Raw genomic sequence first — 283,673 nt, 5'->3', positions numbered from 1 at the left:
GGTCACAATAGTTACATGGAGCACCTCTGTCCTAAAGCAGTCTATCTTGGAATTAAATCTGTCGAAAGACAAGCGCTTGAGATTTTTTGTTCCTTTGTGCATTGTTACTCTTTAAGGCAAGGGTTCCCAGCCTGGGGTCCCCCAGATGTTCTTGGACGACAACTCCCAGAAATCCTGGCCAGCACAACTGGTGGTGAAGGCTTCTGGGAGTTTAAGTCCAAGAACATCGGGGGACCACTGCTCTAAGGGGAGGCACAGTGGAGAATCGAACTCGCGACCTATGGCTCTGCAGCTGGAGACCAAAACTGAGCTTTACATGCATTGAGAGCTACCTGCAGAATGGATTCAACAGCTTGTCCCATATGGTCAGCTTTGGATTTATTTCCAATGATTGGCATTCTTTTTAAATTGGCACCTACAACCAGAAATCATGAGATGCCAATTGCGTGCAAATCATTGGCCTAAATTTTTAGTGAGACATTTCCTCCCCCTGCTCCAAGGGTAGACAGCCAGTGGGTCCTGTCCAGGACTTGAATGGGCCTTAGCCACTGGCACGATGGGGTGGGACTGTTCCTGGACCCCCCCCCGGGCACAGTTGCATTGGCCGGGCTGCCTGTCAGAGCTGGCTTTTCAGACAAAGGAACAGCCAGAGGGAAAAAAATGGCCTTCCTCTCAGCTTCTTTGCAGGCTTTGACAACTGCTCTCTGGCCACTGGAGTGTGTGGGGGGGGGACAGCAGCTGGGCAATGATGCTGACGGTGCGGATTCGCTTCCTAACCAACAACTCCTTGGGAGCACTCGGGAGATGATTCCACCGCAGCCCGAGGGTCGGTGAGGGTCCCTGGGAGGTTCTTTGTGGACAGAGTGCTGGAGACGTGATCTCACCTTCTTTGCTTGTTGGTTTCCTTAGGCCTCACAAACACCCTGCCTGCTCTCCCCACTCCATTGTTTCAGATGACCTTAAAATAGGCACATTTCTTTTTCCTGATGGTCACGTTTCTAGGGAGGTTGATTGTCAGTTGTTAGAACCCAAACCTGCTCTTTGCCTCTCCTGTCCCGATTTATCCACTCTTGCCTTTGTCATGATGATAAAATGAATATGACATACAAATTATTGAGATCTTGATCAGGGAGGGGAAATAACGCTCCTTCTGTCTGTCTTTCTGTCTTTTTCTCTCTCTCTCTGACCCACAGGTAAGAAACTTAAGGTGGCGTTCAAAATTCCTACCTGCACTTTATCGTTAAGTCAAGAGAGCTTAAGGGGATTTTAAAAATGAAGAATGTAGCGAGAGAATTTCAAGTTCCTAATGAGGAGAAGTAGGGCCTTCTCTGTGTTAGCCCAATCTCTGTGGAATGACCTTCTCTAGACATTTGGATGAATCCTTCCATGACTGCTTTGGGGTTTTTGTATGGCTTGATCATTAATTAATTAATTAATTCATACTCAAAAGTACTCAAGGTGGCTCATATCATGAAAAGAACAATATACAAAAGCTACAAACAGTAGGTGCACAAATATTAAAAAACAGAATTAAACAAGTATCATATCAAAATGGTAAATAACATCAAGAATAAAAACATAATCTAAAAACAACAGAGCACAAAATCCCTCTCAGACTTCAAGTCCTTAAGGGAAAACTCAATTGAAGAGAAAGGTCTTGGCCTTCTTGCCGAAGGTCAGCTGAGAGGGGACCAGCCTGGCCTCCTGTGGGAGGGAGTTCCACAGTCTGGGAGCAGCCACCGAGAAGGCCCTGTTCCGTGTCTCCACCAAGCATCTCAGGATGCCCCCCAAAGAAGGGCAGGGTGAAACATTTCTGTGTAGTCTCCACTCTAGAAAGGGTAACCCTAAGCCAACTTGAGGCATGCAATTTTTTTTATAAAAAATATTGTTTAGTGGTGTTTTCCTATCCATAGCCCAAATAGGATCATTGGAGGCTGCGTGGAATTTACATATTTAAATTACCTAAGGAACGAGAAAGAGTACCTTTATTTTGGAACTCTAATGCAGTCTAGCAAAATGACCAGCTGGAACCGTTTTAAATGGTGACTCTTTTATTCTTGCTATTCTTCATTTAAAACAACAACACATGAAGTTTTTGTTTTAACACAAAGGATTGTTGTAGCCTTGTAATTTCTTCTTAACTGCATCTATTCCCTGCACTTGTGTTGTAAGCAGTCTTGGGATCCTGTGAGGAAGAAAAGGAGAGTAGAAATTGAAATAAATGAAGACCGGAAGTGACCGGATGGGCCCCTGAGGCCACGGGGATCAGATCCCTTGGGCCACGGCTTATCATTCCAGCCAGTGGAATAAAGAAGGTATTTTCCTAACAGAATTATTTCAGTGCCCCTTGACTGAAGGAGACTCTGGATATGGCCGGGTGTTGTAGTGGCTAGACAGACCATTAGATTGGTATTAAATACTTTTCCATGTGAAGGAAGTCTGTTTCTGCCGAAAGGCAGGAGCGGAGAGATCACTTTTCATTCAAGCCCAGCAGAGATGGGGCTAGATAAACGTTTGAAAAATTAAAGGTGGCTGAGGTCAGCTCACAGGCTGTGGACTTTGTCTGGCTGGCTTCCTTATAAACTCTCCTCCGAACTTTGGCAGGCACCGTGAGGATGACGTCTTCCTGCATAAACATTCAATCTTCCTGACCGGCTTGTTCCAGAGCTTAAGAGAGGGAGGGAGAAGGGAGGAAAGAGGACCTAAAAGCGAGCCAAGCTGGTTCGTATCAGTTTTCAACAAGCAAAGCCCTGCACGGCATCCGAAAAGACAGGATGGGGAGCAGGCGACGGAAAGAAGGCCAATCAGAAACTGAGTAGCTTCCTTGTCAAACTCCTTGTCAAAGATATATATTTCAAATACCACCATTAGTTTCAGATTTGAACCCGTGCTTATAAATCAGCATGGACAAATCTTACACACATCTGTGTCTCCTTTTACTCTCTTTTGGGGCAATGTTTTTCCTCATTTCAAGCTGTTGATCATCCTATTTTTCCAGCTCCCAGTATAGCCTTGGCAAACCTACTGGTGACAGTGGGGAGCAGCAGCTATGCCACGCTTGGTAGCAAGAATTAAAAGTTGCACTGGTCCATTCATGGTGTTTTCACCCGCATGCCATCCAGAGGAACCGGGGAGGAAAAAACAGCAACTCGCTTGAGACAGAGCTTTAGAAGTTTGTGCTGAAAGGGAACAATTCAGGGGAGATCAAGAAAAGTTAGAAGATGGCCACCAAAAAAACCCCCCAGCAAGAATATGAAGAATTCAAAAGGAGAAAGCGAGAAAGGATACAGCAGCTTGGAGCAAGACTGCGATGAAAAAGGACCTTCTAAAAATTGTCTAATGTGCTATGAGAAGGTCAGGAGTCCACCTGGTTTTGATATTCTCTCTGACGATTCAGGCTCTGAGCTGGGTCTCCCAGCATTCTTTGCAAACGAGCCGACCTCAAGGCACCGCGGCCGACTCAAATGGCACGGGGTCAGCGACAGAGACAATCCGGTGGGGCTCCTGGTTTCATCCAGCGTGGCTCTGAGCAGCCCTCCGCTGAGCTCCAGCTTCTCGTAGGTTCGTGTTGACCTCGGGGATGAAATGCCGGTCAAGATTTACCTTTGGAACTGGCCGAACGGGTAGCACACAGACGTGTTGGGTGGGGCAGAAGCAATGAGATTATTGTATGCAACGTGCTTCTCCAGTGGTTGGTTGTGCAGTGGGGAGCAGTCCTTCCTCCCTCTGTCTCTCTCACGCATGTGTTAGCCGCTCAGAGTGGTATCGATTTACCAGATGGGCGGGATATAAATCAAATAAATAAATAAATAAATAAATAAATAAATAAATAAATAAATAAATAAATAAATAAATAAATAAATAAATAAATAAATAAATAAAGGGAGTCAAGCTAAAAGAAAGTTGACCTTGTTCCCCCAGATCTGGAGGGTGAGCTCCTGGAACCAACGTACTTTATAATAATAACCTTAGAATGGCAGAGCTGGAAGGGACTGTTCTGGATCGTAGAGTCCGGTCCCTGTGAAGGAGTCTCAGTGGGGGGGGATCAAACCCCCAGCCTCTGGTTCTGCAAAGAGAATGAGCAATTCAACACTTCTCTCCCTCCCCCCATTTTTAAAATTATCTTCTTTGGCTCCCCACTGCTTGCCCACCGTTAATTAATTTTACTTTTCTTTCCTTTCATCAGAGCATCCCCATAGACTTCTTTTTTTAAAAAAAAAAACAAACTCTGCTTAAAATGCCAACGTCCGGCAAAGTCATAGTCGTCATGCAGGGACGTCAGATGCTAAAACCCCGAAGATCCTGTCTAATCTCAATTGTGAGCACTTCTTGTCAGCATCTTTGAACCGAGCTCTCTTCTGCATTGGATATTTGGGGGACAGCCTTCAGAAGGTTGTGATGGATGTGACGTCCTTCTGCCCCATGCCTCCCCCTGGCCTCCCCACCTGATGGGAGATGGTGCCAATTGTCAGACAGATTTCCGTAATCACGGGCAAATTTATAATTACTTCTCTCGAGTTACTGTTTGGAGTTGAAGACCTAAGGAGTGTTTCATCCACACGTCTCTGAGAACTAGGAAGGCAAGTGATTTCGATTTCCAGTTCACTCATTTCGGTGAGGAAGATGTTTCGCACAAAATGGTCTGTTTTTTGCATAAAAATTGCACACACCATGAGCAAATATATGCGATGGCACGAATTGCCCCAAAGTGGGATATCAGCTGCTTTATTTAAGAATGTGAAGCACCATGTGGGTTCTTTAGATCTTTCTTAATAATGAGGTGATTCCTCTGTGTGCGTCCAGTGTGTGCATGGACATTTTGCTATCAAAAGGAAAGGATATAGGAGACGTTTTGAACGAATCAGAGAAACTTTGAGAGAAAAATAAGAACTCTTTACTGTGTCCTCAATGGAAGTGAGGAAGACTTTTAAAATTCCTAATTATGGTGTCTCATCATGTCAAGACGGCAGAAATGTAGGAGAATGAGGAATGGAACGAGCATGCTTTTCATTCTTAAGTCTCACAGAACGTCATGCATTTGACGAACTGACAGGCAGAGAGGAAGAGAATGCTTCTGATTTCCGGACTGACGTTTATAGGATCAGCTGTCTTCCTCTTCCTGAAAGCCAAGTATCTTATGAATGCCAGTGAGAAGATTTCACCAAGAATGTCATATTGATGCTTACTATGAACGCCAGGCCTGTGTTCGCTCGGTTGCCACAATAAGATTCTTACAATTTAAAACAGTATTCGCTGGCATCTAGACTCATGAGCTGTCATGGGAAGACAGACAGGTGATTACAGACCAAATCAGCCCTGCTGAGAAAGAAATTAAAATTAAACACGAGAAGACAGAAAGAGGTGTGAGTCACTGTGTAAAGCTGTAATGCAACTCTCCCCACTGAAACTGGCGAGTAGTTTTCTATACCCTAGGGTATGTCTTCGTAGCTCAATTGGACCTCACCATTAAACTCAGTTGGTTTTCAAATGGATTGAATGTACATACAACGTACATTGCATGTACTGAGCAAGACCTTCACGAAAGGGCATTCGTTAACCTCAAAGTAGGGACAACTCAGTTTCGCCCACAGACACTAATAAGCGGATTAAGTCAAATGGAACCGTATTGACAGCTTACTTCCATTTTATAGTTAATACGGCTGCGTAAGATTTCATTTTAATAGAGATAAGCACAAAGGGGATTGAATTACAAGGGAACTATTTCCACAGAAGTCCTCATATATGTATTAAATATCATACTGGGAAAAATTGTCCAACTACAGTTCACACAATCCTCCAGTCAACCCGGCCAGGATACCCAAATTTTCATTGAAACAAATAATTTCTTCCTCCTCTTCTTAAGAGGTTCCAACTGCATGCAAATTCTGGGCAGCCCGTTATGGTTTTCGTTTCCTTTTAAAACACCTGTTAAGATAACACAAACTGGCATATGTTCTTCAGCTTCTACCGCCAAGCGTGTGGCCAAAGGCATCGGAGCAGAATGGCTGACAGGTCTGTCTGCTTTCCTGCTTGTCTCGTTTTTTCCAAACTAATTAGCGGAATCTGCCAAGGCACATCGGGCCAAAGAGGGACTCAGCATTTTCTCCAGCAAATGTCGACTGCATTTCCACAGAGTCCCAGAAAAGGGACTGAAGAGATAACTCATCTCTTACACCAAAGAAGCCGGATAGTTCTTGTACACTGTAATGTTTGTTGCGGAACTGCACAGAGGTCTATTCAGATCCATGTTCCCCCTGGTACAGGTCACCTAGAAGAGTGACCATCCAGATGTTTCTGCTTACAACTCAAAGGGGTCCTGGCAAGAAGGGCCAACAAGGAAGGATTATGAGAGCTCCGGCCGAAAAATTTCAGGACAGCCACCATCGTCCACCTCTGTCCTGAGAGGTGTTTTACCAAGTAAAAGGTAACACTGCATCTCTCTCGTAACCCTAAACAGGTAGTGACTGCTTGTCACCACCAACATCAGTCTTATCCTTAGGAGAGATAACCAAGCCAAAATAGGGACATGGATTTGCCAATCTGCATCCCAGCAGATACAGTTGGTCAACACCAGAGCATCTCAACCTTTAGATGTCTTGGACTTCAACTCCCAGATGCCTCAGCCAGCAAGACCAATGACAAGGGTTTTAATGAGTCCCCAAAACATGTGGAGAATCCAAAGGTTGAGAAACACTGGTGTACATTACCTAGGATGCACCACGATGCCTTCCTGCATGACTCATCATCTGGAATTTCAGCTTAACCTCAGCCCATGGAAACCAGGCCCTGTTTCTACCACTGCACCTTTACACTTCTGTAAATTTGTAATTGATTACTTTAAGGCGGTATCTGCAGTTATTATGAACCTGTGAATTCATTCTAGCCTGACTTTTGTATTTTGCTCTGCTTGGACCAAGGATGAAGCCACCAACCTCCATTTTCAACAGGAGGCAAATTTACACCTCTGCTTGTTGCATGGATTGATAGCCCATATATCCTAGGTACTCTTGCCCTGTCTTTCTTTTATTAGTATAGCTCTGCAGTCTGATTGTTCAATCCTTCCTTTACTAGCTGGAAGTCATCACCTCTAATGGATGCTTCCTCAGAGGATGCTAGATCCAGCTGCACATGGCCTTGCGGTGTTAGCCTTTTCTTCAGCTGGACGTCTTAAGGATGCACTCGTTTGCATGGCTGTGGGCCCCCAAGTGGAAAAGTTAGGTTGAGTCCAAGAATTCTTTTCATCTGAATCACCGTTTTATCCAGGTTTGCAATGGCCCAGGAGAAACCCAACCCGGGAGTAACTTGAGGATTATCGGATGCTTAACTCAGCTTTCCCAACAAGCCCCTGGATTAAAACTGAGATGGAAAACCAGGCTAATGGTGGGAATCCCAGTTTTTCAATCTTGAAAAATTCATTCTAACAAGTTATATATTATCGCCGTGGTTGAAAAACTGACATTTGTAAGCTTCTTGGGGGTTTAGCAGCTAGAAGAGAATGCATTTGAACGGAGAATGGGTTGGGTGGAAGGAAATGCAGAAACGACAGTGGAGGTTCATCAGGGACAAACAAGAAGTTTTCTGAAGATGAGCTTTCAAAAAAAAGAGCATCCATCTTTGATCTCCTGGGGATCGATGTACCGGAGCTTCAGAAATCTCCTTTTCAAGGGCTGTGGTGCATTTTGGAGAAATTAAACACACAGCAAAACTTGCATGTGTCTTAAAATTCCAGAGTGCAACATTAAAAAGAGGATATGATTGAAAAATGCATTGAAAGATACTTTAATTAAAATTAAAAAAGGGTTAGTAGTTTTCTTCTTGACAGCCCAGCACATCTGGAAATTCCTCCTATATAAATTTTTTTTAAAAAGGAAATATCTCACCTACGTTTGTTCTGTAGTGCAAGAAGATATAGATTTAGCCTTAAGGATGAATTTGTGATTGAAATCTGTACATCTGAAAGAAATAGAACCAGGATCCCTCAAGGATGCATGAAAGGAGCTTAAAACCTTAAGCATTGTTAGAACATTTCTCAAATCAACTCAGAAATCTTTTGGAACAGACTTAATTTCTCTATTATGAGTTCTCCGAAAACCTGACTTAATTTATGGCCGTATCCATTCAGTTTTGGATTTAATGCACAGTTGATGCTTTCTGAAGCCCGATCTGGCTCGTGGATGTCTGCTTTTATTTTGCGAGGGTTAGCTCGAAAGTGGGAGAAAGGACTGTCATGGACTACTATACCCAGAATCCCCTGGCTAGCATGGCAACTGGGATCTGTAGTCCAAAGAAGTGAGTTTTTTCCCCTCATCTCTGGTCTAGTTATATAAGTCATCACAAGCAATGAAATATAATTAGTTTGGATTTTGACACAATTTGGGAGAGAATTTTTTTCCCCTTTCATTTTTTTTTCTCCTTGGACATTTCCAGACGAAATGGTTTCTCCAGCTTTTCAGCTGTGTAGACAAAACGGACAGTGGCTTTAGAAAGGCTTGATGCCCTCAGAAATATGTGAAACTCCCTCAGGCTGTTGGGATCATGCTTAGTAAGAAGGGTGGAATCCCTCTCTTGACAGGAATCCATGACTCATTTCATGAAGTAGACAGGGGGTATGTGGGAATTTTTATTTAAGGCAGACAAAACGTTGCCTCTGAGGAGGCACAAGCTCAAAGGGCCTTGTGAACTTCTCCACCCGCCCTGTCAGCAGAGGAACCGAGAGACGATGAACGTATCGCCAAATTTCTGCCAGAACGGGAGAATATTCTCTGATAAACCTCTTAGGAATGGGGTTCACCAAGAGCAGGGGGTGGTGTTGTATTCCTTCTTCTCCATGTGAGGCCTTAAGAAGCAGAAGACAACGTTTTCGTCTTCTAGTAGAACAAATGACTAAAAGATGTGCATCTATTTCCTTTAAAAATTAAATAAATTAAAAACTATGAAAGTGGCCTGCTTAAAATAAATAAATAGGCCTTCAGAAAATCTCTTCACGCAGGGTTCTTTGTCTTAAATTATATTCAAGACTGCAAATCCGTACTGTTTTTTCCTCCCAACTTCGTTGCATCCTAATTACACTCCAAGCAATCCTAACATGTTTTGTTGGTATTTCTGGAATTTTCATTAGGGCACGCCATGCCGTAGAGACTGAACAACCCCCCCCCCCCCCGCCATCGAAGGATCTTCTACACCACTATTAAAAATCCAGAAACCCTGTCGTCTATTTTGAGTTTTGCCATGACTTTCCCTCAGTTTCTCAGCCGAAAGGTGTGTCAGTTGATTCTCCCCTCCTTTTTTTATTTTTTTGCTTTCTCCTATGTTCAATTTCAAAAACATACATGACAAGTCCTGGCTGTCCCATTTATGAAGATACACACACATTGGTTGAGTGGCTGCCACGAATTCACCTCTTTCTACCTCAGCTTCTGTGGTTCTACTAAGAAAGAACCTTGAAGGTTCTGTCTGTGGGTGTATAATGTGTGTGTGACAATCTCAAGTCTCTTAAGTATTTCCTCTACATTTCCAGGTGGCAAGAACAATCTTAAGTTGTACAGCCCTGGCAGGGAAGAGACAGTTTGATTTCTGTCTGTGAGTTAGTTCTAAACCCGTCCGTCTTGAATGCCCTCCCAGCCAGGGCCAGAGTTCACTGGCTCGGCATCAAGCCCTTTGAATAGAAGCTTCTCTTTCTACCCTTGCCTGCCTTGCCTATATGACATCACTAGGGCTCTCTCCAATGACATCACCAGGGACCTCTTTGATGACATCACCAAGGACCTCTCTGGTGACATCACCAGGGCACACCTCTGGGTTGCAGGTGCCGGCCCTGAAATCTCAAGTAAAAGGAGGGGGGGTATCCTAGCACACACAACCCAAATGCTTATGGATCCCAACCCTTGGGTTAAACAGCAGTGATTGCATGTCAGGGTTTCCCCTTCAATCTCCTCAACTCCATTTCTTGGGGGATGTTGGGGGGTAGCTATGTGTTTAAGGAGAAGCTGCACACAAGAAGCTATGTGTTTAAGGTGAGGTCAAAAGATGTTTTGACCTTTCCTTAAGCACACACCTTCTTAAAGTTGGAGGGAAACCTTGACCCATTTGGAAAGCAGAAAAGAAAGTCCAAGAGTGATCTAGTAAGCAGAAAACAAATATGAAGTCGGGAGCGACATGGTTTGGTACCAGAAAAAAAAGAGAGGAAGAAGAGAGAGGTAGAAGAACCCAGCCTTCCGTAGCGATGCCTAGAACTAGATTTGAAAGCCAGCTCTTCCCAACCTCCTTTCAAGCTGTGGCTGACAGGTGCCAGCGAAGCAAGATTTAATAAAGAGACGAATGACTTCATAGATGGTCCGAAGTGGCCTCTCTCTCAAAGCCTGCACATGCCTTCCTCATGAGGCACATGCCTGCCAAGGAGAGCAAAATCCAGCAGCCAGACTGGGCGCAAAGGCCGGTTTGATCCCTCCCCTCCTTGCTGTGATGGGCAAGGGTCCACGGTTATCCTTGTGGCTGGGAGCATGCTGAGCGCCTGGCTTCCCAACACTTTTGCAGATTTATTCAATTATGTTAGCAAAACCTTTGGCACAATATGCAAAAGACCAAATTTTCATACCTAGTAAATTACAGACATCCTGCACGGGGGAGAAAAGCAAACAAACCCAGAACATGCCACGAAAATCTGTTGTCCTTTACATGAGCAACACATTTTCCATTTTTTGGGCTTTATATTTATTTCTTGGGCTACGGCCACCATTAATTGGCAGTCAGACAGACCTTTCCTTTTTAATTTCCATCCTTTAAAGTAGGTAAACAGCTTCCTTTTGTTTTGATTTTTCTCTGTTCCCTTCCAGGATAGATTTTTTTTAAAAAAATTATTTTCCGTTTCTTGCACCTTGAAAAAACTCAGTAAAATAAACCCACACTCTGTCTCGATTCCATATATATATGTTTACTCCTCTCCTTTGGGATCCCTTTGTAGTTTTTGGGTGTGCGTGCCATACAGTCTGCATGTCAGAGTCAAGTTTGATATTCTTTCTCTATTATATCTATAACTTACTTTATGATATCCTTGTTTCCCCCCCCCCCCCATTTCTATTCAGAACCACCCCATGTGATAGGCTGGGAGAAAAAGAATGGACACTGAGAATCATGCAGATTTAATCTAAATCTTCTAGACTGCACCACAGGAACCCCCAAGATAGAGTGGTTAAAGTGCAGGACTGCAGTTAAGACTCTGCTCACAACTTCCGTTCGATCCTGACTGGTTCATGTAGCCGGCTTGAGGTTAACTCAGCCTTCTGTCCTTCTGAGATTGGTAAAATGAGTAACTGGCTTGCAAGGTGGGTGAGTAAGTTTCTGTTTGCATAATCAGGTTGTAAACTGCCCACAGAGTGATCTAATGCTATACAAGTCAAGACACTGGCTCCCTTTAAGGAATCGTTCCTCTACAATAGTGGCACCATCAGGGAAACACAGTAAAAACAAATCCTGCAAACTCTGTGTTTCTCTTTATTCGATTTTGTCATTTATTTAAATGCAAGGATACTGTTTTACATATTTTTCTCTGGCTCCTTTACCCATACTTCCCCCCCCCCTCAAAAGCAGCCATATTGTTTTACCCCATTTACCGTTGTGTCTTCACAATTCTTTCTTCGAAACAGTGACCCAGAGAAAAAGAGGTGGAGAAAAAAAATGTCAAGAATTTTATTACATTTTTCCTAATCGTTTTGCTAGTGCAACACATGGACTGCTGGATAACGTAGCGTTTTAGGCCTCTCTGGCTGTGGAGGTTGGGAAAAGCTGGTTCAGTTCCACACAGCACCTTTATGATTGGGGGGGGGGTGGACTTGATGATCTACAGGATCCCTTCCAGCTCTGCAGTTCTAAAATTATTGTGATTAGTTTTTAAAAATCCCCATGCTGATTTTGGGGGAGCCATGAAGAATAAGAAACAAAAATTGTAACTGATGGTATGGGTTGGTTGGCTTCATTTGGAATAGTAGTGGGGGAGGCAAAGGAGTTTATTCACTTTAGGAAATAAGGCATTTGCTCATTTAACTATGGCTCCAATTCTAACTCTGATCCTAACCCCTACCTTAACCCCAATCCTATCTCCAATCCTAATCTCTTTGGGGTCGAGAATGTGTGAGGACATTGTATAAATAAAACTCCTCTAATTATGCAGGAGATAAAATGGTTCAGTCCTGGCTACAAGTCTCCCTCAGTAAACCACCCCTTATTTGTTAGTTTACTTCAACTGGCACTTATTGTCTCCGTACATTCTCTAATTATGAGAAAGAATAACAGGTTTCCGCTTACTTGCAGTTCTCCAGAGATCAAAACAAACATTGTGTGATATAGAAATGTTAATTTTTTACATCACTGAACTTAAGTGATTAATTCGCTTCATGGTTGACGAACTGACCGGTTACACAGCTGATAGAACACTTCAGTCTAACTCGCTTCAGACTCCATAACTAACATTAACAGAACTTAACTGAACCCTGATGCGGTTACTGGCTAATGGGTGCCTCTTTCCCACGTATTTCGGCATTTGTGGGTAAATATATGCCCTGCCCAAACCGAACAAACGGTTGTTGGCATTTCTGACACACGTGAGTCGGGAGAGAGGCATCTCCCCCACCCATGCAAAAAAACCTTCAAGGCTGAGAATGGATGAACAAGACAATTGGTGGAAAGATTAATGGGAATATTATGTTGTTAGTGATGATCATAATAAATATGACCAATGCACTGCAAACACAATGGCCCTCGAGGTAGATAAGCTCCAAGGGGACTTATTATGGTTTATAGTGGCCTCACAGGGCCCTGCTAAACATAAAATGCCATTCAGAGTTTATAGCCACATCGCTGGTGACAAATTATGCCTTTGTTTACGTCGCGGGACTATAACGCGATGCATGAGTCCAACAGAGCTTCGATCATATCTGTGTTCTTCCCGCTTGCTCCCTGAAGCTCGGGAAAGAGTTTTGAAATGCTAAATCGGCTGCCTATGTGTGAACGCTGCTTTTCCTTTGATCTCTTGAAGGCTCACCATGGCTTCATCCTGCCAAAAGGACTGTTCTACCCCCCCCCCTGCAAGAGGGTTCCTGCAGGAGAATGAGTCATTTTCCTCCGAGTCAATACGGAAAACTGATTTTTATCATGAGGGATGATCTGAGATGGGTTCCCTTCTTTTACTGCCCTCCATCTGTGCTTGCTGGGGATAATGGGTGTTTTTATTCCCACAAATCTGGAGGGCACCAGGCTGAGGAAGAGTGGCTGAGGCCCAGTCAAATGAGGACTGCGAGGGTAGCAGATTATTCCCTTTCTAACCACCATGGCTTCATCCTAAGGAATACTTTGGCAAAGGGTGTAGAATTCTTTGCCGTTGTTCGGAGGAGTGTATCGGAGCTTTGCTAGCAGCAAATTCCAAGCCCTTCTCCAAATGACAAATTAATGACTTGACTGGTTGATTGATTGATTATACTTATACACTGCCTTTCTCCCCATAAGGGACTTGAGAGCTTGCCATCAACTCAAATCCCACAATGGCTATGATAGTCACTACGGGGAAGGTACTGAAAAACGATTCTACTTGTAAATATATTTTAAAAAACCCATTAAAAGCCATTTTTGGAAACATTTTAAAAGCAAGGCTTAAAAAAAAAAAGAATTGAGGGAATGTCCCTAAAATCTCCACTGTTGTGTAGAAGCTTGCTTGAAAAGGTAGGGTTTTGCCTAGAGACAGAACAACCATCGTTAATGTGGGATCGAACTGCTATAACTTTCTAGTGCAGATGCTTTTTCTCCTTTTCCCTCCATCTGCATATGCACCTCAATCTTACATATTCACAGGTGTCGGGATTTATAATTTTAAAATGCTAATTGCGAGACAGTGGCAATAAAAATGGGACTGGAGCCTTTCTCTTGCTTAGCATTAGTGCCCCAGATTTGAACCTCCTCATTTGTATGCACATGGAAGGCCTCTCCCCCTGGTAACGATTTCTTCGTCGACTTCTAATAATGATGCAGTATTTCAGTTTTAGACTCAATAAAAATTAGAAGCATCTCTCTCTATGAAAGAGGGAAAAATTGAAGCCATAAAGCTTCTTCATGCTTCCTGGAAAACATTTTAGCATCTTTCATCAAAATATTTTTGCAAAAAGTTAAAAACAAGAAGAGAAATAGAATAAATGAATCAATTAAATCCCCATAAATATAGATTGGGTTTTTTTTAAGTCCAGTTTTAATTTACAGATAAATCCAAAAGGGTCAAGGAAGGAAGACACTAGAGGTTGGGAGTTCAGTTTCTGCTTGACAAGGACTAGATTTGATGGTTCAAAGGGCCCCTTCTAGCTCTGTGGATGATGATGATGATGGCTGATCTGTCACGTCCTGAGCCTGACCTATGCTAACAGGTTAGAAAGGGAAGTAGTTGGTTTTCTGTTTATAATATCCACACCCAATGTTAAAATTCCAATCTGTCGATTGCTATGGGAGATAAAGAAGATGTGCCACCTCCATTATTGTCATTTTTCCCACCCACCCCTTATATGGGTGTGTCTGAAGAAAGGCAGGATTTGGGGCTTTGAGAGTTGAAAGCTGTGCCTGATGTACTTCATGAGGAGATGCTGAAAGTTCAGTTTCTTTGTTGGTTTTCTGTCCCATACACCATGTGAGATCCAAACAAGGAGAAGCATCTGGTGACTGATCTTCCTACCATGGCATGGACGAGGCTCCCCAGAAAAAAAAAAAAGACTCATTCTGCAGCCACAGGACTTCCAGATCCTACATCAGCACAGAAACGGAACAATATTCTCTGCTGCGATTAAGGTTAAGGACCTCCAGACAGGTAGTGTGCCACCCACCCTGCAGGTGTACAATATGTTGCCACTACTCCCCGTAGTCCATGCAGTCTAAGGTGGCTGCCCCCTTCTACCCAAGGACAGTGCTGGCCTTCTCACTCCATTCCTTTCCCTTGTTTTCTCCTTTCCTTATCCCTTCAAAAACTGGTGAATGTATTTTCTTCATCCTGAATGAATGTGAGGCCTGTTCTGTAACACACCCCTGCCCATTTGTAACTAGGCTTCTAAACTCAGCTGCCATCTCACTATCTTTTCCTCTCTCCTCCATGAGATAACTGACCCCCAGTTGTTTTGGGTTGGGGCCCTGTTGAATCCACTCCAGGTTTGAGCCTGAACTTTACAGCAGCTCAATAAGGTGCTGAACCCTGCTCCCTGCAAAAAAGTTCAGCACCTTGGAGAGCTGGTTACCCAAATGGAGTGTTGCAGGAGCTGTCCAGAGTGCTAGTGCTGAATCCTCCCCTTAAAAACAGATTCCAGTTCCGTGGAGAACTTCTGTAGTGTTTGGACTCCAACCCAAGGGAGATTCACTGCCTCCACAAAACTGCAGCAATATGTAGCCTAATGGCTGCATTATGCATCTATTTCCCCCCCTGTTGGTGTGTGTTTTCTTTCTTAGTCTCCTTGAAGAACCAGGTAGTGACAGATGTGCGTTGCTTCATTTTTCACAGTCGCTTTGCAGTGTTCTTCCGCCTACTCATGAAAGCAGCTGCCAGAAGCTGGAGAACATTGAGTGCAATATTGACTTGTCCTCTTTTCACACATGCACAAAATGCAATCTCAGATTAGGAGATGAAAAATAGAGAGACATTCTCCTCCTCCTTCCCCCCCAGCCTATTTCAGCCATTCAGTATGTGATCACATGGGGAAATAGATCACGCTTTTGACTTCTCGTGGACTACTCTGGTGTAAGCTGTTTCCTGACGATCACACGACGTACAGGAAATGTGCACCAGCCCAAGCTTGATCCATGCCCAAGCTGGACTTTGTTAATCCAACTGCATGGTTTCTACCTGTTGGGGTCCCGGCCAAAGTGATTCCGTGGAAAGGTCACTTTAAGGGAGATGACTTCCATGACAACAAGCTGTTCCAGTGTGATCGGGTACACACCTTTGGAGCCATCTGACCACCCCCTTACTTGAGCCCTCTCCAAGGAACACAAACCAAACAGACCTTAATGAACCCTGCCGTTTCCTGATGATTTATTAGGGTCTCTTTATAAATGTCCCAGAGCTTCCACTGGTCATTTGGTCTGAAAGGCAGAGGATGTACCCTTGGCAGTCTTGAATGGATGTAGTGTTAGGTCGTTTAATGGAGCCAGGAAGATTAGGACCCTGAATCAAAATTCAACATCCCTGGCCCAAAATAACAACCTTCCTCAAGAGAACACACAATTTCAGAGGGCTGGGATTCTTAAATGGAGTTGCAATTAATGGAGAGCGGCCATTATTTTCTCAAAGAGTCACACGGGACAAAAATCCAGAATGGTTAAGAAAAAAAACATGTGGTGACTGGTTTACTTTGTGTCTTGAATTAAATGAGTTCCACTTGGGGGGAAAAACAGAGTATAGCTGTTAGGTGTGTGCCAGATGTGTAGTCACTCTGTCATGACAATAGCTTTTCATGGAAATTCTTTTGCTCCACTGGAGAAATTTGTTTAAATAATAATTGCCAATCTCTCTCTCTCTCTCTCTCTCTCTCTCTCTATCTCTCTCTCTCTCTCTCTCTCTCTCTCTCTCTCTCTCTCTCTCTATCTATCTATCTATCTATCTATCTATCTATCTATCTATCTATCTATCTATCTATCTATCTATCTATCATCAGGATCTTATAAAGTGATTCCTTATTCTTAGTAAGTTCTGGCTGATTCGAGCCAGATCGGCTTCCTGAGAGAATCTGCTATCATCTTGGCACAAAATCAAATGCAAAAGGTTGGAACGTCCAACCTGAATCCTCCTCATTAGTCAATGGGAAGGAACGCATTAAGCCGGCGCTGACAGCTGTGCGGATCTTGATGAGGCATTTCGGCCACTTTGGACGACTTGTAGGGATGTGGCTTGTCTGTCCGGCTGCGGGATATCCCTTCTGGGGATGCTTTTAAGAACTGAGGGTTTAGGTTGGGCAGACTGCAAATTGAGCTCCCTGTCAGCACCAGGGGTAGGTGGGGGTGACGCCACAGCGCAGAAGCCACTTGACAGCCGCCAGCAACAGAGCCTTTGGACTTCCAGTCAATTTGGGTGCTGATTTTCGGTTCCCATGGAGATCCCTTTGTCCCCCCAGGCAAAATAGGAATGAATAAATGTTGCCATTAGATTTGGCAATGAAATCTCTTAAGCGGTGGCTGCTCTCATTATGGGAGGATCTGATAACATGGCCCCACCTCTCTGCATAGAGTGACATCTATAAAGGGAATAGTGAGGGATGCAAGGTGGCATAATGGTTAAAGTGTTGCATGAAGGCCAATGATAGAAAATGCCATGGGGGGGGTCACAGTCCTCTAGAATAGCTGTGTTGGCCAGGATTTCTGGGAGGTGTAGTCCAAGAACATCTGGAGACCCTAGGTTGAGAACCACTGTCCTAGAAATCTTCAGCTAGCACACACTGGGGAATGATATTCTGAGAGTAAACATTCAAAATAAAAATTACCTTTCCCATCTTTGGCTATGGCTGAAGAGACCTTGGTTCAAAATCCTCGGCCAGACACAATGTCAAATTGGTGGCCCCCAGTGGCTCACTCACTCGCTCTTTGGTCCACCTACCTCACACAGGTGTTGGGATGCGTGGATGGAGAATGAGGCTGGACAGGGAACATCGTTTGGCTGGTGATGCTCAAGTTTTTATTGGTGTTCATTACAGTGCTTTGTCTCTCTGTGTGTACATGCTTGTGTTTGCCCGCAGGAAGCCTCTTGGCTTCTAGCATAACATTGCAGTCATCATAAAATAGGTTCAAGACAGCATGGGAGGCCATTTGCTAAGGACATTCCCCTTCCCCTGCCAAACACAACGGCACACCAAAGATATTGATCTGCAGCACTGCAGGCAGCCGTGGGTTCATCATCTCCAGCTCTTCTCTAACTATAGACATGGAAGAATTCTATTCTCCGGTTTGAAGGGGAAACTGATCTCTTTTCTCACTTTTCTTCCATCTCTTCCATCTCCAAGTTTTCATTCCCTTTTTTTCTGTTGTCTGAAACAGATGTCTAAACTCAGTTCACAAAACTGGCCTTGGAACATCTCAGAAACATTGCAGTTTGATAGGGAGGCGGGTCGAGATGAATGAGGCAGCCCCCCCTCCCGGGTGGGAAATCTGAGAGATGGAGAGCAACAGAAAGTTTATTGGAATTGAGAGTAAATGAGAACTACCCTGATCCTTCTATTTTCATCTCAGGCCTTCAAGTCCAGTAGAAGACGTCGGTCAATGGTGTGTGTAGAAGCAAAATCCAGCTGCCCAACTGAAGAAGAAGGAGAACTGCAGCTTCTAGAAAAAGAAAGAGAAGAAGAACTGCACCTTTAGAAGAAGAACGAGAACTGCAGCTTCAAGAAGAAGAAGAAGAAGAAGAAGAAGAAATAATGATAAAAATGTTGCCCTTCCATTTAGAAATTGTTTCAGTGGATCTACTCTTGATCAGCACTAACTGCCAAGCTTAGGCTAAATTCTTCCCCTTCTAATGGATGTGTTTAAGGTGGAGCATTCAGGCTGAAAGAGTGATTAATCTGGTTCATTGGATGGTTAGACCACAGGATGATGATCAAACATGATCATTTCAGTTTAGGGCATGGTGTATGTGAAAATCCTAATCAGAGACAGATGCTTTCCTTGTTATAAATAACCGCTGTCCCTCGTACAGACGGGGGGGGGGCCCTCTTTGTTTAGACTGGTGTTACTTAACTCTCCTGGGTCCCTGTGTTCCTCCTCCATCCTTCCCACTCCCCTCAACCCTCCTGCCTTCATCTTTTTCCCTAATTTTTGCTCTTTGCCCGAGGAAATAAAAGAAGCAGAGACGGTATTTCTTGGCACATTCTAAATTCTCACTGGATTACCCTATACGGTGAAATTAAATGCACATGGCATGTGAAAGGAGGGGGGGGGAAGGCTTTTTAAATTTTTTATGGGGAAAGAAATCAGGAGGAGAGAGAGAGAGAGAGAGAGATGATGTGAACCATCCCCAGTTCGAAATCGTGTGCTTCCCTCGTGTGAGATGGGAAGCTTTTAGCTTGGTTTTGGAAAATAAAAATCAAATTCTATTTCTGGAATCTAAACAGCCACTTTAGACACATGCAAGAGTTCCTCACCTCCAGTGGGATCTAAAACACACACTTATTTGCTTATTAAGGCTCCCACACGAAACCGAAATATGCTTGGGAAAGACATGGATTTGAACGGCTTCAGTTTGTTGTGCCTTCACAAAGATGAGGGCGAACCACATACTGAAGCCTGTGGAGAGTCTCAAAACTCAGGAGTGGTGCTGTTGACACAGTGGCCTTTTGACCGGCAGACAAAAAAAAGGGGACATTTGTAACCTTGATAAGTGTGGGAAGAGGGAATCCCCTTCCTTTACTTATTTTTTTATATCTATAAAATAGATACAAAAATTAATTCTTCAATTTCGCTCCAACTTTATAATCCAAAGTGCCCAGTTCCTCCACCCCTGACCACGTTCAGAGTTGCAGTTCAACATGGAGGAACTGGACTCTCTGGATTATAAAGTTGGAGCGAAATTGAAGAATTAATCAACAATCAAGTGCAACCTAGGGTTTAAAAGTTTACCCCTGTCTTCCTTTTACTGTGCTTGATGAGGCCTTTCCGAAACTTTCTTTGCAACTTTTTTTTTCGAGAAAGAGTGATGTGTTTATCTAAACGTGGTGCTCCTTTTGCATAAAAAGCAGAAGCGCCATCTTGGCAAAGCTCTTATCGCCCAGACATTCCTTGTTTTTGGTTACCAGTAAACGTTCTGGGAAGACAAAAATCCACCAAATGATGATATGATCATTAAAAAAATATTAGAAAGTGCAGAAATGGATAGATTAACTAAGAGACTAAAGGGAGAAGAAGAATCATCTTTTTATTTAAGTTGGAATTTATTTTTTAATTGGTGGAAAGTAAAAGTCCCGCAGTAAAGGAACAGAAAATGAATAAAAAGTGAGATGTGATGGATAGGATCTCATCAAGAAGAATTCTTCCAATATAGAAGATTGCATTTATGTTGAGCCTTAGACTTTTTTTTTTTGCATTTAGATTATCTTTGTTTATTGTTCAACGGTTAGAGATTCTTACACTTTATGCTTACTGTTTAAATGGATATTGTGTTTTATATACCTTTGTTTTTAAATCCTTTGTTGGAAAATGAAAAAATTTAAAAAAAAGAGAGAGAGAGAGAGAATAGAGATGGAAAAGGACATAGATATTCATGAGAATTAGGGAAAGAGACATACAGTAGAATGTGGTCAGCTCAGGTAGCAAAATACCTTGGGCGGGCCATGAAACTAGGAGATTTTCTGCCCCCAATGCAGCCTTGTTGTCTCTCAGAGGTGTCAGGCTATGACCACGCCAGCCTGAGGATTCTGGGAACTGTAGGCGAATAAATAATCCAAGAGCTGGTTTATCTTTTCAAACCCCAAGAGGTGTGTATGTGTGTGTATGTATGTGTGTGTGTATGAAATCTGAAACCATAGCAGTGGAGTGAGGGTCTGTGGCCCAGATATTCAGAAAATAAACATGGTCTGTTATTTATTTTGCAAGCAGACATCTCTTTTATTGAATGAGCAAGTGTTTATGAAGGGCATTACCTAACGGCTAGGGTATTTTAAGTGAATAAACCTGGGATGTTGCCAGAACAACCTCCACTGGTTTCCCAGCCCCTTTTTCAGTTTCTGTTTTATCCTGGGGTCTTCGGGCCGTGCTCCTGCCGCCAAATTCGTCAAGCCTCTGGCCAAAGCGTTCGTTTGTGTAATAAAATGAAAAGTAATTTTGCTCGTGTTCTATTTTTGTTTTGTTTTTTCTAGTGGGGATTGGCAGAAGACCCTGTATTCAAGGTCCTGGCACCCGAGTTGCTCTGGAGGACCATGGAGGTGGCAGATTGGGTGCCCGGCTAACACAAAAATGTGTGTGTGTGCATACCCAGACATACATGTTCACACACTCACACACACACACACAGAGAGAGAGGCTGGAACATCCAGTGTTAATAATGGATAATATATTTCTTTAGAATTTTCCAGATGAAGGCCTACAGTGATGAAGACACATCAAAATGTGTTCAAACACATGTGCGTCCATCCTATTGTGGGTGTTTGTACCCCCTCTTTGTGACCTATTTGTGCTTTCCATTGTGTAACATTTTGCAGTGGGCACCACACTCTGTTTCAGTTCTTTATAATTAACCTCCCAGTGCTTTGTCTGGTAGACAACCAACGTGAGAGTTTGGGATTCGATTTAAAAAGAAAACAGAACTGAAGTTTCTAGACCTTAAGGCGGCCAGATGTACGAATGCATGCATGCCATATCTGAGGACAGTTGTGAAAAAAATACTCAATGTCGCTTTTTTTTTCCAGCAGCAACATGTGACCAGCATCCATGTTTCAGGATCTATTCATACAAGTTTGCAAGAGGTTGATTTTTCTCCCGAGCAAGAAATACGTGTGTCTGTTTCTTAAGTTCATGCATGTATGTTGGGAAGGGGGGTATGATTGATTCGTAAGGGTCATTTCACCCCGTGCACAAGGAGCAGGTCATTCCTAAATCTCAAATCATCCCTTTCGCTCTTTCACACCAAGGTGCAATATCCCAATTTTACAGCCGCCTTGAAATCACTTTGAAGCAACCTTATTTTCTCAGCATTCCAAAGGGGCTTTTATCGTGGGAGATCAAACAGGCAAAGTCTACCTTTACCTGATGAGTCTCGAGGATGGAAGGGCTACAAATCCAGGGCTGGAGCATAAATAGCTCTTGGGGGGAAGGGATGCCCTTAATTAAAAGCAGAGCTTCCGATGTGCTAATCAGAAAGCTGTGCCCAGCTCACCAAGGGCGGGGTGGGGGGGAAGGAAAGGTAAAAAGGCTAATGACCACATATGAAAGCGAAGCCGGTTCCTGGAAGAGTTTTGAGCTTCAAAGGGCCCAACACTTTTTATGGTTTGTGAAAAATGGAGAGTGCATCTGGAGGTTGGGTTCTCGGCATCTGGCAGGGACGTGTGAGAAAGAGAGAAAAGAAAAGCAAGGAGAGAGAGAGAGAGAGAGAGAGAGAGAGAGAGAATACCATTTTGCTTGCTGTTAGAAAAGCAGGAGAGGGTCATTTCCAAGAAGGAAATACCCGGGCAAAACATAAATCTCTCATGTACTGCAGTGTAATGCTCCTTATTCATTTTTTAAAAGGCAGGGATGTTCTGTGGCTGCTTTGGGCTTTTCTTTTATTCCTCTCACTTGAAAGAAAAAAAGTCACAGAGTCTCCGCCGGAGCCGAAGCACGGATCACCCTCTTGCGTCACTTTGAGATGAATTTTTGCTCCATTCGACCCTGCTGAGAATGGTTTCCTGTGAAACGGAATACAGGGGAAAGAGAGAACAGCAACTTCATATTCAAGAAAAAAAAAGGGAACAGGGACTGCATATGGAGGCTTTCCTTTACATGCTCGGAACTGTAAAAGGTTCTGTTTCTTCTAGTTATATTTGGCTTCCCAGCGACATCTGGGTCACTTCATGCCACGCTGTGGAACAGAAATGTAGTTGAACATCTTCTTGATGCTCTGATTCAGGTCGAGGTGGACCCTCAACCTGACGCCTCAATGTGGAGATTATGGGCTCGGGGGTCGAGAAGGGTGGGCTTTCCTGAGATCCAGAAGGGCCGGCCCTATCACTAGGCAGAGTGAGACAAAACCTTGATTGACAAATGTTGAGGGAGGACTGGTAGCCTCAGGTCGGTCGGTCTGTCTGTCTGTCTGTCTGTCTGTCTGTCTGTCTGTCTGTCTGTCTATCTATCTATCTATCTATCTATCTATCTATCTATCTATCTATCTATCTATCTATCTATCTATCTATCTATCTATCTATCTATCTGTGTCAACCAACCAACCAACCAACCAACCAACCAACCAACCCACCCACTCACCCATCCATCCATCCATCCATCCATCCATCCATCCATCCATCCATCCATCCATCCATCCATCCATCCATCCATCCATCCATCCATGCCCATCTCTAATCAATGCCAAATGAAGTAGAGCAAATCTTCTATCCCGTTGTCCTTTCTTCCCATCAGTTTCCCTCTTCCCTGCCAGAAATTCTTATTACTCTGTCTATTTCTTAAGAATAACCCAAAACACATATTTGTGATTCTGCCCTCCTCTGTATCTATCCGTTGTTGTTTTTTTCTCGACAGCAATGGCAGCAGAAACAAAAACGCTGCCTGCTTTCAAAAGATCCTATAATCTTGCTGGCTTGGGGGAAAGGGGGAAGGATAATGGCAGGTCAGTTGATGTTTGCTCGGTGGTATCCACATGGCAGTATAATAGCCATCCAAATGGCTTTCCAGGAACCACCCGTCCCTGATTTATTCTGATCTAGCTGCGGGTCTAATGTCCCAGTCAATCATATACTTGGTCTTTGTTGATAAACCATTATCTAGACTCAGGGGCCACCTTGGGCTTTTTTGTGGCTGTTCCACCCCACTTTCCCGATCCTGATTTAAAACTTGTTTTACTTGGCTCCTGGTAACTGTGAGAAAATCAATAATCATTTATTTCCATTAAGTAGAGAGCAAGAGGGTATGTGTTTTTCCCCCATTACATTCCTGAAGTGCAAAAATAGCTAAACAGAGTGGGGTTTCCTGAAAACGTCTGCAGAAAAAATTCTGGCAGAGCCCTCCAAAATAAGCAGTGTGTGAATTCTCAGACCATATTTTAAAAGCCGATGCAAGTGCCAATTCAATGTAGCCTTGAAAGTAAAGGCTGTTAATCAACAGGTTTTTTGGATGGAAGCAGCAGGATGGTGTGCTTTTTGGTAGATATTAAGGCTCTAACTCTATGCATACTTAGTGGGAAATAGGACTGAAACCAAATAATAGAGAGACCCCATGGTTATTTCCCATGACATCACTTACTGTCCCTTTGAGAGAAGTGAGTTTGGGTAAGATGCAACATAACAAGCAAAAGCAACAATATCCACCACTGTTTTTCCTGCGTTCCCTTAGTACTTATATACTTCAGATACTTTAGATACCTCAGTCCTACTTATAAAAAATGCTTTCTTCCTCACAATGGCTCAGAAAGAAGGAAAACCAATGCTAAAATTGTGCAGTATAAGCCAGGGATAACTGGCTCTGTTACTTAACCCACAAACTGGCCAACCAACAGCTAAACAAACTGTTTTTCCTTTTCTCCATTTCTTGTTTGTTTCTCTCTTGTCCGATTCCTCAGCATCGGTTGCATGGAGAGCAAATGGGAAATTAAACTAGAAACAAGCCACAGTGGCAGGTATGTTATGACAAACCATGGTTTAGAAAGGCTGTAAGTTGTAAGTTAACAACAAACCATGGTTTGTTAGCAGAACACTGAATTTTCTTGACCTACTCTTTTTTGCCTAGTACTTCATCTATATTCAAGCTCCATCTTTTCTGAGTGACAGAGCTGGAAGGGACCCTATAGATCATCAAGTCTAGCCTTCATCAAGGAGGCCCAGTGGGGAATTGAACTCCCAACCTCTGGTTTTGCAGCCAGATGCTTAAACCACTGAGCTATCCAGCAGTTCTTTTATTATTTCATGGTCATTGCTAAAGGGTCCATTTTGCAACATCAGCTATGTGTGCTTCCCTAAAATCTTAAGAAACAAGATGTGATCCGTCTGCTGAAAGAAGGTGAAGCTGTTGCCTGATGGCGATTATTTGTGTTTTAACCCTGTGGTTTATTGCATAGGCTCTGGAATATGATGGACAGGATTAGCTGTGAGCTAAGACAAGGTGTCAAATGGAATGTTGCATCAACAAATACACTTATATTTGGGAGGATCCACTCACATTTCTGGGAGAGAAAGACACCTATCAGTATTTGCTGTGTTGCGGAAATCATGCATGATGCTAATGACAGGAGGGAGGAAAATCCTTTGTGGTTACATCCCAAGTGGAACCATTCTTTTAAATCAATCCAATTTTCTTCCCTGTTCCAAATATCTGAGGCATATGGAAGCCATGCGTCAAGCATGAGTCACACGAAATAACGCTATGCTTCTAACTTGCTCTCCAATATGAAGAGAGTAATCCAGCCACAGATCATGGTGCAATAATTGAACCATGATGTTTCTACCTCTGGAAAAGCCATTCCTCCCGGCCCTCGGCTGCTACTCTGACTGCCTAATGGTGTCCAGATTGCATTAAGAGGGAGGGAGAGCTTGTATGATGACAGGCAACCTAAGGGAAGACCTTAGTTTCAGAAGGGTAGCCTGGTTAGTTTCTGCTGCTGAGAAACGTCTAAGAACACTGGCAGGGCCATCTCATGAGATTTTGAGGCCACTGAAGCTGGACAGAGACCATCCCCCACCATCAGCACAAGGAACTGGATTTTTGGACTTAACTCTGGGAGTTCTACCTATCTTGTGGGCACCTTTCAAAAACCCCAATGTGATAAGCTTAGGAGAATGACCTACCGTAAACCGGATGGGGTTGAGGCTCAACTAGGCTAAGCTCCACCCAAGCTTCCTGATTCTGCCCCAGATCTTGCTGGGAGCTTTCCTTCCAAGAAGGACGCTTGGGTGGACCTTAAACACTCTAATGTAGACCCAAGAAGTGGTGGTTTGTTTGTTTTTTAAATCTGTGATGGAAAAATCTCACAAGCTCCTCTTCCTCTTCTTGGTGGTAAAAGCTCAATCATCAAAATGACTAACCATTTGCTCCCGTTGAAAACAGAGAGCTAACTGGGAATGCTGGTGAAGGTTGGAAGCGCTGAAGAAACCCTGGCATTCTGGTATGGAAATTCAGGCTGGTGCCCTGTCACTACACCTAAAGAGAACACACCTGTTGACTCAGTGGGGTTTACATTACATGCTGACTCAAGGAAGCCAGATTTTGGCTGAGTATCAGGAAAAAACTTCCTAACTGTTAGAGTAGTATGACAATGGGACTCATGACTTTGGGAGGGGGCAAGCACTCCGACACTGGAGGCTCTCGGGAGAAAACTGGGCAATCCTCTTTCAGATCGGCTTTGATTTGGAGTCCTGCTTTGAGCAGAGGGTTGGACTCGATGGCCTTAGAAGCCCCTTCCAGCTCTGTTTTTCTGTGATTCTAACTGCTCAACCATCTTAAGCTGGCCAATGGAGGAGCTGACTGAGCATTCTGATAACAAGGTTTTTGTAAATCTCTTTCTTCCTGTCTTTTTGTGTGTCTTCCTGGTGCTTTGTGAAACCTCTTGCATTTATCTAGGCAATGCACAGAAGCATACAGAGCACCTCCTTAGAGGAATGCAACATCTGGCTCCTTCGCGACGGACATTTAAAAAATCTTGCAGAAAATGGTTACGGCAGTAAAACCCGGCACTCATTTTCCATATACTTTGACACCAGCTGTTCCACTTCCCCACTTTGCAGTCGGCGATGAGAAAAGGACAGGCAGAGATGAGGGAAATACAATTCTAGTGGGACTTGTGAAATATAGCGAAATGAGGGCATTCGGAATGCACGTGTGTGTGTGTGCAGTTGATTTTTTGAGTGTCCAGAAAAAAAGGGGCTATTTATCCTGAATTTTCAGATCTTGCACACACATACTCTGCAATGTCGGCCAGGCCCAAGAAACCTTATAAGCAGCAGGAACGTCATGGGTGCCAGAATTCATGGGGTTGAAATTCCAGGCTTGAAGATGTTATGAGTTATTTGGGGACCTTGTGAGGCCGGCAGTGACTCCAATTTTACATGGGCAGTCAACCCATTCTGGGTTTTAGTCTGAGTTTTATGGGAGCTGTCCAAGGTCCTTCCCTTTGGCATTCATGGGTGGGAAGCTGTTTAAGGAAAGGAGAGAGAGAGAGAGAGATACATAAGCAAGGAAATCAGGGAGCACTTCCCCTTTTGCTGGCAAGGTGGCAGAAGATAAGGATGATGTGTCATTTTTGGATGCCCCTGTCTCCGGGAGTAACCATGGTCTGTTTATCTCTGCAGAGATCAGAAACAATGCATTACATTAAACTCATTTGGTGCTGAAATGCATCATTCCCAGCTCAGAGAGGCTCCACATCCTTGGCTGCTTCTTTAAACCCCACCTAACCCTAACCCTTAACTCCAAGCTCAACCCCAACCTTAGAGTCTTCAAATTCGACTTTCTCTGTAATTGTAGAGAATAATTATTGAATAATGGAACAGTGGGACATTTGAATACCGTGATATGCTTCAGCAAACCATCTCCTTTCCTTGGCCTCTGGGAACTGATGATCTGCACTGCATAAGACACGTATTACCTATTAATGGTCGTATTTAGGGCAAGGGGCTGTTTAAAGAGTTCCCTTCTGCGTGTAGCATGCATTGTTAAAGACCACTGAGTGACATACAAGAAAGCGCACAGGCAGAGCATAAATGTGATGCTTTGGACCATATCTGCCTGATTTTTGAACACCCCCTCCTAATTTGATGACTGACACTTGTATATAAATCTGAATGGGTCACATCCCCCCCCTTTCACCACCACAGACTCTGGATGGAATGAGTGCAAGCTAAAAAAAAAAATCAGCCTTCATTTCTGTTTTCTTAAAGATGCCTTGACACATTAAGTCAAGCCATGGGAAAAAAAATGATCAGCGGTTGTGAAAGACCTGCAGGAGGAGCAGGCAGAAGTTGGGGCTCAGAAGAGACACTCCCAATGACCATCAAAAGCTGAGGCTCATGTGGTCGACCTGCCCAGATCCATCCAGAATTCATCTAAAGGCACCTAAACATGGCTCTCCCTTAGCAGGAGACACTTTATCTCGAGGAGACCCTCTACCTCTGAGGAGGCCTGCATTCCCATGGTGTCTGCCCTAGCTGCCAAGCAGTTCACCTCTGGACCTCAAGCTGAGCCCGTCCCTTTAGTCTCCATGGTTTCCCTGAATTAGGAGGAAGTCCAGAAGCCTCATCTGTTCCTGGAGGGCAGCTCCCTTCCTAGGGATGGTGTCTCCTGTACCTTCAAAGGTCCCTCGTGAGCAGGTGTCTTCCAGCAGGTCCATGAGAAGATCACAGGAGCTGGAGGCAAGGGTGAAAAGGAGGTGTCCCATTCTCACTCCCCCCCTCCCGCCGAGGCTGATGTATGCCATACGGCTGGAGGGATTCTGGTTTGAGCAAAGGAGCACAGAACTCCGGAAACGATTTCAGTGTGGGGTGCTAGGAAAGCACCCTCCAAGCCATCCCTTCAAGGCTAATTGGCCACCATCAGGCTCCTGCAGCAACCATCTCAAGGGACAAAGCCTTGATTTGATTTAATGTCGCCAGGGTTAACTACACAGACAGCCATGACTCAGGCCTTTGGGAAAAGCTGCTTTATCTGATCGGTCTTGGTCGCTCGGTCTGACGGGTAAAAGGAGAGCTTAGAAACAGAGTTCATCGCCGGAGCAAAGATTAGGAGGAGGTCAAGTCCATTTCAACTATCTGCCATCTCTGGTTACCAATATACAACCAAGGGCACAAATGAGGTTGGTTTTAGCAATGCTGCAGCTTCTTGGATGTATTTGCTCTATCTCCCTCCCCATGTTGCTTTCCTCTCCTCCCCAAAATGAAAAGGTTTCACCTTCAGAAGGAAACACTTGCCTGTCAAATCTTCCTCATCATCTGAGAATGGCAGAACTGGAAGGGACCCCGTGGGATCATGAAGTCCAGCCCCTGGCAAAGAGGCACCAAGGGGGAATCAAACTCCCAACCTCTTGATCTCCAACATGTGGCCTCCAAACCCACCCGGGTTGCCCACTGGTGAAGGAAATGTAACAAATAATAAATAACGATGAGGTATGTGCTCATGTGTGTGGATGGGTGTCTGTGTGTACAGTAGAAATAATTAAACATAGTACTTTACAGAAGCGCTTAGCAAATGCAGAGGGGAGGAAGCAGATTCCATTAGGGGTGGGCAAGAGACCTCAGTCAACTTTGACAGCCAGGAGGCGAAGAAGATGAGGACTTAATAGACTCAATAATTCAATATTTGGTGTTGCTCATTCTACACGGCCTTCCACACAACACACAAAAAGGGCCCTTGGTTTCTCTTGGCAACCTCGCCACCTTGGCCTGCTCGCAGGTGCAAATATGTTAGAACAAGGCGTTAGCAAATTTTAACAAGATAATCTCTCCCATCGAATTAAGCAGGGTTATTTTTAGGACGTTTCCCCGAGCCCACCAGGGCTCTTTAATTGGTGCCACGCACCTCGCTTGTATATTTTCCTTGGGGTGGAGCTTGCCCGTTTATTATGGTTGGCAGGCCAACTGGCCTTTAATAGGAGGGTTCCTGTGTTTTAAAGAGAGGCTATTTTTAATCCGCCATTAAGAATGTGATTCGTGTAGCAATATCGCCCATTCTGGTGTAAAAGTTGAGCGGAGAAAAAGCCTTGCTTGGGAGCTCTGCCAGATTCAGGGGGGCATTTCACTGGCAATTTTTTTTAAAAAAAATCACTGGCTATTTAGGCAGGCATTCCAACATGATATACCCTATTTTTCCATGTATAAGACTATACTTTTGTCTAAAATCTTTAGACTAAGAATTGAGGGTCGTCTTATACACAGAAGTAAGCTGAGAAGAGAACAAAAACAAGTGGAGGGGAAAGCAGGGATCAAAGCGATCCTGCAGCACTTTGATCCCTTTCCCCCTACACTTGCTAAGCCCCACTTAGATTTCTTAATTTTGGATTAGAAAAGTGGGGGCGTCTTATACATGAGGGCATCTTATACACGGAAAAATACGGTAGCTGCCAATTTGATCCAGCCCACCATGTTAATAGTCTAAAATTTTAATTCTTCAATTTTAAATGTTATAACTGTTTTATGTAAACGTAGTTTTACATTTTGATGGTCTTGTTTATTTGCATTTTATTCTTTCTCTCTCTTCTTTTGGTTATATAGTTTTTGAAGCCTGCTGGTTATACGTGTTGGCCTGGAGTAGCCTTTGGCTAGATGGGAATTATTATTATTATTATTTACGCCCACACTGTGAGGTGTCCAGTAAAGGTGTACCTTCAAATCGAGAGCAGCCAGAGTACAATTCTTTTTCCATGCGCACTGCGATGTTGGTTTTTTCTGCATCTCCATGGAGGCCAAGCTGTGCGTGCTCAACATGAAGTGTGCTTCTCCTCTCCCCAACCTCGGAAGGTGTAAAAACACCAGGCTGATGGATCTAACAAGAGGCTGAGTGACCGAGGGTCTCCCTGAGGCAGAAGCTTTGGTGCTGTTGAACCTGGTCAAGTTGCTCATCATCTCCCAGCTACCGAGAGGTGGGAGGCTCTGGAATGGAATGGCCTCTCATTCTCAGCTCACTGGCGCCATCGTGAGGCTCGATACTGCCCTGCCAGGCAAGGACCAGGGTGATCTGCCCAGGGCTTCATGCTCAGCTTATGGACGAGCCAGGGAGAAGAGACAGAGAGCCCATTGTGGTGGCAAGCTTCAGGAAGAAGAAGTATTTAGGTTGATCAACGTTCCACAAGAGACCAGGAAGAACTCTAGAATGCCTCTAGGCTGGACAGCTCCATAAACCTGGGAGAGATGAGATTCAACCCGTTCCAGAGGCCTGTGGTGATTCCTGGCACCAGGCCAACCCTTGCACATCCCAGGGGAGCTGGTTTCAACTTCGGCTTGGCAAAGAGAAAGACGGGTCACAGGGACCAGATCGCATTAGCACACCAGCATGGAACATGTCTCCAAACACTTTTGTTATTGGGGTGTCCAAATTCTCCCCGAGACCTTTTGTTGAATAATGATTACCAAATTAAATGATAGATAGAGAGGTGGGTTTCTAATAGATAGGCGGGAGAGGGCCTTCTCTCTGCTGCTGCTCCAGGACTGTGGAACTCCCTGCCACTGGAGGCCAGGCTGGCACCCCTCTTTGTTGTCCTTCTGCAAGCAGGCCAAGACCTTTCTCTTCAGGCGAGCTTCCCCTCCGTGACTGAAGGAATGTTGGTTTCTTTTAACGAATTGTCATGCATCACTACTTTGAATGAATTTTTCGTGGTGCTTCTGTTTCCTGTCGTTTAGTGTGGTATTTGTTTGAGCCTTTTAAATATTTGTATACTTATCATTCTCATCATAATCATCATCTTATAATGGCAGAGCTGGAAGAGACCCTCTGGAGCCTTGAGTCCAGCCCTTGTTGAGGAGGCCCAGTGGGGGAATCAAACTCCCAACCTCTGGCTCCATAGCCAGATGCCTGAACCACTGAGCTATCTATTGGTTCTAGCTTTAATATTGTCTTTTAGCGACGTAAACCACAAGACATAAGTTGCTTTGGGTCCTTTTAAGGAGAATGAATCTAAATCGACTCCCCCATGAGGTCCTTTGCATGACCAAACTTCACCGTATATATATACAGCCGTGAAGCCGAGAGTCGCTTTCTCAAGCCTGCTTGTTTGTGAAGGGCGATTTTCCAAATCGGTAGGCTTGGATTGATGAATGAGGCTGTAAGTGTAAAGAGAGCCCTTAGCGCCTCCGTTGAACCCGAGGCCATTCATTATGTGTCGGTGTGCTCAGCAGATGAATGGGAGGGAGACCGGCGTCCTGCCTCCAGCCGAACTTGAGTGCTGGTAATGATTGCCTGAGTTGTTACTAAGCTCTCGTAGGCCAACAAGGCAGTTTGTGTGTGTGGGGGGGAAACCGTGATGCAGGAAAGCCATCAAGGAGAGCGGAGGTTTGAGAACATGGGATACAGAAATAAAGAAAACTGCCACGTATTGTTGACGCGGCATGACCGACAGAGACCAAGACTTTCAAACCGAGATGACTTCCACTGCCCTCTTTGGAAACTCTTGTTCTGATGTGCCATCAAGTCACTGCTGATGGATGGGGAGCCCACGAAGGAGCCACCTCCAAAATGTCCGGTCTCCCACAGCCCTGCTCAGCTCTTTAAACCCAACGACTCTGTCCATCTCCTATGTGGTCTTCCTCTTTTCCTACAGCCTCCAACTTTTCTCACCATGATTATTGTTTCCAGGGGTCTGGTGGTGTGCCCAAAGCACGACACCCTCTGTTCTGCCATTTTGCTTCTCGAGAGACGAAGGCAAGAAATTCAACCTGCGATATTCGGCTTGCAAAGCATGCATTCCACCCATGAGATGCCTGCATGGCTCTGGAGAGTTAGCACAAGAGATGTCAGGGCCCAGGTTAGAATCTGCTTTCAGGGACAGAAAAATGAAAAAAAGAAATCTCAGTTCGCCTTTAAGGCACAATGCAAGAAGGAACCTTTTGCACAGCATTACAAGGGCCATCCTGCAGTCTCTGCTGCCATCTTGTGAGCAATATCTGCAAAACTGAAGGCAATGTGGCCATCTTGACGCTTTTATTGATTGAAACTAGAGATGGGCACGAACCGAACTACAAACCAAAAGAACCGACGAATCGGGCTGATTCGTAGTTCGGTTCATGGTTTGCTTCAGGAACCCCAATTTTTCTGAAGCAAAATGAAGCGCTGAACTTTTGGGGCCTCTCGGTGGTCTGTTTTTCTTCCGCCAAATGAGATGCCCGCTTGCCCCCTTCCCATGGCCCCCGTTGTCTCCCTTCCTGGTCCTGCTGCTGCTGCTGCTACCAGTACCACCCTCACCAGGGAGAGTGGGCTGCCTTCCCTTTCTGGAGCCAGGCCCACTGTTTCCGCACAGGGACCCACTGCACAGTCTCTGACTATGGAGCCAGTTGTGAAGAAGGTGGTTGTTGTTGTTTAGTCGTTAAGTCATGTCCGACTCTTTGTGACCCCATGGACCAGGGCATGCCAGGCCCTCCGGTCTTCCACTGCCTCCCGGAGTTGGGTCAAATTCACGTTGGTCGCTTCAATGACCCTGTCCAGCCATCTCGTCCTCTGTCATCCCCTTCTCCTCTTGCCTTTACCCTTTCCCAACATCAGGGTCTTTTCCAGGGAGTCTTCTCTTCTCTTCTCATGAGATGGCCAAAGTATTGGTAGTGAGGCTACGGGGGTCAGTGGGAAGGGGGCTGGTGGGCGGGCTGGCAGGCACCCCCTTAGCACAAACTCAAAAAACAAACCACGAACTGGTTCATTCTTTGCGAAGAGGGGTTTGTGTTGGTTTGTGCTTCATGGGTAGCCACGAACCACAAGCGATCATGGACCACTACCTTTCCAGTTCATGCTCATCTCTCATTGAAACATTACGAAGGCAATACAAGCTTTAGCATCACTTTCCAATCTACTGACCCAGACTGGTGGGAAGCGTTCCTCGTTCCCACCCACCCTGCCAATTTTAGATAACTCAGCAGACTTTCCTTAGGATCGAGTGGCATATCACTCATACCTAACATAGCGTAGTCATCCAGGTATTTTAATGCCAAGTCCCATAATCCCCACCCCAATCATGAGCTTCCTCTTCCTGGGAATGTTTGCAACCCACAAGGTTCTGATTTAATGTCTCCTTTTCTGGGTATGATGATGACATTTGGGTTTATAGCTTCCACATCCTGACGGGGATGTCTGAAATAACGGGCCAGGTACAAGATGAACCGATGATGGGGTTACTTCCCAGAGTGGCAGATAAGGCAGGCTCTCCACTGGCTCTTCGGGAATAAAATTATGTCCGTTTCAGTCCCTTTGGGAAAGCAAAAGGCTCCCTTCAGGTTTTTCTAGAGACATGCCCGGTGTCTGCGCTGCTGAAACAGCCGCTCTGTCTGAGAGGTGAAGGCTGTTAATCTTGTGGTTTCACATTAGGTCATGTTACCGATTCCAAATCTGATTACTCTGAAAATCAGATTAGTTTGCTTGTCAGATTTGGTGGGTGGGTGGGTGAGTATTGCAAAGCAGGTCTCCAGCTGGATCCGGAGAAAGATGGGTATTAAGATGGACAGTGCATATTTGAGATAGGGAAAAGTTACTTTTTAAAAATTACTGTAAGCAAACCCCAGTTGGCTGGATAGCTCAATGGTTAGAGTAGCTGGCTGTGAAGCCATAGACTGAGAATTCAATTCCCCCACTGGGTGCCTCCTGGGAGAGAAGAGCCAGCCTGGGTAGCCTTGGGCCAGCTGCACAGTCACACAGTGCCCCTAGTGGAAGGGAATGGTAATACACTTCCGAGTACTCTACCTGCAAACTCTGAAAAGGATCAGCCTACCTCAGAATCAGCTAATTGAATAGCTCAGGGGTTTAGGTCTCTGGCTACAGAGCTGGTGGTTGAGAGTTTGATTCCCCCCACTGGGCCTCCTTGAGAAGGGCTGGACCTAGTGATCCATAGGGTCCCTTCCTGCTCTGCAGATCAACGGTTATTAATCCCATTCAAGCTACTTCTCAGGATAGCAAGTTCTGAATTTGGGGACAAGATCTGTGCTTCCCTGCCTCGATAATTCGCAGGAGAAAGCCTCCCACCTTTTTCAGCATGGAGGTCATGACAGCTTGCAAGATTTAGGGCAGGCATTAGGAGCTCAATGGAGAAAATGGTCACAGCTGAGGAAACTTCAAGGGCAACCCAGCATTTAAAACCCTCCAACTGTACATCCATTTACTATCCTGTAGAAATTACTGTTTCTCTCCTTCAGAAAACCCCACAGATTGCCTGTCACCCCACTGATGTCTCTCAGGACTCATCCGAGAAGGTGCAATGGATCAATGTCCTCTATTTTGAGGGGGTGGGTGTTCAATGGGTAGTGGTTACCATACCTGCATGCTTGACTGGTCTCCAGTACTTCATGCAACACCAGCCCTACCGTTAGGCAGCGTGAGACAAGCAGCTCAAGCCGGCTGATGCAGGGGCTGGCAGCAAGGTACAGAAAACACAGTCCTAATGCCGTCTCCCCCACTAGACTGTGTCAAAGTCCCTAGATAAGGACACAACATATTATTAAGAACTTGTGCTGAAGTGTTCTTGTTTACCTTTTCCCTCCTCATCCCCCTTTCCTTTTGTGTCACGGCTTTCTAAGTATGTAAGCCTTCTCTGGTGACTGTCCTTTTTAAAAAGGGTTCTGTAAACAAATCTGAGCACCTTTCCAGCTGTGGAGCAGTGTAGAAATGCTACAAAGAAATAACTACTGAGTCATTTCTTAATCAGGCTATCCTCCATGGAACTGTGGTGCACCTGATCTACTCACGAAAGCCCATATTTCAGAAGCTGGAATGTGAGGAGCGCCTTAGTCAGACAGATTTGCCCCCCACGTTCGCCTTGCCTGCAACGCTGCCCTCGGCATGTCCCCTCATTTCTGTCTCTGGGGGCATCAATCCAGGTAATTCTTCACATCGGCTTGTTTCACCACGGAAGCGCCTTGGGAGCGTATTTATTGGCGAGCATCATAAAACTCTCTTCTCTGGCATATCTTTCAGCTTTATGGCTGAGCAGAGATAATATCCCCTATTGAATTCATCGGGATCATCATCATCCTTCCTAGAACCAAGCCGTCTCCCTGCAGCAATGTTCCGCTTTGATTTGGCTGCAGTGGGTCGGGCCTGAGGACGAGAGAATGGATCCTTCAGCTAGAAGAATCTCATGGGACATCTTGTAAGGGCCACGTAGTGTGGTGTTTGGTGCAAGTGACACACCGGTGGCTCAGAAGTGGGTGAAACAACAAGGGACATGTTCATATAGCACTTTCTATCTAGTCCACTTTTATCCGTGTTGACTCCTCAGCTCCTACATGTTCATAAACTATATGAGATGTGGGCTACCAGATGAACCAAGCTGGGAGGGTTCTCCCGCTACCCCAGGTGGGAAAGTGAGAGGAGGCGCCCACATCTTCTCCAGAACCACTGTCATGATTTCCAGAAGCCAACCATCCTTCCTTGGGTGTTCTTACCAATCATGGGACCCACCACCTTGTTGCTGAGGTCTTGGGCTGGCTGCTCTCGCCCTGTATTTCTGCCACTTCTCTTCCAGAGTCTCTAAATAGATATCTTCTGCATTTCAGGCACATCCTGTAGCTGGTATTGCTGCGATTCAGGTTGGCTGCAAAATAATCAAGTTAAAATGCTTTCAGGAGATTCCCAGGCGAAATGAATCTGCTTGGGCCATCCATCTCTCCACCAACGCGCCCACACATTGAGAGGACCTGCAGACGACCGCCTGACTGGAGTCTTGCATGAAAAGCAGCATTACAGAGGGAAAACACAGGCTGGAAACCCCATGGACAGGAAATGGGTGGTTTCACTCATGCTTACGTGCTCACCACCGGCGCTGGTTCTTGAACATAGAATGTTCTAAGCCAAGGGAGAAGAATCCTAACTCATGGGCTGGAAACAACCTATGGAAGTTGTGGGGAGGCTCAGCCGTGGCTGGTGGTGTCAGGGAGTGTGGTCACACCAAGGGTACCCGGGACACAATCAGGTTCACCCCTGCGTGTCATCTGCCCCCTGCAAAGTCATAAGTAGAGCTGGGCACAAATTTCTGGTTCGGCCGTTTGTGCCGTTTTGTCCTTTGGACAAACAGGTGTTTGGCGATCCCCAGTCCCGCCTCCTCTGGCCGGCGCCCACTCCGAAGCAGCACCCAGAGTAGGTGGAGAAGGGAAGCTGGGTTTCTGCTGGAGGAGGCAGGTCTGAGAACTTCGGAATACCTGTTCGGCTAAAGGACGAACCAGCATGAACTGCTGAATCGGTGGTTCGTTGCCCATCTCTGGTCCTAAGGATAGGGGGGTCAGCAGGGCAGGCTGGCCTTGTTCCCCCGCTCATCTGAGGTCCCAAGGGGAAAGAAATCACCCTGTGTCTCCTGCACAGAGGTCATGATCCTGCTGCTGATCTTGGCATGGACGGAGAGGTCCCTGTCTCAAAGAGATAGTAATTCAGAAATAGGCACGAGAGGAGGAGAAGGAAAGGAGTGGGTAGAGAAATAAAGAAAAAGGGTAGTCCCTTTATCTAGGCTGAGTTGCGTCAAGGCACGGAGTCGGGAACAACAGAAACAGCTCCTGTCTCTTGCTGAGCATCGCTAAGATGCAGAAGTGTGCTATTTAAAACATTGCTTATCAAAGGATACCAGGAGAGGCTCAATAACATAAGCAGGATCATGAAACCATCAAGTCGTTAAAGCCTTTGTGTTTGGGTTGCAATTCTTACCTGTCTCCAGGATGAATGCTCGCCCAGCCGGCAACGAGGAGGTAGATGGACCGGGAGAAAGAACAAAAGCAGGCTGTGCTCGGCCACAAATCTAGTCAGGCAGAACTTAATGTTCCGTCCTTCCAAGCAGGCAAATAAAGTGCTGAGAAAGGCCACCCAGCTCCTGATTGATGCCGCTAAATCTTCACACTCAATAGTGCATGGAATTCTTGTGAAGAGAGGGCAGGGGGGGCTGTTAATCTGGAATCCAGGGGGATCTCACAACGTGGGCATGCTTGTGGGTGGAAGCATTTTTGTACTGTTGTGGAGTGGGACCTTTCAAATCCATGGCGTTTATCGCAACAGTTTTCATTACAATCTGCTGCCAAGAGAAAAAGTAAGGGGTGCTGTTGAGCTCTTTCATCGACCAGCTCAGACTGTTTCCTTTCTCTGGGAGCGGGTCTTTTGCAAAGTTAATGGGGTTTATCTGCCCGCTCAAGAACAAGCCATATCCTTTGAAACTATATTACAAGATGACTAGCTGAAAACCATACATCATTGTAGGGAATTCGTTCCCTTGCTCCCCCACCCCCCTTGCAACTAGTGTGGGAACTGCAGTCAATTTCAAAGGAATTGCAGTCAATAATAGGAAAACCCAGAATTGCACAGGCGATGTCACTGGTCCTGCAAATAAAAATGAACTTCTTATAATAAATGAATAAGTAAACAAACTGGTGGGCAACTTTTTCTTCCCATTATTTCTATCACTCCAAAGTGCAAATTCGTTCATGCAGGTTTTTCTCCTTTCGTCTCCACCGCTCCTGATTCTGCTTGGATTTACTTTGATTTCAGAAGAAGTTCTGCTTTTTCCACTTTTATTGGAGGTGCTTATTTTACTTTACCTTAGAATCTTAAAACTGCAGAGCAGAAAAGGACCCTACTGATCATCGGGTCCAGCCCCTGTCAAGGAGACCCAATGGGGAATCAAACTCCCAACCTCTGGCTACATAGCCAGAGTCCTAAACCACTAAGCTATCCATCAATTTTCCTTTATGAATATAAAAATCTCAATCTACCTGCAAGCCCTTTCCAATGCACTGCACAATTTTTTAAAAACTGAATCAGATAAAATTCTAGACACAACACACATACACATACTCAAAAGTCCTGTGCATGGCAAGTGGCTGACACCGAGAGATACTTATTCCAACTCTCCTGTACAACAGAAGTAGACCAACAAATGCAGAGATCCACAGAGGAGAACAGTTTTAAGTTCCCCCGAGTCCACTCCTTTCTCATCAACTGGCACTTAAGGTCTCAATAACTTACTCTGAGACTTGTAGGTCTACTTCTCTGTTGTTTATCTTTGGTGGCTTGATGGTCTGCCTTGTCATCACAATTATTATAATTGCTATTCTTTTAATGCATCTAACAGGGTGGATTTTTCTTCTGCCGAAAAACTCACCAACCCACTGTCAACCCACTGTTGGGACTTCAGGCATGAGGATGCTCCCTGTTCTTTGCACAGAACAGGAGAGCAGTTCCTGTCCTAGAATGGATTACTTCTTTCACCTCAGGTGCACAGCAGGAGAAGGTGAGTAGAGTGATGACATCTTCAAGTTACTGTGCCTTTAAGATCCTCTGTGCATCTCCAGCTTTCTGCTCTTTCCCAGAGTTGGGAGCACCAGATGCAGAGGAGTTGATGAAACAGAGAGAGTTCGCGGTGACTCCGGTCAGCTTCAGCATTTCTGTCTTGGAAATGCTCGGTCCCCAGAAGCTCATCCCATCTTTCTGAAAGCCCAGTGCTTTGGAAACTTCTCGAGATGTCATCGGGAGGCGGATCGAGTGCAGCCAGGAATGCAAAGACCTGCAAGAGGTCGAAAACAGTGAAACGCCACACTAGCATTTATGCCTATCCGGAACCACCCCATAGGTGAGAGATTGATTTTCTGTTTCATGCTTTTGCTATATGGATGGGATAGAAATATAGAAATATAAAAGCTGGGTGTTCTGCTCTTGTGCCTTTAAAAATGTGCAAGATAATTTAATGAGATGTTACGTTCCCCATCTCTGCTTGCCAAATTTCATCTGTCAAAATTCGTTCTTCCACAAAACAGTCGTAGGCACAGGAATTCTGTTGCCTCTTGTTTGCATGGGCTCGCCTTGAGCTTGATCCTTCTGCTTCTTTCTCACTCGTTCTTGATTCTGTCGAGACAAATACAATGCCACTCTACTTCTTTTCCAACTGTTTGTGAGGAAAAATTATAGCCAACATTTCTCTCACATGGGTATGCAGAAAACTCTCGATATTAAAATTCCCCACCTGTGGGAATGTGGCTTTTCCTCATAACTCACTGAAAAATGATTGGCAACAATCTGCTATTTCTTTTGAGTGTTGGCCTTTCAATGAGGTTTCTTAGCTAAAAACCAGAATTTTTTTTAATCTCTGGAAGAGTTCTCTCAGGCTGGATTTCTGCTTCTGAATGGTTGTGCCATTCCTGGATGGCCAACAATTGTTTACTTGGTGGTTTGTTTTGTTGAACACCTCGTTGGCTTATTAGCTCATTGCCTCAATGCAGGAAAATCTCGCTAAACACCATGACAAAGACGTTGTAAAAGCACAATGGCAATTTATATTTCTTGATGCTGCCCAAGTCTGGCGAGCATCTAATGCCCATCCGACATAGTTTAGGTCAGCAAGGATCCTTAACTGTAAATTTCAGGCACATATTACATGCTTCTTTTAGCAACACAGATGGCATCATACTCTGGCTTTAATGTGGTCCCTGGTAGCAAAGGTGTAACAGACATTTGTAAAACACATCAGCAACTCCAACTGAGTTTTTTTTTATAAAATAAAGACAAAGAAGTCATATGCTTGTCTCCACAAATACCAATTTCCCGGTGGTTTGAACACACACACCTGATTCATTTCTGAGTTGTTGTCAAAATCTCTTCTAAATCTTGACACGGTGATTTTGGTCCAGCACGGCGGTTCCCTCTTTCTGCTCCAGTAAACTGTCTGCCTGATGGAAGGCAAGTGGATCAGAGGTTCGATTTTCCTTTCCTGGGGGGTGGAGAAATGTTTCCTTTGTCTCCCCGCAGGCAGAATCTTGAGGGGGTTTCAAGGCTGTCCTCACAGACCCACACTCTAGTAATAGGAGATGGGGAGCTCATTCACCTTCTCTGTTTTTCTCGATGGGCTGCCGGATGCCTTTAGCAACTCAGAGGAAGAGAATGCCGAAGAAAAGGTGGAAAACAATGACCCAGAGCAGATCTTCCAGAACATCCAGTTCCAGAAGGAGATCATGGCCAACATCCGTTGCCGACCGTGGCCGATGAGGCAGAAACTCAAGGCGTTACGGTAAAGAACATTCTCCAGAGCTATCAGTTCTTCTGAAGTATTGGCTCTGTGGAAGAGCTCCGGGGATTTACAGTTCCTCTTTTCCATCGTTTATTCTCTTATCTCACTCTTCCACCTTCTTATTCCTGTCTCCTTTCCTCTCCCCTCCATGACCCTCCTTCTGCTACCTCCTCTCCTACCTGATTCTCTTCTCTCTCTTTCTCATTTCCTTCCCTCTCTATTTCCCCCCCATCTCTCTCCTTTCTAGCATTCAGCTCTACAAAGGTCTACCGGTTCAACTGGGAGATCAGTTCAGGGCCTTAGAAACAATCCTAATTCAAGTCCAGAAATACACGTGACCCATGAAATTTAATCTGGATCAACATATAAATTTGTAAAGGCAATGGAAAAGCAAAATGGCGGGCGTATTTTAACGTATATATATTTATTTGCTTTTGACCTCTTGTACATGAAATCTGGAGATCTGGGAGGAGTATGGAAGCTAGTGTGGTGGCATGGATAGAGTGTAAAAAACAAGGCACATGGATTCGAATCCCTGCTCGATCGTGGAAACTCACTGGACGGTGGCAGTGGTGAACCGCTCCTTGAAGCTCTCACACACATCGAAAATCCTGTTAGGGTTGCTATAAAGTCATTATAATAAAGAAGAGGAATAAATCGTCCACATTTCAGCCAGCTGGCTTCAAGGGCATGTAATTGCAGGCACTTCTAAAGTTTGCTTTAAGAAAACCCAGTCGGCTGCAACCATATGTGTTTCACTTGATTTGATTTGTATCCTGCATCTGAATTAACATGCCAATTTGATTTCCTTTGTCCTAGAACTGAAACAGGCCATTCCTCTTTCATTGAGGCCTCATGTAATCAAGCCGGTTCCGCCTCGAATCTGGGATTTGTCTGAAGCCTTCTCCAGCCCCAGTGTTGACCCCTGGCAGTTCAAAACTGAAGCTAGCATAGGGAATGCAGAACGAGATGCCTGGGGCATTCTTTCTTTATGTACTGTTGGTTAAAACCTTTTCTTCAACAAGGCATCAACGTGGCTTTTCTCCTCCCCATTTGACCATATCATCAGCCCCCTCCCCCATGAGCTCGGTCATGCTGAGCAAGAGAGGGGCTGTCCCAAGGTCACCTGGCAAGTTTCATGGCTTAGTAAAGATTCTAGTCCTCCTCATCTCTCCCATCCAACTCTTTAGCCCAGTGGCTCCCAACCTTGGGCCTCCAGATGTTCTTAGACTATGACTCCCAGAAATCCTGGCCACACAGCCAGCGGTGAAGGCTTCTGGGAATTTTAGTCCAGGAACATCTGGAGACCCAAGGTGGACAACAACAGCTTTTGACCCCCTACGTTGCCTTCAACTCTCCCCCAACGCCACTAGGACTCTCCTCTAAAAACTTTGCACATATCTCCCAGCAAGTAGAAATCAAGTCGAACAACTTGCTTTGCCTAATGGTAGGGCCGGTGTCAGGTCAGGCGGTTGGCCCACCTCTTTCTGTATTGCCAGAAGGATTAGCAGAGGTTTCCCACTGGGGTTTATTATTTGGGATCCTTTCTCAGCTCCTCCTGGAGATGGTAGTAATGGAGTTTCCAGCCCTGGCACACACAAAATATATTCTCCTCCCCCTTCTTGAATGTCTCCAGAGCAGTTGTGAATCTAGAGACCACTGGCAAACAGGAAGAACTCTTACACAGAGCTAGTTTGTTGGCCCATTTACCCTAATATTGTCAACTCTGACTGGCAGCCATGGATCTCTGGTGTTTAGGAAAGATTCTTTCCTCACCCTGGCTGAAGATCCCTGTCTCACAGTTACTAAACCAGGCCTGACCCAACTTAGCTTCTAAATCCAGACAAAATCTCGGCGCTCTGCGTGGTACGGAAGCCTACAGCTTCCTCATTCTGCGGTGCCTTTCTGCCACCATGATCTCCTAATGTTTGATTCCATCTTCCTGCCCGGAGGGGGGGAAATTAGAGGGATTTGGAAATGGAGGCAAATCTTGGGTTTGTTTTAAGTAGCAGAAAGAAAGGAGGAGGTTCACCAGGCAGGCTGTGTTTTGCAGCAGTAACTCACATCCCCTGGCAAGTTGGTTGGCTGTAATTTATGAGAGAGAAACAGCAGGGAGCTTTGGAAGTAATGAGTTTTTTTTCTCCCTTAGTCATATGAAACCCAAGTTCTCCTCTTCCTTTGGCAGCCAAGCGAAAGAAATTGTGTTGAAGTACGAAGGTCGACTGACTCGGACGAGAGGCTACCAGGCAGCCGGAGCAGAGGTGGGTCTGTTTTGCATTAAAAGCTCCAGGGCACGCTTTTCATGGGAGTGGGCCAAGATTTCTCCATTTCCAGAAGGAAATACTTTCAGAACTTCGGCATATTGCTGTTTACGTAATGAGGAGCAACCCACAGGTCGCCACGGTGTTTTCCTGGCAGTGTTTTTCTTTTTGCCGTTAACAATTGTGATCAGGCAGAAGTTCAACAGGAGAAACAGCCTCAGCTATGCAGACTCCCCAGCGCCATGAAACATTCCTCTTGTGGGAAGGACTACATTTCCCAGAATCCCCCAGACAACCAGGACTCCTGCCCAGGCTGGCTAGAAAATTCTAGTTTTCCAAAAGGAGAACTTTCTCAGGCTCTGAAACTGGACAGTAATTGCTGTCTAATGATATTTATATGTATGGAAGTGAGAGCTGGACCATAAAGAAGGCTGAGCGCTGAAGAACTGATGCTTTTGAATTGTGGTGCTGGAGGAGGCTCTTGAGGGTCCCCTGGACTGCAAAGAGAACAAACCTATCCATTCTGAAGGAAATCAACCCTGAGTGCTCCCTGGAAGGACGGATCCTGAAGCTGAGGCTCCAGTACTTTGGCCATCTCATGAGAAGAGAAGACTCCCTGGAAAGGACCCTGATGTTGGGAAAGTGTGATGGCAGGAGGAGAAGGGGACGACTGAGGATGAGATGGCTGGACAGTGTCTGCGAAGCAACCAACATGAACCTGACACAACTCTGGGAGGCAGTGGAAGACAGGAGGGCCTGGCGTGCTCTGGTCCATGGGGTCACAAAGAGTCAGACACGACTAAATGGCTAAACAACAACAGGTTCATTGCAATTCATTTTCCAGCACTAATTTAACGCATCAGACATACAAGTCCTATTACAAAAGAAGCTATGGATTAATCTGAGTGAATTGCAGAAAAGCGGGACCTTTTAAGAACATTTTCTTGGAATTACTTTTTATAAATGCCAAATATGCAGGTACTTCCAGGAAATAATTACCTTGATCTGAAACAGATGTCGGAGTAGGATGGTATATTCACAAATGGTATATCTAATCACAATTCAACACAGAATTACTGGGACATTTCTGTAGTTCATTGATAATCTATTCCACACTCAGGAAAAAGGGAGCCAGCTAAATCCTATTTAAATTTATGAAACAATCCCAGATCAGCCATGAATTATCTCAGTGGTGTATATTCCCCTTTTATTTATGTCTTTAGATTAAATAGATATGTCTCCTGCTGTATAAGTTTGGGTTAAAGTTTTATTAACCTCCAATACATTGCGTTGACAAAACATCAACAAAAATCTTCACATGGAAGGGAAAAAGCCATGATACTATGAGCGTATGGATGATTAAAGTCAAGATTAGAGGAGATAAAATGGATTCTCAGTGATCTAATTCAACATTCAAGTCTCAAGTATAGCAAATATTGTTAAAAGGAGACCAACAAAGAGCTGGAAGTGATTTTTTGGGGGGTTGGGGTTGGGGGAGAGATACTGATTGTTCTCTTTTCATGTAGAATAAATAAAACTGAGTTTTCAAAGATGTTCCTGTTTTTTTACCCCCCCCCCCCCAGCTGTGGCGAAAATTTGTTCGGCTTGCATACAACTTTATGGTCGTCTTTATTCCCTGGGAGATGAGAATAAAGAAAATAGAAAGTAAGTACGGAGGACTCAAAGAACTAAAGTGCAGCCCATAATAGCAAAGAGTATAAATATATAATTCTAACTCAGGGGTTGGATCAAGCAGAAGCCTCTAGTGCTGGCACAATCATACTGTTGGTATAATTAAGGCCAAAGATAGAAAGAAATCTAGAGTTACTTGTAGCAGCCTTGTCTTCCCCACAGCTGTAACTCCACCCACCTTCGCTTCTGGCTCCACCTACTGTTAGCTCTAGCTCCGCCTACCGTTGCTTACAGCCCCACCTACTAATTTCAACCAACTGCGACCGAGATGCCTCTTAGCTTCCATCCTCCATTATAACTTTGCTTAGTCCCCAGCAATGGCCGTGGAGGAGGAAACATTTTTTAAAAAAGGTGAGACCCACTCCTGAAAAATAGCTAGAGATTTTCTCTGCCCCATGGAGTAAAAAGGGGATGAAAGAGTCCCCCCCCCAAAAAATTTCTCTCCCCCAAATAGGGTGGGGAATTTCCCAATACCACATTGTTCCATGGGCTAAGATTTGCTTTTATCAGGAATCACCCCAATGTAAGGCTGTAACTCTGTAGATGGAACAAGGGTTGATGAAAATTGCAACAATTTTTCTCTATGGGGAGGTGTTTTTTTGTGGTTTAAGGTCATTTCGGTTCCGGAGTTGCTTCGTACTTCATTTTCCTGAGGTGGCTGTTTGGAATTAACATTGTCCTCACCATCATGACGGGAGCCTTTGTTGTTTTGCCAGAGGTACGTGATCTTTGGGGGAGGAGTGCGTTCCAGGTGACATTTTTGAAAACAAAAACATCATTGTCATCTTAGAATGGCAGAGCAAGAAGGGACCCTCTGGATCATCGAGTCCAGCTCCTGTGAAGGAGACCCAGTGGGGGAACCGAACTCCCAACCTCTGGCTGCCTAAACCACTGAGTTATCCAGCAGTTCAGGTCTCCTTCATGCAGTAACGTCACTCCCCTTTTGAGCTGTTTTAAGCCCTCCATGCACCGATTTACACATCAAATTCTTCCAGTAATGGATGTGAACTCTCAGCCATTTGGGATATTTCATGGGACCCATGTAATCCTCAGATAATCCTGAGAACGGTCCCCAGACCACCAGAAAATACCCATTCCTGTTCTAACCACGACATCATACAGGATTCCCATCAGTTTCCCCTTCACAGGAACCTCCTTGTTTGGTGTTTAGAGGTCACCTCTCCTCCAACTCTCACAGGAAGTGAGGATATTGTCTCACCCAGTACCAGACTCCCGGTCCATTGAGTCATAAAGTAGGGCCAACTCTGGCTGGCAGCCATTTCAGGCAGGGTTCTTCTCTATCAGTCTCCCATCCATGCTTTGACCAGAGAAGAGCCTGCTTAGCTTCCCAAATCAGACCATACGCGTGCGATCAGGGTGATATGGTCTTTGCTCTGTTCTAGATTCTGGCTGGAGACCCTTTTGGCAGCACGCCCAGTAAACGGATCCCTCCGGGACAACTGCACTCTGCGCAGGACTTGGACACCATCTGGTCTTTGGGGGCAAGAGCAAAATATATATATATATCTATTTCATGTACTATCTCTTCAAAGGGAGAGGAAAAACCCAAGTGCCCTTGCTTTCGCCCATGGATCTGTTTCTGTTTCTCTAGGGTTACCTCCAGTACTCTGTCTTATTCTATGGCTACTATGGCCAGGCTAGGAAGATTGGGACAGCTGGTTACCGCCTCCCTCTCGCCTACTTCCTTGTCGGGATGGCTGTCTTTGCCTACAGTTTCATCATCCTCTTAAAGAAGTAAGATGGCTCAGCTGATCTTGGTACCCAAACAAAAGGGGGTTCTGGCTTTATTTCGATTCACTCACCGGGTGGAAAGGGAAGTTGGTGGGGAAGAGAATCATAGACCCATAATTGAGTTGGAAGGGGCCCGTAAGGCCATCAAGTCCAACCCCCTGCTCAAGGCAGGAATCCCAATCCAAGCAGATCTGACAGAGGGTGGTCCAATTTTTTCTTGAATGCCTTCCAGTGCTACAGTGCTCACCCCTTCCCGAGGTCATGGGGTTCCATCGTTGTGCTGCTCTAACAGTCAGGAAGTTTTCCCTGATCTTCAGCCCAAATCTGGCCTTTCTGTCACTGAATAGGAAATTACCAGAATACCTCAGGAGAATTTAAGATACTCTGTAAAAATATTGAAAAGCTCAGCAAAGAAGCTTTTTTTCCAAGTTCTGACTGATTGTTTGCTGCAACATTTACCACGGGCCACACGTGTAAGGCGATCTAATCCTGAGGGTTCGACAAGACCCCTTTGGCTCGCAGCTGGCTCTTGAAATGTTGATTTTTGTTTAGCAAGAAAAGCAACTCTGCCTTTTCTCAGATTGCTGTGTTCCCTAGGCGAATCGGGCTCCACGCGATGGATGCCATTTCTGTCCTTCACCCTCCTGGTTGTTTTCTAGGATGGCCAAAAACTCACGGCTGAGCCTAGCAAGCGCCTCGGATGAGAACTACACCTTCTGCTGGAGGGTCTTCTGTGCCTGGGACTACCTCATCGGCAACCCGGAAGCGGCAGAGAGCAAAGCCGCCGCCATAGTCAACAGCATCCGGGTGAGTGGCGCATTGCTTTCCCCAGGGATTATATGGAGAAAAGTCGCTTGGAATGGATCCCAAAGGTGTCCTTTGTTAAAAGAAAATAAATTCCAAAGATAAGGATGGAAAAACGAGAAAGAGAGAGAATCTTTACCCAGCATGTTGTTAGTCTGTGGAACTCCTTGCCACCGGATGTGGTGATGGCGTCTTGCCTAGATGCCTTTAAAAGGGGATTAGATAGATTTATGGAGGAAAAGTCCATCACAGCTTACAAGCCATGATGGGGATGTCTAATCTCCAGGCTTAAAAGAAGGGGACTTCCAAATGCAAGATGCAGAGGAGTGGGATCAGGAGACAGGGATCTCGTGGTCTCGTGTGCTCCCCAGAGGCATCTGGTGGGGCCACTTGTGAGATACAGGAAACTGGACTAGATGGGCCCTCGGCCTGATCCAGCACAGGGCTCTTCTTAGGTTCATATGTTCTCAATCTGAAATGGACAGGTTTAGATAATCTCAACATCAACCCCCACCACCCCTAGTCAGCATCATCAGCATGTTCTTAGTTGATCCGCAGTGCGTTGTCTTATCCATCCTTGTGTTTGTGTCCTTTTCAAGGAGGCTATTCTGGAAGAGCAAGAAAAAAAGAAAAACACAAACATGTACGTATGCCAATCATTCCCCAACATATATATATATATACATACTATATAATTAGCAACTACCTCTGTTCTATAAACGTTTGTGTTGAAATCCTTTGTGGTGTGTTTCCCACCAGGGCGGTGACAATAAGCTTAAGGATCATTGCGAACATCCTGGTTCTCCTCCTGCTCGCTGGAAGCATTTATATCATTTATTTTGTGGTGGATCGATCCCAGAGGTTGGAGCGAACCAAAGACAGGCTGACTCTCTGGGAAAAGAATGAGGTAAGAGAGAGAGCTTGGCCTGCGTTTCCTCTTGGCCAACGAGAAGAACGAACTTGCCCATCTTTTGGGGGTTCTGTGCTCTGCTTGGAGACCCCCGTCTTCACCCTCCATTGAGGAAGACAGTTAGCCCAGCCAAAGCAGGAGGCTGGGGGGGAATTTGTGATGTCTCATGTAGAAACAAGCTAGCAAAGAAAAGCCAGGTGCTCTGTGTACACCACTGGGGTCCCAACCTTGGACAACGATTCCCAGAAATCCAGGACAACACACAGCTCGTGGTGAAGGCTTCTGGGAATTTTAGTCCAAGAACACCCAGGGACCCAAAGTGGGGTATCACTGCTTGTACACCGTCTGAAAGCAAGAACAAATGATACCTTTATTAAACCAGTTAGAAAATCACAAATGGGAGCTAGCTTTTGGTCCTGTGCAGGTCTTCATTAGGCTACACACCACAGAGCCGAGGATGGTGCATTTAAAAACATGGACATTCCCCCAAACCATGGCCAGATGTGAATTCTTTCTTAAAAATAAGTTTCACAACCGGAGCTCCCAACTCAAGGGAGAGATATTGGCCTCAGCGTCCACCTCTTGTCCCTCCCAGTCTTGCTAGATGGATGGTCACTGGTCATTCAACGTTTTCCTTTTCCCCATCGCCCTATATTGAAGTGCAGGGTTCCTTTCCAGCTGTGAGCAGAAGCACACTGAAAGCGACAAATCCATTACAGTGGATCCTTGACTTACAGATGGCTCAACTTACAGACTTTTCGACTTATAGATTTCTCTAGCTGCAAAATTTAGGTTCGCCTTGCAGCTGGAGAATCAACCTACAGACCAGGGGGAAAAAAGCAAAATGGAACAAAAATGCCTGTTACGGATTCATCAGTTTTCAATGCATTGTAGGTCATTGGAGTCTCGACCTACAGACTTTTTGACCTGTAGCCACCGTTCCAATATGGATTAATTCCGTAAGTCGAGGGTCCACTGTAACAGTCTCCTAAAGCAGAGAAGTCATTCCTGCTTACCTGCCCTTCCTCTGTGACATCACCATGGCCACTCCTCCTTCCTCCGTCTCTGATATGGCCATGGGATCTCGGGGGGATAAGCTGCTGTTGCCTTGTCCCCATGGCGTCTGTTCATATCTCAGTTTGAAAGGATCTCGTGCTGCCTGCATCTGGGCCAAAAAGTCAACGATCCTCCCGATTTCTCTTTCCAGGTGAGTGTCGTCGTTTCTCTCATCACCATGGTGGCGCCTTCGGCTTTTGAGCTGGTCGCTGCTTTAGAGATGTACCATCCCCGAACCACTCTACGCTTCCAGCTGGCCAGGTATGGGAAACAGGGTGTGCTTCATAAGGGTGGAAGGGAAGCAGAATGCAGGCTGGTCACATTATCCGTGGGGTGCCTAGCTTGAGCAGGGGGAAAAAAAGGGGCAGACACACAAGCAAAGGGGATGACTCTTTTGCTCTTGCTGATTCCACCCCCTCCAGAGTTCTTGTCTTATACTTGGGAAACCTCTACAGCCTCATCATTGCCCTCCTGGACAAAGTGGACAGCATGAGTATTGCTGTAAGTTTTGGCCATCCTGCAGTATAAACAGGGTACGGCAGAAATTGAAACATATCCTTAAAAAAAAAGTTATGTACTTGTGCAACTTGTTACTTTGGCTCCGTAGATTATTTCCATTGCTAATGTTGCTCCTTTTAAATAAATAATCAATGCACTGAATATTATTAACTTGTTGCCTTGGTTATTTGTCAGCATGTTGGAGAATACTGAGAATACTATCCAGTTCCCCCTAGTGGCTGGTTCTGATATTGCCGCCTCGGGTTCTTTTTAAAGAAAAAGGCAGGATTAAAAATAATTTAAATAAATATAAATAATAATTGTTCCTTGAAAATCTGAAGGAGTGACAAAAGGTTTCCTTAGGGCTCATAAGAGACTGTTAGAAAACTTGAAAGATTCCTGCCAAAATCCCTTTGGAAATGGCAAAAAGTAGCTGTTGTTTCAGGAACGCTGCTGAAAAGTTTAGATTCCTTATGAAAAGCTTTCTAGAAAAGTTAGTATGTGTTTATTGTCTCAGAAAGTAGATGTTTTAGGTTTTAGATCTCAATGGCAGCCATTGACATCAACTCATGAGAATACTGTCTTGATGTTCAAGACGTTTTAGAGGTGCAGACGGTCTGCACCCATAATGTTTCAAAGACTGCCACTTTTGACCTCTAATGTTCAATCCACAATTTCAGGATTCTAATGTTCACAACAATGGAAGTCATGCTGTGGAAACCACCACTTTCTTAGCTACAAAAATCTTCCTGGGGAACAACTTTTCTGCAAACATTCCCAGTATGCAGGTCATAACAAACGGTACCTTCCCTCTGGCTGAGAATCAGACCCATAGTTACGCCCTGTCTACCAACCTGGTGGCAGCCAACAGGACATCAGATTCTGAATCTAGCACCCAAAATCACCAAGATCAGTGCTGGGAGACTTATGTTGGTCAGGTAGGTCCAAGTTTTATGTGACCTTACCAAAACCCAGGAAGATTTGCAGTGATAAACTGCCAAATCTCTTCTCTTTTTGATACTTGTTTTAGATACTAGGGTTATGTGTTAGTGACTGACTGGGGGGACCAGTTTGGGCCTTTTGAGTAGATCCACATCTGTTCTGGGGTGAATGAGGCCCCACAAAATTTGACTTGTGCCTTGGATCTAAAGTGAATTGTAAATTTGTCAAGTTCGTCCCTTGGAAAACCAAAAAGGCTCTATCTTTTAGAGGTTTATACCGATTTACATGAAATTTGGCAATAGGGTGGACCCAAAATGGGGGAGTAATCCTCCTCAATTTCAGATTAATTTTCACAAGGTTGCTTAAAGTTTGCATTCAAATGCGGCCAATTTGGTGCGAAATATGTGATTCGCCTTAATTCAGGAGAAGAACCACGGACCTGTATGTACGTGGTTTCGTTCTTGAAATTTAGTTCACATTTCCAGTGGATTCTAAATGCTTTGCTTTTATTGTTTGTTAGCACTATCTTTTCGTCCTCTGCTATTTCCTTCTTGTTAATGCATATCATTTTCCTCTCCGTGAGCTCTTTTGTGTGTGTGTGTGTTTATTCCAGGAAATGCTGAAGTTGTCCATTATAGACATGCTGTTCACAGTAGCAAGCATTCTGCTGATTGATTTCTTCCGCGGGCTTTTTGTCCGATACCTCAGCGACTGCTGGTGCTGGGATTTGGAAAGCAAATTTGTGAGTTATCTGTCCAACACGAATATGAAAAGTGTAACACAGGCATGGCGCAGCAGCCTCCAAAATGCAACCCTGTGTTGCCTTGCCAAAAAGACGTCACAAGCAACACCTTCCCAGAATTTAGAAGCTTTAAAAATAGCACTGGTGTGTTAACATCTTTTTTTAATGGTTCATCAACGATTAACAAGTACAGAAATGAAATCAAATCAATCTGTGGTTGATCCATTGTTGGTCACGTAATTTAATTTAAGAAATAATTATTAAAAACAACCAGTGACCCATTAAAGAAATGTCAAACGTGAATTATTACTTAAAAATAACATCCGTCGGCATTGCATAGATAGGAGAACTAATTTTATCATTGCTGAAAATTTGAACGAATTTCGGGTAAGGGACTAAATTTTAACGAATTTGTTTCCTAGATGTGTACTATCAGCCAATAGATGGTGCTGTTACATGATGTGATGTAGACTTGTCATGTTATGCATTTTTCCGGAGATGGAAAATGTCTGGGTTTGTTCTAACTACAGTTCCCAGAATCCCACAGCTAACATGGCTACTAAAGCGCTTTTTAAAAAAACCCAAACCTACAAATACAAAACTGGATGTGGCCTTCCAAAAATACTCATTTTGGATGATGATCATGATTGCCAGTTTTCAAGGCTGTTGTGGGCTCATGCGGGCAGAAAATTGACCCATAAAACATCCAATATTTTTCAAAAACCCCCACCTTACAAATGCTATTTGTCTTGAAATATCATTCCTGGGGGGGGGGGGTTGTTTGCTCTTTTTTTGCAGCCTGAATATGGAGAATTCAAGATTGCAGAAAATGTCCTACATTTGGTCTACAACCAAGGGATGATTTGGTAAGGAATCCAAGGCAGGGAGCAGTTTTCAGTCAACCTCGCCGATGCCACACCGCCTGCCTCCTCCTGTCCCCTCAGGTGACAAAGGATGGGCTGATGCAGAACTTGGAATATTTGTTGGAACTCAAGTTCCCAGGATGCACCACCAAGTGTTTCTGTGTGGGTGGGCAGGCAGGGACCATGACATTTTTCCTTATGGGCGGGCACAATTCCTTAGGTTGGCAGAACATCCTTGCAGTTTCCATTTCCCTTTCTGGCAGAATGTTGTACACCATCCTTGTCTTTTTGGAGGGGGTACCATCCCTACCACTGTGGTGGGATATGAGGAGATCACATTTGGATCCGTCCTCAGTCAAGAGAAACGATCAGCCTACCCCTCTGATGTTCTGCAGTGGTGGGATGACCCCCTTCCAACCATGGACCATTGGCAGACAGTTAGTTAGTTAGGCATCCTTCAGTCTCAAAAGACTATGGTGTCGTGCTTTGTATGGAGGACTTGGAACAGCGTCTAGTGTGGCTGAAGAGGCCAATTCGAGAGTGACCATCCCTTCCACACTGAAGACAAATCCAATCTGTCCCCTGTCCAGCTCCCTGGTTTTGCTGCTTTTGTGACTTCCTTTTTGCCTCGGCCTGCTGGACAAGGGTCTCTTCAAATTGGGAGAGGCCGTGATGCACTGCCTGCCTCCAGGCTGAACGGTCAGATGTCAGGGTTTCCCATCTGTTGAGGCAGACAATATGACGAGGACAATACATAGCTCTATCAGCAGGGCTGTGTCAACTTTAGATGCTTGGAAACAGAAAAGAGGCTTTCTTGGACGTTCACTGACAAAGCTCATAATTAACCAAGCTCATTTCAAGCAAGGGAAGCTCACTCACTACTAGACCCAGCACCATCCTTAAAAAGAAGCAATGGCTTAGAGCAGTGGTGTCCAACCTTGGGCCTCCAGATGTTCTTGGACTTCAACTCCCAGAAATCCTGGCCAGCAGAGGTGGTGGTGAAGACTTCTGGGAGTTGTAGTCCAAGAACATCTGGAGGCCCAAGGTTGGGGACCACAGGCCTAGAAGATGGTGGTTGTTTTTCTCTCCTAGGATGGGAGCGTTCTTTTCTCCTTGCCTCCCAGCGTTCAACGTTCTCAAGCTGATCGGGCTTATGTACCTGCGGAGCTGGGCCGTGCTCACGTGTAACGTCCCCCACCAGCAAGTCTTCCGAGCCTCAAGGTGAGTCAATAACGGATCGGTGTGAGGTAACAACCCAGGTCACCTTGTCTCCTATCCAAATGATGGCAGAGATTCCTTTTTAGACTATAGCTTCTTTACCTGCAGGAATTCAAAGAGTGATAGCCCCCCCCACCTCAAAAAGTAACTTTTCTAGTTTCTAGATATAATAGGGCAGGCTACGACATGCTAGTCAGGGGAGGGTTGTTTTCACAAGCACTAGCGATGGGTTGATTGACTGGGTTCGTTCCTGTGGACTTCTTTCTTTTCCCACCTTCAAGTCTACTCCACGTTTATTACAACAGACTTTCTTTTGCAGATCTAACAACTTCTACCTGGCGATGCTGCTTTTCATGCTGTTCTTGTGCATGCTTCCCACCATCTTTGCGATCGCTCGCTATAAGCCATCTCTAAACTGTGGTCCATTTAGGTGAGTTTACGGCAGCGTTATGCTTCATTGCAGGGGATCCCAACCTGGGGTCCCCATATGTTCTTGGACGAAGACTCCCAGAAGCTTTCTCCATGGGCTGTGCATTCTGGGAAATGCAGAAGCCCTGGGTTCAAATCCCCCTTTGGCCATGAAAACCCACAGGGGACAGGTAGAACTGATAAACCCACACCTTAAATAGCTTATCTACCTTGAAAACTCTACTAGGGCTGATGTAATTTAGATCTGGCTTAATGTCACATAACATAACATGCTTAAGATGTTTAAGTTACTTTTTCAGAGACATAAACAAAATGTTGTCGTTTCTAGCGGGCAGGAAAAGATATACGATATTGTGTCTGAGACCATCAGAGCTGACTTTCCCGTCTGGTTCAACAAGGTGATGACGTACTTGAGCAGTCCTGTAGTGGTCCTTCCGGCTTTGTTACTTCTCTTGTAAGTCTATCGACCGTTTGTCCATTTCATTGTCCTGTCACAGCTTGATACAGAGCTACATGATCAGAAGGACCACGATATACTGTAAGTCACTTCCTGTGGATTGGCCCATGGCAGAACATCACTGGGGGAGAAGAGAATAAGATGACCTTCAGGGACAGGCAGGGAGTGGCTGTCCAGCTAGTGAACTGCATCTCCCATCAGGCCTCAACACTGGCTGTGATGTCGAGGGCTCATGAGCATTGCGGTCCACCAAACACTCTAAAATTCCTAGAGAAGGGCATAAAATATAAGAATTATATAATTAATTAAAAAATTTTTTAAAGGAAATTAATGTTTTTACTTATGTTGCCTTCACTTCTGCTCCCAGAGTAGGACAATTTAGATTTGTGTTCTTCTCTTCTAGCATGCTGATTTATTACCTGCAAAGCATTGCAAGATCGTTAAAATTCACTAACACTCAACTAAGGATGCAGATTCAGAACGTAAGTACAGGGCAGAAAGTTCTCATTGCAGAACCGCTCTGCGGCATTTCATGAAAGGCTTGGACTTTATTAAGAACTTGAAAGGAGAGGGCAGGCAACGTGGGTGTGGAAGAAGGGCTGAAATATAATCCTCCACCTACCAACTTATTTAATGTATGTTTTTTTTCACCAACTTATTTAATGTATGTTTTTTTTTCCTTAGAAACTATTAAGTAAGGGGAGGCTTTTAATTAATTATGCTTCGTATGCATTCTAGGAAAGAAGTGAAGATAAGAAAAAGGTCCTCAAAATGGCAGTAGGTGAGCAAGAATAACAGCAAAGGGCATGGCTTTTATTGAATTGTACAGTCCTTTTCGTTTGCACACCAGCGTCCTGAACAATCAGCCTCATCATAGCTCCAATTCTTCTCTGCTTCCATCTTCTCTTTTTTTCTCAAATGGATTTTTTAAAATGGGTTGTTGGGCTCTGTTTGTTTTTAAATGTGTTTTTAGCTTTGGTTTTATTGACCCTTTAAAATATAATCCTTGTTTCATTCATTTAAATTATTTGTATACTCATTCTTTTTTTTTTTTTTTTTGGCTCTTAAATATGGCCTTTTAATCATCGCAAGCCACCTAAGGAGAAAGGCGGAGTAAAAATATTTTTAATAATAGTTATCTTTGTCCTCCCCACCACTGGTAGGTTTAGCCAAGGATCCGGGTGCAGTTTTGATTGGTGTTTTTTCTCTCTCCTTTTTCTTGTTATTTTTTTTTTTAGCCAGAATCCAAACGATAGACGGCCCGGACAAAAGGCCGGAGCCAGAGAGCAAGGTCGTAAGCCGGGAGTCCTCCGCTCGGTCATCAAGTCTGAGGAAGAACGGCAGCGTGGTGAATTTTGAGTCTCCCAAAGCCAGCCACATCCAGACCATCTCTCAGTCGGTCCCACAGGTTGAGGTTCCTAAGCCGGCCAGCCCAACCCCAGTCGATGTAACCCCTGCAACGCTGGCCCCCGTGGCGGCCGCACCCCTCGCTCCAGTTCCTCCTCTTCCCACACCGTCTCTCCCGACCCCACCTCTTCCTGCTGGGCAGAAGTCTAGAACGGAACCAGCTCCCAACAGGTACCATCTTTGTACTTGATCTCAGGAAGGAGGGCCTCCTTAACAGGGGCTGAACTCCATGATCCATGGGGTCCCTCCCAGTTCTACTGTTCTAAGATGATGATGATGATGATTCACATGCTCTTTGATATGTCTATTGATAATAGACCCAATGTGCTTGCATGGAACCTCTAGTATCAAATGCCCAGTTATCTTTCAAGAAAGTTACCGTGTTTCCCCAAAAATAAGACAGGGTCTTATATTAATTTTTGTTCAAAAATACACACATTAGGAATTATTTTCAGGGGATGTTTAATTTTTTTTTAATGTACAACCTTCTTCATTTATTCAAATACAGTCATGTCATCTTCTGGTTGCTGTACAAGTGTGGTGGGCTTTCACTTAACGGGGGCTTATTTTGGGGGTAGGGCTTAAATTTAGAGCATCCTGAAAAACCAAACTGGGCTTATTTTCAGGTTAGGTCTTATTTTCAGGGTAACAGGGTAGTTCATGAACACCATCAATCTCCTTGAAGAAGGGATGTCCAGAAAGTGAACAATATGGAAAGATGCCTCACCCTCTCTCCCTCTTGCACCCTAGATACTTAAGCTCCGCCCATGGGAGTGCTAGCGACCTCTGCAGGGCAAAAGCTTACACTCCCGTGAAGTTCAGGAAGCGTGCAGAAGATGCTCACTCCGAACCCCTCTTCAGGAAGAGCCTCCGTCAGATCAACCCCGAGGTCCGCCCTGCCTCTGGGGCTCCCCCTTTTGCCGGCCGCCGCGCTCACACCGCCAGGTACTTCGTCGTCAACGAACACCATCCCCGCAAGAAAATTGTCCGCTCCACCACGCGGCTGCCAAGGAATTACCGCATGGACGAGCCGGGCGACGTCGTCGAGTTGTATCCCAGGAACATCCGGAGGTATGTGGTTCGAACGCCCCATCGGCTGTACTCGCCTCATTATAGTGAAGAGGAAGAGGAGGAGGAATTAAGGAGAGCTGTGGGCGGCAGATCTCACCGCCCGCGATCCCTCTCCGATCTCCGAGCCTCGCCTCGCTTCTTCATTGGGGACCGTGGGAATAACCAGATCCTTACGAGCAAGTCGTTGGCCCAAATGCACTACAAATCCTGGGACGATGGGTTTGGGCTTCCTTTCGATGGCCCTCCTCACGCGCACCGGAGGATTCACGTGAAGAACATCGAGCTGGATGAACCCTACCCAGGACACCACACAAAAGTGAAAGCCAAGCACCAGCCTGAACCTTCTCCCACGGAGTCTGAGTCGGCGTCCGTGGGATCCAGCAGTGACCAGCCGACAAGCGGTAATGATCAGTACATCCAGGTCATTCACAAGAAAGAGAAGTACCTGAAATCCGGAGGGAAGCTGATCCGGAAGACGTCCAAGACAGGTGTCGACTTCAACATGGCCAAAGCAAATGAACTGATATGTTCGAATGTCTAGGAGAGGTGGGAAAGGCTGCATTGCCATATCGTTAGGAATTAGAACCTTCTCAGAGTTTCATTCGCTGGCTAAGTAGTCAAACGTTTTGGTGTTATTTCAAAATCCATTGAAGCAAAGAGGCTGCTTTGCTGCACTTAGGAGGAATGTGCGTTAGTTTTCATACCCTCTGTACTGTGCAAGGGTCAAACTAGATGATGGCCAGTATGCTATTCTGAGCAGGAAGGTGACAGGTGTCCCGTTCCGTAACCAATTGCATGACAGGTCACACCCCTGATCTTGCAACCAGAGTAAGACCAGGCATGCAAGAGTTGACGGGGGCTCATAGTGATTTCCCCTTTGCTTAACTCACCAGGATGTTGACCCATATGCTTGATCACATGTTTTGTAGAGGCGCTCCTTCGTGGTGGAAAAAATATTGGACGTAGCACACGATTTCCTTCACCTACGTATCTTGCACTCATCGTGCTCTTTTTTAAATCTCTGGAAAGTAAACACAGAATTATTTTGCAAATCTGGTTTCTAAGGCACTATGTCTGAAGAAATCTAATTGCTAAGGCATTATGTCCGAGGAAATCCAGTTGGAAAGTCATTGTGTCTGAGGAAATCTCATTACAGGAAGGAAAAAGGATTAACCACAGGGAATACACATACCCCTTAAAATCTAGCTTGACCCCACAATTCTCAATCATTTTTGAAGGACGTATGGTAGTAGTACTACAGGCACACATTTAGATGCATTTCAATCACACACAACATCAGGAGAAGCTGATTCCCCTGCCCGTATGTCCTTATGCACTAGATTTTGGCAAAGACCAACTGTTTGCCAAACAGACACTGACAATGGATGGATACCTGATGTTATAGCTCTCTGGATCAGCAGTTGTCATGTGACATGAGCGGCACCATAGAGTCCCAAGGGACGGTGGGAATGAATGGCAGCTCACTTCACACAACTCGTTGCTTGCTTGAAGACAAATCTCTTCTTGGTCAACCCAACTTCCCAGTTCAATGCTTATTCAGACTCTGGACTTGAGGTCATGCACATGGTTATGTGTGGAATTCTGTCCATCGATGTCATTAAATAAAGTATGAAATAAGAGGAGTTCGTAGAGGATGGAATCCTTACCTCCAATTTGACTTTTTTCGCAACTTCAAGGGATGAAAGTAGCTATTTTGATTCCATAGTACCATATTCAAGCATGGCCAATTTTAATTGTTAGACTAATTGGCTAGAATATGCTGGACCTTAATGATGAGGACAAATTATGATCAGTGAAGGTGTCAATTAAACCACAGTTCAATTGCCGTTTGAGATTTTATTGCAATTCTGGTGCATTGCATGGAAAAGAAAACATGAAATGAAAGAGAACATTAGAAAGGTGGGGCGGGATTGTCTTCATAGCTTGCATTTCTTTCTGTAGGCTATGCAGAATGGGGGGTTGTTGTTGTTGTTTTGGAAAAGGTACTTTCTGCAATCCAGAACTTCTCCAAGAGGGGACCATCTTATGTTAATTCAGAGTACTGGGTCCTTGAGTGAAGTGCTCTGGATGCTACCTGGATAGCACCACCCACCTTCCAGAGAGTGAAGCTTGTGTATCAGCACAAAGCTACAGGCTGCCCAGTGTAATCCTCAAAGGGAAACCCATCGGAGGGCAGGTAAGATCACCTAACACATCTCCAGGTAGCGTCTCTGATGCTGCCAACTCCCAGGCTGTGGGTGAACTGGCCAAGCCAGGTGAAGGGCGGCAGAGAAAACCACTTCTGTGACATGAACTAAACTCTCCCAGTCTCTATTCAGTCCAAATCTGATAGCATCAAATTTAATCTAGATTGGAGATCTAGCCAAACAGCGTTTCCTTGGAACACCCAGAACATGCCAACTCATGCCAGCTTCTTCTGGATGAAAAGGAGCCAGCTCCATCGCTCAGAAGAAGATAGGCCCAGAAATTGGATATAGCACCACACACTTCTCTTTCCCACTGGGCTTGTCTCGGGGATGATGTCCACCCACCTGCTCTCCCTATCATCATCATCATTTCTGGGCAGAGGTGGAGAATGCGCCCCCCCATGCATGCGGGCACATAGACACACACATACACAGAGACAGAGAGAGAGAGAGAGAGGCCAGTGGTGGCCACCTGTCCTTTTGTGAGCGAGGCAATCCTCTGTTTGAAGGCCTTCCTCCCTTTGAAAGGCTGGCCCCACAGGGTCCTGGATGTCATGCCCATCATCCCCCTGCCAGCATCGCCCGGCCCTGCGGCTCAGCGTCCCCTCCGCGGCTGGCTGGCTCACGGTCTTCCCGGTCCGGAGGGGAGTCCTCCTTCTGGGTCGCTCACAAAAAGAACTTCTCATTTTGGGGCTGAAGGTAAAAAACAAACAAACACAAAAATGGACCCCCTCCCTTCGTGATGCCAAACGGCCTTTGCCTTCCTTCTGAGGGGGCCTCCCGGGGTTGGCAAATTAATTCATTTCATATTTTAATTTAGCCAGCCGGGGATCCTATTTTGCCTTCTTTTTTTTCGGTCGAGGCTTCTCCCCGTCCCCGCCCACGTCTTCGGATTTCCAGTGCCCATCCTCCCGTCCCGGCCCCACCCGCGGAGAAGCACCATGGGAACTGTAGTCCCCGGGACACGGGGAGGGCGGCCCCTTGCCCTAAGGCTGGCCTCGGGGGCGAAGCGCTGCCCGTCGAGAGCCCTGCTGGCAGAAGAAGAAGAGACGGGCGAGGGGGGGCATCGCGACCAGGGGCTGGCCAGCCTCCCTTGGGGATGGACCACCAAGCCCAGAATCCCCAGCCAGTCGAGATGCTGCAACGGGGGCGAAACTCCGGGCCAGCCTCTGCCAGACGGGGAAGGCTCGGCCCCTTCGGCGGGCTGGCCCGGGAATCGTCTCCTCCTCCTGCTGCTCTTCCTCCTCCTCCTTTTCCTCCTCCTCCTCCTCCTCTTTTCCCGGGACAGGGATCGCGCCGCCCGGCTCGCCCCTCGCCATGGACTACCAGCGGAGCGCCGCCTGGGCTTGCCAGCAGGTGCAGGGCTACCGGAGGGACCCCGAGGGCTGGCGGAGCTGCAAGCGCACGGTGAGCCGCCCCTTCCCCGGGGGTGCCGGGGGCCGAGGACCGGGCGGCGGGAGGGAGGGAGGGAGGGAGGGAGGGAAGGATGCCCGGGGGGGGGGGGGAACCGGCGGAGGCGCTTGGCGACCGGAGGAGGTGGTAGACCACAACGCGGGCTGTACCTCTTTGGGGCCGCGCTTTGTGAGTCTTTCCAAGCCTTTATGACAAACCAAAAAAGACTCCAGACTTTCTCTTTGAAGGCGATACTTTGGTGTTGATTTTTGCTGTTTCATTTTTTGCTCATTTGTTACAATTTTTTAAATTCTCATTTCGTTACATTGGGCTCTGTTTTGTTATATTGTCTCCGTTCAGTTTGTGCCAGTATGTTGCAGCTTTTGTTAAAAGTTTTATTTTTTTATTTTACATGTCCTCAGATGTTTGCCTTCCTGGTTACTTTTCTTTTTCATCCGTAGGGGAGATTATGAGTATTTTATATTTGGCTGGGTTTCTATAAACGCAGTTCCCGGTTATATGCAAGGTGACACCTTTAAAGCCAACCTATTTATTTTAGTGCTAGCTTTCTCCACTTGGGGAGGGTCACCCCATTCGTCTTTTGTAGCACAAACATTCGGATCTCAGGTCGATCGTATGGACTGTAGCCCCTTTTTTCTTCAGATGCGTTCAAACTCCCTTCCAACTGCATCCCTTATTTATTTATTTATTTATTTATTTATTTAATATCCCACCCATCTGGCCTATAAGACCACTCTAGGCGGCTTCCAATATAATATAAACAATAAAATTAACATACAGATTGCAGAACGAACAGGTCTTATATGAGGTTGAAATTCAGTCCCCTCTCGTGCATGCTCTCTCTTTTTTTTCCTAAAGTACTCTAAACAATTAATTAGCTGCCAAACCATTCATGAGCTGCCCACCTTCCCCGCGAGGAGGTACCAAGATAAACATTTGAGGCCGAGGATGGGGTGTGTGTATCCTACTGTACTTAAAATTGAGAAATACTGCACGCAAACAGAATTGTTATGGGGAGAACACTATTGTATGGCTCCTGGACATTGTAAATTGAAACATGGTTTTCTTTTTTCCCCCTCACAGAATGAAGTTGCGGTTTCATGGAGGCCGTCGACTGAATTTAATGGAAGGCTGTAAGTACAAAATGGAGCAGGTTTCTGACTGAGGTGGATGGCTTGAGGGATAAGGCTGCGTCTTTGTTACTATACGGCTCACATTTCTAGCTGCTTTTCTTTAAAAATAAAGCAATGAATACAAGTCTGCTTTTTTAAAAAAAGCTGTAAAGAATATATAATGTGTAATATGGGGCCTGTGGTGGAGATGGAATATTTCTGGTCTGGAAGTACTCAGGTACTCTGGCCCCTAAATATCTGGAAGCGAGAGCGAATTTACCCATTATACAGAGTAAACCAAGAGGCATTAGAATGTACTACATCAGATGGGACATGGGGTGGCGCAAGGCGCATTTCAGTGCTGTTTGTAAAATAAGTACACTAGGACCCTCGTATGTGTGGGATCAATATCCACTGATTCATTTATTCATGGTCTGAAAAATATTTAAAATATTAAAAGAAAAATCCAAGAGATATGTATTTCTACAATGTCATTACCAGAACTAGCCACTAAAGAGAGCCAGAGACAATGCTCTGGATAGTGTTCACTATTAAAACAGTGTTCACTAAAATCTGCATTCCAAACATACCCACTCCTGATGTAAAACAAACAGAAAATGTCTTCCTGGAAAGTAGAAAGCTAGTCCATTAGGGAAACTGCTCCCTGAGTCTTTCTTTCTAATGTGCTAGTTTTCTCAGTTCGGGGATTAAAAAAAGAAGTATGGAATAACAGCAAAAAGGGTGCTGTCTGAATTGAATCCTGCTACTAAGACTATCTATACTAATCGCGCTGAAGAGTGGTCTCTACTGTAGTTGACCGTATGAAAAAAGGACAGAGTTTCAATTTCACTCATCTCTCGTGTGCCTTTTCCTTCTCCAAACACAGATACAAAGGAGAAGGAATTATTCCTGCCAAATTAGAGGATGTGTATAAATGTATCGTCCCCGAGGCTAATGGACTGAGAGCAAAATGGGATGAAAATGTGAAGGAACTGGAAGTCATTGAACGAATCGGTGATGTAAGTAGGCCGGAGTTGTGTTTCCTTACAGGGGCAGTTGGCTGGGGCAGTTGCAAAAGGCCAGCCGTGCGAGGTGGCAAACGGACCCGTGAGCAGCCACGACATTTTGGTAGGTGGTGGGAGGGTGGAGACAGGGAAATCCGAGTAGGGAAGGACCGCAGCGTACCCAAGGCCCTGCAAGAGTCAACGGTTGCTGATAGGCTATCCCGTATTGCTGACGTTCATAGCCTGCCCCCCACATCCATTGGGCGTACCTTAATAAACATCCTGCAAGAACTTGGGTGCAGAGAGGCTGCCCAGAATGGCAGCTATCTGCAGCCTGCATCCCGCCATCAAGTGCTAACGCCACTGAAAAACCAGGGCTGCTGATTGGCTATGTGCCACTGCTGACATGAACAACCTGTATTCCCCAGCTGGTGCAAGAGCTGTGGTTCCAGATTGGCTAAGTGCCATTGCCGGCAGCCTGCGCATGGCCTCATGCCCGTTGTGGTGGCTGGCAAGCCAGTAGGCGAGGATCGGAACCTCCGCAACCAGCAGTTCCTGCCACTTCTGAATGTCCTGAATCCCAGTCTTGATGAACTGCAGATTTTTTGGGGATTGGACATCGTCTCTGCTGGGGGGGGGGGAAGCAAACCCTTTCACCCAAGAAAGGGTACTCTAGCTTTCTGATGCACTGCCTTAGTATGCACAGTCTGTATGATCACTGACTACGAAATAGTAAAATCACTTTTCTAAGTGCTGGTGAAGGTACTACATTCCCTTTTATTGCATAACCTGAATGCAAATCTGATTTTAAATGTGCGGTAGGACCACTGTATCCAAAGGAGATTGAGCCCAGGCTGCTCTGCAGATGCCAAAACCCCACAGATAATAGTGAACTCTATGCATATCATGGTCTCTGGTTCCTTATAGTGGCCATTTCTGGTAGTTACATCATGGAAATATTTCTGTTTTTTTTTTAATTTAATATTTTAAATATTTTCAGACTGTGGATAAGCGAAACAGTTGGATACGGCTCCTGCAGATACAGTATAACATAATCTTGGCTTCTACTTGCAGAATATTCTCATTGTTAGAACTACCACACCATCCGCTTTCATGAAAATCATCTCTCCGAGAGACTTTTTAGACGTGGTCCTGATTCAACGAGATGACGATGGGAGCATTACTATTGCAGGTAAGATGCTTCAACTCACCGTCCTTTTGTCCTGTAAACTTGGGGAGAAAAACAGCAAGATTGTGAAGGCCCCAGAGGTCTGAAACAGAACTGCTTCCTGGATAGGTGGGTCTTGGCAGATGCCCAGCAAGATCAATCTGGGGTGCCCGTCTCAAAGGGAGGAAGGGCTGAGCCCCGTCCAATAAGAAGGCTTGGTTCTTTTGATAAAAAGTTCGGACTAAAACCAGGACCAGATTCACCTCCCCCCTCCCCAGTGGAACTGGAGTGGCTAGCTTCCACTGCCTCCCCACTACCCACCGTCTTTTCCTCCTCGCACCTTCCAGGATGGGTACAGCTTTTCTGCTCTTTTGTGTTCTCTGATATTACAAAGCATCCTTTCCTTCTGAGAACTCACAGTGTTTCCCCTCCAATCCCTCTTTCTCGTAGCAACCAACGCGGAGCACCCCCGTTGCCCACCGCAACCAAATTTTGTGAGAGGTCTCAATTATCCCTGTGGCTGCATCTGCATTCCTGTCCCACGGTGAGATGTGTGGCTGAGGATTGCATTCAGAAATCCTTGCGCAGAGATGGCCTGTGGTGGTGCACCAAGAGTACTCCAAAAAACGATGGTATTTTAAAGACTACTGGCTAGGTCGCTCAGTGTGTTAAGTCTCTGGTGGCAGAGCCAGAGGTTGGGAGTTGGATTCTCCTTTCTGCTTCCTGGGAGAAGAGCCAGCCTGGGTAGCCTTGGGCCAGCTGCACAGTCCCAGGGTGCCCCTAGAGGAAAGGAATGGCAATACACCTCTGAGTATTCTCTACCTAGAAAATCCTGAAGAGGATCACCCTAAGTCAGAATTAGCTGGCAGGATAGCTCAGGGGTTTTGGTTGGGAGTTCGATTTGCCATTGTGTCTCCTGCAAGCGGAGCCAACCTGTGTAGCCTTGGGCCAGCTGCAGACTCCCAGGGTGCTGCCAGGAGAAGGGTGAACCACCTCTGAGTACCCTCTGCCTAGAAAACCTTGGGAACAGTCGCCATCCGTTGGAACTGACTTGATAGCATGCAGTTATTACTAGTCATTTAAAGACGAAGAGGTTTTTATTTGGCTTCATTCGCACTTAGGAGAAAGGGTTGTGGTTATTAGGTTCGCAGCTTGCTGGGCTTCTTGAAGGCCTCTGAAGGGAGCAGGTTGGTGGATCAGAAGAATCCAATAAAACTTAAAAAAAAAGTTCTCATGGGTTCTCATCTCAAGCTACCTGCAGGGGAGAACAAGCCCAAGCAGAGTGGCAATTAAAACACGAAATCCTGCCCTACCTGCTCAGCAGATGAATATGCAGGGCTGGCAGAGGAAATGGTTTTTTCATGCTTTTGTTTTTCTTGTTTCCTTCTTTTGTCACTCTGCAGGGAAGCCGGTAAAACCCAGCTGCTCAGTTTCTTTCAGAGTGATCTCGGCGGCAATCTCCCGCAGTCGGTGGTGGAATCTTTCTTCCCAAGCAGCATCCAGAATTTTTTCAACAACCTGGCCAAAGCCGTGGGGAAACTGCCAGCCTAAGCAGCGTCGCTCGTGCGCTCTCTCTTTTTGGAATCGTGACGGGGCAGGGAGGCCAAGGACTCAAAGAGATGCACTTTGGAGTCAATGGGACTTAAGAGTACAGGAGTCTGGCTGAACCCGGTCTCCTCTTTTGTCATTTAAAAGAAGAAAGAGTTCTCACACTTTCTGGTCGTTGAGTGGTCACTTGACGGGCAAGGGTGGGGTTTTTTTTTTTTTTTTTTTGCCTTCAATGTTCTATAAAACATCTTCTTCCTCCAGAGAGCAGAAGACCAGATCGGGGGGGGGGGGGGAGACAGAAACTTCGCTGCACTTTCTTCCACCATTTTTATAAAAAGGGGGTAAATAGACCAAGATTAGGTAAAGGAAAAGGTTCCCCTTGACATTTAGTCCAATTGTGTCCGACTCTAGGGCGCAGTGCTCATCCCCGTCTCCAAGCTGTAGAGCCAGCGTTTGTCCGTAGACAGATTCCGTGGTCACGTGGCCAGCATGACTAGACTCGGAACACCATGACCTTCCCACCATGGTGGTACCTATTGATCTACTTGCCTTTTTACATGCTTTCAAACTGCTAGGTTGGCAGGAGCTGGGACAAGCGAGAGGAGCTCACTGTGTCGCGTGGATTTGATCTTACAACTGCTGGTCTTCTGACCTTGCAGCACAGAGGCTTCTGCGGTTTAACCCACAGCACCACCATGTTCCCCAGAGACCAAGATTAGTAACCTTCTAATTCAAGAGTGGGTAATTTGTGACCTCCTTTGCAACTTTAACTCCCATCTTCAGCAGCTCATGGTGAAGGTGTTGCCTTCAGACATGAGTTGCTGACTCTCATTCTTATCCTATCACTCCATCTCGAGCTTTGGGGAGATCCTGCTGGAATGAACCCTTTTTAAAATGCTAAGACTGAGCTGCTTCCATCCACTTCCTATCTACCTGCTCTGGTTTGAGACATACAGACCTCTGTCCGGGGCTATAGGGGATTCTGCCACCTCCGTTGTGATTCCCAGGCTCCTCCAGGCACATGCCTCCAGCCTCCATTGAGCCTTTCCTTTTTCTGCTGATGTATTTTAACAAACAACTTTGGGCCAGGCTTCATCCAAGAAGCCAAGTGTGGCATTAGGAGAAAACAGGGAGACTTGGACCCTTCAGCCGTGGGGGAGCGGGGAAGAGCGATGAGGACACCATGATGCAGGTACATATCAAAACTCCAGTTCACCCCATCCAGAAAAGCTGATCATGAGAACAGTGGCACTGAATGTCAGAAGGACCAGAGATTCCCCACCCACCCATTTGAGTTCTGGTGGTCAGCAAGCTTCCTAAAGGGGATCAGGTCGAGCAGACATCAAGGGTTCTACATTATTATGAGATTATCTTTTTCCACCTTGTCCTGGGACCAGAACTTGCACATATTTTCATACCTTTTTGGTTATTCTAATGCAGGTCTTAGACCAGTATAGATTTGGGGAAATTCTTTACAATCAATATTTGCACATCTGCCTTTGAAGGATCAAAGCAACAACCGTTTATTTGCATGGGATGGAGGGGCGTTTACGCAGTTCCTTGTCCATCAAGTGGATCGCGCGCATCCCAAATCTGTCCTGGGTACTGTTGGCCTGCAGCCCTGGCCGGAGAGGCTTCACCCCCACGTCACACACTTGAAGCCCAGTTTGTTAATCATGGCATCACTTCCCCCCTCAAGCAGATCAACAGGTTTCTCCTCGGGCCTCGCTTATGAACAGCCTCGTTCAGTGAGCGTACAGCGTGCTGCAGCTACTTTATGATTACTGAGGCCACAGACAAGCGATGTCTCATTCTCCTCCTCCTCTTCTTATTCTCAGTTCTGCTCCTCTTTCTCAGAGTTTACAAATAACATCTGGCCATAGGCGGCGGGAGCAGCTGGAGGAAGGGAGAAGGAATGAACGCACATTGACCTTTCTTTTAAAAGGGCATCCATTCGGACACGGTCTCTCTATGTCAACTACAACTGGTTTTCCTCTCCATGGAGAGATTCAGTGCCAGCTCCACTGGTTGGGGCTTTCCTCTTGATGACAGCTGTGATCGGCCCATCGGGTAATGTCTTGATCAGATTCCAGGCTTCAAAACGGGTCAGCCCTTGCATTAGACTCGTGTGGACTTGCAGGAGTTCATCCCCAGGCTGGACCGCCGGGCTGCGTTCCGAGGCCACTCCTGAAGGAAGACGAGAGAGGTTTTATTTGTTTCTTATCTCCCCGTGGGTTGATAAGGCAGGTAGCGCTTTCCAGAGGTGTGATCCTCTGCAGAAAGCGTGTGAAATTAAGCCCAGCAGAGTTGCGTAAGATCAAAGTCCTGGATGGGGTGTTGCCTGTCTTTGCAATGCATCCTGCACGCATGTAAATAAAACAGCCATGCATCCTTTCCCAGTGTCTCCTGCCTCTGCTGTTTCCCTTGAACTCAACCCAGTTGGCAAGGCAGTGCTGTATTAATGATAATAAGCAAGAACCTTGACTGTGAGTTGGCCCAAATTTAGCATTTCCACCATGCAGCCCTACACGTGTCTACTCGGAAGGCAGCCCCATTGTCTTCAACAGGACCCCAAATAAAACTATGCACATCGTTAAATCCATAGCATGCCGCTGAGCTATAGAACATGAGTTTAGGTGTTATTTTTGCTCTTTTGAGTTGGCATAAAAAAGGGAATGGCACAAGAGGAAAGCAAACACAGTATGAGGCCTCTGTTTTCTCCGCTTTTAAAGGTCTGCCTCTTTTGATATTAAACTTGGTGAGGAATTTATTTATTTATTTTGTAGTTGTGTGGACTACGAAATTCCGTAATTCTTTTCCATTCTGGGAATTCTGCCTGACAGACAGATACCTCACCAGGAAGAAACGTTTTGAGGCTCAACTAGGCCTGGCTTCCTCTTCAGAAAGGAAGCTCCCAGCTGCCACTGGGGCAGGAAAAGGAAGCTTGGGCAGAGCTAGGCCTAGCTCATCCTCAGAGCTTCCCAATGGAGGCCTTTCTCCCAGGCGAGCCACACTGAGGGGTCTGCCTGTCAGGCAGAACGCCCAGAATGGAGAGTTGTGGGATTTGTAACCCAGAACGTATGAAAATCCCATCTCTCCAAGCTACTAGGCTAGGAGTTCAATTAGGCATGGCCTCCTGCACTTTAATTTTGCTGGGTCCCATATAATAATGCACAGAGGCTTTCAGTGAACCCTTTCCTCAGCCCACGTGTTGTTTTCTTCTAGTTTCTTGGAGCATTTTGAGTTTTTAAAAGTGCTTCCAAGCAGAGTAGAGATTTTTTTAAAAATTCATCGTTGTCTCCAGCTGAAACATGAGAGCAAAACATCGGGACTCCACTGAACATCCTGGTGCAAGCCACTTGAAGAAAACCAGTGCAGTATTCTACTGTCAACATACCTTTAAACATTCTGTTGATGATGATTGGCTTATCTCCATGGATGGAGCCTTTCCCTCCTTCCAGACTAAACCCTAGCCCAGCAGAGGTCTTCTCCAGGGTTACTGTGAAGATCAGGTCCTCACAGGCTGTATAAAAACACGATACTGTCAAAGGGGAATTTACTGGGTGGCAAGAGCTGTCACTCAATGGCAGACCGTGTATCTAGCATGCAGACGTTATCGGGATAAATACCCGATATCTCCTGGTATCACTAGGAAATCTGTCTATTCAACCTAATTCTGAGCATTTCCTCCTTCCGTATTTCTGTCCTACATTCCCATTGTTTGAAGAGGCCTTTTAAATTTTGAGATGGCTCGTTCTATGCATTTTATACTCCATTTGTGACGTTGCTCAAAGACTCTTCTGCATCATCATAATCATTGAGATATACTCACTAGATTCTGCTGAGGTTTCACTTCCCACAGACGCAGAGGAATCCAGAGAGGCACTGAGGCTCCTTTCTCTTTCCTGGGGCTTTCTCGTGACGATAACGGCCTGCTTCGGGTGCCGAGCTTTACGCAGGATCTCCAGCGCTTCGTTATGGGTGGCCCCTTTGAGGGACTTCCCGTTGATGGACAAGACTTCGTCCCCTTTCTGAATGGTCCCTTCTTGGAAAGCTAACCCGCTGGCGAAAACCCGGTGGACCTGTTGCGAATCATTCCAACCCAAACACAAACACAGAAAGAGGACTTGTATCTTGGAGGCGTCTTAAGCAAGGTGCAAATATTTTCCTGACTTGCTAGGCAATCGAGAGTTGCTCTTGTCTCCTCCGTAGCTGGCAGTAGCTGGGCAGAGAGGCGGAGGGACTCCAAGGCCCTCCTTCAAGGAGGGGGGAACATTAGCTGAACTTGGTCCAAGCCCCCCAGTGGAGCCCTGGAATGGAACTTGGACCCAACTGGGGGACTCTGGGCAGAGAAGGGGCTCATGGGGGGTTAACGAAACCTCCTTGTGGATCCTCGGGGCTAGGAGAGACTGAAGTTTGAACCCTGTTCCTGTAACCTTATAAAGACCAGGTCCAGCAACAAGGAGAGTCTGGGATTCATGGAGCCTACGGTGGAGGAGACCCTCCTGGCCACCCCCACCCTGGGCTGGGAGGGCGGCAGTCACCATTTTTCAATGTGGACAATGTCCACATGTTCATAACGTCCCTAGAATAAGCCCACTGAAAACAGCAGAATGGAAGTCATTCTGTGCTAACTTAAGTCCCCTTAATATCAATCCATCGACTTTTCTTCTTCTGGATCCGTCCTCCCTCCCTTCCTGGGTGCAAGGAAGTTCATGGCAACCCGGTGTTTGATTGCCTATGGACATGTTTTGAAATCCGGCCCCCAGCTGCCGACACCCTGGCCTTTCTTTAGAAAGGGTGCGGAATAAAGCGAGTTACCGTGACAGCTTTGTTCTCTAGGTCTACTCCGCCGGCTAAGCTGAACCCGAGGCCGGCGCCTTCGTCTTTGTGAAGAATTGTGACATGGATGTCGCGGAGTTGCTGTGCAAAAGACAGAAAAGGAAAAGGGTCTTTGTGTATAGAGAAGACACGTTGATGCAAGGGGGAGGGAGGGAGACACGCCTGCCACACTTTGTAGGGTGAAATGGGGTGGCCATTCTGGCAGAAGCAGCTTTTCACATCCTGTTGAGATGGCAGCAAGCTTTGGACAGCCTGTCTCCTGCTCAACTGTTGGAAGAAAAAGCAATGCACCATGAGGACTACAGCCCCCACTCTCAGGGTGGCCTATTGGCAATGGTGCACAAGACAATAGGCCTAGGGGCTGTAGTCCTCATGGTGGTCATGGAGAGGCATCCATCAGTCCTTCTTGGGGGGGACGAGGACCCCCATGCACAGATAAGGAGATCTATCACAGGGATGATGGATATTAAGTCCTTGCCTAGATCAAGTAGAAGAGTTTAGTCTATGGAGACCCACCGTTGGTGAAGGAGGATAAACAGAAGACCCAGAAAGAAGAAGAAAGCACAACATTTCAAGTTGGAAAAGAAATGTCCAGCCGCTTCCCATAAAACATTCAAAATCTGTGTGATAGTACAGGCAGCTCTCTGGAGATAATTGGATGGGGCCTTTTTTTAAAAGAACCCTTTGTCACTGTCCAAGCCAAGGGAGATATTGGAAATGGCAAAACAACATCCGTACCTTTAACGTTGCTTCGTCTAAGGACTTCACCTCTTCCACCAGCTTCTCCAGTTCTTCAGGCGTCAGCAAAGAGATGACAGCTTGTCCGGAGACACCCAAAGTCGGAGGAGCACAGCGTTTCCGCTCGTCTTCCTCTTTCTCGTGGTCTGACCGGCTTGAACTGTAGTCCCTCAGCTCCGAGAGGCTAGCCAGTTTGGGAACAGGAAATGAAGAATGCTCAAGTGTCATAATCAACTTTTCCTCATGCGCCGGGGCATAACTGGAGCCATGCTTTCATTTGGGTGTCAGCGGTTGAGCATTAGTGAAGCTTTAAACCCTATATACGTATATGTGTATATACATACACATCACAAACCGTACTGTGCTCAGGCTGAGTGCCAATCTGGCTGTTAGCTATCACTGCTCCAACGTGTAAAGCAAAAAAATGCTTGTTTGCTGATAAGAACAAAATGTGAACAAAAGGGGCAAATCTTGATCCTCTTACCTCAGAGAAAAGCCAGCGTCTGGAGAAGGCGCTTCTTCGGCATCCAAGATGGCGGCCCCATTTTCTTCGGTGGAGGGCTTTGACAACCCACCAGGCGATCGCCACGGGTTCTTCCCTGAACCTAGAGGAGACTGAGGGAGGGAATAAAAGGACCTCATTAAGGCGGACGAGAAGTGGTGGCTCAGGGAGTCGATCTTGCTGTATTTCTCTTCGCCGGTTTTCAGCATCTCACAGGACTGGGGTGAGGTGAGAGGAAAACTCCGGGCTCTCTGGCTTGGGGGTTTCGAGACCTGTCGTGAGCATGGTTCTGTGTTTTTCGGAGGTAGCAAATCCAGAACAGATTCATTGAGTTCGCTGTGGATTGTCTTTGGACTCAGAACCTCATGTTCCTGCCTTAGGCAACAGGATGGATCTAACCTTCTCGCTTCTAGTTGGAGCTGAAGATGGGCGCCTTGCGAGCCATGATCTTCAGAACTGGTACTGGTCGAAAGAAGACTAGAATCAGCTGTAGCAAATTTTGGCTCCCTTTTGCTGGGAGAGGCTTCTTTCTGGACCGACAGCTTTGGGCTAAGTTTCCGGTCTCCTTTTCCCGGAGATTGGGGAGTGCCCAAACTTTCGAAGGAGCTTATTCTTTGCTTTATGGACGAGGCTCTAGAGGGCCCCTGAATGATCTTGGAAAGGGAACCCAGTTCATTATCAGATACGCTCTGGCAGTGGCCCTCCGGGGCACTTTTGAGAGCCGTTCCATCGGAAGCTCCTTTTTTCAAGCCCTTGAGACTTTGACGAAACCAAGCCGGTTTGGGCGCGACCGGTGGACCTTTCTTCACAAAGTCGCCTTCATCCGATGACCTGGGTGCTTTTGAATCCCCTTCCTCCGTATCCGAATGTGGCAGGCCTGTTTCCGAGCAACTGGAGGCCGGGTGGCCTTCGCTGGTGTCGATGCCGGGGTGCAGGCTGACGTGGCAGCTGTCTCCTGACATGCTGGGGTTGAACAAGCTTTTGATGCAGTCAGAAATTCTAACCCAAGGGTCTTCCGCTGTACACTCCAGGGTATGATCTATCCGAGCTTGCCTCCTCAGTGCAGGCCGTGAAGTGGGTGAGACGACCTTTCCTAAATGTGAACAAATGCAATTAACATAGTGAAAGGCAATCAGCAAAACATCAGCTCTCCCTATGAGCTTCATGGTTACTTCTAGGCCAGCACTTGAAGCGTGGAAATTATAGAGGGGGATGAAGAAGCTTGTTTCCTTATCATTAGCCAGTCTTCTAATTAACTAATGGAGATAACCATTCGTTTGAGGATCTTAGAGTGATGTGTATGAGTGGAACAAATTAAGCGCAGAGAGAAATGCGGAGATACCCATAATGACAAAGGCTCCCTCTACATGGCCCTTAATGTGTCTTAAATGAGTTGAGATTAAAGTTACAGTTCCATGCGTACACGTCTGGGATGAAGTCTCCTTGAGCTCAATGCACCTTACACCAAAGTAAACATGTGCAGCTGCATTCAATAAGTTAGAATCCCGAGTATGTTTGCTTGGGAGCAAGCCCCGATGGGCACAGTAACTTTCAAGTAACTAAGTATTTGATTCTGCTGCCCATCCATTGAAAGGAAAGGTGGCAGTTTTTAAGGCTGCGATCCGATGCACATGTCCCATTTAGGTTAAAATATAATGAGAGCGCATGGCATTGCACCATGAGTGGACTCAGCCTTCACCTGATCTCAGGGCAATCCGACACAGGTCTACTCAGAGGTCCCACTGATGCTTCCTGGTAAATGTGTCTAGGAGCGCAGCATTAATCCTGTCTAACACTGACCCTCTGCTTTATCATTGACTGCCTAAAGCTGACCTTTCCACCTCCGCATCTGTGCTACAGGGAATTCTCCTGAGCAGCCCGTTGGTCCCAATGGCAGTGAAGAAGGCATACATACCTTGGTTGGCTTTTCTTTCTTGCTCCGTTTCTTCAAGAAACCTGCCAGGCTCTTCCGCCGCTCTTGACGCTGAAGCAGCAGCAAAAGCTTTGTGAGTTACAGCGGTCTTATTTCCTTGCTCTAGCAGGTCTTCTGCTTCCTGGAGCATAAACAGGAAACGTTAAGTGTGGTAACACGCGGTTGCATAAAATCTCATTCTCTACACCCACCGCCTGGCTCTCTAGAGCAGCAAAGTTTTCATGGGGGACTCCGAATGAATAGGTTTGCAACCTGGGGAAGAGAGGCTCTCCAGGGCGCAGTTCTGACAACACGCTAGTGGCCCGTTTGCATCTCATCACTGTGGTTAAAGCTCAGCAGAAGGATAGATCCTTTTTCAGGCCAACAATGTTTATACCCCATCTTTACAAACGATAACATTTTGGGATGGAGAGAAATGGGGAACTTTCTTTTTGAAGGTCAAAACCTGGATTTGATTCACACAGGCATGCCCATTGCTGGATGAGTGGAATATCAGGTACGGGGCACGAGCCATCGCAAAGATTAAAACCTCACCCGGCATTTGTATATCCCCCACATGTGATGTTTTCCAGTGATATTAGCTGTGAAACCTCAAACAGAGAGGAGAGACAGGGCTCTGGAAAGCCATGCACAAATTACACACCCCTCCCATGAAGAAGAAAGAACATTGTCGTTATGATTTCTTCTTCGTTATTGGACTACAATGCCCATCAGGCTTAGCGAGCAGAGATCACATGGCCCAAAGCCTGTGGATAGCCTGAAAGGCTAGACTCCCAGGTCTTTTTGAAGGTACTAATGAAGAGAAAGAATATGCCGATAAAGGGGTGGGGTGGGGCTGGGCTATGATGCTCACTCCACTGAGGCAATGTCCACCCTACTTATCCTTAAAAGAGGACCCCCCCCCACTTGTGCTGTGCGCAGGCCCTCCATGGCCATAGGATGCACCCTGTCATTAGGATCTCAGGAGAAAATGATTTTGGCTTCCCCTTCCTTTAGTGACGAATATTAGCCATACTTGGACATTGTGAGGAGAGCTCATTCTGAAACAACGCCTGACATATCACACAGCAACTAACACTCGGCAAAGTTTTGGTGCTTTCCGGCAAGTTTCTGCACTGCCAATTTTATGTTGCTCGCTTTGCATCTCTCCCCACCCCCTCGGTACTTTCCATTTCTAAATTCTCACACTGACAGGCTGGTTCCGTCTTCTTCAATTACTTCTCACTTTTAAAAAAAATCACTAACTTGCAATTCTGTATCCATCTTCAAACTTTGCAAATCTGTGCAAATGTACTAAAAGCAGGAGTTTATGGTCAGTCAAAGACCCCCTTAGCCTCCTTTTAACCTTCCAAGTCAAAGGAGGTTTGCTGAGGAATGTGGTGTGGGACTTTAGTTTCTTCTGCATTTTTATGCAAGCCAAAACGGCGCCGGACTTCTATGTGGGTTGGAACACAGTTAATCTGGCTGCTTCCCTTCTGTGATGTTTGTGAAGCTCTCCCAAAGGTGCATGATTTACCACCCCTCACAGTTCAGTGTCTAAATTAAGGACCGATGGTAACTCCAGTTTCGGAGGTTCTGTGAATCCACTCCAGGTTTTAGACGGTGCTTCACATGGGCTGTCCAAGGTTCTGAATTCTAGGTACAGACTATTGGGGAATTCCTGTAAAGTGTAAGTAAAACCTGGAGTGGATTCACTGCTTCCCCAAAATTGGAGCCATCAGGTGCCGTGGGCCTGAGGTTTCCATCCCACTCTGCATGAGGGCCAGCTCTTCACCCATATATGACCTCCTCAGGAGTCTAACAACCATGAGTAGCAACCACATCGTGAAAATAACCACTACCCATCTCTTGCAGGTAGTGAAAGCAGAAAGACAGTCAACATCAGGGAAGTAGTAAGGGCTACCACATCCATGTTGATTGTCTTCATGCTTTGACCTGCTTGGGTGCAGATCAACCATGGATATTTGGAGAACCACTGCTCTTCCAAGAGGCACCCTCTTCCCATGGAAACCCACCACCCGTTTACAGCTGCTGCCATTTCCGTCTCCTCACCTGTTTTACCTGAGTATTCGACGGGGGGGACCCCCCATCCCTTGCTCCCCTGGCCTCCTCTTTGGCTTCTCTGCTGATCAGCTCATGGTCTGCACAATCTTGTTTGAAATACTTCCTTGGCGGAGGCTTCGGTTTGGATGACCGGGGTTTCCTAACGAGGATCTCGGTGGACCTCTTCGCAGGGGCCTGTGGCAGCTGGACGGTTACTTTTTGAGTCAGTGGGGAGGGGTCTTTCTCCAGACTCGTTCTGGAGGAGGAAAAGAAGGAGCCCGGCTGCCTGGTAATGGGTATGTCAATACTGTGCCCTTTGGCCTTCAGGTCCACCAGCTGGTACACGAGGCCGTTTCCCCCGGACAGCCTGGGGTTGTAACTGCTGTCGCTGCTGGAGCGGATCATGTGCTTTGAGGTATGAGGGTTGCTGTGAGCGGTGCGCCTCTCTGAGTATTTCTCACAGGGAGGTTTCTTATGCCAGCTGTTCTCCAGGTTTTTAACACCTATATTTAATTAAAGAAACAACAAAAAAAAGAGGAAAAGCACGTAGCGGTGATCATGGTAATAGAGACGCCACATCCCAAAGATACTTTCAAGAAATGCCATGTCCCGAAATGGACAGTGGCCTTGCTGTTCACCCAAAACAAGCCAAAACGGTTTGTTACTAGAGATGGGATTTCATATTTCTCAGACACCAAATGAGGGATGTGGTGGTGCTGTGGGTTAAACCGCAGAAGCCTCTGGGCTGCAAGGTCAGAAGATCAGCCATCGTAAGATCGAATCCACATGACGGAGTGAGCTCGCGTCACTTGTCCCAGCTCCTGCCAACCTAGCTGTTTGAAAGCATGTAAAAATGCAAGTAGATAAATAGGGACCACCTCGGCGGGAAGGTAACGGCATTCCATGTCTAGTCGCGCTGGCCACGTGATCATGGAAACTGTCTTTGGACAAACACTGGCTCTACAGCTTGGAAACGGGGATGAGCACTGCATCCTAGAGTCGGACACGACTGGACTAAATGTCAAGGGGAACCTTTACCTTTGCCTAGACTCCAAATCTGATGTATAGCAACCCTAAGAGTTTCAAGATGCGCGAGACACCCAAGGAATGTTCCCCACCATTGCCATTCCACCCACCTCCAGTGAGTTTCTATGGACAAGCAGAGATTCGAACACAGGCCTCCCGAGTTCTAGTCATCCCTTTATTCACCACGCCACACTGGCTCAAGAACGCCAGAAGAAGCGCCACCAAGGCACTGTATTCATTCGTCCTTTAGCCACATCCCATGAGAACCTTCTTCTGTCCTTCGACAAAGTATCAACTTTTTAGTATTTGGGATTTTCTTACCTTCTGTATTCCACTGGTACCTCTCTCTTTCCACAGCTTGTGAAATGGCCTCTTTCAGCTGCTGTTCAGAGACCTACAAAACATCACATGTCACCATACAATGCTGGAAAAGTGCAGAGTTTAGCCAAAGACTGGTTTTATTCTTTTTTCTTAGAGGTGACAAAGCAATACATTACAGTAGTTCCTGTCGGGTTGTGTTGTGTTCCGTTAACCCTTAGCATTTCAGCACTGTCAGAATGTGGAAGCATCATCCAGTTTGGGCCTCACCTGTGGAGCCGGGTGCCTGCTGATGATGATTTGCACGGTCCCAGGATTGCAATGGCTTAGAAGTCCATGGACTTCATTAAGGGTCTTATTTTGAACTGATGTCTCGTTGATTTCTACGATTTCATCTCCACACCTTTTTAAAAAGAAGAAGGGCAAAAAAATGAGACATACTTTATATTAATCTGGAAGATGAAGATTCATTTGCCTGAAACTATTTTTAGAGCAGCGGGAAGGGGGGGGGGATACATCTCTCCTGCTTCTGAATTGTTTTTAAGCCTCAAATTCTTCCTGACAAATTTAGGAAGGGATCTGTGGACCTCGGCACATTATTTAAGAACAAGCTGAAATGGAAGGTCTTCCCCAATTGAACCAGGAAAACCATGAGCAGTCCCAGCATGGAGAAAGTTTGCCTGCATTTATTGTACAGTATTTGTCTGTATTGTCTGTGTTCAGAGAAAAGATCACACAGGGAAGGGGGGAATTCTAATTCAGGAGTAAAGCATTTGACTATTCTGGGGTTCAAACCCAGACTTTTTAAGTGCTGAAGACTCAAAGCCCTTGATTCTAGGCAGATGACTGTCAGTTTGTTCCATGTTTAACAGATACAATCCTACGGGTCATTTAACGCTGTTGTAAGGGAAACCCCAAACATGGTAGCAGCAAAATGCCAGTGATTATGGAGGTGCTGTTGGTATTTCTGGGCATGTTCCAATTCTAGCAATTTCCACAAACCCCCAGTTCCCAGGTTCTCTGCCTCCCCCCACCCCAACGAGGAAATTTGCAAATTTTGGGGAAAAAATCGTTTCAAACAAAAGCCGAAACAGGCTCTCACCCGTCTGTGGGGTTTTAATTTTTGAAACAATTAGAGGAAACAACAGGCATGGCTTGCGAGGTGCTTGAGGGACATCTGTGAATAAGCCGAAAATAGATGCTGTGCGTAGGACATGATCTCAGGCACCTGCTGCTACCTTCTGTGACTTCACTCAATTGCTACTGATATGCTTTCGGCAGGAAACAGGCTGGTGGAACCTCATTTTGTAGCTGCTTTACGCTGACCGCTCCTTCCTTCCTGTTTGCTTAATCCACCCTTTGACTTTGATGATTTAGTTAAACATTTCTAACTTCAGTACAGCAGTCAGAAAGATGGACACCACAAGTCCTTCCGGGTGCATGCCACTCAAATTCATTTGCTGTTTTCCAGCCTTTCCAGCGAAAATCTCAACACAGGGACAGCTGTCTCTGTTCCTTCTCTCTTGATGGACCCAACAAAACATCTGGTTTACACATGAGGATGTTCCTGCTTCAACCATCGGCATCTCCTGGATGGCTATGGAAACCTCCTCTCTGATGCCGCCGGGTGGCTTGGTGGTTTGGGCATCTGAACGGGACACGTCAAGCTAAAAGGCTAACTGGTAAGAACCACTAAAAGCCAGGAATGCCATAGGACTTCTCCGATCTGCAGGATCGCTATCCGCGGATACACTGATCCGCTAATTGAAAATACAGTATTAAATTTTGTTTAAAAAAATTATACACATTTCCATGATGTTTTTACCAGAACAGGCGATGAGAGGTAGCCAGAGTCCATGTTATACATAGTGTTTGCCATTTCCACGATTTTCAGCATCCACTGGGGGGGGGGAATTTGCAACTAATCCCCCATGGATGTCACAGTCCTGCTGTATAAATATTCCATGCCCAAAATAGCTGGAACAGGAATGATGGAAACGGCTCATCAAGTTTGCCAACTTCATCCTCAACGCCTAAACTACCTAAAGGTAAAGGTAAAGGTAAAGGTAAAGGTTCCCCTTGACAATTTTTGTCCAGTCGTGTTCAACCCTAGGGGGCGGTGCTCATCCCCGTTTCCAAGCCATAGAGCCAGCGTTTTGTCCGAAGACAATCTTCCGTGGGCACATGGCCGGTGCGACTTAGACACGGAACGCTGTTACCTTCCCACCGAAGTGGTCCCTATTTATCTACTTGCATTTGCATGCTTTCGAACCGCTAGGTTGGCGGGAGCTGGGACAAGCGACGGGCGCTCACTCCGTCGCATGGATTCTATCTTACGACTGCTTGGTCTTCTGACCCTGCAGCACAGGCTTCTGCGGTTTAGCCCGCAGCATCACTACGTCACTACCTAGGATGTTGTAAAATCCGCAGTTAGTTTGAACAGAAGACCGGACCGAGACAGAGAGCCACTCCCGAGAGCCGGCTTAGTACTCAACAACATGCCATCAACACCATCCAACCTTGACGTACCTGAGCCTTCCATCCATATGAGCGACAGAACCAGGAGAAAGGGCGTGGATGAATATTCCCGAAATGCATTGGAAGTAAGGGATGTTGCACAAGCCGATGCCTAAACCCACACCAGCCTCTGTGGGGGGAGGGGATGGAGATAGACAAGAAGAAAAAGGAGCTATTCAATAATCCAGAAATCTTGAAATCTGCCCACGCTTCTGTTGAAATTTACATTTGTTTCTCCCCTTTCTTTTTGGGGTGTTCAGATCATTTCCCCCAATACGTACACATTTTCTTGGAAACCTCTCTCGCGGCCGGCATGAGACGTCAAGGCTATATTGGGCATTTCTGGACACCCCGGTGCTTCTGGACACCCCGGTCCGTTCTGCTTTTCAGTGCTGGGCAACACTTACCTTTGTTCAAGAAAACCTCCACGATGATCCTGTCCTTAGGATTGGTGGCATTCGAAGGGAAAGGCACACCCTCCAAGCCGAAGGAGCTGTTCTCCTTGGTGAGACACATGCTGGTGCTTAGCGAACGGCAGAGGTGGGATGATAGATAGGCCGCCGCTGAATGCGGGGTGCTGAGGCTTGTTCGGACCGTAAGCGTGAGAAGACCTTTCTTGGCCTGCAGGAGAAGAGGAATCACCATGAATAGCTGGAATGGGCCAGTAGTTTAAGTACCAAAGGTTGGGAGTCTGATTGTCAGGGGCGAGGCGTGATGATTCATAGGGTTCCTTCCAGCTCTGCAGGCCTAAGAGTGTGATGATCATCAGCTGTGCTCACTGGTGTCCAGTGCTGGCATCTGCAGGGCATGTGAGGAGGCCCAGTAGGGAATCAAATTCCCAACCTACACTTAATTCGAACCCAGCCCTCAAGCAGATACAATGCAAGAAGGCCAAGTGAGGTACCCTGCTTTTGTTTTTAAAAAGGACCATTGAATTGAATGGCCTTTTTTTCCTGCTGATCTGAGAGCTGAATTGCATGGCATCACCTTGAATTTCTGCAGAGCTTCGTAATGTGTCAGCCGGTGCATCGACTCTCCATTCAGCTCCAGGATCTCATCCCCTGCATGATCGAGAGAGAGAGAGAGAACTGTAGCAAACCGTCGTAGGTACCCGTTGTTCCGTCCACATCCCACGTGGAAGGGCAAACGGCTCCCCCACCTTCTTGCAGCCGGCCATCTGCAGCAGCGGCTCCCCCAGGAAAGATGGTTTTCACGTAGATGCCGATGGGCCCATAAATGCTGTCTTTACCCCCCACAATGCTGAAACCGAGACCCTAAGGGGGAAGAAGACACAGAGAAGGGGCATTTTTAGCGGCTCGGGATCTGCTTCTCCCCTGCTTTTTTAAAAAAGTGCTTAATCAATAACAAAAGGATTTACTGGTGACTATATAACAAAGCAAAAAAAGCAGGCAGTAGAGAAACATTTTCAAAAGAATTAAAAGCAACAAGGCAGAATGAATCAATTTTTAAAACCCCACTCAGAGAGCCAGTCCCAAAGGGTGATGACAATAACATGCCAGGCCCTAAATGATTTGGGACCTTGATATCTGGCAGGGCACCGCCTTCCGGTGAGAACTACCCCCCCACTCCTTCGTCCCAGGTTGGATGGTTGAGGAAAAGGACCCCAAGGGAGGCTTGGAAAGAGAAGATCAGGAAACGGACCTTCTTGGCAGCTGCACCGCCTCTAATTTTAATGAGGACTAGATGCCTCTCACTTATTTTTGTAATATTGTGTTGTTTCTGCAGTTATCGCTTCAGGCTGTTTACCCTTGTTTTGTCTCATTGTGAACCACAAACAGAGTGGCCTTCGAACCAGATGGGCAGTAGAGAAAGCAGGCAAGCAAGCCTGCCAGAAGATTTAATGAAGCAGCTTCGGATTGGTGAATCCTGCAATTTCCAGCACACTTAGAAACTACACAGGCTAAAGCAGGAGATGGGATTTCTTTCCCCGAATCCCACCCAGCACGACCGGTTCAAATCATTGTCTTTATTACCCGGAGGAAGACAGTGCCATTAACATCTTACCTTCCCTTGGCCTTTCATTAAAACAATATTGGAGATTACAGAAGCCTGCAAGCCGCACAGGGTGGGTGTCAGCTGGGCGGTGCTCAGGGACCTAGAAGACCTGGAAAGGGGCTGCATTTCAGACAAAAGGCAACAGGAAAGAAGGTGTTAACAGGATACCAATTAAACAGATATTGGACCACTTATATTACAACTAAACGAGCCTTTGTCTAATCCTGAATTCTGCTCCCTACCTCTTAATGCAGAGGGTAGGAACCCTGTGGCCCTCAAAATGTATTTGGGTTCCAACAACCCTAGCCATCATGGCCCAATGTCCAAGGATAATGGGCACTGTAGTCCTGTGGTGTCTGAAGGGCTTCCCCACTTGTTTTTCTTTTAAAAAGAAGGTGCTGTCAAGTCGACTCTGACTGACGGAGATCCTCTTCAAGGTTTGCCAGGCTGGCTCTACCCGCAGGAAGCACAGCGGGGAATTGAACCCCCAATTTCTGGCTCCGGAGCTAGATAGCTAAACCTGTGGAGCCAGAGATTGGGAGTTCAGTTCCTCACTGTGGAAAAGAGCCAGCCTAGGTAGCCTTGGGCCAGCTGCACAGTCCCAAGACACCCCCCCAGAGGAAGGGGTGAACACCGTCTAAGTATTCTCTACCTGGAAAACCCTGAACAGGGTCCACGAGTCAGAATTGACTTGACGGCACACAGTGATTCTTTTTCTTTTAAAGGATTGCACAACTTTTATGGTTCTTATTCCTGTTGTTACATTTGTACCTTGGCTTTCTTCCGTTGGCCTCAAGGTGGCAGTCAAGTCTCCTTCCCCCCCCCCCCCCCCACTTTAGTCTCACCATAACTGGGTACGAGACACACGGAGAAGCCCAAGAAGACCATCTAACGGTGTTCGTAGATCAGCCGAAATGTGAAACTGGCCAAATCCCAGGCCAGCACTCAAAGCAAAGGCCCAGAACTGGGGACAGCTATCCTAAGATCCTGGAATCCTGGCAGAAACCCTGGACCGTTGGGTCTCTTCCTTGCCCCATTGCACATGCTCATCAGTCTGAAGGGATAACAAGAAGCAGATCTAGGCCCAGAAAACCTGTGGAGCAGCTTCCCCCTTGTTGATGCCCATCCAGGGTTATCCCTGTTCTTCTTACATTCCCAGGGGCTCTTCCTGATGAGCTGTCCAGCTGCTGAGAGAGAGACTTCCTGTTGCTATAAAGAGAATAGGACTGCCTGTAGCGGGAGGCGGACTTCTTCACCACAGGGTTGTCGATTTCCCCTACCCAGTAGGGACTCGCACCTGTTTAAAGAGAAAGGGAGAAAAGAAAGGGAAGAAGGATGAAACCATCACAATCCCATTAGGAGCCATAAAAAGGGAACTGAGAGGAGATAGGGTGGCATTTTTCAACTGATTAAAAGGTTGTCCTACAGAGGAAGGGAAGGATCTGTCCTCAAATATCCCAGAGTGCAGGACATGCAACAATGGACTCAACTGACAGGAGGCCAGATTCAGGTTGAATATCATAAGAAGAAAAACTTCTGAACTGTCCGAGCAGTACGACAATGGAACCCAGGACATTGGGAGGCGTGTGTGAGGGCTCCAAAGTTGGAGGCCTTCAAGAGAAAATTGGACCACCCTCGGTCAGATCTGCTTCGATTGGGATTCCTGCCTGGAGCAGAGGGCTGGACTGGATGGCCTTAGAGGCCCCTTCCAACTCCATGTTTCTAGGATCCTATGAAAGGATGGTATTACAAAGCCCCAGCCCATTGCTCTGCATGTGAACTGGAAGAAAGTTGCAATCCCATCCATTTGGAGGGTACCGAGCTGGCTGAGGAAGGCTAAATGACTGGAGAATGAATGCTGACCATTAGAAGTGCCTGGACTCTTGCTTGGTTCACATATTCTTTCCAAATCTGGGGATGGGCAACAAGCACCATCTGTACTGAGAGGTTCTGTAGGTTTAAACTTACTCCTCCTGCCATGATTGTTCTCAACAGAGCCAACGTTACTTAAGGCTGAAGGGATTCAGGTGTGGAGTTGGAGATCTGCACAAGACTCCATAGTCCGCCACCCCACCCCACATCTGCGGAGGATTGGTTTCAAGTCCCTTGTGGATACAAAAAACCGTGGATAATACTGAACCCTGGACCCAGGGCTCTCCCTGTACCTGGAAGGACAATAACTGAGGGTGGCTGGCAGCAACGATGCTTAGAAGATAGAGAGAATTGCCTCAAGCTGCCGGGAGATGAGGCAAAAGGGCAACCCATCACCTATAGAGTGTCGTCTCTGCTTCCTTCCACTGGCCAGTTCTGGCAACTGCATTCTGTAAATTCATATTTCTGGTTTTTCTAATTTAATCTTTTTAATATTTTCAGACTCCAGATCAGTGCACTGTGGATACAGATCCCGTGGATATGGGGGGTCCTACTGTCTATCCAAGCCAATTACTACAGACAAGGACTTACTTGCTGAATTGCTGCGAGTCCTCAGGCATTTGGCTTTCGTCTGCAGGACATTTTGTGCCTCCTGTTTAGCCAGATGTTCTTTGCGAGAACAGACAGAGGATTCCTGGGAAGAAAAGATGTTCAGGATTAATTTAAGCCGTATCTGCTGCCCTGGAGCTTGGGAAAAGTGACTCATTTACCTCTGGCAAACAGGGTGCTGTCAGGAACAGCGAGGAAAAAGACATGGCCCAAGAACTCCTTCCCACCAGAAACCCTTAAACGGGGAACATATCACACGTCCGTCTTGATCAAATGGGAGGTTTCTTTCTCCCACGCCTCAGGTAAGTTAATGAACCCCTTCCGAGTCTCTTGCTTCAGTCCAAACTTTAAAGGGAGCTCTCCAAGGTGCTGAAGCTAGTTTGGGGATAAGGCTCAGCATCATGCGTAGCTCTTGTAAATTTTGTACTAAAACCCAGAGCGGATCCTCTGTTGTCCAGAATTGGAGAGCCACCCGCTTCCTCTGTATCAGAGCGTATATGGCTCATCATCACAGGAGGGAATCTTGCTTGGGAGAGTGAAGTGAGGCCCCCTCCCCGTTTAGACCAAGAGGTGTCAGTGCTTCAGAGGGAGAGAGAGGAGAGCTCCAGAAGCAATCTTGGCCAAGGGTCCCCAAAAGCTGGAGCCTGCCTATCGATGCTCACCTTGTTAGCAATTACTAAATTCACCAAGCCTTTTGCTGATTGGATGAGTGATTCTGCCTCTTTGCTGGAGAGCTCTTTAAGAGATTGCCCATTCACCCTCAAAAGTTCATCTCCAGGGCTTAGGCGGCCGTCTCTTTAGGAAACAACAACAGAAACATGCAACTGTTAAAAACAAGATGCTTGCTTTGCAATTGGAAAGTGAGAGCACATTTGCTTTCTGGTTACACTACGACTTTGAAAAAGTTACTTTTGGGACTATAGCTCCATATTGGTTGATGATTTCAGGTGCCATAGCCTCCTCCCCTCCAACCCTCAAAGTAAGGTTTCCACGTTTCTGCCCCACTGCCAAGATTCTCTTGGAGAGAGATGTCTCCAAGCCCTTCGGTTTTCTCTTCTCGGGAACAAACAAGCAATATTTGCATTCATGGGATTTTTGAAGCAAGATCATGAGGTACCTCTGGGCAGCTCCTCCCTCGATCACATGGCGCACTGTGAATTCTTTGCCAGGAGCTGAGCAATGGGGAGGCCTAGAGACTTGAATGCCCAGCCCGTCGTTCCCTGTGGCGATGCAGAGTTTCCAAATGCAGCTGTCCTGGTGGAGAAGACATCAAAGTGACACGTTTTAGGTGCAAAACCTCTACGTTACTTGATCTAGATCACCCGATAACAGCCTTCTGAAAGCTGGTGCCGCCCAGAGACTGCCAGCCTGCAAGCTTCTTGTCCAGATGTGGGAAAGGATCCATTTCACTCCCCTTGAATTCTCCTAGCCCACCAGCATGCTCATCATCATCACATCCAGGTCTCAAATCCAGCGGCGAGGCTTCCCCCACCTCCCTGCATGAAATCCTGGGTGTGTATTTCACAAACCCCTTTCCTGAAACTATGCACAGGAATGTATGTTTGTGTATTCCCTCCCAAATGGCCTTTTTCAATATGTTTTTAGTGCCATTTGCTTGCATATAACCCGGAGAGAGAGAGAGAGAGAGAGAGACCTAAAATGTAACGGATTTCTCCTAACCACGGGGCTGGGGGGGAAAACGCCTACATTTCAGAACACACATTTGATAAAGTTATAATCCTGTCTTTAGCATTTTTACAGTACCGGGCAATTTCATTCTTTCTGCAAAGATGCATGAATAAAGTATGGACGGTGGTGATAATGGAGAAACTGACTAATTGCGTCAAATGATACAAAGGAGAAATTAAACAAGATAACTTTGTGAAGCTATGGCACCTCCTGCTGACTCTGATATTGAATTTAAAAAACCTGAGTAAACTAAGTGGACAATGGGTTGGATGGCTGGTTTGTTTTAAAAAGAATATATTTTTCTAAATGATAAAGTTATATGAACAATCACAATCTTAGAACTTCAGAGCTGGAAGGGGTTCTATGGGTTACGGAGTCCAGCTTCTGTTCAGGAAGCCCAGCGGGGAATCGAACTCCCAACCTCTTGTTCCTCAGACAGATGCCTCAACCACAGAGCGATCCACCAGTTCTGAGCTGTGAGAAAACCTCATTTAATTCAGTTTTCTTGTTCCTCCTTACCCCCCTCCCAACTTTGGGTTTTGCATAATTCTGGTGTCACAAAGGCCCCAACATCTGGAAAGCAACCTGTTCCCCAGCCTTGGAAATTTATTATTCTCACTTTATCAAATATTTTTTTCTTCCAGCATCTTCTTCCGAGGGCACACAGTTCAAATGGTGCGTTGCTTCAGAGGGAGGGTTCAAGACCCTCTATGCCATGTGTAGCGCTGTACGGATCAAACGAAATTGTAGGAATTCTCCATCCATTCACCACGTGAAGGAGAACTGGCGGTGCCCATAGAGGCAGAAAGCCCAGGATGGATCAGCCACACAGTAGGGTGCAATGCCCCTGGCACGCTACTTCTGTTCTTGCCGAATGAACCTTTGCTTGGGTTTCGTGCCTGCGAATCTCAAGTCGTGATTCGCAGACACAAAATTCGCGTTGCAAGGCGAGAGGCAGAATCTTGCCTGTCTCTGGGGAAGGTCCAGAGAGTCATCAAACAACCTCCTTACCTTGACGAAGAACTTCCTCTTCATATTCTTGCAGCTATCGCTGGCGGCCGCCCTCAGCTGCATCATGCCGCTGAGCATAAGTGGATCAGGCGGGCCATCTTCGCCGGATGAGGCACACGCTAATTGAAGGCGAGGGCAGCGGCCCATTTCCTCCTGGCCCCAGTCGGCAGGGCCCTCAAACGGGTTGGGGTACTTCTCGTCCGGACTCGACCCGTCGTCACTGTGCTTCCCATTACAGAGGATGAGGGAGCGCGAGATGGAGCGCAGCGTTTTGGTCCTCCGATGCTTGGCACTGTTGTGCTGCTCCATCGTCCCCGAGCGGGTAACTGGCTGGGCCCCATTAAGAGGTCATCGTCGTCCCCATCACTTTCTTCTCAGTATCACGGCAAAAAGTCTAGCTGGGAAAGAAGCACCAGAGCTGGTGAGGGAGAGAGGATTCATTTGTAAACATCCATGCTCTGTCTCTTCTTCCTCACCCACCCGAAAGCGACGCACAGCCGAAAATGCGCGATGCAAGACCGGGCGTTTTAATTCACAGAGAGCAATGGGACGTCTCATGACATGCTCATTTTGTTTGGATTTTTTTCCCCTTTTCCTTTCCGGAGACGCGCCAGCCCTAATTCCCCATCACCTCTTGATTTCATGCGCTGCCTCGAAGCACAAGGGAAGACCAGGAAATAATGCGTGCTTTTTAAAACAGCGTTTGTGTCCAGGTTTTGCAATCCTATTACACTTTTTCTTCCTAATGGGCTTGTCCCCTTTGGGGATTTCTGTAATGAAATTAAAATAAGCATGCAAAGAAGGGAGGGCTCAAGTCCTTCCCCCCCTCCCCACTCCCTAGGCATGAAGAGCCATGGTCTGGAAGGTCATCACATGGAAGATGGAGCGATTTGGTTATCTGTAGCTCCACAAGGCATGACCAAAACTTAAACCACAAATTAGGAGGCTCTAACTTCAAATTAAGGGGGGGGGGATATCCTTTGAGTAAGATTCTCTGGAAATGACAATAACACTGGGAAAGGTCGCAGACACAGCAGGAAAAGAGGAAGACCACATATGAGGTGGGTCGACTCCTTACAGGAAGCCACAGGGTTGAGTTTACAAGCGATGAGCAGCAGGACCTGTTGGAGAATGCTCATTCATAGGGTCATCATAACGCGATGGCGCTTAACAACAACACAACAACAGCTATTGACAGCGGATTAACTCAGAACGCGGTGGACTCTTCTTCGCTGGAGCTTGTTAAACAAGGTTGGGTGGCCATCTGTCAGTGAGAGTGTGTTGAATTTTCCTACGTTTGCAGGGGACAAGAACGGCCCGTTGGGTTCATTACGACACAACGATTCTAAGAGGGTCTCCATGTTTGGGAACAGTGAGAAACCTGGCCGAGGGGTTGCCCACCTGAAAGGAGGGTGCGGGCAAGCCGCGAACCTACAGCCAGTGGTTCTCCATGTCAGGACAGTGACAATACAGAGTGGACTGCCCTGGCAGGTGTGAATTTGAACAACAGAGCAGAATACCAGGGGAGGACTAATATCACCATGACGCGGAGAGTACAGGACAGAGGGTGAAACCACACATACAGAGAGATCCCTGTTCTCCTTCATCTCTTAGATTTTTTAGCCGCAATGGTGCGGCTAAAAAATATTGTAAATAAATAATAAATAAATAAGAAGGCATCTCTCCCTGAAGTCACCTGTAGCAGCTTTTTATTATTATTATTTTGCAGGGGGAGAGAAAATTGCAGAAAAGGGGGGAAAAGTTCTGTGCTACAATTAACTGCAGAAATCCAGAACTGGCTGGGATTGCAGAGAGAACTTGAAAAAAAATGGGTCAAAATCCTATTAGTTCTGCCTATTGGTGTAACCCAGTTGGCATAAATCTCAGAGGCAAATGGCTGCAGGTTAAGAAATAAGTGTCAGGGTTTGTTCTTTGACATGGAATGGTGTGTTGCTCTATCCAGTGACCAAAGGCATCTGTTGGTCAGAACACACGCTTTTCCTCACCTCTGTATCTCGCATTCTGGGGTGCTTTGTTTCGTGATTGGTCATTGAGCAGTATAAATGGACTTCATTTTCAGGTGGATGGTCTGAGAAAATTGGCACCAAAGGGGAAAAGGGGAGTAACAGCAGAAAACACAAACTCCCTTCAGTGTCTCTTTCGGACATCATAGGCAATGGGCAAAATCTTTTATGGCTAGTAATTTGAGGTGACAGCAGGTGTCCCCTCCCCCATCCCCCAAAGTAGCCTTATTTCTCATGCGGTGTAAGTAGTTCTGTCTCAACATATGGCTTTAAGCATGAAACTATAGCCATACTCTTTGTGCAAAGGATGGCATTTTATTATAAGTTAATTACACACATACACCATATGCATCTCATTCTTGTGGAATCTAATTATGCAACATGAATAAACATTTTAAACCCAAGACCCACCCCAAAAAGCATGCAGTTAACAACTTCTCTTTTCTGCTTGCCCTCCCCATCTCCTCTTCAATATCATTCTCTGTTCTTTGTTCTGCCTAATGGTAGGACCGGCCCTGGGCGATAGCATTTTGTGTGTGTGTGTGTGTGTGGCTTTATGGGGTTGGGACAGAACCATGACATGCACGCCCCTCTTCAATTGTAAAAAGGGTGCCACGGAGTAGAGCTTGGTCTAGATGGGCGGGATAGAAATCCAATAAATAAATAAATAAAAGTAAATAAACAGAGAAACCACACCAGAGGAACACCCTCAAGCTTCTAAAAAAATTGACCTCATGTCTTTTAAGTTGTTGTTCAGCCAAAGACCATGTGGTTTGTTTGTGAGGCTAATTGAGAATCTGCTTATCCATAAGCGAAAATAATAATGCTGTCCATGGGATCGGGACAAAAGCCAATCATAAATCAAAGTGACAAGGACACCCACAGAAGGAGCAATTACACCAGAAACAAAACCCTTGTTGAAATTCATCCAGCGACTTCTTAAAGATTGAGCTGCCCTCTTTTGGAAGGAAGGAAGGAAGGAAGGAAGGAAGGAAGGAAGGAAGGAAGGAAGGAAGGAAGGAAGGAAGGAAGGAAGGAAGGAAGGAAGGAAGGAAGGAAGGAAGGAAGGAAGGAAGGAAGGAAGGAAGGAAGGAAGGAAGGAAGGAAGGAAGGAAGGAAGGAAGGAAGGAAGGAGGTTCAATGGACTTTGAACATACACAAAATCCTTCTGACTCACCCCAAAGACATTACTAAATGTGTTGTGCAACATCTGGCTTTATAGCCAGATACTTAACCACGGAACGTTCCGGCCACCTTAAATACATTATTATCAAAGCAAATTATTTTGAAGGCATATTCAACTGATCAAATGCAGTCCTCAGTCAATACAGTTGATTACGCATTCGTGATGCACACCCAGCTTGCCACATTTTGTCTGGGATGCCTGGCCCTCCCGCTAAGAACTTGTTTCTGTAATCCAAACCAAATGTTAACTGATCTTGCAGGGTGTGTGGGTTCTCCCTTCTCCTGAAAGACCTTAACCTGTTCTGTCCTTCAGGTAAACAACACCCAGGACATGAAGCAGGGTCCACTTGATTTATATTTCCACGGTGGAAGGCTTGGTGTCCGAATGCACAGCGTGTTCGGTGCAATTTGGAGATCGAGGCGCAAAGTGTTGCAGCGAAAAATGCTAGTTCTTGTCATCGCCACCGCAAACCCGATGCTTTTACCTCCATTGGCCGAAATGAGGAAACTCAACCTCTTGCACCCAACTCTTGATGAGAAGGCTGTGAGGTTCAGGGCTCCCCTTTCTCAAGTTTTCCCCAGAAATTACACCGAAATGCACATTATGCCACCCCATGGGTAGATGTTTCCCGTTCTTGTAATCTCATCTAGGAGAACTAAGAGTGTCTGCCGTGGGGTGAGAGGCAGCATAGAGGGCCATTTATTTTTAAGAAAGGAAATATTGAAAAGGACTTACAACAAAGAAGCAGAAAAACCCCAGGCTCCTTCGGAAGGCTGTTTGTCCTCTCAGACCTGGCAGGGAGACTCAAGTGCAATAATTGGAAACACACACTCGCCGACTGTCACATGACTTGGTTTCAGTAATTCGGCACAGGGCTGGAGGACACTCCTATTGTTTCCTAATTGCAAAAAAAGGGGGGCAGTGGAAAATAAAACGGACAAACAAACTTGGCGAAACTATTTGCAGGGGATCCGGCATCTTGGCAGAGGCCGTTCCACCTAAGTTGACACCTTGATTTTGTTCTGTGCCTCTCAGGGTACTAACACTCACCCTTGGGAGCTCCAGATGTTTCTGGACTACCGCTCCCAGACGTCCCAGCCAGCGGGGTCAATGGCGAGGGATTCTGGGAGCTGAAGTTCGAAACGTGGGGAATGGCAAAGGGTGAGGAGCATGGCCTTAACGCACATGGATTGGCGATCTCACATGGGGAGAGGCAGGCCAAAACGGCTGCTCCTACACCCAAAATACGGAAGGCTAAATCTGAGCTTTACCAGCCATGTTCCTCTTGATCTCATTACACCAGGCAAGTGGAACTTCATAAATCACAGCAAAAAACTACTGCTAGTTAAGGAGTCACTCTTTGCATGGCACTAGAGCATAATGAGGAATACAAGCAGCGACTCCTTAATGAGCAGCCTTTTGTTGCTGGGCTTACACTGCTGGACTTATTCCAGTATACACAAGGGATGGGATTTGTCATAATAGTAGCAATCTTAGAACTGCAGAACTGGAAGGAGCCCTGCGGATCATCGTGTTCAGCCCCTGTCAAGGAGACACTGCGGGAACCGAGCTCCACAGCCATATACCTATACTACTGAGCTATCCAGCAGTTCATTAAACCATCGTTAATTGTGGTGTACAGTGTTTAGGGAATTATGGATGTGTGGATCCTCCTTTCAACAAGTCAAGTTAGAGTGTGTGCCAGTCTTGCCCAGTGTGGCACCATCCAGATATATGGATGGGGCCACATATCTGAATCATCCCCAACCTGGCCTGTCTCAGAGACTGAAAAGCCATCTGTGGCCATATAGATCAAGCTCATTCAAGCAGGCCATCAAAGATCCTGAACTATAATTCCTCAAGATTGTCCCCTTTGAGAGTTATGGGAGACTAAAAATACAGGGCAAATAAAGACTTCTTCTTCCTCCTCCTCCTCCTCCTCCTCTTCTTCTAGAAGCTGCAGTTCTCCTTCTTCTTCTTCTGGAAGCTGCAGTTCTCCTTCTCCTTCTCCTTTACCTTCTTCTATAAGCTGCAGTTCTTCTCCTTCTTTTAGAAGCTGCAGTTCTCGTTCTCCTTCTCCTTTACCTTCTTCTAGAAGCTGCAGTTCTCCTTCTCCTTCATCATCTTCCTTCTCCTTCCTTCTCCTACTCCTTTTTTTAGACAGCATGCTTGTTGATCTACTGTCTGTTGATTGCATAGAAAAAGAATTTATGGAGCAGAAACTGTTTATTGTAGACTGAGCAGCTGTTGCTACCAGGAGAGTTTGCCTGATTGTGTTTATGCCTTCCAACCTCCCCCAGAGCAGATTTTTTGGCAGACCATTACAGCCTAGAATTTGTGGGTAGGTAAAATGTGTTGGCCTTTAAAAAAAAAAAGAAAAGCCGTGGATTGTGCGATGCATAAGAGATATGAATGCAAGATGAGGACAAAATGCAGTCGTGACTACAGAAGGAGAGACTTCTGTGGAACCAGTACTGTTTGGTGAGATACGTGGGCCAACAGAGGAATGTGAGGCAGTAACAATGCTTTTAAGGAACTTTCCTCTGGAGAGGCCGAGTTCTCTGTAGGTGGATGCAAGGGGGGGGGGAGGAAAGAATGTATTTATGAAATACTTTGTTGTCCAAGCTATGGGTCCATTTGCAAGGGGAAGAAAACCACCATGTGGGAAGATAATAGAATCACGGAATCATGAAGTTGGAAGGAGTCTATAAGGCCATCGTGTCCGACCTTCTGCAGGAAAACAAATCAAAGGATATCTGCCAGGAGGTTGTCTACATTTCGCTTGAATGCCTCCAGTGTTGGATTGTTCACCACCACCTGTTGTGGTCATGAGTTCCACTGTCGTACTGCTGTAACAGTTAGGACGTTTTTCTGGATCTTCAACCAAAATCTGGCTTCCTGCAACTTGACCCCATTATTACATACTGTACCCTGCACTTTAGGATGATTGAGAACAGATCCTGACCCTCTTCTGTATAATAGCCTTTCAGATATTAGAAAAGAGCAATCATATGTCCCTTTAGCTGGTTCCAGAATTACCAGGTCATTAGCATCCCTTTCTCTGAGACTGATCTCAAATTCTGAGAGCAGGGGTCAGGGGGTTTTACGTATAGCATGCAGGACATATGAGGAATTGCCAGACTCTGTGCTGCTCCCGGGAGTTGTAGAAGGCTTGCCAGCAGCCACCCAGAGAGTTTTGCCCTTCCAAGGCCCTGCATTTCCAATGCTAGGGTTTGTGCTGAAGAAGGCTCGCAAGTCATGGTGCTGGTGCTCCATCCCCTGCCTTGTTTCAAATGGCATGGTAGTTCCAAGGCCATGGATGCAGCAGCCTTGCACGCGCACACACGCACACACACACACGTGCGCACACACATGCACACACACACACACACACACACACATACACACACACACACACACACACACACACACACAGGTCTGCTAGCGCTATATAAGCCACACACATCTACCTTCACAGTAAGCCAGAGAGATTCAACACCATCTGGGCATGGTGGGAGGAAATGAGTCCCCAGATTTTAAAGCCAATTTATGCACGTCAATTAATCTTTCTCCTACTCCAGCCCTGTCCTCCCTCAGATTTGTCTCCCCACCTGAAAACCTGAAGAAAGAGAGCAAGCAGGTGCTGGAAATGTCAGCTGGCACCCTGAAATTCAATCAGGTGTCTTTTTTAGCTCACCATTATCAGGAAGTTCAAAAAGAATAGCAATGTGGCTTTCTGTGTGTTTTAAGGTAACATGCTAATGGACCCAGATAGGGTTGGAATCCAGTTATCCATGGCAACACTCTCCCATTGATTTTAATGCACAACTAACGTAATTATGCCCATGGAGTCATCAGCAGGGAATTTTTGAGGGCATTTAAAGAGTTCCTCCTTCTGTTCTGGGGCTCCCAAGGCTTGCATGCCATGGGACTGGTTGCACATGCATCAGACAAATTTTGCGGCAGAAAGAGGAACTCTTTAAAGCCCAACAATCTCCCCCTTACCGGCAATGTCTTCCATAGATGTGGCTTCCAGAACAGGAGATTGGCCATAGCATTAAAATACCAAACCATAGCTCTGGTATATGGAACCAGGCCAAAATGCTTAGAGGAAAGGCGGTACAGTGGAATGGCTAGAATGCTGGATTGAGGACTTCAGAGGTTCAGATCTCCAATGAGCCATGATGACCTGGGGACTAACCATTTTGGTTCAGCCTGATCTCATGAGACTTGTGAAAATGAAAGGGGAACCATGTCCATCATTTAAATTTCAGAGGCAAAAAGGTGGGATATCGAAGTAGCCAATAAATAAAGATACTTAGGGATCACAAAAAGCCTGCTTTACTTTCTCCCATATCCAGAGTTTTAGGGCTTCAAGCTCCATTCCACAAAACAAGGAAAATTACAAATTTCACTGACTGTTAGGAAAGTGAAATTATTTCCAAATTTTCATTGACCAATGGCAGAGATAAAATTGTTCCCGGCATGGAAAGGATTATATTGATAGTGCCATGTATGTGCTAAAAATGGGGAGAGTCTCCAAGAAATAGAGGAGACAACCTTACCTCGACACAACCCCTGCGGTTGAACACTCAGAAATTTAGAGTCAGAGTAGTAAAGTCCAAAACCCTAGACATCCATGACATGGCCTTTGAGAACTAAATATGTTCAATTTTTTATTTCTCACAATCCTTCTGTTTTTTGTTCTAAAAGCTCACATTCTTCCTGTCATGACTAGGAGGAAATTTGCGAATATTCATAAATTCGTACTTTTTTTAAAAAAAACGAACTCCAACAAAATTCACACCCATCCTGAGACTCTGACACGAGGAAGGACGACTGGGCAGTTTTCCAAAACACCTCTTGTTTTGAAAGGCCAGGCAACCATGCAAAGGCTTGGTAAAAGTGGCAAGAAGGGAACCATGCTCCTTTGGGGTTTTCCAGTCTCCCCCCCAAAAATTTTTAATATTGCCAGTGGTAGGTGGAGAGGAGGGGGTTTCTTCTCCTACTCAGACTGAGAACGTTGTGTCCCCTCTTCTCCCCTCAAAATGTCTGGGGCCGTGTCCGAAGAATTGACGCCATCGTTGGGAGCTCTTGTTATTTCAGCTGGAAGACTTTGGCAGGAAGTATTCTTGAAGTTTCTGTCGTAGATACCCAAGTGCCCGTCTGAGGCAAAGCTCCTTAACTCAAATGTTCCTCCTTTGGGTCTCTGATAAATTTGGAACCCTCATTTGTACGTGTGTGTGTTTCATCTCCATTTCCCTCACCCCCTCCCCAAACTTCTGACAATCTTCCTAAACGTAAGTTGTCAACTGAATCTCATTTTTATGCGAGGTTTTAGCTGCCAAAGATGATCACCATTAAGCTGTCTCAGGCAGGCAGTTGGCTTCTTATCCCGGTAACCTGCATCGTTTCAAATCCTCTTATATCCTTCCCGTGAAATCTCTTCGCTTTTAGAGTCAGCCTCGCTGATTATTATGCATAAAGTCCTGAAGGAGCCTAGTAGCTTCTGATGAGGAGATCTTAGGCTCCAAAATCCCACCTGGGACAGACGTTCAAACTTTGCTTCCAGCAGTTGAGTTCCACAGGCCCCGGCTTCTTCTGTGAGGCCACGGTTATCTCCAGTGGCAGATGCTGGGTGATGTGGAACGGGTGGCCCCAGCCCTTTGGCCAAGCATCCTACTGGAAGAGAGAGCCATGTGTTCTGAGCAAGCAACCTTACCCCCCAACCCCAAAGCTTTCCGACGGCCCTAAGATCAACTGTAGGAGGTTCTGCCCTATCTACAGTGCTGAAATCAACTTCCATGGTGTCTCTCCCATGGACTCTTAAAGCTGCTGAAGTGTTAGGTGGTGTCTTGGCCTTCCCCTCTTCCACCAAATGGTTTGAGGGCACTTTGGTCCTTCGACAAGGAAAACAGAAGCCTAGCTTTGAAAATTCAGCTCCCCCTTCAAATCCTTTAAACTGGCCAGTGGAGCAAAAGTATTTCACCCAGGCTAGTGGGGAGATGCTAATAGGGGTCTGTTTTGAAGCACTGCCATGGAACGAACAGTTCCACTTTAAAGAAAAACATATGAAATTTGGAGAGCGGTGGCTTAGAAAATGCCCCCCAGGGGTTATTCCTGGGAAAGTCCATGGAGGAGGCACACCGCTTCTATGGCTGCAGTTCAAAACACAGTGGCCAGAATCCGAGGGGTGATTTGCGCCAGTGTAAATGGAATAGGATAAATCACAACCATCCAGAGCTGCTACTTAAGGGATCCCTGCTTGCATTCCTCGTTGGGTTCCAGCCATCCGACCTGGCGCGCAAGGCCGAATTCAAATGGCGATTCATTCGGTTGATGCCATTCGCTGCTCATTACACTTACACCCCTATAAACAGCCAAGAAGATTCCTACTCATTGGCATTATAATACTGATTTCTAAATAAGCGCCACGAAACCCATGCATAATTATCCAGCGAAGCTCCAAACAATGCTGGCTGTCACCGGATCGGGACCGCTCTCCACCTTGTCTGTGTTAGTAGCTCACCCACCCACCCCCCTCTTTCTAGTGTTATTATTTATTTGAACCGCTCTGTAAACACAGCCTTACCCACATCAGGCTGGAGCAGAAGCTAAGCTGGCACACCGAAGCCAAAGTCCCGTTTCAAGTACGCCTCTAATTACTCACTCTTTTTGCTTGTTTCTGCCAAATGCATGTTCAAAGTCTTGCATTTGCCCGAGTAGACTGTCTTGCCTGTGTCAAATCCCTTCATTTTCGACATCCAAAGAGAGTATTAAAGGAAACTTTAAAAAAAAACACTCTGTGCTAAAAATATTCATCAACATATTCAAGCCTTGCAAGAGGCAGTGGGTGCTTCGCTCCAATAACTGGGCTGGAAATCACAGCCATGAGAACATCACACAGAAGACTTCATGCATATATTCATATATTCTGTCGATTCACTTACCATCCTCAAGAAGCCCATGCTATCTTTACGTTTCAGCTTCGGGAGTCGATGAGAGTGGAAAAATGCAGCCGGGTCATCTTTCCCTGGGCTGAAAGTTGTTGTTTTTAACACGAAGAGGGAACCTTAAAATTCAGTAAATCCAAAGTTTTTGGAAGACTCCAGAATCAGCTCACAGAGCCCCTGCTGGGGAGTCATTCCCCTGCTTCTTTTATACCTAACAGTCTTCCTTGTTTCCTTGAGCGGGATGGCTTCAGTTCAGCATCCTCTCTGCCACCCGCTTGGCTTGGTAAAAGGAAGTGTGATTCCACCAAATCCCCACCACCAAATGTACCATCAATCTGTTTCCTGTACCACAAAATCCACTTGGAGAAAAAAAAGAATCTGACTCTGGCCGCCCGGCTTCGACTGACTCACTTCTACAACTGGCAGGGAAGAGAAGAAAAAGAAAAACAGAGAGAGCGAGAGAGAGAGAGCGCAAGAGCGGCCCAGCTAGGAGAAGCCTTTTCTTTGCGCACACATGGAAAAAGTGTTCAACTGTTTAGCGAACGGCGCCGCATCCGTACTTGTCTTCTCATTGGTTCAGGGACGGCTCCCATGTTTATGTAATGGCGTGGTTCACTTCCAGCCCAACACCTAAAACTCTTCCCCCCCCCCCAAAGTCAAAATGAAATGATTCATTTAGTGCCATTCCCTCCCTCCCACCCCCAAGGAGGGGGAAAGTAGAGGGAGAGGAGGAGAGGGAAATTCAACACACTGTGTTGGTTTTAAAGCTTGAGCAAAAAACGCCTTTTAAAGACAGTTGCATTAAGAACAACAGGGAGATTGTTCTTTTTTGGGGACGAAATTTGTATACTGGGCGAAGGACAGGATGCGGCCCGAAGGAGGCCAAGGAAAGAGACATGTCGTTTGGAAGGGGTTGCAAAAAATGAGTCTCTTGGGATTAATTCCCTTTTGCAAGAATCGAGGGACTGCTGACTAGCATGACAAGCCACAACAACTTTCGCTGAGTCATTGTAACTCTTTTAAGTTCCTTTTGCAGTTGCGGGAACAAGGTCACTCCTTTAGACCGTGGGCACAAGTCAGTGAGTGACAGCATTCCGGGTTTTTTTAAAAGTAACTACAAAGTAACTGTTTTTGTTACTTTTGAATCCTGAGAGTAAAGTGTTAGTTATCAAACACCGCAAACGACAAGGGTAACTTTTTTTTTTTTTGATCTTTGGAGTAGTAACTGTGTAACTACTTGCTTTCAGAGGGGAAAATAACAAACTTCCCAGTCTTTGAAAAAGAGCCACTGATTAAAATCAGTGCCTCAAAATTTGATTTTTTTTTTTTTAAGGACTGCAATTCCCAGACGTCCTCAGCTACCATGGCAGGCTGGGGGGATTCGGGGGAAATATTAACCCAAAAGGGAATATTTGTGTGCTCTGGATAAAATATCCTATCTTTGAGAGACTAACAGCAGTAAAACGACAGTGGTTGAGGAGCGTGCAAATATATATATGCCATCATCTTTGCTGCCTTAGTCATTTATTCAGCTGTTTTGAATCATGCGCCTTTCAGTGTCTCCTGTTTTACCAGGGGCTCCTACCTTTTGAGCATTTCCAGATGGAGGCTTTTCAGCGTGACAAAAACCCTCTGCCCCCCCTCTCCACCCTCCATGTTCTTCTGCCGTCCCCCCACAAAATCTCCCAACGACTATGACTGGTCTGTTTACACAGCGCATCGGACGCAGGGGGCTGCTTTTTGCAATGCTTCCGAGGGTCAAGGTCCGGCTTGATCCCATTTCACAGATGTACTACCGAGGCTGCAGCTTGGGGGCTTGGGTTTGACATACAGACCTGCCTATAGTTAAAAACCAAAAGTGCAAATATTCAAATGCTTAGAAATGTATCTCAGGGTTTCTACATCTTGTAGGACTTTTTTTTTGTCCTGAAATAAACCATCGGCTTACTTCATTCTTTGGATTGTAAATGGTTTTATTGTGTTTATAGAATTCTACAGAAAGTAAGCTTTGATCTGTCCAGATAGATCTCTGATCTTCCTTGTGTACCAGCAGTATTTTGGTTTATATTTTGGTTTGATGTCCTTTTGGAAATTAAGCGGTTGGAAATAGGGAAGATCCATGTGTTTATGTTGGATGTTTTCGGGGCTAAGACACAATAACGGGGCTGACTGACTGGCTGATTTGCTGATCTTTAAATCAACAGACCATCGGCCGGAGTACAAACTATCTTGAGACTTCGCCGCGGCTGTCTTTCTGTGTAAGTCACTGTTCTGTGCTTGATTCCCAGCTGGAAAGAGACGCGAGCCGTGACTCACACAGAAGCATAACAAAGATGGGCGATCTTCCTTCATCCATGTATTTCAAATGATGGGGTGCAGATGTGGGATGCAGAGATGGGGCAGAATGACCACCCAACAGGACAGAAGGAAAGGACGGACCAGCGAATCATGCAGAGATGCAACGGGCAAACTCATCTGCATGATGCTCGATGTCTTGACAAATTTCAAGCCTAGGAGCACCAATTCCAGAGCAAGGAAACCCACTGGAGCTACCTTCAAACTCTTGCTCCTTCTGGCCGCCATTTTGTGGTCGTTTCTCCTCAGAGTTTCCCACAGACCAAGGTTTTGTTGGGATTCATCCTGCTTCTAGGACATTTTTGGAAGGTGGCCATTGATGTGCACTTGTCAATTTTTTTTATTTTTGCATCCGTGCCCTCAATTTTTACCTCAAGAATGTTGAAACATTCTTGCCCACAATCCATCTTCAGGTTTTTCAGGTGAAAACACCTGGCCTTGTGGACCACCAGGTAATTAAAGTTCGGACCCAGATCCCGAAAGCCAATGTGCCAAAGCATTATGGGATTCCTGAGGCAGACGTTGAATGCAGGAACCTCCAAACTGTCAGGGACTCTCTGGCCACCATTTTGTTGGTCAGGAACAAGCTTGTCTCTCCACTGAATATCTTTCTGAGGGAATGGCACAGGGTCCAAAATGGAGGGCAGAAACAACAAGATTAGAGTTGAGGGGGGATGGGCAGTGAATTTCACAGTGCTGGAATTTGCCCTGGAAGACTGAGATTAAAAAAAGAAAAGAATTTAAAGCCTTAAAATCGCTCATTTGCTAAATATATTGATCCGGAAATAAAACCAGAGCAGGGGTTCCCAACCTGGGGTCCCAGATGTTCTTGGACTACAACTCCCAGAAATCCTGGCCAGATCTGCAAAGTGGTGAAGGCTTCTGGGAACTGCAGTCCGAGAACATCTGGGCACCCAAGGTTGGGGTCCATTGCTCATAATGATATAGGACAAAAATGTTCTAACTCAGAGAAAAATCTTCTATCTTCAATGGTCCATCCATCCATCCATCCATCCATCCATCCATCCATCCATCCATCCATCCATCCATCCATCCATCCATCCATCCATCCATCCATCCATCCATCCATCAGTACCTCTCTCATATTCCAGCTGAGATGAGGTAACACACACTCTCTCACACACATGTAGCTGTGTGCAAACACACACACACACACACACTATTTCCCTTCTGTGCCACCTCCTCATATGTACTGTATTTCATAATGATTGTGTTATTTCTTTCTCCCATACAAAGACTAAACTAGCCATATATTGGATATGCTCCGAATATAAAAAGAAACCTCAACTTTTTCCAGGCTCTAGATGTTATTTTTATTTTGTTTCTGACGCCATCACAGCCCTGGCCGACATCCCAATGCAGCCCCTGCAAACACAGGTTGCAAAGAAGAAATTTCTGTGGCCGAATTGTTTCGCTCAGGAAACAGTTAAACCTCTCCACCCCTTATAACTCCTTCACTTATTTTTTTTTTAAAAAAGAAAACACTAAGCACACTTTGTCCATTCTATAAAACTGCATCTAAAGGTTCATTTTTTCCTCTCCTGCTTCCCTCGCTCCGCAAAAGCGAGCGAAACCTTGTGACACCCTCCAGATTCTTCAGGGTTGGGTTATAAAAAGTCCGTCTTTCTCTAGCAAAAAGAAAAAAGAGAGCAAAACAACTCGGCTTTTCCAACCACACCCTCTTTGGGACTCGGGCTGTGCAAATGGATTTCCCATCCTCTCCTTTTAGGCTCAGACTAAACAACCCAAGGATGGCAAAATGGAGAGCTATTTATATCCCAGACGAGTTCTATTGCATTAACTCAGGAGAGGGATGGCTACCTACGAAGGCAAGGGGGCTTAATGCCACATCCCCACCTGGAATGCCCCGTGGCTCATCGGAGGAGCTTCCCCTTCTCCCGTAGACGGACAGCTGGGGTTCCAGATTTGCAAAACTGAATAGAGAGAGATAGAACCCAGAGGAAGCAAAGAAGGAGCACTCCAGATGCTGCCAGAGACTTCTGTCCCTGCTGGAGAAGCTTGACTCTTATTATAACCGAAGCCTGAAGAATCTGCAGGATGGCTCAAGGTTTACTTGTTACGCCGAGCAAAGAGAAGAGAAAAGGACCAAATAAAGATGTTGATGTTAGGAAAATGTGAAGGCAGGAGGAGAAGGGGACGACGGAGGATGAGATGGTTGGACAGTGTCATCGAAGCGACCAACATGAATTTGACCAAACTCCGGGAGGCAGTGGAAGACAGGAGGGCCTGGCGTGCTCTGGCCCATGGGGTCACAAAGAGTCGGACACGACTAAATGACTAAACAACAACAACAAGTTGTATGGGAAAAAGGGACGCGGTGGCGCTGCGGGTTAAACCGCAGAAGCCTCTGTGCTGCAAGGTCAGAAGATCAGCCATTATAAGATCGAATCCACGGGACGGAGTGAGCTCCTGTCGCTTGTCCCAGCTCCCACCAACCTAGCCGTTCGAAAGCATGTAAAAATGCGAGTAGATAAAGAGGTACCACCTCGGTGGGAAGGTAAATGGCATTCTGTGTCTAATTGCGCAGGCCACATGACCACGGAAACAGTCTACAGACAAACTCTGGCTCTGCGGCTTGGAAATGGGGATGAGCACCGTGCCCTAGAGTCGGACACGACTGGACTAAATGTCAAGAGGAACCTTCACCTAAGTTGTATGGGATGGGCAAAGTATGGTTAAGACCCTTCTCTTAAGGGATGGTCACCCCTCTGCTGTGGACAGAAGGCCCTAGAGAATGCAGATTATTCCCATAGTAAAGAAGGCATTTCCATGCTCCACTCAAGTCCATGGCAGTAAGAATGATAGCAGCCCTTTAACCATAACAAGTAATGATGTCACTATTATTATTAGAACAAGGAAAACCTTGAATATAGAAGAATTCTAGGCATTCCAAGTTTCCCGTGCACATCCCTGAAACTTCTACAACAGTCCTATAAGGTAGGACCACATTACTAATGTCCCAGTATTTCAGCTCCGGAGGGCTGAAGTTGAACGGGTTTTTTTCCCCCTCTTCTTTGTTATTTACTTGCCATTGAAAATAGTTTTCTTTCCAACTTGCAGGGGAAATAAGAGCAGCTACGATGGTTGGAGATTTTGAAAACAGTGTGAAAAAGATGAAAATGAACGGTTACATTTTTAAAACAACAATGGTAACCATAAGGGTAACAAATGCCTTTTTTTGGGGGGGGGGACTTTGGAGAGTAAATAACAACCGCTTTTCAGAAAAATCTGTTAAAAGTAGCTGCTATAATCTGAATGGAATGCCTTCTTTTGAGCTTAAAGCTTACTTTGCAGCCATTTAGCAGGGTTCTAATGCATTTTATCCACCCCTCTGCCCCCCCCCAAGTCTGGTTTCTAATCCAGGCCGAATGTTTTGCTTTGCTGCTTTTTTCCCCCTTTTTTCTGACCGCTGCTGTGTGTTGAGCAGAAATTTCCACTGAGCAGTTTATACAGTAACGCCTAAGACCTTTTTCTTTCCCCTCCTTTCCCTGGACTGGCTAATTTAGAAATAGGACCTGTGGATATAAACGTAAGTTCTCTCTGCTGCCTGACCTGTGTTCCTTCATGCATCGTACGGGGAGCTGGCTTTTCTAGTGCCAGAAAAATAGAAGCTGTCCTGAACCAAATGAGTATGGCATGGATTTATCTCTCTTGATGCAACACTCAAAAATCTCTTAATATTATTTTGACAATATATTAACATCCTGGGATACCCTGCAGCCAGGTCACCATGAAAACTCATGTATTCACTGTGGTTGAGCAACCAACTGCAATAACTCTACTCTCTTGGTTTCTAAAAGCCAGCTCACATATTAAAGCAAATACGTATTTCTTCCTCTTTACATGCAAATATTTCAGTCTTAAGGAACCAGCCATGTATACAAAGCTCTAGTACTTTCTACTGGATCCATTGCAATGCAAGTAATATATGCCAAATGAGGACTTGCACAATTTTGTGTTTGAAGGAGCAGACCATTTTTCCCTTTTAAAGGTGCACTGCTTATAGATACGGAATCAGCATCTCTTCTAGTGAGGCCCTTAGTATTCTTGATCCTTAAACTGGGCTTGAATTGGGGAGGGGGAATTCTGTTTTTAAAAAGATGGCTTTATAATCAGGAGAGACCTCTATAAAGTAAGATTTACAGCCACCCTACTTTCATCATCACTAGCAGTCACCTATTTATAACTGTATTCGGCATGCATACTTTTTTGACCCAAACATGCACACCCTTTCCCCCACATATCAGGGAGTGTGGGGAGCCCCACTGATGGCGCTTTAAAAAGGAAAGAATTTAGAAACCTATAGTTTGGAAAGAGAAAACACATTTATCACAGTATACATGTCGACGCTAGAAATACCATCTTTCTCCCATGAAGCAATACCTTTTTTAAAAAAAAAAAAAAAGATGTGAGCGAAACAACAGCAAACCAAGCCGAACCAGGAGGGAGGGAGAGACAGACACTTACTTACCTGTGAGCTAGCAGCTCGGATCTTCAGGGACAAACCACCTCTGTAAACCATGACCTTTCCTGAGTTTGATAGTTACCGAGAGAGCCGGGCATCAAGAGTCGCAGCCCGCACTGTTGTGTAGGAACCGAAGCTGCCTTCTTGATTTGCCAAGGCTGGCTCCTCCTGCCCCTTCTCTCCCTTCAAGCTTAGCTGAGATGTTTTGCCATTGAACCTCCGGGCTCCCCCATCAGCCTGTCGGCTCCGGTTGCAGGTTCGGAAGAAAACGGCAGCGGTTCTTTGAGCACCCGCATTGTCGAGGTTTCAGGGGAGCATACCCATGAGTGGTTTTCACAGCTACTGAAAAGAAAAGCTAGGTGTAAATCAGAAGTATGCTTCGACAGAAACAGTGTCTTTTTTTAAAAAAGCCAACAATATGGTGTTAGTTTCTTATGGAAGTGGCTGCTATTCACCCCACTCATTCTTCATTAGCATCTTATTTATACAGTAGGCCTTTTTTTTCCTGCAACACACACATACACACAGAGGACTCTGAAATGCATTGTCGCCTCCATACTACGAACAAAAAGAGCTTTCTGTCTGGCTGGGGTCTTTATATAATGTGTGTTTCTTGAAACTAAACAGCTTACTGTGGTGTTGTGTAAGAAGCCTACAATTTTGGCATAAATCAGCTTTGCTTGCTGGAGTTGTATTTTGGGGGGGAGGGAGGGGAGGGGAAAAGAGAGGTGTGTGTGTGTGTTGTGTGAAGGAGATGAATGAATGAATGAATGCTTTGTTTAGGAAAAAAATAATTGCAAGCAGGGGAAGGTTGAGCACATTTATGAACGTGCCGGAATTCTGTGCAAATCGTCGGTCTCCACCTCCTCATAAGTGTGTTTCACAGAAAGGAAGGCCCCCCCCTTTTTTTGCTGGTCTCTCCACTGATGTGTCTTGCAAAATCTGTCTCAGCAAAAAAAATGGGGGGGGGGGGAATTCATGTGTAGAAAGGTCATTTCCATTCTGAAAAACTCAAAAGGCAATACAGTATTCTGAAATTGCTTTTTTTTAAAAGCTCAAAAGTGGTCAAGAGGAATTATGGACAGGCTTCAGGTTTGAAGGATCTACCTTGGGTTTTTCCTCAGATGGTGAAGCAAGAAACAAAATGGTGGCTCAGGAAGGATCAGGGCTTTTGAGAATGTCACAGGAGGTGACCCGTCCTGTAACATTGCAAAATATCCTGTGTGGGTATGGATGTGTGAGAAGGTGAGACAGACAGTGTGGATTTCCTACACTACACAATAAACAAATATCAACATGCACAACATAGATAAAAACACCTTTGCAGTGAGACCTGGTCCCCGTTCAGAGTGAGAGATGAAATCTCCCAGTCTAGAAATGGTGCTCCCTCAAATGGCAAAAGAGGTCTGTTTGTCAAGACATGAAAGCCACCAGATACAGTGAAATAGAACTTTCTTTTCCTCCAGCTCTGCTCACCCTGAGGTTTTTCTCCCTGCTTAGAGCTTTGGAGAAAACAGATCAATTTCTCAAGAGGTCAGCCAGTGCCCTGTGGCCTGGCAAACTGTTAAACTCAACATTTGTTCCACCTAATATTGCTTCTCCATAAAGAGGAGAATAGGAGGCCTTCTGCTCTAGAAGCTCACTCAACTGGAGTTGGCCGGATGTGGCCAACCTTGCCAAAAATTACATATGCTACATATCAGATCCTTGAGCTGGGTGGTCCGGGTCTGTTCACTTTGGCTTGTATTCCACGTGCAGTCAAATGGGGTGGGGGCTCCTGGTGTAAGTCAGAAGGCAAACTCCCATTGATACATACACAAACATACAGCAGGAATTCCTCTGCCTAAATTATCTCCTTAACAGGGATTGCTAGAAAGCAGATCCTTTTTTTCAGATTCTTGCCAGCTAACTTTGGGTTCTCCTTGGTGAATACAAAACATTTCAAAGGTTTTCGCCCTTCTGGGGTGAAACGACAAGGGTCTTTGCCCATTTTTCCGCATTTCTGGACCGACTTCCCCATATATTTTCAATGTGTTTTGTGCAAAACACAAGGGTTCCCGCCCCCATAAATCGCAAGGAGGTTTACCCTCCATTCCCTTTCTTCTTAAGGTGGTCGTCACATGCGAGCCATGTCAGGGTTTGGTTCACTCAATGGGATCCTTCCAAATCACTGTCACAATGGATAAAAAGGTGACTGTTTCACAGGACTAGGGAATAAATGGCGAAAGATCTCCACCATGGGTGGGACGGGGAGAGAATGAGGCCACTCAAGAAATACAAGGAGGGTTGGCATGGAGAGGGGCAAACACACCCAGAAGACATCTGCCAGATGATTCATGCGAGCAGGTCAAGCACATGCCAAAATGTTTTCATTTGGAAAGCATGGCTTTCCAAGACTGAGCAGTCCAATGAGAGGGGAAAAAATATATCCATCTCCATTCCAGTAGCACCTTTACTTGCGCATCGTTAAGATTCTGGACAATGTAAAGATCATGGCCAGATTCCTATTCATAATAATAATAATTGTGTGCCGTCAAGTTAATTCTGACTTATAGTAACCCTTTTCAGAGTTTTCCAGGTAGAGAGTACTCAGAAGTGTATTACCATTCCCTTCCACTAGGGGCGCTGTGGGACTGTGCAGCCGGCCCAAGGCCACCCAGGCTGGCTCTTCTCCCAGGAGGCACACAGTGGAAGAATCCATCTCCGGACCGTCTGACAAATATGGCAGCACTTTAAAGACTAATGCAGGCTGGAAAGTGCAGTGGTTTCGACATTGGGAGTTTGATTCCTCACTTTGGAGAAGAGCCAGCCTGGGTGGCCTTGAGCCGGCTGCACAGCCCCAGGGCTCCCCCTAGAGCAGTGGTGCCCCAGCCTTGGGCCTCCAGATGCTCTTGGACTTCAACTCCCAGAAATCCTGTCCAGCAGAGGCAGTGGTGAAGGCTTCTGGGAGCTGTAGTCCAAGAACATCTGGAGGCCCAAGGTTGGGGACCACTGCGAGGAAGGGAATGGGAAGCCACTTCTGAGTCTTCGTTACCTAGAAAACTTTGAAAAGGGTCACCCTAAGTCAGAATGGACTTGACGTCACATGCTGATTATGGTTATTATTAAAGACAAACAGCTTCCTTAGGTCTGAGGAAGTGGATTTTGATCCAGAAAAGTTCATCCAGAAATAAATATATCTGTTACCTTTTCAAGGGCCACCACATTTTGGGTCCTTTGCCCGCTTCTCTCTCTCTCTTTCTTTTTCTCCCTTTTCATGTCGCCAACAGGCTGAGACAGACTCACCCGTTCCCGTTCCTTTGGACCTTTCTTTAACGTGATGCTGCCATCGTGTGATCAGAACAGAAAATGGCAAGGGGGAGATTTCTCTCCTTCTAGGTACCCAAGACTTTACTCCGTTACTCCGTCTCGCCCCGTTTGGATGCTCTCAGCCAAAACCAGGAGGCCCATCTGCCTCGCCAGGGCAGAGAGCTGGGGAACCTTTGATTTTCATGGGTTGTGTAAGACACCTTGTTGTGCTCTGCCTCTGAAATGTACATCTTGTGTTGCTGTCCATCTGCTTTCAAGGACAGGGACTTGACAAGTACGTCGGCCTAGATTTTTGGAAATTCCGTGTGTGTGTGTGTGTGTGTGTGTTTTCTTGCTTCTTTCCCCCTCTCACCCATGAAAATGAAAGAAACGGCGAAGCATCGTCTGTGTTCTGATAGCCATTTATTCCATTTTTATCCTTTTTCTTACAAGAGCACAAACAAAACAGCATCTCTTAATTTTAAAGTGTGGGCGCTTGTTCTGTGGACGTCTCTGTGTGGAGTTCACAGTTTTGGGCTCTGGTCTCCTCGGAGGGCGGCTTCGGTCTATCCAACATGGTGGCAGAATTGCTGCTAGGATTGCCAACAACGATGAGCCAGTGATTCTTGTCTTCCTCCGCTTTGTGCGTGTCCAGGTAGGTGTGGCAGTTGACTTCATATTCCTTGCCAAAGTACGTCCTAGAAAACAAGATTAGGTCTTTGCTGATGGGCAACCACACGCAGACACACACAAACAAACAAATGCACACACACAAACACATAGAGAACCTTGTAAATCTGCACCTACCCCTGCTCTTTGCTAACTCACAGATATATATTTCTTTTACAATACCCCCTTTCCTTTCTTAGCTATACAAGCTCACTCGTGTCTTATTGTAGCCAGTTTTTGGTGCACTTATAATAAATAGTGCTTGAACTGGGGGAAAAAAGCTTTATCTGTAATGCTCGATGTGATGCCAGTCTGTTCTTACACAGCTTTCTTTCCACAAAATGAGTGGCGGATAAAAATCGGGGTGGTGTAGAGATCCTTGTCGAAATTAACCACTTCGCATCTCACCAAAATAATGGGTTTAACCAAAGGAGCTGAATCTCTAGTTACAAGGAGCACGTGCTTCACCTGGGACCAATGAATACAAAAATGTGCACTTCTGGAAAATGTGTGCATAAGGTAAAGTGTGTATTGCAAAAGTTGCCTATGGCTAAAGTACGCAAATTCCGAAGCACGAGGGAGTGGAGAATGGGTCACAAACTGATACAAACTAAGAACGGGATGGGAAGGGAGGTGAGATATCCTGGATTGTGCTGACCAGATGATAATTTCCAGGACACTTTAAGTAAAGCTGTCAGGAGTTAAAACTAGCATAGCCTGTGTATGTTGTATTGTGTACAGTGGCTGCAAAGACTGAAGTTCATTTACCTGAGCCAAAAATTTCTCGGAACTGCCAGTCCCTGGTTCGTATGGCAGTGAACAATGAGGATCTTTGAATTTGCCTGGGGAAAAAGAAGAAGAAAAGTGAGCCGTTCTTGGGGGTTTTCATTTTTCCCATGATTTTTGCACAGATTTCTCCTGGGCATCAAAGCCAGATCAACAGACATCATTGTAAAGAGGAAAGACGACAGTCCTCCAAACCTTTTTGAAGGACTTTTCCCAATGATCCCCATGAAACAAAGCAACACAAGTGGATACAAGAGAGAGAGAGAGAAAGATTGAGAGAGCACCAGTTCAATTTAGGAACTTTTGATATGGTGCTCTTGGTGGCAGTTTTACTTTCCATTTTATTATGTCCTACACAAGGTTTGGTTTGTCTTGTATTTCCATGTTCCACTTGATTCTCGCTCTATCTTTTCTTGTATACAGTGGTGGTGCCTCGCAAGACAAATGCCTCGCAGGAAAAAAAAACTCGCAAGACAAATGGTTTTGGCAACTGGGGTTGATGACTCGCAAGACAAATGTTCCTATGGCCATTCTTTGCAAGAAGAATGTTTTCCGTTTTTTGGTCCTGCCTCATGTTTGCTGATTTTTAAATGTTTTTTAAAAAACAAAGTTTTTTGATTGAAATTTTTTTAAATCATCTGCACAATATGTATGGCTTTAAAGAGCACTTAACAAACCCTTTGTAAACCAAATGTGACTTTGTTCTGGCTTTTTTTTTTTGCCCATAGGAACGCATTATTTAGATTTTATTGCATTCCTATGGGAAAATGAGTTTCACAAGATGAATTTTTTGCAAGACAACATTAACCGCGGAACAAATTAAATTTGTCTTGCGAGGCACCACTGTACTTTGTTTTTCATGGTACGTTGGCCAAAGAAGGCCCCACCTCTGACTTGAGTCAAGGGTAGACTTGCTCTGCCGTCGTTCAACCTTTGGAGGAAGTTAAGGTGAAGCCACTGGCACGAATCCTCGGGGATGCAGGTCTAGCACCCTGTGGGTGAGGATTTGGGGAGCCATCTTCATCAACATAATCCTGACCTCCACTTTGCTCTGTCCTCATAACTTCCTTCTTGTTCATGCAGAGGTTATGTCAGCTTTGAAGGCTGCCTCTGAAGACAAGAGATGTCATCTATGAAAACTTGTGTCCAGAGGAAGACCCTCCACTAGCCAGAAGGTTGGGAGGGTGTCCTCTCGGGAGAGAAAGACTTTTCAGAAACTCCAAGGGAGAGGAAGGTGAAGGCTTGCTTTTTTGAATAAAAGTCCCTTTAGGAGAGACGTCGGGTGCCACCTAAAGTTTGGAGAAGGGAACCGAAGCCTCCTGGAACTCAAGCACAGACCAAATGCAACAAGGAGGCTAAGTGGGGCTTACGTATTAGAGCGGTGTGAGGTTTTTAAAAGCTTTGTCTCATTTCTTACAGGCACTGGGAAGCCTTCATATTCCAGGCGGAACTGGGGGTCCAGGAAGGTTGCTTGCCAAGACGCCAGGTAAGAAAGTTCATCGGTCATGAACACAGGCTGGCAGCAGGATTTCTTCGCCATGTTCAAGAACGTCCTGTGGTCACTCGCAAGAAACAGCTGGAAAACGGAAACAGAAAGGAATGACACGTGGGACTACAGCGAGACAGGCAATGGAAAAGAGCCACACAGATACCAGGGTGGTTATAGAACAAGCCCGGGGGTTGTGTTTACACAGCAGTGTGAGACCCGGAAGGTCACAGGCGGCGTGGCTCAGTTTGCAGATCTGGCAGTCAGAGCTGGGGATGAAGTTTTCTGCATCTTCTGGAAATTAGAGGTGATGTACAAACACCACTTAGAGTCTGAACCTGGGTCAGAAACAGGAATCCTACCCAAAGCTACATTATCGAGAGGTCGTATCCATTCTGTGCATAGAAATTTCAGCAGGACACTGGCCACCGCCTTTCAATAGTGGCAATTTTTGGAAATTAAAGCCTTCCCCCCCCTCTCTCTGACACACAAACCCCACAGCAACCCATGACTTCCCCATGATGAAAGGGATCCCTAGGGAACCTCAGGATCATTAGGGTGGGTGGAGAATCCAAAACTTCTAATTTACAGAAACACACACAAACATAACTTTTAAGAAGCAAAAAAACATTAGGGTGGTGATCGTGTGTGGGGTTTTTTCTTCCTTCTTTCATTTTTTGTACGAGCAACCAACCTGTTCTTTGGTGTTTGGTGAGTGCAAAGGGAAAAAAAGATGCGGGAGCGTCATTTTGTACAAGTGGCAGGAAGTGCTTGGCATGGCGATCTTGCCTTTGGTAGTATAGTTTTGTAACCTTGGGTCTCCAGATGTTCTTGGGCCGCATCTCCCAGAAATCCACAGCTAGTGGTGAAGGCTTTTGGGAGTTGTAGTCCAAGAACATCTGGGGACCCCAGGTTTGGGAACCACTGAGCAAAAGTCAAGAGGGCTCACAGGAGTTGAGATTCCTTGACAGGTTGTCTTATCATGACAAGTTCGGCCTATTTGGACCTCAAATGAGACATTGGTAAAAATTTCTTCGCGTTCCCAAAATTCAGAACGCCATCTAAGTGACCCAGACTTTCCCATAATAGGAAGAGGACAAAAACATGTGCAGGATATAATCCTACTTGCTTGATGAATGAGGTGTAATATGGAGGAATATTAACAGTATCCGTTTCAGTTCTGGGCGAATAAAAAGTTACAGATTCGTCTGCACAAAATTAGGATGTCGAAAGCTTGGATCCACTCCAGTTCTTTTCACCTGTCACAAGGGCAAGAACCCAAAAGTACAGAAATGAACCCTATACAAGTCCAGGAATGTTTTGTAGTCCACAGGTTGTATGTCTGCGCTGCTCTATTACGTTCTTTCGTTCTTTCGTTCGTTTGTTCATTTGTTCGTTCGTTCATTAGATTGACCGACCACCCCATTAATGCACTGCACTATTCCAGGCGGTTTACAACCGTGGTGACTAAAACATATACCATCAACTGCAAAGAGCAAAAGACAGAACAAAAACGTTAAAAACAGCGAGCGGGGTTTTCTCTCCATCAAGCTACTTACCAGGCGGTTAGAAAATCCTCCTGCCGTTCCAAGGCCAAAGTTCTGCCCAAACCGAACAGGCTCGCCCATTGCTTCCCCTTCAAGGCTTTAATAAACACACAGAATTCAGAATCACTGGAAACAAAAGGGGAAATGAACCGCGCCCCTGAATTTGAACCCGGATTAGGGGTAGAAGCCGATAAAGCAATAATCTATGGACCCCTTTCTGCATCATAGGGTGATGGACTGTCTTTCTGTTCAAACTGTGGTTGCAATTGCTGCATCTTTTCCTGCCCGAAGACTTGCATTCTGTCAAATGTCCTATTTTTTAAATATATATATATTTATTTTCTCTCCTTTTTCGGTAGTTGGCCACCCTCCTTTCCAAGGCAGAATGCCACTGGGACTTTGTGCAAATAATCCGGTTGTCGTATTATGTGCCCCAGTTGCATGCTGGCTTAGGACAAGATTTTTGGGTGGCTGCTTCATTTCCCTGGGGGCAGTCGATGATATGGGGGGGCAGGATCATCAACAGAAGCAGGTGTGGTCCTCCTTCTTCTGGCATTTCATGGCTCCGTATTCCTTTTATCAGCCTTCTCTCTCCCCCACCTCCAAAAAAAGTTGCTCGTTTCCCCCTTCCCACCTTGCCTACGAGGGTGGGGGACAGAGGGACAAAACTCTGTGGCCAAGAACAGAGTGGCCACACAACCTGCTTTGCAGAGGGTGGTCCTCTATTTAAGAGCACATTCTCTTTGGAGGACTGTGTGCTGAAGTCTGGTTTAGAGATAGGGGGGAAAAAACATAAAGAAATATGGAACAGGCCCATCCACAGCCAGATAACAGACTGAAAGGCACATCTACATATTACCTGGTCAATTTTCCCCATTATGGCGAAATGCCAGCAAAAAAGAGCCTCGTGGCGCAGTGGTTAAAATGCTGTACTGCAAGCTAAAAAACTGTGCTCACGACCTGGGGTTCAAATCCCAGGTAGCCGGCTCAAGGTTGACTCAGCCTTCCATCCTTCCGAGGTCGGTAAAATGAGTACCCAGCTTGCTGGGGGGGCAATGTGTAGCCTATATAATTAAAAATTGTAAACCGCCCGGAGAGTGCTTGTAGCGCTATGGGGCGGTATATAAGTCCAATAAATAAATAAATAAATACATAAATAAATAAATTGTAGTAATCCTAAATTTGCATCCTTAATAGTATTAACATGCAAAATCAAAGCAAATGGGCCTTTCCTTTTTTTCCCCCTAGTGATTGGCATTCTCTTTGAATGCCACCCTAAACACCAGCCCGAGCACAGATGGTCCACAGATGGTCAAGCCTTCAGTAGACAGCTGCCCCTGTTATATCGAGAGTGACTTCTATTTTCTCTCTCTCTCTCTTGAGGAGGAAAGCTACATTTCAAAGACATCGGCCAGGGTTCTGCAAAGCCTCTCACCTTAAAATCCGAAACGTGTTGCGGCCAACGGGTGTCATGCTCCTGATGGCGCTTGTCTCGCAGGGGACGGGGAGCTCTGGACGTAGATGGATGGATGCTTCGTCGGGATTAACAGCCAGAGAGAGATTCCCACGCATGTTCGGTTCACTCTGTGTGGGGGATCTGCTGTTCTCTGGATTCACCAGCATGATGGTGTCTCCAAAGTGAATAAACCCATCTTTCGAAACGGAAAGCTCCTCCTGTTTCAAAGAGGAGATATTTATCCATCCATCCATCCATCCATCCATCCATCCATCCATCCATCCATCCATCCATCCATCCATCCATCCATCCATCCATCCATCCATCCATCCATCCATTTAACTTATATACTGCCCATCTAGAACGTGTCTTGTCCATGCTTGTGTACAACCCAACGATTCAACGCATCTGCTCTAGGTGGGACTAAGAACTGGATATGGGCTCGAGCCCAAACTCTAGTGGTACCACGGGCTTCCTGGATTCTCGACTTGAGTGAGGAATCCCCTGGCCACTCTGTCTGTCCACGAAGCTGAGCTCCATCGCAGAACAAAGAGGGCAATAAATGTAAAGGTGAGCCACATAATAATACTTGAATACCTTTTTATAAAGGTGATCTCTCAGCCTTTGTGATCTCTGGATTAAAAGTTCTCCTCTTTCTCTTTTGTATAAGAAGTCTTTCAGGAATTCCTAAAGGAAGGAAGGAAGGAAGGAAGGAAGGAAGGAAGGAAGGAAGGAAGGAAGGAAGGAAGGAAGGAAGGAAGGAAGGAAGGAAGTTTGGTTAATATGCCGTTTGTCCTACAGGTACTACATGTTGAAGTGTCATTGTCACATTCTGTTATGTTACTTCTGACATGGTAACTCTAAGAAGGTGACCGCACACTTTGTGTTTCTATGGCCAAGTGGGGATTTGCAACCAGGTCTCCTGAGCCTCAGTCCATTGCTCTAGCTACCGCACCGTATGGGCTTCCAGATGAACCATACAGACGCTGGAACCGCTGAACTTCACTGTAATGAAGGAGAAGATGGGGCAAAAAGGAACATATGGGACTCTCAAATTAGGCTAAAGGGAAGGGAAATAAGAGCCCAGAGATTTGAACAAAATTTGGATGGATGGGGTGCAAAGGGCCATTACCAAAAACGACCAAGGACCCTCTGATCCTCATTACTGAATGCTTGTGATTATTCAAAGAAAGGGCGTGTTCTACACACACAGAAGTGCTTTTCTCTTCCATCATCATTAGCTAGTTTATAGGAATCATCTTCTCGTTATTATGTGCTGTGAAGTCAGAACTGGCCTATTGCAACCCTCATAGGGCTTTCAAGGTAAGGGAGGGATTTAAGGAGTTGTTTTACCAATTCTACTCCCCCAGTGGGTTTCCATGGCTGAGTGGGGATTCGAACCCTGTACTCCAGAGTCTGAGTCCCATCACTCTATTCACTACACCATACTGCGCATTCAATTTACACGAATCATAGAACTGTATAACTGAAGGGGACCCAAAAGGCCATGAAGCCCACCCCACAACAAAGTAGAGAATCGGCAGCTAGAGCATCCCCTAAGTATTCAAGTAGGCCAATTGAATCAGTGGAGGTTCGTTGAGTCAACTCATCTATAAAATCCATTGATTCAAATGGGCTTACTCATAACCTACTAAGTTAAGCAATAGGATTTCAGCTAATGCTGGATTTTGAAACTTTAAAGCCTAACCCAAAAAAGGATTAAAATAAAAATGTTGACCTAGGACTATAGTTGTTAAATTTCAACATAGGATTACTCAAGACGGACAGAAAGAAGCTGCGATTATGAATGAGACGTGGTGATTTCCCCTATAAGACGGTCCTTTTTTTTTGCACACCTGTAACCCTTTGAAGGCTATGAAAGGAAGCCAAATCTTCCCTTTCTCATACGAGGATATTTGGTCTTGTTTTGCTGATAAATGCAACAACAAGAAGAAAATAAGAGGTTATTGTCACTAAGTTGTGCAGAGAGAGTTAAGTAACACACGTTCTTCTTTCTCTGGGAAAATAGCTTTCTAGGGTTTCAATCTATCTATTAATGGCATCCTAGGGAGTGGATTTTAATTAGTTTTGCCTTGAATGGTGAGTGTAGGTAGATTTGCAGTTATTGCATCATAAGGGGGGTGGGTGGGTTTCCTTTATTAAGATGCTTGGTGTAATGATATATGTATTTAGAGTGAATTGGGTTATTGTAGTGAAATATGTCCTCTGATGATGGGGATAATGAGCTAGCTGTGTTACGAAAACAGGATTTCTTTTCTTTTACTTATTTCAAAACATTTTAAAGCAATTCCCCTCGCCTTGCATTCTCATAAGCCCTGGAAGAAGGAATTGTATTTTCAAGGCACATTTGTTATCATAACAGCTGAACTATGCTGTATATAAAATATTTACTACGTCGTTTAGGGTTCTTTTTTTTTTTCCTTAAGAAGGGCCGTGCATAGTTTCAGTCGTAAGGAGGATCACCTTGCACAAGCAGATAAAATGCAAATATATTTGGCCAGTGATGTTTCCCCCTAAAATCCATGCTGCTTGTGTGGATTATTTTTAGGGCTTTCATTGATGCCAACGGAAGTGCTTATTTATCTACTTTTTAAGTGTCCTCCTGGGCTTTTGCTGGAAAACACAGAGAGCATCAGGTTTAAAAGCTACCTGCCCCTGTGCCCTGGACCTAAACTAGATTAAAGCCAGGCATACTTCCTGATAAACTTTTTTAAAAGCTCCCAAATGATGTACAGGACAGTTTATGTATTGCCACAAGATATAAGCTCCTGGCGTCTGTGCAAATGAAACATTAAGTGCACATGGACTGGAGAGATGAAACCTACATTTATGTATTTACTTTAAATACCATAGTGTAAAAGCTTTTCGAAGCTCCAGCCTTCATGAGATGTGAGAGTAAGCAAACCAAGAAAATCAAGAAGGAGAACTGTTCAAACCACGGGAAACAATGTTTAAGTTAAGCTAGAAACTTACAAGTCTTTTGTATCAGGGTTGATCTGGTGTAAGGATGGTTTCAGGTTATACCTAGGCTCTTACAGAAGCAGACAGGTGTGTGCATGAGCGAGCACATGAACAAATATGTGTTTGTTTTACTCTCTTTGAAATCCACCCAGAAGCACCCTAGTGGGAATGAATCCAATATAGAAAACAAATTAACTTGGGCAAAGGAGTCCCTTACCTCTTCCAGATACACGTCTTCGTTCCAGTTGCCAACCAGCACCCCTGGGCTGTAGTTCCTGCCGCTCATGCTCGTCCTCACGTTGAACATGTTGGCAGGTGTGTGCAAAGGTGGAGGAGGGAAGCAAACCAGAATCCAGGATCCAACCCCTTGACCTTGGCGGTACCCGGTACCCGAGAGAGATGCTCATAGCCGGAGGGCAGAGCTGTGTTGTTGAGTTTACATGTTGTCATGGAGACCACGGGCATCTGGGATTGGCCCCGTAGAGGAGACCTCTGAGCCAATCAGAAGAGGACAGAATAAATGAGAAGGCAGTGGGATGCTCTTTGCCCTTTTTTCCTCTGTTAAAGGTAGGACTTTTATCTATTTTAGGAAAGAGAGACAACAGGAGCTGGATTGGAGGAAAGACTGCAGGCAATTGATCACATCAGACGTTTAAAGGTGGAGAAATGACTCCCAGCAAAAGAGGGAGCAGAGTCTAGGAAGTCACTTTTTTCAAAGAGAACGTCTTCCCCCTGGTTGCCGCAGAGTTTTAAATGGAATCGGCTCTCATTGCCGTGGTGTTTGCTACTTTGCTTGTTGTGGTTTATAAATATTGCAATGGTATTTGTTACGTTACTCATTGCTTCTTAAATATGCATACAAAAACAGGTCTGAGAAGAGAAGGACATCAAAACCTGATGAGTTATTATTCTTTTGTTGTTGTTTAATCGTTTAGTCGTGTCCGACTCTTCGTGACCCCATGGACCAGAGCTCACCAGGCCCTCCTGTCTTCCACTGCCTCCCGGAGTTGGGTCAAATTCATTCTCTAGCACAATAGCAGCAGTCTTACTGCCTCCTGCTAACTACTCTTCATCCATTTGCTTTGGCAAATCTCAGTTTTGAGGCAGGGTCTAAACTCCAGACCTTAATGACCAGATCATCCGGCTGCTTCGGATGTGTGTCTGGGCCTTTTTTATATATCAATCTCTTCTTCTCCGTCACATCTAGCCTGTTTCTGGGCAATTTGGAAAGTTGCCTGCCTTTATGGCACTTGTGTTGCTCCTAATAAAGGGAATATAGAAATTTGGATTTGGGATTATGATGCAACAGCTCCGTCTTGTGGTGCATTAGAGTTAATCTAGTTCTTTGCTTCACAACGCTTTTTCAAGCTCATCCTCTCCCTGGCTTATATAAGCGGACGAATAACTGTTTTCTACTTCACTTTACTGGAATTGCCAGATCAGGGTGGATTTTACTGTTGGGTTTTTTGTTTTTGTTTTTAAAAAGGAATATGAGTGAAGTAGAGTTTGGGTTGTTTAAAATAATCTGATGAAACCAAGCGTCCAGTATCTTAAAAACACTGTGCTTTGGAATTCAAATGTCTTTGACTTCTTCCCTCTGGGGTTGGTTTTTAAGAATGGAATATTGGCCGTCTTAGATTTTGAGAATCTGACTCTGGGGTGGGGAGCTTAGAGCTGTAACTCCCTTGATTTCATAACCCTGAGCCATATGAAGATGGGGGGGAATAACACCTGGAAGGTGGGTGGGTGGGTGAAAGATCAGTCTTGGCTCGGGCATGTCATAAGAATGATTGACAGTCGGATTCTGAAAGATCTCCTGGATGGAGAATGAGTGCATGGAAATCACCCCAGAGGGAGACCACAGCTATGATACAAGGACATTTGCAAGCGGGATCTGAAGGCCTTAGGAATGGACCTCCACAGATGGGAAACCCTGACCTCTGAGCGTTCAGCCTGGAGGCAGGCATTGCATCATGGCCTCTCCCAATTCGAAGAGACCCTTGTTCAGCAGGCTGAGGCAAAGAGGCAGACCCGGAAGCAGCCAAATCAGGGAGCTGGACAGGGAACAGATTGTATTTGTCTTCAGTGTGGAAGAGACTGTCACTCTCGAATTGGTCTCTTCAGCCACACTAGACACTGTTCCAAGTCCTCCATACAGAGCACATTACCATCGTCTCCTGAGACTGAAGGATGCCTAATCTAAAAAGGATGTTGAAAGGTGCATTTACTGAGCCAGTTAGCATCAATTCAGGCCATCGTTTCTATATCCACACAGGTAGACCTCTGGAGAGAAAAAAAAAATTTTTTTAAAGTAAATCAGGGTTTTTCAACTTCTGTTCCTTTGTTTATATTACTACTTCCTCCATTTTAGAAGTGTAAGAAAGTGCTAGAGGTTCTATTATTGACTATGTTTGAAAATGCACACCATTAAATTGATTCTGAACCGTTCCCATACACAGCGCCGGGAGTCGAGCGCTGCTATTTTTAAGCTGAATGACTGCAGAAGCTCATGTTTCTTGCTCTTTAGTAGAAGAGTGTCGGCTAAATGTGTCTTTGCACACCCACTGTGGGCATCCATTTCCTCTCTAGCAGGAAGTTCCCCCCATCAGGGGGATTTTTAGAGTTTTCCACCTATTCATAATGTTGGGAAGGGACACACCCAGCCGGCCTCGAGCCGTTTTGGTGCAAGAGTTGTTCTGTAGTTTTGCAGCTGGGGAGATAAACTTCAGAGACACACCATGGGGGTCCAGAATCTGCTCTGACCCTTCCCATCACACCCATCCCCTTGAGTCAATTCCTTTTTCTCATCACTAGTTCCTGTTTTCTCAATTTCTCCTCCCGAGCCTAATGGTTTGGTTTCCCACAGAGACCTGCAGTTGAATTGCCTGGGGCATTCTGGGAAATTGAAAGGTTGGTTCCAGTTGTATTTCCCATAACTCCCCCACTGTTCATTGGTTCAAGCATGCTAGGAGATTAAAATAATAGGGCTTCCCAAACCTGGCCAGTCAGAGCTGATGGGAGCGTTGAAAGTACAGAAGGCTTCGAGAAATCTTTGTACCAAGGGCTACGGGCTTACAAGGGGAAACAGCAACAAAAGCATGAATTTAGGGATGCCTAAGAGTTCTCTTGTTTTCTCTAATTCTACAACATTATATTTTAGAGAGACATTTCAGAGTTAAAATGAATTTTCTGGACAACTTTTACTACAGTACTGCAGAAAACGTCCTTCTGTGTGTGTGTGTGTATGCATCAGAATCCTCCAGGGGTCATAAATCAGTAAAGGTTGTCCAAAAAAGGGTATTTATTCCAGCTCTAGAACTGCTTCATTCATGTTTTTCTGAATCTCAGTTGTGTACTTCTCAGCTCAAAAAACAAAAAAACAAAAAACCCAAACACATTTAGCATACATTTTAAAACCAACAAATACATTTAATGTCTATATTATGACAAAACACATTTAGAAATGTGCCCCATTTAGGTAAAGGGTTTTGAGAAACTAGTATTGAGAGGAGGCAAGCTCAAAAACAAGAATTTTAGTTGGCCTTTAGGCATTATTTTTGTGCACATTTTTAAAGGGGTCAGGGAGGACGCCTGCCACGAAATGTGGAAAATGGACAAAAGTACCTAGGAATGAATGAGTGCGAAATTAGCATGGCTTGAATAAAGACTAACCCATTCACATCGAAATTCTGAACCGGCAATTCATGTTTTGATGGCATGATAAAAGTTCTTTGCATCTTTACTGGAAATACTTGATCATCATCATCTTCATCATCTTAGAGCTGCAGGACTAATGACAGTGCACTGCGCTATTTTTGTCTTTTGCTTTCAACTCTTGTTAACCTGTTTTGGGACGCAACGGGAATGCTTCATTCAACCGCCCCGACTGCCTGTTTCTAATATTAGAAAAGACAGCGCCGGTCACTTCCTGGACGCATCGGCTTGCTTTTGTTCTGCAAAATTTCTGCAGTTTCCCCCCTTTGGGTCTCCTTCCCCACCCCTTCAAAGCGCCACCAGCGATATCAAGCTGCATGTGGAAGCTATTAGGACCAGCCGCTTTCGATTCCATACCACCGAAGCTTGTAGCAGGGAAGCTTCTGTTTTAAATCAGGCAAGTGGCCCAAAAGGGAAGGGGGAAAGGGTTATATATGCTTCATTTTTCATTTGCACGGAATAGTTTTCATGATCCAGAAAGGGAGAGAGAGACAGGTTCTCTGGAAGCCACTGGGGATATTCTACATTGATTTGGATGGGTCAGATCACACCTGATGGATCACACCTTGAGAAATGAGAGGATTTTGACGTACCTGAGGCTAAGCAAGGTGACTGTTTGTCCTGTTTTAGCTTGAACTGTCCTCCATTTGAAGGAGTCTCCAGGCCAAGTCAGAACAAAGATAAAAAAGGAGACACAGACTGCCTACACTAGCATATAGTTCTGATATATGATTCCCTGACAACACTGCTTAGCATGGAAGAAAAGACCTCATCAGTTTGTACTTCTCCTTAAAATGATTCATCCTTCCCCTTTAAGAGCTGTCCCATACCTTTTCTGGCACAGGGCGAGGGCATGCAATCTTTCTGGGATGATCCATTGAGATGCAAAATGGCTCTTTGTTCTGCCTTTGCAGATGAGTAGGTAAAGGTAAAGGTTGCCCTTGACATTTAGTCCAGTCATGTCCGACTCTAAGGCATGGTGCACATCTCCATTTCCAAGCCAGAGAGCGAGCGTTTTGTCCGAAGACAGTTTTTGTGGTCACGTGGCCAGCGCAACTTGACACGGAACGTCATGACCTTCCACTGAGGTGGTACTTATTTATCTACTCGCATTTACATGCTTTCGAACTGCTAGGTCAGCGGGAGCTGGGAGAAGTGACGGGAGCCCCCTCTATTGCGTGGATTCGATCGTATGACTGTTTGGTCTTCTGACCTTGCAGCACGGAGGCTTCTGTGGTTTAACCCACAGCGCCACCACGTCCCTTATTCGCAGACGAGTACCAAGCGTTAAAAGAGATTGCCCTGAAGATAAGGACCTCTTAGGCACTGGCTGGGCCAGATCGCACTAAATTCCACAGGGTGGACAGACCCACAGTCATCTCCAAATTCCCACTACCCACAGTTAGTAGTTAGGGTTCAATCAGACAGCAACCAAGAGATGGTGCCTGAGGACATCAGAAAAATTCCCACACAGCCTTGTTTCTCCATTCTTTTACCTGGCTGCAGATCTCAGCTGCAGCATTGGTGTGGGACTGAGGTCTCGTTGAAGAAGCTGCTGCTTCTGTCACTACCTTTAGCCAATCTAGAAGAACCCTAAGTTGACGGATCTATCCACTACTCTTCCATCACTAAATCTGAATGTTTTTTTTTTTCATCTTTCACTCTTTTTAAGCACTGGATGTGCCAGAGGGCTTTGCGGGATCACAGCATGTTCGATGGGAGCAGGATATGGCACAGACAACACCCTTATTCTGTGTCTGTGAAGGAAGCAAGCCACACCCCAGCCAGAGTGAGCAAAAACATCCTTCATAAATAGGCCACTGGGGAGCTTTATTATAATTAAACTGTTAATTCCCAAATGCCAGGCTAAACCACTATTTGGCTTCTACAGAACAAATGTCATCCTCTGCTCCATATGCTGGCTTAGGTACGCTGGGAGTTGTTACCTAGTAAAGTAACTTTCCCATTCATGATCTGAGTCCACACTCCAGAATTTGTTCAGGATCCAAGATTCAGAAGACCTGGGTTCGGATTTGTGATCAGTCATGGAACTCTTGGACTCTTGTTTACAACCTCACATGCTGTCTCTACTTTGTGCAACTGGGAGAGACGTTTCGCAATTGGGGTGATTGTCTATCCAGCACCAACCAATTGATCTTCCAAGTTTTTGAAATTCAAAGAGAGCTCTGCCCCTCTGCTGTTTCTTTCTCTTTCCTCTATGGGGCAGTTGTTTATTTGCTGTTGATCTGTTCAGTTGTTGATCAGTTCTTTCCTTCTTCTTTTCTTCTTCTCTTCTGAAAGCACATTTTAAAAAAATATTTTCAACTTCCTCCGCACCTCCTTCCACAGAGCCGAGGAAAGGTTTGATTTGCCCAAATCCTGAAGCAACTCTCTTCTGAAGCCACTTCAGGATTTTGGCAGAATGACAGCAGGCTGCTTTGAACCAAATCAGGTTGCTTGAGGTCCATATACCACACATATGGATGTGAGGATTGCACCAAATAGCATACAGAATCTCCTAGCAATCCTATTTAGGCCAGTTCCACCTGCTCCTTTATGTAGACTGTTGCAGATTTTTGAATTTCTGGTTGAATTCCTCTAGCTGCACAGCAGAACGGAAAGGATTTCCCATAGCTTCACGTTCCAGAGTAATTCACCCTTTTTCCTCACTAAACTGCCACTAATAGTCTCAATAAGGCACTCTGAGACATTAATAAAAGAAAGAATTATGAACCATTTCTTTATTTAGAGGTCAAGACCAAAGTGGGAACCATGACTGCTATCTGCAAAACAGATTCAAGAGAGGGAAAGAGACACTGAGCAGAGAGGCGTCCCTCTCTTTGAATTCAGAGGCAGGAAAGGAACCATTGGTTAGCACTGGGTAGATTGACTGCCACCCCAGGCCAGAAAGTTCCTCCCCAGCCAAACGTGCTAAAGGCAGTATGCGAGGTTGCAAACATAGACAACATAGACAACCCCACAAACAGTACTGTAGATTTTGTTTTTATTAAAGTTTAAATTAATCTGCAGTGGTGGGGGCAGTTATTTGAGAATTCAGCTCCCAATATCCTCTAGCCGTTGGCTGAGGGATTCTACGGTGCTTTATTCAAAGAAGAACAAAAAAGACAGTAATGTTGTCTAACTGGCTTATCTGGTTATGCACCGCTAGCACGGCTGAGTGAGTTTTCAGTTGTGGATTCCCAGCAGCTGTTTTCTGTTTTTTCTCGCTCTTTCTTTTTTCCCCCACCCACTCCTTTTTTTCCCCTCATTTAAGAGTGGAGTTATTTATAGGCAGCCGTTCTAGTCTTGTCGGGGGAATACTGTAATATCATGTGCTCATGCTGTCATTAAAACCAGGGTGAAAGGCGAAGGGAAAAGACAGAAGTCGCCCACCTTTTAAACATTTGAACTCGGCACAAAAAACAAGCTGGGTGGATCCACTCTGGAAGCAGGATCTTGTCCAGCATGGAGACGAAAGGAAGGGTGGGAAAAGTTTCCTTCTGTTTTTTTTTCCTTCCATTCCCCGTTTGATTAAAAACATATCTGACCCTGTTTGCGGTTGGCACGCATGAAAAGTTATCTCTCGTGTTTTGAAAAGCAGTTGTAAGAAACCGAATTTCTTTCCCTCGGCTATGGGGAATCCTTGACCTTCCGGTGTGTGTGTGTGTGTGTGTGTGTGTGTGTGTGTGTGTGTGTGTGTGTGTGTGAGAGAGAGAGAGAGAGAGAGAGAGAGAGAGAGAGAGAGAGAGAGAGAGAGGAAAGATAAGTTTTCAGTCTTCCAAACGTGGATATTCTGAGCAGGATATCAAACTGTGTCTGGAGGATCCCAACAACAGAGTCGATCCTGCTAACGTTGGCTGTTAGTGAAATCAAATGCTATTTTTGGTCTTTATGAATGAGGCGCTCAAGCTGTTGTTTACAGTGTCTCCAGTCCCATTTTTGGCAGAGGTCAGTGAATGAAATTCTCTGCCCTTGGAACAGATCAGAAACCCAAGAATCTCTTTGGCTTATTGACGCTCGCACAGATGCACAGCGAAGGATGAATCTGTACAGCAGTCTTTTTTTAAAAAAGTTCATGAACATCAGCAAGTTCATAGTCATGTTAGTGTCACCGGAGACCAAGACCAGCTACAATACTCCTGTATTCCTGATCATCATGTATGGGTATGAAAGCTGGATCGTGAAGAAAGCCCCATCTCCTATAAAAGGTAGAAAAGAGCAGCATTTTCTAAAGTGAAAGCATACCTGTAGTAGAATGAATCCTGCTTTGCAAGCTGTTGAAAAAATAATAATAATATCTTTCCAATGTAATATCAAGGTTTTAATCATCCAGCTTTTTGTGCAGGCCTGCATGGTGCAGATTTAACAGATAGAGGAGCAGGACCATGATGGAAAAATAGAATGTGTTGACTGTTTTGGGTGAATTTTGGAAAGGGGTGTTTTAGGAGAGGCGTGGGGGGGGGGGGAGGAGGGAGAGGAGCGCATAGGATTCTAAACTGTGTTTGTTGATAGCCAGAACTGCCAAGATTCCCATGGAAACGACTCTAAATCTGAGGTTTTCTCCAGCCTCTGTCTTCCTACCCCCCCACCCTTGAGGGAGAAGCACCTACCTTAGAGAGATCTCTCGGCTGCATGCAGCCTTGGGTAAGCGCAAAGTGAAACTCCTCTATTTCGGAGTCATCTGAGGACATGGCAACGGGCTGTGTTTATTGTTTCTGCCTTTTGCGGAAAGCATAGGCACGCTTGAACTTTGGATCAACTGCAGTTTTGCGACAGAGACTCATGTGGGCTTTCTTCCTTTTAAAAAAAATGATCTTAGTCAATGCCATTGCTTGGTGATGGCTTTTTTTTTTTTTTGCATTTTTCAGTTTTTATTTAAAGATTATGTCAGACGCCCTGGGGTCATGTAGGAGGTGAATAGATAATCACATAAATAAATCTGCTAGTACCTCTTTGATTGCTAGGGTGTTGTCATGGATAGCGTGATGGGCTAGGTGTGAGTTCAAATCCCCACTCAGCCATGGAAGCTCGCTTGGAAGTGTGGAACTGGTGAAACCACTCCTTAAACATCTCACTGACCTTGAAAGATCTATTAGGAGGATCATTAGGATACGGCAGTTTATTTATTTATTAAATTTATATCCCGCCCATTTGACTTGATGGCACATGACATATCCCTGCATCTTTGGGTGGTCTTGAAGGGGAATCCTATCATTCAGAGATGAATCACTGCTTCAAGAGTCATCTTTATGAATGCCGGAATCTGGGAACTACAATGGGGCTGGCTGTATCATTAAGGACAGGGTGCGGTGGCTGCCACAGGCGGCCGATGCTAGGAAAAAGAAGGTTGCAACTTGAGCTGTTTCTATAAAGCCTTGTTCTCATTCTTTGCCTAAAGTGGCAAAATGTCTCGGGTGGGCCCTGAACTGCTTATTGCTGCAAGTTCTCCCAGTTATAATGCCAAGTATCTAAGGATGGCGTGGTCTTGAAATAGGCAGTCAGGAGCTGTTAACTTTACAAAAGACTCGCTCCCTATTTGTTGAGAGTTGTTCTAGCTGATTCCGTTTTGGACTCTCCTTATAGAGTGGAGCAGGTATTTGGGAATGCTTCCCAGAAGCCTACAGAGCCAGAGGTTGGGAGTTCGATTCCCCCCACGGTGCCTCCCTGACAGGGGCTGGACTGGATGATCCCATGGGGTCCCTTCCAGCTCCGCCGTTCTAAGATGTTAATAATATTATAAGATCCAGGCAGTGAGATCTGAATGCAGGGAACTCTTTCTTGTCTTCCACCTGCAGTTCCTAGTGATTCCGCTTCTGGTGAAACTGTTAGAATTGGTTGATCAGACCTCTGAAAATTTATTTTTTTTGTACCCCCAACTTCCAGAAGCCCCCAGTCAGCGCGGCCACTGTAACTGGAGTTTGTGCCATTTCTCTTTGCACACACTCTGGAAAAAATTCATTTCCTTGAAGCCCTGCATGTAGGAGGGGAAAAACGCTCCATACAGATATGCTTGCACTAATGAACACTCTCTCCCGTGTGTCTAATTTTAGACCAGCAGCTGCTGCTCTGCAGTTATATACACACAGGCATATACCCTCAGTTCTGTTTCGAGCTCCTTAAAGCTTTTAAATGTTTAATTTTAAGTGTGTGCTGCTCAGAGCCTTAGGATGTGCAGGTGACAGCTCAAGGATGAGCCCGACGCCGACAGGAACACTCAAACTCACAAACGTTCGAGGTGTTTAGGTAACTCTTCAGAGCTGGGAAAAAGTTTTCACGGCCATTCCTCCTGGCCTGTACACTGCCGAGTGTGTCGTTTTCGCTCTCTCTGATGATTCGAGCCTGTACAGAAAACGGAAAGCTGTTCCAAGCCACCACTTAAAATGAAAGGAGGGGGGCAAAAAAAAACCCCTAAAAGACCACTCCATGAAAAAAAAAAAGGACCACCCCCCCACTTGATGTTTGCTGAAGCCTGTGCAGACCCATCTACCCAAACTTGGAAAAGTTGCTTTTTCTTGCAGTAACAACTGTCACAATCCCACAGCATGCACATAAAAAAACCCCTGCACAAATGGGCACTCTCTAGCTAGAAGTGAGTAAGTGTACAGTTCTGACGGCTGCACGGGAGTGCCTGGAAAGGGAAAAAAAAAGCACTGACATGATTTTACGGTGAGGATTTCCTTTCTTAAGAAGACTTTCGGGCTGTGGAAAGCAAAACCCGGCTCGTGAGCCAACCCATATGGGCGCCCATCTCTCTGGTGGCGACAGCGGTGGTGGCCGTGAGTTGTGGGGTGGAATTGCCTTGCCGACACAGCTTGAGAAGCCTTCAAACTATGACTTCAGCAGGAAATTAGTGGGAAGTGGAAGGGTGGGGTTTGACAGGCCTACAAAAACGTCTAAGTGTGTGTGTATGTGGGGGAGAGAGAGAGCCAATTCGGGCTTTGGACAAAGCGCGGCATGTTTCAAAGGCCTCCTCGGAAATGTTTTCTTGGAAACGCCCGTGGGTGACTTTCACCGCGCAGCCCTCTCCGAAACTCCTAGCAGCTCTGCTGGCTCCGGGAGCAGTAGTCCCAAAAATAAAAATAAAATAAAATAAAATAAATTGCACACCACGAATTGATCCAGACACAGGGAGCGATTATTTTTTTTCCTCCCCCAGCTGTGCATTTGCCCTAAGCCAACACATGACGAGCAAAAGGCAATAATCGGTTTTATTGTTTTTAAATTTGTAAACCGTCCAGACTAGACCTTTGGTCTAGATGGGCAGGATAGGAATCAAATAAGTAAGTAAGTAAGTAAGTAAGTAAGTAAGTAAGTAAGTAAGTAAGTAAGTAAGTAAGTAAGTAAGTAAGTAAGTAAGTAAGTAAGTAAGTAAGTAAGTATGTAAGTAAGACAAGCAGAAACTAATTTTTTAAACAACAGATATTCTTTTAAAATCTAAGCAAGAGGGGGAAAAAATTGAAAAGCGGTGCAATTGAGGATCAGGGGAAGCCAGAATAGTAAAAAAAGTCAGATGTTGGTTGAAAATGTGGAGATGTCGAGGGAGAGTAAAATAAGCTGATGAGCTTATTTCAAGTGGCAGGGGGTTCCACCTGCTGAAGGGTCCCCCTTTAACCTCTCCACAATGTGTTACCTTTCATCTTCTCCCGGCACCTTAAACCCCTACTTCTAGACTTGTGTTTCTGAATCAAGGCCTTGCAAAACTTCCCAGGAAGGAAGGCATGGGAAGCCAATAACGTTTCCTGGTAAAGTACCCATTCTTAGTGCGGAGAAGCAGCCATCGGGGTTGTGTTACTCTGAGGGTAGCGGAGTGCACAGTTTAACCTCAGAGCTACATACCAGCTGCAGTTTTAAAACACAGCCTGCCTGAATGCATGCAGTTGTCTTTATGTCTTGCACGTGGCTGGACGTGGAGGTCCATGGCATCCGTAACGCTCTCCTTGAACATCACATTTCAAATGCATTCATAGTCAAAAGTGTGAACCTGCCAGCAGCCGGAGGTCTGGCCTATTTATCAAAGAAAGAATCCAAGGTTTGTTTTATACTCTGTTATCTTTGGTTCGTTGGAAATCAAGTAGCAGAACAAGCTAGGATCGAACTCAGGTTGCAAGCAGAGGCTTGACTGCAGGACTGCAGTTTAACCACTTTATCCTGCGGCTCAGAATAAAGCAGGTAGCACCTTTTAGACAAGTTTTCTTTTGCCCTAGGCCTTCACGAACCGCAGCCCACTTCTCCAGACACAATCCTGTACCTGCGTACGTAGGAACAGGTCCCTTTGAACTCAAGAGGAGTTACTCCTGAGTAGACGAGCCTAGGATAGTGCCCTGAGAGGGACTCAAAATCTCTTGGATTCCATATGTTTTCGCATGCCGAACTCTACAAAGATCAGGCTTGGTAGGCGCTCAGAAATCAGCAACGCGCTGGCGATCCGTCAGTATTTCGGGAACAAGGTGGGAAGGAAAGAACTCAACCTTGACATACTTAGATGTTGAAACAGGCTAATTAAATACATTTAATAACTTCTGTGGCCGGCTTGCAGAATAGCTGGGGGGGAAAGTACCATTGGAGAAAAGAAAAAGAGGGAAAGAAAAACAATCGGGAGAAAAAAAATCTGCAGGTCTTACAACCCAACCCTAACATAAAAAGGAAACGGCGCAGACTTTAAAAAAAAGTTCCAGAAACGGGCCCTAAGCCAGGACATTCATAAAGCAAAGGCTTAAGCTCCATGCCTAAATATAGTCTCTCCCATAGCATATGGTATGGCAAAAATCATTTTCCTGTGCAGAGGGCCGGACAGGCAGCCAAGAGGAGGACGACTAGCCATCCAGAATGTGTCAGTGCGCGGGACCGATCCGGCTCCCGCCAGACACAAAGTACTTCTGAGTTTCAGAGGAATGAAGGGTCAGAAAGAGCATGGATCTGTTCTGAGAGTCTTGGAGTAAGTCTCTGAACTGGGCAGGTGAGAGTTGGCCCTCCGGACTTTCTCGGTTGACCATTCCCATCGGCCACAGCTAGCGGGGGATCATGGGAGATGCAATCCAACAGGATCTGGAAAGTCATGGAATCCCCATCCCGGGCTGAGATCCGTTACAGCTGACATCCTGCTCAGATCCATGTGTTTCCTGCACCCATCCACACCCTGTGCTACGTCACTTCCCGCTGGCTGTTGGGGAAAACACAAAGGAGGGGGATGTTGTCAGGAAATAGGAAAAGCTTTATCTAAGTGTTTTTTTTGGGGGGGGGGGCAGAATGGCCCCGGACTGCTCTTCTGGGCCGCACTTCCTTCATAATGTACAGCCCTGTCCCAAGTATTGAAAAGTGGTGTTCCCCAAGGAGGTGCCGAGTTTGAATCTTGGTCCCTGAGCTGTAGCTATGGGGAGGGTGCATGCAAGGTGGACCCCACCCAGACGCCTCTCATGGGAAAGACCCTAAAGTTGTTAGAAATTTTATTGATATTTTAAATAAGATGCCTTGGCATTCGTTGGCTCTCCTGCAGTCCTTCGTTGCCTTTGCTCATAATTTCAGGATGAACCTATTAATTTTTCTGGCCTCGTCAATCCCATTTATGGCAACCCTTTGAGCCCACAACCTCCCAAAGGCCCTGCTCAGCTCGTGCAAAATCTAATTAATTCTACATTTTTTAAAAAATACACAGTCCCCTGAAATAGTCCAACATTTTCCCCCAATTGCTCCACAATTGGAACGGTAGAGCTGGAAGGGGCACCCTCTGGATCATCGAGTCTGGCCGCTGTCTAGAAGGACCAGTGGGAGAATTCGAACTCCCAACCTCTGGCTCTTAAGCCATGGAACTGTCTAGCATGATGGATAGACAGGGAGAAAGACAGCTGGACCAGGCCTGCCTGTCTATAAATGAGAACCCCCTCCCAGTGCAGGCTTGTCCATTTTTTTTACTGGCAGAGCTGCTCACCCAGCCTTCCCCCATCTAATGTTTATGGTCTGGAAAGAGTCATTTTAAACAGTTCAGGCAGAGATTCTACGGGTACAGCACTTATGTGTAGTCAGATGTAACAATGAGAAATAATTCACCTGCCCCGTGCTTTTGAGGGGCATGTTCTCAAAACTGACAAAAGCGCCCATTTCAGAAGTTACCCTGTGGAAAGGGTTCTCTCGTGAATCCTCTTGGCGATATTGATTCCCTGGCTTTTCAATCTGGCAGGGGTGGGACAGGTTACGTAAATCAAGAAGCAAAAGGAGAACCACAGGTCATTTTGAGTTGCCAAGCAAGTTTCAAAAGCTTAACGTGGACGGCGAAGATCAAGATAAAAATGCAGAAACACGGTGTCCTTTTCTTCTCTGCTTTTAAATTTCACCTGACGTGACTGTCACAAAGCAAACATTGTCCGCTTGGTGATTGACGATAGACACCGGACAGGTTGACGGTGGCCCCTCGAACCACAAAAACCTACTGTTGTTGAGTCCCATTGAGTTCAATGGGGTTTATTTCCCCGTAAGTCAAGATAGGATTGCGGCCAACTGTGGTCTGAATTATCTGCACATGAACCACCGCAGATACTTTGCCCAAAGTTGCTGCTTTCTTTGTGGCTTTCTACGGCATGAACAATGCCATGGCTGTAGATGGCTGGGGGAACAGGAATTCCCTTTGCAGGTTTGTGACTTTTAATAGATGCCTTTTGCCGAGCTCGGTTTAATTAATTAACCTTTCCATGAAGGTTACGACGCTCAAGCGACAGCCAATTTCCTATCCTCCAGCCTCCTGCCCTTCAAATGTTTTTGCCATTTATATAGAAAAGGAGGTCCGGTCAATTTGGGACACAGCAGACTGTGAGAAACGAGGGCCCGTGGGAATCCGGCCCTTCTCAGGTTTTCTTAACATTTTGTTGTACGAGAACAAGAGATTAAAGGCATCTACAGCGATCGCAACGAGACCCTCCAAAGTGGAAGTTCAAGGATCATCATCATCAGCAGCAAAGGGTCACCAGGAGTGGGAAGATAAAAGATGGCTCAACAGTGGGTCAGATTAATTGCCTCTGGTTTTATCCCCCCCCCTTTTCTCCTGGAAGGATTCTGGTGTGCAACTTTTTCCCATTTCATGTTGAGGTTCATAAATTGCATGGATCCCGGGTGTGTGTGTGTGGACTTGCTACCCTTCCAGCTCTGCAATTCTGAATGATGATAACATAAGAAATCTGTTGGAAGTTGCATTTGTAAACTTTTATGTTCAGAATAACTTTTAAAAATATATATACAGAGGGCCAGGAGGGAAACCAAGGCTGGAAAAGCTACTTACTCCAAAGGAGTACATCCACTGTTTTAAAACTGCCAGCATACACATTCTTAACAGCAGCCAAGGGAAACACATAGTCTTCTAGTGGTGGGGACTGGAACCCCCATCAGCCTTCTCTATTGGCTATGCGATCTATGGCTGATGGGAATTCTAGTCCCATGTCTAGAGAGCACATGTGTCTTTACACACACACACACACGAATCATGGAATGCAGTGGGACGTGTACAGATACAATTCTGCCACTTGGTGGTCTTTTCTGAACTTTTCAGAGCAAAACGTCTTATCTTGGACGTGCCTCCTTAAAACCCGTCATTTCTCTAATTCTGTTGGAAACAAGCAAACAACAAACCCAGCTAACCTGAGGACGTGGCCTTCTGGGAAAGTGGATATGAAACCAAAATAGAAGGCGCATAATGATGATGGTGATGTGCTCCTCTCCGCCATATCCAAAATGGCCACCAGTATACCAACGCACACAATCTTAGAACGGCAGAGCCAGAAGGAGAACTCTGCAGATCATCGATCATCTTCCTATCAAAGCCCAGTGAGGAATCAAACTCCCAACCTCTGGCTCGGCAGCCAGACGCCTGGATCCCTGAGCTAGAATTTGATCATTCACGTCTACAAGATAGTCAACTTCAAACCATAGCTCCGTATAATCCCATTCCATGGGAAGAAAGGAATCCGATACAAAGCATAAGGTTTTGCTGCTGATGTGTCGTGGGTTTAAATAAGAAAATATCCAAAGAAAGAAAGGTGTCTGAGAAACAACATTTTAATAGATGAAATAAATACTCCAGTACATGCAAGATTTTTTTTTAAAAAAACTGTCACTGAAAAAAATAATAATTAAAAAAAAAAGAATCAATTTCTTAATATAGTGTCACCCTCCCCAACCCTGTTATAAACACACTCACAGTAGCTTTTGCCCCAGTTTGGAGTTGCCATCCACCCGCCACTCAACACTGCAAAATTCACCTCTAACCAAAGACCTTGATTCAAAAGTAATCATACAGAACAAACAAAACGAAACAGAGCTACATCCGTCGTTCAAAGGTTCGCTTCTTGCAGACTTACGAAAGCTGAGGTAACGTATTTCTTCCTGCAGAACTGAACAGTGAAATTTGGATGGGGGAATCCCGGAAGACGAAAGAGAAAGAAAAAGTGGGGGGGGGGAAGGAAAAGTATTTCCCTCCCCCACCCCCTGCGAAAACCACACCCAACACCATGAAGGCTTCTTCTGTTTATTTATTTGTTTTAAACTATCTCCCTCATTTATTGTCAGCCTTGAAACTGTTCTTGGAACCCTTCCCTTGTTTACAGAGTTTAACGAATGAAGATATGCAAATATATCAGCTGTGCTGTACTTGGAAATCAGCCCCCCCCCCCCAAAGTTACTAGGCTTTAAAAAAAAGTACAAGCCTATAAAGAATTGGGACTGGAGGGACGGGACTATACGAGAACCAAGACCGGTGTTGGGGTTACGTTGGGGTTGAAGGCTGGGGATTGAGGAAGGAGAGAGCTCTCTGGTCCTCTTCTGCTAGCCTGCTTACTCACCTGTATGGTGGTTCTGGATCACCACAGGTGACCAGACTTTGACTGAAATACATGGCTACTCTGATCTGCTCTCCCCTCTACTCTCTCCTCAAAACATGCCATCCATCCAAAGTGGGCGATTTCTACATAGGCGGAAAGGTGTCGCTTTGCCGCCTCGTGTTGCATCAGAAATGAGATCTATCATAATTCTCAGGATCAAAGAATCGGGCTCACTTCCACAAATTCTTTGGTATACACAAAAACACAGGAAGAGGGAGAAGGAAGTTAAGTCTGTTTTTTTTTTTTTTGTTAGCAGTGGCCATGCCTCAAGGTTGGGTAGAGTGAGGGGGGAGAGAGAGAGAGAGAATATTAATTCACAGAATTTGAATTCGCTGGCGGTAAAGTCCGGGGTGAAGACCGTTCTCTGAGTGCCTGAGATAACAGGTTGCAGCCATCTGAGACGGCGCACGCCGAGTTCCTCAACCTTTCCCTGGATTCGGCCACCTTGGGGCTACTTTCGGAGTGCTGGGCGATATCCCTGAGGCACTGGGTGAGGAGCACGCAGGCCGACACCACGCTCATGGCGCCCCCCAAAATGGCCGTCTGCACCGCTTTGCCCTCCGGGTTGATGGCGGCGGCTTTGCCCAAAAACTGAGGCTCGGTGGCAAAGCCCACCAGGGCGTAGACGGACTGCACTAGCGGCCCGCTGAACAAGACGCACCGGTTGCGCGCCAGTTCGCTCGGTGAGCTCTTGACCTCTTTGACGCAGGCCAGGAGGGCCGAGGCGCTGGTGCTCATGCACTTGACGCTGAGCTTGAACTGTTCCTTGGCAAACTTATCCTTAGACCTCTCGCTGGCCAGGATGCAGGCGTCCGTCAAGAACTTGAGATTCTTGGACATGTTTTGGGAAACCTCCAGCAGGAGCTGAGGGCTCATGTCGGCCAGCGGGGTGGTCTTCAGGACCCCACAGCCATGTTCCACCTCGTGTTTACACCGGGTCACCTTGTAACGATCCACCAACCCGGGCAAAGCCGGCTGAGCCCCCGGGATCTCCACGGCCGCCAGGTAGGCGGCGTGGGCCGAGCACTCGGTCAAGGAGACCACCAGCTCGCCCAGCTCCGCCAGGATCTCCCCAACTTCGGCGAAGCGGCCCATGTTCAGCTGGCTCTGGATGTCGTGGGTCAGGATGGACAAGCCTTTGGTCCGGGCGATGAGGGTGTCTCGGCACTTCTCGAAGGACTCCCCGAAGGCGGAGAGGCTCTCGGTGTGGACCGGCCGGCTCTCGCTGGAGAGGAGGAGCAGATCGGCTACCAGCTGCATCTTGACCTTGCAGTGGTCACAGATGGCCACCAGCTTCTTCCGCTGCAACGCGTTGCCACTGGGGGTGGACACCTCGCTGGCCGATTTGCCGGAGCCACCACTAGCCATCGCGCCTTGGGGGACTGCGCATGCCTGTGGGGACCCCGCCACCGTCGCCCGCGCCGCACCCGCTGCTCCGGCTACCTCCCGAGGAGTCTCTACTGAGCACAGCGAGAGCTCTCTGCTTTTTCCGCACCATCATTCCATAAATCCTCCACGAGTAACGATAAAGTCTTGGAGCACCGCAGGGAGAGAATGTCGCGGGGCGCGGGGGGGGGGCTCACACTAAACCAAGACTCTTCACGTCCCCACTTTCCCAGCGAGACAGCGTGATCCTAACGGGGCTGCCCCACCTCAGATCCCTCAGCCGGTGGACGGATACCACTTCTGTTGCTGGATCTTCCCAATGTCAACTCCTTGATTTCTCCGCATCATCCTCAATTGAATCCTCTTGCCGGCTTCTTTTCCTTTCCCCCCCTCTCTGGAGAAAAGTCTGGAAAGAAAGCAAAATTGTGTTTTAGCTGTTGCAACGGAGGAGGGGCGAAGCCATGCCCGAAAATTGCTGCCGCTGGCCTATTGGGAGAAGTGTCAGGGCAGCGACCCGAATTATATTCTGCCCTCTGCAAAAAAGGAAACAAAATGCTGCGACTGACGATGCATGTTGCCAAACAAATAAATAACGTCGCCCAAAAAAAGACTGTTCAAGGTGGGAAAGTTTTTGGAAAGCTACCCAAACTAAGCCCTTCTCCTTTCCCAAAAGGGAAGAGGCCACGAGATTGCCAGGGCTGGGCTCGTTGGAAAAGCGCCCCCCCCCCGCCTCCCAAGTGGGTTTTAACGGTTCCCAAAACAAAGCACCGCCGCCTTGGCTCCAAATTTAAACCTAAAGTTTCGGAGTCCAAGGGACGGGGAAGAAGCCGGGACCGGCCCGGTCCTGGGTCCGGGGTCGCCGCCGCCTCCCTCCGTCCGGCAAGAGGGCAGCCGCCCCGGGAAGCATCTCTCTCGCTCTCCGGAGCAGGAAGCCTGCCGGCGGGTGTGGCCCGACGGCGCGCCGGAGGAAGAGGAAGGCGGCGCCTGGGGTTTGCGGCGATCGCTCCCGAAATCGCGTGTCTTGGGGGCACGTGTGGACGCAGCTCACCTCTTTCCCGCGGCTCCCCTCCTTCCTTCCTTCCTTCCTTCCTTCCTTGGTTCCTCCCTGGCCGCCCCGATCAGGGCGCCGCGCTCGGCGTCTCCCCTGCCTCGGCGGCCCGGGCGTGGGCCGGCATCCGAGCCGAGCGGCGCCTCCCTCCCTCCCTTGGCTCGCCCGCCGGGGGGGGTGGAAGCCTTCAAGCGCTGGGGGCGCGCCACGAGCAGGACGGCCCGGGGCTTTGGCAGCGGCGGTGGGGCTGCCGGCCGGCCCTTCTTCCCTCCTCGCCTCCTGCCATCTTCCTCTCGCCGGCTGGATCCCCGCGCCTGGGCAGGGCGCAAGAGGAGGAGGAGGAAGAGGAGGAGGAGGCAGGGAAGGGAAAAGGAAGGGAAGGCGGGACGGCGGCGGCGGCTGGGCGAGCCCTCGCCCGCGATCGGGTCTCCTCTAACTTGGGCAAAGGGAGAGAAGAGAAACAGAAACTCCGAGGGCGCGCCGGGCGCCTTGGAACTGCGGGGGGGGGGGGAGACCGCCGCTACTGCAGGGCGAGGAGGAAGGGCGGGCCCCGACGGCACCGAGGCTGCTTGGGGGTCGTTCCCCCTCCCCTCTCTCCGGGGCCGCCCCCCTGCACGGGCTGGCTGGCTGGCTGGCGCTCCCTTCCTTTTTCCCTTCTCCTCCCCGCCGCCGTCACGGCGCGCTCCGCCTCTGGTGCGCCCGCGGTTGGAGAGGCTGCCCTCTTCTCTCCCTCCCTCCCCCCGTGGGGATCGGGGCGCCCTAAGGCTCCTCCTCCTCCTCTCCGGGAAGACCAGGAAGGGGAAGGAGATGATGATGAGGATGGTGGGAACGCCGCCGGCCCTGAGGAGAGAGGCTTCGCCGCCGCGGGGCGAGGGCGCGCTTTACGCACAGATGCGCTCCGGCCGCTTGGCGCACGGCCGCCGGAGGGAACCCGAGATTTTTTTTAAAAAGGGTGGGGAGGTTATTTGGGGTTGGCTGGAGGAACCTCCTGCCTGGAATCGTGTGTTTGCTCTGCAAACAGGCCCGGGTGCAACCTCTGGAAAAAGCAGATCCATTGAAAGAAAAGTTAGGGGGCAGGAAAAGCTGCCGTGTCACTTCCCGGTTCCTTTCCCCGGGGTCTGCTCCAGCTAGGAGCTGCCATGAAGTCATCCTGACGTTACTCACCTGATGGGGAGGGGGAAGGGGGGAATGCCTACTCTTACGGAAACGCAATCCGGGCTGCAGGCAGCCCTCCGGAAAGCGCTCTGCTCGAAATGTATCTAGAGCGCTGCCCCAGATGTTCAGATAAGAGATGGGAAGGCCTGGGAGAAAAAAAAAAACCTGGAAAAATTTGGGTGTGTGTGTGTGTGCAGAGACAGCCCCTCCCCCGTTTTTTCCGCAAAGGTGTTTTCAGAAATTTTGCATCTGTTTTAAAAAAAAGTTCGTCTCAGGCTTGTGACCTTCTCCCTCTTCTTTGAATTACTAGTTCATATTTTTTATTTTATGTCCGATATCGTTTGCCTTGTGTTTCTCCCCAGCAACAGCTCTCCAGCTATGCAGCAGCTTCCTGCTAGCTGAGATCTTTAAAGGGTAATATATAATATCATATATTCATCATTGTTAATCCTTTTTTTTTGTTTGCTTCTTTGGGAGGGGATCATGCGTGGTGCCCTTCTGAACTTGGCGTGCCAAGGGCACCACCCTGTCCCTCAGCCATTTCTCTTGTGTATATTTTCTTGTATTTTATGCCTACACGGTTGTGGCCCTGCAGATGATTTTGGACTGCAACTCCCATGCTTCGACTTATGTTATCAAGGCCTGCTGGGAATTGTAGGCTGAAGGCCTCTGGAAGGGCACAGTTGTCTATGTGGAGCCACTCTGATGTTTTGGGCTGGGGTGACCCTTATCTCTCCTTATCCGCCGTCATCATCTGATAGTCACCAGATGTGGGTGCAGTCCCACAAGGGGTGTGTGTGGGGCACAGGCTCAAGTGGCAGAATCTGTTTGGGATGGAGCAATTTTCCCACCCAGGAGAGTTTCCGTTGGATTGCACCCCATAGCTACTGGTGGGCTGCGACCCGAATCCAGGTTCAAGTCCCCACTGTGCCATAAGCACCCTGGGTGAGCTCAGGACACACATTTACTGTCCGCCAGCCCCACCTTGCAGGGATATCGCAAACATAATGTAGGGAGAAAGATGGGCTTATCAGTCACTGAAAATGGTAACCCAATAATCAATCCTGCTTGGTTTGTACACCTTGCAATCGTGCAAAACCATGACCTTCGGCCCTTTCCAGGGCCTAATGAATTTAGCATTAATTTGCATTTGTGGCCAGAAGAAAACGAAATGACAGCTTTTAATCTGGAGTGAAAACTGGGTTATATTTATTGCTTCTCATTCATAAAAAATATAAAATGTACAGTATGATGAACAATAAATGGTAGGCCAGCTTCCACTCCAGGTTAAAATTATTTTGTAAAAGTGTTCTTTAAATATAAAACTTTTTTTAAAAAAACAGCTTTTGCGTGGCTCCTGGGTCGTAAATAAAACTTCTTTTTAAAAAGCGGCTCCCCCTCTCTTGTAAGCCGGAATGGTTCAGTCCATTCTCTCCCCACCCCCTTTGTCTTTTTGAGACCGGCCCACGACGCCTCGCTGCCCTCCGCCCTCTTCCAGCAGAGCTCCGACCTTTGGTTGCCGCGCCCGCCTCCTCCTAGTTTGTACCCGACCGGTTCTTACTGCGCCTGCGCTGTTGGAACGCAGCCGGCGGGCGGCGAGGCAGGCAGGGGGACCGGAAGAAAGGGGCCCCTTCCGGTCTGGCGGCAGCTTCCGGTCGCCGGGACAAGATGGCGGCGGCCTGGCGATGGTTGGGCCTGCTCTCGGCCCTGAGCCTGCTGGCGGTGGTGGCAAAGGCCGCCGAGGAGGAGCCGGCGGCGGCCTCGGCCAAGGGGAGCCCCGCCAAGGACGCCCCCAAGAAGAAGAAGAAGAAAGACATCCGGGACTACAACGACGCGGACATGGCGAGGCTGCTGGAGCAGTGGGAGGTAGGAGGAGGAAGAGGGAGGAAGAGGGAGGAGGAAGAGGAAGAAGGGGAGGAAGAGGTGGAGGAGGAGGAAGAAGGGGGAGGAGGAAAAGGGGAAGAAAGGGGAGGAAGAGGGGGGAGGAGGAGGAAGAAGGGAGGAGGAAGAGGAAGGGGAGCAAGGGGAGGAGGAGGAAGAAGGGGAGGAAGAGGAAGGAGAGAAAGGAGGGAGGAAGAGGAAGGAGAGGAAGGGGAGGAAAAAGGGAAGAAGGAAGGAGAGAAAGGAGGGAGGAAGAGGAAGGAGGGGGAGGAGGAGGAGGAGGAAGAAGGGGGAGGAAGAGGAAGGGGAGCAAGGGGAGGAGGAAAAGGGGGGGGAGGAGGAAGGAGGGGGGAGGAAGAGGAAGGAGGAAGAGGGGGAGGAGGAGGAAGAAGGGGGAGGAAGAGGAAGGAGAGAAGGGGAGGGGGAGGAAGGAGGGGGGGGGAAGAGGAAGGAGGAAGAGGGGGAGGAGGAGGAAGGGGGAGGAAGAGAGGCTCCTTACCCCCACAAGCTTAGCATTTGGGAAGGTCTCCTCAAAGCCCCCTCCCAATTAACCAGTTCCCTTTGTCATCCCCCTCATAATTATTGATTTATTATACTCATATTTCTATCCTGCAGCAGTTTAAAGCAGGGTGGATATGATTTAGTTCTACTATTTTGTTTTCATGCTCTGTTATAATAGTTGTTTTAAATGTATTTTAGCATTGGCTTTACGTACTGTTTTTTTAACATAGTATTTGCTTATTTACTCATAAGCATGTCCAAACCCACTTAAAAGTTCAAACGTAGGCTGCAGAAAAAAGTGACACGTCGTAGAAATCCTCTCCCTAATAGCAATAACTTAAATGACTTACATTTTTAAAATATAAGTTTTTAAAATCCCAATTTTAAGGAAAATAAATCAAATAGGCAAGCCTCTTTCTCAGCAGCAGCAGCCGCTCACGGGGACCATCCCCTTCTAAGGGTAATTCGGCTGGCTTCATCTTTCTTTGTCTTTCTGGGGAGCAGCGAAAACTAATGTTCAAAAGGGCTTCTGATGGCTAGGAAGGTTTTTTTTTAAACCTGCATAGTAAAAATGTTAGGAATGTTCCTCATTTGCTTTCTAAATGTTTTTAATTTTGTATTATTAATAATATAATATTTCTAAAGCATTTTAGAATAGTTCTGAAGTCTTTTAAACTATGTTGGGAGCCCTGTTAGAAAAAAAAAGCCATGAAGAAGTGCCTTCAATAAATCAGTAATCCAGTTTCAATTGCCCATTTGTCTCAGTAATTTAACAGTTTAATGATTAACCTGTGAAATACCCCTTGAGGCTCCATCTGAGCTCAAAGTGACCTGCTCACCTGGTTAATGTCTTTTCCAACTCTCTACGTAGTCCCTTTTCTGGGCTATCTTTAAGCCCAAAACAGAAGAGCCAAACTGATTCAATTGTTAAACAATGATGCAGTTTATTTTATGAAGCGTAATGGCTACGTGGCACAGTTCTTGGTCATGCAGTTTTTTGGGCTTTGAAGAACCAACTTGCTAACTATAACATACAGTGGTGCCTCACTTAACAATGTTAATTGGTTCCAAAAAAAACATCGCTATGGGAAAACATCGCTAAGCGAAACACCATTTCTCATAGGAATGCATTGAAAACCGGTTAAAACGGACATCGTTAAGCGAAACAGGGGGACCTAAACTGTCATCGCTAAGCAAAGCAAGGTCCCAAAATCGCTAAGCGAAAATCACCCATAGAGAACATCGTTAAACGATGCAGAAAATTCCTCAAAAAAACCCATCGCTAAGCAAATACATCATTAAACGAGGCAATCGCTAAGCGAGGCACCACTGTATTCTTTCTTAACAGCATAACTAAGATGGACAGTTTTCTTGTGGAAACCCACACTATGATGTTGGTAGACTATGGGTCCACCTCCCTTCAGTCCTCTCTGACTGTGAACTACCCACCTGACTCCTTTTTACTTCCCTTGAAGCCACTTGATGGGTCGTGATTAACCCTGCTCCGGCCAGTCAGATTCTCCTTGCTGATGCTGCCCATCACACGCCTCCTCTCTACTTTATTCCTTCTTTGCTAGTTCTTTGAGTTAGATCAAACGAAGAGAGTTCGTTCAGAGTCCTGTTTTTCCCAGTCTGCGGTATAGATCACCTAAAGCCAAGCACTGCACGACAAGGGGGTCTCCATTCCAAAGAATGTAGGTGGAGGGACTCACAGAGAAGCTCAACGGACTCCTCTCCATCCAGTTGAATTGAATGCTAGGATCACAAAAGAATTCTGATGGAAAAAGCGGTCTCAGAGCATGTGTAGATTGCCTTTGGGATTCCCATCATTAGAAGAGAACCAAGATTGCAAGTTTTATTGTTATAATAGCAATAATTAAAATAATATTTTTATACTGATTTTGCAAGGAAGTCCCCTCCTCGGAAATGTGCCAAGTAAAACTTTTAAGTCCATAGCATAAAGTGCAGTTAGATTAAAGCTGCATTTAACAGTAAATCAGCATCAGCGACTTAAAAAATGCAGCAAGAGAACATGATGAAATGGCATGTCATGGAAGTCAGAACCTTAACAGGAGTATTTTATTGGGAAATGCTGACCTTTTGACATGTGAAATGAACGTTGAGTGGTTTTTCAAGTTTGGGGTAGTTATGTTGCCTGTCTGGAATAAGTGGATAACTTGTGTGGGAGACCTGGATTTAAAATTTCCCCCAGCAGCTGATGGAGCCTACCAAAAGGAGTACTAGACACTGGTCTTTTTGCTTTCTCTGTCTATACAGTATTTTGCCTTCTCAAATTACGCTTTGTTTTGTGCAAATCTGTAACAATTCTTTTGCAATGTTTTGCTGTTTTCCTGACAGGTGTTTAGCTTTCTATAATTTTGTTTTGTCTGTTTGGATACTGTGTATAAAGGAAGCATGCTTACTTAGAGGTTTAGAATTCTGTTTGAATTTTCCTTAAGATTGATGGAGTTTTTTTCTTGGGGGGGTTAATTGTTCAGTATCTCGCAAATATCAAAACTGATGTAATAAGATTCCACTTGGCTGTACTTATTGCTCTTCTGATGGCTTAATCTTTCAGTAGCTAAAGCTTCCAGACCACCATATGGAAAACACGGCAGCAATCCAGCCGGGAGCCTCTGTTTATTTTCCTGCATCTGTATGTTTCTTGATCTCAGATACTTAATTCTAGACTCCTGTCACTTTCTTAGAATCCAGTCGAAAAAGAGAGAGGATTTGTTAACATTGCTTTTTAAACTTCTATATGCAGATATCATAAATATATCAAATCAATTTGCCTTACTAGATTTCCCTGACCCACTGACACTGTTGTTGGGAGACGGCATTGCCATTTCTTGTGGTCCAAGGCATTCTTACGTACCGCATGTTTGTGTTTATTTCCGAAACAGAAAGACGATGATATAGAGGAAGGCGATCTTCCAGAGCACAAGCGCCCGTCTGCGCCCATCGATTTCTCCAAAATCGACCCAAGCAAGCCTGAGAGCATCTTACAGATGACGAAGAAGGGGAAAACTCTGATGATGTTTGTCACTGTGTCGGGAGAACCAACTGAAAAGGAGACAGAAGAGATCACCAACTTGTGGCAGGGAAGCCTTTTCAATGCCAACTATGATGTCCAGAGGTAAATGCCTTCTCTGTGGAGCCAGAAAGTTGTCAGGTTTAATAAAAAATAACTGACTGGAAGTTACTGCCTTTTCTTAGAAGAACATAGAATAGGATTTCTAAAGCGTGCTCTGTGTTGCTCTCGTGGTCAGAGAGTTAATTGTATGGTACTTGAAAGGCTAACAGGTTTACTCCAACATGAGTGTTCATGGATTATCACCCATTTTATCAAGTATTTCAAGTGTGACATTGGGGTTCCAGTATTCAGTTTAGTTTGGAATGGTATTGTTGAGGCCCTGGCCAGGATTAAATGCAGGAAGTGCTGATAGGAATCATTTCATATTTCATAACAGCTGTCCACAAAACCACTGGTATTCAGAACTAGATAGCCACATCTAAAGGACTAACTCAGTAAAAGTAAATGTTAGTGACCCTATATCTCCTTACAATTGAATGCTAACCAGGTTGGTGTGATTCAGTTTCAGTTTAATATGGAAAATAATAAATGTGCAGTTTTGGGATAAATTAACAAGTTTGCATTTTACTTAGAAATACCACCTGCACCTGTGAAGGATTTCAAGGCAGTGACTTAATCCTATGATAATAATGATAATCTACTCTTGAATAATACTTTCAACATTTGTCAGCTGAGATATCTTTTAGGACTGAAATCAAAATTCTGGCCCATCTCATGCTGCATAAGAAAGTTGGGTTTCTTTTCTAATTTGTCGGGTTTTGCCTTTTTAAAAAACCCAATCTTTGGATAGATAATAATAGATTCTCCTTCTAAAGTAGATAAAAAGTGCTGACATGTAGAAATTGTTTTTCATGCGATGATGAGTTCTGAAATGGATGTCACTTTCTTCTGGAAAAAATATGTGGCTATATCACCTAATACTTTGGGTTCTCTGCTCTATTTTGGCTGTTACTTATCTGAAAGATTAGGTGGAATTCCTGGAGAAGTTAACACTCTAAATAAATGTTTTTTTTTTAAAAAATGCAGGTTTATTGTTGGCTCGAACCGTGCCATCTTTATGTTGCGTGACGGCAGCTACGCCTGGGAGATCAAAGACTTTCTGATAAATCAAGAGAGGTGTGCAGATGTAACGGTGGAAGGCCAGATGTATCCTGGGAAAGGGGCCAAGGAAAAAGAAAAAGATAAAAATAAGACAAAGCCTGAAAAATCAAAGAAGAAAAAGGAAACAGACAAGAAACCTGAAAGCGTGAAAGAAAATCGTGCCAGCAAAGTGAAAGAAGATCTATGATGTACTCTGTAAGGAAAAAAAGTGAGTAGGGAGGTGGCAGGTTTCAGAAACAGGAACAGCCTTCTGAGTTTGAAAGTTGTGATGACCAAGGGAACAGTTTACACAATTAATAAGAAGCATTTCTTTAGTAACAATGAAGTTAATGGTTAACATCTGTAGAATGCCTGTTAGGTTGTGCCTTGCTTGATTTAATCTGGTTTTAAGTCTAAAACAGGCACCTGCTGTGTTGAACTTCAGTATTATGGACTTTGCTCATTCAGAGGGGAAGAAAAACGTTTTCCATTGAAGGTACCGTTACAGCTGTTTTGGGGGTCATCCGTCAAGATGGTCAATGGACCAGCTGCGAAGCAGTAAGCGCTTTCTTTCTAGCCATTTCTCATTGTCCGATGTTATGTTGAATGAAGTAAGCAATGCATTTGGGGAGTTCTATGCTCTTGAAGCCAGACCACCTTGGAATGATGGTACTGAAGCAGACAGTACCGGAATGGATTTCTTGAAGCAGAATTTTGAGACAAAAAAGGAGCTTTGTCTGTTCAATGGTTGAAAATGACCTGCTCTCTTTTCTAAAGGGGAAATAGTTATTTCCACTGAATTGATATAGTTAGAGCTTCTACAGGCTGGCGGTCCAGGTCTCTTACCTTGTTATTCTTGCATGAGGTGTTTGAATAAAATGGAACAAGGAGCTTGATGTAAAAGGAATAGTGAAAGATACAATTTTCTCTGAAAGCAATAGCAAGTATGTGTAAAGTTTTATTTCCTAAGCTAGACACTCTTTTTGCTGTCACAGCTGTTTGAGTACCTAGTTTAGAGTTTGAGTCACTTCCTCCAAGTGTGTTAACCCCTAACAATATAGCCTTAGATCAGTTGCCTGGTTCATGTTAGTGATCACAGCATTGTGTGAGGCTACACATGATTTTCAGTGTAACTTGAATTGTTACAGTGCCAAAACCTTGACGTCTGATTTGAGACAGTGAAGACTAGTTTGATTGTATTTTGGTTTTTTGAAACAATTCCTTTGTTCTGTTGGTACCATTGTTCTGTTGAATTTTCTCCCTAGAATGTCAATAAATTCGTACACTTTTTCAAAACAGCTATTTGGGATGTAGAATTGGCAACTACTGCACTGTAATGTATGACCTGTGGTCAGCTCAAAAGTAGCCACGTAGTGGCTCCTTTAAGTGCTAAATTCGAATGCAAAAGTATGCTCCGTGCTTCTCCCAGTTCTCACTTCAGAAACCAGAGGCCAGAACAAACTGTGAGCATCCTCTCCTGCCACCCAACGTGGTCCAAGGCCTTTTTTAGGAGAAACAAAGGCTTGTGCTTCATTCTTGTGTAAGAATACCGGCCAGAATCCTGTTGGGATTTTACATGCATGGGAGGAATCATATAGGTTGCATGATCAACTAACAGGGTGCTGGTAAGCATCTCATCAGTTGTGTGCAATTAACTGCAACAACCTGTGTGTTTCTTCTTTTGTATGCATAAAAGCCCAGTAGAAGTTCAGCTGCTGTTTAATGAACAGAAGAGAACTTGGGTGGTGTAAATGTCTTGTATCCTTGGTAAGTTCAGCAAAGCAGTTCTCATCGTACTGTCCGAAGCTGAATTTACAGCTGTGCTTTGAAATGCTTTCATGTCCAGTGACACGCCACTAGAGGGTACACTAGCATCGTTGAGGATGCTCAGAGTTAGCTGTACTGCCTTCTTCCAGATGGAGTCAGGCCAGGTTGGGTTACATCTTCCACCCTGCCCCACCCAGCCATCACGAGGCAAGGTGCCTAAGGAGGAGCGGAGCGATAGTCCATGGTAGCCGAATGTCAAAAGCTGTTTGGGTTTCTGCTCCTGAAATACCTGCAGGAACCTATTTTATTTGCCTTCTCTGCAACCAAGGTAGACACTTAACTTTTAATTGCCTTGTCTTTCCCTAAAGGTTGATTTTTTTGAGGCATCTCAACAGGGAGGGTGAATATAGTTGTGCTTTTAAGTACTTATGAGTTAAACTTAACCTGTTGAAGATGTTAAACGTTCATGGCTTAGTGCATACTAAAGAAGCAGTGATGGTGAATCAAGGCTGAGCTGGTCTCTGTTGTATCCCCGCTCTTTAATCACTTAGGCCCACGCTTCAGGATGGCTTACGTGTTTGTCCTGGAAGGCACGCAGTTTCCCTGTCTTCCCCACGTTGTATACGGTGCTGTTGATACCAAGCCAAACTCTAATTCTCCATTATCCTGGCAGGATAAACTCTCACGCTTGCCTGATTCTAAGGCAGGAGTGAAGAACTGCATAGCCCACAGTGGGGGGGAGTTTCAGTTCAATAACCATTGCAGGGCCACGCTTTCCCTTAACCTTTTTTCTAAAGGTTGGTTTCTGTCCACAAACCAATCTCTGTAGAGAGAAGCAAGACTGATTTACTGCTAACGGTATGGATAGGATGTATAAAGTATACATATTGTCTGTAACTACAAGTAGAGGAATGTATATGTGAACCTAGAGCTGTCGTCCAAGATTAATTTTTGAATTTTGAATTTTTGAATTAATTTTGTAGGTATTTTGAAAATGCAGCTGCTAACCGCCCGGTGTGTCTGGAGAGCAAAATGGTGCTTATTGCTGTATTTTTCCATTGTAACTAAGTATACAGATTTTTTTTTCCTGGTCAGAAAAGTAAAATCAAGTGGAAGGATGCTTCCTGGGCCGGTCCATTCTGGAATGAGACAAAATGCTTTCGTTTTTTAAAGAGGTGATAAGAAGTTGAGGGGTACAGTCCGGAGACTCACTTAAATCAGTGGTTCCCAACCTTGGGACCCCAGAGGTTCCAGGACTAAAACACCCAGAAGTCTTTGTCACTGGGGGTGGAGGGTGGGTTTGCTGGTCAGAATTTCTGGGAGTTATAGTCCAAGAACATCTGGGGACCTAAGGTCGAGAACCACTGCAAATAAATGCCTAGGAGTAGCTTTCTGCATTCTCAAGTATATTAATGTACCCATTCTGCTTTGAGCACGTGTTTGTTATAGTCATGCCCTTGATTTGTTGTGTGTTAAATTTTAATGAATGTCTGGAGTGGAGATCCTTCGAAGCCACTCCTCTGCTCGTTTTCACAGATCCGGGAGAGCCCCTTCAGAATTTCTCATCTCTGCATATCTTAAGGAGTGAGTTAGGTGTGTTTCCCTCCCTTTTACACTATGATTGCGATCACCCTGTGGCCAGTGTAATGCAGCTCTCGTATAAATTCATTATCGTTATGTGACGTCAATGTGGAACTGACGTATAGTGACCCTAACAAAACCTTCAAGGAAAATGAGCTATGGAAGGAGTGTCTTCACCACTTCCTCTCCCCCAGTGGGGTTCCATGGTCAAGCAAGGATCCAAACCCTGGTTTCCAGTGTCCTGGTCTGTCACTTTATTCATGGCAGCACATTTTTTGTTGAAATACCGGGGTTGCATTTAAGATCAGCCCATGTTTTGAAACACTTGGATTGTACAGATGTAGAAATGAATCTACTGGTGTTCTTGCCCCAGTGGTGGCTTCGCTTTATCCTGTTTTCACTCTGATCTATGTTGAAATTTATGGTCTGTGTAGCAGACCGCACAGGCCACTGTCGGGGGGGCCATTACTGTCGGAGTGGATCCATACAAGCAGCCCCCGAAGGCAGTAACAGGACAAAGTCTGTGCTCAACAGTTCAGCTTGAGAAAGTAATCAAGACACAGAACCACCTATATACAAGGGTTGTACAGTTGCACTGAAAATTTATTCCAGTAACGGGTGTATTCCAAATAAGTAAATATTAAGTGGTAAAGAAAGAACTTTTGGAAGTAGCTTTGCAAGTCTCTAAAATTATAAAAAAAAACAGGCTGTCAAGAGGATTCCACTTTCTGTGGTCTTTAAAACGCCCCAAGTCTTTGAGGACACGTATTTTCTTGGTCCGTGCTCTGCCCCCCCAAAGGAAACCTCATAACGTCTGTCCTCTCTTCAGATTTAATCCTTTTAGTGCCTTTGCAATAAATTAATAGAAAATATATCTTTTGGGGGGGCAGGGGGAGGTCAGGAAAGTTTAAGAAAATGTACAAAACACTATACATCTAGTTCCGAAAAAGGACCAGCTATTTCGGGTAAAAAAAATTTTGAGCTGACACATGCACAGGAAGCAAACACGGGGTCATGGAATATTAACACTCGAGAGGGGCGAAAAATGCTATAAGACTGCTTTTAAAAAGCAGTGTTTCACAGGTTGCTTACTGTCAGTTATTACAAAAGAACATAGAAACGTCTCTCAGTCACTCCATTCATTTTTGCGGCCACACATTATGGACAATTAGATGGCATAAGTTCCTTATATCTCTTTTTTTAGAGAGAGAGAGAGAGGGAAAGAGGAAAATCCCTGGTTGATGGGTTCTGGAATTCTGCTTGCTGATCCGTTTAGGCACTTGCAAACAGGGTGCACTGAATTGTATTCAGATTTAGCTGTACTTGAGAAGACTCGCTGAGCCTTTAACCTGCAGAAATCCAGGACCCAAAGTTAAGCTAAACATCCCAGAATCCAGCTCCAGCTCACAGTGGGGTACTCCTGTAAGAGCTGATTTTACTAACAGGCTACGGCTACTTCTTCAAGAGCTGGCAACACAGTTTGGTGCTTAGAATCCAACCAAGCAGGATTTTCCTTTCAGCAAAATATCCTCATATTTTGCTGAAAGGAAAATCACTTTAGAACTGCAGAGCTGGAAGGGACGCCATGGCTCACGGAGTCCGGCCTCTGTCAAGGAGGCACATCATGGGGGAATCGAGTTCCTGACCTTTGGCTCTACAGCCAGAGACCCTTGGCTCTCCGTTGTGATGGCTTAAGAAGGCTGCTCCTGCCCCACAAAGGCAGGGTGTGATGGTCCGTGAAGGTGTTGCAAAAAACAGCTCTGTGCATAAGGAAGAAATGACCATTTCAGTAAGACCCCCAATCATCTTACCACATTTGACAGCAGTTTGGTGGGTCCCGTGGCGTGTTTGGCTGAGACAACACAATGGCACAACAAAGCTGATGGCATTTTCTTCTCTGGCTGGCTACCAACCCTTTGGCTGGTCCAGCACGCCAGAAAAAAAGAATTGCAGAAGGATCGTCAGGCGTGACGGCTTTCTGCCGGCCATCTAAGACAGATTCTGTTGCTTATTCTCTCCTCCCGTTCATGTAGCCAAAAACTCCACTGGGAAGTGCACCTTTTTTCCTGAGTAGATGATTAAAACATTCAAAACAAGCACTGGAAGGCGGATCACAGAGAAGTTAGCATGTTGTATGTGTCCTATGAATTCACTACCTGAGACAACGTTGGAAAAGCGTGAGGGAGGCCATTGTATGACACGAGGGACAACAGAGGCAGGCCTGAGGGCAAAATCTCTTGCACCAGCACCAGCCACATTGGGCCGACGAATGGTCCAGGTTGGCCACAAACCGGAAAACAAGCTCCGAAGTGTCCAAAGAGCCACCTCCGGTTTGTATTTTCCCAGTTTTGGTGAGTCTCCCCTTCTCCCACCTGCGTTTCCTAAAGCAAAAAACGCCCGCCACTCAAGGGGAAAGGACCTTTCATATTTACCAAAGGGAATGTTTGCAGTAGGGTGAGCAAATGCCCTTCGCAGCCTGCGATGCTGATGCCACGCGATGTGAAAGTAAACCTTTCTTGTCCCAGACGCGCTTGTAGGAAGGAAAACGACAGACTTACTACCAGACCGCTGATCAACACACACACACCGGCTAAGGAATGCCGGCTGGCGAATGAACACCTCATTCGTTCTCAATAAGACTTCTGTTATATACATCCACAAAATATATACATCCTGGGAAAGCCGTGGGCATTGTTATCAGTTCCGGGTTGCCTGTCTCTCCGTTGGGGATGTGCTGAGGGCAGACAGACAACGCAGGCTGCTTCCTCACAATTTCATTTTCTTTACCACGGGAACTGGCAGAGCCTGGAATATCCTTACTGCATCGTCATCTGTTTTCAGCGTTACCCAGGTTGGCCGAAAGCTGCCCTTGTATCCGACAAAAGCCAATTTATCTGGAAGAAAAAAAAATCCACTACCATGAGAGAGCCGCTCTTGACCTCTATAGATGGCTTTGTTCGTAGCAGTAATTCTTGTTGACTTCTTGTGTGTGTTAAGCAAGGGATTTGCTATTTAAAGCTAGTAGTGGAAAATTTAGTCTTAAGACTGCAAAATTGGAAGGGACCTTCTAGATCATCAAGTCCAACTTCTGGGCTCTGCAGGCCAAATGCCTTCAACCACAGAGCTATCCAGCCATTCCAATGAAAGATTTGTGGCCGCTGTGAGCGGTAGCCGTCAAAAGCAACATGGGGATAAATGCGGTTTTGTGCTTCCGAGTTCAATTCTGTTTCATTTCCAGAAACTTCAAACCTGGTTAAAAATGCTACAATTGTTTCTTCTTTTTTTTTTTCATTTATAAAAATGAAAAGATGGAGAAAAATCACACTGCTTATCAAACCAAGGTGGCGGCAGCACTTTAGAGCCAAGATAGATAAGAAAGGTGATAAGACATAGATTCCTTCTGAACCCCGACACGCTCTCCCTAAATTATAGCACCCCATTGCAAAGACGAGGGATTCTCCTGGGAAGCAGCCACTGGCAGTTAGGAAGTGATACCAGGCTGGAGGAATATAAGGCTCCTCGTGGTTTTTAAAGGATCTTGGAATAGTTATTACAATTTATTTACCTTTCAGTCTAAAGCCCGAGGGAGCGCCCAGTTTTTCCAAGACTTTAGTCCACAGGCCTTTGGAAAAATATCTTCCTTTAGACGTCATCACCACAATAGAACTGTGGGGCAGAGGGAGGAAAAAACACGTTTATGAACTGCAAAATGGATCAGCTGCTCTCTTTTATTGCAATGGAACAATGAAGGTCCTAGGAACATCACTGCAGATGGTGATAGCAGCCACGAAATTAAAAGCCCCCCCCATGTGGATGGTGGAAACCATGGATAATAGCAAAAAAATATTAATAGCACAGTCTCTCCCTCCCTCTAGTGGCCAGTTCTGGTAATTCTGTGTTTTTTTTCTTTTCCTTTTTAAAATATTTTCAGATCATGGATAAGTGCAACTGCGATTATGGGGTCCTGTAGTGCTTTCTCTGTTACAGCACATGGGCTGATGCTGCAGGACTTCCATCGACAATGTGCTTCTGCACAAGATCGGTCTTCTTCTTCCCGGCACCCTTTTATGTGCCGTTCGCTGTTTACTTACTTGTTCCGGATGTTGCCAACGTAGTTGTCTATCTGTGCTGGGATTCCTTGTAGAACCGAGTTTCTGAAACTCTTCCGGTCCACCATTTTGCCGTGGTGCCCATCAACCACCACAACTTGGATGCCGTCTTCAGATAGATAAGACGTTTTGCCATCTACCTGGGATAGGCAGAGGGAGGCGGGAGAATCAAAAAGAAAACAAAAACTTCTTTACTGTTGGGAACCTTCCAAATCTGGATTTTTCAGAGTCAAGATGGCTTTTCCAGTGTAATTTAAAAAAGGCTGGAATCAAATATAGATTTTTTTTAACAAAAGAAGAAAAAATGGAACATTCTAGTTTTTTACTCCTCTGCCGCCACCTTTTGTAATTGTTGCTTTCTGCCATTATTCCATCCTCTCCTTAAAAAGGTGAAATAGCCATATTCTGTATGTACTATTTCCCACTCACCTATTTTCAATTTTCTGGAAACTAGACTTTAAAGTGAATACAATTTATACAATACCCCTAAAACCTGGTTGATGGACAGACAATCCACCAAGCATTACAAATGTCCTCCGATACTGGGTAAGGCATATATTAAGAAATAGCATTTATATTCTGATCATAGGGCAACCATTTTATAATGCTGTGAATTCAAAGAAAGGCGATGTACTCCTTTTACTTCCAAATTGCAGCAAAATGGAAAACCTTAAATCCTCTTAAGGGTGGGTGATTAAAAGATAGAGAAGCCCTCCTGCTTATCAGTAACATGTCAATTTAAATGCGACAGCTAATCCCAGATTTAATTCCGATACAGCCTGGTTTTAAATGTGCTTAATTTGGCTAACTTGGAAATATCTAAGGAAAAAATGCAGTGCAGATTCTCTTGAATTTACTTGACCATAAGATGCATATTTTCAGTGAGATATTTTTATCCCTGCAAAAAAGCAGAATGCAGTTATATACATATGTATGTGTGTGTGTAATTGCTCCTTGTAATTCTCATGGCAAGTCTTTGTATTTTTCTATACTGCTTCCGAATTTTGTATACTGATTTTCTAAATGGTTCCTAATGCAGAAGGGAGGGTGTTCTTAAATTATCCTCATATATTTTACATAAAATGAAGAGTATTTTTTTTTAAAAAATCTGCAGACCATCTTGAACGAATGCTTACTGAGATATATGCAAAGTCATCCTTGAGGTGGAAGTATCTGGTCTTGTAGCTGTCCACTTTCAGTTCGACAAAATGGTCCCGGTTCTGTTTGAAAAAGAAAAGAAGGTTACTGTTTGTCTCTTTCCCCCAAAGTGCTTCTAATGAAATAACGGGCAGGGCCTCAGGGTTCTACTGAACTGGGGTTCAAAGCCCCCAAACACCCTGCGGATCCTGAAAAATTCAGATAATAATGAACCTACGCAGTAAATAGCATGGTCTCTAGCTTTCTCTACTCACCACGCCTAGTAATTACATTATGGAAATACTGTACGCATTTCTGTGTTGTTTTTAAAATATTTTCAGACTGTGGATAAGTGGAACTGAATACTGGTCCTATGCATACAGGGTACCTGATGTGTTCTAAAGACAGCTTTGGGAAGTTGGTTTATTTTCCCCTTCTGGTCTGGACAGGTTGCCCAAGGCTGCCTCTTCTCCCCAGAGGCACAGCAGGGGAATTGAACTCCCAGCCGCTGGCTCTGCAGCCAGAGACACTAAACTATCCAGCCCGCCTTGATGTCGAGCTTATTGAACACATAAGTGATCGTGCTCAGTTTAGTAAAGTTACTTTGAAAACCAAAAAAACAACAACTCCCAAAATTCACGCAGCGAAGCTAGCCTGTGTAGGCAGTTCAACAGACAACATTTCCAAGCTTTCCTGCATCATCTTAAGCTTTCTCTCCTGCCCGTTAAGGAAGATTCGACTAAAGCAGATTCAACCCGAGCCTCTCAGCTCTCTTTTTTTGCTAGAACAGTGCGAACCCGTTTTAGCGACCCACGATGTGCAGCAAGTCAATCAGCAGCCCTTACCAGGTGTGTGCTGGGTAGCTTTTGGGGCATCGGCACATCCACCGAAGGTTTCTCGGCGTATTTTGGGTAAGCTTTGGCTTCGCAGTCGCTTGGCCCGGGGCTCCTGGGGATGTTGGCTTTGATCCGGATGCGCTCGCAGCCTCGGACGGAGCAGAAGGCGAACGGCTCTTTCTCGTGCTGAGCTTTTAGCTTGAGGAACAAGAGGCTGCAGAGAAGAAAGAACCAACAAGCGATGGGTTATGGACCGGTTCTTCCCAGAAACTAGAAAAGGCCATGCTGACTGGTGGCGGGAGATATTTTGGGTGTTATTCCCAAGAAGAAGTGGGAGCTTTAAAGAGGCAAAACCATCCGGTTCTTGTTGATGGTTGATGCTGCTGCCCTTCACCCTGTGCAGAGGGGTCTCCTCCACGGGATCCCATAGCTTTTGTGAGTTTGGGTGCAGTGCATCCTGACATCCTGCCTGATGGGACGGCAGTCTTCCTTTCTCCTTAAACATACATTTTAGACCTGTTTACATTGTTCTTTTCCCTATTTTTCTTTTGGACCCAAAGGATGTTAACCCCTAGTGGGTTGACATTAAGAGGAAAGAAAGCCAAAGAATTAATTGCTTTAATTGTCGAAGGAGGTATGAAAGGATCATCAAAGAGTGCTGGAGAATTTTGAAATATAATAGCTCCCTCCCAATAGCCATGGGATTGGGATTGGTGGTTTCACTTCTCCACACTCTGAAAATACTAAAAGAAAAAAAAAAAGCAGACATACATATTTCCATGATGTAATTACCACAGCTGGCCACTAGAGGAAGCCAAGGGCCATGCTATATATGGGGTTCACTATTATCTGCAGTTTTCAGCATCCGCGGGAGTGCATGGAACTGATCCCCCATAGATACAGCGGTCCTACTGTGTGTGATCCTGAAAACATTGTTTGTACACTAACATTTTAAAAGGAAGTTAACAACACACACATTTTGTACCCACAACATTTCTGTTCACCCAGAGTTTTGAGTGTGGGACATTTTTGACGTTTCCTTACCCGGTGTCTTCATCCCAGTAGTAATGCCCTTTGGTAGGATAGCGATGTTCAAGCTTATCCATCTGAGCAGCCGGGTAGAAAGTGCCAGTTTTGAATGTTTTCTTCAAAAGGCGATCGTGGATGTCAGCAAGAATGGAAAATGTCGTCCCTTTAGGATAACAAAGGCCAACGTGGATCCAATCATCTCTAAATTAGGAGGGGAGGGGGAAAAAACCGAGGGGGAGCCAAAATGCATTACAGAAGTAACATCAGTGCCATGATTCTGACTTCTTAAGAAAACGCTGGAAGCCAAGATAAATCAAGGAAAATTTAATTATTTCCCAACTGGCTAGCGTTTTAGGAACCGTTGTAGGCAGAGGCAATGCCGAAAGAATTTAAGTCTCCTATAGCAATGTAAACCAAGTCCCCAGAGGTGGGTCACCAGCCTCTGAGTCAAGGATTAATTCGGCCCACTTTGGCCTTTCAAATATTTATCTCCTGACTCCTTTTGCCTCTCTCTCCTAGGGGAGCGTGGCATGTTTAGGGGAGAAGATGCCGAAGTGTGCAGTTGTGTTTATTGAAAACATGATGTCAGATCTGGAAGAATGCGGCGGCTAATATAACATCCTTTTCTTTCTTTTTTAAAAATGTATTTTTCAAACAGCTTGCAGCTACCTTCCCAGTTTGGAATGTTGCTTGAACGGGCCAGCTACTCACTTATTGAAATTAATGAGCCAGATCGCCAGTTCAGCGGGAGCGGTCCTGTCCCAATGAATCGTGTAACCTTTCCGCAGCGTGATCACCGGCTGGTATTGCTGGTAGTGGGTGCTTTTGCTCAGGGCCCCTTCCAGGTACAGAGGGTGCGTGTAGTAGTCGTTCTTTATGATTTTCATCCTTGGGTTGGCCGATTTGTAGGCTTGGATATACACCTGTTATAGGAAGAACACCCCTCAGGTCGCTAAGTGGCATCAGACGGTCGCTTAGCCCTGTGGTTCTCCAAGCGACTACATGGCGAGAAGACCTATCCATTACATTTACTTAAATATCCCACCGTTCCTCTCCGTGAAGCCGAAGGTGGTGAATAGGGCTCTGCCCTTCCTCCAGATTTGATTTTACAACAATCCCGGTGAAGTCGGGTCAAGCCAAGAAGGATTGCGACAGGCACAAGGTGAGATTTGGCCATTTCGAACACACATCTCTCAGAATCCAGCATTAACGGTCACTACACCACCCGGGTTCTCTTTCTTAACCATCTTTCCTGCAAGGGGTTCAAGAGCTCTGCGGATAAGGATTTTAACCTAGTTCTCAGTCTTAGTCCAACATCAGCTACTCCATATATACAGAAAATGAGAGTTTGCACTCACAAGAGAAGGGGAGAACGGGGAGGTCTGTGTCCAGGGTTTGCCACATATAATTCTAAGTGAGGACTGACATAACTAAATGCTGCACCATTAGAAGAAGGGGAAAAATCCCCATATAATTCCATACTGTACAAGTTGCAGCTAAATGCAGAGATACGGGGGTGAAGAAAAGGAGGTGCTAGGACAGAGGTGTCTTTAAGGAGCTTCTAAATACATTTTAAGGACCTTTGCTGCTAAAACAGCCTTCTCTCCCGCCCTGCGCTATCCACCTTCCTTACCTGTGCGTAGCGCCCGCTGCAGATCGAACCCCTCCAGTCCGGGACGTCGATGCAATCCGGATGCCGAATCAGCCAGTTATCCTCCTTGATAAGATACGAGCCGGGATATTCTGACACTGAGCCGTCGACGTCGTGGAAGACGGATGTTTTATCCCCGTCCATATCCAGCCGGTTGAACCAGGGGCCTGGCTCGCCAAAGAAGACTCGAGAGGTGATCTAGAAAGGATCGGGAAAGACAGACTAGAACGTCCGTTTTGAACTGATGGTTTAGTAACTGGGAAGATCATCTCTCCCCTCTGTTATCACGACTCCCATAACTTTGACAACCTGTTTGGATAAGATAATGGATGCCTGGATAAGTAACCCAGTGGGCGTGCCACACAACCTTGCATTGAAAATAATACAGCTTGTGGGTTTTCCAAAGAAACTGCTTAGTCACTGTGGAATAGAGTACACAGTGCTTGTTCAGTCTGTTTTTGTCTCGGACTGAACACCTTTCAGGGGTTCACCTTCAAACGATTTTGGTACCAAAAGGAAAAATATCCATGCCTCTTGATTGACTATATTGTGCCTCCAAAACAAATTATTCCTATTTCCGGATGTGCTCCTTCTCATATACTGTTTGCATGCTTTTATTGTGTGCTCTCCAGAGTTTGGGAAAGTTACTGTTTCAGACTGCAACTCCCCAAATCTTCTGGCCAATATGACAATTTCCAGGCTCTTTTCAAAACACCTCTTTTTTAAAATTCATTTTTTAAATCTCTCATAATTCATGTTGGGAGCAGCTTCAGAAGCCAAAGAGAAAAATCTTGCAAGCTGCCGTGAGGGGGTTTCATACCAAAAAAAAAGGCAGCCTGGATATATATATATATATTTTAAAAAAATTACTGGGCTACCACCTGTACTTAGGATGTACCCCAAATGGAAAGGTTAAGGGGCCAGCCAACCATAGCATTTTGGGCATCTTGTCACTCACTCCTGATTTGATGGGACAGCTGAGTCTTGTGAACAACGGAGGGCAGCTACCGGCTTACAAGATGGATAATGGAGTGTATTGCGCACACATTGATCTAGCCATTTAGTTCCTATACACCGTCTGCTTTCTGAAGTGGCCACTTCGCTTTACCTAATGGTAGGGCTGACCTTAAAACCAATGAACAAAACTCCACCACCACATCCTGCTTCTAATTACAGTAGGGGCCCCACATCTGCAAGGAATCTGTTTCAGCCCCCCCCCCCCGTGGATGCTGAAAACCACAGATAATAGTGAACTCTATCCAGAGCATTGTCTCCGGCTCACTCTAGTGGCCAGTTCTGGTAATTGCATTTTTCTTTTAATATTTCCAGACGTCAGATAAATTAAACCGTGGACACCCATCTCTGTGTGTATCCTTTTGGAGGTCACAACCCACTCTTGTGTGACCCCTAAAAGCTCATTGTGAAATAAATCATCTTAGTCCACAGTGCTTTCGGTTTGTGTTCGGTTGAAAACGTGGTTACTGCTCCCAAAAATGGGCACAGTGCCGCCCTTCCCCAAACTGGCTCAGAACCCATCCTGAGGGGCCGAACTCACTGGGACGTCTTCGAAAAATATGTTGCTGACGTTATTGTTGGGGCAACTCTGCCAGGTGTTGTTGAGACGGAACGCCAGGGCGCTGGTATGGCGGCCGTCCAGCGCAGCAAATTTCCGGAAGGTGCAGTTCTGGACGTTGATCGGCCCGTCGTAAAACTGAATGCCTCGGATGGGGAAGTTCCTGAAGAGCGATTTTTTAAAAGAAGAGAAAATGAACTTAAAAGACGCCTGGGGTCCCAACGAATTTATTGCAAAGCATAAATGAAGAACACTGGTTTTTTTTCTGCTCTTTATTTTTTAAAAAAAAATTGCAAAAAGAAAATAAAAAGAAGCACAAAATACAATACAAAACATTGCATCAGCTAAAATTAAACCACGTTGCTCCTATCTGCATTTTTCCACTTTCCCCCTTGGATACGCTTTCCCTTTCTGAAAGACCTATTCTAGAAATAGATCCCATATTATCTTAAAAGCATTAGTTTTTGATACTCCCCTTTTAATTTTCATTTCATTTCTCAATTTATCACTCATGGCTACTTTCCACATTTCTCTATACCATTCCTCGCGATTAATTTGGTTATCGCGTTTCCAGTAATGACGAATATCGTTTAAGACTAAAAAGCTTTGGTTTGGAATGGGGTCCACAGACCGCTTGTCAGCAAACAGCTTGAAAAAGTTCCTTTTTAAGGCTACACTGGGCTAATTTATACTAGCATGACGCATGGATCCTATTGGTGACCATTGGTTAATGTCCATCGGGAGTGTAAATTTTAATAATGATCCCGGTGTCACTATAGACAACCTTTCTGATATTCTGAAGGAATGGGAAGGTAATATACAATTTAATGTGCAATATATATATATATATAAAGCTACCAGTCCATATTAGCACCAACAAGCTGCCCTGAACGTTGTGGAAAATCTGTGTGTGCTGCATTCAGAGGGCTTCACCCTCGAGTTGAGTTGAACCAATTAATCAAGTGTAGTGTAAGTTGATTAATCAGTTAATCAACACTGATCAAAGTATGCTGCTCTTTTAAAAGTATTTTATGTCCCACGGGAGGGCATCTGTCAAACGGCAACTAGTACAAAATGCAGCCGCCAGATGATGCCTCGGGACTGGGCCAATGGAAGACCTCTCACCCGGCAGAATGCACGGGGGGCGTAATCTGAACTCTGCTCAAAGTGTTGGTTCTAGCCATAAAGTCTCTTGAATTGTTCAGGAACAAGTTACTGTAAGAAACCCCGCCGCCATCTCTAGCTCCTATTGGCCTCGTTATTGCCAACATCTTCAGCGGATTTTCTTTGGGTCTCCCTTGCCATCAGAAGCACCAGGGTAAAGGCCTTCCCATCCACCCCTCTGTTTCAGCATCATCCGTATGCCTTGGGCGTTGGCCGACATTTAAGGCAGCCACTTCCACCTTTGCCAAACGGGAAGAAAAACAAGAGATACAAACTAAGCAAAACTCACTGGCCGATGGGAAGGGTCCTTCCACTGTGATCCAGGCCTCCGGGACCCCAGATGTCATTGTCCATTGTTTCGGTCCCCGTGTTCCCACTTTCACCCACAAAGAGGCTATTCTTTATTTCCTGTTTTGACCCATCGTCGTGCGGGAAGGTGCCTCCGCTGGAAGAGAACCGGCTGAACATGAGTGCAGTTGCCCAGGGATCAAATCCTGCTTTCAAAACCAGTCTGCACCCCTTATTGGTTTGTTCCCTCCCTGGACAAGTTCAGATGACTTTCATAGGGGCAGGGCTGGCCCCCCCTCTTCTCTGGGGTCACTTCCTGCAGACTGGAAACAAGGAGGCTGCAGGGAGGATGAATCCCGCTCACATCTAGAACCTTCACGCAATCCGGAACCCTGGGAAAAATCAGGGTTCCTGTTTGCATGTAGAACCGACACGCAAGCAGAAATCTCTCCTCGCCAGGCGCCTTGCGTCAGAAAACCAGTTGGCAATACTAGATAAAGTAGTGATTAAAGAGACTTTGAAGTAAAAGCTCTCTGATGAGACTAAGCAGATGCTCCTTCAGTGGCCAAATAGTGGAATTTGCTACCATAAGATGTTCTGATGGATGCCAACTGGACAAAATCCCAGAGGATCCAGTTATTCCTACCTACCAGTCTGGGTGGCCGTATATCCCTCCCACCCCTCAGGACTAGAACCATATTACTTGATGGGGGATGTGAAAAGGAGAGCCCCCTTGCACCCGTGTCTAGTTGTGAGCTTCCCAACAGATATCTGGTCGACCCGGTTGTCAAGAGAGGGCTGGCCTAGGGTATCTCTCTGGTCCGATCCAACACGATTCATGTTGCGTTCCTATAAAATGGAAGCCCAGAGCACTCACCTGGCCAAAGTGAGACCAATGCCATTGTCAGCAAACCTGTAAGGAAAAAAAATCAGAGTTCATTCGAGCACCAAACACATCGGTCTCGAGTTCAAGTCTGCATTGTCTCGCCCAATTTCTTTGTGTTTGATTCCCATCTTTTCTTAGCTACAGCGTCTTTCCTTTTTCCTCTGGAAATCCTTAAAGAGTAACATCAGGTAGACTTAAGGGGGTTGTTAGGATAAGAACCCCAAAGTGACTCAAAGTCTACCTTTAGAAGCATCAGCCAACCGATGCGGGCAATGCAACGTGCAGGTTTTGAACAGAGCAGAATGATAATTTGGTTCCTGAATTAAAAACAATGACATTGTCAGAAAGGAAGTAAAAGGAGGGCTGTGACTGAAAACTTAATCCTATCCTTCTGCAAAGGAAAAAAAATGTTTTCCTCCCTCCGTTTCTCATTTTCAAACAAATCTTATCTCAGAAGCGCAGTGTCCCCGAAAACTTTACAGAATGACTCCCATTTGATTCTGATAAAAGGCATGACTTGAACGGCTTGAGGATTGTAGAAAAACCTGTCGGTTGAAGAAAACTGCATCTAGCTTAAGGATCGTAAGAAGAAACTTTCTCTCTTTTTTTGCATGCCTTTATCAACAACGATGAAAAACGGTCTCTTTGAAGAAGGAGGAGTCCTAAATACGAATCCTGCCAACAGCCACCGAGGGCCGTTGGGAGGAAAAACAACAGTGTAAAATGATGATGCCACAAGAGGGCAGGCATGCTCCACAACCAAGGTGTTTTTGTCCAGAGATTTTTATGGGGCTTTTCCCCTTTTGGCTGCTTGTTCCTGCAGTTGCCACGATGGTTTATTATGTGTTGAAAGATACCGGTGCTGTGACTCCTATTAGCATCTATTGTTTCGGCGTGATAGTTTACAATCAGCCAGGCTGAAGTGTCTGGATAGCCAGGGCAGAAAAAAAAAACTAGGTAAGGAGAAACAGGAGATTAAAACCTTGAACGCTGCCAGCAACCTAACACGGAAAAGGGTTCTGGGCTCTGCAAACCGAGGCCAGGGATATTAAGAGTAACTGGTCAATATGCAGGAATGTGAACACGAAGGAGGTGCTTGATGCAGAAACTAAAGAGGAGGTGGTTGCCAGCAGGACCACATTTGGTCTTGCTTTCAATTGTTGTTACCCTCTTCTTTCTCTTATTTATGTACGTTATCTATTCGGAGGGAGGGAGGGAGGGAGGAAGGAAGGAAGGAAGGAAGGAAGGAAGGAGCGAGCTGATGACGGATAGAAGGAAGGAAGGAAGGAGCACATGATGGATGTATGGAAGGAAGGAAGGAAGGAAGGAGCGAGCTGATGACGGATAGAAGGAAGGAAGGAAGGAAGGAGCACATGATGGATGTAAGGAAGGAAGGACTGACTGTCTCAGAGGCAGTTACAACAGCAAATGAAATGGCAAGAGAAATACATATTTTCTCCAACTGACACCTCTTTAAGCTGACAACAGGATCTGCTGAGAGAGAGATACACACACATACACAGTATAGATACATAAAATCAAAATCCTGTGGAAAACGTGTTTTAAAAGTGCTGAAGTATATTATAAAAATTGATCCATCAAAATACAGTTATATTCTATTATTTTAAAAAAGGGAAGGAAAGAGAAATGGAACAAAATAAACAAAAAAGTATGCAACGATCAGCTGTTTTTTTTTTTTTTTTTCAGCCAGCATGATCCTATCTGCTCTTCGCTCTCCCTCGTATTTCACGGAAACCTCTTTAAGGCTAACCTACATTTAAAATCCTCAATTTATTCTCCTTCTGCAAGCGGTTATACAATTTCCTCAAAGGCATAACGGGAAATCCTACCACCACAAAGCCTGCCAAACAGCTCTCGTGAAAAAACCCTGGTTATCTGAGGTGGCTCGCTATTGCGCCTGGTGATGAGAAGCAGAAACACGGAAGGCTTGTTATTCTGAAAAATCATATTTGAAAACAAACCACCCCCCCAAAAAAATCCCCAGCCTGTATCGGATCCAAGAACTAGGAAATATTCAGGCTTGATGCGAACAAGCTGCAACACAAAAGCCAAGACACAGGGAGAGAAAAATTCCCTGGTGCGGGTACGGTTGGATTACCCTAGGCTGACAACAGTGCTCGGCTGATTTCTCCTCGTGGTGGGGTGAAATGAACAAAGCCAGTGTCTGCAAAACAGGGGGCTGTTTTTCTCCTGCAGCCCCCAAACAGTGTTTTATCACCAAAACACGGTTCTAGGAGTCTGATGGTGCTCTATGTCATGGTTCCAATCCCATTTGTAGAGTGCGCTGTAGCGCTGTTGCGCTATTGCGAAGAGTACAGGGTTTCCCCTCGCCGAACTACACATTGCAGGATTCTACCGGATGGACCCACAGCCTTTGAAGCAGCATCAGACTCCGCTGTGTGGGGCAGGATGCGACCCGGCAAGCCTGTATCCCGGAAGAAAAACAGACTGTGGACTCGTTTTTGCGATCCTGGAAAGACATCCAAACTGCCCGGTTGTTTATGCAACCTTGCCTAAGCTGCCCTGTCTTATGTCTACCTCCCTAGTGCTGGAATTCTTGGCAAGAACTCGCTGCCACATAAAAGAAAACCATGAAACCAGCTGCTTATGTTTTATTTCAGGCCCAGGCACAGAGGTTTATTTAAAGTTCCTTTCCTGCTGCAGTGTATTGTAATGGAGCTTGCGCAGAGAATACACACAGCACAGCTGACCCTGGGCTTCAGGCAAGACATGATATGGAGAGGGGGAAAAACAAGGCGCATGCTTTCATTGCTGGCTTCTCGTTTTCCCACTCATCTCGGCCAGATGAAAGATGCCGGGCTGTAAAAACAGGCCCGGCGGCAAACCAAGCTGGTCATAAACACAGAGATGAACTTTTGAGGGTTGAACGGAGGCGACGGTCACAACCGCCCTACTCACTGGCAGTCGTCCAGCCACACGTCCCCTCCTCGCAGCCAGGCTCCATGATCCTGGTTCTTGTAAGCAATAAAGCGCCGGATGATAGCAGGTTCACGTGGCTTCAAAGGGTCGGCGTCTTTATGCGGGCTGTATCTAAATGGGGAAAGAGGTGGGAAACGTGGTCAGCAGCATGAAAGGCTGGCTTTCTCAGGGCCCGAGGGAGCATGGGCTCTGCAGCCAACGAACGCTTGGGCATCTGGAGGCCCTCTGGGACTGATGCAGTAACCAGATATATGGGACCAGGTAGAGTTTGAGTAAAGTATGAACATTAGAAAGTGTGTGAAAACACTTTTTTAAAAAAAAGGTCTTCCAGATTGTTTTACTTATGCTCATTGTTTTACTGATTCCGGGATCCTGTTGCATAGCTCTGCTGGCACAATGGGTGTGATGTCACCAGCTGCAGCCGAGTGCTGCTATTTACATATTTCTTTTGATTTGGGGAGGGGTATGCATGACCTGCATGTAATGATACAAAATCAAGCCCACCCTTGAATTGGGGGGGGGGGACAACGACACCTCACACTCTTTAATTAGTGGTAACCTACTGTGGTTGGTGATGTCCCTGTTGTGCATGTGGAACGACACCACAGGATACTGCCTTTCTACTGTTTCCAGGTGGGGAGGAAGCACCGGAAATTAACAAGTAAATAAGCGCATATATTATGTGAACTGATAGGGGCAGAGAACAGAGGTTTAAAAAAAAAAGATGACCAGATATATTGGCTTTTATAGCTCATATCTGGGCTATTAATGGCAGGGGATGTTTGCTCCCAAATGCTTATTCAGAATGAAACAGAACCCTACCCTTGCATTTTGAGAAGTCCGCGAGGAGAGCTTTCCTACAGCTGATGCCTCTCAGCTGCCAGCAGGGCAAAAAAGGGTCAAGGTAACCAAGCCAGTGTCATATGACATTTGCTTTTCTGCACAACCTTTTTCCAGAGGGTTGGCTTTCCTTCCCAAAGCAAGGGAGGTAAGGATGTGACTTTTGTCGAACACACCGTGCGCAAGGGGTTTCACTTAATAAATGGGAAAGAATTCTCAAAAAAAAAAAAAAAAATCCCAGGGACATCAGTCAAGATTACCTCCCAGAAATTAAAGTCAGAATAGGCCTCTTGTCCTTGGCGGATGCTGGCGTCGTTTTCACTCCATTATCAATTATCATTCCAGCCTGAAAGAACGAAGAAGTTGAGAACAGCATTGTGTAAGACGTACTGCTTTTAAAAATCTGGACAGGTTGAATCTTTGGAATAAATAGCAGTTTGACTTGGTGTCCACCGGGAAAACCACATTTAGCATCATATTTGGCATGATGGTGTCATTTCAGTGTTATAGGGTTGGGTTGCGAGCTTCAGCAGCTACTTACAAGCCGTGCTCTCTTGAGAGGTCTAGTCACATTAAGCCATTATGATTTTATGTCATCGGCTCCAGAGTTCTTTAGGGACTGGTATGTGAAAAACAAGATAAGCGGCTCGTAGGCAACCCATACAGCTTTGCGTAGCAACAGCCCTGCTCTAGGTCCTGCTTAACTAAAGGGGTTGTGGCGTTCTCTTTCCAGGCAAGATTCAAAGGCGGCCCTATGCAGAGTGTGTTACAGTAGTCTAGTCATAAGGTCACCCATACCTGTAGATGGATCTCTACTCTACATAGACATGCATAGATGTGCATGTCCTTAGTGAAGGTTACGAATCCAAAAGTAGATCAGTGTCCACAGATTTTTTTTTTTAAATACAGAAACAGAGAAACATCAGCAAGAGCCAAACACAAAAGCAAACAGAAAAAAAAAATAGGGTCTGCCAGTTTAAATGCTGGGAAATCATTTGCTTTGGATTTTATAGAAACAGGAATGATGTCCAGTAATGACTTTCAGACTCCAGAAGGGAAAGACGGAAAAAAAGAGCTTTTTCTGAATGCAAAAAAATGATTTCCATGGCAAGCTTACTCACTCGATAGTTGGAATGTGCTCGGTTGTTATAGAAGGTTCCCATTGGAAGATGTTCGGAATAGCCGGGAGGGTACATTCCGACGGAAAGACCCGTTGGCACGTGATGCAAGACGAACCAAAAACCAGTCTCCTGGAAGACACAACTCAAAACGTGAGCCTAGCCCTACTGCACCCTCCGAAGCTCTTTGAATACCTCTGGACCCCTTCTTTCCCCCACCCAAAATACCCCATAGGTCCTAGCTCACTCCACCCTGCTTCATTTAATGCTCCAATATGCCAGTTTTCCAAAACTGGAAGTGGACTTTCACAGCCATTTCCGAGGGAATTATTTCCATTCTTAATCCCCCCCTTGAACCATTCAGGGGTTTTGCAGTTGAAATGCAGCCTTAAAAACCTTCCCCAGCCCCCCCCCAAACAAACTTTTGCACTTACTTTTGAACCAGCTGCGGCGCAGTTTATCAAGTTGTTGTGCGGGTTGGCCAGCCAGAAGGTGGAGACGGCGCTGTTGAGGGTGGATAGGAAAGAGAGAAACGTGAAAAGGGGGTGACACGCCTGGAGCAGGTGGCTTTCTATCCGTGGTTCCCAAGCTTGGGTTCCCAAGATGTTCTTGGACTCAAACTCCCAGAAGCCTTCACGGCTAGTGGTGCTGGCCAGGATTTCTGGGAGTTGCAGTCCAAGAACATCTGGGGACCCCAAGGTTGGGGCACCACTACCCTATTCCATAGGGCCCAGCCAGCTCAGATCGCTCCGTAGATAAACTGAACTGTTTATGGAGTGTAGTATTTGGGGTCTCCCTCCCTCTCTCTGTTGTCTCTCTCTTGTTCCCCTTTCATTTACAGCTGTCAGTCTGGGAGAAAACACAGCCCTGGTCTTGAAAGCCTTCAAAAATTCCAGGATAAACTATAAAACGGTGTGCCGTCAGTTATATTTTACAGCGTGATAAGCGTTTCCTCCTATGAGCCAGCAGGAAAGGTAGAAGGGGAGACTCCCTCCGTTTGGCTAAGGGCTGGTTTGAGCATCCTGGTGGTTTCCTTGAAGATTTCAGCACCTGAAATTCTTGAAGGCTTTTCAGGGCCCTTCCTGAGACAGGGAGAGAAAGGGAGCGCCAGAAAGGGCAGAGAAAGGATTCAACCCTCTCGAGGAGGAAACCAGATTTTCTCCAGAGGCTCTCCATAAGCAGCAGCCTGCCGTGCCTTGAGAACTGACATGATTGTGAAATTTACAAGGCCTTTCAGAGGAACAGAATCCGGCTCACTTTATGAAACATATCTGGACAAATTTGTATCAGCAGAAGATGCAATTGAAAAAAAGGAGGGGCACCCACTGCAAGGTGTAAAGGGGGAAATGTGTGTAATGGCTCGGAAGAGGGGAAACAGAGACCCTGGATGTCATTTATGAGTCGAAATGGTTTTTAACATTTGACATGTTATTCATTCAAAGGTCTTTTAATCAGTTTTATAGTTTGTTAATGTGTAACCTATTGTGTTTTGAATTATATCCTTTTTAATACTGTGAGCTGCCTTGTGTTCCCTTATTGGAAAAAAGGTGGCAGATGGATGGATGGATGGATGGATGGATGGATGGATGGATGGATGGATGGATGGATGGATGGATGGATGGATGGATGGATGGATGGATGGATGGATGGATGGATGGATGGACAGCAAGAGGTGAGAAAGACTAACACATCTGTAATGATGGACAGAATCCCACCTTCACGTTCCCGTGATCTGAAGTAAGATTTATTACGTGTTGAACATGGAGACAAAATTGCTTTACAACGTGTGGTTTTGCATTGGCATGATTTCCGTGGAAAAGCTCACACATGCAGAGATGAAGCAACGTCAGAACCCAAAATGCACAATCTACTTGTTCAGAATCTAAAGAAGAAGCTCAGTGGTGTCTAGAGTTTCAGTTGCTCCCCAGTACTGAGCTTACTGCGACACCAAAGAGTAAAACTCTTTCCAGGGTGATGACCACCATGGATCCGTCTCTACTCACTTGCAATCCTGCCTTGGTTTCGGGACATATCCTGGGTAGGTCCCTTCTGTAATCATCTGGCACATCCTTGTGTCCCGGTCGGAGGGCAGCAGAGTGCTAGGTTTCACCATGAGTCCCAGGCAATGGTCAAAAGTGTTGCGCACCTCAGGCCCATCTTCTGTGAAAAAGCAGTGCCCCAAGGTGTCGTATCCCACAACATCCTTGATCTGTGGGTACAAAAAACCAGGAAGGAGATGAGGCTGACCTTCTGATGTATTCATAGTGCCGTTTGCATCTAGATCAGTGACTGGGGGACTTTGGCCTTTGAGGTACTTTTGATGGAGTTTTATTTGCAACCTCGCATGCTGTCTATGATTTGTTAGCACTAACCAATTGTTTCTTCTAACCTTTGGATTCAAGGAAATTCCTGCCTCTCTGCTGAGTCCTTTTGCCCCCTCTTTTTTTTCTGTTGCAGTTGTTTGTTTGCTGTTGTTCTGTTCAGTTAGTTGCTAAGTATGTGCGCAATTTAAAAAAAGCAACAGACATGAACCTGGAACTTCAAGTAACTATAAATAAATGTTTTTTTAATCCTTTCCCCTAAATATGTCTCAGAGTGAGTTATTAAGACTTTTAAGTGCCAGTAAATGAGGAAAGGGTGGATACCAGGGAACTTGCAGTTATTATCCTCAGTGAATCTCTGTATTTCTACATTTAAGCTCTAACTCAGAAGCAATAAACCCGTGGCTACTCCGATGTTTCGAACGTCAACCCCCAGCAGCCCCAGGGACCACGGCCGACGGTAGGAACGGTGAGTGTTGCCATTCAAAACATCAAGAGGGCCAAACTCTTGGTCCAGTGTGAAGTTTGTCAGGTGAACATTGCTCAGCTTGAAGTACCTTTTTGGGGAAAAAAGTACTGTACTAGGAAAAGCCTTTGGACCTGAGAGCCTATAGCCTATGTCAAATCAGAGCTTGGAAAAAGGTGTTGATTTTATATTTTTAGAAGTAATAGCACTTGTTATTGTTGCAGGATTTACAGTTCTCAAAATCTGGAGGAATATGGGGGGTTGTAGTCCCAGAAAGCCTCTTATCCGAGCGGCCAGAAACATGACCTCTGAGATCTAGGTCTGGCTGAATCATTTTGCTTTACCGCTCAACCCATATGCTTTGCGTAGCAAGTAGATTTTTAACTCGGATGCCTAAATTTCAGGAGTACCGTTTGTCTGTCTGGTCCATTCAAGGCAAGCAGGAATCACAAGGTGCACAACAAATTATAGGCACCAGATGCAACCTTATTCCGCAGCGAGCTACTAGGGAGGGCTTCATATCCCCTGGAGTTCTCTTCCCTGTGAATCCTGGCAGATCAGGGCTCATTTATTTAACGTGATCCCCAATGACAGCTTCAGTGGCTGAATATATAGACGATGCTGATAGCTTCTGACTCAACATATTCTTCCCATCCCGACCCTCTGCCATAAACATCCATCTCTCCTGGTATAAATCAAGCCAGAATTTAATGTCGGAGGGTTCTGCCAGGTTGCAGAATGAAGTGGACTAAATTAAATGCTTCTTAGGGTGAGGGTTACACGTGGGCAAGGAGGTCGGGAGGTGGGGCGGCATGAGGCCAGGTCAACAGTGAAAGAAAGCATGGGTTGGCTGGTGCAAGCTGGGCAGGAGGTTATGATGGTACACCCAATGCCTGAGACAAACAACCGCAATACTATCCAGATGCACTTCTGCAGGTTTCCCCTTTGGGTGTATTCTTTTGCCTCGTAATGATGTGCTCTTTGTAAGGTGTCGCTTGAGCCTCCAGTTTGATGCTTCTTACCAGCAAGCCGTTGGATCCGTGAACGGTGACGCAGCGAGAAAAGGCGTGGTGGATGGAGAGATCCTTCACGTAGCTTGGAGGATCGTAGCCGCCCACCTGGTCGACATCTCCGGCCATGTGGAAGTGGATCGGGTAATGGCCCAGGGTCTGCTGCCCCATGTGCTTCAGCTCCACACCTTCCATGTGGAATGCTTTGAATCTGAGACCAACCTGGAGGAGGACAAAGGAGGAGACGTCAAGGAGAAGAAGGCAACGCCCAAGACCTTCTTCCCCCGGTCATGCATTGGTGGCGCCATCTTTAAAAGAGATAGAGAGAGAGAACCGCCATGCAGCCAGAACTGGGATCCCATTGCTTTTAATGGGGAAGAATTAAGCACGTCTTTGGATTCTCCTCTTGAAACTCAACGGGCTTTAAGATCATTCTGCTATGGCTGGATGGTGCTCAGCACCGGTCCCAGTAGAAAAGGCACCACAATATTGACCACGAAGACAGCATGTTTCATTAGACCCGAAGGCAGCAGATCCATTTGGGGAGCAAAAGCCTGAGGGTCTTTGGGGGGGGGTTCCCACTGAGGTCCCTCAGCACCAACCTTCCGAACCTACCGTCTGAGGCAATGGCCTCATTCCGTCTCATGGTAGGGCCGGCCACGTTGCCTAGTTTATACACAAATTCTGCTCAAGCGTAATTCCGCGATGTGCAGAGCCGGGGTGGGTTCCCAGTATTGTGGCAGAGGCTACCAGCCTCATGGGACGGAGGAGGAGGAAAAAAGGTGGCTAGAGGACCGCGCGCCGTACCTTGACGTGGCCGCCGAAGGTGTCAAAATCGAAAAAGGAGCACAAGCCGTTGTTGTAGTCGTAGCACCCTTCCTCCATCTCTCCCATCACCACAACATTGCGGCTGAGGAGACCCACTTCGGCCCTCATGTCCACCCCGTCCACGATCTCTCCTGTGTGAAGGTAGGTGGGCTTCCCTAGAAGAAAAATACAATTCAGTTGGGAGGTGTTCACCTTGATGTGGAACCCTCCTCAGAGGCAGGCCACATTCAGCAAGAGGGGCTTTAGAGGGAGGAAAATGGTTGAATAAATGGGGGCAAGACCACCTTTGGAAGTAACGGTCTGCAAATAACGAGCCACTATCATTCATTCCAGAAATAACTATCATTCATTCCAGCTATAGGTGGAGTTTATTTGGTCATTCGTTCGTTCATTTGTTCAGCTCTTACACTGCCTGATGATTGCAACCCAGTTGTGATGAGGGACCACTTTGCTTCTTCTACTGCGCGACCATTACTTTTTTATTTTCTGTTTATAATTACATTTTGTAACACCCTGATTCGTAATTATGAATTGACAGGAATGTGGCCTTTATTGCGTTTAGGTGGACGTAGACTATCCTGCCGCTCAACGCTTGTTTTAGCGACAGGTCTTTTTCCGTCGCTCGACTGACACTCTGAACTCGCAGAGCTTTACTGGGAAGTGCCGCTGAGTTCAAGAGGACTTACTTCTGAGTAAGCCTGCCCGGGAATATAGCTTGGATACAGCTACCTTAAATATGCATAAAAGAGTATTCCCTTTTTTCCCTTCCTTTTCTTACCCCCGCCCTTCGAAACATGTGCATCTGGGAAGACTGAGCTATTTATTTGTCTAGCAATCCATCCATCTCTCTCTCTCTCTCTCTCTCTCTCTCTCTCTCTCTCTCTCTCTCACACACACACACACACACACACACACACACACACACACACACACACACACAACACACACACACACACCGTTCTTCCCTGACTCAGCGCTTTTGCACCAGCGGAAAGGGTGGAGCAGGAAAAGAAGGCCTCACTGCCTACATTCTGAACAGATCCAGAAAAAGCCACCCTTACACCCGCCAACGAACAGATTTTTTAAAACCATGTTACATGTGCCTGCAATTTCATTTCAGGAGAGGAACAGGATTCACACTTCCGCACACGCCGATTGGGAACAAATGCCCCAAACTCCAAAAAATATCTAGGATGGAAGAAGGGAAGAATTTCTCTTTGCAGAGAGTCAGAGAAAAAAAGGGCTTAAAGCAAATGCTTATCACCCTCACCTTAGAACCACAGAGCTGGAAAGGAGTCTGTGGATCATCAAGTCTAGCCCCCCATTAAAGATTCCCCCAAAGGGGGAATCGAACTCTCAGACTCTGGCACTGAACTATCCAGCAGTTCCTATACATCCACGGGGTGGAGAAAGCAACAGAAGGAAAGTAGTGCCTCTCTTTTCTTGCCAAAGAGTGGAAATTGACATCATGCAATTGACAACAGCCAGCCTTGAAATTGACTGGCAGTCCCTGCAATCCAGACACAAGGTGTTGCCCTTAAACAATGCATGCACACATTTATGGAATTTATTACTACAAGGTGGGCCGATGGCCTCTGTCTGGACTCTAAGGTTTTAAAAGAAGGCTAGACAAAATTCTTGGAGGATTGGTCTGTTGATGTCTCTTAGCCTTGAGGGCTAGTAAAGCCTCCCTGTCCAGAAGCACTGTATCTGTACTTACTGATTGCAAAGGGCCCAAACAATCAGGAATGTTTCTTTTCTTTCCTGGCTGATTTCTGGGATTCCTGGAAATAGCCGGATAAAAGAACAGGCCTTGCCAAGCTTACGTATTTGGATGACAGATCCCAGAATCCCCCGGGGCAACCTGGTGGCTGGGGGGATTCTGGGACTTGCAGTCCAAATATTATTTCCCCAAGGTCCAGGAAACAAGAAGTTGGACTATGTGGAACTTTACTCACACTCAACAGAGCTCCAATGTACCAAAATCCATTTGTGTAGAATGATGTACCAACAGAGATACAAGAATAGCGATAAAGAGAGGAAACGGATAGGAAAGCCGGCTGTACTCTCAGCTGACCCCGTTTCCAGTCTTGCAAAGTCCATTAATGAGATGTGGTTATTAATTGCCATAAGCCATTCCCGGAAAAGCAGGCAGTCCGTTTCCTAAATGGCAAGGAATGGGGCTTTCCAAAACTCATCGATCGGCAATATTGATGGTTTTCCTATCACCCTTTGCTTTACTGTCGGTATCTGTGTCAGGTGTTAGGAAAACACAGGCGCCCATGTGCTTGGGTTTTCTTTAATACCTGCACGGACATGCAAAGACTCCGAAAGGCCTAAAATGTCAAGCATGCAGGGAGAGATTTCTACATCACCCATGTTTGTGGGTGTTTGCTTTCATGGCATGCTTTTGCTAACTTGGCTCAAAGAGTGAGAGATAAGGAAAGGTTTTCGAAATGGGTGTCGTTGGCTGTTTATGCTGCTCCTCTTCTGCAAAGGCTGGGGCCTTTTTCACTGCATCCGTTAGCTTCAGAGCGGCTGCTATGGACCGTTCACACCAAACACATAGGTAGAGAAAGCTTGCTCCCCACTCCGGGAGGTTTATCTGGGAAGCCACATTTGCACGCTAGAATGACGAGCACCACCCTTGAATGCCTGTGGCGATTTTTCCAGAGTCTGTGCAGAGAGCTGCACGCGGGTTTGCTAACATCAGCTGGGCGCATGGTGTGCACCACTATGATCTAGTGCAGTGTTCCCAACCCTGTGTCACTCAAGGGTTCTTGGACTGCAACTCCCGGGAACCTTCCCCTAACCAGCTGTGCTGCCCAAGGCTTCTGGGAGTTGCAGTCCAGGAACACCTGGATTATCCAAGGTTGGGAGCCACTGGTCTAGTGCAATGGCTCCCGACTTTGGGTCCTTAGATATTCTTGGACTAAAACTCCCAGAAACCTTCACCACGAGCTGTGCTGGCCAGGATTCCTGGGAATTGTCATCCAAGAACCTCTGGGGACCCAAGATTGGGAAGCACTGATTTAGTGCATCTGCCTATGTAAATTAAAATAACTTATTTGACAAGAAAGTCCTTCAAGGTTAGTTGGTTTTTCTATCTATCTATCTATCTATCTATCTATCTATCTATCTATCTATCTATCTATCTATCTATCTATCTATCTATCTATCTATCTCTCTATCTATCTCTCTATCTATCTAATCTATCTATCTATCTATCTATCTATCTATCTATCTATCTATCTATCTATCTATCTATCTGTCTCTCTGTCTCTCTGTCTGTCTGTCTGTCTATCTATCTATCTATCCGTCTATCCGTCCATTCATCCGTCCGTCTGTCCGCCCGTCCGCCCACCCGCCCACCCGCCCACCTACCTACCTACCTACCTACCTACCTACCTACCTACCTACCTACCTACCTACCTACCTACTTACTTACTTACTTACTTACTTACTTACTTACTTACTTACTTACTTACTTACTTACAGTATCCACGATTTCTAGGGTGACCCTTTCTGCCATTAGTTCAAGAACCATCTTTGCTCAAGGAACTTTATCTTTGTCAATACTGCCTTGCACCGTTCTTGATTTATTATTATTTTTAAAAAAACACCATTCTTGGCTTTGAAGTGGAGTTGTTTTGCTGTGGGTTTTTTTTTTTAAAAAAACTGATGTTTACAACCCAGAGCAAGCCAAAGGAGCGGCGGTCTGTAAATGTTTGGCAGAAAGAAATGTCTTAAAACGGAGAAGCGCAACCAGAGACCTGCAGCGGCAAGAATCCCGTCCCGTAAAAGGCCGGGTCACAACACGCTCACGGAACACGCCGGCAACCTGCATCCGATGCTGGATGCCCAACCCGCCCGTGGGGCGTATATCAGAGAGGCAGATGTGGAAGATAGGGCGAAGCGCCCAAATGGCTCAGAGGTGAAGACAGCTCGCCCACAAGAGCTGCAAATTGTGTTCTTTACGCCGGTAGTGCTCACGGCAGGTGCAACGGGGGGTCAAAGCACATGCCTGCATGTTGAAATACAAGCCGAGCAGAGCTTAGCAATTTCTGAGACGCCGGTCGGACGGTACGCACCGGGGTGGAGAACGTTTTTCACCCCGAGGGCCGCATTCCCTCCTGCGCAACCTTCTTGACATCCTTTGCCTGCTTCCCCACAAGATATGACAGCAGATTTCTACCCCTACTGGCGTTCGAGATTTGGCACACACAAATAGCATTATTTCATCCTTTACTTTTTAAAAAAAAATGCTTAGTCCCCGGGAAACCGACTCCATCCATCTGATCTGAGGAACGTCTAACTTGGCAAGTCTTCGCTCCCATGCGTTGGGATTCTCACAGACCCAACGTGGCTGCTTGGGACCAGAAGCGCGCCCGTCATCGTCCGTTCCCCGGCCAGTTCGTTTCCAGAGACATAGACAGATGCGCTACAACCAGCCACTTATTGCAATGCCTCACAGCCTGCCTGTTATTTAATCTTAATTCCTCACAGGCGGGTGGGCGTTCGCAAGTGAGAGAGAAGGGCGTGGGCCTCATTCTTACCGACCACAGCAGAGCCGAACATCCGTCTCTTACTGATGGTCAGCACTTATTCTATTCCCAACTGTCCCTCCAAAATTCTGTTTATAAAATAAAGCACCGTTTATTAGCAGGAAGTGTCCAAAATAGCTCAGCCAAATATCATATGCCAAGCATATTGCTAAAAGATGAGGACACGGGTTATAATTAGACATTTGTCTGATCACAAGGGGCATTAAAGAGACTGCAGTATTATAGTTTAATCTTTTTTTCCCTCCCTACCTTGTATATGAGGATCTTAAATGTAGCTCAGATACAACCAATCCTGTCTATTTTCCAGCACAGCTCCCTTGCCTGATTAAAGGACGTGGCAGAAAGAAATTCAACAGGTACCATTTGCCCAAGCGTGCAGTTGCTTTGATGAGAAAACTTTGTGAACCTACCTGTTGGTTTGCTGCCTGCCATCTATTTTAAAGGCCCAGAAGCCGTGCCTAGCTTAATTAGAGCCTATTCAACACACATACACACACCCATGCCATTTTTATAATCATCAATTCTAATGAAGCGAGAGAGGATTTATTATTATTTTTCCTATCCTTGGTCAAGAGTTCTCAAAACATCAACTGCTGTAAGGACTCCAGGAAAGAACATTTTTCTGGCTTCTTCCGGAAATGGAATCAGTACAGGAAGAAATTTCCATTTGGGCCACTTCACGATGCAAGAGCGGCCAAACCAACAGACAGCTTTGTCCATTTAGACTGCTCATAACTCAGGCCCACTTCACAAAGCACCACAAATACATTATTTTGGGAAAGGGAGAAACAGCAAAGAAGGGAATCTCTCTCTTTAACCGTTCTACTTTCAACTCTTTGCTCCTACATTGTTCTATTTCCTGATGCACCTATAACCACAGGACCAACCTAGCTGAGATTTTCCATGAGATTTTCTTCACCTCTGCATCTTGCATTGAGCGTACTCTGCTTTCTGATTGGTCAATGGAAGGCAAATGGAGGTTTAAAACCTGACTATGGTGGCATGCGTTTCCAAAGAAATCTCAAAACTTGAGGGGAAATAGGTTAATCTAAGGGCAAACATCTCCCCATCACTTCCAGTTTGACGCAAGAAATGCATTCCCCTGACAGCTTTTATTTTCACTGTCTATCTCCCAAAGTTGTTCTCATGATGTAATTTGTGTCACACACATTTAATGTGGTTTTTCCAATCACCTCAAAACTGTTGCTGCGGAAAGAGAAAGGAGCGTGGGGAGAAACCAGGGCTAATTCTGCAGATCCATTTTCCCACAGAGACGTGCCTGCCACGTTTAGTCATGAGGCTATGATGCATGTGAAACCAGAATAATATTTGTCTTGGCCCAAGCGATCAACTTTCTTTCAGCCCATTCAACAATAAGCCCAAAAGCTACAAGTTCCTCCTTGTACAGCTGAGTTAGAGATGGTGGAAGAAGCCGGGAATGAATGAACTTTGAATGGTATGGTGTATATATTGCTCATATATTGATATATTGATTTTTCTAGACCTCATCCACATACTCTCCACATTCCGTATAACAGTCCCACGAAAACCTGGGCAGCGATTTGTCCTTGGTATATTCTGCCAAGTTGCTCCTGAATCACTGCGATCCTAACAGAGTTTTCAAAGTATGACAGATGTTCCAGGAGTGGCTTTACCATGAACACGCCCCATGTGGCCCAGAAGGGATTTGAACCCAGGTCTTCTGAGTCCTAGCTTGGCATTCCACCCATGAAGGATGAGATTTTGGGATTTTTCAGGACTACAGATACCATAATTCTTATTTTATTTTCTGTGCCTCATGTTGTACCATACTTTGCACAACATTCTACCCTCCCACGTGGTTTGGATTCGAGCATCTCCTTCTTCCCACCATCTCCACTCCCAGCCCGTGTGACCGACAACCTGGACCTCAAACCTGTGGGTCTCAAAGGCGGGGAGACCTACCAGCCACTTTGACTTCATTGGGCCCACAGGCTCGGCAGGGCAGAACCTCAAACTCTTCCGCTTGATGCATTGAGTAGTCCGTGCTGGCCACCACGATCTTATCCCTGGACTTCCAGGACCGCACGTTGTCCGCCAGTCTCAAGATGGTGCTGTTCACGTTGGTGTCAACGGTGACGGTCAGCTTGGGTCTCACTGGAAAGCCATGGAGGAAAAAGCAGGTGGGAGAGAATAAAACAGGAAAGGATTAAACACCCTTCTCCATCCGTCTATCCCTTCCATTTAACCTTCTGCAACGGGTGGGCAATTTTGAAGGGAATGTCCTTATCCACACAGCTGTACCCCCAGGAGATTCTAGCTAGGACTGCTAAAAAAAACACACACAAGATACATAGCACCAATCATACCTGGTTTATGAGGCTCAACTCCCAACCATGGAGAAAACATTTGATTCTCAAGAGTCCACAAACCCATTTGAATGCTTTTCTTTTCCCCGGAGAGCAGGTCTTTTGCAAAGTCAACAGGTCTTAATGTCCAGTCCAAGAGCAAACCCCCAATAGAACACTTAATGGGTAGGAGATGCACATCTCACACCATGTTCTGTGCTTGGAACCCTCCCAGCTGTGGTGCCACTACATTCTTGCTTCATGGGTCAACAGAACCAAGTCTTGGGCTGTTCCCAAGGTAAAACGGGACCACCCTTCGCATTTGCTTGCCAGGTCTGACTTCCTTGGTTTTTCCTTCTTTTTTTCTCTGTCGGTTTCCACAATTCAACAGGCAAAGCAACATCAAAAAAGGGACCCATTCATTACTTGCTGGCAAGGGTGTGTGTTTTTTTCCATTAAACTCATAACTAAATTTAAACGTAGCTCTCTGTAGCTCGGCTGCGCGCCACCCTCGACCTCCCGGCACTTATGGTCATGCTGGCAATGGCATTTAAAGATGCTCCCAAAGCTGGATTCAAGGCAGTGACCGATTTTTGCGGCCAATCAGCAGAACAGCCACCTCATTCTCATTCCCGCCCCCAAAAGAAAGGTTTAAAAAATTCAACAGAACCACTGGCTCCTTTAAAAATGAATGACTGCAAAAGAAAATGAACTATTTCTTAAATGAGGGCTTCTCTCAGCAGCAGTGGCATGAAAATACGCCTAGAAAGAAATAACTTGCCCTCTTCTTGAAGTTACTTAATGGTGGGAAAGAGTTCTTTCTAGGGCCTCCCAAACCTTGGAAGAGCTACCTTTTTAGACTACCACTCCCATAATCCCCCAACCAATGCTGGTGGAGGGGGGTGGGGGGAGATGCTGGGGTCAATAGTAAATAAATAAATAAAAAGTTCAGCTCGGAATTAGCCATCACTCCAAGCTCACAGGTCTCACACAGGCAGGATAAAGAGACACCTACAATCTTCCTAAGCAGAAAGACTCAGGTGGTACTCCTGGGCCCATCAGTCCCCATCAGACTGCCTAAATGTGAAGGATGATGGGAGTTGTTGTTCCTCAACATCTTAATGCAAGCAGAAAGCTAGCACCTCAGGAAGAAAGATTCCAAACTTTTGCCTAGTTATCTATTTGCATGGAGTTATTTAATTGCTCTTCTCTGCAGAACAGGACCGTCCACCTGAACTGGGGCAGTCTATCTGACCATCCTACGATCTCCATCTGCGGCAGGGGTAGAGTAAACCCTTGAACTGGCACGTCTTCCTGCAATCTTTTGAATTGAACTTCCAACCTGCTCCATGTATTGAGACTTTGCTGCTGGAAAGGGTGCATGAGGGCTAGTAACTTGAGTTTTAAGTCCAAACGCTAAATGTAACCAGAGTAGGGCGACTGAACGGTCATGGTTCCATTCAATGGCCGTTCCCTAGGAAGGACGACACACTTGGATTGAGGCCTCAGTGGGGAAGATAGGAAGCTGTCAAACCGGAAAGTGAAGTGTTTGGACGAGAGGACCTGCACCACTGCAATTAAGAAGGCTTCAATTTCATGCAGAGCCTACATTACGGGGATATTTATAACTCTTGAGGTCAAAGCCGCTTTGCACAATAAATAAATAGGTCAGTAGGAGTAAGCAAGTTTCAGAATAGGTCCCTGTCTCACAATCACACAGCGTGCCCTTAGCTCTCCAAAATGAGTCACACACACCAGGTTTGCCGCATAAGAAGCGCACTCTGTAGTTGTGGCACCCTCCGGGAGCCTGTTCCGGGCCGCGGCAAAAGAACCTGTAATCACGGCCACTTTTGTAGAGGACCTCCGTGGTCAGCTTCGCTCCGTCCAAGGTCACCGCCTGAGAGGAGAAGAGAAATGTAAAATGGGGTGGCAAGCAAGTATAACAACAACAGCAATGACTCTGTAACACCTGTGGGGGTGAAAGAACAGGTGATTCGCATCATGGAAAACCTTAAAAGAAGACTGTATTAGAAGAGGTAGAATACATTTGCTAAAATGGGGCATGTCCCTATTGGGCAGGCTAGCGCTATAGCACATAGCGCTATATCAGCGCTTTCTTTTTGCACCAGTTCATTGAGTAATGTCTGTCTTTGCTTCGTGCCATGAGTGTCGTACAAAGTATCAGGACTGACGTGGAAGGAATGAGTCCACTTAGTCTCTGTGGCGTCATCCTTCAAAGGGGGGGGGGGGAAACGTCTGGCCAAATTACAACTCTCAAAATCCCCAACCACTGGTTATGCGGGCCAAGGCTGATGGGCGTTGGAGTCCAGCAATTTATTTACCCAGAGTTAGGCCTTTGGCTGCAGAGTCAGAGGTCTGGAGTTTGATTCCCCCACTGGGTGCCTCCTGGGAGAACAGCCAGCCTGGGGGGCCTTGGGCCAGCTGCACAATAATCCCAGGGCGAAGGGGATAGAGAAACCACTACTGAGTGCTCTCTAACTTGAAAACCTTAGGAAGGGTCACCCTGAGTCAGAACCGACTTGACGGGACATGATTATTATTTAAGTCCCATCAGCTTTTCTTGGCCTGACTTCTGAGTAGACATGTGCAAGATGACAGAGTAGAAAATGAAGTATCTAGGGGATGAAGTTTCATTTGGCCCTAAACTCATTAAGTGACTTTAAGCCAATCTCACTGATGGAAAGGCAAGGTGTGCTTTAATCGTCGCCATCCTCAAAAGTAATTGCAACAGTAATAATGACATAATTAATAAACAGCAATAAATGAAAGACGGTGAAGGCGAGGAGAGGTGGTGAGGAGGAGATGCCGGTCCACTTGGCCGCCCTACCTGGATGTCAACGGGATGGTCGCAGATTTCCCGGTGAGCCGCTCGGAAGTCTGAAAGCCTCTCCCCATCTTTGGATTTGGATTTCTGAGGCTTCTCAAACCACTCTGTCCATTCAAGATCTAGAAGAGGGAAAGGGAAGCCATCAGATGTAAAGGCCTTGACCAATCTGGGAAAAATGTGCTCCACAGAGGTTGGGGCCAAAACATTCTTCCAACAGCTGCCTGGCACTCACACCAAGCCTGCCGGCTATGATTTTGGAGATGCTGTGAGAGCCGGCGGGGGGGGGGGGGAAGCTACCTTCCTCCACCTGATGGCTCTTCAGATGTGTGAGACTACAACACCCATGCCCATTGGGGATGATGGGAATTGCAGCTAGTCCATCTGGAGGGTGCAAAGTCACAAGAGATCCCCAAGCAGGAATCTTTCAATACCCCCAACCTCTGCGTTGGCCAGCAAGGAAGAAATTAAAGGACTAGCTTTTTAAAAAAATTCTTTGGTGTTGTCTGCCTGATAAATAGGAGCTGCAGTTAGAAACAAGCAATATTAGCTTTCAGGCCCTCTCTGTCATATTAAAACAATTCCTGGTGCTCTCCGGGGAATGGCGATTAATCAACGGAGACCAAGAATGAGTTTTGCAGCTTCAGATTTAACTGCATGCACACGCTGTCGCTCGCGCATCTATCGACCATACAAAGAAGAAGGCATTTCGCACCTTGAACCCACTCGCTGGTCGCAGATACATTAAAATGCTCTCCATTCTCCCCTTGGAATACTTTAAATACTTTGGCTACTGCTGACCCTCCACGTCCTGCAAGAAAGAAAGAAAAGAAATCACCACCCACTAACAACTGCAAAACCTCTGGAGGGTGATGGTTGAGACCCTCAACTTTTTGTGTGTGAAGATTTTGGATGATTTGGAAACTACCTGCAAAATTCCAAACAGAAGTGTTGGCTCTTGGCAGGATTCCCTACAAGCCATATTTGCCTCGCAGCCGAAAGAGAGAAGCAGCAGAAAAAAAAAAAAACCAGCAGAATTTGTGATGTGAAACCTGCCACTGGTTTGTGCTTGGGTGCTGCTAGGAGAACTGGCGTGTCCTTTTCCTCCTGACAGGCGTGCATGATGGGGGCTGTTGTTCCACCTTAAAATCCCTGCAGCGCTGAACAAATACCCCACCTGGGGGCCCCAGATGTTCTTGGACTGCAACTCCCAGAAATCCTGGCCAGCACAGCTAGTGGGGAAGGCTTCTGGGAAGTGTAGTCCAAGAGCCACTGCTCTAAGATGAACCATAAATGGCTCAATAGTGTTATTCCGTGCAGCAAAGTGCCAAACACCTACTTGGCCTATAAACGAACCAGAACGAACCCCCGAACTGGCATTTCGTGCCCATCTCTAGAGATGACAGATCTCCTGCTTGCAAGCTGGTGTTCCTTGTAATTACCTTGGTATTCCACGTGGTCTTCCACAGAAGAAGAAGGGATTCCTTTTACCGTAACAAAACTCCACGGGTGCCTGTGGGGGGGGGGGAGGAAAAAATCAAAATAAGGAAATATTTGTATTATGCTGCATGAAATATTTTGGCTTTCTCAGCTTACCCCTTGGTTTGTTCCAAATGTTAGCAGCTGTGGTTAGCAGCCACCCAAACAATCTGATTTATGATGCATTTCATCTTGTATAAGGGTATCCGTTCTCTTTCCACCCCATTTTCCCGCGTCGGAAAGCAGGGATGTTCAAAAGCAACGTTTCCCCCTGTCCAACTGTACGCATTCCTTCAGCTCCTAATAAGAGCTGGCAACCACCGTTAAGTGTGCATCCGACCTTGCAAACACTCTGCCTGTTTTTTGTTTTTTTAATGGACTGTTTGAAAGGATAAAAAGTAAAAAAGAAATTACAACCCAGCTTCAAAACCTTCTATGCTGGGTGGGAAAAGTAGTTAAACTTTATCACGACTGCTCTAAAGAAAGGGCAGCCTTCAAAGGTCGGGTCCATAAAGAACTTGTTATGTGACAGAATCAGGGCTCAGTCGAAATAAATGTCTTGGAAGAACTACGTTTTGGGGAAAGGTGGAGTAAAATATTTGAAATAAATAAAATAAATAAATAGAGATAGACAGATCACTTTCATGTTAGCAATCAAATTGTAGAAGGCCTTTGGCATAGGTTTAGATGTATTGCTCCCTTAACTGGTAAAAGATGTATGTTTGCCTAGAAAAATGTTTTCTCACTTCCTCATCTCCAAAAATCATATTCCTTCGGTTTGTGATTGGTCATCTGGATGCAAACACGGGCTTCATTGGCCAGTCTGCTTGCTCAGTTAAGTAGCTTTGAAGAAATCCCCAATCTTTACGAAGGACATGTTGTCAGCTTCTAAACGTCAGCTGAACACCTCGTGGAGGTTGACTTCCATCCTTACTGGAACTGCCAAAATGCATTTTATGGTATGCATTTATGCAGGGCGGTTCACAGTTTTTATTGCCGATTAATCCGAACATGGGGTGGAACCCTAGCCAAAAAAACATGCAAAAGCAACACAGACTGGAAACAGATCCGTCTGGGTTATTCGTGCTTTTGACTCACCAGCTAAACCCAACCAGATATTTTATAGTATGACCCTACTTAATTAAAATAAAAACAAACCACATACATGTCTATTTGCAGTTTGTCTGGGACTGAAAAAAAACACGACAACCTTGTCAAGTAACTGGAAACCCACAGGACCGGGTTGGAAAACTGTCTTTTTCTTCAAGGTGGCGAGCGGCACAAGGGTTAACGGGGCCCCGTTGGCCCAGCAGAAAGGACAAGCCGCACCAATGGCTGGGGCTCATCAGAAAACAGACAAGACTGGACTGGTTGACAGTGCGCAGAGAGCCACTGAGCAAACACTATGCGTCATCTCGCCATCTTACGTTGCAAGGGTGGGAGCCATCAAGATTATAGCGCCAATTAAAAAAGGGGGAGAAAACATTACAACTTCTAATGCCACCAACAAAAAGATATATATACACGTTAGGTCAAAGACCTACTGGAGTTTGCAAGAGGTGAGCGCCATTGCAGCTAACCGGCTAGGTGTCTCGATTGCATGCCTGGTCACGTGACCGATTATGCAACTGAGACCTTCCTTGGCACCTCGCCAGTGAGTTGCAATTAGCCATGGAAGCTTATGGCACACTTTGCAGAAAGACCAACAGGATCCCAGCTACTGCCAATGAAGGAATATTGAAGCCAGCCAGTTTTTCTGACTAAAGAGAGCCCACTATTCTCCAGGTTTCCTGCCTGTGCAATTTGGGTTTTGGCTTTGTCTGGTTGAGGGACCAAAATCCCTCGGTAGGTTAACTGTTGAACATTCCATGTGAGGAAAGGGGATTTTTGGGGGGGCAGTCACTGTGCCAGGATATCTGAGCCATTTGGGGGGAAATGAGGGGATGATTTTAGCTCTGGGGAGAAGACAACAGGGTCTCTGTGTGCTCCTCTCCCTGGCCAATATACTTACCTAAAACCAAGATGGAGGAAATGTTTGCTGCCCAGTTTGGTCATCGCTTTCCGGGCTGTGTCGTCCAAGTTCTTAGAGCCTTCGTCGTTCACTGCGACCGAGAGGATCATGCCATCCTTGACGGCATTCAAATATCTGACGAGGCGAATGCTTTCGCTTTTGAGCTTATAGGTGTCAAATCTGAAGAAATGCACACAAAAAAACGTAACAAGCAGGAGAGTTAGAGCATCGTTCTTATAATATTCAAAACCACAGGGGAAAAGAATCATGACGGAGGTCATTGCACTGCATTGAAGGCCGCTAGCCGCAGCTCACCTGCTGTCTCTCATACCACTCCATTTCAAAAGTTGGTCTTTTGGAGTGGTCTACACTGGCTTTGCTGCTCTTGGAGGCTTTCTAGAGAAGGTGATTAAGCTTTTAATTTTGTTTTCAAAATCCTGTCTTTTCACAAAGGAAAATGATGATCTCTCCCAATGTATATTCATAAAAGCTTTTCAGTGCAGATAAAAAAATATCAACCGAGCCAGAGGCGCAGACTTACCGATCCGAATGGTTAACGGCTCCCGTCTTGGGATCAATGACATGGACGATCACACCGCGGTGGCCCCAGCTCCGTTCAAAGTAGTAGCCGCCCTCCTGCAAGCCGCCGGGGTGCAGCGTCTTGTTCAGGAAAGTCCAGGACAACTTCTTTTGGCCATGAATCTCCAGCGTTCCGCCGTTAATGACCCCGACAAACTTCCGCCCAAAGTAACTGTCTGGTTGGCTGCCATCATCCGCACTACGGGGGGTTTACACAAACCAACATAGGGGGGTCACTGAGTGGATGACACAGGCCTTGGATGTATCCTTGCTGCATATCTCGAAAACCCAACAGAGCCAGACGGTCCTCGCATAACAAAAAAGAAAGACGAGAAAGAAACGTCTTGTGGCCCCTTTAAAACGAACAGGTTCATTTTGGGGAAACCCGTGCTCCCATAAGCCAGTTCAGCTTTCAAGAGTTTTCTTTCGCCATTTATTCTCTACTGAATCAAACAGATTTACAAGCTCATGTTGGCATTCTGGAGTGTTTTATGGGCCGTCAAGTCAGAACTGACTTACAGTGGTTTTTAACAGGGCTGTCAAGGCCAGTGAAATATAGTGGTTTTACCCATTTCACCCCATCCTGAGTTTCCAGCACGGATTCAAATCAGGTCTACTGAGTCTTAGACCATCACTCTATCCAATACTGCACAGTTCATATAGATCATGTGTTAATCAAGCAAATCCTAATTCATGGCAACCCTTTCTAGGGTTTTTGGGTAGAGAATACTCAGAAGTGGTTGACCGTTCCCTTCCACTAGGGGCGCTGTGGGATTGTGCAGCTGGCCCAAGGCTACCCAGGCTGGCTCTTCTCCCAGGAGGCCCAGTGGAGAATTGAACTCCCAACCTCTGGACTCCATAACCAGACACTTAAGTCCCTGAGCTAACCAGCCAGCTATTTTGGAGTGTTACTCCCCAAATATAGCCTTAGCTGTACTTTCTTTGACCTGTCCTCGTCTTTCCAAATTTTCATCCGAAAGTGGGGCTCCCTCCATGGCCACCCTCTTTGCCCATGGGTAACGGTAGCCATTTCCCAAAAGCGCTAGATCAGTATTTCAGACACTTTTTAAAAAAAACGTCCTTCCATGGCTAATCTTCCAAATTATGGGATGATGGCTGTTTAATAACATACCGTCCGTACAAGATGATTGTCAGGTTGCTCTGGAAAGGGCAGTTCTCGCTCCCAACGTGCAGTTCTCCCTCATTTTCAATCAGAATATGCCGGGCACGCAAAACAATGGGAGCGGTGTTGTCCTTAATTACTAGTTTTCCTAGGGAAAGAGTTGAGTCGGTCGGTTAATTTCAGCTCTGACTGCATCAAACGGAAGAGTCTGTTTTGACATGGTGGAAGCCTGGCTTTTCTAAATTTAGCACTCGGAAATACTGTGTTAGCATTTACACATTAATGCTAGAATCGATACTTTTGGACTAAAAAAGGAGTACGAGCAAGCCGATGCACCTAACCATCTTTTAAAAAATAATATTTTGATAGTAACATTAAAGTGCTGTTTTCAATATACTCATTTCAAAAATCAGATCCATGAGTTTGCTTACTCTTGCCTTGAACACAAAAGTAACCGTTGTAGCATTAACGTGTTAATTCTAACACATTATTTCCAAACTCTGCCTAGGCTGTGTCTTTTTAACAATGGACCAACAGACACTTGAATAACCTCCCTCTTTCCCATCTGTCTGAAGCTCTTTTTCCAAGCGACGCAACAAAACCAAATTCCTTCTTAGGTTTTCCGAAACCCAAAGCAAATATATCTCCTCAGGTCTCTGTAATCTGCTCCCTAGCACAGATATTTGCATTTGAAGACTTCCCGATTGCTTTGTTTGAAACATTCATGCTTCTAGTCCTCATGGCTGAAAACTTCCATATATGAAATCTTCAATGATGCCTGCATAACAAATTGTGTACTGGACAGACAGGTCAACATTCTACACCCAAGACATTTTAATGTTGCAACTTGGATAAACTATATTAAGCATGTGTATTGTTGTTAGTCAGTCATACAGGTGCCCTTAAAAGGCCTTTGCCTTGATAAATAGATAGTCATCCTCAATATTTCTGTTCTTAGATGGCTGTTCTTAATGGACATACCTAATGTTGACCCAGTTCAAGGCAGCCAAATAATCGGCGCCATCCCAACAAGGTCAATTACAAATATTACAACCCAGCATCAGGACAGAATGCAAGCTGATTTCAACATCTGGAGAAAGACTATTGAATCGTAGGGTTTGGGAACAAAAGACCAGCGTGTCAGCATTCCTGAAGTTAATTAGCACAATTCCTAATCCTCCGCATCTCCTCCCACATGCAGCTGGGTGGCAAGCAAGACCAGCTTCAGCTGGGTGGCAACGGTCAGGATTGCTTATGGAGCAAAATCGCAGCAGATGTAGGGTACCCATCACCAGCCAGGCACCCTTTAAAAGCAACTGGTGCCAGCTTTCGAACCACACACACAAGGAATGATAAGGAGGGGACTGGAAAAGGAAAGTTGTAAGAAATTGCAGCGCTCTCATGTTTCGGAGTTGCCCGTTCCACCTCTCCAGTCACAGCAACACAAACTAAATTGAGTTGCCCGCAACATTAGCTGACCGGTTCTCATTTGTTCCAGGGGCCACCTTGACACACCTGGGCTTGTTTTCCTTACCCCCCTCCAAGCCATGGACTTATGCACACCACAGATTCCTTATTTTCCTTTTCTTTTGGAATAGGGGGAAAAAATGCCAACACGCAGCCTCTCCCTGCAAATACCCGGTACTGAAATGAAGCAGCCCAAAGAAAAAGCTCTCCTGCTCAAAAGACTCGGAGCTTCTTAAAGCCAACTCAAAGCACTGACCCAACCAGCGTGGTGGTGACTGCTTTTGATGAGCAACGCTTCCCTAAGGTTTTGGGGAGCCGAGAAAAATCTTCCTAAGAAAAATCTTCTTAAGCTCTACTTCGTGATAATATTCCAGGGCTGCGCAGTTGCTTCAGGTCAGATTCCCTTCCGTTTAGTTTGTACACCTTCCAAAATAAACACAACGAGCAAAGGAATAGATGCACTTCTCATGACTCACCGTCAAGCCCGGCCCTGTCATTAGACAGCGTGTGGCAACCCTTTCAGAATGCAGGTGGCGTCTGTCTTTCCCCTTTGTGGGACTCGCCCTTCAAACTAATCTAATCTCTTCGGGTGTAACAGAGGAATCCATCCCATTGCTAGCAGTACACTACAGTTCCAACTTCCGGACCAGCTGAACTTTAGAAAGGAGAGACTGGGGTGTTTTTTTTTTTTTTTTGGCCCTTTGCCTCAAGCAGCAAAATGTTTTGGGTCGGCCCTGCTTGATATTCATAGCCACTTGGAGGGCAGCGATAGGGAGAAGTTGACTCCTTTCCAACCAAAGAGGGTTCTCAAATGTTCATGGAGAGTTAGAAAACAGTGCACTTTTCTTTTCAACTGTGGCTGAAATGTAGAATTCTGGGAGTTGTAGTCCCCCCCCAAAAAAAAACCCCATAAAGCGACACATCCCGTCTCTGGGTTGGCCACACCGCAACATATGGGCAAAGGCAGAGTTACCTCCATTTGTGATGTGGATGGAATGGACAGTGATGGAGGAAGACAAGAGGAACCTCTGGCCACGGCTGATGTTCACCCGATTCTCTAGATCATGTCCTGGATCCCAGGATTCCAGCTCTGGATCCCGATCAGGACAGGATGAAACTGTGCCTGCTGACATATGGGACAGAAGCAGAAGTTTGTAAAATGGCCCTTTTTTTTCACGGGGAAAAATCATTACCATTGTAACAGGGCGGTTGGCATGCAAGAGCCTTCACCCGACCAACATCTCACAGATGAAGATGAGACACTTACCTTTTTCTTTCTTTCTTTATTGCATTTTTATGCCACCTTTCTCGCCCTGAAGGGACTCAAGGCTGCTCACGCACTACGCCGTACTTTTAAGTTTATAGTGTCTTTAAGTTATAATGTTTAGTACATTTTTGGTTTTATTTGATGTTATTTTGATGTATATTTTATTTTAATTTAATGTTGCTGATTATTAATCTCATTTTTTTTTTGTGAACCACCCACAGTGGCCCTGGTAGTCAGATCAAATAAATAAAAGAAACAAACGAATGAATATATAGCCATGCAGGGACCTACTGGTGGTCTGGAGTTTGGGGCTGACATCTTAAAGAAGCACATGCAACTCTACAGGCCCCCGGAGGTAAAACAAGGTGCCTCTTTCCCAACATCCTTGAACAAGATGAGTGGGAAGCCAACAGTAATCATAACAACAAGTGGCTATCTGCACCCTTCAATGTGGCTTCCCCAGGCCCAAAGACCCAAAGCAATCTGGGTTCAACTGGACCAACGTAGGAACGCAACCTTAAAATGAACCCGCAACTGTTTTTTTTCCTCGGTCTTGCCCATCCTCTGGAATTAGAATCAGATTTCACTAGACCAGCCAATATGGATTCTTTTCCTCCCGTCAATATTTTCCAGTGCACATATTCAGGAAATTCTTTGACTGACAAAACTATCTTTCTCTCTCTCTTTCATCTCTCGGCAGAGCTGAGAAGATAAACAGAACTCAACAAAAGTTTTCTCCACCTGCGTTGAGAGTCCGTATCATATTCCAAAAAAAGAGAGAAGAAGCCCAAGGCTGGAAGAGACGCTCGGAATGGGTCAGCCACATGCATCGGTCTGTGGTTTCTTGACCGCTTCCCCAGCCAGGGTGACGGGAGAGAAAGGAGGACAACTGGCCTTCTGATTTAGGAATGGTCAAAAAGAAAATTGTTGCACCTCCAGGTTGCACCAGCTTGTCAGTGAGATATAAAGAAGAGTTGTCTTGGCCAGAATTTCCCCAGCCGGCTTAGGGATAAGTCGGTGGGTCTGTTTGGCTTAGGGAAACTAGACTGAAATTTCAAGGAAAAAAAAGAGAGAAACTGTGTCATCACAAAACAAGATCAAAAGAGGGTACGGCTTTCCATAATGTTAGCAGATATTGGGGATTGACCTCAACCCTTCAGAAGCCACAACCGTGTGTTTGGGTGACCTCGTTTGCCTTCCCGAATCGCTCAAGTTTGGAGTTCGTGGGATTAAGGAGAGACTGTAAATAAAAATCCCAGATATTGAGAACTAGCTTCCACCGATGACTCCCTCCATCATACTCTGTGCTAAATTTCCTTGTGACATCTGGCGGGCTGTTCTCAGAGGGGTCATAGACCTGCCCAGAAGAATGAATTAAGGGGCCTATAGGCCATTAAAAAAACACTTTGGGGGATGACTTCTGTAAGGAGAGACACAGATGACTGGACAGAAGGGCAATATTAATAGCCCATAATAAAGATAGCTAAAGGAAATAATTCAAGGACCCAACTGGGTAATTTCCCCTTAAGCAGATGGTTGATGGCCAAGCTTAGCGAACAGATGAAAGTGCCATGTTCCAGTTGAGTTATGGTTGATTTCGCAAGGTACGTTTCCTATATGTGATGTTTCTCATTCCTACAGAATCTATTTGCCTCTGCCACAGATGAAATTCCATACGCGGTTGTGAATTTCTTCACCTTTGGGCGGTCGGAATGTATTTTATTCTCCTTCTCTGGCTTTGCAGAGGCAGTAAGAACTGGGATTTAATGGAGCATGAATGCTAAATACATAGAAGTGTATCGGAGCTTACTTGCGTGTAGAGCCGGCAGCACAAATATCAGCAGCGCAAAGCCCACGACAAGGCACATCTTTGGGTGCGAAAATGCTCTTTGCTCTCTCTAGTCTTCTGAAGGCCTGTGGAAAAGGTGAAAATAAGAGTATGAATATTTGTGGCAATAGGTTTTCTGCAAAGGATAGCATGAAGTCCAATTAGGATCAGTGATATAATTAAGCAGATGCGGGTTTCCCTTGTTCATTGACCGTACAGAATCTAGGACCAGTCTGGATGACCTTTTAGGGTCATCAGCAGCAACTACATCTTTTAGAAAGAATTGTTATTCTAGAGTAAGTAAAGGAGGCTCGATACGGATCGTGACCCAGCCTGTGTGCCTGGGAGCTAGCGACTCGCCCCAATTAACTGTCCACGAAGGCTGTCATTTTAACAGCTGAAAAAGTTATTTTATTCAAATGAATTTATTCATTTTGGACAAATTTCTGAGTGGCTCAACTCTCGCCCCACCGAAACTTGCTAACGTTGCCCAATCTGGATTTATGCAAGAGTTATGCAAGAGATAATCTGGAGTTTTAAAACAAGGGCAAAGAAGGCAGAACCACAAGGTAGCTATTCAAAATATTATGTCGTTGGATTGCAAGATCTAACCGCTCAACCTACTTTGCAGGCACCTTCTAGGAAAGATTAATACAAACCTTCCCAGTAGACGGTAGAGAGAAAGAAAATTCAAATATTTTTGGACCGACGCACAAGTGAATAAGCACTCGGCCTTGCAGAATTTTTGCAAGGGTAAAGAAATAAAACTTGACAAAAATTACACCCAGGTTCAAACTGACGAATGAGTGTCAGCTTCAGACATCCATACACTGGGTAAACACACACACACACACACACACACACACACACACACAAGCATGATGCCGTCAACGAAAGCATGGCACCAAGACATTTTTGTGTGCATGTCTAGTTTATTTATTGCTTTTCAATAAATGGATACATGGAAAAATATTCTGACACTTAGATAAAACATTTACGAGGCGATTTTCAATAGAGTCAGCAAAACTCCAGGTACAAAAGAACAGGATGGACAGATGGGGCCCTCCTGTTGTTTTTTGGCCTATTATCCTCCCCAGCCGGCACAGAAAAGTGTGAAGGATGATGACAGTTGTGGTACAATGACACAAGAAGACCAACATCGCCCGCCCGTCCCCTACTAAACAGGTGAAAAACAATGTGTACAAGAAACCAAGGCTACATGAAGCCAACGCCAGAATTAGCTGGTAGGACGCTGTTGGCCAATCCAGTCATTCAACTATATAATAAACAAAGCCGTCCCGACTTAATTTGCTGCCTGAGGGGGAGCAGCAAAGGCTGCACAATTCCAGGGGATGCCGGAGTTGAAGATCAAGAATGGGAAAAACTAACCAAATACAGAGACCTGGCCACTGAAACATCTCGCTTGTGGGTGAAACACACTTTGGTGGTCCCCGTCATCCTTGGGGCTTTGGGAACAATATCAAGAAATTTCACACAGTATTATAAGCGGTTGCAGATCTCAGAAATCACACCATCAGAGCTACAAAAAACAGCAGGTATTACAAACAGCAGACATACGGGGGCCGGTATTTAACAGACACTTGGGTTTTTGGTTAAAACCTGTATCTGTTATAGAATACCAGTCAATGTTTTTTTTGTAATTTTGATTGACTGTGCCTGGTATTATTGAATAATAATAATAATGTACCAGCAAATCAATTCTTGTTTGTCGCAACCCTTCTCAGGGTTTTCCAAGCAGAGAATATTTAGAAGTGGTTGACCGTCCCCTTCTTCTGTGGAAAGGAGGGCCGGCTCTTTCTTGCAGGAGGCGCACCGTGGGGGGAATCGAACTCCCAACCTCTGACTCCACAAACCAAAGATTTGAACCCCTGAGCAATCCAGCCAGCGCAACTATTCTTTGGCAAATCACCTCCTTCTTTAAAAGACACCATACATGTAGAGAGATTTGATTTTTTTTTTAAAGGCAAGGGAAGGCACCTAATTAATTACATTCCTTCAAATGGAAGGGGGAAGATTAGAATTTTTCAATTTATCAGCTCCTAAAGCCAAGAAGAATGTGAAAATATAGCCCGCTGCCAGCTGGCGGTTTTTAATAAGCTTATAATTCCAGAGTCATGTGGAAATAAAGTAACTGCATTTGATCGCACCTTGAACAGCTGCCATATTATTCGGATCTACTGTGAAGTACGTAATCTTTCCTGTCATCAAAGAGCCGTATGTTTTTAAATATTGGACCAAAGTAGCACAGGAACACACCAGAACTTGGAAGTAACTAGTCCCAATTAACATGCTGCTTGTACCAAATTCTCTTTTGCAACAACTCACGGCATAACCAAGTTACATTACTATTTTAACATAACTGGGGATGATTCCAATCTTTTCCCCGTGTAACTATGACAGTTTAGTTACTTTTATAGTTACAGTGTGTGTGCAGCCTTTTTATTTTTGTTTGCTCTCTACCCCAAGAAAAATAATTTCTAGCTCACTGCTCCCTCAAAAACAACTTTACTGTGGTTTTAAATTTACTTTACCAGCATGGGGTGCATAAAAAACAACACCGGAAAAATCTACACTTTTCTTTGATGAGTTCAAACTGGCATACACAGCTTTCTCTCCCCCCATCTTAGCCACAACAACAACCCCACAAGGTAGGTTGCATTGAGAGAGAGTGAGTACCCCGAGGCCATTCTGCGAGTTTCCACAGCTAAGCAGGAATTTGAACCCAGAACTCTTACGCCCAAGCTCAACATTCTAACCATGACACAACCCTGGCTCTCTTGGAGGCATATAACATCCAGAAAGGGCACATATTTGCCATTTCCCTGATATATATATATATATATATATATATATATATATATATATATATATATATATATATATATATATATATATAGAGAGAGAGAGAGAGAGAGAGAGAGAGAGAGAGAGAGAGAGAGAGAGAGAGAGAGAGAGAGGGTGCATCGTTTCTGAGCATGGAACTCTGATGAGGAAGCAAGCTTGACCGGTTTAATTTCTTTATTGCTGGGAATTTTTTCCCCCCTAAGTGGCAAGCTTATCAGGCAGTCGTTCCAGTTAAAAAATCCTGAAGGTCAGGCCAATTTCAGCTGCAAAAATGCTCTGCTGGGCCAGGAAACCCAGCCATTAAAACACCATTTGGCAATGGAGAGAGAGAGGGAGAGAGAGAACAGAATTCACATCTCTGATCCTAGCAAGAGACTGGCTTTGAAGGGAAGGCGCTGGGGAAAAGTCTGTTGAGATCCGTCCAAAAAAGCAAATATTAGCTAACAATGCTAAAAAAAGAGAGCGAAACCTTCACCAGCTGTTCACTGTGGAGGTCGGTAATCTTAACTACTACAAAAAAGCACATTAAAACGTGTCATAATTCCTGATCATGGCCAAAAGAGCAAAACAAAACTCAAAGAACCCCAAAACTTCGCAAATTCATAGGTTAAAGGTTCATATTTTAAATTTTTCAACCACTAGAGTTTGAAAGCATTACTCTTCTTGGCTTACAACTCCCAGAATCCCCCAGCTGTCCTGCTTGGGGGGGGGGGGAATTCAGGGAATTTTCATCCAAAAAATAAATAAAGTTACTCCTTCAAGGGTTACCCATTCCCCTGACATTCTCTCTCCCCCTCCTGCCTTTCTACGCATTTCTGTAGTTTTGGATGTTTTGACGGGAACTCCTGAAAAACTCTAAGATAACCACAGCGGCATACACTCTCAAACCTCAAACAAGACCAAAAAAAAAGAGAATCCAAGGCAATTTTTTGTGCCATGAAAACAACAGATTCATAATATGTGTCAATCATGATTCGTGCCAATTAAGCACGATTCATTTATGTTGCTTTGCTGCATGATTTAGTCCAACAATCCCAATCACTAGAAATTCCACTGTCAAATCATTAGAAAACTTACCCCCCCACACACATTTGTCTTTCGTATAATTTCTCCCCAGAGTTAATCCTCACTATCAGCCCTGTCTTCACTTTTGAAGCAAAGAAGCAGGTTTTTTTAAAAAAACGGCGAGAAAGCTAGCAGTGTAACCTGAAAACCTGCACACATCTGTAAAACGCAGTCAAATTTAAAGACGTCTCCTTAGGAATGTGTTCGTGGAAAGTCGTGAATCAATTAGCAAACCACTTCCTCCTTATCAGCAACCACCTCTGCAAATTAAAAAACAAATACCACATCAGTCATCTTCCAGAGATCACAGAACGCATGGTTGCCTGGGAATGAACCCCATGAAAACTAGCAGGCTCTTAAATGAAGGAGACACGCATAAAATCCCAATCTTACTTTTTATTCTGCTACAACGGTCCTGTAGTGGCTCCTTTTTTGTGATATGTTGCACGTTTGCTTGACCTCGTTATTTCAATCAGCAGGTCCGCCAGAAGGATAATGTTAAAGACAGCAGAGTGTTCTCTGTCTCTGAAATGGGTCTATTAATATAGTAAACACTAGACTTTATAAGATGAGTTTGCCACCAGTAATAAAAGAATAATAATATGTTGTCAAGTCAATTGCGATCCTTTTTCAGGGTAGAGAAAACTCAGAAGTGTATTACCTTTCCTTGCCTCTAGGGGCACCCTAGGACGGTGCAGCTGGCCCAAGGCCACCCAGGCTGGCTCTTCTCCCTGATGACACGGTGGGGGAATCGAACTCCCAACTTCTTTGGCTCCCCAGCCTAACTCACGGAGCTATCTAGCCAGCATGACTTCCCTTTAATGGCTAAGATGAGATGGACCACGTAGCGGTGGGCCATTGAATGAAAGCCGGCCGTCTTAACCCAGCCCAAGAACCAACAAAAAAAGTAAGGTTGGGTGAAGATTTCAATTCAGTTTCTTTGCCTGGACAGTACTTCGGCTCCAGCTGCTCGGAGGGCGGCCACTCTGACCCCCCTCTGCTGGGGGACTCCGGGAAGCGTCCTCTCTAAGAGGACTGCCCCCTGCCCTTGCAGATTTGCCCCTCTCTATGGGTGAGCAGCCATTGCCAATGTACCTGTGGCAATGCTCCCACGAGGCCAGGTGCTCCTCTGCCTCTCTGGAGCGAAACAGATGGCTTCCCCCCCCCCCACGCCTCTCGGTTCAGTGGTCGCCTTTCAACCAAGCCACCTTGCGCTCTCTGCCAGCATCTCTAGTCGTTTGTGGTTTTGATGTTTGCTTGTGTTTTTTTTTTTTTTGCAATGCCTGGCCTTTCTGCAGCAAAGGGGAAAATTTTTTTCTCTTGTGCTTCTGTGGCACCAACCTTGTTTATGACCACCGGTTCATCTCACCTTGCCTCCCTTCACCTCCCCAGGGAAGATTTAGTGTATGTGTAATTTTCCAGGAGGTCAGACTTCATTGTTTCTTTACCTTCTGCGGTTGCCAGCTCTCCTGCCTTTAATTTAAGGACCCGTCATCTCGGTGAGTGACGGCCGGGCCTCCTCAGACGCACGAAAGAAAAAGAGCACCCCACACGTTCCATCATAGCTTCGCCTCCCTTTAAATCTGTCTGGGCCGAGAATTAAACCGGTCTCCTGTCCCCCCCCCCTTTTTTGGGGGTAAGATTTCCTCGCCTAACCTTAACAGTTCATCTTGTCTTAAAACTTGGTGTGAGCATGCCAAGTTTACAGTGCAACATGAGCATCGGAAATATTCTTTTGGGGGGGATTATGTGTACCCCAAATATGAATTTGCTCAGATTTTGTGGCACTTGCAAAGGAAACAAAAAAGGACACTGCAGTGTTCACAGGTAAATCCAACTCTTTGAACGGCAGAGCAGGGAAGGGACCCCATGGGATCATCCAGTCCAGCCCCTGGTAAGGAGGCCCAGTGGGGGAATTGAACTCCCAACCTCTGGCAGAGATGTAGGACTCTGAGCTATGTCTGCCACACTATAAAGTATGTTGTTGGATATGCGCTTTAGCATTCTAAGAACCTCCCCTTTTTTTAACTGTTGTTTTTATATCTCAGGATGCAAAGATAGGGTGGAAAGAAAAGGATCCATACCTGATAAAGCTAGAAAAATCAAGATTTTTCTCAAGATCAAAGATCGATCTTAAGACTCCACGGAGTTCTTTGTCTTTCCTCAACAAAACTAGCAAAGCCAAATGAATTCTGGCATAGTATTAAGGACATCTACATGAATAATTTCACTCAGATCTCTTAATTCACCACCTCCTAGTGCAGGATTGGGGGTTACTCTACTATGGAACTTCATATTCCATAGTCGGATTCCTATCTGGTCTGCAGATCAGGATACATACCACATCTGCTGCCTGTCCCTATGAGAAGTTTCATGTGCAGGAATACTAGAAGTTGGAGTAATTACTCGTTATTTGGGACTGATTAGGTGACCATCATTGTTATTTACTGAAAAAGTAACTCGATGCATTATAAATACTCTCTGGCTCTCCCTACTGGCTGATTCTGATATTGCATTTGGAAAATACTACTTTTAAAACTATAATACTTTCCCAGCCACTGGGAATTGATAAGAAAATTATATACCATTTAAAAAATTCCTGGCAAAGTGGCTCTAAAATGCCTTTAAAATCCTTTTTAAAAGCATGTTTTGGTACTACTCTGTTTCCCTGGAAAAAAGACTTAACCTGAAAATAAGCCCTAGTATGTTTTTTCAGGATGCTTGTAAGCCCTGCCCCCAAAATAAGCCCCAGTTAAGTGAAACCCCACCCTCCACCCTTGTGCAGACATCAGAAGAAGATGACATGGCTGGAAAATAAAACATCCCATGAAAATAAGCCATAATGCATTTTGGGAGCAAAAATTAATATAAAACCCTCTTATTTTGGGGGAAACGCGGTAACTCCAGTGCAGTACACCTGTAATATAGGTTTGCTCGTACTGATTCTTCTATTTTTGAAATGTATACTCTCATTAGCCCAAAATGCCAGTCACCACAGGTAAATTAGGTTATTTGTAACCAATTACTCCCACGTTCTCAGAAACCCTCAGGTAAATATTTACCTGGTATGAAAAGGAGCAGGATTGAAAACCACTCCTAATTGCAGTAAAATCAGCAGTTTTCTGCACTTCCACCACAAACGGAGGTTTTAGGGTGGTTTGGATAAAGGAAAATAGATCAGACAGCATTAAAGAGAACGGAGGCATCTATGCACACAGAAAGGCATGCATTTTGCATATCCATTTTGAAGGAGGTTTATGGCTGGGGAATCCCATCTCTCTGAAGATCCTGCAGATAAGAGTATACTGATGAATTCATATTTTATCTCACAATGGCAAATCTAGAATACAGGGCCAGGCTCAAAAACGAGCCACACAAAGTGTTTTCTGGAATATTTCCAGACCTCCTGAAATTTCCTGTGAAGTGAGGGTTAGCAGAGGACTTAAGGATGTGGTTTAGTTAGGAATGTGGCTTGGTTACCAGATCTTTCATTCCTTTAACTTCCTGTTGACCCTGAAAACCAGAATATACTTCCATCTGCTTCTCAGCACCAAAAAGAAAGAAAAGAAATTAACCAGTATAATTCTTGGCCTTTAAAATTAATAATAATAAAAGTTTGAAACATGGCAAGTGGTTGAAACCTAATGCACGATTCTTCAGGTGATGATGAGGAGGAAAAAAACACTTATCTTCCAGGTCACGTTTTGTATGCATTTTGCAGCAAAAACCAATTCTAAGGTCTCGTCAATCTCAGGGAAGGTTAAAAGCAGGCCCTAAAGTAGGCTAAATTCTGAGGCACCACAGTATAACCGAAATAAATAAATAACCATGGAGTAAAATGTGGTATTTCCCCTTGGCAGAAAATCTGAGGTCCAAGTTCTGGCTGGCTTAGGTTGCATGCAAATCTGGCATCGAGAGATTAATTTATATGCAAATCTTGTAATTCTACGTGATGTGAGCAAGGCAATAAAAATGAAATTAAAGCAAGACCCAAGAAATGGCTCCAAAATTCTTTTCCGGGCTTGAAAGAAACGATGGCAACTCTCTTACCTGCTGGTTTGGAGAAAGCAATCCGGGCTCACCTTCCCCCGCCTCGATACTGTTTGCCTTCTGGCAGCCTCAGGGGTCCTTCTGCCATCGCCGTTCTCCAGAGATCCAGAAATGTTTTATTTGACACCGGGGTTTTTTTGAGTCACATTAGCAACTGATGCGCCATGGTTTGGAAGAGAGTCAGGGGCATGACATCAGGAAAGCAAGCAAGCAAGCGGGCGGGCGGCCAGCTGAAGAAGGAAATTTACTCACCCGTTGGCCAACAAAATTAGCCTCAAAAAAGAAAAACGTACAGGATCATCTAGGATCTTGAAGGCCTTCGAAGTCAGTGGAGAGATAAACCCACGGAGGTCCATGCCAAAGTTGACTTTTGCAAAAGCCATCGGGCAGCTCGGAAGGAGGATAAAAAAATACCGCAATGGCCCCAGCGAGCCATTACGATTCCACTTTACCCTTAACGGGCCCTCTCTGTAATTATAGTGAAGAAAATATTTACTCCTGCTTAAAGGGTGAACATCAATCAGATGGGCTGCTTTTTTCAAAACAAGGCTTAGAACGTAATACTGCTGCTTTTCTCCGTCACGGTCACTTTGTCTATGAAGACGACTCCAAAACAGTTAACTCGGAGGTCCATTAAACAGCTGTTCCCAGAAATAGTGTGTTTCTCTCTTCGGAGAATCTTTGGCGCTTTTATTTGGCTACAGAACCCCTGGATCTAGTTTTCGGGACCCCTTTGCTTTGCAAACGTTCTGGAACTTCGGAAAAAGGCTGCCTTCCAACGGGCCAAGTCCTTCGTCCGTCAAGACGACAGCTCGTTAGAGAGAGTGGACATCATCACAGCCCAGCCTTTGGAGAAGGGAGCTCCCCCCCTCTGGTCTACGGTGGCTTTGCAGAATTTGCTCCTATCAAACCGAAGACGCTGGGGATCAAACCCAGAACCGTCTGCACCAAGTCATGTGAACCGCCAAGAACCTACCCCTCTTCCTATGCCTGCTTTTCTCAGCAGGATTTACACCCTAGCACCGACCGGTTGAGAAACCTCTCGAGTCTAGAATTCAAAAACAAAGCAACAAACGTCACTCCCCACCCCCAAACATTGCCAAATCAGAATATATATTTATTGGTTGTAAAATAAAAGTCGACAGTAAAAACACATTTTCCTTGAAAAACCCTGGACATCGGAGGTACGTCTTCTCTTTACAGGTGATCCGGCTTTCCCCCAGCTTTGCTAGAGTCCACGCTCTCCGCCGGTCCAGCACCGTCTTAAACCGTTGTCCTCTCCTCGGAGCATCCGTATTCTCTCAGCATCAGGGGGACGTAGGACTGGAGAGACGCAGATTTCTGATCGGCGGTTTGGCTGCGGATCTTAACCCAAGAGGGCTTAGGGTTCCCTTTGTACCCGAGCACAGCGAGACTGCCTGGGATGAGGAGCAAGCGAGGGAGGAAGAGAGAAAGAGGAAGGGAAACAAGAAGAGAGGGAAGACCTGGATGTGATTATTGCTGTACAGGTAGGGAAATAAATAAGCTGTGAACAGGGAATTTTACTTTTTCACACTGCAGCTCCCAGTGGGAGACTATTAGAGGCACCATTACAAAAAAAGGAAATTCTTTCCAAGTTCTCCATAAATGATTAGAATGCATGCAATGTTTAGGCCTCCAAATTCTTACTAAACTTTGGCTCCCTTTCTACAGAAAGCATTAAGGAGACAGGCAACTGCAGGGGGTTTTGTGGATCGCATGCATGTGTTTAATATTCATTCTAAACCGAAGCGATGAATTAGGACGAGACCATAATCATCAACTGCAGAACCGGGAGGGACCCTGTGGATTAGCCCCTAGCAAGGAGGCGAGGTGGGGAATCGAACTCCCAACTGGGGGTAGGGTTTGGGGAAACATGACACCACGGAGGCAGGTTTTCATTCAGTTGGAACATCCTAAGAGATCGTGCAATGAAGATGTCTGTGCATGGAAGGCGCCATCAGGATCTCCCATATAGGACAGGAACAGAGGGAAGGAAGTTTAGCCTGGATGGGGACAATGTTACAGCCCACACACCGGTTCTGGATGTACAGGTTGAAGGTCTGCACAGAGCTAAGGCAGTACTCAGATATGATAAACGTGTTTCAACATGGCGAATTCAGCCACACAGGCGAAATCTTAGTCATTTCTTTATTTAAAACATCGCACATTTTCTGGACAGCGTGAATGAAAAGCCGCAGGAGAGCACCCACAAAGTGTGTGGTGCAAACAAGCAATGACTGGAAAGAAGAAAAATACTAAGCCCACCGTTGACCTCTCTCCGAGAAGTCCTTCGACCCAGTTCCAGGCAGCCAGGGGGCTGATGTTTCTTAACAACAAAAGAGAATGGCACTTTATAGACAAGACGGCCGGCCGGGCCGAGCTCCTGCTTGCTTTATAGAAGAAAGGGGAAGTTAAATAATAATGCTAATAATCAGGCCATAGAAAGCATGTTAAGTATGTGGCGCTTCGTGCTCACAAATGCCACGGAAAACATGGATCTCGTGCCAGACAGACATTTCCTGTCCTTTGGGGCAAATGGTTTTATCGAAGAGGGTTTTTAAAAAAATCAAAGGCAATGAAGGGTCTCAGTGGGAGGGGAATGAAGATCCTTATGGACTGAAGGTTTTAGGAGAAGACTGTTCCCCTGGATGGCAAGTAAATTCCAACTGAATCCTAGGAAGAGCCCTGTTTATACACAGCCTAAGTTTTTCAGACCGGTTATTGCAAGGAAGTGGGTAGCAATGGGCACCTGGTCACAAGATGTCAGGAATGGTGGAGTAGCCGGCTGGCAAGGGCGGAACGGGAGTTGTTGTCGAGACCTCTAGAAGGCACTCGATGGAGCATCTAGTTCAGCCCTAAGCTGGCTTTGGAAAATAGGCCAGAAATATTCACCCCAACAGACAGGTCTAGCTCAGCATACGCTGGACATCCTGGGGTCCTTCTGAAAATCTGGCTCCCGGGACTGGATCTAGTACTGCAGAAGCAGCTTGAGGATCCAGGTAACATTTTAGGAGAAGCCAGGCTTCCTTAAGTACTGAGAGACCTCGGCTTGTCATGGTCTCTGCCTTCTCTCACCTCTGCATCTTGCATTCCAGCCAGCTCTGCTTCCTGATTGGTCGCCGGAAGATAAACAGGGGCTTAATCTACCAGTCCAATTGTCGAGGCACATAGCTCTGTGTCGCAGGAGGAAAAGGGGGCTTGCCGCTTCTAAATGCAATCCGGGGCATCTCAACTTGTTTGTTTCTCAGCTACAAAAGGAACAGTATAAAAGCTGCTTCCCCGGTCATATCTTTCCAGAGAGGGAGAACAACCAACGGGGAGAGGCAGCTGCATCAACGATGCTTAAACGCCATGAGACATGCTGGGTGGTTTGCTCTACACCAGCAGGGTCCTTCTTATCCCTCTGGTTTAGATCTGGGACAACGAAAGCGCCACCAGCTCACCAAGCAAACCACGAGAGCCATCTGTTCATTGAATCCAGTTCTGGCTGTGGTGATGGTGAAGCATCCAAAAGCTCATGGCAGCCAAAACTGGCCCAGACAGAGCTATCTAAAATTATCTGTTCTGTTTTGCTTGGAAAGGAGCGTCTGCTCAAAACAACCCCAGGAGACTAGCTCAACAAGGACTGGCGGTAGGACCAGCTGGAAAGGCTCCTTGTAGCCTTTAAGCGGGGAGATGAGTCGCGTCCACGCTGCCAAATACATTTTGGGAAAGGTCACTGCAGAACTGGTTCAACACCGAACAATATTGAGGGGCCGGGTGGGAGGGAGGACTCAGGTACCTTTGGCTTATTCTTCCACTACATATTTATTTCCACAAGAACAGAATTTCCTAGTGCTGCAAAGGAGTTGGAAAATGTTCTCTCTCTCTCTCACACACACACACACATACACTGAAAGCATCAAAGATGGTGCATCATCAAGACTATTTGGAACAGCCATTTCTCCTTGTATTTGGCAATGAAATGTTGCGTCCAAATATTTTAAAATATATATATGCCATTCTATTTACTTGAGTCATTGCTGCTACGTTGCACTGACTGTCAACCCCTCAGAGCTGTGATCCGCCCGGAAGCTGGAACAAAGCCCATTTCAAATTTGCTAAGCTGAGTTCACTTTTGGAACCGTGGACTTGTGACAGTTTATAGCTTTCCTTTCCTGCCACAAACTCCAGCTGGCTTAAACAGCTCCACTCGGCTTTTTTATCTTCACTGCAACCGTGCGAGGTAGGCCCACTTAAAAGCACCGACTGGCCCAGCCAATGAATTTTAAGGCTCGATGGGTACTTGAGCAGTCACACAGAGTATTATGGACTAGATCCCAACACAAACAACATGTACAAAACAACAACAACATTATGATAAAATACAAAAATATCAAGAGTTAAAGGATATTCACCTTTATATAAAATAGTTAAAACGGGCTAAAAACATTTAAAAGCAGAGTATGCGCATACTGTCATGTATATAAATAGAAGGCCAGGATGGGCATGAAACGAAAATAATATAACCAAAAAATAAATATTTAAGCCATGCTACCATATTGGCTTTTGTCATTCATTAAATCTAAGGTTTCTTTGGGTTACATTTCAAGTTGTGTATCACTGCGTTTTTAACTTTGTTGTACAATGTTTTTACAGCTGACACTGGCTGGAATCCTGTTGCATAGTGTAGCAAATTGCAACTAGAGTAGGCCCACTGAATCAGTGGGGATTTGTAAACACACACACACCCAGATCCTACGGGGTAGGGCGGGTTATATATGTTTAAATAAAATAAAATAAATCTCCATTGATTTCCTAAGGCCTACTCTAGTTCTGCCTTGCTACACTAAGCTGCAGGACCTCAGCCCTTATTTGGGTCTCTGTTTATACACGGGGCTGTTGTTTTGCTCCGCCAAAGGATAAGACCATCCCTGGGCAAATGCCACGCAGGCCCAAATTCTGCTGGAGGCTACTGTCTCCCCCTCCATCAAGAAACAAATATACTTATCACAGCCGTAAATATCTTTACAAGCATTTTAGGTCAAGACGAGACTGGTAGGACATTTGAAGAACAACATGAATGCATCATGTTGATGACCTGCGGATAGATGACCTGCGGTCCACAAATCATCTATATAAAAAGAGCCGCCATATAAAAAGAAACGTAAGTCAGAGAGTCACCTTTTTCATGGAAGATAATGGGCTTTGCTGAACCCAGCCTTGTAAATACAGACATCTTGTAGGCTGACATTTCTTCTCCGAGATCTCTAGTACAAACAAGAACGATTGATCTGGAAGACAGACGGGGAGAATGGGACCTCGAGCAAAACAAGGGGTGCCTCCCTTATTTCTGCCTGTATCTACTAACGATGTACCCATGATCAATCCAACCACACATCCATCCACAGCACCCATTCATAAACAATCCTTGCATGGAGAAAACCCATCAATGGTTTATCAATGGTTCCCAACCTTGGGTCTCCAGATGTTCTTGGACTACAATTCCCAGAAGCCTTGACCACAAGCTCTGCTGGCCAGGATTTCTGGGAGTTTGCAGTTCAAGAACGTCCAGGGACTCAACGTTGGGAGCCACTGGTTTATATCATGAGCTGCCGTCATGATATAGAGCATTCGGGGTCTGGGTGGTCATGAACTGCTCTGGAATGTATTGGACTTAAATTCTGTTTTCAGGGTATTTGACCTGCTTTTGTCAGGAGCCCAGCTTTGTGTCTATAAATCTCCTGTTGTTCCATGTTTATGTGGCGAGGGGAGAAAAACCACAAGGAATGAGAAGCAGATGCAAACCAGAACACATCCAGTTCCACCGCTGAAAATACATGCAAGAGAAAAAAAGGAAAAGGGGAAAAAAAGGAAGGGGGGGAAAGGCCATGCCTGGACGAGGCACAAGTACAGTCCTTCACTTGTTTTAAAAAAGAAAACAGGGAGGAGGAAGGGCAGGGAATGGACTAAGTTTTCTTGGAAAATCTCACCGCGCTTCTGATTCTAATATGCCACATAAAAGGCACAAAGCGGGAGAACCTGGCAAGGATAAATAGGCCAAATTTCAGAAATGGAAAAGGTGTCGCGGCCTGCCAGGAAACTGAAAAGTTGCAGGGAACTGGGGCTGGGGAAACGGGTCAAAGCAACAGCACCGAAAATCCTGTAGACTCCAAATGAAAATAATGAGAATGATAAGGACAGTGGAGGTAACAACAACAATAATGTCTTGTCTCCTGAAACTGGACAGCTTCAGAGTTTAAAAAATAACTTCCAAGTGGCCTTCAGCATCACCATGTGGCTGTTCTATTTGCAACGATGATGGCCATCCTAGAAGGATCATAGAAGGAGTTGAAAGGGGCTTATAAGGCCATCGAGTCTGACCCCTCTCGAGGAGGCACAGTGGGGAATCGAACTCTCAGCCTCTAACCACTGACCTATCCATGAGAGGGGCAACAGTTTTCTTACAAGTGCAGAGATTTTTTAAAAAGTTAGCTGTTTTTCCCAGCTTCTTCAAGGAACCCATTTTAGTCGCAAAAGGAGTTCACTCCAACCCCTCCTTTCCCCTCGGCTGCCTGTCAATCATTAAGCTGGGACTCACCTGTCTTTTATAGATGTTTCAACATAAGTAGATATTGCATTGGCAACTTTCCCGAGTCGGGTTAGATCAAAGTGCCGCCGACTCACGACCGCACCGGAGCAGGCATCTAAAACCAGGAAGAAGAGCCCCGGGCTGTGGAAAAAGGAGACGTCGTCGTTGATCTGCACCAAAAGGAAAGGTTAGGATGAGCTGTAGGGTTCGGGGTTCCCAACCTGGGTAGCCCAGGTGTTTTGGGACTGCAGTTCCCAGAACCCTCAGCCAGAACAGCTCGGGGTAAGAAGGTTTCTGGGAGTGGCAGTTCAAGAATACTTGGATTACCCAAGGCTGGGAGCCACTGCGGTCGGCAAGGTGTTTGCAAACTTTCCAAGAGTCATGGCCTCATTTTTACAGCCCTGCTCAGCAAACGTGGCCTGCAATATTTTGAACTTGACTACCTACCTACCTACATAACTAACTAACTGGGCTGAAAAAGAGCCTGCTAAACTACATGGAAAAACATGGAAGCCGAATTCATTGTAGGCCATGTTGGCAGACAATGTTCGGTGCAAAATCGTCCCGCTTTACGTTGGACTGGGTATGAGAGCCCAATTCTTATTCTAGGATCTAGGCATAGACATTATCTTTTTAAATATCTTTGGACTTCAGAATCCCAGAATCCCCCATTTTGGGAACGCCACCTGCCAGACCTCACCCTCAATTGTGCTCACCTTGAGGAAGGCTGGGCCTGGAAGCCTAGCTTCCTGTTAGAAAAGGAAGCTGCCCAATGCTTGCTAGGAGATGAACTTGGCCTGTCGTGGGCCATGAAGTCCTGCCTTTCTCCAGGTGAGCATAATTTAGGGGTGGGTCTGGCAGGCAGAACTCCCACAATGGGGAATTCTGGGATTTGAAGTCCGAACAAAAATGAATGCTATTTCTAACCTAGCCAAGAAATATTTGGACCTTCAGATGTTGGCCAGCTGCAGCAACCCCCAGCCCTAGTGACCAGAGTCAGTGGTGAAGGATCATGGGAAATATTGTCCAACCACACCTGGAGAACCACACCTTCTCTATGCCTGCACGAATCCCAACACCATACTGGTTTGTATTGGGATGTGTAAGCCCGAAGGTGGGAGAAGGTAGACACTTGTGAATCTATCACAAGTCTAAACAAAAGACTAAGGATGTAAATCTTCACAAATATCACTCTCACAGGCAGGAAGTAAAAGTTTTAAAAGTTTTTTTCCCTCTACCTCAGCAAGATTATAAGAGTGTTTTGTGCCAATTTTTGCATTTTGGCAGCTTTTCGTAAAAAGTCACTCTGTTGTGCAAAATTCTGTATTTTGCACAAACACAATGTATTATTCACAAAATACAAGGCATTTACTGAAAAGGGCAAGCTTATTGCCAGTGGTGGTGTTTTATGTATTTATTTATTTATTTTGGGGTGGGGAGAGGACACTGTAACTGATTAAAAAGTCACAGTCTCTTGTAGGAGAGAAAAATCCTGAAGTGGTTCTCCCATTGTTTTTCATTAGGGACAAGAAAATTTGTGAGCATTTGCTTCATACCTATTACACACATACCTTAATAAATGTGAGCCTTGAGTAGTTCTCCGCATCTGTTCTCCTTAGAGACTGAATCTCAATCTGAACATAATGCACAGAAGGCATACTGGTGATTGCAACCTATAATCATAAAGAAAGAAGAGCCATTCTGAATGCATACATGGAGTTAGTTGCTTCTGGATGCTCTCATGCTCAGCTAGCTTTTCACACAGATTATCCATGTGATGAATAAACACTTTTCATGAAGTCTCTTCCACCAGCCATTGCTGGAAGCAAACACCAACCATCCAACCAAGCCACCCATCCAAGAGAGTGTTTACACTTAAGTTTTGGGCTCTGTGATAATGCAGAGTACATGAAAAAGTGTGTGCCTCCATGCGCCTTCTCCTGCTTCCCTGTATCTGGCTTTCTCCTGTTGGAGGTTCAACACTCGCCCTTTAATCTGGCCCTACCTAGCAATTATACTCTTAAAAATGAAGACCGGGAGACATCCTCAAACAAATGGTAGAAGGGTAACAATTTTGTGCAGCTGTAATTTAGGAAATTCATGGTAGGAGGGCATTTCCCCCCTGCCCCGTAGGAGGCCATGAGAGCAACTCCTGGCCTTGCCAAGTTATGGGGGAATCGCACTTTAAGAACCTGAAAATCTTTCCTGCCATAGTTGAGCAGTTTGGGGGCATAATTTGGCATTGGCTTGACTTGGATATTCCCCCCCCCCATCTTGTACACTCATCAAGGGAGAGAGGATCTTGAGAGGAGATTAAAAACAGCACAAACTCTCTCCAAGATGAGTGCCTGTGTTTAGGCTAACTCAAAAGCCACATGACCCAAAAGCCGGCTTTTGCGTTCTCCGGAAGAGGCTTCATCATAAAGTCATCAAGGCAGAACAGAATTAAGATATTATGCAACACATGTTTTTTTTCCACCTTAAATCCAACATGCCCTTCCTTCTTTGAAAGCAAGGAAAGGATGATGTCTGTAATTCTTTGAGACATAAGGACAGACAAATAACAAATGAAGCAATAATCTAAGAGCAATAGGAACACCTGCTGCTTCCGATTAAGAGCCAGGAATTGCAACCTTTTCAGTGAGGACTGGAAAGGAGCGAAAGAAATCCAGTGATTTCTGAATGTGGTCTGGTGTGTCCTAGTGACAAACTGACTTTTGCTTAGCTTTGCGTGAAGCTGCCGCCTTGAATTACCTGCCTCCCTGCATGGGGAAAAAAAGCCGAGCAAACGGGAAGATCTTTCATTCCCTTTGCTAACAGCTTCCAACAAGGGTCTCCCCCCCCCCCCCCCGCTTTGCTGGTTGTTTTAAGAGGCAGTTAAAATTCTGCTGTCAAAGCCTCCAAACGGCTTGTTGGCTTCATGCAACAAATGGCGAATCATCCTCCACTGGCATGAGGCTGTGCAACTGATGAGAAAGACATTCTGCCTATGAGGAAAGTTGATATGGAAAAGTAAGACAAACGGACTGTCAAACTGTCAGCACCGTTTGGGATTAAAGGGCAGGGATTAGAGCCCAGGAACGGAGAATGGCAATCAATCAACTGTGTTTCATTTTTATCCTACCCGTCTTTCCAAAGAGCAGAAGGGTGGTCTCAGGTGGGAAAAGTGTGCGGGAAAGGCAAAAGAGCACCAATCCGCACCAAGACCCTAGTGGGCTGGGAAAGGTGAAGGCTACCTCAGGCACCAGCAAGTATCCCATCTGGATGATTTCATCCCTCTCTTTTTCTGTCATGCATGCAGGCCACTTCTGAGCACTCTGCACCTAAGGGGTAGAGCTATGCAGAAGATATCACGGGGAAGGCAGCCCAAGGTTGAAACGGTGGAAGAGCACAGCTGGCTTCCTGGCTTGGACCACTCGCCATCACTGACCACGTGAGGTCTGGCCCACAAAGCTGTGGACTCAGTGGAGTCAGGCTTTGCCATGGTCCAAGTGCCAGGGCTATTTCATTCACGAGGATATGTGATCTAACCTGCCACCCCCCTGCCCTCCGACTCTCTTGTTCGCTCTGAGCTTAGTTGAAACCTTTACAGTAGCTGATAAGTGACAGAACATCTCAGCACTATATCGAATACAAAATATTTGGGGTGTGTGTGTGGCTTGATTTTGAATGTGCAATGGAGATCCATTAGCTTAACAAAAGACCCACTTCCTCGGGGAGACTAAGAATGCTAAAACTTTAAAAAAGAAAAAATGGGGAAATACTGTTATGTGCATTTTTGGACTCTCCTTGGGGTTGTAGCAACAGTGAATGGCACGGTGTCATAAATGTGTCTTTCTGAATATAGCCAAGGCAGATTTCATTTCATACCCATGGAACTCCACACTGACTACAAGGCAGCCCCCGGCGCCGAATCCTTAGAGGCAGCGAATTTTTCTTCCAGAGGCTTTTCCCTGAAAATGGATCGCGAGGGCAATTCCAGGGAACCCCGGAGGGCATCGTGGCTGTTATTTTAAGGCGCTCGCAGCCGCGTGGAGAACAGTAGCTGTGCCCTGTCCGCACTTCGTGCGCTTGGAGGTGTACAAAGAGATAACTAGGGGGAAAAAGAGAGAGAGACTGAGAAAAAAAAATGAGCACGGCATGCCCAGTGACCCAAACACTTCCATGCTGGCACGAAAATCCCATTCACATTCTTTCTGAATCAACACAGACACAAGGAAAAGGGGACCGGTGATAAATAATTTACCGGATGTGCAAATAACACTTAAGAAAGTGAATCACATTGGGGGGGGGAGGAGAAACACAGTGTGTCCTTTGCAAAACCCTTCAAAACTGTTATTATAGATTCATTTATCCGTTATGCCAGTGGTTCTCAACCTTTAGATCAATGGATGTTCTTGGACTGCAACTCCCAGCCAGCACAGCCAGTAGTGAAGGCTTTTGGGAGTTGCAGTCCAAGAACGCTGGGTTACCCAGATTGGGAACCACTGAGTTCTACGAATATTCGGCTTTTGCAACAGCGAAGTCATGGTGGCCTTCATGGCTTTCTCTTTCTGGCTTCACCTACAAAATAATGCTGCAAAGTACTGTAGGCTACATTAGTCATGGCATGTTGAGGACTAGCACCTTGTTTCCTTATTCCTGGTCTAACGCTTTTATCCACAAAGCTAAAACTGGCCCTGGAATAACCATTCTCACCAATGACTTTCTATCAACCAGCAGCATAATCCACTGTCTGGAAGAGCCCACGTTCTCTTAGGCTGTTGCCAGAAAATCTTCCCACGGAACATAAGCCACGTTATGGCCATTTCACGCTTCTCGTGAAAGCTCAGCAATGCAAGGTGAGGTGTTAAGAAGGAAAAAAGCAAAGATGTGCTGTTTAAACCTTGGAATTCCATTTGGGTCGAAGCCACAACCATGTGGCATTTAAAAAAAAATAGATTAAAATGAATCAAAACCATGTACTGAATCCTTTAAAAAGAGGCGAGTGAGCTACAACATGTCATCACAAGTAAACGGCACCATAAAACCACACACGCTGGTAAACAATCCATTTGCATAACCAGGGAGTGGGTGGGTGGGTTTGAACATCTCATTCTCAAAACCAACGATGTTCAACCAACAATGTTCCCCACGTCTGCCTCAAAAGGTGCAAAGGACAAGATTCTTCTCTGCCCTCTGGCAAGGGTCAAAAAGGCGGTCTGAAGCTCACAACGTGAAATGCTATTTTTAGCTCCCAAGCTGACAGTTATGAACGGTCCCGGTTCAGCAATGCAGAAAACACATGTGCATTTTGCTCTCCAAACGCCTGCAGTTCATTCCGCCGGCCCTCTATTTAGCTGACTAGTTGCTCAATTTTTGAAATTTTTATTTATTAAAAAAATTAATAACAGGCGTGTGGTTTCCGCAGTGGACGAACATGTGTGGCTGTTATAATGTCCGAGCCCACTTTTTATGGCCATCTGTGTTCCAGAAGCACCAACCTTTCACAGACAAACACATACATGAGCAGCACATATTGTATCTTAAGGAAGCGGCGTTATGCGCATCATGGGCTCAGCCTCACAGGCCACACAAGGGAACCGCAAGTGAACCAGTTGCCGGTTCCTGGTTTTCAAATTCTTTGCTTCACTTCCCTTTGTTTAAAAGCAGAACTTGCACACCCCCTGGACATTTCCGGCAGACAGATTTTGTAATGCTAAAAAAATTAGGGGACAGTGGCGACACCTCATCCAAGTCATGGGTGTAGTTATCAGGGATGTTGGCAAATCTTTGGCGGAAAAATCCCAAGTCCATGTTTGAATCTTTGGCCTCAAGTTCTGAATTCCAAGCCCCTATTAAAAATAAGTTTTTTTCCTCAGAAAAAGAGAAGGATGGGTGGTTTCTGCGTCGTGACTTGAATCCGAGTCCTTGGGGGGCAAAAACACAGTGAGTCGTGTCACAGGTAGGACTTAAGTCCAACTGGACACCAAATCCCATGCCTCAGGTCCCCATTTCTGCTAGTTATGATGATAACAATAATCATCTTCGACCTCCAGAGCCAGAAAAGGGGACCCTCTGGGATCATCAAGTCCAGTCCTGTCAAGGAGGCTCCATAGGAGGGGAATCAAACTCCCAACCTCTGTTATCGCTGCCCCCATGGTGTGTAGACACAATACAGCTGTTAGCTCCTCACGGTGGCAAGGGTTAGAGATCCACACGAAAGGCGCTCGGCTTCACTCACCCGGACACACTGTCGAAATAAAAGAGCCGCTCCTCGGTCTGGTTCATCAGGCCGCGGAGGGAAGAGGCTGCCCCGTAGGGCTTTACGCTGTGCGCCTTCCCCGTCGGTTGGCGGTAAATGTCTCCCACGATTACGAAAGAGGTGCCCTTGGGATAGCATAAGGCCACATCTACCCAGTCTCCTCTGGTGGGGAAAGAGAAAATAGGGAGAGCATGAAAACAGGCAGAGCGCCAATACGTACAGGAGCTGTTATTATGGAAGCACCTTAGAAGCCTCTACCTCCAGTTGGGTGTGTGTATGTGTGTGTGTGTGTGTGTGTGTGTGGGAACCCCCAACCCAGTCCTACAATCTCTAACCCAGTCCTCACCTCCATACGTCACGGAAGACACTCTTCAGCTGGTTAGGACTACCTACCTACCCAACCCAATGTCACAAGAATGCCTAGATTTTGTATGATGCCTCAAAGACGTGTCTCAGGGTTGCTTAGCTCCCCGATGGAATGGGAGGGGGAAATGCCATCTTCTCCTGTGTCTCAGGTGGCTGAATATCTTGGGTCTGCCCTGCTTCCCCAGGCATGGAAAGTTTCCACCTTCAAAGCAGAAGTGGTGGGACAGTCCAGAAGAGGCTGCGCCCCAAAGCTTTCCCCCCTGCTTGCACGTGGGTCCGGCCCCTCTTCAGCCTTGTGGTTGAAGAGCATGTGAGCATCGTACGGCACAGAACATTGACGTCTCACTCTTCAGCCTTGCGGTTGAAGAGCGAGACGTCAATGTTCTGAGCCATACGATGCTCACATGCAACCGGGCCCATGAAGCGCCACGATGCCATCACCGTGAGAGCCTTCCACACCGTCACTGACAGGCAGATCCTTGCTCGGCTCTTATTTTCGACATCACCATAGTGACCTGGGCATGCAAGCCCCAAAACCTCAGCCATGGCCAACACCTTCAGTTCTAAAAACGTCAACTCAGAAAAATAACACAACCCACGACAATCTTTCCAGCACATGACTTCCCAGAACGCCTACTAACTGGAATAAGTCTTTCCAGAACATCTTCTGAAAGGCTTTGATTTTTTTTTATTTTTTTAAGGGAAAGAAAGAGAGAGAGAGAGAAAGAGAGAGCGAAAGAGAGAGCGAAAGAGAGAAAGAAAGAAAGAAAGAAAGAAAGAAAGAAAGAAAGAAAGAAAGAAAGAAGCTTTGGTAGCACTTGGGTCCCTGTTTCATGTCCAGGACAGGCATGACTCACCGAACCTATGCTTTGGCTAAAACGGCCCAATGATGCATGGTTATGAAACAGAAAACCGTCCTCTGCCCAGGAATGGGTGGCTCTCACTTTTCCTTGGGAAACTGGATATTTGTCATTTTGGGTAGGCTCACACACCTGTGGCGTTGGTGCCCCATTTCAGCTACTTTGGAAATATTAATTCGTTTTACAGCTACGTAAGCTGGCTTTATTATAGCCATAGGGTTGGACTGAGACCGTCGTATTTCCACCCTGCGAGTAAATGGGCCCTAAGGTGGCCAAGCTCAGGGGTCTCTCAACCACTGAGCTGTCCAGCCAGTCCCTTGATAATCATCTTAGAACTGCAGAACTACAAGGGACTCTATGGATGATTGACTCCAGCCCCTGTCAAGGAGGCACCACGAGGGAATCGAACTCTGAGGCCCAAACCACTGAGCTATCAAGCAGCTGTTAGTCTGACACCAGTTTTAACCCCTGCTGCTCCATCATCAGAAATCTTGGGATTTGTGGCTTGGTGTGGGATTTTGAAACTTGCTGGCATTCGATCTCTCTGGCAGCAAACTCTCGCTGTGTTACCCAAGAGTCTTGTAGGGTGAAGTGTTTGAAATGGGATTGAAATGAAATCATTGCATAGGGCAGACAAGAGATTAAATCACACAAGTCTGATTTTCAAAAATCCTGCCGGCCGTTCAACTGCTTCTCCAGACCGTTCCAGCCATCGGTTGGCGCTCCTGAATCTGCAGGAACACCAGCCTGTTTGTATTTTAAAAAGGACACCTTTAGTTCACGGAACCTTTAACTCATATTCCCTTTGCCAAAAATATTGGTTCCTGGGGGAAATGTTCATTCTTTGAGCAGATTGGAACATTTCAAAAATGCAGCCCTTTGACCCCGTTCCAAAATTAGTTCTTTTTTTTTAAAATCAAGGATGGAGTTTTAAAACCTTTCTACCCCTCTGGTCTTGCCAAGAATCTAACTCCTCGGATAACAATCTGCAGCGGTTGTAAAGAGCAGCGTTTAGAGAGAATTCGTATCCAGCTGTTCTATTAATAAAACCCACTCCTCCACATTCTACAAATTCTATTTTTTATTTAGCTGTTTCTCTCCCCTCCTTTGGGAAACACAAACCGAGATGTGGTCATGTTTGCAAAAAAATATATAAAATAAAAAAAAATTACCACCAAATGCCCAATGATAAACATGGTTTCTGTTTTCGGGGAACCACACGTGCTGACGATCACAAAGCAAATAAACAAATGAGCAACGTGTGTAATTAAAAAGAAGGAGAAGAAGCCAGCCTTTACCGAACGGGAAATGCTATCCAACGGGATTGGAGGAAGGGGATGAGCGCTGAAGTGCGCCACTGGCATTCTGGTTCAATGGTGCTGCTCTAGTTTCGCCAGTGCAAAATGCTTCAAGGGCATTCATTCACTACTGCCATGGCCTTTAAAAAAAAAACCAAACCCAACAACACAGAGGATATTAGACTGTCTGGCAAAGAAGAGAAGGCGTGTGTTTTGAGTCTGGTTTTGGCTTCTGAGATCTAGAACACGTCGTCCTTCCTCCTTCCCCCCCCCCTTGTAAAACGTGGTGGATTTGTTGACCACAGCATGATGGGAAACCCAGACCGTAGCCTTCTGCTTTCTTGGTTGCCAAAGCACCGTCCAGTTAAGCTTCAAGACATTCCCTCTTCTGGAGGCCAATTCATAGGAATTTGTTTCCATAGACCTGGCTGGATAGCTCAGTGAGTTTGGAGTTCGATTCCCCCACTGCGTGCCTCCTAGGAGAAGAGCCAGCCTGGGTAGCCTTGGGCCGGCTGCACCGTCCCAAGATGCACCCCCAGAAGAAGGGAAGGGTCAACTACCTCTGAGTATTCTCTACCTGGAAAACTCTGAAAACAGTTGCCATGCGTCAGAATTGACTTGATGGCATATTATTTATTTTATTTATTTATTTATTGGACTTATATACCGCCCCATAGCGCTACAAGCACTCTCCGGGTGGTTTACAATTTTAATTATAAAGGCTACACATATTATCCTTATTTATTCTTTCCATTGGTTTGGGATTTAAAAGCTCCAGTGTGAAATGAATCCAGAGTTTAAAAGGAAAAAAAATAAAATCTGAGATAAGGTTAAACTGCTGTTTACTGTCTGTTTTAGCAATATAGGTCAGCTCACTTGATGATCATAGGATTTTTTCCCCTTGACTTTTTCCCTTTTTATTATCCGAAAAGCATTTCTCTCCCCCCCCCCGTCTTTTTTCCCCAACACCCAAATATTTGCCTCTGAAGAAAGTCAGACTCAGTAGGAACCAGAGCAAGGTTCCCACATTGCACAGTGACCTCTCCAAAACCTACAGTGAAATTTCAGAAAAAGGGAAAGGGGGAAAAAAAAAGATTTTGGAACAGGGAGACTCAAGTTTGCCTCCTGGTCTTGCCACATTGCTGTCCTTCAACAATCCATGCACTGTGCCTCCCATGTTTTTTTTTTATGAATTGATTTAGCTCTGTTTATATCTGCTTGCAAACAGCTGATGAAACAGATCCAATAGCAATTTCACAGTCTCTCCTTAAAAAAAAAAAATTAAAAAAATTAATTGCCCTGTTGACATTCACCAGCTTGGCATCCTTGAGACGCCTGCCCACACCTCTGGTGCAATGTTGTTGTTTTTTAAGGCTCCCATTTGCAGCCTGGTTTCATGGAGACAGACGGAGAAACCACAGCTGGGGTGGAGCAAGAGCAGTCTGCAGATTCTCCAGGAGAGCACCCGCGGCCGTCTGGAAAAGCAATAATTGCTCAGAAGGAGATGGGACATTTAAGACCCCTAAAGAGCAGGATATGCTTGATCATCTGAAGTCATACCAATGCCATATTTATATAATTATATATAGTAATAATCAAGTGTCATCAAATCAATTCTGATTTATGGGGACCCTCTCCAAGGTTTCCCAGGTAGAGTATATTGCAAAGTTGAGAAGAGGTTCCCCATTTCCTTCCTGTAGGGGGCGCCCTGGGGCTGTGCAGCTTGCCCAAGGCCACCCAGGCTGGCTCTTCTCTCCCAAGAGGCCCCGTGCGGGAACCAAACTCTCAACCATCCCTAAACCCCTGAGCTATTCAGCCAGCGGGCTTTAAGAATAGCAAGTGAATTTCTTTACACCATTTTCCATACAGGTGATATAGTGCAGGTAATACACAGAGAACTTCTCAAATTCTGTAAAACTATACCTGGCAGGAGGTTATCTCAGGCAGGCAGATCAACCTGTGCTAATGGGAACCCTACCTGCAGACTGCTTAAAAACACTCGTCTCCTCACCGTTCCTGGGTTTGCCAAGGCTTATTTTCCACCTCCTCCGCCTCCTCCTCATTTATCCCTCCCTTATTAATGCCAAACACAAAGGGTGTTCCTACGGTATGTGAGGGTGGGAGGCGGGAAGGGAAAAAAATTAAAAAATCACCCTACGCACTGGGCATGCTTGCTACAGGCTGGTTCAAGTCTGGCTCCATTATCCCAGCTTTCCCTCCGCAGTGCATCACCGGCAAGGAATTTAATCACGGCGTGATTAACAGCTTAGGGAGCAAGAAAGAATAACACTTAACGAGGAGGGTGTAATCACCGGAGGACAACCCAACCCACGCAGGGCGAGAGTGGCCATTTTATTCCTGCTCGCTCACTCCACGAAGCAGAACCGGACGCTCCCGTAGAGGCAGTTTCTTGAACCGCCGTTTTCTTCTGAAAATGCAACCTGTCCTAAAACCCAGGAAGAAGGGAAGAGCCCAAGGGGGCAGCCCAAATATTCCGGCCGCCTGAGGCGGAAAACAAATGGCCAATAAATAAAACATATGGAAAATGGTGGAAAGAAATTCACCAGCTATTCCTAAGGCCAGCTGGCTGAATAGCTCAGGGGTTTAAGTCTCTGGTTACAGAGCCAGGGTTTGGGTGTTCGATTCTCTGCTGTGACTTCTGGGAGTAGAGCCAGCCTGGGTAGCCTTGGGCCAGCTGCCCAGCCCCAGGGCGCCCCTAGTGGAAGGGAAATGGTAATACACTTCTGAGTATTATCTACCCGGAAAACTCTAAGATAATCACCACAAATCTGAACTGATGTGATCTTCTCCTATCATTCACATCGCCCTAGTACCATCAAATACAGCCACCATTCAATATTTTCCAGTTTCCATCATCATCACAAGCACTGGAATAGAAGCCCAAGTGCTCTTCACGACAGTCGGCGCAGCCAGCCAGCGAGAAGCATCCAAAAATGCAGACTAGTGGATGGGGCTGTGTCACAAGTGAGGGGGTGGGTCTTTTGTAAAGCTAAAGGCTCTTGATTGCAATGCAAGACCAAACTGCCCTGAAATATTTTTCATGAGAACCATTGTGCCTTGCAACGACACCCTGTTCTTGGAAATCGCAGCGAAGGCGAGAGGAAAAAAAAGGAAAGGCTCCGGGAGGGGGCCGGGGAGAGGCATGTGATGTTTTGGTCCTGGCTATGCAGAAAGTGGTGGAGCTTAAACATGGTGAGCCCTGGTTCCGCTACCCGATGAAGTGGAACAAGGGGTGGATGGAAAAAATCAGCAGGCAGCACTTCCACTGAATACATCAGCTAGTAGGAGAGGGCATGACGAGCCAATTCGTCGGCTCACTCAAAATGACAACTTCGTTTCCTCCGTTATATTTCTCACTCCGGTCTCAGGAGCGCACACAACGCTGGCCTTCGCTAGGTTAAACTCGTTGCCAGAGTCTAGCCCACCTGCAGGGGCATCCCGCCTGCCTCCGGAGGCCGAGCCCATAAATCCGAGGGAAGAATTTTAATATCTGCATTCCTTCCCATCTTATGTTAAACATCCCGACACTTTTCCCTGCCAGAGTTCTGGGCTGAACACGCAATCCCAGTGCCTTTTCTGGCCTTTTGTGATGCCTGGTTAGTTTTAATCTTAACTGACTCGCAGCGCGCCAGCTGAGATAAGCCGCTCGCAAGCCCCGCTGCTTAAGGCTGCCCTTGTTTCTTTAAGATAGCGAGTTACGAGTCTGCACAGTTTTCTGCCTCTCCTGCCCACGAGCTTGCAAAGAAAACTATGTGGGATTTCAAGATAAAAATCAAGGGTGGCCAACCTTCAGAAGGGGCCTCCATTAGCTTCATTAGCCGGCTAGCTCAAATTAGAAGTGAGTGGCTGATTTTTTTTTCTTCCGCACAAACTTTCGATTCCTAACATAGGAAGTCCGTTTCAAAGTCTGGAAAACTGGGTTCTAAACTACGAATCCCATAATCCCCTATTTGGCATGGCCCCGTTGGGCAGCTGCAGTGACTTCCCCAGGATCTGTTCCATTTAAAAGCGGAAGTTCCCAAACCTTGGGTCTTGGACTCAAACTCCCAGAAGCCTTCTCCATGAGCTGTGCTGGCCAGGACTTCTGGGAATTGTAGTCTAAGAACATCTGGCATTTCTTAAGCTCTTGAGAATTGGACAGGAGGGTGCTCCTCCATGCTCTGCAATGGTGTCTCTGTAATTATGTGCTCAGCATGTTGCCAGAGATGGGGGGGCTGTTATTGCAAAAGGGTGTACTGCTCCCGCTACATCTCTACTCACTAGGCTATCGCTACCCCCTCCTCTCTTGAATTTCAATTTGAAGTTCATTTACGTAGGTTCTCTTCTACCACGGATGAGGCTCAAGCACAGCCAACCAAGCGCCCTCAAACATGCCCGAGCTCATGCAGAATCCTAAATACCTCTGCCGAATTACTTCTGCCTTTCTGACATCAAAACATGGTGTGTTGCGTGGGGTTGCCGCATGCGAATTCGAGAACATCTCAACCTACAGAAAGGAAAGCATGCAAACAACCTGAACCAACCAACCGGACCACAAGAGTCGTGGCACGCCTGTTCACTTTCGCCCTCGCCAAACGAGCCAAGACAAAAGGCCCGGCCGCACATGTCTCAGCTTGTGGTGCGAAAGACATTTTTGGGGGCTTATTCCTTGCCAGATTCTCACTCAGCCCAGCCAGCTGTGCCTATCCGCCCCCACAAACACTCCTTCCGACAGCCTACCCCTAACAACACTCAATATTTACTGTGAGCTTTGGCACTTAAAGGAATAAATTTTTTAAAAGGACACATTCCATGGAAGCCAACCACCTAACCCAGTTTTACAGACCAATATGTACTTACATAGAGGGTGCACACAGTAAACTAAGAATCAGAGTTGGAAGGAGCCTACGAGGCCATCGAGTCCGATTCCTCTGCTCAAGGCAGGAATCCAAATCAAAGCAGATCTGACCGAGGGTCCTCTACCTTTGTCTTGAAGGTCTCTATTAGCTTTCTGCAACTTAAGCCCATTATTACGTGCCCTGCACTCTGGAATGATTGAGAACAGATCCAGTCCCTCTTCTGTATGACTACCTTTCAAGTATTTGAAAAATGCTGTCATATTATCTCCCCTCAGTCTTCTTATCTCAAGGCTAAGCAGGCCCAGTTCTTTCCATCTTTCCTCAGAGGGCTTGGTTTCCCGATCATCCTGGTTGCCTTCCTCTGAGTTTGCTCCAATTTGTTGGCATCCTTCTTACAATACAGCGTCCCCAACTGGACACCGGACTCAAGAGGAGACCAAACCAGTGACAAATAAAGGGGAACTAATATATCACAAAGAAAATGATCAGAAGATGCTAAATGCAAAGAGGCAGTGGCACACTGCCAGAGGATTAAAAAAAAGATGGGCACTGCTTCTCCACCCTTGCCATGGAAAGAACGTAGGACTCTGAGCTTGGGGAAATGAGCAGCTTTCTACTTTTTGCAAAAGCTTGGCCAAGAAGAATCATCATTTCCAAGAGTCCTGCTAGAGACCAGCGTTATTTTGCACAGTGCAACATTCATCGAAGCCTTCTGTTCTGGCACCAAGGACTCTCCTAAATTTAACACAACAGTGTAAGAAATTTTTTTTTCAACTAAGGCAGCACTTCCTAAATATGTTTCAAACCGACCAACCAACCAACCAGCAACCTAGTGACTGCACCCTATCATGATTCCCAGACTGGCAAAATCACTTTCTGAATGTCCAGCCAGCATTTCCATAAATCCTACTGAGTCAATGGATCTACTCTACATGGGATTAATTTTCTTCCGAAAAGAAGTCTCTGGAGACCTGGAATGTAAATCCCATTCCCCGCCCCCCACGCCAATATTCTTGTTTGCATCATATAAGTTGATTGGCTTCTGCAAACGTTGGAAAATTGAGTCATAAAGTTGCCGCACCCTGGCTATTGAAAAATATTCATCTCTTAAGGACCGGAAAGCTACTGAACTCTGGGCCTAGGGTTGATCTGGATGAGTCACTGGCCGTTGACACACGGAAGCCCCTTGTTGGTTCTGCGCCACGGTGGATCTAAGCCACCCGCTTGTGTTCACCAGGGGTCAACTGGATGGGCCCCAGGAAACTCAGAATCAGGACCTGGTGCCAATTTTAGCGGTTGGTTTCCAGCAGCTGACTTTGAAACCAGGGGATGGAAATGCCACTTAGTGGACTGCCACATACTCCCCCCCCGTCCATACCAGCAGGTGAGAGTCTGTACGTTGTAGTTCAAAACAAAAACATCTGCAGTCGGCATGAGTGAAACCAGAAGGTTGCAAACAGCCTTCGAGACTTGTGCCCGCTAATGGATCTCATCATCATGTGCTGTCATGTCAATTCTGACTTATGTTGATTTTTTTTCAGGGTTCTCCAGGTAGAGAGTACTCCGAGGTGTATTACCATTCCCTGCCTCTAGGGGGCACCCTGAGACAGTGCAGCTGGCCCAAGGCCACCCAGGCTGGCTCTAGGCGGCCCAAGTGCCTTCTTGACAAGGGCTGGACTTGATGATCTCATAGGGTCCCTTCCAGCTCTGCAATTGTAAGAATATAATTATCATGCTCTCTCTCCCCCCCCAACCTTTCTTCTAATCTCGATAGCAGCAAACCTCTTTTTACATTTTTTGGGGCCGTAATGACAGCCATGTGCTGCTCTTCAGTGACAACATTATTCATGACTTCATGAACTGACTCCATCCCAGCTTTACAAATTCTCCTTTCCCCCTGTGACCTTTTCTTCGCCAACGTGGAATATTTCTTCCAGATACGCTTTTCATATCTTTGGCATCCCCTGCTATCTCTGTCCGTTGGGGTAAAAATAACTTCCTAATGTTATCACGCTGTGCTTGGCAAGACCAGAAGACTACTATTAAACACGTCAATCAGGTTTCCAGGTTTTTGCACAATCGGCATTTTCCATATTCTTCATTGTGTCCAAAAGCTAGCGGGTCCATCATCAGCCCATTCTTTGTAAGTCTCCGCTCACTGCCCTTCAAGCTTAGCAAGACGGAAGAAAGCACTCAACCCCGTATGGACAATTCAAAGACCAACATGGGCATTCACTGCCATTTCAAGTCTAAGAGAGCTAAGGTATTGTTTCCAAAAAAACACATTAAAACACAACTGACTACTTCCAAGTCGATTATTCTATGACACTATACTCACTAACAGAAACATCCTTGCTATCGTTGGATGAAGACAGCCAGCAGACATCGGGCATCAGACGTCCAGGAAGGCTGTGCGAATCAGACAGCTTCAAAATACCCCTGTCTGACTGGGAGACCTGGGTTCAAATCCCCACTGGGTAGGGAAACTTTAGAAAAAAGAAGAGAAGCAAAACCTTGAGATCTTGGAGGGATCTAATGGCCAAAATGTGTGCCCATGTGTTGATCCAGCATACTTTCCACGGGGCAATTGTTCTAATGGTGTTGTGTTGTTTTTTTTTTCATTTTTAGCTTTATGTAGCTGAAAAATGAAGTAGCAATTGCAGGGTTTAGACTACAAGACAAGGAAGTGAGGAGAACACGGAAACCTGGCTCGCTTCTCATCGAAACGGCTGCTGCCCTTTATAGAGAGAGGGAGGCGGAGGGAGAGCGAGAGGGTAGGGTGGCCAATGAATCATGAGCACAGCAGCTAATGTAAACTAATGAGACCAAACATGCCAAGGAGCCTACGGATTTGATCTCCCGGCCAACATGCCAACATTAACTTGGATCACCTTCCAAAAAAAAGGTGGGGGGACTTATTGGAAAGAGAAATAGCTTTGCACATCAAAAACAAGGTAGCAGAAGTTAAAAGTGGTGGGAGTTTTTTCTTTTCTTGGTCTTTTGTTAATGCCCCTTGGGGGAAAAAAGAAGAAGCAGCTTTAAATAGGCCAACGTCTTCAGAAATTGGAAACTAAAACCAGCAGGAACTTCAAACAGCATTACAGCAGAAACGAATATTTTTAAAGAAAACAACAGCCAAAAAAAACACACAACTTGCTACTCAAGAGATCAGTGGGTTCGGTACCTATTGAAGTTGATGGGATACAGGATCACATCTTTTGGGGCTCGGCCATCCCATTGGAGGACGTAGGCTCCCTCCAGCATCACCACCGGCTGGTACTGTTGATAGGACACCCCTCGGTTCACGCCCTGCAGCTTCAGAGGACGGGAAGGGTAGGCGGCGCTGGCGATGGACAAGGTCAGAGTCTCGGGGTGCCTGGCTTGAATGTAGAGCTAGATGAGAAACAAGGGAGAGATGAGAAGGGACGGGGCAGAGGGAGAGAGGCATGATCAGCTGCATCCCCTTTTAGATGCCTTTGCCTCTAAGCTAGAATTGAGTCTCTGAGGTTGAGAGCCCGGTGGATCTGGTCCAGGGCAAAAAGGGAGACACAGAGAGCAATGTTGGGAAGCGCTGTGCTTTGAGGGTCATAAAGATGTCTTTGAAATGGAACTCGCACCAAAGACGGCTGATTGTTTGACCATTCAGAGAGAGAGAGAGAGAGAGAGAGAGAGAGAGAGAAGTCCCTTAGGAAACTAAAATTACATGTTGTTGTTGTTGTTGTTGTTATGGGCCATCAAACTCCTTCTGACTTGTGGTGACCCTATGGATCTGTGACCCCTATGAAGTCATCCCCTGCTCAATGCTCGGAAACTCAAGCCTGTTGAGTCGGTCCATCTTGTATTGGCTCTTCCTGCTGCCTTCCCCTTTTCCTAGCCTGAGTGTCTTTTCCAGAGACTTCTGCTTTCTCGTGATGTGGCCAGAGAAGGAGAGCCTCAGTCCTAATTTGCTTACTGTGTGTAATTGTGTATTACAAAATGCCAAAGAAGGGGAGAAAGGACCTACAGAATGGAACAAGACGATGGATGACGGTACTCATATCATTAAATCGAGAGGAAGTAAAGAGCAGTGCTGCAGCAGGACAAAGGAGACTCGAGTTCAAATCCTTCCTTGACCATGAAGCTCATGGGTTGAAGTTCAGCCAGGCACACCTACCAGCCTGTCCTACCTCACAGAGTGGTTGTGGGGCAGAGGAAAATCATGTACACCATCTCCAGCCCACTAGAGGAGGGGTGGAAAAGAGATGCAATAAATGGGACGGAAATCACCTCCCTTGAAGTTTTTGGAGGATCGGGAGAATATAAATTCAAAAAGCGGTGGCAGAACCATGCCGCTTATGGCTGCTGTTCCAACCGGGCCACGTGGAGTTTGCTCCTGCCCTGTTATTTGCTGAACCGGAGGTGTGGGGTTTGGATAAAACCAGAACCACCAACCAAAAGACTCTGACAGAATCACTGGCAGGTAGTCAAGTCAGGACAGGGAGGAGAACATAGTCATCATAACAAACCAAGATCAGCTCAGTTGGGAGGCATCCTGTTTCAGGCGTAAGCCCCGACAAATTGTAAATAAAGACGTGAACAAAGGGAAGACATTAAGGGGCATGTAGAGACAGGTCGCCCCTTTCTTCAAGCTGCTTCAAAGGGGCAACTGGAACACACCCAGATGACAGGCTGAGATTCCAGGCGGGTTGAAATCTGGGCAAGAAACAGGCATCGTTTGCTCAAATCCTTTTTAAAAACAATAAACTCAAATTTGGGGTGTCTCCCGGGAGAGTCAGCTAAAGACTCACGGCAAGTTCTGCATCTCTAAATCATGCGAGGGCCTTTCTACTGCCCTTGGAAGTCCCGAATGGCATGAACTATGAAAATGCACAAAAGTTCGCAATTTGTGGGCTGTGAATACCAACGAACCTCGAACCCACACGAACCACCGTTTTCCTGGTTCGTGCCCATCTCTGTTCAGGAGATCTGGGTTCAAATCCGCGCTTAGCCATGGAAAAAACTCACTGGGTGGGTAGCGACAAATTTATTATGCGCACATGTGGCTGCATGTCAGTGTGATTGTGCATGCACAGACAGACTTGCGCATAAACGCATAAGTCAAATTCAAACCCAGCAAGAAAGCGGTATAAATGCACATGGACTAAATGAAGACTTTTTGCCTCTCTGTACCACTGATGAATGCAGAGTCTTGTCTTTCAGAGGGAAAAGAAAAGCAGATTTCGTAATGGAGTTTCCAGAATCAAAGGGACCCTGAAGGCTTCCCAGATTTCCATGATTGGCTTACTCCTTTTAAGCCTTTTCTGGGCTTTAAGTTCAGAACGTGCACATCACACCAGTCCCTCTCAACTCAGCCAAGGTTTAAAGTTGGATGCCGCGTGACCGTGATGGGCATCTTGAAAGCTAAAATGTCAAATGTTGTGTTTCAACATAAATACCTCTCCTGTCTGGATGCCAGGTCCGTATTTAGATCCCACCCAGGTCTAGGCAAGTTTGGAAATGAAACACATCATGGGTTAAGAGGCAAACTGGAAGGGAAAGTCTCACAAGGGAGAAAAGGAAAGGATCGCCTCCCCCAGAAGTTACTGTTTGTTGATGCTTTTAAGACTCAAATAGAGTAGTCCTAGAATGAGCTGGAATTTTCAGCATGTATACATTACTGAAACAGCGACGTCTGCATTGGGTTTGGACATGTTGTGAGAATGGCTCATAGTTGGATTCCAAAAGGTCTCCTGTATGGAGAATTAGTGCAGGCAAATTGCTTCAGAGGGAGACCCCAGCTGCGATACAAGGAGATCTGCAAGAGGGATCTGAAGGCCTTAGGAATGGACCTCAACAGATGGGAAACCTTGACATCTGAGTGTTCAGGCGGTGCAACATGGCGCTCAGCCTGGAGGCAGGCAGTGCATCACGGCCTCTCCCAATTTGAAGAGACCCTTGTCCAGCAGGCTGAGGCAAAGAGGAAGTCCCAAAAACAGCCAAACCAAGGAGCTGGACAGGGGACAGATTGTATTGGTCTTCAGTGTGGAAGGGATGGCCACTCTCGAATGGGACTTCCCAGCCACACTAGACACTGTTCCAAGTCCTCCATACAGAGAACATTACCATCATCTCTTGAGACTGAAGGATGCCTAATCTAATCTAATCTAATCTAATCTAATCTAATCTAAGACTCAGCCAAGGAAAGTTTCTGGAATGGAAAAAAAGGACCTCACCTCTTGGAGCAGCTTAATGTCAAAAATATATAAATAGATCCTAACAAAGAGAACAAAGAAAAAGGAGTAAGCTCTGCTGGTCTGCCATTCTGAATTTAATGCAGCACTGAGCAGGTAGAAGTGGTTTCCTTCCTTACACCCAGGGTGTTGCTAATGCTAAAAAACTGAGCTAGGGTGGGCCTTGTTTCGGTCCCTCCACTTGCAGGTCCAGAAAGGGCTAGGAAAAAATTCTGCCTTCTGGAAGAGGAAGAGGAAGAGGAAGAGGAAGAGGAAGAGGAAGAAGAAGAAGAAGAAGAACTGCAGCTTGAAGAAGAAGAAGAAAAGAAAAAGAACTCCTAGAAAGAGGAGAAAAAGAACTGCAGCTTCTAGAAGAAGTAGGAGGAGGAGGAGAAGAAATGCAGCTTGAAGAAGAAGAAGCTTAGAACTGGAAGGGACTGTATGATCCTCTAAGTCCTACCCTTTTAAGAAGGCAGAGTGAGGAACTGAACTCCCAACCTCCCAATATTTTTTTCAACCAAAGCATCAGCTACAAGGAATATAGGCTCTGTGGCAAATAGACAGCAGCCAATACACGTAGAATTAATCAAGAATGGACATAAGAGACAAAGTGAACCCCCAACAAAAAGCAGATGCTTTGCACAGCTGAGTTTGTAGAAACTGATGATTAGAGTAAAAAAAGATCTGGGAATACGTTACGTCTCTGCCTTCTTCCACTTTCTCATGCATACTTAAGTCAAGATTCCATTCCTCCACCATAAAAAATCAAATAAAATTAAAACTGGCATAAAAAGAGGGGTTCCAGAATGTCGAACACCAACCAAGTGCAAAGAAAGCAGGCATTTCCCATGACCGATGCACGCCCTGCACAAAAATAAAATCTTGTATCAGGAACCTGCACAAATTAGGCTAATTGTAGAAGCTGGCATCTCTTTTGCTTGTTTCGTCTCATGGTTTGAGAGCTGTTTTGCCCAGTGAAGACAGCATGGGATGGCGCCATCTTTCCAGACGGCCTGGCCAAGAGGCCACTTGGCTCACTTGAATCCTGGCACAGAAGGACAAAGGAAGGCACCTCGTCCTGGGGGCAAACCTTGGGCGGAGCGACTCCTCCTTAAGATCTTTCAGACCAAAGGCCACCCAAGTGACACAGTTTCCGTGAAAGATGGAGCAAACTCCCTTTTCCTCTCCTCCAAAGGGCAAGATCCAAATAAGCAGAGTCAAATTCCACGAAACAAAATTCCAGCTCCCATCTTATGGAGGAACACCCTACCCATTGTTACCTGCGCATATCTCCCGGTGCATACGACTCCATTCCACCTTGGGACACTAAGGCAGCCCGGGTGATGGATCAGATAGTTGTCCGCCCTCCCCACAAAGGTGTCTGGACATCCCGTCACCGAGCCGTCCAAATCATGGAAAATGGAGGTCTTGTCACCGTCGTTGTCGTTCTCTCCAAACCACTGGCCTGGCGTGCCCAGGAATACCTTGAGCCCAACCTTTAATGAAAGACAGGACATCAGTGGAAAGAATGACAGGGCTAAATCCCTTGTCAGCCAACACCCATGTTTCCTGCTATTGCAACACTTTTCCCCAGTGACCAAGCGCAGAACAAAAGTAGACTCATAATAATAATGGGACCCAATGGATTACCGAGTCTGGCCCCTGTCAGGGAGGCCGAGTGGGGGAATCGAACTCCCAACCTCTGGCTCCACAGCCAGAGACCTCAACCATGGAGCTACTCTGGAATTGAGTGAGGCCATTGATTTTCCTCAAAGCTGCTCCAGGAGCATCACGGCCAAGCTAAAACGTGACACCGGGTTTCCCCAGCTCATTTCCAACACGCTAACCGCTACGTGACACTGTCTCCCTACGACAGTGCCCTTATCTGAAGCCCACGGACCTATCCTTCTCTTGCTGTTTTCTTTATCATCTCTTCAAAGGGCTGCAGGAATGTTAAAGGATCAGTGAAATACTGCTTCAAATGCAGGCATTCTTGCAAACGTGATGAAACAAGGCAACTTTGAGCCTGCATCGGTCCTGCCAGCAAATGACCATCTACTGGTGGACCCTTAGGTGGTTTGCAGTCGATCAGCAAAGATTTCTGACTCCTGTTTTTTCCCCCAGTAGCTCTGGGTGCAAGGCTTATTCCATCTGAAGTGAAACCAGAGTGTGTATTTATGGGGTCTCGGTTTAATTTGTCATTGACAGCAGTCCTGGATCAAAGATTTGAGCTTCAAATGTAAGACTGTGCACTCTGTTTTATGTAAAACCCAAGATTTTGTCTTTTTTTTTTTTAAGCCCAATTTAGTCTAGATTAAGGGCAGAAAATTTTGCCTGAAACCTTACTCAGGAATTGATTGGTTTGCAAAAGAACTAGATCAGACTGTGGTGGCAACATTTTAAAAAGTGGGCCATTTTTACCTCTTTTATAGCTACGAGACAAACTTCTGTGAGGGGCCACTGCAATGTAGACACAGGTTTTATTTGCATGTCTACGTACTCAGGCATAGCAGCTTTGCAGGAATGCTGCTTTAGAGAACTACCTTTTTTTTGCCTTCCAGAAGCAATGGTGGCTTCTCATACAGTTTAGTTCTCAGAAATGGCCAGTTCTAATAATCTTTACAAGTAATGCTTTCAAACAAACGTTTTCCTTCCTGACGTCTTAAGTAAGACAATCCTCAGTAAACCAGCACATAATGGGTGGTGGGTTTTAATTTCTTTCCCAACTGGCACCCTTCCTCTAAAAGAATCTGCCTCTGGGACAGAAAACGACCCCCATTAGTCGGTTCTCACATACACTTCTCTCCATCCGGATCGAAGACACGTTGTTCTGAGGGCTCACTTGCCAAGCGTTCTTCATGAAGAAGCCGATTGCGCTCGAGCGTCGGTCCGCAGTGGGGGTAAATTTCCTGAAAGTGCTCCTCGTCAGCCTGACAGGACCATCGTATACCTGGAAGCCGCGGATCGGAAAGGTCCTACCGGAAGACAGAAATCTTCTGTGAGGAACAGAAGGGGAACCCATGGGTTGAAATGTCCAGGGTTGGCACCCCTCAAGCAAATGTCAAAATGGCGCCCCTTTTCATTGGATGCAGAGAAACCACTGAGGTTGGTCAGCAAGTCGTACTTCAGGCCTTCAGACTGAACTGCATCTGGCCTTGGACAAACTAAATGCATCTGCATGTTGACTGCATCTGAGGACATCAAGGCAGCCGAAGGCAAGGGTTGTCTACCAGCAGGGAGATGTCGCACTGAAGTTTGGGATCTGGCGTCTTGAGAGCAATTACTCAAGAGGGTCCATTCTCTTTCCATTTCCATACCCTCCTGCCACACCGATGCCCTAGTCGCTTTCTGCTTTTGGAATCAACACAGCCTTTATTTTTAAAAAACCCAGAAGCCGCCCTCCAGCCACTTCTGGTTTCTGGGGGGTAAAAGAGGTGGCTGCAGCCATCCAGAGGGAGGGCTCTCTGGAAGAGAAGCTTAAGTCCCTCATCAAACTATCCCGCATGAAGCGGGATCCAACTCCTATAACTCTGTAGGAGAAACACACAGGGTGAAACTGGTCCCATTTGCTGGACTGACGGATTTCTATGAGGAAAGGCAGGTTCCTTGGTCATGATTCAATGGGGGCAAAACTTTAGTCCAACATGAACCCCCCCCCCCGCTGCAAAACAGTGGAAACATGGTTTTGACTGCCCTCCAATCCAGTGGGGTCTCTAACTGCAGGCCTTGATTTGCTATCAAGCAAGGACATTCCTGCCGTTCATGAGAGAGAGAGAGAAATAAATGAACCAGGGAAGACGCAAAACCTCCTTCCATAGATGGTACAAAACACATGTTTTATCCTACCTGCCTGCACCCTGCTTGTTGTAAGGAGGCTAGTAATCATTGGAAAGGATCCAAGACCTGTTAGCTTCCATGTTTGCAGGGACTCCAGTCTGAATGCATTTCTCTTACACCAATTTGCAAAAGAAGTCAAGATCCGGTGATAACTTACTTGTTCCGGGGCAGCGTCCGAAGCTCTCCCTCGGCTCCTTTGCCCCAGTAGCTGTTTTGTCCACCCTGGGAACCAACGTTGCCACTTTCGCCGACAAAGAGCGATTGAGTCACTTCAAGGCTGCAGCCGTCATCAACGGGGAAAGTCCCATCACTGTGGTTCGGCAAAGAGCAAAGAGTTAGAACGGCCTGCGCAGGACGTGATTCAGAGCTGATCTGCTGGCAGAAGGTACCTGTGTTCCTCCAAACATATCCTGGGCAGGGCAACCAGAAAGATGAAGAGGTGGGTGGAAAGGACTTGATCCCTAACCATTAGCCATAATCATTGAGGGTCATGGACTTCATCAACCTCCCATGTCCCCAGTTTTCCAATACATATGCATATATATTTTTTTTAAGTGTGCTGCTTATATACTGCCCCATAGTGCCTAAAGCACTCTCTGGGTGGTTTACAGTTTAATTATGGAGGCTATACATTGTCTCCTCAGCAAGCTGAGTAACTCAATTTACTGAACATGGAAGGACGGAAGGCTGAGCGAACCTCGAGCCAGCTACCAGGGATTGAACCCAGATCATAAAGCACAGTTTTGGCTGCACTACTGTAGTTCGACTACTGCACCATGAGGTTCCTGCACTCTCTTTTACCGAGGTATTCCCTACCTAGAAAACCCTGAAAAGGGTCAATGTAAGTCAGCATTGACATGACAGGACATGATTGCTATTATTATCCAGGTAGAAAAACTCACCTAGCTAAAGTCAGCCCAATGCCATTGTCTGCGAAGCTAGAATGGAAGGAGACGCAAACAAATTAGTATAAAGTTTCCAGAAAGGCATGCACAAATTGGCATTCCCCCCCCCCAATTAGGCAGAATCAAGAGTGACATTTCAAGATACCTACCCACAATTCTGGAAGACTATCTCTCCTCCCCGGGCCCAGGCTCCATGGTCGTTATTTTTGAAAGCAATGAGGCCCTCAATCACAGCAGGAACCCGTGGCTTTTCGGGGTCGGCATCTTGGTGGGGGCGGAACCTGGAGCAAAGAATCCAGTTAATCGCTACAGCCCTGACAAAGTGGGGAGATCCACTCAGATCCAGCAGGGGGGCCATCAATCAAACAGAAACCACGCTCCCACATGCTCCAGCTGAAACAAAGCCACAACATTTTTTCAGCTACGTGAACACCAGTTGGAAGGGATTCAAAAACGCAAGCTGAGTTCACATTGCTACACATGGTAGCCCAGGGCTAAAAATTGCAAAAGCTGGAAGAGAAGTACAATAGAAAGACCCCTCTGGGTTGTAAACTCCCCGAGGAATGAATGCTGCTCGGTTGTTCTGGAAGGTCTTCCAGGAAAAGCTCTGTGAAAGTGATCTCTCTTAATTCCCGTCCTTCTCTCTTGCACCCTTTACCAGGTCACCCAACGTCAACTTACAGTACACTTCTCATTATGGTGCAAGGGAGGCTTGAGACTCCTGCAAGATATTGTTGGCAGCAGAGTTTAAAGACACCAACTTCCTAAGGGGTGATGAATCTGCTCCAGGTTTTAGCGCCGAACTGTACAGGAGCTCTCCAAGGTTCTGAACCAAGTGGAGTGTGGGCAAATGCTCTCCAGCCCCTTGGAGAGTTCCTGTGAAGTTTGGATTAAAAGCCAGAATGGATTGGCCGCCCTTGAAAAGCTGCCATCGCCAGCATCTCTCAGCTCTCATCAGCATGGCCTCCCACGAGGAATCACAGAAGCCGTGTCCTGATTTCCAAAGACTCGTTACACATCCAGTGAATCTTTGCAAGATGCACTGTTACTGGAGGGTTCATCGACTGCCCCCTTTAGTGGGACAAGGCTTTTGAACTGGCCTCTATGTGATGTCAACTCATCCCTACATCATCTTCAGAACAACCCTAGGAGGTAGGATGAGTTGAGAAATAGCAACCGGTCCAGAATAACCCAGTGAATGTTTCACAACTTGAACCCAGACCCCTCCTGTCCAAATCTGACACCAGTTTAGTGACTACACCCTACCTACCAGCCTAGCAACAAACCACATTGTCAATTATTGTGTTACTTTAATGATAGACTTTTGTCTCCTTCAACAAAATAGAGGAAGGAGGACTGTATGGCTCAGAAAACCCCCCAAAGGCATAAACATTAAATCCGACAGGCCACCAACAGCAGAACAACATCTTATTCACACACCTGGCATTATCCACTGTCAGATATTCTCGGGGATTTTCAGCGCTGGCTTTCGTTGTCTTGATTCCTTTCCCAATAAACAAGCCAGCCTGGAAAATGATGATATATTATTATGATGATATACAGTGCCATGCTTGGTCAAGGAATTTCAAACGTTTGTGCAGGAGGGAAGAGAAAGCCAGGACCGGTTACAGACACCACAAAGCAGGAGAACAAAGGAGGAGAGCCTTGTGGTCTTATGGATGTTACTAGGATTCCAGTTCCCATCAGCCATATTACTCAAGAAGAAACTTAACTAAAGGGACACCAAAAACAGGGAGGAACAATGTGTAGCCTTGCAGCCCCAGATTTCTCTGGAATCCTTCCTACCACTATCATCTGTTCTTGTTTGGGTAGTTTGAGGTGCACCACGTGAGGTCAGAAGTGGAGAACCACTGGTTTGAGGAACCTTGAGAAGGTAGGAGAGCTGGACCTTTAGAACTGCCCAGATCCAAGTTAGCAGTATCAGACAGAGGAGGCACAAAGGTCTCGTGATCACAGGAGCATGGCCAAGAGAAGCCGTGGACCTTGAAGACGTAGGCTCGGGACTCCAGGAATAGACAAGCTGAAAGGGTGAGCAGAAGATGCACCCACAGAAGAACCTGCAAGGCGGCGAAGGGTATGGAAGCCAAGCCTTCTGGAGGAGCATGGAAAGAACTGCACATACTTAACTGTGTGCAGGCGAGGAGGTGGTGTGATGCAAGAAGGCAGCCAGGAAGTGGAAAGAGGGAAGTTGCATGAAAGAAAGACAGGGCAGATTTTCACATCTAGATCCAGAACGTCACAGACACCCCAACAGTTTGGACAGCCCTCATCGTTTACATGCCTTGAAGTTGGAATGGGCTCTGTTGTTGCGGAAGGTCCCCAGAGGAGTCAACTCGGACTGGCCGGCTGGATACTGTCCTTCGGACTGTCCCGTCGGAACCCGGTGAAAGAGGTACCATATTCCCACATGCTGGGGAAAGGAGGAGGAGAAGAAAGCAGATGGCTGCAGTTGAAGGATCCTCAGCCTTTGTGTATATATCACATCCTGCCTGCCAGAGGAAACAAGCATGCCAACATCCAACTTGAAAGAGAAGCAACGTTGTACACATTTGGATCACCTTGGCTTCTCCTCCTAAAGCAGCTTGAGAATGCCCGACAAGGCCACCAATCAATTCGGTTTAGTGGTTTTGCAAAGGAAATGACGGCTTGGAAGAGCTTTCACCGGATCCTCCTCCTCCCAACTTTGGCCATCCACCCAGCACTCAAGAGACCACCACAAATCAGAAATATACCTACAGGAGCCGGGATATTTGGTCTAGCCACGATACATCAGAAAAGGATTGAATCCGTTTCTAAGTGGATCCCAAGCTGAATATGAGTCTGGGAATGTGGGGCAACTGGTAGAAAAGCCATATCAAACTTGGGATCCAGTGGCAGGTCATTGGATGTCAACGATACGGCCCTAAGTTATAGCTCTGTTTTGTGTTAATCAGTTCATATTTGTATAACCCCATGTCCCCTTTCAAGCAGGACAACAAAAAGTTAAAACACATCCAGAACAGGATGGCCACAAGTCTGGAAATCACGTATGACGAAGAATTATCGGTGCAGGTTGGCTCTAGAGAAGGTTAAGGGGAGACACGACAGATGTTTTCCATTTTTGGAAGGAGTAGCTTGTACCACTGTCCCGGCAGAAACTACATTACCCAGAGTTCCATGGGAGAAAGGAGAGCTAATTTAGAGGACAAGAATTAAAGCTGTAATCTGGATAAGATCTCAAGCCTTCATTTCATAACCGAGTGGGATACAATATATTTCCTATATTGTTTAGACAGCTACTCTGATGCCATGGTTCGAGGGCAGCACTGGGACTTGAGAAAGTCCAGTTTTGGTTCCCGGTGAGACACAGAACTCCGTGTGGCCTGTTTTTCCTCCACTCGGCTTGACCACTTCACAAGGTTGTTGGAGCACATGGGTTGCGCCACGTGCCACTTTGAGGAAAGCTGAGCAACACATGCAACTAATAATAGGGTCTGAGGAAGCAACCCACAAAAAGCTTGCATTAAAATACAGCAGTTAGTCTTTAAGGTGCCACAACATTTTTGTCTTGTACATTTTTCATTTTCCTTTTGTTTCCGCCCAATATAATAAATACATCAAATCCAGTTACCAGAGCACCAGCCGCTGAGTTATCAATCAGATTATTATTTGGGTGAGCAATCCAGAAGGAGCTGACCGCCCTGAAAAACAGAGAGAGAGAGAGAGAGAGAGAGAGAGAGAGAGAGAGAGAGAGAGAGAGAGAGAGAGATTTTAGATTTATTTCATGCTGCTACCATTTTAGGACACCACCCTTCTTGAAGTTTACTCATAATGATAGGGTAAGGTTTCTATGATGATGACTGCAACATCTGCACCATCTAATAAAGGACACCCTTTATGTAAAGTTAAATATCAAGCATTTCATGGGATTGTATGTGGAACAGGTCACAAATCACAACAAACAACCCATTAGCATAAAAACAGCAAAATAGAAATCTATTAAAGACATTTCACGTCTTTACAAAGTAATCTTTAAATGCAATTTTTGCTGTTGGTGGTGGTCAGCTGATGACAGTTCGTCAAGGGTCTTTCTGAGCATCTATGGAATGACTCACATTCCCCGCCTGCTCTTTTGAGGGGGTGTATAACATGGAAAAGACCCTGATGTTGGGAAAGTGTGAAGGCAAGAGGAGAAGGGGACAACAGAGGATGAGATGGATGGGCAGGGTCATTGAAGTGACCAACATGAATTTGACCCCACTCCGGGAGGCCGTGGAAGACAGGAGGGCCTGGCATGCTCTGGTCCATGGGGTCACAAAGAGTCAGACACGACTGAACAACTAAACAGCAACAACAACAATAACATCCCATGGTTCAGCCGTGCACTTCCAACACAACTATCTGGAATGGAAGCCAAAACCCACCATCGTGGTGGGACCTAGAATCTCCTTGTACTGCTGGCAAAAAGAGCCTATGGGAAATTCTGCACAGCCACCCGAAGCTGATGGATTCCACAAGACTGCTTTCCCATCCAGGCTGAAGCTTCCTCTTTTGTGACATCAAAATACAGTACATATTCCCTTTCTGTTGGAACTTTGCATGAAGAAAGGTAGCTCCACGCCCAAAACACATCACCACCTCAAATCCTCCCACAGAAGAAAGACAGGACTGCATCTTAAGGAAAAGGCTGACAGTCTAGCTTGACATGCATCCGTAGCCTTGCCAAGGGGTGCAGGAATATTCTTCGAGTCATCCCTGCCAGTTTGATAAGACATGCCAGGAAATGCCCGGTACAAACAGCAGAGACTCGGCTTACAGACCAGGCTAGTTGGCTACAGCAAGGCCTCTTATTACAGACATGGCAAAGTTATGTCGGAAGTTTATGCAGAGAGTCCAAAGGCAGGCATGAATTCCCAGTCAACCGTACCAGCACTTCATCGGCTGGCAAAGAGCAATGCTAATCGATGCTTAATTATCTTGGCATTTTATGCCCTCAGGCTCATGCTGAGGGAGCAGAGCCTGGCCTGAGAAATAAATGAAACGGCAAATCATCCTTTAGGGCTTCTGAATGTAAATGATAAAAACATGCAGTTGTTGGAGTTCCATTCCCCACTGTGTCTGCTGGGAGAAAAGCCAGCCTGGGTGGCCTTGGGCCAGCTGCACTGTCTCAGGACATCCCCCTAGAGGCAGGGAAGGGTAATACACTTCTAAGTACCCTATATCTAGAAAACCCTAAAAGGGTCATGATGAGTCAGAATTGACTCAAGGGCATGCAAAGTTTCTAATGTACTTCAAAGGATACCCTAATTCACAACGATGTAAATAGTATATGAGATTTTCAACATATGAAGAAACCTTTTATGAGACTGCTTTTCAAAAGTCTCATTTAAAACACGCACACACACACACACACACTTCTCTGCAATAACAAGCCAAGTGCCACACCATTACATGTTCTGAAAACAGGAAGCCTCTTTGTTTGGCAATGCTGTGACATCGTGGCATGCCTGCAGCCCAAGGCAGTCCATACGTCCTTTTGGGGCGGAGCAGATAGCGTTGGCCAACGCGTTCACCCTAAGAGTCAACTGTTTTGTTTGGTAACCAAATGGGAAGGAGATCATTAACGTCACTGGAGAATAGGCGGCTTGCTCAGAGGCAATTCAGCTCAAGAATGGCGGCTTTCGAGGAACATTTGAGATTTGTTGTTGTTGTTGTTGGAAAGAAAATTGAGGCCAAATGAAAAGAAATGATGGGGAATAAATACTAGAGAACCAGCTCTATTTCTTGTTCAATGGGTGCGTGATAAATAAGGTGGCTTTTACGCATGTTGCATTCGGATGTCAGCACGACTTCTGCCTAGGCCACATTTTTTGCTAGCACCCAATGCCGTGCCCTTCGGGGACCGATGCATGGATTAAAGACCATGCGCGCGCACATCCCTGTTTAAAGAAGGTAGACGGTCATGCATTTCCACACTGGCCTCATTCAGCCCATCGGAAGAGATCCAGCTGCTGTCCAGCTGCTCAACTGGACTCACGTGCAATCTTTGCTGGGAACTGGAATGTAGTCCCCGTAGACGCCATCGCGCAGGGCAAGGCACATGGCTTCGTCCCGATCCGTCGGCAAAATCGTACCCGCTTTGGTCAGGAGCGCCAGGTTGTGAGAAAACGTGTTCCGCTGCTCGGTCCCGTCTTCGAGGAAAAAACAATGCCCCAGAGTGTCGTAGCCAATGGTGTCTTTCACCTAAAACCAAGCATACGCCTTCAGAAAAAGGGGAAAAAACCACCAATGACAGCTGTCAACACAATTATGTTTATCTTTTGCACTTCAGTCGGGAGACGCCTTGGCGGGCTTTGCTAAGTTTTTGGATAAATATCCCAGGCCTGTCTCCTGATGTTTTCGGGATTGGTAGTTGGGTGGCTTTGTTTTTAGGGGGAAAAAATCTCTGTTTAAAGACTGAAACCCATGTTCAACAGCAAACATTGTCCACACCGAAAGGGAAATTTTGGAGTGAAATGTGAAGTCTTGTCTAGCTCTGCATGCCCCTTGGCTTTCACCGTGGCCCTAGTCATCAGACTCCCTACCATAGTACAGAGCTGTTTTCTTTCTTTAACCCATACAGTTCTGGCACACAGTATTGCCCTCACTCTGAACTGGCTTCAAAATTCAACACAGAGCAAAGGGTGCATTTAATATAAACCATAACATACAAAATGCTTCCATCCATCGAATGCCAACAGCATTCTGCCCCATGCTTGCAAGCATTTAATGCAAACCATGGCCTGGATCCAACTGGAAGCCCAACTAAAGTAGACCCATTGAATCAATGAGAATAACATAAGGGTTGATTCAGCATTCAACAATTGAGTCAACGCATCTACTTGGAGGAGCAATTTGTTTTAAGATAAGGTGCTACATGCTTTTGTACATTCAACGCAAGCAACACTGTCCATTAAATGTTTTTGCGTTTAACACAACGAACAATATGTCAAAAGTATTCTCGAAGGCTTTCACAGCCAGTGGTTGTAGGTTTTTCGGGCTGTTTGGCCGTGTTCTGGACACAGCCTGAAAAACCGACAACAAGCAATATGTCAACGGCTTGTCTGCAGCTTAATGTCTGACGTGGGTTAAATAGTAACTAAAGAGAGTGATTAGAATTGGTCTGCCTGAGAGTACAGGATTAATCCTACCACCACCACACCTAATTAAAAATTTCCTAGCCCCAGAACACCAATGGAAACTTTCCTCTAATCTGAAGTTGAGGGAGACAGAAGGTTTATGTATTATCTTGCCTATTAGTGAGGTTTATGTCCTATTTTTTTTCTTCTTCAGTGCACTCAACGACTTAGTCCACTGTATCTCCATTTTCTCCTCATAACATCCTTCAGAAATAGGTTGGTTTGAGTGAACAAGTGACAGGGAGAGTGAGGGAAAGAGAGGGAAATTTGAGAAGGGGGAAACTCTGCCTCTTTCGGACTGCAGCCCTCATAACCACACACATTAGGAACCATAGGCCAGGAATGGCCGGAGGGCCAAAGTTGCCCCCTCCCCAAAACATAAGCCCAGCTATGCTATTTTAGCTCAGAGGATTCCACACTTCCCTGGCAGTCAAAACACAGCAGTAGCAAATTCAATAAATACTAATTTTCTGGCACTTCCCGAATTGGCTACCTAAAGCAGCTGCCCCACTCTGTCTCATAGCCGGGCCGGCTCTGACAGCACCTCCACCGGTCACAATGCACCTGGCATTTATCTTTTAAATGTGTCCGGATTAAAATTAACACAGCTTCTTGTGCTCAGGTTTGTTTAACCACGAGTTCCAGCCCTCCTGCTTCATCCCCTCCGACATTCTTTACGAACCACACGTAGGATGTTTTCTTGGCAGCCGGCCCGGATTATCCTTTCCAAAAACGATTTGGCTGGGTTGCTTTAGGGCTCATGTTGCGTGAGTGCCAAAGCTGTCTGCGAGCGAACATCACGCAATAGCCATCAACGCAACCCCCCGGGGAGCATGAAGGTCATTTATTGTGTTGCCCGGCTATAAATATATTTGCGATCTGGAAGCAGTCCAAGTTATCTCACATTTAAAAGCCCCTGAAGGATCCAGATTGGCATAAAAATGAAATTTGAGGCATGCGTTGACGCTGGCCGTATTTTCCCTCTCCAAATATCTTTCTAATATATAAGCTGGGGATGTCAAACCTGAGACGTTCAATTCCAAGATTCTCCTTATTTAGATCTCCAAATTTTTTTAACCTCTTCAGCAGCTGGCTAAAGAGCACTTTCCTTGGGGGGAGGACCTGCTTTGGGGGGGTTATCACTCAGACACCCCAAATCTAATCTTTACCAAACTTGGGTTGGGGGGGGGGACAGGAAGGAGAGCCATCAGAAAACTCACTGCAAGTTTTGTGTCTCTGATTCACAGAGGGGGTGTGTGTGTGTGTGTGTGTGTGTGTGTGTGTGTGTGTGTGTGTGTGTGTGTGTGTGTGTGTGTGTGTGTGTGTGTGTGTGTGTGTGTGTGTGTGTGTGGTGTGTGTGTGTGTGTGTGTAAAAATCTACTGCTCCTGGAAGTCCCAAATCTCATAAACCACAAAGTGTATGTATGAATCAGCAATGTCAATCGTATTCGTTTGACATTTTGTTTGATTCCAGGCAGGCATGTTTCTCCAACGTGCCCTAAAATGAATTACACAATGGGGTTATTTGCTTTGTGGTTCATTTCATGTCCATCTCTAGTGATAACGCTTGATGCCAACTTCCATTCCGCCAAGATTTGCCAGCATTCAGATGGAAATCCAAGGCTTTAAAGTTCAAATAAATCTTTAAAATTCAAATAACAGTTTTCCCCCTGTGAATAGAAACAAATAAACTCCTACCAGAAGGCCGTGGGCCCCGTGGATGGCCACGCATCTCGAGAAGCAGTGATGGATGGCCAGGTTGTCAAGGTAAGACGGCGGGTCATAACCTCCTCGCTCATCCACGTCTCCCGTGAGATGGAAATGCACAGGATAACTGCCCAGGATTTGTTGACCCATGTGTTTCAACTCTACCCCTGCCATGTGGACCGAGTTAAAATTCCTTTGGATCTATTGGGACAGACAGACAAGTGAAGTGATAAATCTACAAGAAAGCATCCCATAAACAATACCTGCCTTGGCCTATTTAACCAGGACTTGGAAACAATCTGTTAAAGAAACAACTCGTTAACCTTCATGCACTACAATGATTTGTAGTTGTGTTGGTTTCGCCGCTAAACCACCAAATGCCGCTCAAATACCTGCTGAAATGTACTTACTTTAATCTGTCCTCCAAAGGTATCAAAGCTGAAAAACTGGCAGTGGTTTGACCCATAGCACGACTCTTCCATTTCTCCTTGGATAAGGATATTTCGGGTCAAAAGGCCCACTTCGGCTCTCATGTCTACGCCGTCTACAATCTCCCCCATGTGAAGGTACAGTGGAGCGCCTGGCCAAAAATAAAGTGATCAAGATGCAGAATGGATCCTTCAGCCTGATTAATAACAGAATCAAAAGATTGGTGAATAGGGGACGAAAATCCAGCAAGCTGGGAAAATAACTGGATAACCCAAACTTGGTTCCAACATGTTGTTACCTTCTTATGTATACATATGGTTTTTCACATTTGGGCTACACTTCACGTAAGCGAGTGGTTCCCAAGTTTGAGTAACCCAAGTGTTCTTGGACTACAATTCCCAGAAGCCTTCACCACCAGGATTTCTAGGAGCTACGGTCTCAGAACAGCTAGATTTCCCAAGGATGGGAACCACTCCCATCCCTTCATCCAATGGGTTGTTCTTCATGCTACCGGTCTTACACTAATTGCAAATACGATGTGCAGCCAATCAAAGAGGAATCTCTGAGAGACGAAACATCTCCACAAATTGTTCTCTTGCAAGCTTTTTTTGCCCTACTTGATTTTGGCATGGTGGGTCCTGCCAAGAGTCCTTTGTTCTCAGATCATAGTTGAAGATGAAAGACAAAAAAGTGTCTAATTCCTGGGCTCCCTGATGTTCCGGCCATTGGACTGGCATGCTGCTATGTCAAAACAATACGGAGGCCATCAAACTAATGGAAGCACAAGAAGAAAAGGGGGAAAGTCAAGAGAAAACAGAATTGATTGCAAGAGTTAAGAGACGGAGGGCTGTTTAAAGAGGCCCAACGTAAAGGCAAAACAGATCATGCCATTCTCAACTTATCTTGATTTTGCTAGACTCTTCTGTTTACACTGAAGAAGAAAAGAGATCAGCATGATTGCAACAGTGATTTATTAATGGATGGTGTATGATGCTTGATTTAGGTGGTTTAGGCATCTGGCTGCGCAGCCTGAGGTTGGGAATTTGATTCCCCCAACAGGGGCTGGCTTTGATAATCCACCGCAGGGTTTCCCAACCTCGGTTCTACAGCTGTTCTTGGACCAGAACTCCCAGAAGCCTTTGCCACCAGCTGTGCTGGCCAAGATTTCTGAGACTTGTATCCCAAGAACCTCTGAGGATCCAAAGTCGGGAGCCACTGATCCTTAGGTTTCCAGTTCTGCGGTTCTCAGGTTATCGTCATCCTAACATGCATAAATGGCTTTTCTTTCAACTTCTTTGCTCAAGCAGTGACCTTCAGACATAAAACAGGGAATGGAAGACATTATAGTCCCTTTTTCCCCCACAAAGGAAATGTGAGGGAGACCTTTTTTGGGGTCCTACCAGCAATCTTCACTTGGTGGGGTTGACACTCGGGGCAAAGCAGGAGGCGAAACTCTTCTGCCTGGTGCATGGAGTAGTCGGTGCTGGCCACCACGATCTCGTCTCCTGGTAGCCAACTGGTCACGTCGTCTGCCAAATCTAAAATGACGCCATTCGGCACTTCCACTTTAAATCCATGATGGGGCACCCCTGAGAAGATTTGGGGGGGGGGAGAGAGATAAGAATCAGTCTCATTAACCTTCACAGAGATGGGATCTGTCAACTCATCTCTCTTATAAGAATTATAATTGTGTTCCATCAAGTCAATTTCTCACTTTTTTGGGATTTTCTTGGTAGAGAATGCTCAGAGGTGTATTACCCTTCCCCTTCCTCTAGGGGCCACCCTGGGGCTGTGCAGCTGGCCCAAGGCTACCCAGGCTGGCTCTACTTGCAAGAGGCCAAGTAGGGAATCAAACTCTCAAGTGCTGGCTCCAGAGATGTTGCTGCACTGAAGGGACAAGCAGCCTGGCCCAATTCATTGACATAGATAGGATACAAATAGATGTCTTCCAGAGGAGATTCCCCCCCCCCCGGGCCGCATGACTAAGCACTGAGACCATGATAGGGAACACACGGTCTCTCAGAGTTTTGTCAGACTCCCACTCCCATTATCCCTGCTGGCTGGGGATTATGGGAGCTGGCACCTGAGAACACTTCAGAGGCATGGGGCATTCCTGATTCATGCCTTTAAAGCTTGCAGGACGTTTTTTTCAGGGAGGGTGGGTGGGACACCAGCTGGCTGTTGTTTAGAAGTGCTTCCAACCGGTGGTTAAAAATGTTAATTTAGTGGAACAGTAACAAGGAGGAAGATAGACTGCCAGCGAGAAGAGGGTGGGAAAAATACAGGCTCAATTGTGTCTTGTGAAAAGAGCAAAGTTAAATTCTAAGCGACTGTAGCCAGCTATCTATTGTAGGGCTTTCTTTGCTGATAGCTGGAGAGAGCCAACAGGGGCCCCCCTTGGCTTTAATCCCAGAAAAGGACAGAGCAGAGGGAAACAAAAACTTCAGCAGGAGTCAATGTGAGACGCCTGCTGGTCCACGGATGGATCAAATGCCAGGTGATCGGAGGGTCAAACATTTGACGCGGGGCCCGGAGGTGACCTTCTCATGGGATGAGAAATGCATGGCTCTCCTCTGTTCAAGGAAAGAATCACAGGGCACGGATTACAGTTCCCATCTGACATAGCCACTTGTGGGGGGGGGATGATGGGAGCTGCAGTCCAAACGACAATATTCCCCACTCCCGTGTCAAAGCCCTGGACTAGGGTCGCGATCCACATTCTGCATCAACGCTCTTACCGATAGGTGTAAGATGCCTACAAGCAGAAGCTGAGTGCAAAAGCACCCTTGCCCATATTCCCTGGTAACTGTAATGCTAAAGGTATACTGCCTCTGAGTATGGAGGTTCAATACAGGCATCCCCACTAGGATCCATTAACAAGGTTTTCCCCCATGAATTTATCTATGGTAAAGAGCAAAACCTACGGCCTTCCAGAAGCAGTTCAGTTGCTCCTATGATCCTGCCTTAGCATTGGCTCTATATCTGGCTATGGCCGATGGGATTTGTAGTCCATCCCCATGCAAGCTGCAACAATTGCCCACCACTGGGGTACCTGCGGGTCTCCTAAAGCTGGATTTCCTCTCTTGCCAGGGCTAGCCTGCATCGCCAATGCTAAGGGCTGATGGGATTTGTAATCCAGTCCCATAGCAGAAATCCCAGATCTGGGCCTATAAAGAAGCAGGGGAGGCTCAGCAGGCAGAATCAAGTGCCTCTAGGGGTGGTTTGTTTGTTTGTTTTTGCAAATATAATACTTGAGTTTTGATTGTTTAAGCCGCTTCCTTTTGGCTTTGCAGCCATTGACTCAGTCACATATAGATTTCACTGCTCTCTCCGAATGATTGGGTTTTTTTTTTTAATCAATGGGTGACCACTCTGATAAAAGCTAGAGACAGGCCAAAAACATAGCGAGGAGGGTGGCCTGTTGCGTAGATACCCCTGGATTCTAGAAAAGCAGACTCGACCACTAATCAAACAGAAGATTAGGAAAGGCGCCCAGAACCTTTGATCCAGCCGCTGTAAGCCGTGACACTAAAGCTGACCCCTTCGTAGGTCTCGAAGCCTTTCGTTGCTACAGCCAGCTTTGCCGTGCCGTTCCCCGGTGGCGGTGCGGCCTCTTCGGCGGTGGCAGACGCCTCTCCTCCAAGGATCCCAACCAAAGCCCAGGGCTGTCTGGAGAAACAGCCGGAGCCAGGAAGAAAAAAAAGGAGGAGAAAAACAAGGTCAACCATTCAGATATTGCTGGATGACACTGGCCACCATCCCTTAGTGTTGGCTTTGCTGATCAAGAATGATGGGAGTTGAAATCCATCAACGTCTGGAAAGGTTTATTTTTCCCCTAGCCTTAATTTAGACCAAACACCCAGCAGAGAACTCTAATTAGTGATCAACTGAAAAGTGCAATACATAAATAATAATTATTGTTTGCCATCAAGTCAGTTTGGACTTACGTTGACTCTTTACAGGGTTTTCCAGTCAGAGCCTACTCAGAAGTGGATTCCCATTCCCTTCTTCAGAGGAAACCCTGTAATTGTGCAGCTTATCAAAGGCTACCCAGGCTGGCTCTTCTCTTAGGAGGCAGAGAATGGGGCATCAACCCCCCCCCCATCTCTGGCTCTGCAGCACGGAGGTCCCTTAAAATATCTACCTGCAACCTGACCTGCCCCCCTGCTTGTGTTTGACCCCAGCAAAATCATGTCCCACACCGTATCCGTACGAGAACATGTATGCGTCTCAGCTCCGAGACCTTTCACACTTGGTTACAAAGAGGCTGCCAAGGGCAAAAATGGGAAGCCTTCCCCCCCCCCTCGGATCATCAAGTTCAATTTTTAAAAAAATCTCGGTGTGGACAGCGAGGAGGAAAAATCAGGGAGCTGTCCATGGTGGTGGAAAAGCTCACTGCTCTTTCCAAAAGTGATCAATGTAGAGTAACACTGAAGCGAGGAGCCAAATGCAACACTGGTGATACCTTTGGCGAGGCCTGGTTATGATTTAAGGCGATTGCAATGATGTGGATCCTCGAACTCCGATCCAGTGCTAAGGTCATTAAAGAGGTCAATGAAGAAGCACCTTTCAATCTGTGGGTGAGCGGCAGGGACACAGAGTGCCTGCAGACGGGGGGGGGGTGTGTGTGTGTTCATCTTGATCTGGCAACAGCAAATTAAATTCCATCGCGCCTTAATTTTGCACCGTTCCATTTGCCGACAAAACCGGCCGCAACCAAGTCAACAACCTTCCTAACTACCTCCCCACCCTTCTCCCCTGCAGCCGTTCCTAGGGTTCAAACAGAGAGAGAGAGAGAGAGAGATCTTCACCTCTACTTTGCACATGGATGGGGTTGGACCATGCTGAGCCACAACTAGATTTGTCTCAATTGTCAAGTTAGCAGTGAAAATTGCTTTAAAATAAGGAAAGAAGCAAAGAAGCAAATGCAAACCAAACCTCTAGAACATGGTCGTGATCTAACTTGGGGTAACAGCAACATGGGGATCCCATCTTCCATGTCTCTTGAGCCCTCTCCTAATCCATCAAATGCCCTTGGCCAAGGAATTCCACATGCTCGTGCCAAGGTGCCAATATTGTCCTTCTTAGAGGCAGAAACAACGCTAGCCTATTGAGAATGGTGCCTTGCATGCTCTTTTTAGACTACAATTCCCATCTGCGGAAGCCAGATTAGCCAATGGATGAGGACGACCAGGGAAGTAGTAGTACATTTGGAAGCTTATCTTGACTGTCCATATAGTCACCTTGCCCCATGAGAAGACTCAAAACAGGGGGGGCCCTGGATCGGAGCATATGGACAATTGAGAAGGGGGTCTTTTGTAGAGCTAATGGCTCTTAATTGTCTTTGGGAGCCATCTGAGACTGACCGGTCCTCAAATGTTTATAGGGATTGCTCCCAACAATATTTGCCATTGGGAGGGAGGGGAAAAGCCATTTCCCTCTTAGCTAAGGATGGGGTTGCGCTTAAGCTGAGAGGGAGGTGGAAACCCTGAATAGGGTGGCAGAGGGTGGCACAATCCGCCACCCAGAAAGCCCCAAGAGATTCAACCCAGTGAACCCTGCCTCCACGACACCACTGGGAATCATGGGATCTGCAGTCCTCCTCAGAAACCAGCTTTCCCCATCCTCTCAATTAAACCCTGACCTACAGACACTTTCATAAAAGGATGGAAAGGTGCATTTCTCAGCTTACCTGTACTGCAGGTGCAGGACGAACCGGCTGTGGAGCAGGTCCTTGAGAAATTGTCTGGCCTCCAGAGTTAAGTGCTTTGCAGCCGAATCCCCCACGGCTAAGGCGATCAGGTGGCCCGGGGGCTGCCGTACAAGGAACTCCTTTAATTTCTGGCTGGCATTGACAAGGAGGTGGGTGTCAAAGCGGCCGGAGGCCACCACCTGGGCGGTGCCAGCATCAATGATCCGGATGTTGAGGCCCCGACTGCTCCAGCGCTTTTCGGAGGCGTGCGGGCCGTACCGGAGGCCCCCTGGATACAAGGTTCTTGCCAAACATGTCCATGATCGTGGCTTTCTGCCATGGAGCTCCAGAATGCCCCCTCTTCCCACCCCCAAGAATTTCTTGCCGTAGCCCGCCACGTCTGCACCCTCAGTGGCTTTTCCATAGAGAGAGATGGTCGCCTTGGAGCGGTACGGACAAAGCTCGGAGCCGATGTGCAGGGCCCCACCGTCCTCCAGGAGGATGCTGCGTGCTCTAAGGATGATCGGCTGCTCCGGATTGTCAGCAAAGACCAAGACTCCTGCAAAGGAAGCACAGAGAGATGACAGGATTTCTCCCCGGTGGGGGGTGGGGGAATGATCTGCTATAATGAAATGAAAGGTGAGGGGAAAGCTCAGATCCTCCACCTGGTAAGCCAAGATGGCCAACAGCTGGAAATGGGTCCTGAAACATCTGGAGAGCTGCCGGCTGAGCTCAAAAAGGCGAGCTTGTGACTGTGAGTTGCAGAAACCCCAAGCAAAACAGGCAAACATACCTCCAGCTAGATTTTTTTAGTCTGCAGTTTCCCTCTTGGGATTTCATCATCATTATCATCATGTGCCATCAAATCAACTCTGACTGCTGGCAACCCTTTCCAGGGTTTTCCAAGGACAGAATACTCAGAAGTGTATTACCATTCCCTTCCACTAGGGGCGCTGTGGGACTATGCAGCTTGCCCAAGGCCACCCAGGCTGGCTCTTCTCTCAGGAGGCACCCAGTGGAGAATTCAAACTCCGAACCGCTGGCTCCACAGCCAGAAACCTTAACCACTGAGCCCTCCAGCCAGCCTGGGATTTCAAACTATTGATCCTGAATCATGTTTAGCCCCCCCCCCCCCGGTCTCTCTATCTATCTATGGCAGCTTTTGTGGCTCAAATCCACTTCCTCAAACATACGATACCAAACTGAACTGTTAAATTCAACTAGGCTTCATATCTATCCCAATCCCACAAGCAGACTTTCAACAGCCTTTGAATGATTTGTTTCGCCATCGGCCTTGAAAACAAGCGCAGTGTTCCTTCCTAGTCCGGTTTCTCAACCCCCAAAACTCTGCCTGGAATCATGTCTCTCCAACATGCTGCCACCTCTCATCGTGGGCGACCTGTATATTATATTTGGGCACTTGGAAACCTGACAAATTTATGACAGTACAAGATTTCCGTAGGTTGCGATCACCCTGACATAAATCGGTGAGTCGTCAAGGTGCTGCGACACATCGCTTCCATGGTTTCTGTTATTTTTACAGGCTGCGACCTGTTCGAAAACAGCTAGAAGTTTTCCCCTCAGCCCTGTACTAAATGTGAGTGACAAACAACCCCTGGTATAATGGCCATTTAACGCAGGTGGTGTGTTTTTAAGGCAAACCTCATCAGCTGTGGGGGGGTTAATGAGGAGTGGGGGTTTGCCACAGCTGTCTGGGGTAAAATTAAATTTATTCTCCTTGTTTGGTTTGGCAGAAACCTCTTTCTTCGGCACCAGGGAAGAGAGAGGTCCCTCCCACCACAAACAGCACCGGCAGAAAATCATGTCTCCTGTTTTTTTCTCAGCACACACAACCAAATATTGAGAGAATACAACTCTTTCTGGCCCATGGCAAGCTGAATAACGATGTCTCAGGGCTGGCAGGCCTGGGGGTGGGCTAGATGACCCCATGATCCCAGCCAGTTCGGCAGGATTTGACAGTGTGAGATCCTCAAACTGTAAACAGCACACATCCCACTAGTTTTACCAGAAATCAGGGGAGTGTTGCATCTACAATTCCTGCCGTTGACCCCCCAGGGCCATCCTACCTAAAGGGTAAGATGAAGTATTTGTGGGTAGATATCTAGGGACCAAGTTACACAAACTTTTAGGGTTATCACAGCTCAGTGAATACATGTGGGATCATATGAACTGCTGGATGGCTCCATGGTTGAGGCCTCTGACTACGGAGCCAAAAGTTGGGAGTTTGATTCCCCACTGCGCCAACTTGATGGGCTGGACTGGATGACCCACAGGGTCCCTTTCAAATCTGCAGTCTTGAGATTATGACGATATGGTGCCCCCCCAGAATCCTCTTGGGCAAGCCTAGTCAGGAATACCAGAGGACACGAGTAGAGGATTTAGAGCTATGGAAATTCAGACCTTGAGCTCACTTACAAGCTCTACACTTCCCAGAGCTGCTGGCTGAGGAATGTGGGGCTTGTAGTCCATTTTCAGCAACTTTCTCAACCTCTCTTCCTACCGACACTAACCTAGAAGTCCACCCCGTGATTCTGGTCGGTTTGGCTCAAGACAAAACCCAGCTGATCCAGGAGGACAGGTCCCGGTAAACCTAAACAGGAGGGAAGCCCCCGTGACAGATAAGGAAGAAGGAAGAAAGGAAGGAAATCAATCTGTGTTCTCAATTCTTACCTCCTTCCTGGATGAGCAGAGAGTGGAAAGTAGCAGAACTCTCCAGAAGGAAAGCGTCTTTTCGGCCAATGACCGCAGCATGGCTAGTGTTGTGACCCGGGTGCCAGGAGACCAGGGGCGCCACCGGAAAAGAGCAATTCCCTGGGGGAGGGAGGGAGGAAAAGAGTGAGAGAGAAAGACACCCCCCCAGCAAAAGACACCCCCCTAGCTTCAACTTCTATCAAGTCAGCAAACCCAGGAGTGTGTAATTACAGGGTTAAGTGGAGGAGCCACAAAACAACGGGTGAGCATCATCCATGCACAGCGGCCACCTCTACAACACAGGGTGTGTGTGTGTGTTAAAATAACAAATAAATGTAGAATTCTTGGGTGTGGGGAAGAGAACAAAGCTCAGCATAATTTGCATGGATGATGTGGGCCATTGCAAGACTCCACCTGTTGGGCACCTGGAAACAGCTGCATCTTAGGTGAACCAGTGTCAGTTTAGGACTGAGGAGTCCCGAGTTCAAATCCCCACTGGTGCAGGAGAACTCACTAGCTGCGTGGCCCCGGTAAAGCCGCTTCTTAAATATATCTCCTATTCTAAAAACCGTGTTAGGGTCCCTAGCTTGATAGCACAGAACAAGAGCAAGCTTTAGGATTGAGAGAGGGGGGAAGGGGAAGCTGGCCCCTCCCCGTGCAGGCATTCAGGTCTCTCCCCCTAAGGTAACATGCGAAAGGACAGAGAAAGGACGCGTGTCGAGAGAGAGAAGGGAGGGATCAACGGGAAGTACCCACCTGGCTGTGCGCTGGAGATCTGCTCCGGGAATCCACCACGTTGTGATCGAGGGATCGGGCCCCAGACTCCTTCTTAGCGTCTTGCGAAGGAGCAGCTGCAGCTGTGGCGCAAGCCCCCCCCCCGCCCCGCGGAACCCGTCGTGCGGCTCTGGATCGCCCTGCGCGCTTGCGCTTCGCGCCCGCGTTCGCGCCGTCGGGGTTCGAGTGGCGTCGCCGGCGGGGGAGGAGGAGGAGGAGGAGGAAAGTCTCCCGACCTCCGGCTTAAAGGCGCAGGTGGTGGCACAGGAGGAGGCGCAACCGCGCTGAGGATGCCGCGCGGCACGCGGTTGTCTCCCCTCGCTCCGGGCAGCCTCGTTCTGCTGCCTTTGCCCAAATTCCCCCCCCCCGCGCGCAAGATTTTTCGCCACCATCATGACTCGTATCATTATTACCGTCACCAACTTCTAGCCCAAATCCTGCGAGTTCGCGCACGTGAACACCCACCCACACACACAGGAACATTCACACACACACACCCCGAAAACGGCGACCCTAGCCCCCACTCTCTTGGAAGGACGTCCCCCACAACCACTCCCCTATGGTTCCTCCCAGAAGTAGACCCGTTGAGTGAATGAGATTTACGCAAGCGTCGGCGCCACATGGATCTACTTGCTAGGGAAGCCTAGTGACAGACTACCGACCATTTGGTCTCGCTCCGGATAGGTTTTGAAGAGCCAAGGGACTGGAAACCTTTTTTTTTCCTGGACCCCAACTCCCATGCTCCCCCAAGCCGGCTGGTTGGGTGGGGGGAGCATGGGAGCGGTAGTCTCAAACACAAAAGGAAGTTTGTCCTGGAGATGTCCAAACGGGGGGGAAAAAACTCCCTGCATCCAAGCGAGGAGAGAGAGAGGACTTATTGTCTGAAAAAAAGTGGTTTCAGGATCGCAACCATCTCCCCCCCCCCCAGCGGCGGCAAGGGCAGAGAGCTGCGCGTTTTACAACCATCCAGCCTCAACAGCGCCTCCTGGCGGCGCCTCAAACAAAGTCCGTCTCTCCTTACCTAGGGCGCACGGAGCGCACGCTTTTAACGCGGGGAAAAAAAAGAAGTTTTTTTTTCCCCTCTCCTCTTTTCTCCGGTGCGTTGGAAAGGCTGGCTCGTCCTTGCCTCCGGCGCTCGGAGGGAGAAGGAAAAACTCTGGTCCCCTCGGCGATGATCCCTTGCTCCGAGATGCCCGGCTTTTTTTCCCTCCCTTCCTCTGCTACCTCGCTTGCCTCCCTATTTATAAAGGCGAGCCGCTGTTTACACCAGCTGAGCGCCGGTTGCTCCTCCCGGCCGGTGACGTTGGGGGGTTGCATTCTGCACATGCCGCGCCGATTTGCAAAGGAGCAGGAAAGGGGGGGGGGAGGAATGGGGGAAGAGGAGAAAAGGGCGGGGGAGGGAAACCCCAGGGAGATGATGATGATGATGATGGGGGGGGGGAAGAGAAGGAACCACGAGGACTGTTCCGATCGCCCTCCCTCCCTATGTTTTTCACGCCTCTCCCGCTGCACCATCGCGGTGGCTGAAGGACTTCGGCTGCAACGTGGGAAGGCAACATTTCCCCGGGTCGACTTTGCGCGCAGGCGGGAGCGCCGGAGCGCAACCCTGCCCCCCCCCCGGGGAAATGGGTGGCTCCTGCAACCCAATTCTGAGGGTGCTTTTTTAAAAAAAGTTCAAGGAAGAGTTAAAAGATTCAGCGAGAGCCACAGTGAGAGAGAGAGAGAGAGAGAGAGAGAGCTTTCTCCTCTCCGGAGGCCCCTCCACAACCCGCGATCCTAAGCCTGCAGCAGAACCAGCCTGGGACAAAATGAATCAGCTGAGCTGGAGGGGGTGGTCAATCAGCAAAAGCAGTTTCAAAGTATCTTCCCCAGCTGGGCATTTTCCAGATGCCCTGGACTACAAAGCCCATGTTTCAGTGGTGGGGGGTTTGGAACCTGGGGAAGAGCCAGGTCGGAGGAAAATGGCATTCCAGGGTCCTGTTTCTGAGCAGGCAGCCGGTTGACTCTGCCCGACGGCGGGGCCGGTCCAGAGAGCTGGGATTCTTTCCGCCAAGGATGGAGGGGAGCTGCAGGGCCGGAGGGAGGGAGGGCTCCCTCAGGAGTCCCACATTACCTGGGCTGGGGCGCACCTGGCGCAGAAAGGGAGGCCATCCAATGCCCTCTTTGCAGCTCTGCCTCGGGCACGCAAAATGTCTTGGGGGGGGAGCTGTCCCTGCAAAGCAGGCCTTCATTTAACCTCCTCACCGACCCCCACCCCCAGGATCATCTGAAATAAAAACACATTGCATGGCAGCTGCATCTTAATGTATTAAATCCTGCGAAAATTATTTTTGCTTGGAGGGGAAAAATTGTATCTCAAGAAAGAAAAGCCCAGGATGAAACAGAAGACCGCCCCCCCCCCGGGAGCTTCTGTGTTGATGGCGTCATGTCCACTCTGCCCTGTCGCAGGGACGGCCGGGGCTTAAGGCCAGCCCATCGCCTTTCTTAGGGATGCCAAAGCCACGCAGAAGGAAGATCAGCCCTTCCATTGCCAGAGCTGCTCCCTCACTGTGGCCAGAGTTCTCAGGGTCCGATGCCGCCCCCCCCCCAAAAAAAAGTAAAATGAGACACACCCCACCCACCCAATTCTCTAGGTTTGAAGGCCGTGAAGCAAAGCAGTCTTGGCGGGTGGGGGTGGGATGGGGGGACTTCCTCAGGCTAAACAGTGAGAAGATGTTTCTGTGGGTCTACATATCACAAAATGACCCTCATATTGTTGTTTTGTTTTCTTAAATCCTAAATAATAATCATGGACTGTGGTCAAGTCCGTTCCGACTTTTGGCAACGCTTTTCAAGATTTTCCAAGGAGACTCAGAAGTGCACCACCATTTCTTTCCCCTGGGGGGCGCCCTGGGACTGTGCAGCCGGCCCAAGGCCACCCAGGCTCGAAACTTGGTAACAGACAATTATTTATGTTTTCTCTCTGACAATGTCTGATGGTTCAGTTTTATCCTTTTTGATCAAATGGGTCTAATTTTTGGTCAATTGGCTGTCCCTGCTCTGGAGGAAAAGTGTTGCTTTGATAGCTCAGTGTGATGGAGAACTGAGCAGGGCAGCAAAAGTCAAGAGGTCAATTCCCCACTGTGCCTTACAGGAGGAGGTTGCTGTAGCTTTGGGGGTGAACTTTGTGGGTTTTGGACAAACCCCATGGCCTCAGAGGATCCCTAAAGTTATCTGTAAGTCACTAAGACCTGCGGTTCCCAACCTTGGGTAATCCAGATGTTCTTTGACTGCAACTCCCTAGCCAGCACAACTGGCGATGAAGGCTTCTGGGAAATGCAGTCCAAGAACACTGGGGCTACCCAAGGTTGGGAATCATTGACCTAGGCTCTTTTTTTAGAATCCAAGAAATAGAAATGGAGACAAATGAATAATACGTTAATTCTCTAGGAGGACAGACTTGCGAATTCCATGGACTGCCAGAAAGATGCCCAAGGGAGCTCTAGAGCAGATCAAGCCTGAACCATCTCAGGAGGCAAAAAGGATGAAAGTGAGGATGTTCTACTTTGGGCGCATCATAAGAAGGCAGGATGCCCTGTAGAAGACCATCATGATGGGAAAGGTGGAAAAAGAGGAAGGCCAAATACGAGATGGATCAGCTCCCTAAAGGAAACCACAGGCGTGCGTTTGCAAGAGCTGAGCAGGGCTGTTGAAGACTAGTGAGCTGGAGAGCACTCATTCACGGGGCCATCATATGTTGGAGGCAACCTGACCGCACGTAACAAACTAGGCCTTTGGTAAAGGTAAAAGTTCCCCTTGACATTTAGTCCAGTCGTGTTTCACTCTAGGGTGCGGTGCTCATGCCCGTCTCCAAGCCGTAGAGCCAGCGTTTTTCCGTAGATAGTTTCCGTGGTCACGTGGCCAGCGCGACTAGACATGGAATGCCGTGACCTTCCCACTGAGGTGGTCCCTATTTATCTACTTGCATTTGCATGCTTTCGAACACCTAGGTTAGCAGGAGCTGGGACAAGCGATGGAAGCTCACTCCGTCGCCTGGATTCGATCTTACGACTGCTCATCTTCCGACCTTGCAGTACAGAGGCTTCTGCGGTTTAACCCACAGCACCACCCATGTCCCCTGTTCAACATACCTTTGAAGGACTGGTAATTTTGACACGGATGGATCTGATATTTCAATTCCTTGTTGAATTTGTATTTCAGTTTTTGCTCTGTTCTCCTACATTGCCTGGAGGACTAGGTTCAGAGGCGACCACTGCATGTAAATAATTGCATCAACATGATGCGCTAAGAATTTGTACAAAGAAACATGTTGTTCTGTCCTCCAGAATTAAATTAGCGAAGCTCAGGAACAAGGGATAGATTTTCAGAGGTTCAGGGAGGAGACGTCCCAGAGCGCGTTGCTCCCATCTCATTCACGGTACGCACGCACGTTTCTGGGGATGCTACCACAGCACAATGTTCCCTAAACGGGTGCCCTCCAGAGTAGAGCAGCTGAATTGTCATGGTTGAAACATTCGGCCATCCTGCTGATTTCCAACACATCTGGGTGATATCAGGTTAGGAGATGCTGCCGTGTGGTACATCTTAATACAGCTGAAAAGTCCCTCTAGTCTAGCATCTCACTTCCAAGCCACATATGCAGCATGGAAAAGTTGCATTTTTGTACCACAATGCCCAGAATCCCCAGTGGAGGGTTCTGGGATTTGTAATTTAAAGTGTCAATTTTTCAATGTTCTGTCCATAGCCAGATGCCACTGGGGAAGCTCCCAAGCACGTCATGAATGTTACTCATGTCGCTTGCGCCTATCATTTGTGACCTAAGGTACACTGCATCTCGTAATGGAAGTTTCATTAGACAGTTGTGGCCAACAGCTGTTGAGGGACCTATGCTCCATGAACATACCTGCTCTTTTTTGAAATTGAATTTCCCACAGTGCTCAGTCCACTCAAGGCCTCCGTCCAATTTCTCTTCCCAACCAGAGTAGACCAACTGCATCGACTGAATATACATAACTGTTGACAAAAAATCTTGCTGATTCAGCAAGTGTACTGTAGTTGGGGCTGGCAACTTCATATCATCCAGACCATCCAACTTATTGCCCTCCGGTCTCATATTCTCCTGATGTATCTGACTGCAACTTCCATCATCCCCCCGTTGGAAGCCCCACAGCCCAGTTGGCTGAGAATGAGGTGTTACAGGAAAAGGTCGGCAGAGGTTAAAGGTTAGAGAAGACAGATCTGACCCATGGCTGTTACCTTAAAGTTGGAAAGGACTGTCCTGGCCAGTCATTGTAAGAAGCTCCTATCCCAAAGTTGACCAAAGACTACTAAAGTCCTTTCGTGCTTTGGACCCTCCCAAAACTTGGCACTCATCTGAAAGTCAGCTGGTCTCCAGTTCCATCATCCAACATCTTGAGATGATGTCTGTTGGTGTTCTCCCCAGAGGTCCACCCCAACTGGTCTTCCTGCCAAGCATGGTCTCACAACGAACTGATTCACTCTGAATTCCTAAGAGTGTCAACTATCGTGACTTTTCCAGTTGTTTTAAGACACACCAATGTGAAATGCATGGCGGAACTATAACCGGATGCATTCTTTGTGTCTTGACTGACATTTCTGGAAACTGCAGTGTGTCAAGAAATAATTCCCACTGGCTTCAGGGAGGCTTTACTCCTGAGTAAACTGATGCAGAAGATCATAGCCTCAACGTTGCTTCTGCACACAATGGTTCATGCAGTCACATGTCTACTGTGTGACTGGAACACAAGTTTCTGGATTCTTCATTTCCTTGAGAAACATCAAATAAGCAACCCAGCCCTCAAAATAGGAAGTGATGCAACCCCGGAAAGGATGACAATGGGATTTTGCTGGTTTTCTGTACAAATACCCTATAAGTTGATGCTTCAATACAGAGGGGCAGAGGTAATCTCCCCCACCCCCTTACTTTTTAGACCAAGAATGAGGAATTTGTGACCTCCTGAAATAGCTGGGACTACAAAGCCTATCAGCAGCCATTCACATACAGAGTGGGAGGATGGGCTGTGCAGCCGGACAACATGTGGCCAGACTCTGGTTCCCAAGTTCTCCAACCTTGATTTTTAGAGGCTTCTATTAGACTCATAAATAGGGAACCTCACCCCCCCTTACTTTTCTACTCCTAATTCAAGTGGCCGTTCCAGCGACGGGGGCTGTTGAAACAGAATCCCCCCCCCCCAAACAGCATCCTTTTTAAGGGCACTGGGCTGATTCCCACAGTGCCACCCATTGCCGGCTTTTTTTGAAGATTTGAAAAATCTGTGCAGGAAAGGAAAAAAAAAAGCCGGGCACTTTCCTCTCAGTCACTCCCTGGCTGAACATCCTGTTTCCTCCCTTTTGCCCGTCGGGTGGAAGAAAGAATGAGAGAATGAGGTTCACAGGAATTGAGGACCGGTCAGGAGCCGCCCTGATACAGAGGGTTTTTTTTTTCAAACTTTCTTCTTTCTTTTTGGCCAGAGAAGTTCCTTGCGCCCTTGTGCATTCCGAGCCCTACCCTTGTCCCATCTTCCTGAGTTTAGGCACCCTTACTCTTGAGCAGATGTGTCTGGGCAAAAACCAGAAGTTTTATGGTTTGTTTTCTTTTAATTGGGTCCTTTTCTAAAAGGGATCAACACCAAAGATTATGGGTCCCAGAATATCCCAGAGAGCAAAGGACCATCTCTGGAAAACACGGTTGAAAAAAGAGAAGTAACAAAATGAAGGGGCAAAAAGGGAAAATAGGAAGGGATTTACACAGTGAGAAAAGAATAAAGAAGAAAAACGTATTTTGCAGGAGAGGGCGATACAGATGGCTTTGTTTTGAGACCAATTTGCAGAAAAAACAGGGAACACTTTTTAAGCAACTGCCTGCAATTTCCCTTTGACCGAGAGGGGTCTCCTTGTTCCTCCAGTTGCATCGGCTACAGCTTTGCCTCGATCTCACCCAAAATCTGCCGAGCCAGGTCTTTCTCTCCAGCCGAAGTGAAATCCTGCCAGGTTACCCATACCGGTTTGGGCTGAAATGATTCACGGCCGAAACAAAGAAAGAAAGGCACTGTCCCCAAGAACACTTCTCAAGACCATTTAGAAAACAGAAACAGTGTATAACAAGTGCACCGACGTTATGATTCCGGTGGTGATGGACAACAGAACTAATAACAGCACTGCAATCATCCACAAGGCGGCCCTGTACTGCCCCCTAAACTTCCCGATCGGATTTCTGCAGGTGAAGGACTGAGAAGCAAGCCACACCACGTCACGCCCAGTCAGGGGACAACCCAAAAACCCAAGGTTGCCTCCCACGGCAGCCACCAACTTAGACAGGAAGACATTTTGCCGCCCTCTCACCAAACTGAGGCAGCCTCTTGAGGATTCTCCAGAGAAGCCATTGCCTCTCCAGCATGAGAATGAGACATCAAGGCCTTCTCCCCCCCCCCCCCAAGCGGTGTGCAATTCCTGCAAGATGGCTCTGTTGCCTTTACCCTGAGCCTCCCACACACCAGACACAAAAAGACAAGCTGATGGGATGCAAAGAGGCAAGAAACCCATCCGGTGCTTGTACTTTTCAACAGGATCTTGCTTCTTTTTGTGCCTTTACAGAGTTGCACAGGGGGTTGTTCTCACAAAGCACCCCACGTGCAAATTCTCTCAGAGGCTGATTAGGAACATCTACGGTCTCGCAAAGTACCTACCGTTTTGCGTCTCTTCCACCTCCGTCCTCTTCGTTTCGAGGAGCTGATCCCTTAGCCGGGGTGCCGTCTTGGGCTGACCTATTTCAACCGCCACTCCCACGTCGGCCAGTAGCTGGAGGAGGTGGTATAAGGATGATGACTCCACTTTGGAGGGCAACACGTTGTAGGGATTCAGGCGAATTTGGGGCACCTCGTTCGGGTGGTGGCAGCTTGGATATTCCACAAGGTCAAAGGCCAGGCTATGCCCAAGTGCTTCCACCAGTACATACTGGGAGAACTTCAGGAGCTGGTCACAGATGCTGCGTTTTCCTCCCATCTTCGTTGTCAAGTTCAGGCTCATTAGAAAGTCTCTTTGGCCTTTATGATTCAGGGGGAGGTCCCTTTGGAAGGATTTTTGAGACTCAGAAGCTTCTCGGAGAATCCTCTGAAACAGTTCCTTAGGGCCCATTTCCCATAAAGAACTCTTCAGATTCAGGCTGTTCTCTTTCAAAACAAAATCACAAACATAAGTAAGAACTCCATCTGTGATCTCCCTAAATTAATTCCCTCCAATTAGCATTGCAAGAGAGTAAGTTTGATCACAGGACTGTGTGAAGCCCACCTAGATGTTTGTTCTAACCCAGATTCTCAAGTACCTTAATCTATGTCTAGAAAACCTCCATCCCACCAACTGTTCTTGGACTACAACCCCCATCATCAGCCCTGTTCTCTGGGGCTGATGGGAGCTGGAGTGCCAAACTTGTGGAGAGCCACAAGCTACCCACCTTGTTTCCGTTGGGCAAAAGTCCAGAAGTGTATGTTCAAAGAGTCTCTTTTTTATCCACTTACAAAATACCAATGTCTTAACAACACTGCCTGTTAGAACTTTTTGGCGCAGAGGATAGAATCTGGAACAAATTATTTCTTAGCAATTTGGTCTCACTTTGTACAATACGCTGGGTGGATAGCTCAGTGGCTTGAGTGCCTGCCGGAGGTTGGGAGTTGGATTCCCCTTTCTGCTTCCGGAGAGAAGAGCCAGCCTGGGTAGCCTTGGGCCAACTGCACAGTCCCAGGGTGCCCCTAGAGGAAGGGAATGGTAATACACCTCTGAGTATTCTCTACCTAGAAAATTCTGAAAAGGATCACCCTAAGTCATAATTAGTTGGCTGGATAGCTCAGGGGTTTAGGTATCTGGTTGGGAGTTCAATTTGCTACTGTATCTCCTGCAAGCGGAGCCAGCCTGGGTAGCCTTGGGCCAGCTGCAGTCCTAGGGCACTGCCAGGAGAAGGCAAGAGTGATCCACTTCTGTATATCCTCTACCTGGAAAAAACCTGAAAAGGACTGACATGAGTTGGAACTGACCTGATGTATTGTACAATAATTTTACGTCTTCTGAATTGACACTATCAACTAGGGGAAGATAACTTTCAAGAAACAACAGGTGCTTAAGCTCAGATCTAACTGCAAATTTAACACTTTCTCTTCAGGCAAGCTTTCCCTGAGGGACTGGCTGCCTGAGTGACGTTTCTAAATGGATGGTTGTGAATGTGTTTTGAGGTTGTGCCTGTTTACCATCTTTTACAGAGATATTTGTTTGATCTTCTAAAATATTTGTATACTCGTTGTTTTTAGCTTTAAATATTGTCTTTGAAGGATGTCCTTCTTAAGGAGAAAGGTGGGGCAGAAACGGTTTAAATAAAAATTAAATAAGCGGCAATATATTTTTTTTTTCAAAAGGAAAAAAACACACGTGCCTACGTCATCATCCGGCTGGCAAGAAGGCAGGAAGAAGAGGAGGAGGAGAAAGCTGGCAAACGCCAGGAAATGGAAGCTTGGTGCAGGGCGCAGTATGTGGCGATCTGCTTGGCTCTTCAGGAAAGATGGATTGGTCGGACAGAGTGGGTCTTCCATTCTTGTTCGTGGTTGGAGAAAGGATGACCATAAGTGTTGGCAAGAGAAGAAACGGGAAGATCTGGCCCAGCGTGGAGCTGCCCCTTCTGAGTACAGTTTCTTAGCAGGAGGGTAGAAAGAAAAACGGGGCCAACGCTGGCAAGATCCTGCAAAAGAAAAACGCAAGCTCATGGCTTCCCACTCTAGTGCCAGACCCTCCCTTCGTCAGGCGGACAGTATCCTCTCTAAGCAGACAGTACAAGTTTCCCCTTTGACAATTGACACTGCCTGGTGGACAGGATCTGAGTAAAGTTTACACCGCGTGAATTTTCTGGATTAAAAACAGGGCCACGCCATCTTCCCTGCACAAAGCAAGTAGCTGGCCAGGCATTCCCCCTAGGAAATAAAAGCAGGAAGGCCGACATGGGAGAAAAAACACAAAGCAAACTTTGTAACTCAACAGTATCAAGGACAGAAAGACACAGCCAGAGGGGTTGGGAGTTCGATTCCCCCAGGGCGCCTCTTTGACAGGAGCTGGGCTCGAGGGTCCAAAGGCGGGATATAATTTAAATAAATAAATAAATAAATAAATAAATAAATAAATAAATAAATAAATAAATAAATAAATAAGAGGATGATGATTAGGACGGCCATGAGTTGACACACGTTTCCACTTGCCAACCTGGACCACTGGCACGGAGCCCTGAAGCTGGAAACGTATCCCGTGTTTCACGGAAGGGGCCTTTCTCTTCTCGATCCGGTCCGTGCCCGCTCCCTCCTCCCTCCCTCCTCCGCATCACGTGTGAACGCAGCCAACCTGGCGTTCGCGTGCGCCTTGGCTCCCCCGGCTGGGGAAGGAAGGAGCGTCTTGGAGAGGGCCGGCGGGAGAGAGGCTCCTTAATAGAGAGGATGCCTCGTCGACTCACAAGTCCTGCCGACTGAGGCCGGGGAAAAAAAAAAAAAGCCCAGCGCGCATTCCCTGGGGCGAAACCCTAAAACGAGTGTAAAATCCCCACGGAGGGCCCCGTGAAGCTTACTCCCAGGTAAGCGTGCTTAAGTCTTTCAGCCGGGCGAAGGAGGCCCTCCGTCACTTACTCCGAAGGAAACCTCTCGGAGGCCAATCAGGCTGACGCCGACGGGGGTGTCCTTAAGACGAGGGACGCGCTCCCGATGCGTTACTCCTCGAGAAACAGAAAAGGTCTACTCTCAAAGGAAGCGAGCAAGCAAGCCTGCTCATGGCTCTGCGCTTGCGAACGTTAGTTTGTGTGTGTGTGTGTTTTAACTACAGCGCCCAGAATCGGCAGCCAAAGCCTGCTGGGGATTCTGGAATTTGTAGTCCCCCCAAGCAACGTTGCAAAGCTTCGGGCTTACCTGGTCCACGAGGCCGCATCTTGGAGAGGGGGGGGAAAAAGGGGGGGTCAGCCGGTGCCTTTCCTCCGGGGATGGGAACCCCTCTCTGTGTCTGGCTTTGGCGGATCCCCCCCCTCGCGAGGAAGTCAATACGGAGCGAAGGGCTACGCGCCGGCCGGCGGAAGAGCCGCGCTCCCGCCCCAAAGCGGCTCAACTCGGCCCCGCGATGCCGCAGCGACTACGCGGTGGAACCCTATTCAACTGATTTTTCCCCCTTTAAGGTCTAAATTTAGGCTGCCCTCTTAAAGAGGTGAGTAAAAGGCGTCCACCTCCCTCCTTCGCGCCTGCTTAGCAAAAAAGTAAAAATAAATTATTTTAAATCTCCCTTTAAAAAAAAAAAAGATTTTTGACTTGATTATCCTATCCCCTACTCTCTTTCCCATACCCAACCACTTGGATAAATATCATTCCTCATTGGGATGCATCAAATACTCACCTCTTGGACTTTTCCAAAACTACCCTTTTTTAAAAATAATAATAATAATAATCTGGGATGCGTTACTTATTCCATTCCTTGAGACAAGGTGGTAGAAGAAGCTGGGTGTCAACAGAACCAACTCTAAACTTCCCTTCCCCTGTTTCAGGTAAATCCAAGAATTATGTGGCACCTTTAAGACTTAAGAGATTTATTTCATTGGGAACTTCTGTGGAGGGGAAAAAATGCAGTTCAGCTCAAATAAAGTTGTCGAAACAAAGGTGGGGGGGGGGCTTTCCAGCGGGTACATCTCCATAATAGTTCTACAGTAGTGGAAAGATATGTGATGTTGCTTTTTTCGGTCATTTCTTGTGGGGGGAGGGAAACCCAAAACAAAAACACAAGTCAGCCCCTCCATAGATGTAAGAATTTATCATAGCCAAAGTCCACTCATTTGATGCCAAAAATAAAGGTTAGTGGCTAAGATCAGAAGTACATCCAAACTGGATGATCTCCCTCGCTCTGAGATTACCCTTGGCAGAGCAAACTGGCAATGGCCCCCAAACCATGCAAACTTTCAGCTTCAAAAGAGGTCTTCATCTAGAGAGTCCCATCACTGTAACTCCCATTTTTTTTCCCTTCTAAACAGAATTCCAGACTCAATAGAACCAACGATATCTTCTTTAGCCATCCATATCTTGACAGCTGCAAGAACCCTCTTTGCTAAACACTGGAAAGTCCCGTAGACAAGTTAACAGAAAAAAATCCTGGACACAGCAGAAATGGATAAATTATCCGAATGGTTAGATCCGACAGGAAAGACGAAACACGAGGACTGTTGGCTTAAATTTTATGACTGGCTCAGAAATAAGAGTGCAAATTAATATTTGATCATAGAAAGCCTGTGATCAATTTAGAAATAGAATGTATATCGTAACTTAAGTTTTACCAAGAACATATGTACCTATGAAATGTAACACATGATGAGTATTCTAAAATGTTTATGTTCATTTCCACCCTCTGTGTATCCCATACCCCATTTTTTCCCCATCCCTACACCCAACCCCTAAAACAAAATAATAATAAAAAAGAGCTCTTCTTGCTGGGAAGGAATGGAATTCTAAAAGCCTAGCCAGATGCTTTAAGTCATATTTTTTTTCTGGGAGTGGCAGTACAAGAATAATTGAGTTACCCAAGGTTGTGAACTGCTGGGTTAGAGGGCCCTTGAGATCCTGTTGATGTCTTTTGAAAATAAATCCAGAGTAAGAAAAAGAAAATAGTCAGACATGAGTTTCAAACTCTTCGGGATAATCTGAAGACCAGATCACTTCAGTGAGAGACCCCTGGATTAAAAGGAATCCATTTTCATCTTTCTTGTTCCAAAATGCAGATGCAACGTAATGTTCAATACTTCACTCCGTTGTCTCACGAAATCAGTTCGAGGGGATGCCATGTCTGCTCACAGTTGACGGCACTCCTGTCACAGAAACAACGTGGGGGCCACGCTGATCCACAAGGATCAAGCGGAGGCTTGTAAGAAGTCACCGACTAACTATCTGAGCAAAGATCGCCCACAGGAAGGTGTGTGGCACAGGTTCTGGAGATCAAAAGCCACCGGTGGCTTCTTCCCGACACTGAGTACTTGCTGAAAGTTGTGGCCAAAAACGAACACATTCCAGGGAAGCGGCTTCCAGCCTCGGGACCCCTGCAGATGTTATCCCCTGCAATCAGGACTACTAGTTCTAGGGCAGATCTTGGGGTACAAAATGATGTGGTTACACAGCACGCGCAGGAGTCACCTAGCAGCCCTGATGTTGTGGAAGTGTTTAGATGCCACTGGGCTGGGGCAGAAGGAAGCAAGCAGAAGTGGCTTCTTTGAAGGCAGAGCACGGATCCGTAGAGCCTGATGCAGCTTGTTGAGGGAGGGATTGGAGATGCCGCAGAAGGATGACTAGGCCTTTCCCAAATTTTCAGCAGAAATCTGCAGGCAGGACTTTCAAGGTTTATAACCAGTACACTGGACTACAACAGACTGGTAGCAGGCTTGGGGAATCCAGATGTTCCCGAGATGGAAACCCCAGAATTCCAAGCCAGCCCAGTCCACAGTCAATGCTTTTGGACGTTCAAGTCTAACAATATAACATGCGTTGAGTTTGGCAACCTCTATTGTAACGTAAGAACGTCGGAACCCATGAACACCTCCCCATCCCATGCTCTTGCCGTTTGGTAGTCACTAATGTGAAAGAGTTTTGCCAGATGTTATTTCTTGCGTAGCTTTGGTACAACTTGACTGCAGGGCAAAGCAAAGCACAGCTCAACTGTCTCTATTCCATGCATCCTTTATTCCATTACAACCACAGTTGTTGCATTCAGGCAACAAATACACAAACCATAATCAATCGCAATCCTTTTTTTTTTTAAACAACAATCGGAGGCTTACAGTACATTTAAGGCCCTTCAATTTGGGAAAAACCCAGGCCTTGTAGTGTTAATGATTTTAAGTGTCTTGCATATTCTGTGCGATTCCAGTGTCAGAGAAGGAAAATTGTTTCCCAAAACAGAAAAAAAAAGGATCAGTTTCAATGAAAGTTTCTTACATAAATCCATCAAAAACCAATGTATAACTTTTTTTTGTTGTTCAGTTATCCTGGAAATTTTATAAAAATTTGAATAGCAAAATAACGCAGGGATAAAAACTTATAACAAAACGTATTCATATACAAACCAGAATTTGTTAACTAGACTTAAATTTAAAACTACCAATCAAGAGTTATGCATAATGTAAATTCGCGTATATACAATATTTTTAAAAACGTCCGTAAGGAATGTTTTACACAAGTAAACGCCAGCGCTGGCTCTTCTTCAGACATGATTTGAAGAATGGGGCTCATCAAATTTACACAGTTTTAAAAGTAAAGCATAATTAAAGTGTTCCGCTATGTAGTCATTATTCCTTCAAGAACATTTGCTTTTTCTAAATGTGCAGAAAACTGATGAAATGGTTTAGAATTCGCTCCAATGAGCAATGAGTGTAACCCTGGAAATGTTCCTTAACTTAGGAAGGGGGTATTGCCCTGCCCTAAAATATATATATTCCTTCAAAACACAATGAGAACTCACCACCAAAAAAAAAAACAAAAGAAAAGAAAACCCAACCCCTTTCCAGTTATAATAGCACAGCTAGAAATGTGACATTGAGAATTGATGGTCTTCGACTGAACCCATAAATCAAGTAGAAAGCTGTGTTTCAGATCGCCTGTGTTCCAGATTGGGGGAGATTTTATTTAAAAGGGGGGGGGAAGCGTAGGACAATCAACTTGAATGGTGGGATAGGAGAGAGTTTAGAAGTATTAAATCACTCTAGGTTAAAGCAGGATCTTCATATTCAGCTACTTTCCCTTCCACAGGTGACAGGTTTAACGCTTCTAGAGACAAGAAGGTTTTTTAAAAAATCGGGGATTACAGCAGTGGCTGTTAGAATGGTTTCCTGATATAAAAAGACAGTCAAGACAGGATTGGGTCCTTCCAAACGCGAGGGCATTGCTTCATAGTATAAAGCTATTACAACTAATCCAGTTAATGCGTGTGCAAAAACAGATAAATTCTTCCATTCACAGTTAACCGAGGTTAAAAAAAAAGAAAAAGAAAAAAAGGACAAAGCCAGAAATCAAGTGGGTTTCTTCAGGAGTTTGGGAGTTCATGAGATATGAACTGTTTTAGTCGTTCGAGATACTGTGCATAAAGCTCTATGTCATTATGGCCGGCTCCTTCCACCCAAAGGGGCTCCACGGCTCGGGGGCATCGCTCGTACATCGCCAAACCGTGCGAGAAATCTATGACTTCATCTTCGGTACCGTGAATCACCAAAACGGGAGAGGTTACTTTAGAGATCTTGTCAATGCTGAGGAAATTAAAGAAAGAAAGAAAACCAAGAGAAACATTACCGTCAGGTCAGTTACTTACACACAGCCGGTTTTAAAACCTCAAGATTCCTTCAGTGGGGGACCAAGGACGGACTAGATTCCCCAAACGGTTCAAGGAGAAGATCACGACTAGAAGACAGCTCCAGAGAGAGAGAACCTCATGTCTACCCATGTTTCCTAACAACAATAAAAGCAAGGGAGCATCAGACATCTTCTGTAGCACCACTTGGAGGTCACCGGGGAAAGAACAGCACATGCCCTACAACAGAATTCAGACACATGTGTAATACGCACAGGTTCTGTGGCACCAAGTCAAAGTTGGCTCTCCTTGGCCACTAGTCGGAAAGGGTTTACGCCGGAGATGGAGATATTCGTAAACGGATATGAATATCCCCATCTCTAATTTACACCATTGTCTAGATTTTAGAAGCCGTTAACACATTTATTGGCAACTCCTACTGTGGAGAACAGATGTAGCAGCTAATTCACTGGAGCCCCCTCTGAAACCAGAACAAAGATGGCGCTATTCGTTTAGCGCGGACGGACATTCAGTTTTGCAGTCCGTAGATTGCTACCAATACAGGTGTATCCACTAGAAGGAAAGAAGGAAATGTCCATTTATTTCTGCCAAGGGTTTCCCATTGGGATTTACAGGAAGGCGGGGTCTACTTCAAGAATCGGCCTGTGGTTGGCAAGGGATCATCTGATGGGCTTCTAATAAAACAAATCAAACCAACAACAACAGATCTTTGGACACATACCTTGTTGTCGAATTCTGAAGCAGGCCTTCTCCGAGCATGGAGTGGGGGGGCTGAAAACAATTCAACCAACTTTTGTACCCTCTTCCGGAAGCAACATGGTCCCCATTCATCCCACCCAACATGACTGGAAATGGCCACGGCTCTGTTTCCGGTTGCCATTCTCAACACTTCCCCCCCCCCGCCTCAAAAAAGGCACCAGGAGAAGGCGTGGATGCAACAGGATCAAAGGGAAAGCGGCACTTCCCCCGAGGCTTTTTGGGAGAACAATTCTCAGTGTTTGTTTGGTTTTTCATTTTCTATAAACATTTTTAACTCTGGGATCTGCAGAAATGGGTGGTGGCCCTGTGGCCGGCTTACAGAGTATGGGTTGCCTGCTTCCGAGTTAAACAAACAGTGCAGTATTAGAAAAACAAATACGTGGAGCTAACTTATCTTTTAAAATTAGATTTCCTCTACAAGCCAGACACTCCTACACACTCACACTTTTCTTGTGTTGTGTCATGAAGGCAGATCGCTTTCACAGATCTGTCAATGGCTAAGAAGATATTGTAGGTCCTGTCTCCTTTTGGAAACTTTGGGGGGGGGGGAAGCCACTGTAGTCTATGCATAATTACGGTCATTCATCCCCAGTCAGGCATTCCAGAAAAACAATATTTGTAACTCAGCGGCTCAGCCGGGTGGCGTTTGTAGGGTAGATTAGCCTTACTTGGTATTCTGAACCACACTGCACTGCAGCGAGAGGAATCTACCGGGACTACGTTCTGATAGAGTCCCACCATCAGCCAACACAAAAGATTTCTGTGTAACCTACAAGGAACAATTTCTCTCTCTGACGAGGTGGGCTGGCATTCATGCAAGCGCTCAAACCCTTGACACACAAAGCGATTTTTGACTTTTGGTGGGAAGCAGTGCCACGGACTGCAAAAAAAAAGGATATATTATGCCAGTTTCTATCCCCAATGTCTTTGATCTGCTATTTGATTTGGCTCCCTTTCACCCAAGCTTTCTTCCAAGCCTGAGAAATATGCTTCAAAAGCCTGGATGCTCAAAGGAAGAATTCGTCATGCTGTAAATATTTGTAACTTAAAAAAAAAAAAAAAAAAAGTTCATGCATGGGGGATTTGGTGGGTTGGGCTTAGTCTAACCCAAAGCAACACACACCACACCTGGAGAAATTGTGCTGTACAAAGCTAACCCACTTGTTCCGTTATAATCTTCCATACAGCTGTAGCTCTGATGCTAAAAGCAACTGATTCTTAATGTGGTGGATCCTGTAGCACCGAATCTTTTCAGCCTTAGGACTACGAGGTGTTTGAAGTCAGTGCTTTCAAACACACTGCAAACTTCTCGCAGTGGTCCCCAAATCTGGGGCTCCAGATGTTCTTGGACTACAAACTCAGGTAAAGCCTGCCCACTCTCTGTGCTGGCCAGGGCACTGAGAAGCTGAGGTTGAAGAACATCTGGGCCCTGGATAACGCCACTAATTCACCCACGTGAAGGGTGCAGCAAATGCCTTGTTCTAAGTGGTTTTACCTAGTTTGCAAGAACAATCTGCTTTGTTCTTATTGAGATGGGCACCTGCTAGGGAGTAAACACTGGTTGTTGTAACCAAGCAGTGACTTAGATGCAACCACTGTTCCAAGCGGCAGGCAATTTACACATCATCACACTCGGCTTCAAGAGCAATGCCACTTAAAGAAAAGCTGTTTACTGCCCCTTTCTCTCTGTAGCCCCCTGTCCCCTTCAGTCACCACTCTACGGATTCCCCTTCCTTATTAAAGGAAACAACACATCACTAGGAAGCTTACATTCTTGCTGTCTGCAGGATACAAAGAAAATTTCCAAAGACTAGATGCAAACAGTAAAGAATCTCCTGAATCAAGAGGTGGATCAGCCAAAAAAATAAAAGTTATAAGGTAAATGAAAAAAAAATCATAAAGCAAATATCATCCAGGAAGTCAATATTTCAGCCACATAACAAATGAAAAGCACAGATGGCCTAGAAATGATGTACAAGAGTTTTGAGTTGATCCTCTGAAATAAAAGAAACAAGTTCAGGAAATGACATTACTTGTTGCTTGAGAAACCTTAAACTGATTTGGGAAGACATGCAGCATCACTGTTCAGAAGCACTTCATCCCGAGTCAGAACGATGCAGGACGCTGACTGAACTCCAGTGGGAAAGAAATAAAATTATGTCTCACAGTATTATAGAAGGAGACTCCAAAAGGATATTACAGTGGAAACACTGAGGTTCTTTGATTACTGGGAGAATGTCGAAGTCCTTGGCTTGGCAAAACTAACCCACAGTTGAAAAAAGGCCAGTTATAATTAACCAGCATGATGGCCACCAACGCTATGTCTGGAGTTTGCTTCATACATAATCTTTTCAGTTCGCTTAGGCTGGTAGCAACTCTCCAAACTCTTAGACGTCGTTTCTAGGCCATCACTTAAAGGCCTTTAAAGAGGGAGATGCCAAAAGTTGTTCTTAGAAACCTTGCTGCGTGCAAATGATGCGTCCCGCCCTGCGGCTACAAATAAAACCATTCTCTAGTTAAGCATTAAAATGGAAGACTCAACAAGTAGAACAGAAAAAGTCTGGCAGAACAGGCCATTTTTTTAGCAGCCCAAACACATACACAGAGCATAACGCAGACACTCAGCCATGTCTGAGACCACCAGTTACTCTTGAATGAAAAAAATATATCCATGGTCTAGCTTGGCGTTGTTGTTTTTTAAAGGTACACATCCTATTAAAACATTATCAATGGAGAACGGCATCCTTGGAGAGGATTCTGCACATACCTTGGGAAAGCATCAAAGCAGTATGTTTTCCTAGTGTCTGGGAAAGCTACCCTCAACCCAGACATCAAGGGTGAATGAAGGATTACAGCTGCACATTCATACCGAGATGCCAGGTCCACTGTGGGAACAGTTCCAATACTCTGTCCATACAGAATAATATTCTCCGGGCTGACCCCATACCTGGGAGAGTGGGAAGGAAGGAAGAAAACAAAAGTGATCCTTGCTTTATTTTAAAAAAAGAGTATCTTTGCACACATACATTTTCAGAATAATTCAAGAAAAGATAAACATTTTGGAAGTATCCATCAATGAGAACAAGGCCAAATCAGACCAATTTCCAAGTTGTAGATAGATGGGGTGTTTGGGTTAAGTGTACTTAATGTTAAATGCTCCATGATTTTCTACAGTTCTGTGTAAGAATTCAACAGTTTTCTGGCTTTTTAAAAAAAGTGATATTGCAGTCATTCTCCAATGTGGACTACAACTTCCAGAGGCTGGACCACTGGCTATGTTGGTAAAATCTGGGACCCATGGTTAGGGAATCCATGGGATCAGGAAATAAATACAAACCTGCCAGGAGGAGGGGCAAAAGATGTGGGAATTTATGCACCCTACGGACAGACCCGTCCATGCCTTGGCCTTGACAACTGTTCCGGGGTTAATTGCCACCATTCCACTTTGTGGAGGTTTTAAAACAGCTACTTTCCTTAAAAACAAGCTTATGCCAGGCACACCCGTCCCACCATGATGACTCCCATGATGCTGAGCCCGTGCGGTTTTTTTAAAGAGTCAAGCACATAATCATCACAGTCTCCCCTACACAGCACGCCGCTAGAAAGATGGAAAGAGGGACAAGGCAAAGAAGGGAAAAGTGGGGGATGAGCTGTGTTAATATTACAGGAGGGGGAAAAAAGAAGATTTGTCAAATATCCGTGCACAGGACAATAGTATCTGCAGATTAGTCTCCTTCACCCTCAAGCACAAAATATATGGACAATTCAGTTCTCGATATTTACAATCATGAAGCAAATCCAAGAGAACTTTACACACAGACGAGGTGGCTTTCATCAAGCAATGATTCCTGGCTCAGTTTCCCTAGCCATAAAATGGGAGCCACCATCCATTTCATAAGGGCTGCATGGAGACCCTGTTTGTGAAGGAAGCTGTTAGCATCCCTATGAATACAAACAGTTGCAAGCAGGACAGAGCCCCAGTGTATACAACATACACTCATAAAGCAAGGGTTCTTTCTTACATGGCGGGCAAGGTAAGATTTCAAACCCTTCCATACTCAACAAGGATCAGAACTCTGCTCCAACACACAAGCATTTGATCCAGGGTACAACCAAGCTGCTTCATGGTGGTCTGTCTTGGAGAACCCAAGTGCACATATTCAAGAAGACCTTGGGAGCATTTTCCTTTTAAAAAAGCCAAAAAACAAACAAACACCTTCTTTGACTCCAAAGGGTTTTCTGTCTTTGAGAAAACAGAAAACCGGGTGAGTGAATGGAACATCTAGGTTAAAATTTATGGGCCTGAGAGCAAACTGCTCCTTGCAAACATCACCTCTTTAGAAGAATCCAAAAACAACAGGATGGTGAACACATATTTTGGCGGCCGGGGTGGGGGTGGGACGGGTGGAAGGATAGGTGAAAAACATCAAACTGGAAGTATAAACTGTAGTATTCTAAGTGATCTGTTGAGAAAGGTAAACTATACAGTTCATTTTGAGTAGAAGGGATAGGGAAATGAGACTTCCTCAGCTAACCTACAAAATCAAGCAGCTTTAAACACAACATGGCCTTAAATGATAAATGACTATTTATTGTTTCAACAGTACTTGTCATCTTCACAATTAAGACTGACGCTGCATTTCATGTTAATATCTGAATGCACTTTTCTATTCAGAAAAACTACGGACCGATCTGCTGTCTACAGAATTCAGGAGTACACGTGCCTAGGCCACGCAAAGAGGATGCAACGGCCGAGTTGTGTGTGCAAAGACTCCACTGCCAATCTGGCATTCCACAGAGAAATGTCCCCTCTTCTCAAATTTAATGCTATCCAGTGGCGTCTCAGTCTGCACGCTCAGCTGCTTTTTGGATTTCATGTACAAAAAACACAACTAGCGTACAGGTGCAAGGTAAAGCAACCCACAAACTATCGAAAATAACATCATGCACGTCAGCCCTCAGAGTCCCGCAGAGAATCAAATTCCTTGAGGTTCAATAGGTATGGGAAACATTAAATTGTGGAGAGGTCTAAGAAGTTTAGAGATCTAGCATCCAACGCCTTTTAAAAAGCACTGCTTTCTCTAACGGAGACATAAATCATTCCCTTGAAAGATAGCCCACCTTAGTTGGCCATACTCAAGCATAGAGGAAAAGGTTATTTAAGTAGCACAAGCTATTGAAAGCTGCAGCCCATAACTTGTTTGGTGAGGGGCGGGGTGGGCAGAGTGGAAAGGACACAAACTCTATTTATATATCTGTGCCAGGGTTGAGCCCTACTGGTTGCTTCCCGATCTTCAGGTGATTTGCATCCAAACAGATACCATGCACGTCACATAGGACTGCTCCCAAACCAACAGCAGAGGATCAAAACCACATGATCAGAAAAGTATGAAACTATGGTGGGGTGTAAAGAAGTCACACGTGACCCCCAGACAACAGCCTCTGGTTATAAAACATTCAAAGCAGCCATGAAGGGTCAAGGCTCCAGAATTAAGCAAGCTGCACCCCTTGCCATGAATGCAAAAGTGTAAGCTGTTGAGTTCACATAACAAGACCAACAGAGAAAGACGGCATTTGGAAAGCGTGGCTGCTATTTTTGCACGGGTACATTAAAATGGAACTCGGTGTACTGTGTTTGATTCCTATGTATTTGCTCTACTGTAGTTAGCATAACACACATATTTACACTGGACGCTTATTTAGGAAGAAAAGACCACAAATGCACGGCTCTTTAAAAACCGGTATGACGGGAATGAAGAAGTACGTTTGCTACAAAATTTACTTGTATATTTTAAAGAGCGGGGAGATCCACGCCAATGATACAGGTATCCTACTGTGGTGGGAATACCAAAGCGGGAGAGGACTGTTTATTTTACTGCACAAAAGGCCTCTAGCCAAAAGACTTCAAAGGATTCTCTTCATTACTGTTCATGGGCAGATAAATATGTCAGCAGTGGTTGGCTCTGCTCATTGCATTTTACCCAACGACTTCAGTGTTTTGCAAGAGAAACGCGTGCGCCTTAACACATGAAAACCTAACTCTAGTCTTGATAGCTTGGTGGAAAACTGAAGCGCCACAGTAACACAACCGCAACAGAATACCAATGGTATGGGGGATAGCGGTGAGCGGCCTATCCCCCAAAATTATCAACCATCAGGTTCATCAATGCAATATTGTATGAGGGACAGGTATATTTGCTTAACTATTGTTATGAGAATATGAATGGCAGCGTCATGAAAACTCAGTGTAAGTTTTGCAGTGGCTTCAGCATCATCTTATGCCACATCACACTGCTTTCCTAAGTTTGTAGCTTTTAGAAGCAACAGAGGAGATACATTCTAAGTGCACTATCATTTTAGCATACTCAACTTAATCTAGCAAGCCACAGGCAGAACACTCACAGGCGTTTAACTGAGTTAGTTGCCTTTAATTAAAGATGTCCTGCAGCAAAGAATTGGCCGAAATCTAAAAGCTTACTGATCTCAGGGAGGAAGTATTTGCTGGCCAGTAAAGAACTCCCTATGCTGACTAAAGTATTAATAATTCAGAAGAGTGGAGCTATATTGCATTATGCACTTTAAAAAACATCAGTGTAGGAGATCTATGCAAAGCCAGTCTGTGGGGATTATTTCTGTAACAGAGACACACTGCGATGTTCCCTCCCTGTTCTTCAGGGAAGGACAAAATCCAAAATGTTTTCTGGAAAAGGAAATGGGCTTCATGCCATCTGTACACTTTGTAATGTCCAGGACCCTCACCTGCAGGTGACCGAATCTAATGGGCTGTGGTTGAAAGCATCTGAAGGACCGCTGATTGGCAGGTGGGGGAATATTTGTATAAGCCTCTGACCGTTCTTTTCCATCTTTAAGGGTCCTACAAATGCCTGGTGCATTTACAGGCACAGAATGTCATTAAGTGATGCAGTGGTCCGTTCAAGCTGTCCTTAAGGAAGGGGAGGAGAAGGCTGTCAAGTCAACCTAACTGTCATCTGAAATTATGGCCTGGGATAATTTAGGCATTTGAAACCGGATGCAGAGATCACCAAACACTCCGGTCAAGTGCTGAACTTTCGGAAGCTTGTAGCCAGGCAACCCGAATGTCTGAAGAACCAAGACGACTCAACGGCACGTGGATTCCCCAACTGCTTCCAGTCTCCTCTGATACATTTCCTGGTGTACCGATATAGCACAGGGCACAGAACGTAGCCAGTTCTCTTTAGAATCAGGTGTATTCACCATTTTGCTGGTAGAAAACCCAGGCTTCTCTATTTTTTTCATTACAGAAATACACCAGACACTAGTTTTTGATATTATAACTTAAGTTTTTCTTCCACATCTTCAAAATGCTTGGAAATGCATACTTCAAAGTCCTAACAACAGTGCTTCTATATGGCAAGAATATGTTTAATGCATAATTTTACATGTTAGGTTATAAATCATGCATTTTATGTTGTTAAAGCAGTTTAGGGGTGACACATTATCACATATCTCTTAACGTTTCCAAACATTTCAAGTGCCACAAAATTTCTGTGAGTCTCGTAAGTCTATTTTATTCCAAAACAAACTCTTGGGTATTTGAAGAGATATTTTAGAGTTAAAACCACCTGTTTTCCCTGAACCAGAACTTCAACTGCTGGTGAAAACTGCTTGGTGCCCTCTTGGCACGTGGTAGCTTAACAAAATACAGCACAGATCTATTATTACGAGGCCAGCGGGATTAGCCTTTCCACTCATTTACCACACAACAGCCAAAATTTTCTCTGTCACAAGATTTAAGAGTTTGATCTCATTTACACCATTAAGTAACTAAGCTGGCAACCGATAGCTATCAGAACTAGGATGATAACTCACCAAGCATGATTATTTGGGTGCAAAAGCAGAAATGGACAAAGGGCACCAATTTATCCACAATTTATATACAAGAACATAAAGCCAGCCTGAGTTGCTTTCAAATTTGTACCAAATGCTTTCTCTCCCATTCATGCAAGGCAAACTCAAAGTTTAATTGAGCCATTTAAGATCACAATCTCAGATAGTGCATAACACTGCTTTTTTATATTTTCTAGAATAAAAAGAAAGAGGGAATTGTTCCATGTCCTGAAGAATGTAAATACAGGCAAGAATGCAATGCCAAGAAAGAAAGAAAGAAAGAAAGAAGGAAAAAGACCTAAGTAGATTGAAAATGACTGAAGACACTGGGCAAAAGCCAGATTTAATTTTCTTTAAGAATTAAGTGCTCTTCCCCCTTTAAATAAAAAATAATTAAGAGGTCTATTTAAAGCAAACTCTAAAACATGGAAACAAAAATACTATTCTCCTGAGAGTACTCATAAATCAAAATGTTCACAGCAAAAAACATTTTTGAAACTTGTTTCCCAAAATATTCTTGGTTTTCAAATCTAGAAACCATGACCTAAATTGCATTAAGCCCTTAATGCCATGCAACTGAAAGATGCCCATCAGGAGACTACCCATAGTAAACATGTTGAACTACTCTAGATTTCTACTTATGAATACACTGTAAAATGTCTGGTTTATACATTTTCTGGTTAGCAGTTTACTAGGATAAGTAATAAGTGGTACAAACAACCGTACGTCCTGCTGGCTGTTTCTATAAACGGATGGCGTTATAATCTGCCAGGTCAAGATTTCAGGTCAAGGAGCTGTCTCAGCACATCAACAAACTCGAAATAATATCAGGAATGAGCACAAGTGCAAAGGAAGTCAATTTTACAGGTAAGCAGGTGCCTCTGGATTCCAACAGGACACCTACCAAATCAGTTATCAATTTTGGTTTTTAAAATAAAGCTTTCAGGGCATATGAACAAAATATTATGCCGTTAAGGTGAACATAGTACCGGCTTTTGTGTTTTGCAGGGTGAGTTTAAGTGCTCATCTCTCAGCTCAATAAAGCATGAAGTCAAGCAACCCTTTGGCAACACCCAGCGCCTCTTCCCAGCACAAGCAAACAAGCCAGGAAGTCTTCCATATAGCTTCTAATCTCTTTCTAACCACAAAACAGAGGTTAACAGAGTAAGCCAAGTCAACTTCCAGCCGTGGCTTAATACTCTGATTTCTGTGAACCACAGCTTCCTGGAGTGGGTGTACCAGGAAACTATAGCAAATGGACAACTTCCTGGTTTGTTTGCTTCTGTTCCAGAGGGAGCAGTGAAGAGGTCATGTGCCCAGCCTAGAAGACCTCTTCTTATTTCATGTTGAATCAAGATATGATCATCCAGGTATGATCAAGAGCTTGTTGGGGAGGTCACTTTAACGGCTGTGAAGGGAGAACAATACAATTTTTATCATGCATCATTTTGGGAGTGCTGGTGGGTAGGAAAAGATAAGCAAAATAAAACGTATAAAGGTTTTAAATAGTAACAAAACATACTGAAGAGTGTGTCTGCATAGTTTCTGGAAGAGTAAGGAGGATTCAAACTTCATCCCTCATGCATGCAGTCCCAAAGGCTTCACTTCAGAGTACTACCTTCCATTTACGTAGGACCACAGCTCCCATTGGCCATGATGAAAAAGCGCAGAACATCTAGAGGGCCTCTGGTAAATGGTGTTTTACATTTACTGACTGACCTCTAATATTGTACACTTTCCATTCTTCCTCCACCAGGTTTTCAGAATTAATTTCCCATAAAGAAATAGAACCTCCCATACCCTGACTTATACTAGTGCAAATCATTTCTCTCCGAAAGCTAGATAAATGTGTGATTTTTACTGCTGTTACTATGAGCATATGCATAACCTATGTATGATACATACATGACATCTCCATTCATATGGAATTTAGCTTTCTGAATTTGCAAAGCTAGCTTTTTGAGTCGAAAGGAAGAGTTAAAACAATGTGAGTCCAGAAAAATGTGACAGTGGTTGAAGACCCTAAGAGCCAACTGACTCACATTCTGAAGGAAGCCAACACATGCTCCAGGCAGGTTTCTCAGTTACTAGTCAAACCACGAAGACTATAAAGGTGTACATGTTTGAGATGAAAGGTCACAGCCTTCTCATCGGGATAAGAATATTTGTGTAAAGGGAGGAACTGCATCTAGTCATGATTATATCACCTGAACTTTCATACAGCGTGATGGGTTTATGAGCCTCGAAACTGAAAGCATATTGGACTTGTACCCTGTTTCCTCGAAAATAAGACCTAACCTGGAAATAAGCCCTAGTATGATTTTTCAGGATGCTCGTAATATAAGCCCTACCCCAAAAATAAGCCCTAGTTAAGTGAAACTCCGCCCTCCACCCTTGTGCAGCAACCAGAAGATGACATCACTGTAAAATAAAACATTTCTTGAAAATATGCCCTAATGCGTTTTTGGAACAAAAAATAATAATATAAGACCCTGTCTGATTTTGGGGGAAACATGGCAGTATAAGAAGTCTTAAAATAAGTACCATCAGAATGTCTTTAGCTCCCATATTTAGCCTTTGCACCATCTATGAGTGCAAAAAACTCCATGCTAGGTAGTAATTCATTGCTTTTAAATCACTATATAAGGGGAAAGATGGCTGTTCAGAGAACCCAAGCTTCTTTATAGGAGCAACAAGTTGCAAAAGTTTAGGATGGTGTCAGGATCATGGCAAACAGCAGCAGGACCACCACAAAAGCATGAACAGGACACTTATCTGTGACAAACAGAAGGAAATTCGTTAAGCAAGGAATCAGCCCCCAAGTTGTCACAATGCGCACCATTTTCAAAGGACCTTCCACCAAATCCCAGTTTACCTTGTTCTGAGGGCCTGCCAGGCTGCATCAATGTCCGCGTAAAGGTTTTTTTCCGACGGCTTACCAGTGCTCACTCCATAGCCAGAGTAATCGTAGGAGAAGACATTGCAGTTAATGCGGGAGCCCAGGCCAATATAGAAACTGCACATCTGGCCCAGGTCCACAGCATTGCCATGAGAGAACAGCAGCGTATACCGACTGGAAGGCGCGCAGCGCACAAACATACATCCCAGCCGGTTATCCCGGGACGTGCGCGAGAAGAAGACTTCTACAGCATCCAACTCCCGTTGCGAGTATTGCCAGTCCGCCCGCTCGGTCAGGTGGAGGCTGCAGCTCCCGGTCGGCGTCCCCGCGGCAGCCCCACTTTCTTGCTGTTCCGGCTGCATCACCGTGTAAGTGGGCTCCGGGGGAAGGAAAGCCAGCTTGGCGGCTATGCGGCTGGGGCACGGCGGGCAACAGAAGAGCCAGCATAGCTCACCCAGAGAGAAACCGTTCATTCTGGGGCCTTGTTCGGGCATCAGAGGTGCTTGGCGGGGAAGCCACCCCACGGAGACCAGAGGGCGCGGGAGAGAAGGAAGATCACAGCTGGTACAGGGCGGCCTGCCTCACTCCCCCCCGTCAGCCTTAGAAACATCAACTAAAGAGCGCTAACTCGGGACCTGCACGCCCAACAGCCTCCCTACCTATAGGAAAACCCAAGGAGGCTCTCAAAACCAAGCACCATCCTCTCCTACCCCCTTGCAAAAAAACCCCCTTCCCAGCCAAATCCCAAGAAGGCGTGCTTCTCGGCCCACCGTCCCCAGCCACTGAGACTTCCACCTTCACACACACACACACACACACACCCTTCCCCAAAAGGCCTTGGGCCTCCAAACAGTCACCTACTCCAGGCCTGAAAGCCCTGCATGACCCCCCCCTCCTACAGCCTGCCTCCCCTCCCCTAAAGCCCACCCCAGAGGCTGGCCCCTCCAGGACCCTCGGCCTTTCCTCCCTTCCAAACCCACCTCAGGTGGTCCTTATGGAGGCCCCCCTTTCCCTCACCCCGCAAAGCACGACTTCTCCTCCCAATGGGAACCCCCCCCACAAACCCTTCAAGCCTCCCTCCCTTCCAGGCCTTCCCTGTCCCCACTGCAAAACGCCCCTTCCTCGACCCCCAGGCCTTTCTTCCCCCCCTCTCTCTCCCCAGGCCTCCCTCACCCGTTCCCTTTCGCCCCCTCCTTCCCTCCCTCCCCGGGGCAGCAGGCCGAAGCCTGAGGGGGAAGCAACGACCAAGGGGGCCCCCTTCCTCTGAGGTGGGGGGAAGGGAAAGGGATGGACGGTCCTTTGGGCCTCTTCCTCCTCCTCCTCCTCCTCGGCGGGTCCTCAGAGCCCGCAGGGTCCCGGGAAGAAGGCCTCGCCCGGGGACGGCCACCCCGTTCCGGGTCTCCCTTCGTCCGCTTCTTTCCTCCTCCTCCTCTTCCTCCTTTTCCTGCCTCTCCGCTGGACGGCCTCAGTCGGAGCACTTCCGGGTTAAAGGCCACCTCCCGCTCGACCGCTGCCCCCCCACTCCTCCCGGCTCCGTTCCCCGCTTCAGTATTAGCCGGTCTCTATGGTTACCCCGCGGGCGAGAGGAGAAGGCGCCGAGAAAAGGCCGGGCAAGCTGAGCGGAGCCAATCAGGAGAGCCGGCCGGTTTGGAGGGAACCCGCCCCTTTCCGTCCTGCGCGTGCGCCGTGCTGCGTCGGGCCTCTCTTTCCCTGCGGTCCCCACCATCGAGTTCTCACCGCCAAGCTCGTCTGCCACCGCCCGCCCCCATTTTTTTTTGAGGGGCGCAGGCGCACACGGCGGCGGTGCCGCAATCGCGGCCGAGGGGGGGGGAAGAACTTTCGGAACCAGCGCGGTTCCCGGATTGGTTGAGGCGGCCCAATCAGGCTTGGCCTTTGCCCCGCCTCCGTGTGACGTTTTCAAAGCAAACGCTGAGAAGCCTTCCTCCCTCTCCAGCCGCGATTTCTGAAGCCGCTGTGTCCTGTCAGAGGACAGCGCGCATGCGCACACGCCCCCCCCGTTGTAACTTAACGGGGAAGGTGGATCCGTTACACCAAATTTGCCTTGGACGTTACGGGGCTTCTTGCTTTTCCCGCGTAGTGTCCTTAAAGCGGGAGTGGGGCGAACGTTCCAGGGGTCTCGAAGACTACACTTCCCATCATCCCTTGCCATTGGCTGGGGCCCATGGGAGTTGTAGTCGGAGGTCTGGATGGCTCTACGTCGTCGTCCCCCCTCGCTTGTTCCTGGAGCTGTTTTAACCCCCCACTAACGGAAAAAGAAACTAATAAAAGATCCTGGGTGGATGGGCAGGTGTGGATTCTTTATCATGTGAAACAATCCCTATTTTAACAGTCAGATTCCAAGCTTAACCTCTACATCATCATCATCATCATTATCATCATAAACAACCTGCAGAGCTGGAAGGGACCCCATGGGATCATCAAGTCCAGCCCTTGTCAAGGAGCACAAACTCTTCATGCATCTGATTCATGCAGGCCTGCAATCCCAAGCTGTTTTCTGGACAGCCAGGCAAAGACTCTTTCTAGATCAAGACTCTTTTTCTGCAGCATTAAAGAGCGCTTTGGACAAGCCTGTCGGTCGCTTAGCACAGGTATTTCCTACCGAAAAAGAAATACTAAAACTGCTGGAGCAAGTTATTTCTGAAACATCTTGCTCCAGCATTTTCTGATTTCTGTTAGTCGCTTTGCAATGCCAGTTCAGGCCGTCAGACATGTCCAAACACACACTCAAGCGCTCCACCACACCCCTGGTTGATGGAGGACGTTAGAAGCGGCAAAGCTTTGGATATTTTTGCATGAGTTCTTTCTGCTCCTATTTTCCATTAATTTTGATTTGTGAAGGGGAGGAGTGGGAAGGGAGAAGCCCACCAGGTATTCATTCTCCCCGAAAGTCCTCGCTCACTTCCCTCTTGAAGGAACTGCTGAATGCTTCATTTGATAATTTATTTACCTCCAGGTAGTTTTTAAGGCCGCGGGAGATCCCCTCCAGCTTCCGCTCATATGTCTCATTACTGTAATGCAAACAGAAGGCTGGATGTGCACTTATGCAAACAGAACGTCTGTTGGGATTAGTCACGGCCCCGCTGGCTCTTTGGAAACTCAACTGCCACTCAAGGAAAGTCATTCTTCATCCTGGACGATAGAACAGTTGGTCAAAGATGCTGATTATGGAAATACAAGTGCAAGTTGTGCCCGAGACAAGTGGCCAGGCTTCGCTGGTGGTGAAATCTTGTCGCCACCCTGTCAATGGCCAAGACATGCCGCTGACTGAACAATGTGTTTTCCTATTCGGGGCCATCAGAATTTCAGTTTAGCGGTTGTGCTAGCGACTGGTCAATGGCCAGGAATTATGCAATGCGTAGTTCCCCCCAAAATCTCCACCCTAACAGGAAATCTCTAGCCCTTTTTTCCTTGCAGGAATTAAAGACAATCACTACATCCCTAAAGGCCTGATGACTAATGCAGTGTAGGGTGGTTTTGTAAACTGGAGAGAAATCCAATGGCTCTAGTCACACATGCACCAAATAGAATCAACCTTTTCTGCCAGTTTTAGTCCAGCAATTTCACGCCAGAGTCTCCCTTTGAAGTGAAAGGTGTGGAAGAAGGACCTCGTTTCGACATCAGCCAGCAGCATGTTTATGTGTAGGCATCCTTCAGTCTCGAGAGACTATGGTAACGTGCTCTATATGGAGGTCTTGGAACAGCGTCTAGTGTGGCTGAGAAGTGACAATCTCTTCCACATTGAAGACAAATACAATCTGTCCCCCGTCCAGCTCCCTGGTTTTGCTTGTTTCGGGATTTCCTCTTTGCCTCGGCCTGCTGTACAAGTGTCTCTTCAAATTGGGAGAGGCCATGTTGCACCGCCTGAACGCTCAGATGTCAAGGTTTCCCATCTGTTGAGGTCCATTCCTAAGGCCTTCAGATCCCGCTTGCACATGTCCTTGTATCGCAGCTGTGGTCTCCCTCTGGGACGGCTTCTCTGCACTAATTCTCCATACAGGAGATCTTTTGGAATCCGACCATCAGCCACTCTCACAACGTGCCCAAGCCAATGTAGACAGTGTTGTTTCAGTGATACATGCTAAAAATTCCAGCTCATTCTAGGACTACTCTATTTGGAACTTTGTCCTGCCAGGTGATACCAAAAATGCCTCGGAGACAACGCATATGGAAGGTGTTCAGCTTCCTCTCCTGTCATGCACAAAGGGTCCAGGACTCACTGCAGTACAGGAGTGTGCTCAGGACACAGGCTTTATAGACCTGGATTTTGGTGTATGCCGTCAACTTCTTATTAAGCCGTACTCTCTTTGTGAGTCTAGAGAACATGGTAGCTGCTTTCCCAATGCATTTATCCAGCTCGACATCTAGGGAGAGAATGTCAGAGATTGTTGAGCCAATGTACACAAATTCATGAACAACCTCCAATTCTTGCGTTTTGCATGTCTATAGCCATAGCAAAACCTCCACATCCTCATTTCTCCACCTGGCTGCTCAGGAGGTCATTCATTCTTTTGCGCCCGGGTGCCTCTGCTTCCCCTGTGTAGCCAACAGAAAGCATTGTTCTCTCCCTGCGCCAGAGGAACAGACAGACGTAATGGTGACATAAAAGAAATGAAAAATCCCTGCGTCTAGAAACCAATGGGAGAACAATGCATTTACCGGCAGACCCTCCTGGTGGAAGGATAACAAGATGGAAGAAGAGCGGCCATCGCCGGCTTACCATTCTAGAAGAGGGGGTAGCAACCCTTCTATTTACTATTATGTTCATTGACAGATGAATTAATTCTCCAATTTTACGTTGCTGATCCCCCATGGACTGGATGTTTTCCTAAGGACCCAGATCGTCGCAGAGCAGTAGCTCTAGTTAGAGGCATTTTGGATAAATGTTGATTTTTTCAAGGCACAGGAGCGGGTCTCTGATTAAATACATCTGGCGCAAGGAAGCAAAACTGTCACTGAATGGCTTTGTATTGTTTTCGACGGCGTACTTCTCTTTCCCCTGCCATCTCCTCCACCCCGTGTTTTGTAATTAGACACACGGCTTGGGGTTCTCAGGCAGTAGGACGACAACAAGACATGCACACTTAATTTTCTCTCTCTCAAAAAAAGCATTGAAAAATAAACACGGACTGAATAATATCTGCTCGTGTTTATTCGGAGATGCGTCCTGCTTGGTGCAACGAAGCCTACTGTCTAATCTCTATGTTTAGGATTTTGGCAAAGTGAGATTCATGGAAACTGTGGGTGGTGAAGGAAAGGGGCTTTGCATCAGCGGGATGCTCGCATCCTGGCTGCGTGAATCAGTTTACTGAAATTAACGTTGCTGCCGCTTCACAACCCAGTTCATTATGAAGAAAATTACTAACCATTTCCCCAAAGGTCCTCGACAATGCGCAGGGGTGTAGTTCTCTGCAACGTTGATGCTGATGCCTTCAGCTATTATTCCATCCCTACCAGGGGAGCCAGTGAAAGGCACCGGAAAGCCGGGGAGGGGAGGTGTCTCTTGTGTAAGGCAAAAAGGGTGTTGGCTCTCCCGTTGGTCCAGGAAACTGGATTTATTACTGGGCAGAAAACCACAGGCCAGAGAGGAAAAGCGCCGCTGACGTACAAATGCCACTGCAGAGGCCAGTCACCTAAACAAACACTGTTTTAGGAAGAAGCGCCTTGTTGACGTCACAACAGAAGGATGTTACTCATCCTTTATTCAGCGGCTTTTCGAAAATTAAGGCTTCGTCAACTTTCTCTTTTCTTCCTACTCCCAAAGTTTTGTCAATTAAGACTTGACCTCTGGCTAGTCCAGGATTTCCCACAGTCCTGTTGAAACATTAGAAAGAAGGATGGGTGAGAATTTTGTTTTAGTTCATTTTATGAGATGAACGGGGCCGGGATTCGCAAACCTCTTCTTATTTGTGTTGGAAGGAACTTGGGATTTTGATTTTGGTGGGAGGGAAAAAAATAACCAAAAGTGTGAGAAAGCAAAATCGATGGTGTGCTTAAGAAGAGCAGACTCTCCAGATCTACCCAACTGTCCTACCCACACCTAGAGTGTGACGACACAGCAGGAGAAAGACACATTGATCCATTGTGCATTTGCACCCATGAAGTTGACTTTCTCTGGGTGAATTTGGTTTAACCTTCCAGACAGGAATCAGGAGAGAAAGAGGGAGGAAGAGAGGAGGAAATGGCCAATCAGCACTTGTTTGCAGCTTGTTCAGGCCGCTTCAGCTGTAGTTGTCTGACTTGCAGGAGTCAGCAGGGGCAAAGGCATGGCAATAGCAGAAGCAGCCTGAACAAGCTGCAAACAAGCACTGATGGGTCATTTCCTTCTCTCTGCATGTGCTTTTCAACATCGGCATAAGCGATCACACATTCTGAACCGATACAAATGCAGTGGTTTGCAAAACAAGTAGAAGCCCTAGTGGTGTAGGAAAGATGTACAGATGGGGGGGGGTAGTCCGGGCTGATTTGCATTGATTTCTGCGTCATATACTCAACAGAAATATGAATCTGGCTGTCCCAATGCTGGAGCCATTTGCACATTATTGCTCCAGGATCGGTATAGTCCAAGAAAAATCCTAATGTGAGCCTGTGCTGAAAATCTCCTTGAGGAACCCCGTGCACTCTTGTCATGGTACCAATCAACACGCCTGCAAAACCCGGATTCCAGCTTAATTCAATGTTCAACCGACAACAGAACAGACACAACAAAAAGCCGAGCAGGCTCCTCGGGAAGAATCACATTCCAATTGGAACAATTTCCCCCAAACCTTTGGGAGCCGACCAGGTTTTCTTTCACAAGGCCTTGTCGACCACCCAAGTTTCAGCACCTGATTGAGTGGGAAAGCAGAAATTCGAAGGAACGGGAGGTTTGTAGAGCGGTGCGTGTTTTAACAGTAGAACCCCCCCCCCCCACAATACCACATATTTATTTCAAAGCGCACAATAAGATTGTGATGGGATTCCTGGAAAATGCCTCCTGCTTCATCACAAAAACTAACAGGGTAATTAAAGAAAGATGAACCTAAATGCCTGCCAGGAAACCCCGGGGCAGAAAAATTCTAGTTTAAAGCTGTTTTTGGTTTATCAGGCCTGCCGTTTTTTGTTTTCATGTTTTTTTCCCCACAGAATTACATCAGTTCTGCTTTACTTTTCTTCCTTTTGGCATGTCTGTTTAGAGATGTCATGTAAGATGGTAAAACAAGGCAGCAGGCTTCGCGGAAGAAATTGGTCTAAGGAGAAATCGCGCTCCTGACCCCCACCACCACCACCACCCGCCCACATTATGAAATGATACTTATGCCTCTATCGCGTTCCCATTCCTTGTTGGGAAAAACCTCAAAGGTCACGGAACTGGCTCCTGCGAGGCACGTGAGCCGCCATTTAGCTCTGTCCACCTTTCGTGAGGCGTCTGATCCGGCCGTAAGGACACACGCCTTAGTTGCATTCCGTTTGGATTACTGTAATGCGCTCCGCATGGGGCTGCCTTTGGAAAGTGTTTGGAAACTTCAGCAAGTCCAGAATGCTGCAACTCTACAGCCCTGATGAAACTGGTTTCGGGGAGGATGGACTTTCCTTGTGACAGCAGCTCCCCTGGCTACCGGTCCATTTCCAAGCACCGTTCGAAGTGCTGTTCTTAATTTACGAAGCCTGGGTCCAGGTACTCTCAGGGACTGTATCTGCCCCTATGAGCCTCCCTGGGCTTTAAGATGTGAGGGAGGCCTTATCTTAGCCTCACAGACAATGAGGTATGGACACAAGAGAGGGTCTTTTTAGTGGTGGCTCCCAAGCCGTGGAACTCCCTTCCACAGGAAACCAGTCTGGCCCCCTCCTTATGGTCGTTTCACTAGTAATCAAAGACCTTTCAATTTTGTTGGCCTTCTCCATAAGCAGATTGCGTTTGAAGTAGGGGGCTTAATGGGGGGGAGTCGTAGTCTTCATTTTTTGAAATGTTTTTAAATGGTTTTAGAGGAGTTTTATTCAAGACTCAACCAAGTTTTCATTTTCCCAAGTTCGGACATCTGATGCAGGCTGTTGGTACAAGAAAGGAAGTTTGTGGCATACGGGCCGCCTTGACCAAAGTCCCCGCCCGCCCAGCCCCGTCTTGGTTGAGAAAAAAAAAGAGACTCCGTCCTCTTGAGAACTCACATTTTAATTTGGCTTCCAGGGAGTTTGGTTAAAAATTGACACACACACGAAACTATGGGCCCAATTAAAAAGGGGAAGTGGCTAAAATGTGCACCAGTTGGGGGTGGGTGGGTGGAAATTCCCTTTTGTTGATGGAGGTAAAGGGACAAGTTACTTAAAACGCAGGGCCCTGCAGTCTAGAGGAGTGATGGAAAGTTAAAAAAAATAGTCATGTCCCCTTTTGGCTGCTCTCCATGCACAGATTAGCTTTCTGAAATGTTCATGACTTCCATGCTCTCCTGCTTAGCAGACATGTGTCCAGCCTCAGCTGCAGTTGAGCTTGGGGTGGCTTGGCTTCTTCTCAAAAGAGCGTCTTCTCTCAGCGTCATCCATCTCCTTCTATTTACACACCTGCCAGCTCAGAGCATCTCTGCTTCTCTCCTGCTTTGTTTTCTTAATGAATCAGAGTTGTCCAAGGTCTTAGAACCTTGATCTCAGCCCTTTTGTCCTGTTGCTGGGACAGTCAGATCTCATAAGGCAGGAATCACATCGGCCGTCACCCCATATAGAGAACCCCATCGCCTTCAGCGTCCAATGGGGAAACTCGGGGAGATGATGATAGACTCTCTGTGCTTCCTCTCTCATGTCACAGATCAGTGTCTTAACCATCTGCAGCTACATGAAGGTTCTGTTCCCATGCCACTGGAAAGCTAAAAAACGTGGCTTTCTAAACCAGGATCTGGATAGGAGGTGTGCTGGTATCTGTTTGCTGAGACATCACTTCTTTCATGTAAACCATTAAGATAATCAGATTATTAAATGGACATTTTTGACTTTCAAGGAAAGCTGGTGAACACCAGCTCCTTTATCTGGAAGTTGAGTCATGGCAACTGGACTTCTTTCTTGTTGGGCTAAAATGTTTTGCTACTCATCCAGGTAGCTTCAGACTGGGGGAAGTGAAACCAACGTGGAGGGACCAGGTATCTCCTGCAAGCCCTCCGCAGACTGAAGAAGCTGCTTAGATGAGTAGCAAAACATCTCAACTTAGAAAGAAGTCCAGTTGCCACAACTGACCTTCCAAATAATCACACTGATATGACTAAGAATTTTCACAGATACCAGCTCCTTTAGTTGTTTGTTTAATTGTTCAACTGATTGATCCATTGAATTAAAATTTCTCCTTCCTCTCAAAATGAGAGGAGAAAGAAGATTAAAAACAGGTATTTTAAAAATTGCAAATCTTAGAACAACAGAACTGGAAGGAAGTCTAGGAATCATCAAGTCCAGCCTTTATCAAGGAGGCACAGTGGAGAATCGAACTCCCAACCTTTGTCCAGACACCTACACCACTGAGTTATCCAGCAGTTCATAAATCAAGGTTTTGTTTCTATTTTCTTTAATGTTTACGTGTATTGTTTTGTTTGAATCCAATAGACCGTGGTGAATGTTAACTATGGTGCACATGAAAGAAGGCAACTCCAAACCAGGTTTGTTTCGGACAAGAGTTGAGATTAACCACAGTTTAGTTGGATGCAACACCAAACTGTGGTTAATTGAAATTGCAAGCCAAAGTCTGGAAATGTGTTTTAGCACCACTCTTGAAAGAGAGAGAACGAAAAACAACAGCCACTGTAAAGGATACAGTGAATGAGGGCCAAGGTATGATAGGTTAACTTCATGGTGAGACTGTATGCATGTCAAAAAAGCATCACAGTCTGGAGATAAGACTAAGAATGCCCAGCACTTGAAAAGGGTAGCCTTTCACTTTACATACGCTTATCTCTGATCGCTGATCAGTGATAACAGCAGTGGCTCCCAGGCATGTAAAAGGTTTGCCGAAGCCATTCATGTAACACTTGCCATTCCAGCCGGGATGAGCTGTGTGTGAAGAACGGCTTGAGAAAGGCAACAAGGAAGGAATGGGAAGGTGGAGGCTGTATCTAATCATCCTCTCATTGCCAATTGTCCCTACCGTGCCAAATTAAAGAACACGGATATCGCTAATGCATTATTAACAACGAGCTTGAAACAGAAGAATATTCTTGAAAGCTGAGAGGCCGCCTCAGATTGGGCAGAAGTCAGAGCACCTTTAGCTCCAAATGCAAAAAAACAAGCTTAAGTTTTATTTCCTCTTCTCCCACCGTTCTTCAATTTAGAACTTCATTTGCCCGTGGGTATTTGGCGGAGGGAAGGAAAAGACTAAAGATAAAAGGCTGAGGGAAATTAAGAACTGATTATTGTATTCCACCACCACCCCCCGTGCTAAAAAATCTGCTATCTTTCCCTTTTTAAAATCTGGGTGTATTTACACAGCTGTCCAGCTACTGTTAACGTTCCCATGAAGCAATGTCAGTGCTCTGGAAGTTGTCACGGCTGGGAAAGCGAAGCCACACCAAGGCAGCGCTGGCAGAAGGAATGGCATCTTCCCAGGGCAGCTGTCGGGGCCTTGGCACATTCAAAAGATTCACCCTGACAATTTCCTTGTACCACCCTTAAAAAAACAAAACAGGCCGCGGGCAGCCGGGAACCAAAAGCTCAACTTCTCACAGTGTCCAGGAAGAATGCTCTCTAAGCAAAGTACAGTGGTGCCTCGCTTGACGACGTTAATTCGTTCCAGCGAAATCGCTGTAGATCGAAAACGTCGTCAAATGAAATAATGAAAACCCATTGAAATGCATTGAAAACCGTTCAATGAGTTCCAATGGGCTGAATACCTGCTCGTCCAGTGAAGATCCTCCATAAGGCGGACATTTTCGGTGCCTGTAAAGCGAAAAATCCGTCCTAGAAAACAGCGGGGGGCCATTTTCTTCAGCCGGTGGCCATTTTGAAACCTGACGATCAGCTGTTTGTTGATCGTTGTAAAGCGAAAAATCGGTTACCGAAGCAGGGAACCGATAAGCGCTAAGCGAAATTCCCCCATTTAAACCATTGTTTTGCGATCGCAAAAGCGATCACAAAAACAGCAACGCAATGCGGATTCATTGTAGAGTGGGGTAATCATCCAGCGGGGCATGACTGTATTGGGAGAAATTAAAATAGCTCCTTAAAAGTGTTCCTACGCTGCACAATTTATAACCATTCGCTACTGCTCTCAAGAACATCATTCTTTCCTATCCCATCCTGCCATTTGTAGTGTAGTGGCATTGTTAGAATTTCCTGCTAAAGCACCCGAGCCCCTAGTCACAAACTGTCACATGACAAAGCCCAGCATTCTGCAGGATGGAGGCACATCTGTTCACCGGTGCTTTGTGGCCACTTCTCATCTACCGTGTTGTCCTCAAGGGAGGAGGGAGCCAGGCCCTTTGCTGGGAGCACCTACAACGTCTCACTGGGCAGGAACTTGCTATGACTAGAGATGAGCATGGACTTAGAAAGGGAATCACCAAAATTACAAGGTTTGTAGAGGAGGGTCAGAGGAAGCTTCCCAGCCAATTTGGTGTCTCTAGGGTGCTTTGGGGGCCGTTTTATAGGGTTTTAAATTCAAAAACAAATTGACAAATCAATTCGTTGATTTGTCAAAAAAATTCATGAATTCATAATTCATGATTCGTTGACCCCACGAATCACAAATCAAAACGAATTACACTTTTTCTGATTCATGCCCATCTCTAGTTATGACTGGCTATGATCTGGCAGTACACGTCCAGTGTCAGCAGAGTGGGGATTTCCCTCCAGCAAGCCTCCTCTCAAATGGATAAAAAAAGAGAAATCACTTGTTTCATCTTGTCTTTGAATCTGTTCTTTAGTAAAATTCCAGTTTGCTTCCTTATTTTATAGTCTCTTCATTGTTGCATTAATTAACTAATGAAGAGGGGGCTTTTAAATGGTGTTGTGACTTATTGCTTTGAATCTGTTTCGGGTGCTGCTTTTATTTATTTGATTTATACCCCGCCCATCTGGCCTAAAAGTCCACTCTAGGCAGATATTTGTTTACCTTTTTGTTTGCTTTTGTTTACCTTTTTTTTAG

General features: G+C 46.0%; 10 protein-coding genes and 2 long non-coding RNA genes across 13 annotated transcripts; 4 read left to right on the top strand and 8 right to left on the bottom strand.

Annotated features, from left to right (window-relative positions):
- Window positions 1-38,674: 38,674 nt before the first annotated feature.
- Window positions 38,675-58,090, top strand: TMC3 (transmembrane channel like 3). Its single transcript, XM_072981720.2, has 22 exons — window positions 38,675-38,914; window positions 40,202-40,345; window positions 42,531-42,606; window positions 44,190-44,271; window positions 44,910-45,016; window positions 45,702-45,800; window positions 45,911-46,053; window positions 46,710-46,857; window positions 47,454-47,497; window positions 47,614-47,761; window positions 48,972-49,081; window positions 49,243-49,321; window positions 49,999-50,256; window positions 50,874-51,002; window positions 51,801-51,868; window positions 52,958-53,086; window positions 53,403-53,513; window positions 53,841-53,966; window positions 54,373-54,451; window positions 54,708-54,750; window positions 55,208-55,547; window positions 56,127-58,090. The coding sequence occupies exons 1-22, from the start codon at window positions 38,805-38,807 to the stop codon at window positions 56,986-56,988; spliced, it is 3,435 nt and encodes a 1,144-aa protein (XP_072837821.2). The 5' UTR covers window positions 38,675-38,804; the 3' UTR covers window positions 56,989-58,090.
- Window positions 58,091-59,894: 1,804 nt separating this feature from the next.
- On the top strand, window positions 59,895-65,063 carry STARD5 (StAR related lipid transfer domain containing 5). Its single transcript, XM_020790118.3, has 6 exons — window positions 59,895-60,061; window positions 61,151-61,200; window positions 62,066-62,198; window positions 63,258-63,375; window positions 63,802-63,895; window positions 64,755-65,063. The coding sequence occupies exons 1-6, from the start codon at window positions 59,972-59,974 to the stop codon at window positions 64,900-64,902; spliced, it is 633 nt and encodes a 210-aa protein (XP_020645777.3). The 5' UTR covers window positions 59,895-59,971; the 3' UTR covers window positions 64,903-65,063.
- Window positions 65,064-66,397: 1,334 nt separating this feature from the next.
- IL16 (interleukin 16) lies at window positions 66,398-86,632 on the bottom strand. The gene is made up of 20 exons (XM_020790178.3): window positions 86,016-86,632; window positions 84,433-84,569; window positions 83,978-84,110; window positions 83,298-83,400; window positions 81,986-82,131; window positions 80,844-80,954; window positions 79,978-80,092; window positions 79,806-79,879; window positions 79,226-79,439; window positions 78,831-78,948; window positions 76,572-76,704; window positions 76,305-76,377; window positions 74,976-75,460; window positions 72,897-73,035; window positions 70,964-72,074; window positions 70,480-70,663; window positions 69,721-69,822; window positions 68,732-68,981; window positions 68,297-68,422; window positions 66,398-67,086 (listed from the first exon to the last, which is right to left on the bottom strand). Exons 1-20 carry the CDS (start codon window positions 86,322-86,324, stop codon window positions 66,878-66,880), a joined length of 4,272 nt encoding a protein of 1,423 aa, XP_020645837.3. The 5' UTR covers window positions 86,325-86,632; the 3' UTR covers window positions 66,398-66,877.
- Window positions 86,633-106,734: 20,102 nt separating this feature from the next.
- CFAP161 (cilia and flagella associated protein 161) lies at window positions 106,735-115,708 on the bottom strand. Its single transcript, XM_020790139.3, has 7 exons — window positions 115,472-115,708; window positions 112,870-112,959; window positions 112,252-112,490; window positions 110,829-110,913; window positions 109,201-109,359; window positions 107,766-107,839; window positions 106,735-107,026 (listed from the first exon to the last, which is right to left on the bottom strand). The coding sequence occupies exons 1-7, from the start codon at window positions 115,559-115,561 to the stop codon at window positions 106,810-106,812; spliced, it is 954 nt and encodes a 317-aa protein (XP_020645798.3). The 5' UTR covers window positions 115,562-115,708; the 3' UTR covers window positions 106,735-106,809.
- Window positions 115,709-130,991: 15,283 nt separating this feature from the next.
- TLNRD1 (talin rod domain containing 1) lies at window positions 130,992-133,331 on the bottom strand. The gene has a single exon (XM_078381148.1). It carries the CDS (start codon window positions 133,194-133,196, stop codon window positions 132,138-132,140), a length of 1,059 nt encoding a protein of 352 aa, XP_078237274.1. The 5' UTR covers window positions 133,197-133,331; the 3' UTR covers window positions 130,992-132,137.
- A 23-nt stretch (window positions 133,332-133,354) lies between these two features.
- Window positions 133,355-135,411, bottom strand: LOC110077292 (uncharacterized). The gene is made up of 3 exons (XM_072981583.2): window positions 135,350-135,411; window positions 134,263-135,141; window positions 133,355-133,620 (listed from the first exon to the last, which is right to left on the bottom strand). Exons 1-3 carry the CDS (start codon window positions 135,409-135,411, stop codon window positions 133,491-133,493), a joined length of 1,071 nt encoding a protein of 356 aa, XP_072837684.2. The 3' UTR covers window positions 133,355-133,490.
- Window positions 135,412-137,007: 1,596 nt separating this feature from the next.
- On the top strand, window positions 137,008-143,274 carry MESD (mesoderm development LRP chaperone). Its single transcript, XM_020790045.3, has 3 exons — window positions 137,008-137,283; window positions 140,706-140,938; window positions 141,923-143,274. The coding sequence occupies exons 1-3, from the start codon at window positions 137,086-137,088 to the stop codon at window positions 142,182-142,184; spliced, it is 693 nt and encodes a 230-aa protein (XP_020645704.2). The 5' UTR covers window positions 137,008-137,085; the 3' UTR covers window positions 142,185-143,274.
- A 2,624-nt stretch (window positions 143,275-145,898) lies between these two features.
- On the bottom strand, window positions 145,899-188,891 carry CEMIP (cell migration inducing hyaluronidase 1). Its single transcript, XM_020790044.3, has 28 exons — window positions 187,015-188,891; window positions 184,911-185,063; window positions 182,480-182,618; window positions 181,310-181,546; window positions 180,769-180,948; window positions 178,721-178,791; window positions 177,994-178,089; window positions 177,282-177,400; window positions 176,189-176,330; window positions 174,051-174,242; window positions 167,521-167,696; window positions 166,726-166,935; window positions 164,920-165,125; window positions 163,351-163,420; window positions 162,920-163,048; window positions 162,059-162,144; window positions 160,938-161,069; window positions 157,989-158,024; window positions 157,113-157,268; window positions 155,642-155,822; window positions 154,069-154,284; window positions 153,147-153,358; window positions 152,451-152,636; window positions 151,416-151,620; window positions 150,570-150,653; window positions 149,416-149,573; window positions 148,890-148,990; window positions 145,899-148,218 (listed from the first exon to the last, which is right to left on the bottom strand). The coding sequence occupies exons 1-28, from the start codon at window positions 187,070-187,072 to the stop codon at window positions 148,091-148,093; spliced, it is 4,059 nt and encodes a 1,352-aa protein (XP_020645703.3). The 5' UTR covers window positions 187,073-188,891; the 3' UTR covers window positions 145,899-148,090.
- Window positions 188,892-196,108: 7,217 nt separating this feature from the next.
- Window positions 196,109-247,862, bottom strand: LOC110077283 (cell surface hyaluronidase CEMIP2-like). Its single transcript, XM_078381066.1, has 24 exons — window positions 247,806-247,862; window positions 245,696-245,894; window positions 243,880-244,020; window positions 241,189-241,747; window positions 238,996-239,165; window positions 236,897-237,085; window positions 235,478-235,647; window positions 235,059-235,268; window positions 232,220-232,425; window positions 229,814-229,883; window positions 228,485-228,613; window positions 227,623-227,708; window positions 226,332-226,463; window positions 226,180-226,215; window positions 225,435-225,587; window positions 224,238-224,415; window positions 222,721-222,936; window positions 218,416-218,624; window positions 207,828-208,010; window positions 205,475-205,697; window positions 203,176-203,277; window positions 201,614-201,774; window positions 200,197-200,306; window positions 196,109-196,430 (listed from the first exon to the last, which is right to left on the bottom strand). The coding sequence occupies exons 1-24, from the start codon at window positions 247,860-247,862 to the stop codon at window positions 196,276-196,278; spliced, it is 4,044 nt and encodes a 1,347-aa protein (XP_078237192.1). The 3' UTR covers window positions 196,109-196,275.
- A 951-nt stretch (window positions 247,863-248,813) lies between these two features.
- Window positions 248,814-255,027, bottom strand: LOC144584638 (uncharacterized). 2 transcript variants are annotated; one of them, XR_013539020.1, is made up of 3 exons: window positions 254,932-255,025; window positions 252,381-254,416; window positions 248,814-251,705 (listed from the first exon to the last, which is right to left on the bottom strand). It is a non-coding gene; the product is annotated as an uncharacterized LOC144584638 (long non-coding RNA). The 2 variants fall into 2 exon arrangements; XR_013539019.1 differs by having other exon boundaries at window positions 248,814-254,416; window positions 254,932-255,027.
- Window positions 255,028-255,032: 5 nt separating this feature from the next.
- Window positions 255,033-265,009, top strand: LOC140702478 (uncharacterized). The gene is made up of 3 exons (XR_012081665.2): window positions 255,033-255,292; window positions 256,724-264,096; window positions 264,156-265,009. It is a non-coding gene; the product is annotated as an uncharacterized LOC140702478 (long non-coding RNA).
- ABHD17C (abhydrolase domain containing 17C, depalmitoylase) lies at window positions 258,398-272,676 on the bottom strand. Its single transcript, XM_020790106.3, has 3 exons — window positions 271,541-272,676; window positions 263,564-263,743; window positions 258,398-259,975 (listed from the first exon to the last, which is right to left on the bottom strand). The coding sequence occupies exons 1-3, from the start codon at window positions 272,056-272,058 to the stop codon at window positions 259,756-259,758; spliced, it is 918 nt and encodes a 305-aa protein (XP_020645765.1). The 5' UTR covers window positions 272,059-272,676; the 3' UTR covers window positions 258,398-259,755.
- Between the last annotated feature and the right edge of the window lie 10,997 nt (window positions 272,677-283,673).

Source organism: Pogona vitticeps, chromosome 12 (assembly GCF_051106095.1).
Source record: "Pogona vitticeps strain Pit_001003342236 chromosome 12, PviZW2.1, whole genome shotgun sequence".
NCBI lineage: Eukaryota > Metazoa > Chordata > Lepidosauria > Squamata > Agamidae > Pogona > Pogona vitticeps.
This window is presented reverse-complemented; position numbering and strand designations above follow the sequence as displayed.

Excerpts from the sequence above, each read along its gene's own strand:
- STARD5 (XM_020790118.3), top strand. The coding sequence starts at position 59,972 with ATGGACTACCAGCGGAGCGCCGCCTGGGCTTGCCAGCAGGTGCAGGGC. Across the intron at positions 61,201-62,065 it reads ACTGAATTTAATGGAAGGCT|ATACAAAGGAGAAGGAATTA; the intron begins GTAAGTACAAAA and ends CTCCAAACACAG. Across the intron at positions 63,896-64,754 it reads ATCTGCATTCCTGTCCCACG|GGAAGCCGGTAAAACCCAGC; the intron begins GTGAGATGTGTG and ends GTCACTCTGCAG.
- CFAP161 (XM_020790139.3), bottom strand. The coding sequence starts at position 115,561 with ATGTTCAACGTGAGGACGAGCATGAGCGGCAGGAACTACAGCCCAGGG. Across the intron at positions 109,360-110,828 it reads GAGGATTTTCTAACCGCCTG|CTGTTTCTTGCGAGTGACCA; the intron begins GTAAGTAGCTTG and ends TCCGTTTTCCAG. Across the intron at positions 107,840-109,200 it reads ATGAAGGCTTCCCAGTGCCT|GCAAATTCAAAGATCCTCAT; the intron begins GTAAGAAATGAG and ends CTTTTTCCCCAG.
- TLNRD1 (XM_078381148.1), bottom strand. The coding sequence starts at position 133,196 with ATGGCTAGTGGTGGCTCCGGCAAATCGGCCAGCGAGGTGTCCACCCCC.
- TMC3 (XM_072981720.2), top strand. The coding sequence starts at position 38,805 with ATGTCATCGGGAGGCGGATCGAGTGCAGCCAGGAATGCAAAGACCTGC. Across the intron at positions 47,498-47,613 it reads AAAAAGAAAAACACAAACAT|GGCGGTGACAATAAGCTTAA; the intron begins GTACGTATGCCA and ends GTTTCCCACCAG. Across the intron at positions 53,087-53,402 it reads CAAGTCTTCCGAGCCTCAAG|ATCTAACAACTTCTACCTGG; the intron begins GTGAGTCAATAA and ends TTTCTTTTGCAG.
- ABHD17C (XM_020790106.3), bottom strand. The coding sequence starts at position 272,058 with ATGCCCGAACAAGGCCCCAGAATGAACGGTTTCTCTCTGGGTGAGCTA. Across the intron at positions 263,744-271,540 it reads TGGCAGGCCCTCAGAACAAG|GTATGGGGTCAGCCCGGAGA; the intron begins GTAAACTGGGAT and ends CCACTCTCCCAG. Across the intron at positions 259,976-263,563 it reads TGCTTTGATGCTTTCCCAAG|CATTGACAAGATCTCTAAAG; the intron begins GTATGTGCAGAA and ends TAATTTCCTCAG.
- CEMIP (XM_020790044.3), bottom strand. The coding sequence starts at position 187,072 with ATGTGCCTTGTCGTGGGCTTTGCGCTGCTGATATTTGTGCTGCCGGCT. Across the intron at positions 167,697-174,050 it reads CAATGAAGTCAAAGTGGCTG|GGAAGCCCACCTACCTTCAC; the intron begins GTAGGTCTCCCC and ends TTTTTCTTCTAG. Across the intron at positions 166,936-167,520 it reads CCTTCGGCGGCCACGTCAAG|GTTGGTCTCAGATTCAAAGC; the intron begins GTACGGCGCGCG and ends GTCCTCCTCCAG.
- MESD (XM_020790045.3), top strand. The coding sequence starts at position 137,086 with ATGGCGGCGGCCTGGCGATGGTTGGGCCTGCTCTCGGCCCTGAGCCTG. Across the intron at positions 137,284-140,705 it reads GGCTGCTGGAGCAGTGGGAG|AAAGACGATGATATAGAGGA; the intron begins GTAGGAGGAGGA and ends TTTCCGAAACAG. Across the intron at positions 140,939-141,922 it reads GCCAACTATGATGTCCAGAG|GTTTATTGTTGGCTCGAACC; the intron begins GTAAATGCCTTC and ends TAAAAAATGCAG.
- LOC110077283 (XM_078381066.1), bottom strand. The coding sequence starts at position 247,862 with ATGGGGTTTGTCCAAAACCCACAAAGTTCACCCCCAAAGCTACAGCAA. Across the intron at positions 235,648-236,896 it reads CCACCAAGTGAAGATTGCTG|GCGCTCCACTGTACCTTCAC; the intron begins GTAGGACCCCAA and ends ATTTTTGGCCAG. Across the intron at positions 208,011-218,415 it reads TATCCCATCAACTTCAATAG|AGGAGACTGGGTAGATGTGG; the intron begins GTACCGAACCCA and ends TTTCCCCACCAG.
- IL16 (XM_020790178.3), bottom strand. The coding sequence starts at position 86,324 with ATGGAGCAGCACAACAGTGCCAAGCATCGGAGGACCAAAACGCTGCGC. Across the intron at positions 80,093-80,843 it reads TAATGAAAGGCCAAGGGAAG|GGTCTCGGTTTCAGCATTGT; the intron begins GTAAGATGTTAA and ends CTTCCCCCTTAG. Across the intron at positions 79,880-79,977 it reads AGATGGCCGGCTGCAAGAAG|GGGATGAGATCCTGGAGCTG; the intron begins GTGGGGGAGCCG and ends TCGATCATGCAG.
- LOC110077292 (XM_072981583.2), bottom strand. The coding sequence starts at position 135,411 with ATGACTTCATGGCAGCTCCTAGCTGGAGCAGACCCCGGGGAAAGGAAC. Across the intron at positions 135,142-135,349 it reads AGGAACCGGGAAGTGACACG|CGCGCCCTCGCCCCGCGGCG; the intron begins GCAGCTTTTCCT and ends CTGTGCGTAAAG. Across the intron at positions 133,621-134,262 it reads AGGGGAGCCGCGGGAAAGAG|ACTTTTCTCCAGAGAGGGGG; the intron begins GTGAGCTGCGTC and ends CTTTCTTTCCAG.